Source organism: Hippocampus bargibanti, linkage group LG22 (genome assembly GCF_051943395.1).
Source record: "Hippocampus bargibanti isolate YZ-2025 linkage group LG22, ASM5194339v1, whole genome shotgun sequence".
Classification (NCBI taxonomy): Eukaryota; Metazoa; Chordata; class Actinopteri; order Syngnathiformes; family Syngnathidae; genus Hippocampus; species Hippocampus bargibanti.
The window spans coordinates 7847007-8125052 of NC_142755.1; the positions used below are offsets into that span (position 1 = coordinate 7847007).

The window sequence follows — 278046 nt, forward strand, 5'->3', positions numbered from 1 at the left end:
TATCGATATATCCCATCCTGCGGCATGTACATCTTCTCCTTGCGTTCATAGAAATAGTATCGTAATAAGCAGTACTATCCATATAACCCATATCGATATAACCAGACTTTACTGTACTTCTGTGAGAGGCAGCAGAAAGCAAGCGTGCAAGCTAATGAGCAGTGTGCAGGCTAGCTAGCGGGAACCTTGCGCATGTTCCGATAGTTTGGCTGGATTTTTACCAATCATGAGTAATAGAAAACCATTCATATTAATTGTGAGTATTATCACAAAGTTATTTTCATTAATACATTCTGACATTTTGTTGAAATCGCATTAAATTAATTGTGTGTGTGAGCGTGTGTGTGTGTATATATATATATATATGCATGTGCGCCCCCCCACTTTTTTTCTGACTTTTTTTTCATTTGTCATCCCTGAATCTGCCAATGGAAATTGCGCTTATTTTCATGACGGTTTGCCGGTGAAATAATTTGACGCCACGTGGCTCTGCGTGGGGGGAGCAGGTGATGAACATGGATGGAACGTCGAGGCGAGTGCTGGTGGAGGACAAGCTGCCCCACATTTTCGGCTTCACGCTGCTGGGTGACTTCATCTATTGGACGGATTGGCAACGCCGCAGCATCGAGCGAGTCCACAAGCACACGGCCGAGCGGGAGGTGATCATCGAGCAGTTGCCCGACCTGATGGGCCTCAAGGCCGCCTACGTCCGCGAGGCCTTCGGTGAGTGCGCCCTTCGCGTCCACTTTTTCTCCGAGTTGATACATTGTTTTTGTGAATTGCCCAGCTGCGTTTATCGCTTTTGTTTGAGGGTTTGGCCCACTTGACACGATGGCCGATGCTGACTTCCTGGCGGGCCCCAAGCTAACCAGTGATTTCCCCCCCCCCCCCCCCCTCCTCTGTGTTTTGTTCTTTTTTTTGGTCAATTGCATCTTTACTATTTTTATAAAATTTAAAGGACAACCGACACCATTTGTTTGTTTCCTAAGTGACATCAGAAAAACGTTTTATAGCATCTAAAATACACAAAACACGCCGGCTGATATTTTTATTCAAATGCAAAACACCAATAAAAATGACTTAACATGTCCCAAAACTACTTCAAAATGACCTCGGAGATGGCGAGTTTCAGAAGGTCCCGCCCCCTTGTTTGTGACGTCACGCCAGGACGTCTTGCCTTGCTCTAGAATCCAAACAATGGCTTCAGATTGGGAGAAGATGCTTTCTTGTTACTCATCCAGTTATGAATATGATTCAAATAGTTCTAAAGAGGAAAGCATAAATGTTTGCAATCGATTAAAGAATTTATTCCGTGCCATTTTGAGGCAACATTGGGGAGAAAGGGATCACCAGAAAAGAGGCACAAAATGGCCACCTCCGTTTCCACGGACTGATAAATTCCTTACATGGAGCTTGGACACCCTCTTCTGGCGGCCTTTGGGTGCAACACGAGGTTTTCAGACCAAACAATACAGCAAAATATATTGACATGATGGAAGGACTGCTACAATGTGTTTTTTTTTTGGTCAGGGGCGTTCCTTTAGTGGCGTCACGTGCGGACTCGTCACCAACTCAAAAACAAGACTTCCTGAATATTCAGCGCGAGTCTTAAAACGTAAAATATCACTTTAAAATACAGTGGAGTCTTATTAAAATCCGCTCAGCAGAAGTCATTTGAAGCCATTTTACAAATGATGGACACAACTTGTCCGGAGACGTCGGTTGTCCTTTAAGACCATTTGAAATTGAACATTTGAATACAGAATGCCTTGTGACCAATTTGTATAAGAACGTCCTCTTGCAACTGTGCAAATTATTCAACAAGGAAAACAACCAATCCACCTATAAGCAAAAATAACAATACAGAGAGGAAAAAAAGGTGATCAATAGTGACAAGTTTCCCCTATTTTGGATTTTTACTCGTGAGCTATCTTGACTCTGATTTGTGGTGTCGTTCGTTTGATTGTTTTTTTTTATGTTCATTCCATGTTTCCCATCTTGTTTTAAACTTCCCTCCCCTCAATATGTGTGTGAATCTATCCAAGTCAAATATCTACTATATTCTACTATTCCGATCCATTTGTTCTTTGTTGGTGGGTCAGTTTCATGACTTAGCTTGCTTTGTGTTGACTATTACGTGAAGCGCTTTGTTTAAGCTGCAGCTGTTGTGAAAGTGCTATATGAATTAGGATGTATAGTATTATACCTCAGATACATGTAGCATTTCAAAATGGCGCCGCCAGAGTGGCTGCCTTTCCAGCAGCTCCTGTCTTTTGTTTTTCTACTTCTTTCTTTCCTTTCCTCTTCCTTTCATAACTTTGCTGCTGTGTTACTTCCGGGCGGAGCGAACGCTGGCGCGAATGGCTGCCGCTGCTCATCCGCACACAAAAAAAAGTTCCTATCCCGTAACTGGGGTGTCCTGTCCTTGGGAGTTTTGAAAGGCACTTAGGAATTAAATGCATTATTGTTATTGTTATTGTTATTGTTGTGTAATGATGATCATTTTATGTTACTTCCAGGTTGAGTGAACGCTGGCGCGTGTGGCTGCCGCTACTCACCCACAGAAAAAATATCCTGTTACTGTAAAGTGTCCTTGAGAGTTTTGAAAGGCACTTAGAAATGAGATGGATTCTTCTTATTCGTCTTATTCGTATTCTTATTCCATTTAGTTGTTATGGCTTTCTTGCTTGGTATCAGCAGCACTTTTCTCAAGTACTCATCTCGTCTTGTTTGCACGTTTTCTTGATTTCGGTGAGCTAGGTACGTCACCAAGTCGCTCTTTGGTATTTCCTCGCCAATTATCTTCAGTTCTCTCCAAACTTGTTCCCAATAACTTTTGCCATTTCCAAAATCTGTGCGCGTGATCTCCTTTTCTTTCATTTCTTTCAGTCCAGCTAGCCGCCAGCAGCGGTTTCTATTTCCCGGTCACCTCCGGAGTGGCCGTGCAAAGAAATGTTCTCTCCAAAAGTGTGTGGGCTTGTTGTCTTGCGCCGATCCGTGACCTCCTTTGGCTTTTGGCAGGCAGCAACGCCTGCGCGGAGAACAACGGCGGCTGCAGCCACCTGTGTCTGTTCAAGCCGCGGGGTCGGCAGTGCGCCTGCCCCATCGGCCTGGAGCTGATCGCCGACATGCGCACGTGCATCGTGCCCGAGGCCTTCCTGCTCTTCTCGCGCCACACCGACATCCGCCGCATCTCGCTGGAGACCAACAACAACAACGTGGCCATCCCGCTGACCGGCGTCAAGGAGGCCTCCGCCCTGGACTTTGACGTCACCGACAACAGGATTTACTGGACCGACATCACCCTCAAGGTGGGCCTTGGCCGCGCGGCGCCTCTCGGCGGCGCCCCGCCCCATCTAAGAGGGCGGCGCCTTTCCCCCCGCAGACCATCAGCCGGGCCTTCATGAACGGCAGCGCCCTGGAGCACGTGGTGGAGTTCGGCCTGGACTACCCCGAGGGCATGGCGGTGGACTGGTTGGGGAAGAACCTCTACTGGGCCGACACGGGCACCAACCGCATCGAGGTGGCCAAACTGGACGGCCAGCATCGGCAGGTCCTGGTCTGGAAGGATCTGGACAGTCCCAGGGCGCTGGCGCTGGACCCGGCCCAAGGGTGAGCCGCGGCGCCGGCCGGGTTTCGCCGCGTTCCGACGGAACGCGGCGAAACCCGCCCCTTCTTTCTCCTCAGTTACATGTACTGGACCGAGTGGGGCGGCAAGCCCAAGATCGACCGGGCGGCGATGGACGGCACGGCTCGCCTCACCCTGGTGGCCGACGTGGGCCGGGCCAACGGGCTCACCATCGACTACGCCGAGCGCCGCCTGTACTGGACCGACCTGGACACCACGCTCATCGAGTCGGCCGACATGCTGGGTAAAGGTCGCTCGCGGGCCGCCGACCTGGCTCGACCCGGGCTGAAAAAAAATCCGAGTCCTCGAGCCCGTGGCTTCTTCCGCGCGGGTCCAGGTCGGGACCGCGAGGTGATCGCCGAGGACCTCCCGCACCCCTTCGGCCTGACCCAGTACCAGGACTACATCTACTGGACGGACTGGAGCCAGCGCAGCATCGAGCGGGCTAACAAGACGAGCGGGCAGAACCGCACCGTCATCCAGGGCCACCTGGACTACGTGATGGACATCCTGGTCTTCCACTCTTCCCGCCAGGGCGGCTGGAACGCCTGCGCCTCCACCAACGGCCACTGCTCGCACCTGTGCCTGGCAGTGCCCGTCGGCGACTTTGTGTGTGCTTGCCCCGCCCACTTCTCGCTGTCCTACGACAACAAAACCTGCAACGGTGAGGAGACGCGGGACGGGGGACGGGGGCCGGGGTCGGCACCCTTGCCGTGCGTGAGCCACCCGGCGGGTCGGCCGGCTCTACGTAAATAATAATAAGAAGAAGACGTGACCATTTCTCCCGTGCCTTCCAAATTACCCGGCATTGAAGCAATGTCCCCCCCCCCCCCCCCTTTGTGGCTATTCCAGTATTATAATAATTATAAGAATAAGAATACATTTCATTTCTAAGCACCTTTCAAAACTCTCATGGTCACTTTACAGTCACAGGATATTTTTTCTGCGGGTGAGCAGCGGCAGCCACACGCGCCAGCATTCACTCAACCCGGAAGTAACAAAGTTAAAAAAAAAGAAAAGAACAAATAATATGACAACACAAAGACACAGAGAATCATTAATTCTTCAGCACTTGCTGTACCCTCTTTGTGACATGAAGCAGTTCTAGATGAAAGAGGAGAGGATCAAAGCGTCCTTTTCAGCAGTGGATCAGGGACGTTATGGTGGAGTGTGCACGTCTACTACAAGCTGAATGTTGAATTTTGGAATACTACTACTACTACTACTACTACTACTACTTCTCCTACTAGTAATCCATGTGATTTGTTTTCCTTGCAGCGCCCACGTCCTTCCTGCTGTTCAGCCAGAAGACGGCCATCAACCGCATGGTGATGGATGAGCAGCAGAGTCCCGACATCATCCTGCCCATCCACAACCTGAGGAACGTGCGCGCCCTGGACTACGACCCGCTGGACAAGCAGCTCTACTGGGTGGACTCCAAGCAGAACGTGGTGCGCCGCGCTCAGGAGGACGGCAACCAGGTGGCTTCCGCAAACGGGGGGTTTGGGGGGCGCGCTGTCGTCGAGCTTCCGTCAAACTTGCGTCTCGCCTCCTCGTCCGTCCGTGTTTGCGCCAGAGCACGACGGTGGTGTCGGGCCCGCAGCTGTACGACCTGAGCATTGACATCTACAGCCGCTTCATCTACTGGACCAGCGAGGTCACCAACGTCATCAACGTCACGCGCACCGATGGCGGCCGCGTGGGCGTGGTCCTGAGGGGGCCCCACGACAAGCCGCGCGCCATCGTGGTCAACCCCGAGAGAGGGTGAGTCAACTGTTCTTCTTTAGGTCGGAAATATAAATACGCTACTTCGGCGTGGAGCTGCCGCTGCTCACCCGCAGAAAAACCTATCCTGTCACCTTGAAAGTTTGAAAGACGCTTATCCATGAAACTTATTATTATTAATATTAAATGTACTTGCATTTAAATCTATTAGCTCGAGCTAGATGTCTATTAGCTATTTAGCTAGCTTTCTGTCTATTTGAGTTATTTCCGGGTTGAGTGAACGCTGGCGCGTGTCGCTGCCGCTGCTCACCCACAGAAAAACTTATCTTGTGACTGTAAAGTGACCGTGAGAGTTTTGAAAGGCGCTTAGAAATGAAATGTATTCTTCTTCTTCTTATTCTGGGCGGGAGGGAGCGATTGATGCCGTATGAGCTCCCGAGTTGGCCTTCCCGTCGGTGGCGGTTGTTTACTTTGGTGATAGCCGAGCTTTCTTTGTTAAATGGCGTTGCCTCAGAATCGGCGGCGGCACAAACCTAGCGACCTAGCGGCCCCCATTTCAAGATTTACCGATGGAAAGCTCTCTCCGTGACCGCTTGCTGCCGGGAAACGAGCAAAAAAAAACATTTTTTTTTTTTGTTGCTGGGGTCCTTCCTCCCGCCCCTCGCGACTGTTTCTTTTGTGCTTCCTCCGTCTCGGGCCCGCCAACTGGTTTGTTTGCAATGGTAATTGTAGCCTTTGCTTCGGGCCAGTCCGGCCGGCCGCTCTTCTGCCTGCGGTTGCGCAGATGCAAGTTTTTGATGCTGCCTCCAACATTCCAACATTTCGACTTCCCCGTTCAGTGTTTGACTTACAATACAATACAATACAATCCATCCCAAATGTAGCACTGAAGCGACAAATTCACCTCACGACGTCCGTATTTGATTTTTGGCCTGATTTGCGGGCGCAGGTACATGTACTTCACCAACCTGCTGGAGCGCTCGCCCACCATCGAGCGGGCGGCGTTGGACGGGACGGAGCGCGAGGTCCTCTTCTTCAGCGGGCTTGGCAAGCCCGTGGCGCTGGCCGTGGACAACGAGGTGGCCAAGCTCTTCTGGGTAGACTCGGACCTGCGCCGCATCGAGAGCAGCGACCTGTCAGGTAACGGCCGGCCGCGTAGGGGGGTCAAGACGGGCGGGGCCGATGGCCATCTTGCCCGCTTGCTTCCAAATTTCCCGGCTAAACACCAACTATTGCGGCATTTGCCGATGTTTTAGTGCACCCCAAGCGGAGCATTTATGCACTGCACGTGTTTCACCCAAATGTTCAAAGGGAGAAACGCAGACTTTTCAGAGTACAGTGATACCTCGGCTTTCCAACGCTTTAGCTCACAAACTTTTTAGCTCGCGAACTTTAAATTCGCGTGCATATAGTCTTGGCTAACAAACTAGTTTTTGGCGGATGAACCAAACCACACGGTGCCACGGTGGCTGGCGGACTAGTTTTCCACACCCACCTTCTTTGAGTGCAGATGTGGTTTGTTATCAAGTGGAGTAATTTTACTGTTATGGGACCAAAAAAAGACCCCGCCACAGGCCAGTGTTAAGCCGAAGAGGACACAAAAGAAAATGAGGGTCGAGCAGAAGAGGGAGATCATCGAAAAACACCAAGGAGGTGTACGTTTGTGTGACTTAGCGTCCCAATACCGATATGCTAAGTCGGCCATTGCTACGCGTGGCGAAGGGTGGCTTTCTGTTGTCTAAGCAATGGTCTCAGGCAATAAAAGAGGTTGAAAAAGCAGCTAGCAGGGGACAGTGTGAGTGAGGGTATGATCGCCGAGAAAGCACGGCAACTTCAAGCCATCAAGTACTGTCACAAAGGTAAATAAAACAACTTTATTATACTGTACAATTTATTTCTTTAATAATAAGACATTTCATTCATAAGCGCCTTTCAAAAGTCTCAAGGTCACTTTACAGTCACAGGATAAGTTTTGCAGTGGGTGAGCAGCAGCAGCCTTACGCGTCAGCGTTCACTCAACCCGGAAGTAACTCAAATTGATAGAAAGCTAGCTAGGTAGTAAATAGATAGCTAATAATAATGCATTTCATTCATAAGCACCTTTCAGTACTCTCAAGGTCACTTTACAGTCACGATTTTGCAGTGGGTGAGCAGCGGCAGCTACACGCACCAGCGTTCACTCAACCCGGAAGTAACTCAAATAGATTGAAAGCTAGCTAGCTAATAGATAGCTAATAATAATAACAATAATAATAATACATTTTATTTATACAAGCGCCTTTCAAAACTCTCAAGGTCACTTTACAGTCACAGGATAAGTTAGATAGCTAGCTAAATAGCTAGCTACATAACTAATAGATAGCTCTCTAGCCAGCTAGATAGCTAATACATGACACCACAAAGGTAGTTCACAATTATAAATCCAAAATAGGGAAACTCACTGTTGATCACTTTCTTTTATACTATTAATGTACATACAGTAAAGTCTCGTTATATCGATATTCAAGGGAGTCCGAAACAATATCGATATAACCGGGACTATCGATATATGTATCGATATATCCGATATCGATATAACGAGACTTTACTGTATATTTTCATTTTGATTGGTTGTTTTCCTTGTTGAAGAATCTTCACCGTTAAAAAAGGATGCCGCTATAGAAATTGGCTACAGGTAGAAATTACGCAATGTTCAATTTAATTGCAATACAATATCACATTTATCATACATAAAATAAGGTGTGTTTTGTATAGTTTTAAGGCTTATTTAGTATAAAATTACGTTTTATGAGGACCCGGGAACACATTATTTTCATTTTAATGGTTTCTTATGCGAAATGAATGTTCGGAAGACGAACTTTTCACCTCACACACACCGATTCTGTTCGTGAGCTGAGGTATCACTGTGTCTAGATTACAGCAGGGCTCCGGAATTTGAATTGGATGAGCCCAGCCTGCGTTGGCCGTTGCCGGGGAAACGGTTAAAGAATGACCCTGCTTGACCCCGATCTGAAAGCTCAATGAGATATTGAGAAGAAAATGAGATAAGATGACGAGTCTGGCGGGCTTCGGGGGCGGTGGGCGTTGTTTTTGCTGATGATGGAGCTCCACGCTTAGCACGGCAGCTAACAAATGACCCCGCCGCTGGGAAATGTGGGCCAACGGTGGCGTATCGGCGCTTGATTGCGAGTAAAGCCCCGAGGGGCAGCGCGGCATTGCTCGGCGGCGAGCTAACGTGTGTCCCGTCCCGCTCCTCCCGCCCGCCCCCCTTCCCCTCCTCAGTTCCTCACCCGTTTTGTTGGCCAAGTTCCCGACCGCCTTGTTTTTTGTTTTTGTTTGGGCCCCGCCCTTGTCCCCGCCTCCTCCCTCCTCAGGCGCCAATCGCGTGGTGATCGCCGACTCCAACATCTTGCAGCCGGTGGGCTTGACCGTGTTCGGCAAGCACCTGTACTGGATTGACAAGCAGCAGCAGATGATCGAGCGCATCGACAAGAGCACGCGCGAAGGCCGAACCAAGATCCAAGCGCGCGTGGCCTACCTCAGCGACATCCACGCCGTGCGCGAGCTGGACATGCGGGACTACGGTGAGGCGGCTCACCGCTTTCGGGCTGGAAAAGCCACCTATCACTCGAGCCGCCATTTATTCCAATGAAAGGACAACCGACACCGGTTTTTGTTTCCTAACTCACATCAGAAAAACGTTGCCGAGCCGCGTAAGCAAAGCAACGAAACAGCTGACGGACACGACATAAGAAGCTCCGCGAATAAGCAATGTAGCATCAACTTGGGTGACATGTGGCATATAAGGACATGAATAACAAATAAGAAGATGTCAACATCAATGCACATTGTTTAATGGTTGCGCGTGCAAAACGTTGTTTAAACTTTCAAAATGAAGAGTTCCGAACTTGCGTATGAGTGACGGCGGTTATCCATCGCTAACTCCGCTTAGCTCCTCCTTCCAGCTGAAGGGCTCCACTATTTTGACGATTGCTCTCTTTCACCGCTGGAAGCAACTTTCTCCCCATTGTCAGGCTGAGGGGATGACAGCGGTTATCCAAGCGGGGATTCCGGGGAGCTCCTCGGCTGACGCTATACTGTTCTGGTCCGTCGAAAATGGCTGCTTTGTCCGATGGGAATTTGTGTCAACTTACACCTTCTTTATGGTGTTACCGCAATTGGCGGCCACACGCAACGATTCGCCATCGCGTTATTTGTCGTTTTCCTTCGAATTTCACGGTCAAAACACGATGGTGTTTTCAGGTGATACAAAGTACCCAAAATCGGAATCAGAAAAGCTTTATTCGTCCCACAATGGGGAAATTTGCAGTCCACGGCAGCAATTTGAAAGAATAGAAAAACAAGATATTCTAAGCACAGTAAATAAAAATGTCAAGTGTGCAAATGCACTGTGTGTGGCTTTCTCGGTCAGGAGGGTTTCCTCAGCGACATCACTCCGGCATCGTCATCAACTACAAGACTTGCGGAAGATTCCGCGCGAGTTTTAAAACGTAAACTATAGCGGTGGAATCTTTGTAAAATGACGTGATTTTACAAATTACGGACGCAACTTGTGTGGTGTCGGTTGTCCTTTAAAGGGCTACTTTTTGCTGTTTCTTTTTTGCCCCAACCAATTTGTGGAGTGACTAAAAAGCCTGTGAAGTTTAAAAAGACAAAAAAGCCGAGTGACGGCATTTATTTTGTGCAGGAAAACACCCGTGCACGTGGGACAACGGCGGCTGTTCGCACATCTGCATCGTGAAAGGCGACGGCACCACCCGCTGCTCCTGTCCCGTCCATTTGGTGCTGCTGCAGGATGAGCTGTCGTGCGGAGGTGACGTTTTGCGTCGCCGTCGCGTCCCGTCCCGCCCCTCCCTGACTCCCTGACCTCCCTGACTGTCGCCCGCCCCCTCAGAGCCCCCGACGTGTTCCCCCGAGCACTTCTCGTGCCGTTCGGGCGAGGTGGACTGCATCCCGCAAGCGTGGCGCTGCGACGGCTACGCCGAGTGCGACGACGACAGCGACGAGCAGGACTGCCCGGTTTGCTCGGAGAGCGAGTTCCAGTGCGACAGTCGTCAGTGCATCCACGTCGGCCTCCGCTGCAATGGCGAGGTCAACTGCCAGGACCGCTCCGACGAGAACAAGTGCGAAGGTCAGCCTCGCCGCTCTCTCCCGCCCTTGATCGCCCTTGATCGCCAACCCCGAGGCTCGACTAGCGGCTTTCGGGGATGACAATTTTCCGCCGATCGGCAGATATCCCGCCGACTTTTGCAGACCAAAACGAGCATTCATTCTCGAGAAAAGCACAAATCAGTTGAGAAAATTTCAGGGGGGGGTTGTTTGAATTGCCGCCTTCCGCGGAGTCTCGGTTGGCGTGTGTGTGTGTGTGTGTGTGTGTGTGTGTGTGTGTGTGTGTGTGTGTGTGTGTGTGTGTGTGTGGGAGGAAGGGGCTACCCCACGTTAGAATCTAAGTGCTGGCACAAGCACGACTATCATATCCTGTATCTGTACTTGAGCCCCTAGTAGTGTAAATATTTGCGTTTTGCGACATAAACATTAAAGGTCAACCAACACCTTTTTTTTTGTTTCCTAAATGACATCAGAAAAACGTTTGATAGCATCTAAAATAGCCAAAACACACAGGATGATATTTTTAGTCAAATGCAAAACACCAATAAAAATGACTTCAAGTGTGCTAAAACGACTTCAAAATGACCTCAGAGATGGTGAGTTTCAGAAGGTCCCGCCCCCCCTTGTTCGTGACCTCATGCCAGGACGTCTTGCCTTGCTCCAGAATCAAAACAATGGCTTCAGATTGGGAGAAGATGCTTTCTTGTTACTCATCCAGTTATGAATATGATTCAAATAGTTCTGAAGAGGAAAGCATACATGTTTGCAATCGATTAAAGAAGTTCTGTATCATTTTGAGGCGTCTGGACAGAAATGTAGCACCCAGAAAATGAACAAGATGGCGCCCAAGCTGCATTGGAATTGGGCTGATTTGTCTGCTGGGAATTTGTGTCAACTAGTATCAAATAGTAGTCTTGGTTCAACACACAACGATTCACCATGGCATTTTCAGACCAATCAAAGTAGCCAAAATGCAGTGTGTGTCGCTTTCTCGGTCAGGGGCGTTCCTGACGTGAATCGTCACCAATTCAAAAACAAGACTTCCTGGCTATTCAGCGCGAGTCTTAAAACGTAAAATCTAGCTATACGCGGTGGAATCTTTGTAAAATACGCTCAGGAGAAGTTATTTGAAGTGATTTTACAAATAAGGACACAACTTGTCCGCAGGCGTCGGTTGTCCTTTAAAACGTATTTGCAGCAGATGACTCAATTGTCTAAGCAAGTTTTGCTGTATAATGTCACTATCGGATTAGTGGTAAATCGAGTTTGGCCCTTGCCATGCTTTCCCCATCGGTTTTCACAAACCCCTTAGCATAGTCGTGTAACTCTACAGTTAGCTGGTGGTCATGGCGCGTGCGATATGGGTAGATTGCGCAAGCGACTTTGTGTACGATGGCAAAAGTGTTCGAAAAGAAGGATGAAGATCCAGCGAGTGAAATTGACAAGAGTGCTGGGATCAAAAACTGTCAAGGATTTTTACTGTTCTGAAACTTTGTGCTTATCTGTACACTTCATTGTTTTTACATCCGAGATCCGATGATACTACATTATCTTTAAACTGACAATACAATGATGTGTACATATTGAAGAATGAACATTCATTCAGAGGTGTGGGAAATGGTCAAACTAATAATAATAATAATAATAATAATATATTACATTTTCAGCGCTTTTCAAAGCTCTCAAGGACACTTTACAGTGACAGACAAGCACAGGTACTATAATAAATAAAATGCAATCACAAATAGAATGCTATAAATAAAGTACAATTATAAATAGAAACAAGAGAGAGAGTTACACAGAAAGTGACATTTTAAATGGGTGGCTTTTGAGATGGGACTTGAAGGTGGGAAGAGAAGCCATGTTACCAACGTTGGGAGGAAGTGAGTTCCAGAGTTTGGGGGCAGAGCAGCTGAAGGCTCTGTCACTCTCTCACGGTGGAGGGAGCGAGCAAGAGATTCTGAGGGAACGAGAGGGAATAGACATTTAGACTCTTTTTTTTCTTTTTGTTTTTTCTCATCTGTCCTCGTCATCCGCACGGCGATCCGCGACCATCCTGAGTCTGAGTCACGCCATTTTGTGCGCGGTCGTACGCCTCACGCTCTTTTGTCTGCCAGCGCGCTGCCCGGCGGACCAGTTCTCGTGCGCCAACGGCCAATGCGTGGCCAAGGACAAGAAGTGCGACGACAACACGGACTGCGCCGACAACTCCGATGAGATGGGTTGCTGTAAGACGCTCGCCGCCTGACCTTTGCCCCTCCCCGTTTTCTGGCCCTCGCTGATCGGCGCCTCTCGCGGCAGACTCCACGGAGGAACCGCCGCCTTCCAACAACACGGTGGGCTCCATCGTGGGCGTGGTGATGGCGCTCTTCCTGGTGGGCGCCGTCTACTTTGTGTGCCAGCGGGTCCTGTGCCCTCAGATGAAGGACAACAGCGAGACGGTCGCCAACGACTTTGCGGTCCACGGGCCGTCCTTGGTGCCGCTGGGATACGTGCCGCACGCCGCTCCCCTGCCCGGCTCGCTGCCAGGTGAGGTGGCCGCGCCGCCGCGCACATGCTAACCAAGAACCGGATATTTGTGCTTTTTAGGCTGTCTGACTATCTATTAGCTAGCTGGCTATCTAGCCGGCTGGCTGTTAGCTGGCTAGCTGTTGATATCTATTAGCTATTTATTAGCTAGCTAGCTTTCTATCTATTTGAGTTACTTCTGGGTTGAGTGAACGCTGGCGCGTGTGGCTGCCGCTGCTCACCCACAGAAAAACTTATCCTGCGATGGTAAAGTGACCTTGAGAGTTTTGAAAGGAGCTTATGAAATGAAATGTGTTCTTCTTGTTTTTATGATGATGATAACGGCTTTCCGTTTGCGATAGTGGCGTCCGGGGGCAAGTCGGCCATCGGCTCGCTCAGCATCATGGGCGGCAGCAGCGGGCCGCCGTACGACCGCGCCCACATCACCGGCGCTTCGTCCAGCAGCTCGTCCAGCACCAAGGGCGCCTACTTCCCTCCGGTGAGGCCCCGCTCGGCGGTTATACTCGCTCGCCGTTTACCCCAAAGGACAACGTCTGCGTGCCAACGTCACGTTTGCCGTCCCCCGTCCCCTCCCATCAGATTCTGAACCCGCCTCCGTCTCCCGCCACCGTTCGCTCGCAGTACACGCTGGAGTTTGGCTACTCGTCCAACAGCCCGTCCACGCACCGCTCCTACAGGTAAGGTCGCCCCGTTCCGTTTGAAGGCCGTCAATCAGTGGAGTTCGGTTGCCCCGAGTGTCCCCTTGTGGTCCCGCCCGCAGCTACCGGCCGTACACGTACCGTCACTTTGCCCCTCCCACCACGCCGTGCAGCACCGACGTGTGCGACAGCGATTACACGCCGGGCCGCCGCGCGCAGGCGCCGCTCAAGTCGGCGGCCGGCAATCGCGCGGCGGCGGCCAAAGGCTACGCCAGCGACCTCAATTACGACTCTGAGCCTTTCCCGCCCCCGCCCACGCCGCGCAGCCAATACCTGTCGGCCGAGGAGAACTGCGAGAGCTGCCCGCCGTCGCCCTACACCGAGCGCAGCTACTCGCACCACCTCTACCCGCCCCCGCCCTCGCCCTGCACGGACTCGTCCTGAAGCCCCTCCCCCCCCATGTAAATAGCCATTGTGCATAAAATGAGGTTAAAAATGGGAACGCCGGGCCGGCTGCTGCGGAACATTTGTACATTGTAAAGGAGAAAAACATATTTATATATTTTCTATACATGATGACGTCATAGAGGTTTGTATTCAGACATTTGTACATTTATAATGATGATTGTTGTTTTTTTTTTAATTCAAATCACACACATAGAAGTTGCCTTAAAGGTCAGACACCACGCCGAATACGGAACATTTGCCATTCCAGCCTCCCGCAACACACAACACACGCACGCACACACGCACGCACGCCCACGTGACCCCAATCAAAACGTGACCCCAATCGGAGCAGCCGACTTGTGCCTGAGCACCGGGCCAGGGAACGTAGCCCACGGACCGGCGGTCTCCAAGCCGTTTTCTGCCCCAGACTGCTTTATGCAAGTCCCGTTATCTCTGTGGACTGACAGATGCGACAACACCGCTTTTTCTTGCCCCGCCCCCACCGACCTTTTGGAACGCCAACACCAAAACAAGCGTAACGACGACGCTGTCATCCTTGCGCAAAAGAACCATTGACCCTATTTTTTTCCCTTCCGCTCCCAAGCAATTTCCTCCCAAGTGACGCTTCGACCTGTTAAGAAAACCGTTTGTGAGGCTTCGGTGAACACATGAGAGAGCGAGCGGCCTTGATTATCAACCCTGTTGGTAAAAATCAGATTTCAAGTTGGCCTCCTGAAATTGACCTTTGCCCTCTCTCCCCAGTTTGTTTTCCCCCCGTTGCAAAGAAACTTTCAAATTGCCTTTTTGAGAATCCGCACATATTTTAAAAAGAACACAAATATGTTTTGGCCACTGATAATCCAAAACGGGAAGTACAGTGATACCTCAGCTTACGAACGCCTTGGCTAAGGAACTTTTCAGATTACAAACGTTAAATTCACGAGAAATTAATCTTTTTGTCCTCTATTCCCCGCCCCCGGTCTTCGGTTAAAGCCTCGCGTGATTGGTCAAGAACGCAGGAGTGAGGGGGGGGTTTACAGAAACAGAGCTGCAAATAACACAATGAAATTTGGACTTGTTTCAACTTTATTAATAGTTCAAAGACTGCAAGGTTAAAATATCCCATCAATTTGAAGAGAAAGGACAAGCAAGAGAATCAGCTATTAATGCACTTTCTAGTGTGTCTGCCTGCATCTGTCGCTGTTGCAATATCGCAACTTTCAAGATGTGCAACCCAGAGCTCTTTGAAACACTTGATGCAAAAAGCTATCAAGCCAGCTAAACAGAACACAATTGACGAGGAACTAGGTCAAATTATGGCAACTTTACTCGGGTATCATCAAGAGGAAACCTGGAAGTTTGTCACCCATTGATGATTTCAAAGCTAGCCACAGATGGTTCGAGAATTTTAAGCGTCGTACAGGGATTCACAGTGTCATGCGTCAGGGTGAGGCAGGCAGTTCTGACCATAAAGCCGCCAAAGCTTACAAGAAATCGTTCCTCATCAATTGTTTCATGCTGAGGAAAGCGGCCACTCCGTTCCATCAAGCCACCAACGACCATCACAAAGGTCAATAAAATGACTTTATTATACAGTACAGTTTATTTATTTAATTACAATGCCATAACACATTTATTATACATCAAATAAGGGATAGTTTATGTATTTTTAAGGCTTAGAAAATTAGAAAGTAGAAAATGATGTTTGGTGGGGACCTGGGAACGGATTATTCTCATTTTAATGGTTTCCTATGGGAAATTAATGTTTGGGATACACATTTTTCGCCTTATACACTCTGTCTGGGAACCAATTAATTTCGTAAGCCAAGGTATCACTGTACTGTATGTTGCTTTAGTCTTTCATTTGTGCGGCCTGGTCGTTGGGGACTGCTGGCGTGGATGATATCAAGCAGCAGCAGCAGCAGCAGCCTCGTCAAGCTGCCATTCCTATTTTTCTACAAACAAAACGTGACAATGTCGTGTTCATCAACCAACCTCAGCAGTCCCTAGGAAGGTCGTCGCATGCGCCGAGTGCCCCGTGGGGCGTGAAAACTGAAGCCGTCGGTCTGCGGCCGTTTTGGGAGCCGCTCGCTCGTTGCGCCAAAGGTGCGGTCGAGTCCAAAAGTCTGTTGGCGGTTTTTGTTTTTGTTCATTCTTTGCTTCAAGCAGTTTTCTCTCCCGACGCGTCATCAAATCTTGCGGTGCCGACCACCATTTTGTTGTTCATCCTCCACTTTGGCCCGTCCAACTGGCACCAGAAGCTTAACCTTCCTTTTGCTCAACATAAAGTGAGTAACATTTTACTTAAAGGACAACCGACGGCACTTTTTTGTGTTTCAACTGACACCAGAAAAACGTTTTATAGCATCTAAAATAGCCAAAACACGCAGGCTGATATTTTTAGTCAAATGCAAAACACCAATAAAAATGACTTCAAGTGTCCAAAATCTGCAAAAAAATGAGCTGCAAATTTTCAGAAAGTCCCGCCCCTAGTTCGTGATGACACGCCAAGACGTCTTGCATTGCTGGAGAATCAAAACAATGGCTTCAGATTGGGAGAAGATTCCTTCTTGTTACACATCCAGTGATGAATATGATTCAAATAGTTCTGAAGAGGAAAGCATACATGTTTGCAATCAATTAAAGAATTTATTCCGTGCCATTATGAGGCAACATTGGGGGGAACTGTCTCCCCCAAAAAAGAGGCACAAAATGGCGACTTCCTGTGGCCACCTCCGTTTCCACAGGCTGATAAATTCCTTATATGGAGCTTGGACGCCCTCTTCTGTCACTCCTACAGGGAAGAGGATGAGGGCCAACGGAAAAAAAAGGTTGGCAAGATTCTGACTTTATTCTCCGAATTATTACTTTCAAGTCAGACTTCTGACTTTGATCTCAAATAGTCTCAGAATTCTCACTTCTCATTCACTGCCAGATGTGCTGCAAAAATGTGTCTACTGCAGTGCCAGCGTTTTTGTCATTTCACACATATTCCAGGATCCACAGCATATTGAGTTTCAGGACTACATAAACAGCGTACGAAACCTTAAGACTCTCTTCTTTCATCAGAAAAAAAAGGTTATTTCCTAAATCATATGGGTCTGGAGTTATATGAGCTTGAAATGAGGGTGGCTGTCCAAAATACAATGCAATACTTACATATTGGTTTATATAGGGCTTTAAAACAGCTGAAGCTGGAACAAAATGCTAACATGGAAAAATGGAAATGCTGCCCCCATGTGGAAAGAAAAAACATTGCCAGAGGCCATAGCCAGTGTTTTATCGGCGACCGAACAAGAAAAAAAATTGGGCAATGGCGCTCTACGTCGTATTTTCAATTCCCAAATAAATTTGTGAATGTCAGTGAATGAGTTATTGCTAGAAAACATCTCCCCCCTGTACATGCTAGCTGTACATGCTAGCTGTCCACGTTGAGCGCTTAGTTACAGCTTCAGCTGTTGTGAAAGCGCTATATAAATCAATATGTATTTTCTTCTCATTGGGGTCACGAGGCAAGCTGTGGAGCTCATCCCAACAGTAGGCGGGGGACACCTTGAACTGGTTGCGAGCCAATTGTAATGGGCAAAGACGCACGGCTATTTGCGCTCACAATGAGAGGGACAATTCGCTGTGTTTCATTAAGCTGCCGTGCATGTTTTTGGAATGTTGGGGGATCCGGAGGAAGGAGTTGGAGTGTTGAGATCTTCAGCGCTTTCGCCATGCATTTGCGAGAATAAAGACTCGAGATGGTCCTTCTTGTTTAAATCGTACAAGTGGGATGTTTGCAGAAAGCAACCGCTTCTCTCGGCGTTGCGCAAGAAGTCTGCGACTTTGATCGCTGTCAAAGGACTGGATGTAGCGTTGTGGCTGGGTTGCCAGATCCGCATTTGTCTTCATAAAAGAATATTAAAGCATTGCACAAAATGAATATACAAAATAACTGTTTCTTAACACCCCCACTTATACTCAGTTTTCTGTAAACAAAGATCAATACAGTGATACCTCGGCTTACGAACTTAATTGCTTCCCAGAAAGTGTGTGTGAGGCGAAATGTTCATCTGCCGAACATTTATTTCCCATAGGAAACCATTACAAATGAGAATGATCCGTTCCCAGGTCCCCATAAAACATAATTTTCTACCAAATAAGCCTTAAAACTACACAACATATACCTTATTTTTGTGTATAATAAATGTGCTATTGGATTGTAATTAAAGAAATAAACTGTATTGTATAATAAAGTCATTTTATTGACCTTTGTGATGGTCGTTGATATAGTTGCCTATTGATGATATCCGAGTGGAGTTGCCGTGCTTTCTCGGTGATAATACCCTCACTCACTGTCCCCTGCTAGCTGCTTTTCGTTAATCCAAATCAACAGAAGTTTTTCAACCTCTTCTATTTCCTGAGACCGTTGCTTTGACAACACAGAAACACCCTTAGCCACGTGTAGCAATAGTCCACTTAGCATACTGGTACTGGGACGCTAAATCACACAAACGCACACGTTGTTCGCGTTTTTTGATGATCTTCTTCTCTTCGACCGTAATTTTCTTTTGTGTCCTTTTTGGCTTAACACTACTCTGTGGTGGGGTCTTTTTCGGTCCCATAATAGCAAAGGTACTCCACTCGATAACAAACCACGTCTGCACTCACAGACAGGTGGTGATGAAAACTAGTCCGCCAGCCGTCGTAACCCTGTTCAGCCGCGTGGTTTGGTGTTCATCCGCCGAAAACTAGTCTGCCAGCCACCGTGGCGCTGTGTGGTTTGGTTAGTCCGCCGAAAAGTAGTTTGTTTGCCAAGATTACATTCTTGCAAATTTAATGTTCGTGAGCTAAATTGTTCATAAGCTTCGGTATGACTGGACTTGATCTTGTAGGTCACTGCAGATTCCTCTTCAGTAGATCCAAGACACTTCATAATAACAAAAGGACCATTGCAGTGTGGCGACAGCTTTTAAAATCACTTAACCACACATAATCATCACAGTTCTCTGTCCTACGTTGACCATTTTCTCTCTGCTTTGGTGAGGACATGGCTGGCGTAGGCAAGCTTCTGAGATAACGCAGCCCCAATGGCAGAGCAGGAAGCGTCTGTGAAAAATTGAAGTTTGGGAGGACGGGATAGAGCTTGTTTCAAATAAGCGAGTGCTTCTTCACAAGCTGGTGTCCACGGGAATGGTGTGTTCTTCTCCGTTAGTCCATGTAAGGATACTGCATGGTGGGAAAAACTCTTAACTCATTCACTGCCAGACGATATGAAAAAATGTGTCCGCTCCAGTGCCAGAGGTTTTTCATCATTTTCACTCAAATTGCAGGAGCCACAGAATATTGAGTTTTAGGACTGCATAAACATTCAACGCATCGTGAGAAACCAGAGATTCTCTTCCTTCATCAGAAAAAAATGTTTATTGGTAACTGATTTGGTTCTGGAGATATCGGCTTTTAAAAACAGGCGCTTTTAGGCCAAATATTCGATTTGTCCCAAAAATGCGAGAAAGTTAGCTTTTTCTGCAGAGAAGCAAATTCAAGCAGAAAATTGATTAAGCACAATATTGTTAAGTTCGGGTGACACCTCAAAGACCAGGAAAGGGGTTTACTTCTCTGAAACAAAAACAAGAAAAAATACTTTTGGTGACAAAACTACTTACACTTTATTTAGCTTATAACATCAGATTTGGAAACAAAATATAAATAATATATTTACAGATGGATGCATGTGTTTGAACTATTTACAGGTGTGTGTGCGCGTGTGTGAGGTAAAGAAAGTGCTGAAGAATGAATGACTGTCTTTGTGTTGTCATATTGTTTATTTAGTTTTTGTGTGTGTGTTTTTTTACTTTGTTACTTCCGGCTTGAGCGAACGCTGGCGCGTCTGGCTGAAAAAAAAAAATCCTGTGACTGGAAAGTGTCCGAGAGTTTTGAAAGGCGCTTATAAATTATTATTATTCAAGTGCGTGCGTGTCACCCCCCACCGCCAATCTCCTCTCCCTTGGGACAAGCGTCATCATCATACATGATGGACAGCTACACATCATATACTGTATTCATGACATACGGATTATGATTTAAAGTCAGAATTCTGACATTAAAGTCAAAATTATGAGAATAAATTCAGAATTCTGATATTAAAGACAGAATTCTGAGAATAAAGTCCCTTCCGTAGCTGGACGGCTCCAAGTGCCACCTGTCATCTTTGTTGACGGAAGATGACGTCACCTGCACTGCGCGTTCATTGGCTGGTGCGTCACGTGACCAGGCCCGAAACGGAAGAGATCTGCGCTTTGGCGACGAAGGTAAGAGTAAGAGCCGCACGAAATCTACCCCGAAGCTCTCCTTTCGTGTTCGCGCGTGTGTGGTTTTTTCCACGGGGTGACGAGCTAGCTCGTTAGCTCATCCTCGGTTCGATGCTATGCGCTCGTTCGTTTTTGGGCCCGGCCCCCATGTTGACAAAGAGACCGGATATGCTGCTTGAACTTCGCTTCCATCGTTTCTGAATATTTTTTTTTGGGGGGGTCCACGAATTCACGTTCGCTCGTCACTCGGCCGCTTCGACACGGCGACGACGAACAAACAACGACTTGAAGCCATTTTCCGGGTCACGGCGAAACGCGGAAAAGTGACGGTTCGACGGTGGGAATTTCCCGCTGCGACGTTTACCCGCGCGTGGGCGTGCGTGAGAAGGAGAGGTGGGGGAAACCCACCCGGGGGGGAAACCCACCCGTCTGCCGCCATATATGTGGGAAAAGTCTGAAGGGAGTCGCAGCGATATCGTGGCAACATTGTATAACGTGTGTGTGTGTGTGTGTGTGTATTCGTGTGTTGGTGCGTGTGCGCGTGCCCGCAGTTGGATCGTGATCATGCAGAGCACCACGAACTACCTGTGGCTGATCTCTGACCTTCTGGGTCAGGGCGCCACGGCCAACGTGTACCGTGGCAGACACAAGGTGAGCCGGGGGTCCGTTGCCGCCATTGGGGATGAGTGTCAGTGGGTTTATTCGTCTGGCAGTGGAGAAATGGACATTTCACAGCAGCAAAGTTATGAAAGGAAGAGAAAAGGAAAGAAAGAAGTAGAAAAACAAAATACAGGAGCAGCTGGAAAGTCTTGCGGCGCCATCTTGAAGTAAAAAACAAAAATAGATATGCGTGACATACAGCACAGATGAAACGACTGTCCTCTCTGACCCGGCGTGGGAGGCACTTATCATGACTTTATCTCATGTATTTAGTTTTTCTGCTTTCATTCCTTTCATCGCTTTGTGTCATGATCTGGTTGGCGACCAACGGGCGGCGCTGCACAGGTGCCGCTCGTTTCCAATCAGTCACACTCAAAAGGACACCCGGCACGACCGTTCGGTGTCGGGTAATTGTTAAATGTCATTGAATGCCGTTGGATGCAATCGTATGCGCTGTGTGCAGTGCATGTTTGTTTAATCTTGGCGGACTTTTAATCTTGCTTTTCTTTTGATACTTCAGATGATTTTGATGTTTTACATCGTTTTGTTCCTGCTGACTTTATTTGAAGACAATTTCTCCAATCCAACCTGCTGCTCCCTCCTGCCTGCTTTTTGGGATCCGCACCCCCACCATCACCACCTTGCAAAACGTGACACTTTGCTGCTGCCAAATGTCCATTTCTCCACTGCCAGACGAATAAAGGCAAATCTCATGTAACAAACATAATAAACGGGAAAAGGTCCTTTTTGTTGCAGAAAACAGGCGACCTGTACGCCGTCAAAGTGTTCAACAACCTGAGCTTCTTGAGGCCACTGGACGTGCAGATGCGAGAGTTTGAGGTGCTCAACAAGCTCAACCACAAGAACATTGTCAAGCTGTTTGCCGTCGAGGAGGAGGTTTGTACCACCCCGAGAACACCTCCCTTCTTTGCCGTCCGCAGGCAAGCGTCCTTTCCGGGTTTGCGCGGCGAATCAAGGCGTCGGCGAGCGCAATGGCGCCGGTTTGAATCGGTGTGTTGCGGCCAGGTGACATCTTGAAGCGGCTTGGAGAGGGGCTCTGGCAGACCGCACGCGCCACTTCCTTTGGGGCTTTTGTGCTCGCGCTCGCCAGTCTTTTGACGCATGGAACATTTGGCGCCTGCCCACAAATTTGCCACCGGGCTGGGGTAGATTCAGCCGCGCAATTGTTAGTCCGCGTACACGGGATTCATCCATGTTACTCTGTTCATGAACTTGAACACCTTGAAAGACTCAGAAAAACGTTTGAGAGCATCTAAAATAGCCAAAACACGCAGGCTGATAGTTTTAGTCAAATGCAAAACACCGATAAAAATGACTTAGTGTTCAAAATCTGCAAAAAAATGGAGCTGCGAATTGTTGAGAGAACTGACAACTTGTCCGGAGACACCACCGGACAAGTTGCGTCCATAATTTGTAAAATCACTTCAAATGACTTCTACTGAGCGCATTTGACAAAGATTCCACTGCATATTAAAGCGATATTTTACTTTTTAAAAGTCACGCTGAATATTGAAGAAGTCTTGTTTTCGAGTTGATGTCGATGCCGGAAGTGATGTCACATCCGGTACGCCCCTGACCGAGAAAGCGACACACAGTGCATTGTGGGTACTTTTTTTTGCCTAAAAATACTGTGTTGATCGCAAAGTTAGAAGGAAAACAACATAAATAACATGATGGTGAATCATTGTGTGGCAGCCAATTGCGATAACACGCATAAAGAAGGTGTAAGTTTTAGTCTATTCTCAGCGGACTAACCAGCCATTTCCAACAGGCCAGAGCAGTAGAGCACCAGCGGAGGCGAACGAGGAAACTAACCAAAGTTAGCTTCTCATCTTGTGCATTTTCTGGGGTGCTACATCGGAGTCCAGATCTTCACCGGTTTCATCGCTTGCAGACGGCTCGAATTGATACGGAACGACTTCTTGAATCGATGGCAAACTTGTATGCTTTCCTCTTCAGAACTATTTGAATCATATTCATAACTGGATGAGTAACAAGAAAGCATCTTCTCCCAATCTGAACTCTCTGAAGCCATCGTTTTGATTCTGGAGCAAGGCAGTTTGTAGGTGGGCCAAACCTAACGTGACGTCACGAACAAGGGGGCGGTACTTTCTGAATCTCCTCAGTTTTGAGCTCCTTATTGGACGTTTTGAGCAACTTTAAGTCATTTTTATTGGTGTTTTGCATTTGACTAAAAATATCAGCCTGCGTGTTTTGGGTATTTTAGATGCTCTAAAATGTTTTTCTGATGTCCGTTAGGAAACAAAAAATGGCATCTGTTGTCCTTTAACGCTGCCGAAAGTTGGACATTGCAAGTGACGGAAAGTGTTGTCACGCGGGGCTGGCTCAGCAAGCGTGCATTGCTTTGCTGTTTTGTGTCCAGTCCAATACGCGTCACAAAGTCCTGGTGATGGAGTACTGCCCGTGCGGAAGTCTCTACACCGTCTTGGAGGAGTCGTCCAATGCCTACGGGCTACCCGAGGACGAGTTCCTCATCGTCTTGCACGACGTGGGTGAGTGCTGCGCCCGCTCGCTTTGCTGGCTTGTTTGTTTTGCTCGATCACGCCTCTCTGGCGTCTTAACAGTGGCGGGAATGAACCACCTGAGGGAGTACGGCATCGTGCACCGCGACATCAAGCCGGGCAACATCATGCGGGTCATCGGCGAGGACGGACGCTCCGTCTACAAGCTGACCGACTTTGGAGCTGCCCGAGAACTGGAGGATGACGAGCAGTTTGTGTCACTCTACGGGACCGAGGAGTACCTGGTGAGCGCATCCGCGACGGGCAATTTCAGGGGGTGGATGGTGAGGGCGGGGGGGTGAATGAGGGCTACGGGAGGAGAGAATGGTGACGTGTGGGCCTGGTCCGCGGCAGCATCCCGATATGTACGAGCGTGCCGTGTTGAGGAAGGACCACCAGAAGAAGTATGGCGCCACCGTGGACCTGTGGAGCATTGGAGTCACCTTCTACCACGCCGCCACCGGCAGCCTGCCCTTCAGACCCTTCGAGGGTCCGCGGAGGAACCAGGAAGTCATGTAAGTCCTCAGAATCGGCGGACGCCGGCGTCTTTGGGGAAGTGGCACTTTTCTGTGCTTGCCGCGCAGGTACAAGATCATCACCGAGAAGCCGCCTGGCACCATCTCGGGTCACCAGAAGTGCGAGAACGGGAAGATCGAGTGGAGCACCGAGATGCCCGTGTCCTGCAGCCTCTCCAAGTCAGTTGCGCGCCGCGCGTGGTCGTCGTCGTCGTCGTCGTCGCCGCCGCCGCCAACCCCGCGGCCTTGGTCATCCCGCAGGGGTCTGCAGAGTCTTCTGACTCCGGTGCTGGCCAACATCCTGGAAGCCGACCAGGAAAAGTGTTGGGGCTTCGACCAGTTCTTCGCCGAGACCAACGACATCCTGCACCGGGCGGTGGTCTTTGTCTTCAGCCTGCAGCAGGCCACGCTGCACCACGTCTACATCCACGAGTACAACACGTGAGAAGGCGCGGCGCCACTTTCGCCTCGGCTGTCACGCTCCGCCACCTAACGCGCGGGCGCGGGCAGGGCGGCGCTGTTCCAGGAGCTGCTGTCTCGCCGGAGCAGCATCCCCCTGCACAGTCAGGAGCTGATTTACGAGGGGCGACGCCTCGTCCTGGACCCTAACCGTCAAGCCAAGACCTTCCCCAAGACCGCCAGAGACAACCCCATCATGCTGGTCAGCAGAGACCCGGTGGCCACCGTGGGACTCGTCTTTGAGGACCGTGAGTCTGCCCGCCGGTCTCGCCGGCCTCCAAGGCGTCTCAAATCTCCTGGTCTCGTTCGCAGCCAGCCCCCCCAAAGTGCAGCCCCGCTACGATCTGGATCTGGATGCCAGCTACGCCAAGGTGCCGCGCGCCGAGAGGTCCGCCTGACCCTCTATCGAACTCACCACTTGACACCGTCCGTCTTGTCCTCCATTCAGACCTTCGCAGGGGACGTCGGGCACCTGTGGAAAACGTCCGAGTCTCTCCTGGTCTACCAAGAACTGGTCCGCAAAGGAGTCCGGGGTCTCGTGTGAGTTTTGGACTGACCGCACCATTGTGACGGCCAAAGGCTGCAATGAGACGGCGATGCTGACGATGGCGTCGTCGCTCGTTGTCGTCGATGCTGTTGATATGCGCGTCTGTAACCGCAGATGGCCGGCCTTTATTCTTCTTGACATGACGTTGGCTTGTTGTGACTTCCGGTACAGCTTTTACTTTCCGTGATTCTTTAAGTTTAATTTTACTGAGAAGACGGCGACAATGGACATGCTTTGTCGCTGTCGTGTTTAGCAAGGAAAAGATAAAAAGGACAAAGTTCCATTTTGGAAGTTGCCAAAGTGTTCTACTGCGATTCCATTCGAAACGTGAGGACTCCGGGTTTTTATACTCATGGTTAATTCTTTCATGTGATTTCACCAACGACGCCACCGTAGCAAGTATAAAAATATCGCTATTACTTAACACATTTACCTCCATGAAATACATCGTACAAACAAACCACTTTGCCCGCTTTCCGCTCCGAAACGGAAGTTTTGATCTTCGTCCTTTTTGCCGCGATAGTCCATCCTTGACGTCTTCTCCGTAAAAATGAAACTTAAAGTCACGCAGTGAGGAAAGTAAAAACTGCACCGGAAGTGACAACCAACCAAAGAGAATAAAGCGCGGCCATCTGCTGCTCAACAATGGGATGGCAATTATAGACAAATGCATCTGCCGCATTGACACTCGCGTCGCGCCCGACAGCGAACTGATGAAGGAGGACTACAGCGAGATTGTCCGCAAGAAGTCGGAGGTGTTCCACCTGTGCAGCTTGGCCGCGCAGACGCTGGAGAAGACCAAGCAGCTGTGAGCGTGCCGGGCGAAATGCCTCGCGCCCGTCGCGCTCGCCGCTCTCACCGGCGCGTGTGCGTCCGTGCAGGTTGGAGGTTCTCGCGCAAGCCGACGCGCTGACGTCCGAGTACGACGAGATTGCCGACGCGCACAAGAAAGTGGTCCGGGTGAGCGGTCGCCGAAGGGGCGCGCGGCGGCGGCCCGTCGCCGTGAAAATCTCACCGTCTGCGTCCGCGCGTGCAGATCAGCGGCTCGCTAGAGCCGATCGATCGCAACGTGCAGGACCTGAAGGCCAAGTTCCTCCCGGGAGGTCCGCTGAGCGACGCCTGGACGCAGCAAGTGGGGACGCACCCCCGAGACAGGAAGTAGGACGCCCACGCGCGCCCATTGGCGCGGTGCCGTGATGTGACGCGTGCTCTGCGTGTGCCCCCGCAGCGTGGAAAAGATCCGAGTTCTGCTGGATGCCATCACGGCCATCTACCAACAGTTCAAGAGGGACAAAGCTGAAAGGCGTCAGTCCAACTGCGCGGAAACGACACGAGCTGCAGCGCTTGTCGGATCTTTTCAAATGCCTTTTCTGTCTGTGTGTGTGTGTGTGTTTTCAGGTCTTCCATACAACGAAGAGCAGATCCACAAGTTTGACAAGTAGGTGCTCCGATGACGGGAGCCGCCCTCGTTTGGATCGTAAAGTTGAGCCGCCACCGCCGCCGTGTGCTTTCCCAACGCCAGGCAAAAGTTGGTCCTGCATGCCGGCAAAGCTCGCTCGCTCTTCACGGAGGAGTGCGCCATGAAATACCGCCTCTTCATCTCCAAGAGCGAGGAGTCCATGAGGTCAGCTGCTTTGCCCCGCCCCACCGCCGCTTGCGTGCCCGCTTCCTGAAAGGACAACCGACACCATTTTTTTGTTTCCTAACTGACATCGGGAAAAAAACGTTTGATAGCATCTAGAATACCCAAAAGACGCAGGCTGATATTTTAGTCAAAGGCAAAACTCCAAATAAAATGACTTCAAGTTGTCCAAAACTGCCACTAATGAGCTCAAAACTGGAGAGATTCAGAAAGTCCCGCCCCCAGTTGGTGACGTCTCGTCAGGATACTCCTTCTCAAACTGCCCTGCTCCAGAATCAAAATAATGGCTTCTGAGAGTTCAGATTCGGAAAAAGATCCTTTCTTGTTACTCATCCAGTTATTTCAAATGTAATCACGGGGTCAAGAACAGCATTCATCAGAAAAAAATCTGAAAAGCTTTATTCGTCCCACAATGGGGAAATTTGCAGTCCACAGCAGCAATTTGAAAGGGGATGGAGTGGGGGGGTGGGGCGAAAGGATAGAAAACAAGATATTCTAAGCATCACAAAATAAAAATCAGAATCAGAATACCTTTATTCATCCCGCAATGGGGAAATTTGCAAAAATGCTTAACAAAATAAAAATCAACTGTATACTGTGCAAATATAAATGTGCAAACCCGTTTCATAAAAAAACTGTATAGTGCAATATCAAGAAAGGCATATTGATATAAGTAGCTGTATTGCATCAACCCATATTTACATGTTCGATTCAAAGAAAGGACTGACTGACTGTCGGAATAATACCGTAACGTCCGGTACTTGTGTTGTTCATGTCACGCTGAGGGGCGTTACAACACGTAGCAGGTTTGACTGTCATGGAAGCGTCCTTTCGGCTCCACCAAAGAGCTCGGTCCCCCTTCTGAAGAATGTCATCATCTTTGGCTATGAAGAGCTCCATTTTACTTGCATACGTTCAACATCGCTAACTCCAGTTAGCTCCTCATTGTCCTTTGGTTCTGGTCCGTTGGAAATGGCTGTTTGTCCGCTTGGAATTTGTGTCAACTTACACCTTCTTTATGCGTGTTGCCGCAATTGGCTCCCACACAACGATTCACCCTCGCGTTATTTATGTCGTTTTCCTTCTAATTTCGTCATCAACACGGCGTTTTCAGGCATAAAAAAGCATCCAAAATGCATTTTGTTTCGCTTTCTCAGTCAGGGGCGTTCCCTCCGCGACGTCACTCCGGCATCGTCGTCAACTCGAAAACGAGACTTCATGAATATTCAGCGTGACTTTTAAAACGTAAAATAGAGATAGCTCTATGCGGTTGGAATCTTTGTAAAATGCGCTCATTAGAAGTCATTTGAAGTGATTTTCCAAATGATGGACGCAACTTGTCCAGAGGTGTCGGTTGTTGTTTAACGGGAGCCGCGCCCACGTGTGCTTGTTGCCTGCATGCAGGAAGGTTCACCACGTGAGGAAGCAGCTGCTGGCCTTGACGACTCAGCTCGCCGGCATCGAGAAGGAAGTTAGTGTGTTGATGGAGAGGGCTGCCAAGGTACGCTCGCGCGGCGTTCGCTCGGGACCAAAAATCCACCCCCTAGCCGCTAGCAGCGCTTTTGAAGATTAGATTAGATTAGATTAGTCTTTATTAGTCTCGCAGTGGAGAAATGTCACAATTTCACAGCAGCAAAGTTAGGAAAGGAAAGAAACAAGTCGAAAAAAGCTGCTATCTAGCCAGCTATCTAACTGGCTATATAGCTAGCTATCTAGTTGGCTTCCTAGCTATCTATCAAGATAGTTATCTATTAGCTAGGTAGCTAGCTTTCTATCTATTTGAGTTATTCTGGGTTGAGTGAACGCTGGCGCATGTGGCTGCCGCTGCTCACCCACAGAAAAACCGATCCTGTGACTGTAAAGTGACCTTGATAGTTTTGAAAGGCGCTTAGAAATGAAATGGATTCTTATTATAAAGGCAGCCACTCTTGCGGCGCCATCATGAAGACAAAAAAAGCGAAATAGCTAATAATATGACAACATAAAGACACAGACAGTCATTCGATATTAAGCACTGCACCCTCTTTGCATGAAGCAGTTTTATATGAATGAGGAGAGGGTCAAAGTGTCCTTTTCACCAGTGGATCAGAGATGTCCTGGTGGAATGTGCACGTCTGTTACAAGCTAAATGTTGAAAGCTAACACAAAGCTGTAGAATCCATTGATGAAAACTCACACCTCCTGTCCCACGTAAATCCGCTTCAATTCCAAGCGGCGACAGTTCCGCATACGCCTTAGTTGCTTGTCGCGTGTTCAGCTGCAGGAGCAAATCCCCACCAAAGTGCTTCCGTTGGTGTTGAGCGGTCTGAAGCCTCAAGCGTATCTGAGCCAGAACACGCTGGTGGAAATGACGCTTGGGTAAGAGAAACGTGACGTGACGTGACGTGACGCGTCGGCGCCCTCCTCGCCATCTTGATGACATTGCGCTTGTGCACGTGTGCGACAGGATGAAGAAGCTGAAGGAGGAGATGGAGGGCGTGGTCAAGGAACTGGCCGAAAACAACCACTTCCTGGAAAGGTCACCTGACTTTTTTTTACCTAACGCACTCGCTTCATATCGCGGTTGGACTCGTCTTGGCGGTGAACCTAGCGCAGGGCTCGCCAACCGTCTTGACTGAGAGCCGTACAAATAACATATTTAGAAATGTTTTTCAGTGACAGCCGCACGCAAACACGCACTATTTCAACAAAATGGCAGAATATATTCTTTAAAATATAACTTTGTGACAATATTCACACAAAAAGTTTGTTGGCTAAAGTGTTCGTAAGCTGAGGTATCACCATTTTTTTAGGTGTTGGCCTTGATGGTCTGTGATGAAAAGATTTCAGTTCCAATTTAAAATGAATAAAGTTAAAGATATACAAGCCTGATTTATTTATTTTTTCTTAAACCTGTTCTGGTTTCAGTATTTAAGCAAAAATTCAATTGTAATATTAGGATGGTTAACACAGCAGTTTGCTGTACCTTAAAGGACAAGCGACGTCACTTTTTTGTTTCTTAACTGAAGAAAAACATCTTATAGCATCTAAAATACCCAAAACATGCAGTATGATCTTTTTATTCAAAGGCAAAACACCAATAAAAATGACTTCAAGTGTCCAAAATCTGCAAAAAATTGAGCTGCGAATTGGGCATTTTCAGAAAGTCCCGCCCCCAGTTCGTGCCGTCACGCCAAGACATCTTGCATTGCTGGAGAATCAAAACAATGGCTTCAGATTGGGAGAAGATGCTTTCTTGTTACTCATCCAGTAATGAATATGATTCAAATAGTTCTGAAGAGGAAAGCATAAATGTTTGCAATCGGTTAAAGAAGTTATTCCCTGTCATTTTGAGGCAATATTGAGGGGAAATTTCTCACCGAAAAAGAGGCACAAAATGGTGACCTCCTGTGGCCACCTCCGTTTCCACAGGCTGATAAATTCCTTATATGGAGCTTGGCCGCCCTCTTCTGGCGGCTTTTGGGTGCAACACGAGGTCCCCAGACCAAACATTACAGCAAAATACATTGACGTGATGGAAGGATGCTACAATGCGTCTTTTTTGCCCTTTAGTGACGTCACGTACGGACTCGTCACCAACTCAAAAACAAGACTTCCTGAATATTCAGCGCGAGTCTTAAAACGTAAAATATAGACGTCGGTTGTCCTTTACAACCGACGTCTCCTGACAAGTAGTGTCTATAATTTGTAAAATGGCTTCAAATGACTTCTACTGGGCGTATTTTAATAAGATTCCACAGCATATAGCGATATTTTACCTTTTAAGACTCGCTCTGAACATTCAAGAAGTTGTTTTTGAGTTGGTGACGAGTCCGTACGTGACGTCAGAAAAGGACCGCCTCCTCACCGTAAAAAAGACGCATTGTAGTGTCTTTCCATCACGTCAATGTATTTTGCTGTACTGTTTTTTTTTTTTTGAAAACCATGTCTTACACCCAAAAGCCGCCAGCAGAGGGAGGCAAACTCCATGGAAGGAATATATCAGCCTGTGGAAACGGGCTGATTCCTTCTTCACCGGAGCTGGTCACCATTTTGTGCCTCTTTTTTTGTGAGAGATTGTCCCCCAATGTTGCCTCAAAATGGCCCAAATAAATTCTTTAATCGATTGCAAACATGTATGCTTTGCTCATCAGGACTATTTGAATCATATTCATCACTGTATGTGTAACAAGAAAGCATCTTCTCCCAATCTGAAGCCATTGTTTGGATTCACAAGCAATGCAAGACGAGCTTGGCGTGACGTCACGAACTGGGGGCGGGACTTTCTGAAAATGCCCAACTCGCAGCTCAATTTTTTGCAGATTTTAGACACTTTAAGTCATTTTTATTGGTGTTTTGCATTTGACTAAAAATATCATACTGCATGTTTTGGGTATTTTAGATGCTATTAAACGTTTTTCTGGTGTCAGTTAAAAAACAAAAGTGACGTCGGTTGTCCTTTAAAGATAATATAAACAAATGTAAAAAAAAAAATTGGTCTGGCCCTCGACAATGTTTTTTTTTTTATTTATTTTTGGCCCTCTGTGAATTTGAGTTTGATACCCCTGAGCTAAAGCTTAGCCTAGCATGTGAAGCCGAAAGTAACTGTGATATTTTTCCTCAGATTCGGGACGCTGACGCTGGATGGAACTTTAAGAGGTTGAACCGCGTCCCCAACAACAACAACAACAACAACAACAAAGCATTAGCTTTTGTAAATAGCTGCCTTGGTTTTGTAAATATTTCACCGAATGCTCAGCTTTGTACATGTGATGATGATGATGAAATAAAATCCATCCATCAAATGAATCCCAACAAAAGTGATTGACAGGCGAGTTATGCAGTGACATGAAGCCTCCTCCGATCGTACCCCACTCATCCCCGCTGGTTGCCATGACAACTCCCCGCAGCTGTCGACGTTGCCACAGTTACGACGGCAATTTCAATTTCGCGTAAGCGACCGTTGTATACGTTTATCGACATTGATAGCTGCACATTGACATTTGCTAAAATATGGCATTTGATATGCCTGTTTGTTTTTAAGATGGAGGAAGGGTTTTCCTTGCTGCCTGGAGACGAGGTCCCCCCCTCCCCGTCACACATGACTTGGTACGGCCCAGTCCACACACACACACACACACACACACGCATCTCTTCTTCATCGTCCTCCGTTGGCGAACGACACGCACGCACACAACCTGCGATGATGGATATGCCATCCCTTCTTCGTGGTCATCTTTATCTCCCACGTTGACGATCGTCAGCTGTTTGGATCATCGTGCGGCTGCTTATCGCCCAGCTGGGAGGTACGTGCATGCATCCGTTCTTCGGCTTGACGGGCACGACGTTGGCGATGTTGGGGCGGTTTCGGCCTCCCCTCATTAATTGCTGGGACTTGATCATTGATGGTAAAAGGAGGCGGGCGCTGGGCGGGACTCAACCCCATCACAAGTGTGCTTCCACCCCTCACCACACTTGCCCGTTCGGTTAGCACGTTAGCTTTCAGCCCGCTTAGCGACACGGGAGATGGAGACAGACGTGAGGTGTTGTTTCAGGGCCGATTTTGGGGGCTTGTCATCGCTGAGGCCCGGAAATGGATTTGCTGTCCGAGGGAAAACGAGTGGTTGCCGAAAACCCTTGTCCAAAATGCCTTTGCCACAGTGTAGGCTCTCAGTCGTACAGGAGTGGTCCATCAACGAAAAGGTTACTTCAGCCGTCATCTGTACGTCTTTCGCTCCTCATCCGAAGCGTTTCATCAGCGAACTAAAGTTGTGCTGGTAACTCTGGCCCTATATACAGTGAGTGATACCTCGGCTTACGAACGCTTTAGCTACTGAACTTTTTGCCTTAACGAACATTAAATTTGCGAGAATACAATCTTGGCATACGAATTAGTTTTCGGGAAACACGTGGAGCGCCGCAATGGCTGGCGGACTAGTTTTCGGTGGAAGAACACCAAACCACATTGCTGAACAGCGGCACCGTGGCTGTCGGACTGCTTTTCCACACACGCTTTCTTCGAGTGTGGACGTGGTTTGTTATCGAGTGGAGTACCTTTGATATTATGGGACCGAAAAAGACCCCACCAGAGGCTAGTGTTCAGCCAAAGAGGACACAAAACAAAATGACGGTCGAGCAGAAGAAGGAGATCATCGAGAAACACGAACGAGTTGTGCGTTTGTGTTACTTAGCGTCCTAGTACGAGTATGCTAAATCGACCATTGCTACGTGTGGCTAAGAGTGTTTCTGTGTTGTTTAAGCAACGGTCTCAGGCGATAGAAGAGGTTGAAAATTTTCTGTTGATTTGGATTCATGAAAAGCAGCTAGCAGGGGACATTGTGAGTGAGGGTATTAACACAGAGAAAGCAAACAAACAAAGTCGGCAGCTATTTTCTTTTTGGAGAACGGCTTCACTGTATCGGAAACCGGACGTAGCATGCTAACGCTATGAATTGCATTGTAGATGGTGTACGCGCGGACCGACGCGGCGGCCATGGAGCACTCGCTCTTTGGGCCGGCGTTGGCCTACCCGGCGTCCTTCAACTACTCTGCGGCGGCGAACGACACGGCGGCGGCGTCCGGCGGCCTCCGGGCCAACGGCAGCCGTCCCGGGACGCGAGAGGCGGAGGACGGGCTGACCTCGGGTGAGGTGGCAGCGTTGGCGCTGGCGTTTGGCGCCCTGTGGCTGGCGTCGGTCGTGGGCAACGCGCTGGTGTGCCTGGTGATCCACCGCAGCCGCCGCACGCAGTCCACCACCAACTACTTTGTGGTGGCCATCGCCTGCGCCGACCTGCTCTTGAGCGTGGGCGGCGCCCCGCTGGTCCTGGCGCAGGTGGCGTGGGGCCGCTGGCCCCTGAGCGCGGCGGCGTGCGCGGCGGCCCGCTACGTGCAGCACCTGTGCCCCGGCGTGCAGGTCTACGTCCTCCTGTCCGTCTCGGTGGACCGCTTCTACACCATCGTGTACCCGCTCAGCTTCAAAGTATCTCGCGAGAAGGCCAAGAAGATGATCCTGGCGTCGTGCGCGCTGGACGCGGCCCTGGCGGCGCCTTGCCTCTTCTTCTACGGCTCGGCGCCGGCCGACGTCCGCCACTGCCCCTTCTTCCTGCCCGACGGCCGAGGCGGCGTCTGCTACGCCGCCGCCCATCTGCTGCTGGGCTTCGCGCTCCCGGCGGGGCTCATCGTCTGCTTCTATCGGCGGGTGGTGCGCCACATCTGGAGGTTCGGCGCCGACGGCCACGCGGTGCGGCGCACCATGAACACGGTCCCTCGCCCCAAGGTGAAGACCATCAAGATGTTCCTGGTGCTCAACTGGCTGTTCTTCGTGACGTGGACGCCCTTCTACCTGGCGCAGCTGTGGCACCCGAGCGAGGTGGCCGACGGCGGCGGCGGCCCGCGGCGGCGGGCCCTGCTCTTCTTCGCCGCCGTCGCCTGGATCTCCTTCAGCTCCGCCGCCTCCAAGCCCACCCTGTATTCGGTCTACAACGCCAACTTCCGCCGCGGCGTGCGGGAAACCTTCTGCGCGTCTTCCATCAAGTGTTACCGAAGCAACGCCTACACCGTCACCGCCAGTTCCCGATTGGCCAAGAAGAACTACGTCGGCGTGCTCCACGTGCCCGTCAACGCCAAGGATGTCGCGCAACAAAGTTCTGAGCGCGACGTCAAGGCCGACAAGAAACTGGCCTGGACCGCCGGTACCCACAACACTTTTTTATAGTGCGCTAAGGTCACAAAAATGGCGGCCGCGGCGGCGTTTGGCAGTCTCGCGATGTTGGGCAATGTGACCTTCGCTTTGCCTTTTCGCCGCCTCTTAACTTTTCCAGTGTGTCATGCCAACCACCCAAAATGGCTTGATTTTCCCTCTCAATCTACACACTTGAATGACTTTGACGGCCTCGTTTCAAATCCGCTTCATCGATTGGACGCCCACCCTCAAAACGCCCCAAATAAGATGTTTGTTGCAGAGGAAGAAAACGTTTTGAGTGCTATTTGTCGCTCGCAACCAGTACAGAAATTGTTTAAATGACCTTAAACCCTTTCTATTCAACACCGAGAAACACCAGGTATAGTGATACCTCAGCTTACAAACTTAATTGGTTCCCAGAAAGTGTGTGTAAGGCAAAAGGTTCATCTGCCAAACATGGATTTCCCATAAGAAACCATTAAAATGAGAATAATCCGTTCCCAGGTCCCCATAAAACATAATTTTCTACTAAATAAGCTTTAAAACTACACAAAATATACCTTATTTTATGTATAATAAGTGTGCTATTGTATTATAGTTGAAGAAATAAACTGTACTGGATAATAAAGTCATTTTATTTACTTTTGTGAGGTTAGTTGTCAATGACGAACTTCCAGGTTGCCTCTTGATGATATCCGAGTGAAGTTGCCACGCTTTCTCCCTCACTCACACTGTGCCCTGCTAGCTGCTTTTCGTTAATCCAGATCAACAGAAGTTTTTCAACCTCTTCTATTGCCTTAGACAACACAGAAACACCCTCCACACATAGCAATGGTCGACTTGGCGTCAACTGGTACTGGGACGCTAAGTCACACAAACGCACACCTCGTTTGTGTTTTTTGATGATCTTCTTCTGGTGGGGTATGCACTCGAGGAAAGGGATGATGACAACTAGCGGACCAGCCACCGTGGCGCTGTTGGACCGTGTGGTTTGGTTCGTTTGCCGAAAACTAGTTCGTATGCCACGATTGTATTCAACAAAAACAACCGCAATTTATTCTATTAAAATATTATGTTTCTGCAGATTCACCTTACATTAGCTAACTGGCTATTATCTAGCTAGCCGGCTATCGAGCTCGCTGGGTATCTATTAGCTATCTATCTAGCTGGCTATGTTCGCTATCTCTCTGGCTAGCTATCTATTAGCCAGCTGACTGGTGAGCTGGCTAGCTATCAATTAGCTCGCCAGCTAGTTGGCCGGCTATACATTAGCTAGCTATTGGCTCTCTATTAGCTATCGGGTAGCTAATAGTAAGGCGAAAAGTTCGTAAGCTAAAGCGTTGGTAAGGTGAGGTATCACTGTATGTCAAACCTGGTCTGCGTTTGTTGGGTCACTTTTTTTTCTGAAGTCGGATTCCACATTGATAAACATGATTGGTCAGTGAGAAAAAGGCAAATCGAATTTTATTAACAGGAAAGGCTCGCGACGCCAAAGATAAAACAAGCGAGGGAACACGAAATGACATAGGGCGGCAAAGGGCGCATTGAGCGAGCTTCGAGACGTTAATTAAGCCCGAGGAAAAATGTCACGAGCGTCAAACAAACCTCTCCGTCTCTGGAATGACTTGGTTGCGTGTAAGTGTGATTTCTGATTTCAAGTGACTCTGAGCCGTGCAAAGTGTGCCCGATTTTATTCCTAATTTTCTCCCCCGGCTACAAGGCTACAAGGCGCCTGGTCGCGTCCAGCGAGCAGGCTGGGCTCCGGTCCCATCGCACCCCGAGTCAGCCGGAAGTTGGCGGAGATTGATTTGGGAACGACGGCCGTCTTCAAGCGTTCTTTTGGCTTTTGGCGCCCTTGAGCGTTTTGGTGCCGCTCGCTGCCGTCGCGGGTCCTCGGTGCTGGTCGTCGGCCGTCAGCAGAGCTCTGATCTCCGCGGGGATCTTACCCCGGTCCATGGCCGAGCACCACTGCTTGTACTGCAAACAAAGGCGCGACGTCGGCGAGAAGGGCCCGGGTTCGGGCACCGAGGCCGGTTCGCGACGCTCACCATGTCCAGCTCCTCCCTGAGCGCGCAGATCGCCCGCTCCTTGCTGGAGACCAGCTCCTCCAGGTACTGGTAGCGCAGCTTCTTCCTGGCGCGGCACTCCCGGGCGCTCTGTCGACTTCGCTCCAGTTTGGCCTTCAGGTCAATCTTGGCCGGCTTGCGGCCGCGCTTGCCGGGTTTCTTGGCTTTGCCCGCCGCCAGCATCTGCGCACAACAGCCGGTACCGTTACGGCGTCACAGAACGTCTTCGAGTTAGACTCGAAGCTACGACGTCATCGTAAATGTGCTCCTTCCTTCAAGATGTCACGAGCGGACAAACAAACATGGCAGCCGCCCAGGGGCTCGGCTCACCTTGTTATTTTCGTCCATGTAGGAGCGCTTTCGTGCCTTTGCGGCACCTGCTCGCCTTCGTCTCGGCCTCTCGTCTCCCCACTTGAGAAAATGACGGCTACAAAAACAAGCACATAAAATGACAGCCTCCGAGCACCTCCCAGATTACGACATACGCCACGCCCATCTCACCAATGAAAAAACTTTATTGCTCGTGACAAAAACACAAGGTTGGCGTGACGTCACGAACAGGGGGCGGGACTTTCTGAAAATGCCCAATTCGCAGCTCTTTTTTTTTTTTGTAGATTTTGGACACTTTAAATAATTTTTATTTGTTTTTTTGCATTGGAATAAAAATATCATACTGCGTGTTTTGGGTATTTTAGATGCTACCAAATGTTTTTCTGATGTCAGTTAAAAAACAAAAAAGTGACGTCGGTTGTCCTTTAACTGAATGAACTGAACTTAATTTAAATGCACAAAAAGCACTAAACCCAACCCCAAAATACGTTTTATTTATTGGAATGTTGTGGTGTGATTTATGCTGGACACAAAAAAAGGCGAGTGCAGGATATCTGAAGTTGTACACGCCACAACACATTCGTGGCGGTCGTGTCCCTTAAATTACCAACGAAGAAGAATCTCGTTGCACCTCGTGAAGCGGCAAGTGACATCTTGCCAAAATGGACTGGTAATAACGTTCTGGTTCTTTTCTTTAAATTCTGCGCAGTTCTTTTAAGAGATCGCTCGCGTGTCATTTGTCTATGTTTTGAAAAATGAAGTTGCCCAAAGTTTGAGTGCGCTCGCAGGGGATAACGAGGCTAACGCCTCCCTTCTCGTCCACAATAATCGGAGATGCTAACAGGCTAATATTGTGATCACAACAGCGGTAAACTTAGCGTAACAACAAAACAAAATTCAAAAGAATTAAAGTAAGGTCGCAACCTCTTCAAGTTTGGATAACAGGAAATGCAAGACTATATTTACCAAGAGATGTGATAAACTGGTTGTTGATGAACTGACCTTTATTTTATTACGTGTGTGTGCAATGGAGTCATTCGATGGTTTTGGCTGTTTTAGGGGTCAAAGTGAACTTCTGTCTCCGGTGGTCCGAGATGACTTGATGTCGGTTTCTGCCCGTCGAATGAAGAAGGTGGCCTGTATCCTAAAAGTGTGTGCGTGTGTATGTACTGTGTGTCTGTGTGCGTGGTTGTAGTAATAATAATAATAATAATAATAATACATTTCATTTACAGTCACAGGATCGTTTTTTTTCTGCGTGTGAGCAGCGGCAGCCACATGCGCCAGCGTTTACTCAACCCGGAAGTAACTCAAATAGATAGAAAGCTAGCTAGCTAACAGATAGCTAATAGATAGACCGCTAGACAGCTAACTAGCTAGACAGCCATATAGCGAATAAATAGCCAGATACATAGCTATCTAGCTAGCCATAGAGCTAATAGATAGCAAATGGATACAAATAGTTAGCCAGCCAGGTAGCTAGCAAACTGTTGATTTGTCCGTCTTGCGGTGAAGCTGATGATGCCTGACTCCATTTGGATTGCATGTCACAACTTGTCGTGTTGTTTTTCTGAATGCTGACGTCAGTCCCCTCACCCGAACATGGCAATCCTCGAGCTTCCTTACTAACGCCGGTGCGCTCCACGCTGAGGAAAACCCCCGCCTCGCTCTTCAGACAAGCTGGTAGGACAAACTTTTGACAATGGTTAACGTTAGACACATCTGCCAACATTTACAACATCCAAGGCTGGATTGGATTTGCCTTTATTAGTCTCGTAGTGGAGAAATTTACATTTCACAGCAGCAAAGTTATGGCTTTTAAAAGGGAAATGAAATACTGTTGGGGAAAATCAAATACAGTGATACATTGGCTTATGAACTTAATTGGTTCCCAGACAGAGTGTGTAAGGTGAAAAGTGTGCATCCCCAAAATTAATTTCTCATAGGAAACCATTAAAATGAGAATAATCCGTTCCCAGGTCCCCATAAGACATAATTTTCTACTTTCTAATTTTCTAAGCCTTAAAACGACACAATCTGTACCTTATTTTATGTATAATAAATGTGCTATGGTATTATAATTAAAGAAATAAACTGTACTGTGTAATAAAGTGGTTTTATTGACCCTTGTGATGGTCGTTGATGATTGATGGATTGGAGTGGCCGGTTTCATCAGCATTAAATACTTGATGAGGAACGTAACCTTCTTCTTTCACCACCTTGAGGAATAATAATAATAATACATTTCATTTCTAAGCGCCTTTCAAAGCTCTCAAGTCACATGATGTTTTTTTTCTGCGGTTGAGAAGCCCTTGTAGGTGCTTTTTCTGTGATAATTTAATCTAGCTCCTCGTCAATTGTGTTCTGTTTAGCTGGGTTGATCGCTTTTTGCATCAAGTGTACAGATGGCTCGTGCAGGTTGTTTGTGGAGCCTGATTGATGCGATATTTTAACCTTGCAGTCTTTGAACTATCAGAGTTGAAACTCTCTCACTGTCGTCTGCCTGTCACTTTAATGTTTAAACCCCCCCCCCCCCCCACTGATGCGTTCTTGACCAATCACGTGTCTTTAACCGAAGACCGGGGGCGGGGGATAGAGGACAAAAATAGTCGGCTGCCATTCTGTGGTTAGAACGGGCTCGTTCGCGAACGACACAGTATTCACTGAAGCAGCTCCGTGTACGAGAAAAGTTCGTATGTCAAGGTAAAGTTTGTATGCCAAGGTAAAATGTTCACAAATGTAACGTTCGTAAAGCGAAAAGTTTGTAAGCCAAGGGCTTCGTAAACCGAGGTATCACCGTCTTAGATTTAATATTATAACGTTCCACTTTCTGGAAATTTCACGTCAATGAAACTTTTCAGCACTTTGTAAGCTCAAAATGTGTGATTCCTATTCAGATGAGCGCAAGCCTTGTTCGCTATTGAGTATGAAATCCTCTCCGTCCAGGGACTCCGCGGGGTCAGGATGCTTCAGCCATTTTGGCTCACGCGGGCCGAACACCTCGCTACCTGCACACGCCGAGACATCCGCTCAGCAGTCTGGTGAGAAATATAATAAGAAATTGGGTCCAGATGACAAAATGTGCTCGACAACCTTTAGAATTTGGACGACAGCGACTGGACCGACAGCGTGTATGCGTCGCCCGTGACGGCTTTGGACAACACCGGCTTCTTCGCGGAGGACATCGCCCACCTCGCCTCGGCCCTGCTCAAGGACGACGACCCCGGAGAGGCCGGTGTGTGAAACGGCGGTTCCCCACGGCCCCTGTCGCACGGTGCTTTCCATTTGAGTCTTGAGGTGGTTGAGGTTCTTGCTCTTGCAGCGGCAACCAATCTTTTCCCGGATTTCCTGGCCTCCTTTATGAAACACTCCTCCTCTGCCGTATTCGAACTGCTGGAGGATTACCAGACCCTCTGTCAGGACAAGGTAGGGAGGAGGACTGCTTCTCACATTAATAATAAGAAGAATACATTTAATTTATAAGCGCCTTTCAAAACTCTCAAGGTCACTTTACAGTTAGGGGGATATGTTTTTTTCTGTGGGTGAGCAGCGGCAGCCACACGCGCCAGCGTTCACTCAACCCCAAAGTAACTCAACTAGATCGCAAGCTGAATAGATAGCTAATAGCCAGCGAATAGATAGCCACTAGCCTGTGAACAGATAGCGAATAGATAACTAATAGCGGCAAATAGATAGCCAGCGAATAGATAGCAAATAGCCAGTGAATAGATAGTTAATGGCCAGCAAAAAGCCAGGCGTTCGCCAGCGAATAGATAGCTATTAATACTTGAGACGTGAAACAAAATGGCAGACCAAACATTAACTCATTCATTGCCATTCACGAAAATATGACGGAGATTGCCATTCCCGAATTTGTTTGGGTTTTGTTTTTTTATGCTTGGGTGCCAATAAAGCGCTGGCCATGGCGTCTGGCAAGGGGCAGCATTTCCTTTTTTTCCCATGTGAGTGCTTTGTTCCAGCTTCGGCTGTTGATAAAGCACTAAATAAACCAAGATGTAATAATGATAATAACACATTGAATTTTGATGCATCTTTCAAAACTCTCAAGGACACTTTACAGTCATGGGATATGATTTGTTATTTATTTATTTATTCATTTTATTTCTTTACTTTGTTACTTCTGGGTTGAGTGAACGCTAGTGCGTGTGGCTGCCGCTGCTCACCCGCAGAAAAAATATCCTGTGACTGTAAAGTGTCCTTAAGAGTTTTGAAAGGCGCTTAAAAATGAAATGTATTATTATTATTATTATTATTATTATTAACTTTTTTTGTGAGGGTGAGCAGCGGCAGCCATTCGCGCCAGCGTGCACTCTACCCGGAAGTAACACAGCAGCAAAGTTATGACAGGAAAGGAAAGAAAGAAGTAGAAAAACGAAATACAGGAGCTGCTGGAAAGGCAGCCATCTTGAAGTAAAACAAAAAAAAAAACGAAAAAACAAATGTATATACAGTATTGCGTTGTGTTTTGGACAGCCACACTCATTTCAAGCTCACATAACTCCAGATCCATACAATTTAGGAATTAACTTTTTTTTTCCTGATGAAAAAAGAGAGTAAGGTTTCTAACGCCATATTGAATGTCTATGCAGTCCTATCTATTGGCTATATATTAGCTATCTACTAGCTGGCTCGCGGGTTTTCTATTTACTTTCGGGTGGAGTGAACGCTGGTGCGCGTGGCTGCCGCTGCTCACCCACAGAAAAACTTATCCTGTGACTATAAAGTGACCTTGAGAGTTTTGAAAGATACTTGTAAATGAAATGTATTATTATTATTACAGTAAAGTCTCGTTATATCGATATTCAAGGGAGTCTGAAAAAATATCGATATAACCGGGACTATCGATATATCCGACCCTGTTTGCATGTAATTTTCTCCGTGCGTGCATAGAAATAGTATCGATATAACCGGGACTATCGATATATCCGATATCGATATAACGAGACTTTACTGTATTTTAAAAGTCAATATTCTGTGGGTCCTGGAATTCAAGTGACAATGACAAAAACCCTGGCACGTGAGTGGACACGTTTTTGCCCATGTCTGGCAGTGAATGAGTTAAGTTAGCAATGTTGCAACTTGAGTCTCAATTGAATGTGAAGACTAAGTCCCCGCCTTCTTTCGGGTCCTTGAGGTGGACCTCCTTCAGTCGGTGGTCCTGCGAGCAGGTCAGAACAGTAAGACGGCAGGGGTGCGCTGGCTACTGCAACAGGAGAACCACTCTTGGAGACTCATCTCGTCCCTGTACAAGTAGGTGGACGTTCCGTTTCCTCCCTGCGACTGCCTGACGTCTGAGCGCGTGTGATCAGCAAGCATATGTCTGCTCGCTCACTTCGCAGGGATCGCGTCCAGTCGGCCCTGGAAGACGACGACATGATGGTCGACTTGGCTGTAAGCGGTGTCTGAAATAACGCCTGTCCGCACGCGTGCAACTTTTATGTCGGGCGTACAACTTACAAAACGTCTCCGCCCTGGTGGCCGACAACTTTTTAGAAAACAATAAAATAAACGTTTTTTTTTTTTCAAATCAAACGTGTGTACAAAGATTTCAAAATCGGAATAAATTATTCGGATTTCGAAATCTTCGTTTGGTTTGGAAATTTCGGAATTTGGTTCGTTTGGCTATTTGCATACTCTGCCCGGCAGCCAATCAGAAGCCTGTTTCTGATTGGCTGATTGAAGCGTGCTTCCGGACTTCCCCCAGCGTTAAAAGTTCATGCATTTGCATTCCATTTTCCAAAGTAGATGCACACAACCTCGGTCGGCCCCAGAAGAAAGATTCAAAAGCTAACAAACTTTATGGCGCTACAAAACGTAAACGTACATTATCCCGTGACTGCAAAGTGTCCTTGAGAGTTTTGAAAGGCGCTTAGAAATTAAATGTATTATTATTACAGTGATACCTCGGTTTACGAACCCCTTAGTTTACGAACTTTTCGGTTTACGAACATTAAATTTATGAAAAGTTTACCTTGGCATACAAACTTTTTTCATACACAGAGCTGCCTCAATGAGTGATGGCGTTCACGAAGGAGCCCATTCTTCGAACAACAAAATGGCAGCCGACTGTTTTTGTCCTCTAGTCCCCGCCCCCCAGTCTTCGGTTAAAGCCACGTGATTGGTCAAGATCGCCGCAGTGGTTTCAACATTAAAGAGGAGGCAGGTGACAGTGAGAGAGTTTCAACTTTGGTAGTTCAAAGGCAGAGTGTCGACTGCAAGGTTAAAATATCCCATCAATCAGGCTCAACAAACAACCCGCACAAGCCATCTGTACACTTGATGCAAAAAAACTATCAACGCAGCTAAACAGAACACAATTGATGATGAACTAGATAAAATTATCACAGAAAAAGCACCTACAAAGGATTATTCCTCAAGATGATGAAAGAAGAAGGTTACGTTCCTCATCAAGTGTTTAATGCTGATGAAAGCGGCCACTCTATTCCATCAAGCCATCATCACAAAGGTCAATAAAACCACTTTATCATACAGTACAGTTTATTTCTTTAATTATAATACCATACCACATTTATTATACATAACATAAGGTATATTTTGTGTAGTTTTAAGGCTTAGAAAATTAGAAAGTAGAAAATTATGTTTTATGGGGACCTGGGAACGGATTATTCTCATTTGAATGGTTTCCTATGGGAAATATTTTTTTGGGATACACACTTTTCACCTTACACACTCTGTCTGGGGACCAATTAAGTTTGTAAGCCAAGGTATCACTGTATTATTAAAAGCACCGTGGAAAGAGGAGTTCACATGGCTTGTAGCAGACGACGCAACGCAAACATTGCATTGTGCAACCTTCCGAACAGTCTATGGACAAACGACAACTGGAGCAAAATCATCAGCAAGGGAGATTTTACGATACATTAAGCAAGGGAGCATTTGTGGTCGGTACATCCTTAAAACTACTACGTTTTTGCGTTTGTTTTTGCGATTAGTCGTCTTATTGTGTTTCAAGTTGTGAAAAATGGGGCAGGCAACTTTTCAGAGTTGTCTGCCCCGCCCTGGTGTCCGCTAACTTTTTGTCATGAGTTTCAGACACTGCTGTAAGTGATGAAACGTCCTTCCATGATGGGGATATTTGTCGAAAGACTCCAAATTGAAAGCTCTTGATTGGAATTCACCATTGCGTGCAGATTCTCAATGAAAGCGAAAAGGTGGTGGTGGAACAGCTCTTCCAGCGCGATGCGCTCGTACGTCAAAGTCAGGTAACAATCACCGTTGGCCCCCCGGTTGTGCTTTTTCACGTCAGCGTCACTCCGCACCTGTAGTTGGTCGTGGATTGGCTGGAAAGCATCGCCAAGGATCAGATGGGAGACTTTTCGGACAACATTGAATACTACGCCAAAAGCGTCTGCTGGTGAGTGAGTGGCGTCCAAACCTGAAACCACCATGGCCATTTAGTGAAGGGTTTTGCTCTTTTACAAAAATGGCTTCTTTTACTCCTTTTTCAAACCTCACTGTCGTTAAAATCTTAGTCTATTATGACTTATTTATTTAGTTGGTAATTAATAATAGTACATTCAATTGCTAAGCGACTTTCAAAACTCTCAAGGACACTTTACAGTCACAGGATTTTTTTGTGTGGGTGAGCAGCGGCGGCCATTCGCGCCATTGTTCACTCTACCCGAAAGTAACACGGCAGCAAAGTTATGAAAGGAAAGAAAGAAGTAGAAAAACAAAATACAGGAGCTGCTGTAAAGGCAGCCACTCTCGCAGCGCCATCTTGAAGTCAAAAAAGAACAAAACTAAGTAACAAATAAAATGACAACACAAAGACACAGCACTTCAGCACTTGCTATACGCTCTTTGTGACATGAAGCAGTTCTAGATGAAAGAAGAGAGGATCAACCAATTTATTTGTTTACGTATTTGTTTATTCCTCTGCTTAACTATTTATGTATTTGTTAATTAATCGAGTTACAGTAAAGTCTGGTTATATCGATATCGGTTACATGGGTAGTACTGCTTATTACGATACTATTTCTATGAACGCAAGGAGAAAGTGTACATGCCGCAGGATGGGATATATCGATAGTCCGGTTATATCGATATTTTTTCCCACTCCCGAGAATATCGATATAACGAGACTTTACTGTATTTATGTATTTATTTATTCGTTTATTTGCCTGCCTGTGTTATTTATCCGGGTAGAGTGAACGCTGGTGCGAATGGCTGCCGCTGCTCACCCGCACAAACAAACTAAATAAATAAATATCCCGTGACTGTAAAGTGTCCTTGAGGTGGTTATTAGCGTAGCTGGAGCAGCAGAAAAGTGTGTTTGTGTGTTAGGGAGAACACGCTGCACTCACTGAAGCTAAGGAGCCAGAGCGGCAACCTGTTGACCGTCCCCCTGGTCACTGAGCTGGTGAGCGCCGTTACCGTGACAACAGCCGTCGCCACTGACCGCCGAGGCAACGGTTAAGGTTTGCGAATGCGCTTTCAGGACCCGGACGCCCCCCTTCGGCAGCAGCAGCCCCTGGCCGACTTGGACAGGGAAGACGACGTCCGTCTGTTGAAGAACCTGTTCACGCTCATTCGGGCCGGGATGACCGAGGAGGTAGGTCAAGGGTCGGCGTGCCGACCTTGGCTTGGTAACGCAAAGGAACGCACTTAACTCATTCACTGCCATTCACAAATTTATTCGGGAATTGAAAATATGACATTCCCAAAATTGTTCTGGTTTACTTTCTTTCATGCTTGGGTGCCGATAAAGCGCTGGCCATGGCCTCTGGTGATGTTTTTTTCTTCTCCACTGGGGGGCAGCATTTTCATTTTTTCCACGTTAGCGCTTTGTTCCACCTTCAACTATTGTGAATAATAAGAATACATTTCAATTAATAAGCGCCTTTCAAAACTCTCAAGGTCACTTTACAGTCGCAGGATACGTTTTTCTGTGGGCGAGCAGCGGCAGCCACACGCGCCAGCGTTCACTCAACCCAGAAGTAACTCAAATAGATAGAAAGCTAGCTAATAGATAGCCAACTAGCTATCTAACTGACAAATGCCCGCCAGATAGCTAGCTAGCCAGCCAGATAGCTAATAGATAACAAATAGATAGCCAGCTAATCATGTCTCGATTTACTCATAAATTTACTTTATGTGCATACGATGAGCCGCCCTCATTTCAAGCTTATATAACTCCAGACCCCTATAATTTAGGAATTACTTTTTTTCTGATGAAAGAAGAGAGTCTAAGGTTTCTAACGCTGCATTAAATGTATATGTAGTCCTAAAACTCAAAAGTCCTAAAACCTTGAATTCAAGTGACAATGACAAAAACCCTGGCACTGGACTGGACGCATTTTTTTTGCACATCGTCTGGCAGTGAATGAGTTAAAATATCAGTAAAAAAAAACGTGGTCTCACCTTCCACTTGTATGTGCGTAGGCGCAGAGGCTATGCACACGCTGCGGTCAGGCCTGGCGAGCGGCCACTCTGGAGGGATGGAAGCTCTACCACGACCCCAACATGAACTCAGGTTCTATTTCGGCTCCTGAAGACAAGTCCGGTTCTGCCTCCGCGCGACAACGTCCTCAAGTTCACTTTGGGGTTGTTTGTCTCCTGTCCGCAGGCAGCGCCGAGTTGCACCCCGTTGAGGGAAACCCTCAAAGAGGAATCTGGAAGGCCTGCAGCTGGAGAATGGCTGAGGAGGTACTTGCGCCAGTGGGAAATTTCACAATCCGAATCATGTTTAGCGGCCGACCAATTATGTAGAACACACAAGGACTTTATCTCCGGTTGAACACTGCACTAGTATCATCATAAAAAAGACATGACGAATAATAATAATAATAATAATAATAATAATCCATTTCATTTGTAAGCACCTTTCAAAACTCTTAAGGACACTTTACAGTCACAGGATAGTTTTTTTTCCTGTGAGTGAGCAGCGGCAGTCACACGCGCCAGCGTTCACTCAACCCGGAATAACTCAAATAGCTAGCTAGCTATTAGATAGCTAATAGATAGCCAGCTAACTAACAGCCAATAGACAGCCAGTTAACTAGCCAGCTAGCTAATAGCTAGCCACCTGGATAGATAGCTAACAGATAGGTAGCTAATAGCTAGCCAGGCAACTAGCTCACTAACGGATATCTAATAGATAGCTAGCTAGCCAACACATAGCTGGATAGATAGCCAGTAGATAGACATCCAATAGATAGCCAGCTATTAAATAAGTATGGAGGACACTAATAAAGGCTAATGTAATCTAGTCAAATTCCTTAATGTAAGTGCCACCTGTCAGGAACAACTGTGAGATTTGGTATTTTTGCGGGGTTACTGTTTAGAGCACAGGTGTCAAAGTCAAGGCCCGGGGGCCAAATCTGGCCCGCCGCATCATTTTATTTGGCCCGCGAAGGCAAATCAAACCTGTGAAATTCCACGAGGCTTGCTAAAGTCCGAACCAAAATTACAAATTGTCCCATGCAAACCACAATAACAGTCATTAGTTTTGACTTCAGATTTGAAAAGTGCTTATTTCTCAATTTGTTGTGCGCTTTATATGTGATATGTGGAAGGGATTCAACATTCTAATGGCTTACCCAAATTCCTAACGGCCCTTAAGGGGAAACCGTAACTACAATGTGGCAACAAATGACTTTGACGCCTCCAGTTTAGAGATTTAATAGCTCGCGGGCAAAAGCGGAAGCGCCTGCTTGAGGGGAATCGCTGGAAAAGGTGGTGGGCAGGGTGCGGAGGGTCCAGTAGGATTTTCCACGCACTTGTCAGCTTCTCTGAAACCTTTAAAACTGAATTTTCAGGAGCAGCTCAACAGATACGAGCGAGCCATCTACGCCAGCCTGAGTGGAAATCTTAAACCGGTACGATCCCTCATTTCAGTGCACTAAGATGCTAAACTACATGAAGAAGGTGTCGTTTTATCCTTAAAGTGTGTGCACGTGTCAGGTGTTGGCTGTGTGCGAATCGTGGGAGGACTGCGTGTGGGCGTACTTCAAAGTAATGGTGGACACACTGGTGGAGAAGCATCTGATATCATCGGGGATGGCGCACGAGGAAGTGGAGACGCTGCCACGGGAATACCTGGAAGCCAAGTAACGCACGCAAACATAAGCACTTTGTCCTAAGACAGGACTCGGGAGGGAACCGTTTTGACTAAATTGCCGCTCAAACTGGGAACGAACAGCGAAAAAGCGAGAATTTGTATTTAGTTTAATCGGTGAGCCACATACAATCGTCCAAAGAGCCATAGATGGCTCGCGAGCCATGGGTTGGTTCCCCACCCCTGTCCTAAGCTATTGCCACGCAAAGCAAGTTCTTGATAAGATTGCCTGTCACCTCAGCTGGACAATGGAGAAAGTGTTTGAGGAGGTCCAAGCGTCAGAGTCAAAGGTAAAACGTCAACCCAATGCGATTGGTGGCCATAAAGTTCTCCTGACTGAACTCGCATGATTGGTGCGCGTGCGCAGAGGGTTTTGCAGGAGACGCAGGACCACTACCACGTCATTCAGAAGTTCATCATCCTGGGAGACCTGGATGGTAGGCTTTGCTCAACGTCACCTCTGAGCCCTCGGAGGACTTTGTAAGCGTGACCCTTTGTCGCAGGTCTTTTGGAGGAGTTTTGCCATTGGCTGTCGGCCTCCAAGGTGCTCCCCGCACATCTGCTGCGCTTCATGAGTCATCTGCTGCTCTTTTTTCGTTCTGTGGGGCTGGTCCTGAAGGTAAGCCAGAAGGCAGAAGAAGAGGGACAACGTGACCCGAAATAACTCAATAAATGGCCTCAAGGAGGACGTGTGCGTGGACGTGCTGAAGGCCTACGTGGCCTTGCTCATTCGGGACCAGCAGACGGAGCTGGTGGCCAGTTACGTCAGCCAGCTGCCGGCCGACCTGGCCACTGCTCAGTACGCAGCGTTCTTGGAGACGGTCAGCCAGCCGGAGCTTCGTCCCCGCTGCTTGCAGCTCGCCGCGGAGACCGGTGAGAGCGTCAATTTGCCTTTCCCGATCGGGCAAGACCGCCAGCAAATTTGGAGTACGCTGATACCTCGGTTTACGGAGCCTGGGGCTTACGAACTTTTCGCTTTACGAACGTTAAATTTATGAACATTTTACCTTGGTATACAAACTACTTTTCGGGATACACGCGGAGGAATGAGGTGTCGTTCTCCTAACACGGAAATGGCAGCCAACATTTTTTTGCCCTCTATTCTCCGCCCGCAGTCTTCGGTTAAAGCCACGTGATTGGTCAAAAACGCAGCAGTGAGGGGAGGTGGTTTCAACATTAAAGAGACAGGCACACGACAGAGTGAGAAAAAGGATAGAAAACAGTGAAATGTGGACTCGTTTCAACTTTGATAGTGTGGAGGACGAAAGGTTAAAATTTGCATCAATCTGGCTCCACAAATAACCCGCTCAAGCCATCTGTACACTTGATGCAAAAAGCTACCAACCCAGCTAAACAGAACACAATTGATGAGGAACCAGATAAAATTATTGCAAAGAAAGCACCTACACGGATGATTCCTCAAGATGGTGAAAGAAGAAGGCTACGTTCCTCATCAAGTGTTTAATGCTGATGAAAGCGGACACTCCATTCCATCAAGCCATCAATGACCATCACAAAGACAAATAAAACAACTTTATTATACAGTACAGTTTATTTCTTTAATTATAATACATTGGCATATTTATTATACATAAAATAAGGTATATTTTGTGTCGTTTTAAGGCTTAGAAAATTAGAAAGTAGAAAATGATGGTTTGTGGGGACCTGGGAACGGATTATTCTCATTTTAATGGTTTCCTATGGGAAATTAATTTTTGGGATACACACTTTTCGCCTTTCACACTCTGTCTGGGAACCAATTAAGTTCGTAAGGCAAGGTTTCACTGTATTTTGGTTTGTGAAGGTTTGGACGTGGCTGCTGTGACCAAACTGGTGGTGGAGACGGTGCGAGAGAGAGATGACGCGGAGTTTACGCCTCACAGCCAGACGATCGAGACGGGAACCACTCAGGTTTGTTTGGAATGTCAAAAGAAAGAGTGGTGGTGTCACTCACTGTCCATATCGAGAGCGTCTGGTGGTCTTTCAGGAGGACCAAAAGAAGATCGACATCATCGACTGGCTTCTGTTTGAGCCGGCTCATCGAGGGGAAGCCTTGAAGCAATCCAACGCAATCATGAGGAGATTCCTGGGTAAGAAGAAGCAACGGCATTGATGAATGTGATTGGTGTCAATTGTGTCGTCCCCCCGCAGCTCTGGAGAAACACGACGCGGCCAAGGCGGTTTTCTCCAAAGTGCCTGAGGACTCCATGAGAGAAATCTACTGCCAGTGGTCGGCGCTCGGCCACACGTCGCCTTTGCCTGCCGACGATGAGAATGCCATCAGAGAGCATCTGTGCATCAGAGCCTATCTGGTGAGTTGGACCGGCAACTCCAACTCAACTAGATTGCTTTTCACTTCTGTTTGCCGGTCCCGTTTTAAAGGACAAGTTGCGGCCATCATTTGTCAAATCGCTTCAAATGACTTCTACTGAAGATTCCACCGCATATAGCTCTATAGTTTACTTTTTAAGACTGGCGCTGAATATTCAGGAAGTCTTGGTTTCCAGTTGATGACGATGCCTGACGTGACGTCACGGAGGGAAGGCCCCTGACCGACAAAGCGACACACAATGCATTTTGGGTACTTTTTTCATCTGAAAACATGGTGTTGATCACGAAATTAGAAGGAAAACACAGAAATAATACGATGGTGAATCGTGTGTTGCACCAAGACTACTTTGATACTAGTTGACACATATTCCCAGCAGACAAATCAGTCCATTTCCAATGGAGCTTGGGCGCCATCTTGTGCATTTTCTGGGACGCTACATTGGAGTCCAGACGCCTCAAAATAATCCGGAAGGACTTCTTTAATCGATTGCAAACATTTATGCTTTCCTCTTCAGAACTATTTGAATCATATTCATAACTGGATGAGTAACAAGAAAGCATCTTCTCCCAATCTGAAACCATTGTTTTGATTCTGGAGCAAGGCAGTTTGTGAAGGAATATCCTGGCGTGATGTCACGAACGAGGGGGCGGGACTTTCTGAAATTGGCCACTTCCGGTTTCAAATTGAAGTAGTTTTTAGACACTTGAAGTCATTTTTATTGGTGTTTTGCATTGGACTAAACATATTAGCCTGCGTGTTTTGGGTATTTTAGATGCTATGAAACATTTTTATGATGTCAGTTAGGAAACAAAAAATGGCGTCGGTTGTCCTTTAAATCATTCGCTGCCATTTCCGGGAATTGAAAAGTGTGAGCCATTCCCGAATGTGTTCGGGTTTTGTTTTTTCTTGCATGGCGAGTGCCGATAAAGCGCTGGTCAGACCCCTGGCAATGTTTTTTTTCCCTTCCACAAGGGGGCAGCATTTTCCTTGTGTCCATGTTAGCGCTTTGTTACAGCTTCATATCTTGTTAAAGCGCTGTATAATAATAATACATTTCATTTATAAGCGCCTTTCAAAACTCTCAGGGTCACTTTACAGTCACAGGATAAGTTTTTCTGTGGGTGAGCAGCGGCAGCCACACGCGCCAGCGTTCACTCAACCCCTGGAATAACTCAAATAGATATAGATAGATAGATAGCTAGCCAGCTAGATACCTAGCTAACTAGACAAGTAATAGATAGCCAGCTAGATGTAGTCCTAAAACTCAATATCTATTTTTTTGGCCGTGCAATTTGAGTGAAAATGACAACAAACCTGGCACTGGAGTGGATGGATTTGGATTTGCGCATCGTCCGGCAGTGAATGAGTTAAGCTGAAGGCTAAATCGTTCTCTGGTCTGCGTGCCAATTGTTGTGTCTTCTTCTCAAGCGCAAATGTTCTTCCAGGAAGCCCACGAAGCCTTCTCCGAATGGTTCAGTCACAGTAGCTCGGCACCCCAGCAGCCCACCAGCACACCTGCACCCCAAGTGAAATTCACAGAGCGAGTGGCCAATGAGATGAGAGAGAAAGAGTACCAGGTACGTACGCACGCACGCTCTGCTTTGCTCCGCTCGCCCACCGGGAGAAGATCTTTTCAAAGCCTCTTTGCCATCAGGTCGCGCTGTCGGCCTGGTCGAGCAGACTTGATGTCCTCACTGAAGACGTCAAGGAGAGAATCTACAACGTGCTGCTGTTTGTCGATGGGGGCTGGATGGCGGACAATGCACAGGTCAGGAAAATGCGCATTAGCAGGGCCTGAAATAACGTCTGCCACTTTTACATTGGGTGTACAACTTCCAAAACGTCTCCGCCCGGGTGGCCGACAACTTCTTGAAAGAAAAAAAAAACAACAACAACGGAAATGAAAGATTTGCTTTATTCAATAAAGCAAACGTTTGAACAAAGATTTCTAAATCGAAATATAGGAATCTGATTTCGGAATCTTTGTTCGGTTTTGGAATTTTGGTTCGTTTGGCAATTTGCATATTCGGCACAGCAGCCAATCAGAAGCCTGCTTCGTGCTTCCGGACTTTCCCGAGTGCTATAAGGTCGTGCATTTGCATATCATTTTCCAAAGTAGATGCACACAACTTCAGCGATAGAAGAAAGATTCAAAAGAAGCTAACACAATTTATGACGCTACAAAATGTAAAGGTACATTATCCCGTGACTGCAAAGTGTCCTTGAGAGTTTTGAAAGGCGCTGAGAAATCAAATGTTTTATTATTATTATTATTAAAAGCATCATGGAAAGAGGAGTTCACATGGCTTGTAGCAGACGACGCAACGCAAACATTGCATTGTGTATGGACATATGACAACTCGAGCAAAATCATCAGCAAGGGAGATTTTACAATAAATTAAGCAAGGAAGCATTTGTGGTAGATACATCCTTAATAAAAAAAAATCCTTAAAGGACAACGACACCATTTTTTGTTTCCTAACTGACATCAGAAAAACGTTTGGTAGCATCTAAAGTACCTAAAACACGCAGGCGGATATTTTGAGTCCAATGCAAAACACCAATAAAAATGACTTCAAGTGTCTAAAAAGTACTTCAATTTGAAACCGGAAGTGGCCAGTTTCAGAAGGTCCCGCCCCCTGGTTCGTGACGTCACGCCAGGACGTCACGAACCAGGGCCAGCCTTGCTCTCGAATCAAAACAATGGTTTCAGATTGGGAGAAGATGCTTTGTTGTTACTCATCCACTTATGAATATGATTCAAATAGTTCTGAAGAGGAAAGCATAAATGTTTGCAATCAATTAAAGTAGTCCTTCCGTATCAATTTGAGCCGTCTGGACTCCAATGTAGCGCCCATAAAATGCACAAGATGGCGCCCAAGCTCCGTTGGAAATGGGCTGATTTGTCTGCTGGGAATTTGTGTCAACTAGTATCAAATAGTAGTCTTGGTGCAACACACAACAATTCACCATCGCATTATTTGTGTGTTTTCCTTCTAATTTCGCCATCAACACGAAGTTTTCAGACCAAACAAAGTACCCAAAATGCATTGTGTGTCGCCCTCTCGGTCGTTCCCTCCGTGACGTCACGTCAGGCATCGTCATCCACTTGAAAACAAGACTTCCTGAATATTCAGCGCGAGTGTTAAAACGTAAAATATAGCTACGTGCGCTGGAATCTTTGTAAACTCTGCTCGGTAGAAGTCATTTGAAGCCATTTTACAAATTATGGACGCAACTTGACCGGAGGTGTCGGTTGTCCTTTAAATGGACCACAGACGAAAAGAAGAAGAAAGGCTCGCGCGACTTTTTAGGCTGACTTTTTCTTCATTGTTTTTTTTTTTTTTTTTTTTTCAGGACTGTGAGCAGGATGCGGAGCGCAGCCGGCAAATGTCAGCGCTGCGCTCCCTTTGTCTCCCTCGCCTCAGCTTCTTGCTGCTCAGCGTCTTGCAGAAGTCGTCCAGACACCAAGAAGCGCTGCGGCTCGCCGACATCATCTCCTCTGACCATCATGGCCTCTACCAGGTAAGCTTTCAGCCAGCCTTTGGTGTTTTCCGTCTTGTTTTGAGACCAACGCTCGCTCGCGCCCGATTTCCTCAGGTGTTTTCAAAAGAGGAGCTCAGACGTTTCCTTCTAAAGTTGAGGGAGTCGTCCCTGGCGTTGTTGGACCAGGGACTTGACCCGCTCGGCTATGAGTTGCAGCCATGAGACCTCCTTGACGATGTCCATTTCTTTGTTTACGAAATAAATACACGTTTTTTTTTTTTTTTTTTTGCATCCCTTGATTGTTTATTTAACACTGCAGCCAAAAACCTGCTCTTTGTTTTGTACGGCCAAAAGCATGAAATAATGAAATATTAGGGGATTGAGTAGAAAATGTTGAGCTACACACTGTAAAACGACTTTTGGCAATGTTCACATTTGCACTCATGTCTACTACTCTTGGATCAGGAGTTGGCAGCAACAAAAAAAATGAAGGAAAAAAAAGATTCGATTCATCGGTCGCCCTGTGAAAATAAATGACACATTTCTCGTACTGCCTGTCTCAAACCTTGTCAATTTAGCAGCATTCTGGAGCTTGATAGCTAGCCAGCTAGATAGCAAATAAGAAAGCTAGCTAGCTCGAAAGCTGATAGGTACCCAACTGGATTGCCAATAGAGGGCTTGCGTTTATATAATTATATACTTATATATATGTATATATATATATATATATATATATGGACTATATCATATATATATATATATATATATATATATATATATATATATATATATATATATATATATATATATATATATATATATATATATATATATATATATATATGTATATATATATATATATATATGGATATATATATATATATATATATATATATATATATATATATATATATATATATATATATATATATATATATATATATATATAATTATATACTTACTCAAATATATACTCAAAACACTCAAGGACTTTACAGTCACAGGATATTTTTTATGCGGGTGAGCAGCGGCAGCCACACGCGCCAGTGTTCAGTCAACCCGGAAGTAACTCAAAAAGATAGAAAGCTAGCTAGCTAAGACTTAGCTAATAATCACTCAACTCGGAAGTAACTGAAATAGATAGAAAGTTAGCTATCGAAGAGTTAGCTAATTATCACTCAACCCGGAAGTAACTCAAATGGATGGAAAGCTAGTTAAGAGTTAAATAATAATCTCTCAACCCGGAAGTAACTCAAATAGCTAAAAGCTAGCTGAAATAGAGAGCTATCTAGCTAGTTCGATAGCTAGCCAGCTAGATAGCAAATAGAGAGTTTATCTCATATTATAGTTAATGATATACTCCATTTGAACCTATTCGATACTCTGTTTTAATTTGATTTAAAAAAAAAGAATTTATCTAATGATAGTACAGTAAGGCCTCGGTTTACGAACACCTTGCCTCACGAACTTTTCGGTTTACGAACGTTACATTGATGAAAATGAAACCTTGGATTAAGCACTATTTTCTCAATACACACCCCCCACCGCGGCTGGCGGAGTAATTTTGGGCGGAAGAATACCAAAGCACACGACCGAACGGCGCCCCAGCCGGCCTACCTTTCCACACCCCCTTTCTATGAGTGCACACGTCGATCGTCTTCAACGATACTTTTGCCGTTATGGGAGCGAAAAAGACCCCACCACAGGCTCGTGTTCAGCCGAAGAAGACACAATACAAAATTACAGTCGAGGAGAAGAAGGAGATCATTGAGAAACACGAAGGAGGTGTGCGTTTGCGGCGTTACAGGTGCGCACCGCGGCTTTCATGTGAATTTCAGCCTGACACGTTTCCCACGCTGTGTGTCACTTCCCTGAAAGTAACTTTCTTCTACCATTCTACAAATAAAGAGTCCGGTATGCTAAGTCCACCATTGCTACCATCCATCGCCTAAAAGCTTTACACAAAGGCGTTATTTAGTCGATGCTTTCACGTGACTAGTGACACCGAACTTGTCACGTGCGAGTTGACAGCTGGGGCGGGGCCACCGCTCCCGACCTCCGCTAGCTGATGTCAATCCCCTGATCACCGATACTGGGACGTTTCAACAAGTCACTGTCCCCTCACCAATGACACGATTACGACGCCTCGCGCTGGCTATCTATTAGCTATCAGGCTGCCTAGCTAGCTATCTATCAGCTATCTATTGGCTGTCGAGCTGGCTGGCTAGCTATATAGCGATCCAGATGGCTGGCTGGCTATCTATTAGCTGTCAATTAGTTATCTAGATGGCTCTCTATTGGCTATCTAGCTAGCTATCTTTTCGCTATTAGCTATATAGCTGGCTATCTATCGGCTAAATAGCGAGCTTTCTGTCTATTTGAGTTACTTCCGGGTTGAGTAAACGCTGGCGCGTGTGGCTGCCGCTGCTCACCCACAAAGAAAAACTTATCCTGTGACTGTAAGGTGCCCTTGAGAGTTTTGAAAGGCGCTTATAAATGAAATGTATTATTATTATTATTATTATTATGAATACTACCGAGAGTGGCCAAAGATTCTCTCCCGGAAGTGAATGTGAGAAGACGCGCGTCCAGGTGGGGGCAGGGGGGGGCAAGGAGGGGTCGTGCCGGTTCAACGAGACGTGTCGTCTGCGTCATCGTCTTTCGGCCGGGAGTCGCCGGTGCGTGAAGCAAACGCCCACCGCCCCCCACTCCTGACCGCCGGGGCTCAGATGGCGCCTTCGTTTCGGCCTTCTGCCGTCGCCGCTGGCCGCGGTGCACAGCTGCCGTGCCCCCCGCCCCCCTTTTTCCGGGGAAGGGGGTCTTGCTCACCTTCGGGGGATGACGCCGGTTCTATATGTGAACTCGGCTGTTTTCACTGTCGTCGTCGTCACAGTGACCCAAACGCGCCTCCGCTCTTCGGTTACTATAGTAACGGCAGCAGGTGGTGCCCCCCCCCCCCCAAGATTTGAGAGCGATGACTTGGACCACGTGACTAGTCAAACTAGGCTGAAAGTGGCAGAGCGGGCGGTCTCCGCGGGCACGCGCTGCGCGCTACCCAGACTCCTCCTCCTCCTCCTCTTCATCATCTTCGTCCTCCCGCACCTGGAGTTGAGTGCGGCGGCTGCGGAGACTGACAACTTGAACGACCGGAGGCTACGGTTGACTCGGACGGTTCCGGACAACGTCGTCACGTCACGTTCCGTTCCGTCAAGTTACCCGCGTCACGCCGCGAGAGAGGAATGGTTCGACGTTGGTTGGCGCGGACACGACTGACGTCCAGAGCCGCCGCCGCCGCGCTCGCCGAGCCACGCGGCTTCCTCCGCGAGTGCGCGGGCTCGACTCTTTGAAGCCGCCGAAAAGCGAAGCGAGAGTAAGGAAGCGAGTCGAGGGCTAAAACGCCTTTGGGGGGCATGGGCCCGCGGGACCCGACGGGCGTCCGGCGCTACGGGCGCGGGATATCCGAGCGGTGGTGGACTCCCCCGGCGAGCGTCCGCAAGCGACTGGCGGCGGCCTTCGCCGTGTCGCTGGTGACCCTCGTCGCCGTCACCGCCGCGGCCGTGGCGTTGGGGGTTCGCTCCGAGGACTGCGGGGGAGCTCGGGCGACGGCGGCGCCGGGGCGGCGAGGAGCCGACGGCGCGACGCCGTCCGAAGAGGAGGCGGCCCGCCCGTGGAGAAGGAGCCGGCTGCCGGACTCCGTGCGGCCGCACCACTACGACCTCGACCTGGCCGTCCACATGGACAACTTCACCTTCTCGGGTGACGTCAGCATCGACGTCGAGTGTTTGAACGCCACCAGGTTGATTCTGCTGCACGCCGACGGACTTGAGGTAGGCGCCGAGCTGACAACCTCGACTCCCGCCTCCGTCGCCCCGCACCCTATTGGGGCTGCCTTTAAAGGACAACCGACACCTCCGGACAAGTTGCGTCCATCATTTGTAAAATAGCTTCAAATGACTTTTGACAAAGATTCCGCCGCATCGAGCTATTTTTTTACATTTTAAGGCTCGCTCTGAATATTCAGGAAGTCTTGTTTTCGAGTTGGTGACGATGCCTGACGTAATACGCCTGGCTGACAAAGCGACACCCGATGCATTTTGGGCACTTTTTTGTCTGAAAACACAGTGTTGATGGCAAAATTAGAAGAGAAACTACATCAATTACGCAATGGTGAATCGTGTGTCGCACCAAGACTACCAATTGCGGTAAAACGCATAAAGAAGTTGTTAAGTTGACACAAATTCCCAGCAGACAAATCAGCCCATTTCCAACGGAGCTTGTGCGCCATTTTGTGCATTTTCTGGGACGCTACAGTCCGGACGGCTCGAATTGATACGGAAGGACTTCTTGAATCGATTGCAAACATGTATGCTTTCCTCTTCAGAACTATTTGAATCATTTTCATAACTGGATGAGTAACAAGAAAGCATCTTCTCCCAATCTGAACTCTCTGGAGCCGCTGTTTTGATTCTGGAGCAAGGCAGTTTGTGAAGGTGTGTCCGGGCGTGACGTCACGAACAAATGGGCGGGACTTTCTGAATCTCGCCATTTTGTGGCAGTTTTGGAGCATTTTAATTCATTTTTCTTGGTGTTTTGCATGTGACTAAAAATATCAGCCTGCGTGTTTTGGCTATTTTAGATGTTATCAAACGTTTTTCTGGTGTCAGTTAGGAAACACAAAAATGGTGTCGGTTGTCCTTTAATGGCAGCCACATTTCTGGGCACTTTGAGTCACACGGGCGGTTGGCGACCTGCCTGGCCCCCTTAGCCCTTTGTGCCGTCTAACAACAGCCCGAGTGTGTGTGTGCGTGTCGTGTGTTTGCTCGTGTTTTGCCCCAAGTGATGTTTATTTTGGTCCTATGTGACTTAGCGCGTGCTTATTTGGGCTCATTAAGGTGACATGGGGGTTCTGTCTGTGAGATGAAGCCTCGCCTCCGGCGCCAAAGTCAACTTCTCGCGACGAGTCAACGTCCCTCCGCAAATCAAGTTAGGGCGCCGGTTTTTGTCGCAGGTGTCCAGCGTGTCGGTGACGGCAAACAGGCCGGGGGGAGGCGCCGTCCGCGTCCAGCGCCACTTTGTCTTCCCGGCTACTCAAATGCTGGTGGTGGTGCTGCATCGGGAGCTAAAGGCCGCCAGGACGTATCGCCTCAACCTCACCTTCGCCGCCGCCATCGAGGACCAGCTGCTGGGATTCTTCCGGAGCTCCTACACCCTGCACGGCCAAAGACGGTACGGTGATACTTCGGTTCACGAACCCCTTGGCTTACGAACTTTTTGGTTTACAAACGTTAAATTGCTGAAAATTTTACCTTGGCATACAAACTATTTTTCGGGAGACACGCGCAGCGCCACGATGAGTGATGTGTCGTTCGCGAACTAGCCCGTTTTCCTAACAAGAAAATGGCAGCCAACTTTTTTTTTGTCCTCTTTTCCCCGCCCCCCCAGTCTTCGGTTAAAGCCACGCGATTGGTCAAGAACGCAGCAGTGAGGGGAGGTGGTTTAAACATCAAAGAGACAGGCAGACGACAGAGAGAGAGTTTCAACTTTGACAGTTCAAAGGCAGAGTGTAGACTGCAAGGTTAAAATATCCCATCAATCAGGCTCCACAACTCACCCGCACAAGCCGTCTGTACACTTGATGCAAAAAGCTCAGATCAAGCCACTTTTGGCCTTACACACTCCGTCTGGGAACCAATTAAGTTTGTGAGCCAAGGTATCAGTGCACTGGCCTATTTCCCTTGCGTTCGCAACCGGAGGCCGCTGTGATTAAGGTGACAGAAAGTTTCTTTCCCCTTTGGGCTTTGGTTGTGTTTTTGTGATTGTCCAGCTACCTGGCAGTGACGCAGTTCAGCCCGACGCACGCCCGCAAAGCCTTCCCGTGCTTTGATGAGCCGGCGTTCAAGGCCAGTTTCTCGCTCAGCCTGCGGCACGGCGCTCAGTACACGTCGCTGGCCAACATGCCGGCGTTGGAGGACGCCGAGCAGGACGACGGCTGGACGAGGCGCCGCTTCGCCCGCACGCCGCGCATGTCCACGTACTACCTGGCCTGGGCCGTCTGCAACTTCACCTCCAGGGAGACGCGGGGCGACGGTGGCGTGGGGGTAAGCGGCGCCCTCCAGGGGCTTGGAGGGGACGCCGTTTGGATTGGATCGGATGGACCTTTATTCGTCTCGCAGTGGACACGTTTACATTTCACAGCAGCAAAGTGATGAAAGTACGGAAGAGCATTAAAGCCTGCTTGAAATAGTTATTATAATAGGTTTTTTTTAGACGGGGTATTGTTCGGAGAAAAAAATCACACATTTGCTACATTCAAACTCGCAAATTTGCTAGATTTAAAATCACCAATTTGCTCCATTTAAACTCACAAAATTGCTCGATTTAAAGTCACAAATTTGCTACATTCAAATTCGCAAATTTGCCAGATTTCAAGTCACGACCGAATGATGTATCTCAAACTCTGAAAGTTTTTTAAACGTTTAAATCGAGCCAATTTGTGACTTTAAATCGAGCAAAATTGCAAGTTTGAAACTCGCAAATTTCCGACTTTTTTTCTCAGAATAATACTACAACTCAAAACATATATATATATGTATATGTCAACTTGGCCCTAATGCTCTTCCGTATGAAAGGAAGAGGATAGGAAAGAAAGAAGTAGAAAAACAACATACAGGATCTGCTGGAAAGGCAGCCACTGTCACGGCGCCATCTTAAAGTCTCACCGCTTGGCATTTTGACTGTCAAGGGAGATGATCTCATCAAATTCCTCCTCCAGGAAGTAGACACGGGTCACTTCCTGCCAAGGTTGCGCCACAGCTGCTCCGCGTTAGCGTACGCCATGCGGCGCCAGCTGTGGCGCCCCGACGGGGTGGTTTTTTTTTTTTTTTTTTTCTCGCCGCCGGCACGTTTACCCCCTCACCCTCGTTGCGTTGCCTTGGTGGGATGACGCAAGAGTGAGCGCGCCGTCGGTCGCCCGCTTATTGCCGAGACGTCCGCGGGCGTCTTTTTTTCATGGCCTTGTTTCTTCCTCAGATCCGTTTGTTCGCCCGGCCGGACGCCATCGCCAGCGGCGCCGGCGACTACGCGCTTCACATTAGCCGGCGCCTTCTGACCTTCTACCAGGACTTCTTCAAAGTGCCGTACTCCCTGCCCAAGCTCGGTAAGCTTTTTGCGCTTTAGTGATGGGAATTCAGGCTCTTTTCAGCGAGTCGCTTCTTTTGGCTCGGCTCACTAAAAAGATCCGGCTCTTTTGGCTCCCAAATGGCTCCTGTGGCTTTTTAATAATAATAATAATAATAATACATTTCATTTATAAGCGCCTCTCAAAACTCTCAAGGTCACTTGACAGTCACAGGATAAGTTTGACCCATTTTTGGTCTCTACCATGTTCTTTGTCATATATATATGATTCTGGTTATGATTCTTTGAGAAAGTCTTTTCAGAATCAGAATTACAAAGCCCTTTCCTGTTTCATGCGTGCTTCTGTTTCTCTAACCACTCCTCGTTCTCCTCACTGCTGCGTGTGTCTGCAATTCTCCCATCCCGCCTCTACCGCGGATCTTGACCAATCACGTGTGGCTTTAACCGAAGACTGGGGGCGGGCAATAAATGGAGAGTTTTGAAAGGCGCTTAGAAATCAAATGTATTATTATTATTATTAACTGGCTAGCTACGTATTAGCTGTCTTTTAGCTAACTAACCTTAGATTATTAGAGAGATATTAGAGTGACTTCCGGTTTGAGTGAACGCTGGCGCGTGTGGCTACCGCTGCTCACTCACAGAAAAACTGATCCTGTGACTGTAAAGTGACCTTGAGAGCTTTGAAAGGCGCTTAGAAATGAAATATATTATTATGCTCATTATAAAAAAAAAGTCGGCTCCCATTTCTGGCTCCTTGTTAGGAGCCGGCTCTCTTCGCTCACCTCAGAGATCTGGCTCTAAGAACCGTCTCGTTCACGAACGACGCATCACTCTTGCGCTCGGCTTGCTTGGCCTTTGGCCTTTGGCGCTGGCGGCGGAGGTCCCCGAGCCGCCGGGCACCATCTGGCGTCCGGCGAGCCGTGCGGTTTAACCCGAGGGCACCGCACGAAGGGGGGGGAGATGAAGCCAGAAATGTCGAGGCGAGGCTCAGCCGCCGCGCTCTCGCCCCGTTGGATGCGAGCCGCTTGTACCGCCGTGTTCGATGGAGCTGCGCCTCCATCTGGGAAGCCCCCCAAGCCCCTCCCCCGCGCACCTCCGCTTTTGTCTGCGGGCTTCGAACCGGCACGCGACAACAGACGGAGCCGAGCGAAGGCCGCTCCGCACGGGGGGGGGGGAGCCGCCGGGCCTTCAGCTGTCTCCAGTCGCAACGAGTCGGCTCGCCTCGCCTCGCTGAGAGGTTACGTAAGCTGCTCACGCAAAATAATAATCATCCATTTCATTTCTAAGCACCTTTCAAAACTCTCAAGGTCACTTTACAGTCACAGGATGTGTTTTTCTGTGGGTGAGCAGCGGCAGCCACATTCGGCAGCGTTCACTCAACCCGGAAGTAACTCAAATAGATAGACAGATAGCTAATAGATACCCAGCTAGACAGTTGGCTAACTAGCTAGATAGCCATATAGCTAATAATAACTCCGCTGCCTTTCATTTCCCCGACCGGCGTCAAGCGGTTGTTGCCCCTTTGCCGCCCGCAGACTTGCTGGCGGTGCCCAAGCACCCGTACGCCGCCATGGAGAACTGGGGGCTGAGCGTCTTTGTGGAGCAGAAGATCCTGCTGGACGCGCAGGTGTCGTCCTCGTCCTACCGGATGGAGCTGACCATGGTGGTCGTCCACGAGATCTGCCACCAGGTGAGAGGCCGCTGCTTGTGTGGAAGAGACATTTCAGATGCTTCATCAGGGATGATACAGTGCAGAGGTCGCCGGTTGGCGTCCCGCTCCGGCCTCCCTGTGTGGAGCTTGCACGTTCTCCCAGGGCCCGCGTGGGTTTTCTCCGGGTCCTCCGCTTTCCTCCCACATTCCAAAAACATGCGTGGCAGGCAGATTGACCTCTCCAAATTGTCCCTAGGTGTGAGTGTGAGCGCGGATGGTTGTTTGTCTGTGTGCCCTCCGATTGGCTGGCGACCAATTCAGGGTGTCCCCCGCCTCGTGCCCGAAGACAGCTGAGATGGGCTCCAGCACCCCCCGCGACCCTAGTGAGGAAGAAGCGCTACGGGAAATGGATGCATAATTTGCAATGAAACAATAGCATGGATGAAACAGTCGAATGTCAGTGGCACTATGATGCTAACGTTAGCATCAATATACTTCTGTGAGAGGCAGCAACCTTGCGTATGTACGCGGCAAGTTGACTTTTATCCCGATGAGGAACAGAAAACCATTCATATTAATGGTGGGTATTATCATAGTTAGTTATTTTAAATAATACATTCTGACAAACAGTATATGTGTGTGTTTTTTCTGACTTTTTCCTCATTTGTCATTCTCATCCCTGTTTATTTATGCGCGTCAGTGGTTCGGCGACCTGGTGACGCCGGTGTGGTGGGAGGACGTGTGGCTGAAGGAAGGCTTCGCTCACTACTTTGAGTACGTCGGCAGCGACTTCCTTTTCCCCAAGTGGAACATGGTGAGTGCCGCTTGGTTTTTCCGATTTCCGTTGGGCCTTCCGAGCGCTTCGAGCGGCACTTTTCATTTCGCAAAAAAAAAGGAAAGAAAAAGTTCCTTCCAAGTCAATTTCCGCAATGCCAGAATTGATCTGATCTTGGCCGATGCGCCTCATGGAAAATAAAAAAAGCGTTGCCGCTCGTTAGGTTAATTAGCAGTGAAAGCCGAGCCAAAGTTAAATGGGGATCACGCGCCGAGGGTGACGTTCATTTGAAGGAAATCTCTAATTAGCCAGGATTTAGGCTGAGACCTAGCCATGGCTCGCTTGAGGGGAAAAAGAACCCCTCAAGGCACCCCCGGCGCCACCCTGACCAACGACCAACGAGCAACGCGGCGACAAAGCCTCCGATGGCTCGTTGTGCTTGCAGGAGAAGCGGCGCTTCCTGACAGACGTCCTGCATGAGGTGCTGTTGCTGGACGGCCTGAGTTCCTCCCACCCCATCTCGCAGGAAGTGCGGGACGCCGCCGACATCGACCGCGTCTTCGACTGGATCGCATACAAAAAAGTACACATCGCCACGGCGGGCGGCCCGCCCTTTTTTTTTACGTGCGTTAGAAAGAGTAGCGCGATAACATTAAACTAGATACAGTGATACCTCGGCTTACGAACGCCTTGGCTAAGGAACTTTTCGGTTTACAAACGTTAAACTCACAAGAATTTGATCTTGGCATACAAACTATTTTTCGGGATACGCACGGAGCGCCCCAATGAGTGACGTGTCGTTCGCAAACGAGTCCGTTCTCCTAACAAGGAAATGGCAGCCGGCTTTTTTTGTCCTCTATTCCCCACCACCAGTCTTCGGTCGAGAACGCAGCGGGGGGCGGGGGGGTGCACAAAAAAAGAGCTGCAAAACAAACAAAAAAATAGATAGGCAGACAAGAGCTGCAAAACAAAAAAAAAAATAGATAGGCAGACAACAGAGAGAGAGTGAAAACATGTGGACTGGTTTCAACTTTGATAGTTCAAAAGCAAAGTGTAGACTGCAAGGTTAAAATATCTAAACAGAACACAATTGATGAGGAACTAGGTAAAATTATCGCAGCGAAAGCACCTACAAGGGGCCATTCCTTAAGATGGTGAAAGAAGAAGGCTGTGTTCCTCATCAAGTGTTTCATGCTGATGAAAGCGGCCACTCCTTTCCATCAAGCCATCATCACAAAGGTCAATTAAACGACTTTATTATGCTGTACAGTTTATTTCTTTAATTACAATACCATAGCAAATTTACTATATAGTTTGTGTAATTTTAAGGCTTAGAAAATTAGAAAGTAGAAAATTGTTTTATGGGGACATGGGAACGGATTAATGTTTGGGATACACACTTTTCATCTTACACACTCTATCTGGGAACCAATTAAGTTCGTAAACCAAGGTATCACTGTGCAATTAAAATTGATTAAATTAGATTAGATTAACCTTTATCAGTCTTGCATTGGAGATGACCATTTTGTGTTTGGGGGCCTTTTACTGAGCATTTTCATCTTTATTAAATTCATAGAGTTGCTTGTTCTGTAGCCAGAAGGGGACACAAGCCAGTGTCTTATTGTGCCGGTCCCAAGCCCAGATAAATACAGAGGGTTGTGCCAGGAAGGGCATCCGACGTAAAAGCTTGACCAAAACAAACGTGCCAATCAAACAAACCTCTGTAAATGGAGGACACTGATTTGCTGAAGGCAAAAGAAGAAGTGCTTCCAAAATGGCGGCGAGGCCGTCGGCCGGTGACAGGCTATCAGTCACCAGTTTCTTACGACTTGAAGCCCCGGCGCTCTGCGTCATCGGCGCGACGGCCTTTGTTTGCGTGTCCCGCAGGGGGCGGCGCTGATCCGAATGCTGGCCAACGTGATGGGACAGCGACTCTTCCGCAAAGGACTCCACGTAAGCCCGCGCGCTGATCATCTTCGCTCGGATGGGATGGGATGGGATGGCATGATTCCTCTGACGAGTCGCTCCTGTTTTTGTCGCCGCGCAGGATTATCTGCTGAGTCACATGTACGGCAACGCGGGCCGCGACGACCTGTGGCGGAAGCTGTCTGAGGTAGGAGCCGCCCAGCTCCTTCAAGCGGATTGGTGAGTCGGACTTGACGGAAGGCGGCCTTCTCTGTGCGCGCAGGCCATGCGCTCGGAAGGGCGGGACATCGACATCGGGGCCGTGATGGACGGGTGGACTCTGCAAAAGGGGTACCCTGTAGTCACCGTCAGCAGGAACCCAGCCGAGGAGCGCTCCATCGCGGTCAGCCAGGAGCACTTCCTGTACGGCGGCGGGAGCGACGGCGGGTGAGGTGTCCCGATGCCAGGATGCGTTTTGGGCTGCGAAAAGGGATTGTTTGAGATGAAGGGTGTCAAACTCTGCTGCTCGACATTTTATCCAAGTCTCCTGTTGCAACGCACCTGATTCAAGGGAACAAGCTTAAAGGACGACCGACATCGCTTTTTTGGTTCCTAACTGACATCAGAAAAACGTTTGATAGCATCTAAAATACCCAAAAGACGCAGGCTGATATTTTAGTCAAATGCAAAACTCCAATTAAAATGACTTCAAATTGTCCAAAACTGCCACTAATGAGCTCAAAACTGGAGAGATTCAGAAAGTCCCACCCCCAGTTGGTGACGTCTCGTCAGGATACTCCTTCTCAAACTGCCCTGCTCCAGAATCAAAACAATGCCTTCTGAAAGCTCAGATTTGGAAAAATATCCTTTCTTGTTACTCATCCAGTTATTTTGAATTTAATCACATTCGTGGTCGATTCAAAGAAAAAACTGACTCGGAATAATACCGTAACGTCCGGTACTTGTGTTGTGCATGTCACGCTGAGGGGCATTACAACACGTAGCAGGTTTGACTGTCATGGAAGCGTCCTTTCGACTCGGTCCCCTTCCTGAAGAATGTCATCTTCTTTGGCTTGGAAGAGCTCCATTTTACTTACATACGTTCAACAAAATAATTTACGAGCTGGATGATCAGCCTCGAGAGGAGTTATCCATCGCTAACTCCGGTTAGCTCCTCGTTGTCCTTTGGCTCTGGTCCATTGGAAATGGCTGTTTATCCGCTGGGAATTTGTGTCAACGTACACCTTTATGCGTCTTACCGCAATTGGCTGCCACACAACGATTCACCCTCGCGTTATTTGTCGTTTTCCTTCTAATTTCGTCATCAACATGGCGTTTTCAGATGAAAAAAAATACCCAAAATGCATTGTGTGTGGCTTTCTCGGTCAGGGGCGTTCCCTCCGCGACGTCACTTCTGGCATCGGCATCAACTCGAAAACAAGACTTCCCTAATATTCAGCGCGAGTTTTAAAACATAAAATAGAGATAGCTCTATGCGGTGGAATCTTTGTAAAATGCGCTCAGTAGAAGTCATTTGAAGTGATTTGACAAATGATGGACGCAACTTGAGCGGCCGGAGGTGTCGGTTGTCCCTTAAGGTCAAACTTCCACAGCGCTTGCTGATGATCTGATCATTTGAATCAGGTGTGCAACAGGGAGACTTGGAAAACATGGATGACGACGGCCCTCGAGGAGTTTGACACCTCTGTTCTAGATGATTGACAGCTGAACAACACCCCCCTGTGCCGTGATGATCTTCTGTTTTGATGATTTTTGCGAGGAGGTGGCGTGCTGTGTGTGTCATTAGTTTAGAGTGGCAGATTCCGCTCACGGTTACCGTGGGAAACCTGTCCCGCTTATCTTCGGAAACTCTCATCTGGATCCGCAATAAGACAGGTCTTGTCATATGGACCCCCACGACCCCCCCACGACCCGCGCATCACTGGCCGTTCTGAATTGTGGCGATCTCGATCGACTCTTGTGTCAGAAAGCCACAGGCTGCACGAGATGGACGACCAAACATGGCTGCTCGGCAACATCAACCAGACGGGCTACTTCCGCGTCAACTATGACCTCCAAAACTGGAAGCTGCTGATCCAGCAGCTGCACGACAACCACCAGGTCGGACCACGCCCTCCCGAGGGCCCTCGCCGTCCGGCTGATGACAGCTTGTGATTTTTGTGTGACGCAGGTCATCTCGGTCGGTAACCGAGCAGGACTCATCGACGACGCTTTCAATCTGGCCAGGTGAGCAATTCGGACCGTTTGCGAATACAGTGATAACTTGGCTTACGAACTGAATTGGTTCCCAGACAGCGTGTAAGGTGAAAAGTGTGTATCCCAAACATTTATTTCCCATAGGAAACCATTAAAATGAGAATAATCCGTTCCCAGGTCCCCATCAAACATCATTTTCTACTTTGTAATTTTCTAAGGACAAAATATGCCTTATTTTATGCATAATAAATTTGCTATTGTATTGTAATGAAAGAAACACACTGTACTGTATAATAGTCATTTTATTTACATTTGGTATGGTCGTTGATGGCTTGATGGAACCGAGCTTCATCAGCATTAAACACTTGACGAGGAACATAGCCTTCTTCTTTCACCATCTTGAGGAATCATCCCTTGTAAGCTTTGGCGGCTTTATCGTCAGAACTGGCTGCCTCACCATGACGAATGACACTATGAATCCCTGTACGACGCTTTAAGTTCTCGAACCATCCATGGCTAGCCTTGAAATCATCAATGGATGACGAACTTCCAGGTTACCTCTTGACGATATCCCACTGAAGTTGCCGCGCTTTCTCTGCGATAATTTTACCTAGTTCCTCATCAATTGTGTTCTGTTTAGCTGGGTTGATAACTTTTTGCATCAAGTGTACAGATGGATTGTGCGGGTTATTTGCGGACCCTGATTGATGGGATATTTTAACCTTGCAGTCAGAACTATCAAAGTTGAAATGAGTCCAAATTTCACAGTTTTCTATCAATTTTCTCGCTCTCTCTTTGTCATCTGGCTATCTATTTAAGTTTGCAGCTCTGTGTTTCTGTAACCCCCCCCCCCCCCACTGCGGCGTTCTTGACCAATCACGTGGCTTTAACCGAAGACTGGGGGCGGGGAATAGAGGACAAAAACAAGTCGGCTGCCATTTTTCTTGTTAGAACGGGCTTGTTCGCAAACGACACATTGTGGCGCTCCGTGCATATCCCAAAAAATAGTTTGTATGCCAAGGTTAAATTTTCATAAATTTAACGTTCGTAAACCAAAAAGTTCCTAAGCCAAGTGGTTCGTAAACGGAGGTATGACTGTACGTGAATGCGCTGGAGGGTTTGGGCGAGCAGCGATGCGGGCTGAGACGTGCGCCGCGTCGCAGGGCGGGTTACCTTCCGCAGGGTGTCCCGCTGGAGCTGTTGGGCTACCTGCCCGAGGAGGCCTCCTTTCTGCCGTGGCACGCCGCCAGCCGGGCGCTCTACCAACTGGACAAGCTGCTGGACCGCACCGACGACTACACCCTGTTCAGCGTGAGAGACTTTTACTCGCCCTGCGCCGGCTCGTACGTCCCCGCAACTCACGATTAACCCTTGCGGCTGTGTACTTGGCAGGAGTATGTGCTCAAGCAGGTGGCGGTGCGCTACCGTCGGATGGGCTGGCCCAGCGACACGGCGGGCGGCGAGGACGCCGTCCTGCAAGTGCCCCACCAGACTGAGTAACGGCCACAGGCGCAATACAGCGAGCTAGCTATTTGCTATCCATTGGTCATCCACTGCACTTGAATCAAACTGGCGCGCAGGTCATCTTCACCACCCCCCATTCCATTCCCTTCCTCACTCCACCACCAAGTGAAGATGGTCATCACTTGTCAAAGAGGACAAAAAAAATGCTATCTAGCTAGCTACCTAGCTGGCTTATTTATTTGCTATCTATTAGCTAGCTACCTAGCTGGCGATCTATTTGCTATCTAGCTAGCTACCTAGCTGGCTATCTATTTGCTAGCTACCTAGCTGGCTATCTATTTGCTATCCATTTGCTATCTTTTAGCTAGCTACCTGGCTGGCTATCTATTTGCTATCTAGCTAGCTACCTAGCTGGGTACCTATTTGCTATCTATTTACTATCCATTTGCTATCTATTAGCTAGTTACCTGGCTGGCTATCTATTTGCTATCAATTTGCTATCTATTAGCTAGCTACCTGGTTGGCTATCTATTTACTATCTAGCTAACTACCTATCTGGCTATCCATTTGCTATCAGCTGTCTGGCTGGCTAGCTAGCTATGTAGCTGGCTATTTATTAGCTATATGGCTGTCTATCTAGTTAGCTAGCTGTCTAGCTGGCTATCTGTTAGCTAGCTAGCTTTCTATCTATTTGGGTGAACACTGGCGCATGTGGCTGCCGCTGCTCACCCGCAGAAAAAATGATCCCGTGACTGTAAAGTGACCTTGAGAGTTTTGAAAGGGGCTTGTCAATGAAAATGTATTATGATTATGATGATTATAATAGAAACATCCATTTTTCTTCATGCGTCTCTCACATGCGCACTGCTCATGTGTCCAGGGAGTTGCAGAGAGAGCTCATCATGTTAGCCTGTAGCTTTGGCAACAAACAGTGCCAGCGCCAAGCTGTGGCGTACATCTCGGACTGGATCTCCAGCAACAAGAACAGGTACTCGGTCGGCACAGCCGCACTCGCACCGTGATGATCAAAATGCCTTTGCGTTTCAAGTGATTCCAATTCAGCACGCGCGTACGAGGAGCTACAACGCCGCGTGTGCGCTCGCTCGCTCGCTCGCTCGCACACGCGCGATTGGCTGTCCCAACTGATCACTGGCCCGAATCTCGAATACCGACGCGAGCGAGCTCGACGTTGACCCGCACGGTCGCCGAAGCGCGACGGCGCTCCCAGATGAACGGAAGCGGCGGCCTTGTGCGTGCGTGCAGAATCCCCCCAAACGTCCGCGACGTGGTCTATTGCACGGCCGTGAGTCTGATGGACGAAGACGTGTGGGAGTTCATCTGGATGAAGTTCCACTCGTCGGAGGCCGTCTCGGAAAAGAAGATCCTGTTGGAGGCGCTAACGTGCTCGGATAACGCCTTCCTGCTCGACAGGTGCGTGCGTGCGTGCGTGCGCGCGTGCGTGCGTGCGCGCCGGCTGTCTGACTCGCCTCGTGTCCGTCAGGCTGCTGAACTTGTCGCTGACGTCGGAGCTGGTGGCCCGGCAGGACGCCGTCGACGTGATCGTCCGCGTGGGCCGCAACCCTCGGGGCCGCAACCCGGCGTGGCGTTTCTTCCGCGACAAGTGGGACGTCCTCAACGCCCGGTGAGTCGCGCCTCGCCTCACCGCGCCCGTCGTCGACCCCGCGTCTAACGCGCCCGCGCGGGCGTGCGTGCGTCTCAGCTACGGCGAGGCGCTCTTCGTGAACTCCAAGCTGATCGGCGGCGTCGCAGAGTTTCTCGACACGGAGGAGGAGCTGGACGAGGTACAACCGCCGCTCCGTCTCGCCGCCGCTCCTCGCCGCCGCTCACCGACGCCTCTCGGCCCGCAGCTGAAGGAGTTTGTCCGATCCCGCGACCCGACGGCTGGGCCCGCCTTGCCGCGGGCGCTGGAGATTGTGGAGGGCAACGTGCGCTGGCACCGCCTCCACCGCCGCCCCTTGTACCGATGGCTGCGCCAAAGCCCCGCCCCTGCCCGCGGCTGATAACCTTCCGCCGCTTTGGAAGGAGCCTCATGAATGGTCGCCCTCGCCGCTCTCAAGAAGCGAGACTGCAGCCGTCAGCTCGCTTGCTCGTTCAACCACATGACGGCAAGATTTCAATATTCGGTCCTCCGGGCTGACAAGGGATTGGCACCCCTTCAAAATAAAACCACGCAAGTGTGTTATTTCCTTAAAGGACAACCGACGTCTCCGGACAAGTTGTGTCCATAATTTGTAAAATGGCTTCAAATGACTTCTACTGGGCGTATTTTAATAAGATTCCAGCGCATATTAGCTCTATTTTACATTTTAAGGCTCGCTCTGAACATTCAGGAAGTCTTGTTTTTGAGTTGGGGACAAGTCCGTACGTGACGTCAGAGAAGGACCGCCTCCTCACCGTAAAAACCCTGCCCGTTTGCCTCAAAATGGCACGGAATAAATTCTTTCATCGATTGCAAACATGTATTGTTTCCTCTTCAGAACTATTTGAATCATATTCATAACTCGATGTGTAACAAGAAATCATATTCTCCGAATCTGAAGCCATTGTTTTTATTCTCCAGCAATGCAAGACGTCTTGGCGTGACGTCACTGGGGGCGGGACTTTCTGAAAATGCCCATTTCAATTTTTTGCAGATTTTAGACACATTTTTATTGGTGTTTTGGATTTCATTAAAAATAGACTGCGTGTTTTGGGTATTTTAGAAGCTATAAAATGTTTTTCTGGTGTCAGTTAAACAAAAAAGTGACGTCGGCTGTCCTTTAAAGGACCACCGACACCCTTTTCTTTGTTTCGCTTTCTAGCATCTAAAATACCCAAAACACGCAGGCTGATATTTTTAGTCAAATGCAAAACACCAATAAAAATGACTTAGTGCCCCAAAACTGCCACAAATGAGCTGGGAAGTGGGAAGTTCAGAAAGTCCCGCCCACTTGTTTGTGACGTCACTACGGGTCACACACCGCCTTGCTCCAGAATCAAAACAATGGCTTCAAAGAGAGATTCTTTCTTGTTACTTACTCATCCAGTTGTGAATATGATTCAAATAGTTCTGAAGAGGAAAGCATACATGTTTGCAATCGATTCAAGGATTTATGTGTGCCATTTTGAGGCAACATTGAGGAGAAATGTCTCAGCGAAAAAGAGGCACAAAATGGCGACCTCCCGTGGCCACCTCCGTTTCCACAGGCTGATAAATTCCTTACATGGAGCTTTGTTGCCCTCTTCTGGCGGCTTTTGGGTGCAACACGAGGTCCCCAGACCAAACAAGGACAGCAAAATACATTGACGTGATGGAAGGACCGCTACAATGCGTCTTTTTTCCGGTCAGGGGCGTTCCTTTGGTGACGTTACGTCCGTACTCGTCACCAACTCGAAAATGAGACTTCCTGAATGTTCACAGCGACTCTTAAAACGTAAAATATCGCTACATGCGGTGGAATCCTATTAAAATACGCTCAGTAGAAGTCATTTGAAGCCATTTTACAAATTATGTATACAACTTGTCCGGGGACGTCGGGTGTCCTTTAAAATGTAAAATATAGCTATATGCGGTGGAATCTTTGTAAAATGCGCTCTGTAGAAGTCATTTGAAGCTATTTTACAACTTGTCCTTTAAGTGGAGTGTTTGAACCCCCCAAAAGAACCCTGAAAGCCCTGCCCAATCGATCCACAAGTCTCCCTGCCCTCCCCAAGGGGTGCGACGGCTTTACGATGGCTCGTTTTTACCTATGGAGGACGTGCGAATGAAGAATGTTCTGACTCAACTGGACTAAAACTTCCACCGTAACCTCGAGCGGCAAGAGCACAAGTGGAGCAAATTTGGTTTCACCATGAAAGTCGATGGTTTCGAGAAAGCGTTCGACGGACGGCTTTCGCAGCGGTTTGGATCCGGATCCAAACGGCATCAAGATGGGTTTTGGAACTGGAGCGTAAGGGATGACGAACTGCTTTGGATAGCAAACTGGGAACCCAAATCGGTATGAAACTGATTCCAAACCGGTTTGGAACTTGCTCCTAAGTGGAATTTGTTCCCGGAAAGTGTCACAGAGGAGCCCAAAGTTGCTACGCACTGAAAATGTGACGTGTCAGCAATGGGAAATTTATGCCGGGCCTGCTTCCTTTCTGTACTTTGCTGTCTGCTGATTGGCCAATAAATTCAAAGATTGGGACTTTGCTTGGCTTTCAGTTCACAGCCACGGCGCCGTCCGTGCCTCGGTTCCTCTCGTTTCGTGAGTGGACGGCGGGACTCGCGTGCCGGACAAGTGGCCATTTCTTTTCGCTGCCGTTCATCGACGATCCCAATCGATCGCAGACGAATTGGATTGAGCAGCCTTGGTTTTATTGTTGCGGGCACCGCCGTTCCACATGCTAACGTTTGTCAAATGCTTTTGTGCGATAACTCGTCTTCTTTCTTGTTCCCACAGGCCGTAACGGCGTAACGTAGCCCTCCGAGAAGCCTTTCCTACCCACAGAGGAGACGGCCAGGACAAGGTAGGCACCGAAGACGAGTATGAATCTCCAATGGTGGATTGGATTAGCCTGTATTGGTCTCATAGTGAAGAAATGTACATTTCACAGCAGCAGAGTGACAAAAGTAAGAGGAAAGGAAAGGAAGAAGTAGAAAAACAAAATACAGGTGCTGCTGGAAAGGCAGCCACTGTCGCGGCACCATCTTGAAGTCAAAATAACTTTCTAGCTATGTATTTATCTATTTGCTATCTAGCTCGCTGTCTGTCTAGCTAGCTATTAGCTAGCGAGCCAGCTTTCTATCTGTTTGAGTTACTTCCGGGTTGACTGAACGCTGGCTGTTAGCTATCTGGCTATCTATTAACTATTTGCTATCCATTAGCTAGCGAGCTAGCTTTCTATCTATTTCAGTTATTTCGGGGTTGAGTGAATGGTGGCACACGTGGCTGCCGCTGCTCACCCACAGAAATATTTTATCCTGTGACTTTAAAGTGACCTGAGAGTTTTGAAAGGCGCGTAGAAATGAAATGTATTATGATTATGATTATTATTATTATTATGATTGGATTGGATTTATTAGTCTCACAGTGGAGAAATTGACATTTCACAGCAGCAAAGTGATGAAAGGAATGAAAGTAGAGAAACAAAATGCATGAGCTGCTGGAAAGGCAGCCTCTCTCGCGGCGCCATCTTGAAGTCAAAAGAACAACAAAAAACTAAATAACAAATAATATGACAGCATAGAGACAATATGACAAAATAAAGACACAGAGAGACATTCATTCTTCAGGACTTGCTGTACCCTCTTTGTGATGACATGAAGCAGTTCTAGATGAAAGAGGAGAGGATCAAAGCGTCTTTCCACCAGTGGATCAGGGACATCATGGTGGAATGTGCACGTCGACTACTAGCTAAATGTTGAAAGCAAACACGCAGCTGTAGCATCCATTGACAAAAAGAGATTGTTCCGCATAAATCTGCTTCAATTCCAAGCCGCAACAGTTCCACACACGCATCGGCGCTCTGCGCTGACGCTAATTTCTCCTTATCGCGGCTTATTATTATTATTATTAGAGAGCAAAATAAAAAAACATGCCAACACAAAGACAATCATTCAATCTTAACCCTTTCTGCACCCTCTTTGTTGTATGAAGCAGTTGTAGATGATAGAAGAGAGGATCAAAGCATCCTTTACACCAGTGGATCAGGGAAGTCATGGTGAAATGTGCACGTCTGCTACAAGCTAAATGTTGAAAGCAAACAAAGCTGTACCATCAATGGATGAAGGTGATTGGCTCACATCTCCTGTCCCGCGTCAATCCGCTTCAATTCCAAGTCAAGTCAGCCTTATTGTCAACTATGCTAATATGCATGAAATGACTGTCCTCTCGGACCCAGCGTGCAAGGCACTTATGACTTTGACAAACATAATAAACACGAGAACGCCAATTTGCCGGGAGAGAGAGGAGCCGCTGCGTTTTCACGCGCCGCCATCTTGGGGGGAAAAACAAGATGACAAATAATATGACAACACAAAGACACAGAGTCATTCATTCTTCAGCACTTGCTGTACCCTCTTTGTGACATGAAGCAGTTCTCGATGAAAGAGGAGAGGATCAAAGCATCCTTTACACCAGTGGACGTCATGGTGAAATGGGCACGTCTGCTACAAGCTAAATGTTGAAAGCAAACACAAAGCTGTAGCATCAATGGACGAAAGTGATTGTCTCACGTTAAATCCGCTTTAATTCCAAGCTGCGACAGCTCCGCATACGCATCGGCGCTCTGCGCTGTCTGGCGGATGACGGGCAGACTGTCTCGAGGAGGAAGGATGAGCATGAATTGAGCAGCGGAAAGAGGATCGCGCCAAGATGGACTCCATCGCTCCCTTGTTGTCCCGCAGACAACGAATGGAGCCAGTGGCTGTCCAGGAATCGACGCTAATGTGGGCGTGAGGTGCCGATATGCTGATTGATGGCGCCTCAGTAGCGGCGTCGCCTGGTTGTCCACCGCTCGGCGCTCTTCTTGATTGAAGTGCAAAACCGAGTCCCATGCGCTCCGGTGCGGAAAATCTCGCCTCCGCGTGCAAAGGATGAAAGAATGCGGCAGGCCCCGCAAGACAAAGCAAGAGAAATGTGCCCGTGGAGTGAGCAAAAATGTGGACAGAGGACATGTCAAGTCCTCTGCCGAGGTCAAGCCAAGCGTTTATTTCAAGAGGTCCAAAATAAAAAAGAAACATTTTGAAGAGTGGGCTCAGAAGCGGGTGGAGACAGACACGGGCGCCGCGCCCAGTGACACAAAGTCCCCTAAGCCGTCAAACCCGTTGTCGTAGCAGAATCCGAAGGCCGGGTAGAGCGGCTGCGTGAAGGTGGCCCGGTAGGTGTAAAGGAGTGCCGGCCCGTCCGAGGTTGCCTTGTAGAAGGACAGCGTGCCACGGGGATGGTCCAGAAACACGCCCACCCTCGCGGAGGCCACCGACGGACGGCTTCTGAGGTCGAGCGTCCGGTCATTGTGGCGCGCCGAGTAGTTGCCGTTACCATGGCAAAGCAGCGCCCAGGACTCCTCTGACCCTCCCAGACACACGTTGTCCCCGTCCCCAATCCGCTGGATTCTCTCGTAGGCCACGCCCACGTAGACCTTACCCTCCACGTCCGCCTCCCAGTAGCAGCGTCCGCTCAGGGCGATCTTGCAGAGAACTTGACGCCAGCAGGTAAACCTCTGTGCGCTCGGAGGATAGCGCTGTTCCTCCAGCACCACAGTAGCGGTCTTGCAGTCGTCTGAGAGTCGGAGACAGTCGTGAGCCGTGTTGGGGTCCAACGTGGGTCGGCACAAGTCTGAACCAGACAACAAGCCAGATCTTTACACCCGTCCGGCCTTTGGCCTCTGCTCTTCGGTGCCCGAGGTGACTCACATTTCTGAATGCCGGGAATCAAACGCTCTTTTCCGCCGTGGTCCAGGCTAAAGAGAAGACGCAACGTGTCGTGACTCGGTGAGAGCGAGAGGTCAACGCTCTCGAGATCCTACTTGAGAGTCTTCAGGTTGGAGTCGGGATGGGTTTGCACCTCCGTCAAGAACCTCTTTCCTTCCTCTCCAGGGTTATTGTAGCTCAGGTCCAACGCTTGCAGGTGGCATGGGTTCATCTTGAGAGCCTTGGCCAGCGCCGCACATCCCGGCGTGGTGATCATGCAGCCCGACAGCCTATGACAAAGGAGGCGGACGAGGACGACGACACGGTCGAAGCCACCCGAGATCGGTCGGTCGTCTTACCCGAGGACCCGCAAGGTGCACTGAGGCTTTGCCAGCCCGGCCGAGAGCAGCTCCACCCCGCGGTCGTGGAAGTCGTTGTCGCTGAGGTCCAGGTGCCTCAGGTTGGACGGCGAGCCGAGCACGGAGCCCAGCAGCCGACAGCTCTGCTCGTTCAGCTTGCAGTCGTCCAGCCTGGAGAATACGAATGGGAAGACGAGGTCAGAGCCAGCAACCCGGGCCCGCCCACACTGGGTCACTTACGCCGAATTCCGAGAAGCCTTGACCACCGGCAAAAGCATCAACAGCCCGACGTGCGAGGCGGAGTATCGCTTCAGGTCGAAGCGCTCTGCGGCTTCGTCTGAAGTCAGCAAGAAGAAGACCAGGGCCGACCACATGTCCAGTGGCAGCTTTTTCGCGCACAGCCGCCCTGAACTCAGGTATTCCTGGATCTGCCCCAGCAGGGAGTCGTCCTTGAGCTCGTTGAGGCAGTAGAACAGGTTGATGTTCTCTTGCGGAGAGTTCCGCTCGATGCGCTGCTTAATGAGCAGGACCGTTTGGGAGCGGCTGTCCCTCGGGTCCTTTGGCGCCTTCAGCAGCTCGCCGAGGAGACTCTGGTTGCTCGGCAGTGAAAGGCCCAGCAGGAAGCGTAGGAACAAGTCCAGGTTACCCTCGCCGGCGCCCGCTTTGCGGATCGCCGCCTCGTGGACCTGAGTGATCGGCTTCTGCTTACACAGGCGGAGGAGATCTTCTATCGACGGCTTGGAATCGGCCAGGACGTTCTTTTTGTCTTGGAAGAAGCTCATCATCACGTACAGAGCCGCCAGATACTCCTGCACGGTCAGGTGGATGAACTCAAACATCTTGACAGGCCGGTTTCGCTTGAGCGGCCGTATCTCGACGAACATTCCTGAATGCTTTGCGGCCCGCAGGTAGTCCAGGCCGCTCCACCGCAGGTCGCTCTCGTAGAACGTCTGCTGTTTTTTCATCAGGTGGTGAAAGGCCAGCTTTGCCAGCGCTTTGACGTAGCTGACGCTCTTTGTCATCCGGCGCTCCTCAGACTTGTCCAGCTGATAGAGCAGGAACTCGGTGTACATCTGGGTCAGGGTTGCGGGCGGCTCCCCCCTCTTTCCGCCGTCCAAGTGGCCCTGAAGAACAACGCTGGCGATCCAGCAGAATATGGGCATATGGCACATGATGAAGAGTGTGCGGCACTTCTGGATGTGCTTGATGACCTCGTCGCCGCCCGGGAACTTCTTCTGGAAGTAGTCCAGCCTCTGGCTATCGCTGAATCCTTTCACCTCAGTTTTGCTGTCAAAGAGGTTCGCGGGGATGACGTGGGACCCGACGGGGCGTGAGGTGATCCAGACCCGGGCGCAGGGAAGGAGGTTCCTCTTGATGAGGTGCGCCAGGAGCACTTCCACGGGGTAGACCCCGGTCACATCCAGGTCAGCCGCCTTCTTGCCGGTGTCGCTGAGGTCCAGCTTCAGGCGGCATTCGTCCAGACCATCCAGCACAAACAAGATCCTGAAGGCGCTGGTCTCAAAGTCGCGCTTTCCGGACGCTTGCAGTCGCACAAAAATTAGATCCAGCATCTCCACGCTCATGGGCTTGGCCTCCCAGATGAAGTGGCGGATGAGCCTGGACAGCGAGAACCTCTTTCCCTTTTCTAAGTTGATCTCGCGGAAAGTGAAGGGGAATAGCAGGTGCACATCCTGGTTGCTTCTGCCGCTGGCCCAGTCCAGCACAAATTTGCGCACCAGGAAGGTCTTTCCGACCCCCGCAAAGCCCACGGTGAGCATCGTGCGCACGCGCTGCGTCTTTCCGCTGGCGCTACGGAAAATGTCGCACGGCGGGATTGACTGCTGGGCCTCACCACACGTCTCCATCTGAAGGACCTCGTGCTGCTTGTTGGGGGTCATGTCGGCACCATAGGTAATGTTGAGGTCCATGTAGACGTCCTCCAGACGCTTCTGCTCGCTGAGCTCCGTGCTGCCCTCCGGAGCGTTGATGTAGCTGCTGTGCAGGTTCTCTTGCAGTTTCCGCTTGAAATTGCAGATGAGATCATAGTCCACGGAGAAGATGGTACCTGAGGGAACAAATGCAAGGTGAATCATCGTAACGCGGTTGAGACGGTGCGACGGGACTTTTTCCCACTCACTGGTTCTCTGCATCGCGTACGGGTTCCTCCGCCTCGCCGCCGCTCTGCCCCTGCCGCGTTCACGTGTGCGCTCTGCACAAGACATTGGCAAATGCTTGGACAAAAGGAGTTCAGGTAAGCCTGAACTCCTTGGTGCCGCTTCCCTGTGCAGGTGCCGTTTTATAGACAGACCGCGGTTGCCCTACCTTTTAGTCGCAACAATTCAGCGCGCAGCTTCTCTGCCAGGTTGTGGTTTTGGATCTTCTCCAGAATCTCGACGGTCTCCTCCCCAGCCTTCCTGCCGTGCTTCTTCTCTAGCAGGTTTACAACGTCCACCTGGTCTGCGTTTCCATCGAGGCAGTTGGACTGGTGCATGTGGAATTTGAAAGCCTTGAAATCGGCTTGTTCCAGCTTGATGAGCGTTTTCCACAGCAGCTCCTTGATCTCCACATCCAAGGCCATCTTAACTGCACGTGGCCTGTCTGCCGACGAGAAGCTAGCTAAGGCCTCCGGCAAACGGGCGGGAGTGACGGCTGGGAAAAGCGGGTGGAAGCCTTTACCGGCACTTTCATGGATGTAGTTCAGTGCCGAAAAAACCCGAAATAAAGATTTATTTCCTGCCCCTCTTTCCTGATAAGGGGCCAAAGTCTCTTCTCTTTACGAGCCCTCGCTTGGGACGCGGCGACAACTTCCTGGTCCTCGGCCCTGGTTGGTGACTCAGCTGCCAAGGAATGACGCGAGTAGCTGCTCACGCTCCTCAAACAACCGGCTGACTTTTGAGTCCGCCAACCGAGATACATTGGCCTAGCGGACACACCCACGAAGAAAGTGTCGCCCCCAACTCACCCGCTGAAGGGACCGAGCGACCAGGACCCCGCGCCGGTTTCCGCTCAAGGACAGAAAACTCTTGAAATGTCAGGCTGTTGTTCTTGCCGCGTCGTCTTGCAGAGTGAGCCTCCTCCCAGCGTCGTTGAGAGACAAAGTCCATGTCGGCACGGTGACTAAGAGACACCTCCCCCTCCGTTCGTGACGGCCTCAAAGGTGAGGCGCCAGCTGATGTCAACATAGTCCAACCGGACCCCGCTTGAGGTGAGCAGATAAATTGCGCTCATCCGGCTTGTCTGTGTGGGAATCATTCTCGGAATGGTTTGCTTTTCAACATTTAGCTTGTACTAGACGTGCACATTCCACCATGACGTCACTGCTGAAAAGGACGCTTTGATCCTCTCCTCTTTCATCTAGAACTGCTTCATGTCACACAGAGGGTACAAAGCGTCCTTTTCAGCAGTGAATCATGGACATCCAATCCAAGTTAATGGAATAAAATTGGTACCGAACTAATGCAGTCGTTCAAGATGACGGAAAAGCGCTGCATGCAGACTGAATAACGAACTGCCTGAAGGTGAATTTTTGAATGTGTGAAAGTTGTTATTCATCGAGTGACCAGCAGGTGGGAATGGAGGGCTCTCCCAACCAGGTCACACCTATTGGTCATCATGTCATTAGTATGCCGACCCCCATGGCACTGCCTCATCGCAGACTCGTGATGTACCCGACTGTGCCGAGGCTCTGAGGTGTGTGCCGAGTAAACCGGAAGAAAACAATTTGCGAAGTGCGCTTTGAGGCGTGGGTCGATTTCAATCGTGGCTACGCCCGATGCCTCGTGAGACAGGATTTCTATGTCATCACCCACTCGAAGATTTGAAATAAAATGGCGCACCAGGGCGTCAATGAGGTCAAGTGTGTGTGATGTCACGAGAGGCTGGGTCCTGGAGGGCAAATACATTCCCCTAAGATAGCTTCACCCAGAGAGTTTTGGCCCCATCTGGTGGAAGGCAGCAATTCAAACCCCACACCTGTGGCTGATCACGGCTTGATTGGCAAGCGAGCCTCTGAGTGTGGAGGCCGGGGAGACAAGCGCCATTGCTGTGCGCTGTGGAGAAACTGATTGCTGCGTGGAATTCATCGGCAGTTGGGACCATACGGCAGGACAATGGATTTGGACTCTTGCTAAAGGTGGCTAGGCTACCTGAGAAGGACATCAAGAGGGGTGAGGCCTAGAAACACATGGAAAAGAACTCTGTCTTCAGTTTCACCTCAGAAGAGACTTTATTATGATTTAAGTATTGGAAGAGAGACTATTCTTGCCTTTGTTGCTTGTGAATTCCCCCTGAAAGCCTTTATTAAAAGCTTTGTTTGCATTCAAAGCTGTCGCCCATTGCGCTCCTTGTCCTGTCCCGCTGAGAGCTAGCCTCTCATGACATTACATGTGACACTGACACGCCCAACTCGCATCTTCAAACCTCATCGGACTTGTTTTCAAACGGACGCATCGTCTATCAGGGAGAAAAAAAAAAAAGTACATTCCAGGTCTGGGATAATTTTGAGCAGATCGCTCCTAAAAAGGTACACATTATAAAAACTAGAATGAATACAGTGATACCTCATCTTACGTACGCTTTAGCTCACGAACTTTTAGTCTTACGAAGATTAAATTCGCGAGAATATAATCTTGGTTGACGAACTAGTTTTCGGCGGATGAACCAAACCACAAAGCGGACTTTCAGTGCAGACATGGTTTGTTAGCGGGTGTAGTACTTCTGCTATTATGGGACCAAAAAAGACCCCACCACAGGCTAGTGTTAAGCCTAAGAGGACACAAAAGAAAATTTCGGTCCAGCAGAAGAAGGAGTTTGTTGAAAAACACGAATGAGGGGTGTGTTTGGGTGACTTAGCATCCCACTACCGGTATGCTAAGTCGACCATTGCTATGTGTGGTTAAGGGTTTTTCTGTGTTGTATAAGCAATGGTCTCAGGCAAGAGAAGAGGTTGAAAAGCAGCTCGCAGGAGACACTGAGTGAGGGTATTATCGCTGAGAAAGCACGGCAACTTCATTCAGATATCTTCAAGAGGCAACTACATACAGTTTATTTCTTTAATTACAATACAATAGCACAGTATACATGCGATAAGGTATATGTTGTGTAGTTTCAAGGCTTATTTGGGAGAAAATGATGTTTTATGGGGACCTGGGAATGGATTTTTCCCATTTTAATGGTTTTCTATGGGAAATTAATGTTTGGAATACACACTTTTCGCCTTACACACACTTTCTGGGAACCAATTAAGTTTGTAAACCAAGGTATCACTGTTCCAGCCTTTGATCACTGTCATGATGTATTATCCACATGATGGTGCAATAGAACAAATTAGGCCCCACGATGCATTGGCCCAAAAGTGAAGCATTTGATTGGAAAGCCTCATTGCTTCGTGACGCTTCATTTTACCATCACAACCCCAGACCCCTCGACGGCTCGTGCGGTGTTGTTTTAGTTCCTGATGTTTTGTCGTCACTTTGAATTTTGACTTTTTCAGCACTTTACATCCGGTTGTTAAAGTGCTTTTTGTTTTTGTTCAGTCCATATTTCCTTTTTACCCTCGTGATTGTCCCATTTGTCATTGCCGGCACGCTTGCTTCCTTCCGTAGGCCATCGATGCCGCAGCGCCGCCAAGGAGCCATTGGATGCAGGCTCTGGTGTAGGCGGAGTCACGGGGCGTTTTGGTGGCTTAGAGGGCGTGGTCTCCCCTGCTCATCGCCCCTCCCCTCCCGCGCGGGCCGGGCCGCGGGGCAGAAGAAGCGCTCCCCGGCGGGCTCTCGGCATCTTCGACCGGCTGACGAGAGCGAGCGAGCGCGCGCGCGCAGGTAACTCGTCCGTCCCACATGATTGCGCTGAGTCAATTTGCGGCTTTTTCGCTCCCTGATCACGTTTCAGTCGCTTCGGTTTTTTTTTTGTTCCAGGGGGAATCCAGGATTTCAAAGGCTACCGGACCGATCAGCGTCAAAGGGGGTGGGGTAGGTTCATTTGAGGGGGAAGAACGACAAAAAAGTAAGTCTCCGCTGAGATGATTTTGTTGCCAGCAAAGTCTGGGCTGATGATTAAAAGTTGAAACGATCCCTCGGCGATGATTGTTTTCTTCCTGATCAGTCATGCGGAAGCTTGGCCTCTTCCTGGTCGCGCTCGTCCCCGCCGCCGCAATGTTGGACTTTCGTTACCACAGCAACGGCGAGATGGAGACTTACCTCCAACGGGTCAACGCCTCCAACCCAGACATTGCGCACCTGTACGCCATCGGGCGTGCCGTGTCAGGTGCCCGCGCGCGATCTGTGTTTTGCGCCCTTGTGGCACTGGACGCTCAACTCCAATTAGCCTAATCCTAATCCCTCCCCCCGTCTCCCCCCGTCCGTCTGTCTGTCTGTCTTCTTCAGGGCAACGGCTGTGGGTGTTGGCTTTGGGTCTCAGCCCCCATCGTCACACGCTTGGCGTCCCCGACTTCAAGTACGTGGCCAACATGCATGGGAACGAGGTGAGCCCGCACGCGCAGGCGACGACGAGCCTTGTCTTGTCACCATGGCGATGACGTGGAAACGGCCTTAAATGGACAAGTCACACTTGAGGGCACACGCACAGGCCGAGCAAATAAATCGGCTCAGTGGAGTGTGGCGGGTCACAGGACACTTCCTGGGGGAAAAAAAGTCTTCTCTCCCACGGTGGGAACGCAACAGCCCGCGTTAATGAGGACCGTGCGCTAAAGTTCAAACCGGAGCGTAACCGCTTCGTGTTCGGTGAACGGTCGCCTGGTGGAATACGTGACCAAGATGGCGCGGCGTTGAGTGTGTGGTTGGCGACAAGATTATCTGCTATCTATTAGCTATCTATTAGCTATTTAGCTAGATTTGTTTTTCTACACTTTGCTGCTGTCAATTGTAAATTTCTCCACTACGAGACTAATCAAGGCAAATCCAATCCAAAATTATCTGATATCTATTAGCTATCTAGCTGGTTATCTATTAGCTATTTAGTTCGCTGGCTGACTAGCGATCAACCTGGCTATCTATTACATATAGAGCTAAATGGCTAGCTAGCCAGCTGGCTATCTAACTTTCTATCTATTAAAATTACTTCCGGGTTGAGTGAACGCTGGCGCGTGTGGCTGCCGCTGCTCACCTACAGAAATACTTATCCTGTGACTGTAAAGTGACCTTGAGAGTTTTGAAAGGCACTTACAAATGAAATGTATTATTATTATTATTATTATAAGATGGTCACTGATTCTCAAACGTTTTCACTTGATGGCCACCAGGAAGCTCAAGCTTTGATTGGTCGCCAACATCCTGTTTTGACAGGATGTTGTTTTTTGCGTTGTTTTGTCTGTGTGCTCTTGAGCGACGTCACGTCAGTCGTGGCAACATCCTGCTTTGCTTCCCGTACACGAGCACGCCTGCAAAGTTGTGGCCCTGTATGTGAGTGTGTTTGTGTGACTAGTCTTGTGAGGACCACTCACATTTTAGACCATACGTCGTGAGGACGTTTTTGACGAGTGAGGACCTTTTGGCCAGTCCTCACAAATGTTTCATTCTAAAGGCTACTCGAGGGTCTATGTATGCATCTGTTAGTTTCAGAGAGGTCCACCCAAAATGATTTTTGGTGTCTATTTTCATTTCACTTTGATCTTTTTACTCACTGTGTGTCTTTATGTCCGTGTCTAATGAGACGACAAAGTTCATACCACAAAAAGTAAAATGATATTTTAACCAAATTCCTACAGGGGTGAGGACTTTGAATGTACCCATTCAGAAACCTCACTCCTGCTGTTATTTCAGTTTCAAGTCCACTTTTTATTGCTTTGTTTTTAAAAAAGTTGAAGTGGGAAATGGCCTGACATTTAGTGTTCAACACGAAACACTAGTTCTCTAAACTTATCAAGTTATCCGGACCTCACAAAACATTAGAAACAGGAATATGTGTGTGAGAAGGTTCTGGGCCGCGAGCTGCTTCTGCAGCTAGCCGACGACTTGGTCCAAGGTTACCGTGGGAATGAGAGCTGGGCCACGCAGATCCTGAGGAGCACCCGAGTCCACCTCCTGCCCACCATGAACCCGGACGGCTTCGACCAGGCCGACACCAACTGCCACCTCAGCCAAGGAAGGTATACACACACACACACACACACACACACACACACAGAGGCGAGAAGGTTGACCGCGTACGTGCGCCAGGTTCAACCGCAACGGCGTGGACCTGAACAGGAACTTCCCCGACGCCTTCGCCGGCCCGCGGGAGCAACGCGACCCCGAGGATGCCGGCAGAGAGGTCGAGGTGAGCCCCGCAGTGAGGTGAGGGGGCAGTCGTGCCGCAATTACGGGTGGGGGGGATTCAGGCCACCCGCGCGTGCGCCTTTGGTGTCGCGGCAGGTCCAGGCTGTGATGGGCTGGCTGAGGACGGAGACGTTCGTCTTGTCGGCCAACCTGCACGGCGGCGCCCTGGTGGCCAGTTACGCTTACGACAACAGCAACGGCGGTGAGCGATGTTAGCTAAGTCGTCCGCGGCTAACGTGACCGCCGCAGGCCGGATGGCGGCGGCTAACGCGTCGGAGCCGTGCGCAGGTGGCGAGCTGGTGGGGCAAGCCAGCTTGACGCCCGACCACGACGTCTTTGTGCACCTGGCCAAAGTGTACTCGCACAACCACGCCAGCATGCGGCGCGGGGGGCGCTGCGGGGACCAGGGCCCCTTCCGGGAGGGCATCACCAACGGCTACCGATGGTACCCGCTCGCAGGTGCGTGCTTTTGCTGTCGGGTCAAGCGGCCTCCCCGCTTTACGGACCCCCCCCCCCGTCCCACGCAGGCGGCATGCAGGACTACAACTACGTGTGGGCGGGCTGCCTGGAAGTGACGCTGGAGCTGTCGTGCTGCAAGTTCCCCCCCGCCGGGCAACTTCCCGCCCTGTGGGCCGAAAACCGCCAGAGCCTGCTGGCCTTCATGCGCCAAGTCCACTTGGGTAAGCGACCGAGGCGACGGGGGCGCCACTCGCCCGCCTCCGACGGCCGCGTGTGCGCGCAGGGGTCAAAGGCCGCGTGCTCAATTGCTCGGGAGCGCCGTTGCCCAACGCCGCCGTTGCGGTGAGCGGGCGCCGCAACGTGCGTCCCTTCACCGCTGACAAAAATGGAGAATACTTCAGGCTGCTGCTCCCGGGCGACTACACCTTCACAGTTAAGTGCGCACGCACACACACACACACGCGTGTATCCCGTGGCTCAACGTGTCCCCCGTCGTCGTCCCCAGGTGACGTATCCGGGTCACGAGGTGTTGACGGAGACTTTTTTCATCCCTTACGGCCCAGATCAAAACTCAGCCCTGACGCACGACTTCCTGTTGCGTCGTGTCACCGCGGCAACGGGCGACCCCGTGACCTCATCTGCGCCATTTCTGAAGTCACCTGCCGTGACATTCGCGCAGACGCCGGCGGCCCTCGCCGTGGCGCTGGCGTTGCGAGGCCTGATCAGCTGATTGGCAAGGTGCGAGACAAAATTCAATACTTTTTTATTTGGGGGGGGGCCGTCACGTCGGGGTCACGTCGGGGTCACGTCGGCACGTTGGCAGGCATGAATCTGCGTCTGGCGCTGGTGTTTTTTTTTGGCCCGTCAGTCAGGAGAGGAAAGGTCGTCCCCGCGGGCTAATTTCTCGTAAAGGCCCGCGAGCTGCTCGGGCGTCGGCCTTTTGGAGTCCGACGCGGGGGGGACGTCAAAGTCCAACGAGGCGGGCGAGGGGGCGTCGCGGTTCTGCGACGAATGATTGGACGGCGAAAGAGAAAAGTGGTCGTCCGCGTCATCGACCAGGTCTTCCGGCGATCAGCCGTCATGCGGCGGTGGCGGCGGCCCCTCCCCCGGGCGGGCTTCCTCCGACGCGCTTCCTGTTTGGCCGCCCCATTCGCTTCCGCTCTCGTCTTCCTCGCTTTGCCCGTCCGCCTCGCTGTCGTCGTTCGACTCGGTGCAGTCCAGGTAGTTGAAACGGAGGCGGTCCCCCCGGTCGGCGTCACCCGCGACGGGCCGCGGCGAGTCTCCCTCGGGGGGCGTCGGCATCTGCCCTCTCCGCTCGGTCCGACGGCCCGCGGGAGGCCAAACGGGGCGGCGCCGAAGCGGCTGGGCTCTTTTCTTCGGCGGCTCGCTCGCAAACAGGTCGTCGTCGTCCTCGCCGCCGCTCTCCCGATCTGACGGCGCAAAGATGAGTGCGACGCATGTCGGTCATCTTGTTTCATAAACGTGCGGCTTGTGCGGGCTTGTTTGCGGCGCACCACCTGGAGTCGTCGGCGCGGCGCGGCGACCTTTGAGCCGTCCCAACGGTTTGTAAGGCGGGTCGTCACGCGCCTCCTTCCTGCACGTCGTCTGGAGCCTGCCGGAACATTTGCCCGTTAGTCGGTCACTTTTTTGCGGCGGAGGCGGAGGCGCTCGCCGGGCCACTCGCATGCGTGTGACTTCAGCCATGGTACAGCCCATCGGGACCACGTTGGCAAACACCTGCGCGGGTTGCAGGTAGGACAGGAAGTCTTTGACCTGAAAGACACGGATGGCCTCACGTTAGCGTGAGGAAGGAAGGGTGACGTGTGATCAGCAGTCGCTGGCTACCGAGCGATTTGCAATCTATTAGCTGTCTAACTAGCTTGCTCGCTATCTGGATTGGATATGCCTTTATTAGTCTCCCAGTGGAGAAATTTACATTTCACAGCAGCAAAGTGATGAAAGGAATGAGAGTCTATGAGTTGTCTTTTAGCTAGCTAGCTAGCTAACTTGATCTATTTGAGTTATTCCCGCTTGAGTGAACGTTGGCGCGCGTGACTGCCGCTGCTCACTCGCAGAAAAACTGACCTCGCAGTAGGACGAGTGGAAGCTGAAACAGGCGCGGAAGGCGTCGCTTCCCGTTCTGTAAAAAAAGCAAAAAAGGAGGATGAAGGCGACGAGAAGATCTCAAGGGGGGGGCCGGGGGGCTTACTTGACGATCACATCGGTCTTCTGCGTCCTCTCCCCAAACCACATGGTGGTGGGCTTGACGCTGAGCACGCGCAGCGGCGCGCCGTCGACGGATCGGCAGCCGCGAGGCAGCCGGTTGCCATGGAGATACTGCTCGCTCTGCAAAAGCGTCTTTGAGCCTCGCGTCTCAGCCCCCCGGCGTCACGTCGGGCTCACCTTGGCGTGTTGGCAGGCATGAATCTGCGTCTGGCGCTCGGTGGTCACGTAGCTCAGGATCTCCGGCATCCTCCGGAACATCACGAGGTTATTCACGTGCACCTGCGTGACCAGGGGGCGGGGTCGTTGTGTTGTTGAGATACAGTCATACCTCGGTTTACGAAGCCCTTGGCTGACAAACTTTTCCGTTTACGAACGTTACATTTATGACAATTTTACCTTGGCATACGAACTTTTTTTCCCACACGGAGCTGCCGTTCTTCTAACAACAAAATGGCAGCCGACTGTTTTTGTCCTCTATTCCCCGCCCCCAGTCTTCGGTTAAAGCCACGTGATTGGTCAAAAACGCAGCAGTGAGGGGAGGGGGTTAAACATTAAAGAGAAAGGCAGACGACAGTGAGAGAGTTTCAACTTTTATAGTTCAAAGGCAGAGTGTAGACTGCAAGGTTAAAATATCCCATCAATCAGGCTCCACAAACAACCCGCACAAGCTATCTGTACACTTGATGCAAAAAGCTATCAACCCAGCTAAACAGAACACAATTGATGAGGAACTAGGTAAAATTATCGCAGAGAAAGCACCTACAAGATGGTGAAAGACGAAGGTTCAGAATCAGAATCAGAATCATCTTTATTGCCAAGTATGTGACGACCATTACTAAGGTAAATAAAACAACTTTATTCGACAGTACAGTTTATTTCTTTAACTATAATACCATAGCACATTTATTATACATAAAATAAGGTATATTTTGTGTAGTTTTAAGGCTTAGAAAATTAGAAAGTAGAAAATGATGTTTGACGAGGACCAGGGAACAATTTATGATCATTTTAATGGTTTCCTATGGGAAATACATTTTTGGGATACACACTTTTCGCCTGACACACTCTGTCTGGGAACCAATTATGTTCGTAAGCCAAGGTATCACTGTACGTCAATTCAAGGCGTGTGTCTTTGAGACACTCGTGACCTTTGGAGCTTTTACCCTGGTGTTGAACTCCTGGCCCAAGTGCGTGAACAAGTACTCGTATCCGTAGGCCGCCTTGCAGTTGAGCCAAAGCACATGGTGGGGGCCGCGAGAGATCCAGTCGCCGGCCAGACGCAAGATGGCGCTCACGCATGCCTCCTGCGCACCCACAGCTCATGCGTGGTCAAGAATGATAGCGTGGGGAGGACGCTGTTTCTGTTGCCCCCCCCCCGGTTTTTGGGTGGGGGGTTCTTATCATCCAATCTTCTACTGTACTTATCATGAAGTCAAGTAAACAATGGCGGGATGTGTTTCCACGACTCGGTTTTACGCTTACCCGGGACGGAATCTGGTAGAAACGCGGGTCGAAGAAGGTGGAGTCCACGTAGATGCTTTGGATGTTCTTCACCCTGCGCGGTCGACGGCCATCGTGAGACGTCGGCAAGTGGGAAAAGGACAAAGAAGCGTATGGGTGGAGACGCACCCGCTGCCCGAGTGCAGGTGTTCCATCCTGGCGGCGTCTCCCAAGGCCAGTCGGAAATCTCCCGTGTACAACACGTTTCCATGGCAACCTTCGAACAGGAACCTGAAGGCATCGTCCTGCTCTTTCCGATCTGAAGTTTTTGAGGACGAAACATCCGCGTCGGACTTACATGACGGAACCGGGACAGTGTCCGGCGGGGAGCAGCGTCACGACCACTTCCTCGCTCTGCGCAGGACGTTTCCACATTGTTGGAGTGTTTCCAAAGAGCGTCCGCGGGGCTGACGGCGGCGGCTCACCTCTCCTGACACCTCGTCCACCAGCGCAATCTGAGTCGGGCTCTCCAGCTCCAAGGCAACCTGAAAGAAGAAAAGAAACTTGCGCCACACGCCTGTGACAATATCAACAAATATGTCCTGATAAATTGGATTGATTTTCAGTCAATAAAACTATATTTGTCAACCATTAGTGTACAATGATACATATCGTGCGTGCGCATGTACGGACGCTTCCCACCTTACGAACGAGATACGTTTCGAGCGGTCATTCGTAAGATGAATTTGGTCGTAAGTTGCTTCAGTTCGATAGTTTTTATAGAATGATTGTTGAAGTCAAACACTGAACGCGGAAGTATGAAACACAGATGCTCCGAAAGGCATAAAATAACCTCACACCTGCATCACCGTTTGCCTCCTCCTCGAGCCTCAACTGGGAAGAGGAATGTCCTCCCTGCTCATATACTCTACGCAGCCAATCGTAAGCGAGCTTGGCGGATTGGGGCTTGAACTCGTTGGCAACGCTTCAGCACATAACCATATCCATAACATTGCCCCCCCACCCACCCATACCTATCTGACCTTCTTCAAATGTCTATTCCCTCTCGTTCCCTCAGATCCTCTTCCTCCCTCCACCTCTGTGTGCCCCCTGCCCATCTCAGCACAATTGGGGACAGAGCTTTCAACTCTGGAACTCACTTCCTTCCAACATCCGTACATCAATTCTCTTCCCATCTCAAAACACACCTATTTAAAATGGCATTTTCTGTGTAGCTCTATCTCTTGTTTCTATTTATAATTGTATTTTATTTCTTGTTTCTATTATAATTGTATTTTATTAATTGTTGTATCTAAGCTTGTCTGTGAATGTAAAGTGACCTTTAGAGTTTTGAAAGGCGCTTATAAATCAAATGTATTATTATTATTAAAGCCAAGCGCTGATTGGTCAGCCTTTGTGTCCATCGCAAAAACATCCAGCCCTTGAAGCATCTAATTTGTTTGTGTGCGTGCGTGTAGCACAGTACGCAGCCAATCGCAAGCGAGCTCGGCCGGAAAAAGGCGTGCAATACAAAATATAACTTACAGCATCTCTGTCCGAACATTTTTCGACAAACTGTACCCGAAAAAAATGTTCGTATGTACTGTTATTCGTAACTCGAATGTTCGTAAGGAGTGACGCGTCTGTATACAGTGGAGAGAGAGCTTTCTGTTATGTAGTATTTGAAGCAGGGCTCAGTCGGTGAATTGCGCCCCCCAGTGGAGGTTTGCCTGTAGTTTTAAAAGCGTTCTCACAATGAATTCTTCCCAGAAGAGGTATTTGCGGCTACTCAGGAGAAGCTCTTTGGTCACCAATGAGCAGTATAGCTTGACTCGACGGCTGAAAAACATCACAGCGGCAGTCAACACAAGCGCTTCACTTTGGCTGTAAAGTCATCAAGTTGTCTTCCTTTCTCCGGCGATCGGGTCACCTGGATCGCAGTCTTCTCTTCAGTTTGGGTTCTTTTATCCCTCTCATGTGATCTGACGGCAAAGTTGAGTGGTGGGTGGGGGTCAACATTTGGGAATGTATATTTCCTGTCGCCTAGCCAAGTCTAGACGAACTAGCTCACCCTTGTGACAGTGCGACAGGAAGTAGGCGCGCGCATGCAGATTCTCGCGATCGAAGCGATCCAGAGAAATGTGTGGATATTCCTTCATTCGACCCTGAAACGAGCTCATGTTTGCAGCGATTTCAAGTCGGTGTCGGTGTTGATGTTGACGACTTGCTTCGCACTTCCCGCCCATGGACGGAAAGCCGGAGAACGTTCTTCTTCCTCGACAGCCGTCACGTCTCGTCCTAGTCGACACTGCCCCGCTGTGGCCGAATCACGCCAGTGATGGGAATCGTTGACTCCTGCAGCGGCCTTGATTCGTGTTGTCGACAATAATAATCATAATCATAATCATAATAATAATAATAATAATAATGTAACGTCCGGTGCGTCATTGGGATAAGGGAGGACCCGACAACTAGGCGTCCGTGAAATAGCCTGAGTGGAATGAGTAAGCATGAGCGTGAGTTGTACTCCTGTATGGATGTGCTAACTCACTGCTGCGTTTGCTTAATAAAAGCCTGACCAGCTGTGCCAGCGACTGTGCGCATCCTGTATCACGTCGAGGGGCATTACAATGTTAATAATGATGATAATAATATACTTCATTTATAAGCGCCTTACAAAACTCTCAAGGACACTTTACAGTCACAGGTTTCGTTTTTCTGCGACCAGGCGCGCCAGCGTTCACTCAACCCGGAACTTATCGCTTCTCTTATCGGCCAAACGAACTACGACGCGGACAACCGGGAAAAGGCAAGTTTCAAGAGGGTGAAAAATATATTGTCCTTTATTTTGTCTTCACTCTCTCCTTGGGTCGAAGAAAGTACGAGAAAACTCCCCGATCGAAGCGCCCGATTTAATGTTTATACAAATAAGAAAGGAAAATGTGGAAATCCATCTTGGTCTTTTTTTTTAAACATTCTAGTGTGTTGTGGGTTACCGCCATTGGAGTTCAATGGGAACATCAGAATCAGAATCAGAATCATCTTTATTGCCAAGTATGTAGAACACACAAGGAATTTGTTTCCGGTAGAACACGCTGCACTAGTATCGTTGTCAAAAAAAACTGCTTTGCTTTGCTTAGAACGGGCGCGAATTATTATTATTATTATTTTTACTTTTGCAACGAAGCATCTCACTGGCAGGTGTCGGTAATTCAGACGCACCCGGGTTGCGAGGCGCCGTGATTACACTCGAAGAAGAAGGCGACGAAGAAGATGAACACGACGAAGAAGATGAACACGACGAAGAAGAAGACTACGACGAAGAAGAAGAAAAATAAAGTGAAGAAGAACAATGACCGAAGAAAGAAAGAAAGAAGAAGAAGAAGAAGAAGAAGCTGCTGCTGCTTGTCCAATCGCGCTAATGACAGGCAACAGTCAACCAGAGCGCATTTCCCCTTTTTCTTTTCGTCGGTTACATATCTTATCTTTGTGCAAGTGACAAGTAAGTTTGAACTTCCTTACTTAATTGATTTAAGACGGAAACTTCGAAAGCTAAGGCGAGACGATGAGAGCAACACGTCCGATTTAAAACAGCGACAATGACAAAATTGCGATCTAAGGACAACAATTGTCGTTTTTCTGTCTGTTTTCGCGGAGGATTTTAAAAATCTGTATTGTTGAGAGGCCGAAATTATATGAACTCCCATTCAAATGTAAACTAAACAAATCATGCCAAAGGTCTGACCAGCGCTTTACCGGCACCCCCGCAAGTAAAAACAAAACTCGAACAAATTAGTGAACACACACACACACATGCATACAGTGGCACCTCAATTTACGAACACCTTATATTACGAACTTTTCGTCTTACGAACGTCAACGCCACATTTTTCAATTCCCGAATCAGTTCTGGAATGGCAGCGAATGAGTTAATTGAGTCCCCGTGGAAACAATGGAGCAAATCCAAAAGGCTATTTGAACAGTTTTTTTTTTTCTCTTTCTTGACTTATTTTTAATCGTGAAGAAAGGTTGCGGTTCCCGCCATCTTTTCCGTGTTCTGTTTTTTTGTGTTGTGTTCAGGATGCTGTTGGGACTCAAGTGCCTCGCGGCAGGTCTCCGCGGAGGTTTGGCATCGCGCGGGTGTCGGCGCAGAGTTCCTCCGGCGCCGCCCCCCGCCCGCCTCTTGTCTCGAGGCGAGGGATCGCCGGCCAAGCTGAAGCTGAGGACACGCGCGGCGGTGACCTTGCTGCTGGGCGGCGGCCTGCTGGCGGGCTGGGCGTGGGTGGAGCGCGAGAAGCGCCAGGAGGAGGGTCGGGCGCGGCTGCGGGAGTTGCGGCGAGCGGCGCTGGGTCGAGGCGACTTCAGTCTGGTGGACCACGACGGGCGGCGCCGCAGCAAGCGCGACTTCCTGGGCCGCTGGGTGCTGCTCTACTTTGGCTTCACGCGCTGTCCCGACATCTGCCCCGACGAGCTGGACAAGATGAGCGCCGCCGTGGCCGAGTTGGACGCCGACGCGTCGCTGCCGCCCGTGCAGCCGCTCTTCGTCACCGTCGACCCCGAGCGCGACGGCGCGGAGGCGCTGGCTCGCTACGTCAAAGACTTTCACCCTCGAACGGTAGGGCTCCTCGCAAGGTTTTGAAAGAAACGTGGCGACCGACGCATTTGCGCAGACGGCCTCTTTGCCAACCGGCAGGTGGGCCTGACGGGCACGGCCGAGGAGGTGCGAGAGGCGGGGCGCCACTACCGCGTGTACTCCAGCCGCGGCCCGGCGGACCCCGACGGCGACTACTTGGTGGACCACTCGGTCCTCATCTACCTGCTGGGCCCAGATGGACACTTGGTGGACTACTACGACCGGCGGAAGGACAAGGAGCACATCGTGCGAAGCGTGCGGCGACACGTGGCCCGGTACGGCCGAGCGCGCGACTGAAGGGGAGACGCGGCTCCCCGTCAATGCGTATGTATATATGTAGAGTGATCTCTGGCTGCCGCTGCTCACCCGGGCAACAAAAAAAATGTGACTATAGATTGTCCTAAGGAGTTATAAAAGGCGCTTATAAATCATCCATCCATCCATCCATTTTCCGTAGCGCTTATTCTTCGATGAGGGTCGCGGGAGGTGCCGGAGCCTATCGCAGCTGTCTTCGGGCACGAGGCGGGGGACACCCTGAATTGGTTGCCAGCCAATCGCAGGGCACACAAGGCCAAACAACAGTCACTCTCACACTCACACCTAGGGACAATTTGGAGTGGTCAATCTGCCTGCCGTGCATGTTTTTTTTGCAATGTGGGAGGAACACGGAGGACCCGGAGAAAACCCACGCGAGTCCGGAAAGAACTTGCAAAGTCCGCACGGGGAGGCCGGAGCGGGACGCCAGCCGGCGACCTCTGCACTGTGAAGCCACTGTGCTCACCACTCGACTACCGGGCCTGTGGCGCTTAGAAATTAAATGTATTATTATTACAGTAAAGTCTCGTTATATCGATATTGGATATATCGATAGTCCCGGTTATATCGATATTTTTTCGGACTCCCTTGAATATTGATATAACGAGACTTTACTGTATATACAGTGAGACCTCAAATTACGAACACCTTAGATTATGAACTTTTCTTCTTACGAACGTCAAATTTATGACAATTAAACCTTATAATAAGCACTATTTTCATATTACACATCCACCACGGCTGGAACACCAAAGCACACGACCTTTGGATCATACACACACACACACACACACACACACAAATATAGTCACACACTTTTTGGCTTAAATGAGATTTATAAAGAAAGGAATTTAAAATAATTGTTTTTGTTCCTGATATTTGGCATCTTTTGGCCTGTACATCAATACCAGGTGTCATGTGACGAGCTTTCAGATGTCAGTTAAAGGACAACCGACATCACTTTATTTTTTAACTGACACCAGAAAAACGTTTGATAGCATGTAAAATAGCCAAAACACGCACTATGATATTTTGAGTCAAATGCAAAACACCAAGAAAAATGACTTCAAGTATCCAAAATCTGCAAAAATTGAGCTGCGAATTGACTGTAAAGTGTCCTTTTGAGTTTTGAAAGGCGCTTCTAAATGAAATGTATTACGTATTATTATTATTATAATACAGTATGACAACCGTATGACATTCCCATTATTAACCAATAGATGGCGACAATTTACCTAAATGGTATTTGCCACCATCCCCCAAAATGTGAGTGAAGAAGAAGAACCCAGAAATGGAATACAGAGAACTTTTTCTTAAACTCTCTGACGGCCGCCTTAAACAGGTTCTTGAGTCGAGGGACACGGCGACAAAAGTTCCCTAAATTCTCAAACGCTGTGGAACCAGTTCGCCACGTTCAGGTTTTAGCGTCTCGGAGGGAAAAAAAGACCCGTAACTTTCTTCAGGCTTGCACATCGTCACTCAGATCTACACGGAGCAGTTGGACAGCAGCAATAAGGAGATAAAAAAAAAGAAGGTAATTAAATACTGTTGTCTGCGTGGCAGAATTCCTTCCCGTTGTCAACAGTGTAATTCGAGCTCACTCTTAAGGAAGGAACACTTGACTTGCGGTCACTTCATTGCTTACAACTCTACCTTCCTCCATTATGGATTATTTGGAGTATTGAGATCAGTGTTTGCATTTTCTTATCAATTCAGTTACGCGCAGTGAACGTTGTTACCTGATGAGATACCGAAAGATTCTGATTTAAAAAAAAAATGTGCCAAAGAAAAACGGTATATTTGCTTTAAGAATCAGAATCTGAATCCTCTTTATTGCCAAGTATGTAGAACACACAAGGAATTTGTTTCCGGTCGAACACGCTGCACGAGTATCATCAGCAAAAAAAAATGCAAAGAGGCACTATACAATTCCATTTGGGCTACTGTTCAAAGAGTTAATGGCTTGGGGCACAGGTGTCAAAGTCAAGGCCCGGGGGCCAAATCCGGCCCGCCACATCATTTTTTTCCGGCCCGCGAAAGCAAATCAAACTTGTGAAATTCCACGATACTTGCTAAGATCCTGACCAAAATGTCATATTTTTGGATGTAAACCACAATAACAGTCATTATTCTTGACTTTAGATTTGAAAACTAGTTATTCATTAATTGGTTGTGCGCTCTATATGTAATATGTGGAGGGGCTTAAACATTCTAATGGCCTCCCCAAATTCATAACGGCCCTCAAGAAGAAACCTTAACTATAATGTGGCCCGCGGCAAAAAATGACGTTGACACCCCTGGGCCTTGGGGGAAGAAGCTGTTTAAATGTCTGTATAATAATAATACAGTTGATTTCAAAGCTCCTTTCAAAGCTCTCAAGGACACTTCAGTCACAGACAAGCAGAGGTAAAATAACAAATAAAACACAATCACAAATAGAATACAGTAAATAAAACACGGTTATAAATAGAAACAAGAGAGAGCTACAGAGAAAATGCCATTTTAAATAGGTAGGGTTTGAGATGGAATTTGAAGGTGGGAAGAGAATCGATGTTACGAATGTTGGGAGGAAGTGAGTTCCAGAGTTTGGGGGCAGAGCAGCTGAAAGCTCTGTCCCCCATTGGGCTGAGGCGGGCAGGGGGGCATGCAGAGGTGGAGGGAGGAAGAGGATCTGAGGGAATGGAAATTTGAAGGTCAGATAGCAGTCAAACACCATGAAATGGTGTATAACTTTTTAAGTGTCGTGCGTTTCCCTGAAAAATCTTCAAAACAACAGCATATAAAGTCCCTTCTAGAAAAACGTTTTCATTTAAAAATGGACTTTAAAAACTTTTATAAAATCACTATTACATTTTTAATATCTTGAAAAAAAATCATTGGAAAAATCTGGCTAGCTATTTGAGTCAGGAAACATATGAGCTATCTAGCTATCTATTAGGTATGTAGCATTATATTAGCTATCTAGTTAGCTAACTAGCTGACTATTTGCTGAATAGCTGTATATCTATCTAGCTAGCCATCTATTAGCCAGCTAGCTAGCTTTCTATATTTTTGAGTTACTTCCGGGTGAGTGAACGCTGGCGCGTGTGGCCGCCGCTGCTCACCCACAGAAAAATTGATCCTGTGACTAAAGTGACCTTGAGAGTTTTGATAGGCACTTTTAAATGAAACAGATGATTATTACTAGCTAGCTAGCTATTAGCTGTCTAGTTTGCTATCTATTGGTTGTATGGCTGGCTAGCTAGCTAATTGAGTCAGGAAACATATTGGCTATCTGGCTAGCTATTGCTATTAGCTATCTATTAGCTGGCTAGCTAGCTTTCTATCTTTTTGAGGTACTTCCGGGTGAGTGAACGCTGGCGCGTGTGTCTGCCGCTATTCATTCACCCACAGAAAAAAACTGATCCAGTGACTGTAAAGTGACCTTGAGAGTTTTGAAAGGCGCTTCTAAATGAAATGTATTCTTATTCTGATAAAAATGATGTCGATAAATATCCCAAATTGTACAGGTGAAGTGATTTTACCACTAGGCGGTGCTGTCGCGCCGTACTAATTGTACTCGATTGTCCACTCAGATCTGAGGCTTGCCGCCTCACTCCCCATCTGGAAGTGAATGCAATAGTTTTTTTTTTTTTTTTTTTTGAGTCTGTCTGTCTGTGTGACGGCGTCATTGGGAAAAAGACAAGCGCGCCATGGCTCCCAAGGCGCATCCGGACCTGTGGGCCAACTGGCCCATCGTGGTGGGAATGCTGGCCAACCTGCTGTCGTCCATCTGCATCGTGTTCGTCAACAAGTGGATCTACTTGCACTACGGCTTCCCCAACGTGACCCTCACCCTGGTGCACTTTATTGTCACCTGGCTGGGCCTCTTTGCGTGCCAGAAGATGGACGTTTTCTGCCCGAAGAGGCTGCCCTTGCGCAAGATGGTGTGGCTGGCGCTGAGCTTCTGCGGCTTTGTGGCCTTCACCAACCTGTCGCTGCAGAATAACTCTATCGGAACGTACCAGCTGGCCAAGGCTATGACCACACCTGTCATCATCCTCATCCAGACGACCTGCTACAAAAAGACCTTCTCCAACAAGATTAAGCTCACGCTGGTCAGCTCTTTTTTTGGTTTGTTTTTGCCCTTCACTCTGTGGGACATTGACTCATTCCTATCTCAACTCTACATATTTGTAAATTGGGCCACTCCGATGGCAAAGGTCGCGCTGTCTTTCCTCTTTTGTTTTTTTGCAGGTCCCGATAGCAATCGGTGTGGTATTGAACTCGTACTACGACGTGCGCTTCAATGTGTTGGGGACAATTTTTGCCACCTTAGGTGTTCTGGTGACATCACTCTACCAAGTGGTGAGTCTTTTTTTTTCTACTACATTGATACCTTGCCTTACAAATTAATGGGACAGAGTGTGTAAGGCAAAAAGTGTCTATCCCAAATATTCATTTCCCATAGGAAACCACAAAAATGAGAATAATCCGTTCCCAGGTCCCCATAAAACATCATTTTCTACTTTCTAATTTTCTTAAAACTACACAAAACATACATTATTTTCTGTATAATGAATATGCTATGGTATTATAATTAAAGAAATAAACTTTACTGTATAATAAAGTCGTGTTATTTATCTTTGTGATGGTCGTTGATGGCTTGATGGAATGGAGTGGCCGCTTTCATCAGCATGAAACACTTGATGAGGAACATAGTCTTCTTCTTTCTTTCTAATTTGACCTAGTTCCTCATCAATTGTGTTCTGTTTAGCTGGGTTGATAGCTTTTTGCATCAAGTGTACGGATGGCTTGTGCGGGTTATTTGTGGAGCCTGATTGATGGGAATTTTAACCTTGCAGTCTAAACTCTGCCTTTGAACTCTCAAAGTTGAAACGAGTCTAACTTTCACTGTTTTCTATCCTTTTTGTCGCTCTCTGTCGTCTGCCTGTCTCTTTAATATTTCAACCACCTCCCGTCACTGCTGCGTTCTTGACCAATCACGTGACTTTAACCCAACACTGGGGGCGGGGAATAAAGTACAAAAAAATGTCGGCAGCCATCTTTTTTGGAGAATGGCTTCACTCTCTCTCTGTCTGTAGCCCCCTCCTCTCCCCTTCACTGCTGTGTTCTTGACCAATCACGTGGCTTTTACGGACGACTGGGGGCGGGGAATAGAGGACCAAAACAAGCCGTCTGCCATTTTCTTGTTAGGAGAACGGGGGTTCAATTTTCAGGTTCAATTTTCATAAATGTGACGTTCGTAAACCAAAAAGTTTGTAAGCCAAGGGCTTCGTAAACCATCTATCACTGTATTTTTAGGTTTGCCTTTTGAATGACAATTTAGCAATGACTCCCTGTGTGTCTTTGTAGTTGGTAGGAGCAAAGCAACACGAGCTCCGAGTCGACTCCATGCAGCTTCTGTACTACCAAGCTCCTCTATCGTCGGGCGTCCTGCTGGCCATTATTCCTTTCTTTGAGCCGCTCAGAGGAGACGGAGGAATATTTGGACCGTGGTCCCTTCCCGCTCTGGTTGGCCTCAACACACTTGCAGGCGGCTTTTTACACCTGACGTTCCGAGCTTTGCGTTGACGAAAGCTCCTCTTGTTTTCCAGATGACGGTGCTTTTCTCCGGGCTGGTGGCGTTCCTGGTCAACCTGTCCATCTATTGGATCATTGGTAACACGTCAGCGGTGACGTATCCTTGACCACACAGTCATACCTTGGTTTACCAACTTAATTGTTGAGTGTGTAAGGCGAAAAGTTTGTATCCCAAAAAATAATTTCCCATAGGAAACCTTTAAAATGAGAATAATCCGTTCCCAGTCCCCATGAAACATAATTTTCTACTTTCTAATTTTCTAAATCTTAAAACTACGCAAAATCTACCTTATTTTATGTATAATAAATCTGCGGTGGTATTATAATTAAAGAAATAATCTGTACTGTATAATAAAGTCGTTTTATTTACCTTTGTAATGGTCGGTTTCATCAGCATGAAACACTTGATGAGGAACGTAGCCTTCTTCTTTCACCATCGTGAGGAATCATCCGTGTAGGTGCTTTCTCTGCAATAATTTTACCTAGTTCCTCATCAATTGTGTTCTGTTTAGCTAGGTTGATAGCTTTTTGCATCAAGTGTACAGTTGGCTTGAACGGGTTATTTGTGGAGCCAGATTGATGCGAATTTTAACCTTTCGTCCTACAAAAGTTGAAACGAGTTTAAATATCACTGTTTTCTATCCATTTTTTTTTTTTTTTTTTTTCACTTTAGTTTTTTGTTTCCGGCTTTGTCATCTCCCTTTCGTGTGTGTGTGTGTGTGTGTTTTTCTCACTCTCTCCATGTCGTCTGCCTGTCTCTTTAATGTTTAACCCCCACCCCCTCAGTGCTGCGTTCTTGTCCAATCACGTGGCTTTAACCGAAGACTGGGGGCGGGGAATAGAGGACAAAAACAGTCTGCCACCATTTTCTTGTTAGAACGGGCTCGTTTGCGAACGACTCATCACTCATTGTGGCAGCTCCGTGTGCATCCCGAAAAATAGTTTGTAAGCCAAGGTAAAATTTTCAGAAATTTAACGTTCGTAAACCGAAAAAGTTGGGAAGCCGAGGGGTTCGTAAACCGAGGTACCACTATTTCCTCCTAAGAACATCCGGGTGAAGAAATATCACTCATTTCCTGCTGCAAATAGTTTGCATCCCAATTTGGTATTGGGAATCGTATTGACATTAGTTTTCCTTGAGTCCAAATCTTCCAGCTACAACATGTTTGGTCATTTTAAATTCTGCATTACCCTAGTAGGGGGATATGTTCTCTTCCAGGAGCCTCTGTCACTCAACCAGGTGAGAATTTTTGCACGACTGTTGAAGGACGAGCGACACCACCAGACAAGTTGTGTCCATAATTTGTAAAATGACTTTGAATGACTTCTACTGAGCGCATTTTACAAAGATTCCACCACATATAGCTCTAGTTTACATTTTAAGACTCGCACTGAATATTCAGGAAGTCTTGTTTTCCTTTTGATGACGATGCCTGACATGACGTCACGTCTGGAACGCCCCTGACCGAGAAAGCGACACACAATACATTTTGGATACTTTGTTTGGTCTGAAAACATCGTGTTGATGGCGAAATTAGACGGAAAACACAAAAATAACGCAATGGTAAATGATTGTGTGTTGCACCAAGACAGTAATACCTATTTATCTAGCTTGCTAGCTGTTTATCTAGCTAGCTATTTGTCTAGCTAGCTATTTATCTATATATTTATCGAGCTGTAAGCAAGTTGACACAATTTCCCAGCAGACAAATCGGCCCCTTTCCAACAGAGCTTGGCCGCCATCTTGTGCATTTTCTGGGCGCTACATTGGAGTCCAGATGGCTCGAATTGATACGGGAGGACTTTTTTAATCGATTGCAAACATGGATGCTTTCCTCTTCAGAACTATTTGAATCATATTCATAACTGGATGAGTAGCAAGAAAGCATCTCCTCCGAATCTGAACTCTCTGAAGCCATTGTTATTATTCTCGAGCAAGGCAAGACGTCCTGGCGGGACGTCACAAACTAGGGGCGGGACTTTCAGAAAATCCCTAATTTGCAGATCATTTTGTTGCAGTTTTGGCACACCATAAGTCATTTTTATTGGTGTTTTGCATTTGACTAAAAATATCAGCCTGCGTGTTTTGGGTATTTTAGATGCTAGAAAACGTGTTTCTGATGTCAGTTAAGGAACAAAAAAATGGTGTCGGTTGTGCTTTAAATGTATTTGAAGAACAGAATTGTACCTTGCCTTGGCAGTGTCCCAATCTCGGGGTGTATTGCTACAACAGGGCTTATTTCTATTTAATTTTATTTTGGGGTGCTTGAACAGAAAATGACGGTATGTGGCTACGTGTCGTTCCCAGGCAATGGGGATCTTGTGTACTCTGGTGGGAATCGTGTCGTATACTCACATCAAGCTGTCCGAACAAGCGGAGGGAAAGAGTCGTCTGGTTGAGACGCCGCAGGCCTGCCTAACTATCACACGCAAGCGGGAAATCCCATGAGGCATGTTTATTTGAAGATGAGTGTGTATACAATACACTTAGTATCTCACATTATACACTCGGGACGCAAATTGTGAGATGGGAAAAAAGTCATGAAAATAATGGCTTGCATCACCACAAATAATTTATCCATGGCCAAAGACTCTCTGATACAGACAGCACTATTCAATGCTCTTCAACTGGATGGTGGAAGATACAATTGACATATCTTTTCAGTCCACTTGCTATAATTTGGGGAGTAAAGTAACACAGGATCGTTACTATGTAGCTGTGCTGTTTAACTTGTTTTTTTTTTTTTCTTTTATAAATTGTGCCTCTCACCACATGACCGGCGTAAATAGTGGAACAAAGATACGGTAGTTGTGGAAATTACCTGCATTTTGAGAGTAAATAAGGCAGGGGTGTCAGTCATTTTTTTGCCTCATTGTAGTTATGGTTTCCTCTCGAGGGCCGTTATGATTTTGGGGAAGCCATTAGAATGTTTCCTCCCCTCCATATATTACATATAGAGCGCAGAACAAATTAATTAATAACTAGTTTTCAAATCTGAAGTCAAGAATAATGACTGATATTATGGTTTACAACCAAAAAATATTAAACTTTGGTTAGGATTTTAGCAAGCATCATGGAAAATTTCACAAATTTTATTTGCTTTTTCGGGCCGAAACATATGATGTGGTGGGCTGGATTTGGCCCCCGGGCCATCACTTTGACACCTAAGGGATAATTTGCCATGGGATACTGTATTCTCGAACTCAATAGGTGTAATGTCTGGGCACGCAGAGAAAAATAACAGTACAATTAGAAATGACTATATAGGGTGTCCAATGAACAAAGGCATGTTTCTGGAACATGGGATGAAACTGGACAAATAAATACCCACACGGGCCCAGGGAGAACAAGCAAACAACCCACAGTTAGGATAGGAGGCGAAACGTCCGAAACCTTCACTTTTGTACAGATGACGGCTGAAGAAACCTTCTCATCGATGGACCACTCCTGTACGACTGAGAGCTTACACAGACGAACCCACAGTTAGGCAGGAGCCCAGAATCAAACCCCTGCACTGTGACGCAAACGTGCCGCCATTTATTCTGGTTATACAAATATTAATATATATTTGTATTTACCTGTACATATATTTTTCGTCTACGGTTTCACAGTGCAATGGCCTAAAGAAATTAAAGATTTGTCAATTGTTGGATTTGTATGCATTTTGTTATACCACCTTGATGTGTACAATAAAATATTTTTTTAAGACTTGAAATTGTCATAAAAAATAATGGGATACCAATTGTAACGTGTCACCCTTTTGTTGAAAAAAAAAGGCGAGAAATAAAAGTAAATGTTTTTAGTCAGGCGGAATTATAATGCCACGTAGGGGTCCTTGATGTCACACGGAAATCAAACGTCGAAGACCGATGTTTGTTTTCCTCTCACCAATAGGTAAACTTGTTATTTTCAACATTATATTGAAACATTTGGAACCCCCGTGTTAAAATAAGAACTAAATGTCATGTAGCCGTGCTTTATAAATGTAACGTGTTCACTTGAACACTTTAACCTCGTCAGAATGCTTTGTTTACAACCATTGCTTGGCGTCCATTAGTGTGGCCTAGCGAAAAGTATTTACAACGCAGGGTTATTATCGTGGAGAGACTATCGACAAACGACGTCACGTCCAAGACATTGGTGGTTTGTACTCGTGTAATTGTTTCAAAAAACAATTACCATAAAAAAAAACGTTTCCGACGCTATCTAGGTTGAGGGGGAAAGTGGCAACCCCGGATCCAAGCTAAGTGGCTAACGACGAATCGTGAGTTTGGCTGGATATTTAGTTTTCGGTCATTTTCGTTATTTTCCAATACTTTCTCATAACGAGACTGCTATCACACTGCTTGTGCGTTTCTTCTGACATGATTACTTTTGAGATCACTGGGTGAGTTAATTTACAGTCCAACTTACTTCGTTTTAGAGTTCAGAATAGGAAATTATGTGACGTTGGCGGACCGTTGTATGTCACAGATATGAGTTTCCTGTTCAGATCTGATAGATTAATGTTATATCTAAAAACGACATTATGTCTAAATGACAACGTATCGTTTTGTAATCGGGCATACGTTGTCCTAGCCAGCATAATTACACGAACCTTTATATACCCTACCGCGAGCAACATTGTACTCTTGTTTTTATTCCTCTGGGTTAGACTAAATTGACATGTCATTTCTGAATTTCCTTCACATGATCAATAAATATCTGTCTGGCTATCTGTCTATAATTTCCCATGATAACTGACGAGTCACTTTTGTCTGCTTTTGTCAGTATGCCTGCTGAACGCAAGCGCTCAGTAAACATGGACGAGAAAGATGCTTGTTTCGCTAGCAGCAAGGAATTGGAGAAGGACAAAGATGCGGAGCGGAAAGCGACGGCGGCGGCAGCAGCGTTACGGGACAAAGCCAAAGATGAGGGCAAGATGAGTGGCAAAAAGGACGGCGGCAAAGACGAGAAGAGGAAGCGCCAAGAGGAGGAGAAGAAGAAGAAAGAGGAGAAGGAGCGGAAGAAGAAAGAGGAGGAGAAACAGAAGGTGGAGGAAGAGCAGAAACAGAAGGAGGAGGAGATGAAGAGGCAACACGAGGAGCAGGAGAGAAAGTTTCAAGAGGATGAAGCCAAAAGGCAACGTGAGCAGGAAGCGACTATCCTGAAGTATGGGAATTTGTCATATCACTTTGAAGTGATTTGGATTGCTTGTTCATCTTGACTGCTTTTCGTAAAACATTTCCTCACTCTTGAGACACCGCTCCTGTTTCCGCACGGATCCTGTAACTGAAATGTTACTTTCAAGACAGCATCTGTGTTATTTGAAGCCAAAACGATGAATCGCACTCACCCTATTACCGTCATTGCATCGGAGGTGGTTTAAACATGAAAGAGACAGGCAGACGACAGAGAGAGGGAGACTTTCAACTTTGATAGTTCAAAGGCAGAGTGTAGACTGCAAGGTTAAAATATCCCATCAATCAGGCTCCACAAACAACCCGCACTAGCCGTCTGTACACTTGATGCAAAAAGCTATCAACCCACCTAAACAGAACACAATTGATGAGGAACTAGATAAAATTATCGCAGAGAAAGCACCGACAAGGGATCATTCCTCAAGATGGTGAAAGAAGGCGGCTACGTTCCTCATCAAGTGTTTAATGCTTATGAAAGCGGACATTCCATTCCATCAAGCCATCAATGACCATCACAAAGGTCAATAAAACGACTTTATTATGCAGTACAGTTTATTTCTTTAACTATAATACCATAACACATTTATTATACATAAAATAAGGTATATTTTGTGTATTTTAAGGCTCAGAAAATTAGAAAGTAGAAAATGATGTTTTATGGGGACCTGGAAACGGATTAGTCTCATTTTAATTGTTTCCTATGGGAAATACATTTTTGGCATACACACCTATCGCCTTACAAACTCTGTTTGGGAACCAATTAAGTTGGTAAGGCAAGGTATCACTGTATCGACATTATTCTGTCAGGTCTCCTGTCTGATTGCAATTATTTGTCATAGGGAACAGGAAGAGGGTCAGCAGTTGCACCAGGAGGCCTGGGAGCGCCACCAATGCCGGAAGGCGCTGCGTGGCAGGAACCAGAATGCCCACGAGGCCCGTCCGGAGGAGGCCTTCTTCAGCCGCCTGGACTCCAGCCTGAAGAAGAATACGGCTTTTGTCAAGAAGCTGCGCACACTCACCGAGCAGCAGCGCGAAGCGCTCTCCAGTGACTTTGCCTCGCTCAACCTGAGCAAGTACATCGGCGAGGCGGTCGGCTCCGTGGTGGAGGCCAAGCTGAAGATCTCAGACGTGGGCTGCGCCGTACATTTGTGCTCGCTCTTCCACCAGCGGTACAGCGAGTTTGCCCCGCTGCTCCTGCAGGCTTGGAAAAAGCACTTTGAGGCGCGCAAGGAGGACAAAGTGCCTAACGTCAGCAAACTACGTACCGACCTGCGCTTCGTGGCCGAGCTCACCATTGTGGGTTTCTTCACCGACAAAGAGGGCTTGTCCCTCATCTACGAGCAACTCAAGAACATCATCAGCGCCGACCGCGACGCGCACACGCACGTGTCGGTGGTGATCAGCTTCTGCAAGCACTGCGGCGACGATATCGCCGGCCTGCTGCCCCGCAAGGTCAAGACGGCCGTCGACAAGTATGGTCTAAGCTTCCCGCCGAGTGAGATCATCAGTTCTGAGAAGCAGCAGCCTTTCCAGAACCTGCTGCGTGAGTACTTTACGTCACTCGCCAAGCACCTGAAGAAGGACCACCGGGAGCTGCAGAACATTGAAAGGCAGAACAGGTGAGGACGCACTTGGGGGGGAGGGTCCTGGCACATATTTTACAACTTTTTCCACATATACGGTGCAGCGCATTTTAAAGGACAACCGACGTCCCTTTTTTGTTTCTTAACTGACATCAGAAAAACGTTTTGTGGCATCTAAAATAGCCAAACCACGCAGTATGATATTTTTAGTCAAATGCAAAACACCAATAAAAAAAAAAAAGTGTCCAAAATCTGCAAAAAATTGAGCTGCGATTGGGCATTTTCAGAAAGTCCCGCCCCCAGTTCGTGATGTCACGCCAAGACGTCTTGCATTGCTGGTGAATCAAAACAATGGCTTCAGATTCGGAGAATATGCTTTCTTGTTACACATCCAGTTATGAATGTGATTCAAATAGTTCTGAAGAGGAAAGCATACATGTTTGCAATCGATTAAATAATTTATTCCGTGCCATTTTGAGGCAACATTGGGGGGAACTGTCTCACCCAAAAAAGAGGCCAAAATGGCGACCTCCTGTGGCCACCTCCGTTTCCACAGGCTGATAAATTCCTTATATGGAGCTTGGCCGCCCTCTCCTGGCGACTTTTGGGTGCAACACGAGGTTGTCAGACCAAACCAAGACCAAAGTACAGCAAAATACATTGACGTGATGGAAGGACTGCTACAATGTGTCTTTTTTCCGGTCAGGGGCGTTCCTTTAGTGATGTCACGTACGGACTCGTCACCAACTCAAAAACAAGACTTCCGGAATATTCAGCGCGAGTCTTAAAACGTAAAATCTAGCTATATGCGGTGAAATCTTTGTAAAATGCGCTCAGTAGAAGTCATTTGAAGCCATTTTACACATTATGGACACAACTTGTCCGGAGACGTCGTTTGTCCTTTAAATGAAAGTTTCTTTTTAATTTCTAAGGAGAGCATTGATTTGACATCCAGTTGCATATTTAGCATATTTCCTTTCCTTTGGCTCGGACCAAAGCAGCTTTGCGAAGGTCATGGTAACATCTGCTCTGGTCTTCAGGCGCATCTTGCATTCCAAAGGGGAGCTGAGTGAGGACCGCCACAAGCAGTACGAGGAGTTTGCCACGTCCTATCAGAAGCTGCTGGCCAACACGCAGTCACTGGCTGACTTGCTGGATGAAAACGTGCCCGATTTGCCTCAGGACAAGACCGTGCAGGAAGGTGGGTCATCCTTTCCCTCCGTCTCCATCTCTCTTGGCTTCAACACGGTCGGTGGAACAAAACAAAGCGCTTGATCCCACAGAACACGGTCCGGGCATCGACATTTTCACCCCCGGCAAGCATGGAGAGTATGACCTGGAGGGTGGCCTCTGGGAGGATGAAGACGCGCGCAACTTCTACGAGAACTTGGTGGACCTGAAGGCGTTTGTCCCTGCCATCCTCTTCAAGGACAACGACAAAGGCGGACAAAGCAAAGACAAGGATGAAGCCAAAGGTCAGCAATTCCAATCCCGCCATGAATTTCGGTTGTAACGTTCCAGGATTTTTTATTTCAACTCAAAGATAAGAAGGAACGTAAATGTTGTTTTTAACAATCAAACGCATCAATCCGAAAGGACTCACCATGATCAACTCCACTTCCTGTTGTCGCTCACGAGGCTGTGGTCCTTATTGGCACCCATCCAACGCAAATACCATAAGTGTCAGACTATAGAGCGCACCCGATTATAAGCCTCACCCACTACATTTTTAGAGGAAAATCAATTTAATAATAATAATAATAAAGTAAAGTCTCGTGATATCGATAGCGGTTATATTGACAATACTGCTTAATACGATACTATTTTCATTTCCCGTGCGCATTTCTAGCCTTTTTATGTATAATTAGTTCCGTTTAGTACGATTCATGGTTATTACGCTAATCCGGTTACTACGGTGGTCTTTTTCATCTCCCGCCGGCCATTTTGCTATGTTTATATCGATACAAAAGATACTTAAGGTGAATCGATATTTGCTTAGGGGTTTCTATACGGTACCACCATTATCGAAATCTGTATCGGTCACGCCGTTGGTCACGTGGCTTGATCACGTGACTGGTCACGTGGTAGAAAATGGCGCCTGCTACACTGCGCAAGGCACGGGAGCTGGTCACGTGACCGCAGTGTTTTCACAGTGTTTGTTGTGTGTTGCTTTCTCGGTCAGGGGCGTTCCCTTCGTGATGTCACTTCGGGCATCATCATCAACTCGAAAACAAGACTTCATGAATATTCAGCGCGAGTCTTAAAACGTAAAATATAGCTCTATGCGGTGGAATCTTGGTAAAATGCGCTCAGTAGAAGTCATTTGAAGCCATTTTACAAATTATGGACGCAACTTGTGTGGAGGTGTCAGTTGTCCTTTAATCGTACCTTTTCTACTCGAGCGCCCCTGGCGGCCGTTAGAAAAATTACATAAATTGGCCGCATCACTGAATAAGCAGAAGGGTTGAAAATTTTGGGGGAAAAGTAGAGTAGCGGCTTCTTGTCCAAACGGTACTTTTACGGTATTTTGTTTTGTGTCGTAATTGCATCCCCGTCCGTCTGCGGCAGATGGGCAAGAGGCGAAGGAAGTTGCCAGCACCACGGAGGAACTGGAGCTGGAGCTGGAGGCGCTGGACATCGCCGACGAGGCTCTAGAATTGGAAGCAGGTGATGATGCTGAAAATGAAGAGCTGAGCAAAAAGCTCATCGATGAGCAAGGTGAACGACCGAAAGCACCGCCCTATTACTTTTCATATCTCCTATGTTTATCGTGATTGACCACGACCAAAAAAATGGTGCGACATTTAGAGCAAGAAGATGAGGAGACCAACACGGGATCCCACCTGAAGCTGATAGTGGACGCGTTCATCCAGCAGCTCCCAAACTGTGTTAACCGAGACCTCATAGACAAGGTGACCACAAAACGACTCCTCACAACCTAACGGCAGGCAAACAACGACATCTTTTCACGCTTGCAGGCCGCAATGGACTTCTGTATGAACATGAACACCAAATCCAACAGGAGGAAGCTGGTGCGGGCCCTCTTCACCGTGCCCCGACAAAGGTGACACATGAACGCACACCCAAAACCGCGTGGATGGAAAGGCGCGTATAAATGAAATGTAGTATTATGAGATCAATTTTGGCGGATGTGACCGTGCTTCTAAGACTGACCAGGCGTTTTGGTTTTCACGGCGCTGACTTTCAACCCTTTGTCTCAGGTTGGATCTTCTCCCTTTTTACTCCCGCCTGGTGGCCACTCTTCATCCCTGCATGTCGGACATGGCCGAAGATCTCTGCTCCATGCTGAAGGGAGACTTCAGGTTTCATGTAAGAAATCGAGGCGCATTTCACTAGATGCGTCAGAAGCGCGCTTGTCCTAAAAACAAAGTCTTGGTTGGTTCTATTGGCTCCAGATTCGTAAGAAGGACCAGATCAACATCGAGACCAAAAATAAAACGGTCCGGTTTATCGGGGAGCTGGCCAAGTTCAAGATGTTTTCCAAGACGGATACTCTTCACTGTCTGAAGGTGACCGACGTCTTTGTTGACAGGATCAGCCGGGCGGATATTGGAATTGGAATTGGATTAGCCTTTATTAGTCTCGCAATGGAGAATATTACATTTCACAGCAACAAAGTGACCAAAGAAAGAAGTAGAAAAACAAAAAACAGGATCAGCTGTAAAGGCAGCCACTCTCGCGGCGCCATTTTGAAGTTTTGAACACAAAGTTTTCAGACCAAACGAAGTACCCCAAAATGCATTGTGTGTCTCTTTCTCGGTCAGGGGCGTTCCTGACGTGACGTCACGTGGGGATTGTCTTCCTGAATATTCAGCGCGAGTCTTAAAACATAAAATATAGCTAATCGCCGTGGAATCTTTGTCAAATACGCTCAGTAGAAGTCATTTGAAGTGATTTTGCAAATTACGAACACAACTTGTCCGGAGGCGTCGGTTTTCCTTGAATGGGTTAATTTTCTGCCCGTCGCTGTGATAATTGACAATGACAGCAGACTACGTGGAATCAATGATTGTCTGGACCAATATCCCCCACCAGATGTTGCTGTCTGATTTCATGCATCATCACGTGGAGATGGCGTGCACCCTGCTGGAAACCTGTGGCCGCTTCCTCTTCAGGTCTCCCGACTCTCACCTGCGGACCAGCGTCCTGCTGGTCAGACCCTCTTCCGTGTTAAATTCTTATGTCGACGATGTGCTCCAACTTGTGTCCTCTGTTATTATTGCGAGCGTGTACGGGTGACACTGGTGTCGTCCCTCCAGGAGCAAATGATCCGCAAAAAGCAGGCCCAGCATCTGGACGCGCGCTATGTGACCATGGTGGAGAACGCCTACTACTACTGCAACCCGCCGCCCATGGAGAAGACGGTAAAGAAGAAGAGGCCGCCGCTGCAGGAGTACATCCGCAAGCTACTCTACAAGGACCTGTCCAAGGTCACCACGGAGAAAGTCCTCCGGCAGATGCGCAAGTTGCCCTGGCAGGACATCGAGGTGAAGAACTACCTGATATGTTGCATGGTCAACATCTGGAACGTCAAGTACAACAGCATCCACTGCGTGGCCAACCTGCTGGCCGGCCTGGTGGCCTACCAGGAGGACGTTGGCATCCATGTGGTGGACGGCGTCCTGGAGGACATACGCCTGGGAATGGAGGTACGGCCGATTTGAAAATACACATGCTCCCCACCTTATGAACGAAAACAGTGATACCGGAGATTACAAACGCTTTACCTTACGAACCTTTCTCCTTACGAACATTACATTTGCGAGAATTTGATCTTGGCATACTAACTAGTTTTCGGCAAACAAACCAAACCACATGGAGCGCCACGGTGGCTGGCGGGCTAGGTTTAATCTCCCCTAACCTTGAGTGCATATGTGGTTTGTTATCAAGGATACTTTTGCTATTATGGGACCGAAAAAGACACAAAACAAAATTACGGTCGAGCAGAAGACGATCAATTAGAAACACGAACGAGGTGTGCGTTTGCGTGACTTAGCGTCCCAGTACCAGTATGCTAAGTCGACCATTGCTACGTGTGGTTAAGGGTGTTTTTATGTTCTCAGGCAATAGAAGAAGTTGAAAAACTAGCAGCCAGCAGGGGACAGCGTGTGAGGGTATTATCGCCGAGAAAGCACGGCAACTTCACTCGGATATCATCAAGAGGCAACCTGGAAGCTAAATAAAACAACTTTATTATACTGTATAGTTTATTTCTTTAATTAAAATGCAATAGCATATTTATTATACGTAAAATAAGGTAAATTGTGTGTCGTTTTAAGGCTTATATTGTTGAAAATTATGTTTTATGTGGACCTGGGAAGTGATTATTCTCGTTTTTAATGGTTTCTTATGGGATATAAATGGCAGACAAACCTTTCGCCTTACACATACTTTCTGGAAACCAATTAAGTTTGTAACCTGAGGTATCACTGTACGTCCGAGCGTCGTTCGTAAGGTGAATTTGTTCGTAAGTTGCTTCACTGCTATATTTTTTTTATGAAATGTATGCAAGTCAAACACTGAACGGGGAAGTATAAAACACAGAACGGGGAAGTATAAAACACAGCCGCTCTAACAGCCGTCAAATAAATGTACACCAACTGTAGTACGACAACATATATCCTTGGTTCTTCAGTAAGCCATTACTGAAGCTGCTGCAACGTCATTACTGAATTACGTGCCAGCAGCCATTACTTTTTTTTCTGCATCATGTCCTCCTGGAGCGTCAACTGGGAAGGATTTCCTCCCCACCCATATACGCTATTCAAACTATCGTAAGCGAGCTTGGCGCATCGGGGCCTGAACTCGTTGGCAACACTTCAGCTGATTGGTCAGCCTTGGCGTCCGTCACGTAAACAACCAGCCCTTGAAACCTCAAATGTGTCTGTGTGCGTGCGTGTTCGTAAAGCGCAGTACGCAGCCAATCGCAAGCGAGCTCGGCCGGCGAAAGGCGCGCAATACAAAATCTAACTTACAGCATCTCTGTCCGAACGTACCCGCAAAAATGTTCGTATGTAGCATTATTCGCAACTCTACCATTTATAAGTTTGGGAGGGTCCTGTCGCATGTTCCGCGTTCAGGTGTGGTTATTAGACCAGCCTAAGGGCTATTTGGTAGCAAGCTGCATTGAGCACAACAATGGGGTGGCCATTTTCTAAAAAAACGGCCAATGTACACTTGGGGCATAAATCACCGGTGACGGGAGCAAATGGGCACCTCACGGCGCGGAGGCCAGCGGCGAAGGTGGCGTTCACCCGCTGCTTGTTGCCCTTGCGTCTGTATGCGCCCGCAGGATGATACTTTTTGCACTAACTATCACACAATTTGCACTCAAGATCCATTTGTCGTAAACCGCCCACTCATACGTACACAGCGCAGCTAGGACAGGGTGACTTCATCCATATCATTGAGACACCTGGAGAATCCTGAAATGTCATATTTGGGGCCACCAGGTGAACCAGCCCAAGTTCAACCAACGGCGCATCAGCAGCGCCAAATTCCTGGGCGAGCTGTACAACTACCGCATGGTGGAGTCGGCCGTCATCTTCCGCACGCTCTTCTCCTTCATCTCCTTTGGTGTCAATCAAGACGGCAGCCCGAGCGCCCTGGACCCCCCCGAGCACCTGTTCCGTGTCCGCCTTGTGTGCACGCTGCTCGACACCTGCGGCCAGTATTTCGACCGAGGTTCTAGCAAGAAGAAGCTCGATTGTTTCCTCATCTACTTCCAGGCAAGTCGCACCTGCGTCGTCGACTCATCACTGAGGTTTGACGGGCTTTTTGGGGAAACGGCCTTGATGCATGTGTATGTACGCAGCGCTATATCTGGTGGAAGAAGAGCGTAGACGCCTGGACCAACGAGCACCCCTTCCCCATCGACATTGACTACATGATCAGTGACATGTTGGAGCTCCTGCGCCCCAAAATGCGGATCAGCTCGTCCTTGGAAGAGGCCAGCCGCCAAGTGCTGGACCTGGAGCGAGAGCTGCTCGTCAAATTAGGTACGCGCACAATCAGTCTTTCGCTCCATGGCCTGAAACACACAAAGAAAAAAATCATTATGAGAGCAGGATTGAAGCAAACTACAGTGATACCTCAGTTTACCAACTTCATTGCTGCCCAGAAAGTGTCAGGCCAAAGGTTCGTCTGACAAACAATTATATCCCATAAGAAACCATTATAAATGAGAATAATCCGTTCCCAGGTCCGCATAAAACATGATTGTCTACTAAAGAAGCCTTAAAACTACACAAAATATACCTTATTTTATGGATAATAAATCTGCTATTGTATTGTAATTAAAGAAATAAACTGTACTGTATAATAACGTCATCTTATTTACCTTTGTGATGATAGTTGTCAATGGATGGCAAACTCCCAAGTTGCCGTGCTTTCTCGGCGATAATACCCTCACCCACAATGTCTCCTGCTAGCTGCTTTTCGGTAATCCAAATCAGCAGAAGTTTTTCAACCTCTTCTATAGCCTGAGACCGTGGCTTAGACAACACAGAAACACCCTTAGCCACACGTGGTACTGGGACGCTAAATCACACAAACGCACACCTCGTTTGTGTTCCTAGATGATCTCCTTCTTCTGCTTGACCGTAATTTTGTTTTGTGTTTTCTTCGGCTTAACACTAGCCTGTGGTGGGGTCTTTTTCAGTCCCATAATAACAGAAGTACCACACTCGATAACAAACCACATCTGCAGTCAAAGAAAGGAGTTGTGGAAAACTAGTCCGCCAGCCCCCGCGGCACTGTTCGACTGTGTGGTTCGGTGTTCTTCCGCCGAAAACTAGTCCGCCAGCAACCGTGGCGCTCCGTGTGGTTTGGTCCGTTTGCTGAAAACTAGTTCGTATGCCAAGATTATATTCTCACGAATTTAATGTTCGTAAAATAAAGCGTTCGTAAGATGAGGTATCACCGTACTTGTACACACTGCACATCCAGTTTCGCTGGTTGTACCACTTTTTTGCATTTAGCATAGCGGCATTCCTCCAGTACAATATTTTGTATGAAGCTGCACTTGATCCTAGAGATAAACAATGAAGTCATCCGGTGCAGTAACAATAGCAAACATTTGGTTCCTTATTATGTACAAGAATGAATCAAAGTCTTCCGTCAGCCAATCGGCAGCTTGGATACTAGTCGGAGGACCTCGAGACGCTGGCAGCCATAAGAAAGAATCAATGCCTGAGGCTGCTTACGGAATTCCCACGTCACTCCCGGCGAGAATGGCAGCTAGCTTTGTTTGCCCCCTTTGGAGGTGTCGACAGGAAAATGTCAACCACCTTCTCCCGCCCTGTGAGAGCATGACAGTTAAATCATTCTAGGACACGACTCAAAGTGTTTGGAGGGGACGTTTTATGAGCGTTACTGGAATTTGGTAAGAAGCTTCCATATAAGTGTTTTCATGCTATGTTTGAAAAACAAAATATGCACATGTAGAGTGACGGAGGCCCGGAGGTGAACACTGCTGATATTGTATAGGTGCGATCAGACATTCCTGGTTCGCCAGTTCAGTTCAGAACCTCTCGCGCCGCTCTGCCTCGCTGCATCTCTTGTACACGCTCCCCAACTTACAAACATTCAAGTTACGATAAATGGTACATACAAACATTTTTGCGGGTACTGTATGTCGAAAAATGTTTGGACAGAGATGCTGTAAGATTTTGTATTGCGCGCCTTTTTCCGGCCGAGCTCGCTTGCGATTGGCTGTGTACTGTGCTGCACGCACACAGACTCTTTGGAACTTTCAAGGGCTGGATGTTAACGTGGCGGACACCAAGGCTGACCAATCAGCGCCCGCCGGCTATGCTGAAGTGTTGCCAACGAGTTCAGGCCTCGATTTTCCCAGCTCGCTTACGATAGTCTGCATAGAATATATGGGCGGGGAGGAAATCCCTCTTCCCTGTTGAACCTCCAGGAGGACGCAATGCATAACAAAAAGTTAAAGGGTGCTGGCACATAATTCAGTAATTACGTACTAGCAGCTTCAGTAATGGCTTACTGAAGACCCAAGGATATGTTGTCGTACTACAGTAGGTGTACATTTATTTGACGACGGTTAGAGCGTGTTTTATACTTCCTCGTTCAGTGTTTGACTTAAAGGACAACCGACGCCTCCGGACAAGTCTCTCATCTCATCTCATTTTCCGTCCCGCTTATTCCTCATTAGGGTCGCGGGGGTTGCTGGAGCCTATCTCAGCTGTCTTCGGGCACGAGGCGGGGGACACCCTGAATTGGTTGCCAGCCAATCGCCCAGTTCCCAGATCCCCATAAAACATAATTTTCTGCTAAATAAGCCTTAAAGGACAAACGACGTCTCCGGACAAGTTGTGTCCATAATTTGTAAAATCACTTCAAATGACTTTTACTGAGCGTATTTTATAAAGATTCCTCGGCATATAGCTATATTTTACGTTTTTAAGACTCGCGCTGAATATTCAGGAAGTCTTGTTTTTGAGTTGGTGATGAGTCCGTACGTGACATCACTAAAGGAACGCCCCTGACTGAAAAAAAGACACATTGTCGCAGTCCTTCCATCACGTCAATATATTTTGCTGGACTTGTGTGGACTGAAAACCTCGTGTTGCACCCAAAAGCCGCCAGAACAGGGCGTCCAAGCTCCATGGAAGGAATTTATCAGCCTGTGGAAACGGGCTGATTCATTCCTCACAACAGCTCGGTGGCCATTTTGTGCCTCTTTTTGGGTGCGACATTTCCCCCCAATGTTGCCTCAAAATGGCACGGAGTAAATTCTTTAATCGATTGCAAACATGTATGCTTTCCTCTTCAGAACTATTTGAATCATATTCATAACTCGATGTGTAACAAGCAAGCATATTCTCCGAATCTGAAGCCATCTGAAGCAATGCAAGACGTCTTGGCGTGACGTCACGAACTGGGGGCGGGACTTTCTTAAAAAGCCCCATTCGCAGCTCAATTTTTTGCAGATTTTGGACACTTTAAATCATTTTTATTGGTGTTTTGCATTTGAATAAAAATATCATCCTGCGTGTTTTGGGTATTTTAGATGCTATAAGATGTTTTTCTGATGTCAGTTAAGAAACAAAAAAAGTGACGTCGCTTGTCCTTTAAGATGTCTTTTTAATTTCCTCCCGGCGTGTCCTGTTTCTACAGGTCTGGCTATGGAGAAGGAAGGCCGATTCAGCGCCATGAGCGAAGGGGACGTCCTGGACGAGGATGAAGACGACGAAGATGAGGAGGGCGGCGCCGAGACGGAAGAGCAGTCCGGCAATGAGAGCGAAATCAACGAACCTGAGGAAGACGTGAGTCTGTGACCGCCCCCCGCCCCCCCCTCGCTTGCCATCCTTTCCCACGTGCACAATTGTGGCCATATCGACAGGTATTGATTTTTGGGGATGCACAGGAGGCATCTGACAATGAAGAGGAGCGGGATGAGGAGGAAGAGGAGAATACAGACGACCTGACAGACTCCAACAAAGAGAACGAGACGGATGAGGAGAACAATGTGAGAACTCTCGTCCTTGCCAAATTTTGACCAATAATAGGTCTTCAACAATTTCCAAGTTGTACCCTGTTGTGATATAAGACAGTGATACATCCGCTTACAAACGAACCAAACCACACAGCGCCACCGTAGCTGATGGACTAGTTTTCAGCAGATGAACACCAGACGGCACGCTCGAACGGCGATACAGTGGATGGCGGACTAGTTTTCGTCGCCACCTTTCTTTGAGTGCAGACGTGGTTTGTTATCGAGTGGAGTACTTTTGCTATTATGGGACCGAAAAAGACCCCACCACAGGCTAGCGTTAAGCCGACGAGGACATAAAAGAGAATTACGGTCGACCAGAAGAAGATCATTTAAAAATATGAACAAGGTGTGCGTTTGTGTGACTTAGCGTCCCGGGGCCAGTACGCTAAGTTGACCATTGCTACGTGTGGCTCAGGGTGTTTCTCTGTTGTCTGAGCAACGGTCTCAGGCAATAGAAGAGGTTGAAAACCTTGTTGATTTGGATTAATGAAAAGCAGCTAGCAGGGGACAGTGTGTGAGGGTATTATCGCATAAAAAGCACGGCAACTTCACTCGGATATCATCAAGAGGCAACTACGTCAACGACCATCACAAAGGTCAATAAAAGTACTTTATTATATAGTACAGTTTATTTCTTTAATTACAACACAATAGCACATTTATTATACATATAATAAGGTAAATTTTGTGTAGTTTTAAGGCTTATTTAGTAGAAAATTATGTTTTATGGGGATATGGAAACGGAATATTCTCATTTTTAATGGCTTCTGATGGGAAATAAATATTTGGCAGATGAACATTTCACTTTACACACACTTTCTGGGAACCAATTAAGTTTGAAGGTGAGGTATCACTTGATATGGAAAACGTTTGTAAATACACCATTCATTCGGTGCGTCTTATACACCGAAAAATAGGGCGTATAAATTGGCACAGTAATTTAAAACTTGCTTGAAACATGAAGTTTTGACACTGGCGTCCCATCTCATCATCTGACTTGCGCTTTTCTCCTCCGCGCTGGTAGGAAGTGACCATCCGCGGCGGCGGACTGAAGCACGTGTCGTGTGTCGAAGACGAAGACTTTGTCCAGGCCTTGGACAAGATGATGTTAGAGAGCCTGCAGGTGCGCCCCGTGCCCCCACCCTCATCGTCCTCTCCCATGTGACCTTTGAAATATGGACGTTGATGGTTTTTCTCCCTGTAGCAGCGGAGCGGCGATACGGTAAAAGTGCACCAGCTGGACGTGGCCATCCCTCTGCAGCTGAAGAGCCAGCTGAGAAAGGGCGGGTCCGGCCAGCCGTGCATCGGCGAGCCTGACGCCGACGTCTCAGAGACCATGCAGTTCGTCATGCTCACGCGCAAGGGCAACAAGCAGCAGGTGAGCCCCCCGCCCCGCCGCGTCGCGTCGCCGCTGGCCTCCACGCCACAAGGGCCCTATTTGCTCCCATCGCCTGTGATTGAAGCGCATACGGCGTTGTTTAGAAAATGGCTGCCACTTGTTGTGCTGCCTTAAAGGACAACCGACATCAATTTTTTGTTTTTTAACTGACACCAGAAAAACGTTTGATAGCATCTAAAATACCCAAAACACGCAGGCTGATATTTTTAGTCAGATGCAAAACACCAATAAAAATGACATCAAGTGTCCAAAATCTGCAAAAAAATTGAGCTGCGATTGGGCATTTTCAGAAAGTCCCGCCCCCCTTTCGTGACGTCACGCCAAGACGTCTTGCATTGCTTGTGAATCAAAACAATGGCTTCAGATTCGGAGAATATGCTTTCTTGTTACACATGCAGTGATGAATATGATTCAAATAGTTCTGAAGAGGAAAGCATACGTTTGCAATCGATCACCCAAAAAAAGAGGCACAAAATGGCAACCTCCTGTGGCTACCTCCATTTCCACAGGCTGATAAATTCCTTATATGGAGCTTGGACGCCTTCTTCTGGCCTTCTGGCGGCTTTTGAGTGGAACACGAGGTCCCCAGAACAAACAAGGACAGCAAAACACATTGACGTGATGGAAGGACCGCTACAATGCATCTTTTTTACGGTCCTTTAGTGACGTCACGTCCGGACTCGTCACCAACTAAAAAAGACTTCATGAATATTCAGCGCAGGTCTTAAAATGTAAAATATAGCTATATGCGGTGGGATCTTTGTAAAATACGCTCAGTAGAAGTCATTTGAAGCCATTTTCCAAATTATGGACACAACTTGTCCGGAGACGTCGGTTGTCCTTTAAACAGCCTTTAGGCCGAATTCTTGATGCAGCTCGCTACCGAATAGCCCTTGGCTAGTCTAATAAGCACACCTGCGCGCAGATCATGCAACTACAGACGCTCCCCAACTTACGAACATTTGAGTTACGAATAACGGTACATCCGAACATTTTTGCCGGTAGAGTATGTCGAAAATCGCTTGCGATTGGATGCATACTGTGCTTGTCGCGCACGCATGGACAAATACACATTAGAGCACTGGTCTCAAAGTCAAGCCCCGCGGGCCAAATCCGGCCCACACACATTTTTTTCGGCCCGTGAAAGCAAATCAAACTTGTGAAATTCCATGATGCTTGCTAAAATCTTCACCAAAATTTCACATTTTTGGATGTAAACCACAATATCAGTCATTATTCTTGACTTCATGTCTGAAAACTAGTTATTCATTAATATTTGCAGGAAAAATATCCCAAAGTTTCCTTGGGAGTTTTAAAAGGCGCTTATGAATGAAATGTATTATTATATTATTGCGATTGGCTGCGTAGAATATGTGGATGGGGAGGAAGACCCTCTTCCCAATTGACACTCCAGGAGGACGCGATGCATAACAAAAAGGATGGCTGCTGCCACGTAATTATGTTTAATAATGTCTAGTAGGTGTGAATTTATTATACGACTGTTAGAGCGTCTGTGTTTTATACTTGCCCGTTCAGTGTTTGACTTAAACATACATTCCATCCAAAATATAGCGCTAAAGCAACTTACAAACAAATTCCCCTTACGAACCACAGCTCGGAATGTATCTTGTTCATAAGGTGGGGAGCGTCTGTATCTTGTATTTGTAATTTCATCTGTGGTTTTATTGTGCCCTTGAGAGCTTTGAAAGGCAATTATAAATAAAATGTATTCCTATTATCACAACCCCATCGATGTATCTTAAAGTTCATTCGGAAGGTTCATTGGGGAGCGTCTGTATCTTGTATTTAGAATTTTATCTGTGGTTCTATTGTGCCCTTGAGAGCTTTGAAAGGCGATTATAAATAAAATGTATGACTATGATCACAACCCCATCGATGATACATTCCATCCAAAATATAGCACTGAAGCAACTTGCGAACAAATTCACCTTACAAATGACCGCTTGGAACGTATCAAGTTCATAAAGTGGGGAGCTTCTGTACCTGTAGTGAAATACGCACACATGCGATAATATTGACTCTCAAACTCCCTGTGCGTGTTTGTGTGCTGGCAAGCTGCAGCTAGAGAATGTGCGCTTTGGAGTTTGAGGTTTCCTCTTCATACTGTGTAGGGCGTGTCCAGTTTTTGGGCGTCCAACCAAGAAAAATGGCCTGGAAAAGTACACAGGAGGCACTCACACAAACAATTCTTTATGTTAGTGGGCGTGTGCGACGCTGCGTGGTCACTTCTTCAGTCACACCTTCAGCACATATGTTGACATTGGACCGCAACAGGAATTCTTTGTGGTTTCATGATAAACAGCGTATATATGTGGATCTATCTATCTGTCTATCTGTCTGTCTGTCTGTCTGTCTGTCTGTCTGTCTCTTTCTCTCTACTTCTCTATCTTCTGTCTCTCTCTCTCTCTCTCTCTCTCTCTGTCTCTCTCTCTCTCTTTCTATGTATCAAATTGTTTATGTTTTCCGTACAAATGAACAGTTCAAGGTCCTGCACGTGCCGCTGTCGTCTCACCTGGCCGCCAACCACTTCAACCAGCAGCAGGCCGAGCAGGAGGAGCGCATGCGCATGAAGAAACTCACCCTGGATATCAACGAGCGTCAAGAGCAGGAGGACTACCAGGGTGCCAATTCGCATGAGCCGCGCGTTACTTCCGAGCGCCGTCGCTTCCGCTCCAACGTTTGTGTTTGTGTGCTACAGAAATGCTGCAGTCCCTGGCCCAGCGCCCGGCGCAGGCTAACACCAACCGCGAGCGACGGCCCCGTTACCAGCACCCCAAAGGCGCCCCCAACGCTGACCTCATCTTCAAGACTGGAGGAAGGTGAGATGGAGGCTCTTTTGCGTCACTTTCGAAATGACCCGTCCGGTATCTATTTTAGTCCCATTAACTCATTCACTGCCATTCACCAATTCATTTGAGAATCCAAAATGTTTCCCAAATTTGTTTGGGTTTTGTTTTTTCTTGTTTGGGTGCAGATAAAGCACTGGCCATGGCCGCTCGCAATGTTTTTTCCCTTCCGCCAGGGGGCAGCATTTTCCTTTTTTCCCATGTTAGCGCTTTGTTCCAGCTTCCGCTGTTGCTAAAGCACCATATAAAAACAAATATCTATGTATTGCATTGTATTTTGGACAGCCGTCCGCATTTCAAGCTCATATAACCCCAGACTCATATAATTTAGGAATTAACTCTTTTTTGCTAATGCAAGAAGAGAGTCTAAGGTTTCTCACGCTACAATCAATGTTTATGTAGTCCTGAAACTCAATATTCTGTGGGTCCTGGGATTCGAGTGACAATGACAAAAACCCTGCCACTGGAGTGGACACATTTTTGCACGTCTGGCAGTGAATGAGTTAAAATTTGCTACCTTTGCAATTAAAAATCTAAACGATAGTGATACATACACAAGCCGCACCTGTATATAAGCCGCATGTGCCCACATTAAAACATGTAAACATATTTACAAAGGAAGACGGTACACAGAGAGAGTTCGCAAAATTTTAATAGTATAACTTAATAATAATAATACAACTTTCTTCCCAAACGGTGCCTGTGACGTGGCAGTAAAACAGTAGCAACATGCTAGAAACACAATAGCAACACTGTATAACAGGTCTGGTAAAAGAAGATACAGTGATACCTCAGCTCACGAACTTTTCACCTTATGAACATTAAAATCACGAGAATATACAGTAGTCTTGGCTGACGAACTAGTTTTCCGCGAACGAACCAAACCACGCGGCGCCACGGTGGCTGCCGGACTAGTTTTCGGCGGATGAACACCAAACCACACGGTCGAACAGCGCCACGGTGGCTGGTGGACTAGTTTTTGTCACCCCCTCCCTTTCTTTGAGTGTAGACTTGGTTTGTTATCGAGGATACTTTTGCTATTATGGGACCGAAAAAGTCCCCACCACAGGCTAGTGTTAAGCCGAAGAGGACACAAAAGAAAATTACGATCGAGGAGAAGAAGGAGATCATCGAAAAACACGAACAAAGTGTGTGTTTGTGTGACAGCGTATTTGTACCAGTACGCTAACTCGATCATTGCTACGTGTGGCTAAGGGTCCAGTGCAGTATATTTCTTTAATTACAATACGATAATAAGGTACAATGTGTGTCGTTTTAAGCCTTATTTCGTCGAAAATGATATTTTATGGGGACCTGGGAACAGATTATTCTCATTTGAATGGTTTCTTATGGGAAATAAATGTTTGGAAGATGAACTTTTGGCCTTACACACACTTTCTGAGCTGAGGTATCACTGTATTTTGATTTCACAAGATGTCCCACTTTTTTAAATGTATTTTTTTGAACATAAAAGATATAAAAGCTTTGTGGCACCTCTCCTCACCCAGGAGACGCTGACGAGTCCTTGGCCGATGGAGCAACAGAGCAAGAGGATGCAGAAGATCGGAGGAAAATCCGTGCGGCAGGTAGGGGGGCACGAGGTCTCCGAAGATGCCGGGGACAGGGCCAATCCACGACCTCAACATCTCACCCCCTACCAGAGGGGGCCGCGAGGAGAACAGACAGACCAAAGCAGAGGTTTTTCTTTTGTGCCTGAAATGACAAACAAAAACAAAGTAGAGAAAGAAGATTGGACGCAGTTAGCGACACAGTCATTAAGTAAATGCATCGGTACGTGACGGGGAGAAAGCGAAGATGCGCAAACGGATAAATTAAAAATAGATGAAGGGATGCAACCCCCACCGCCGCATCCTGGTGTGTGGGATTCGGGCTGAGGTGAACTGTGCTCACGCCAACGCTAAGTCGATATTTGCAAAAGTTGACTAATTTCTGCTTTTTATGGGAACTTGAGAATTTGAGCGCTCATACAGGTCAATTGCAGGTGAACTAGCTTTGGAATATTCAACTGCGTCGGTTTAGGCTCATCTGTGCATGTCCACGTCATCCTTGAATTTCTCTTTGAAATCGACAATTTGCCAACTTCTTTTCAAAGCATATTCAGTGATGTCATTGACGCATTGGCGAGCGAGAATGAAGTGAATACCATATCCTGACGTGTTAGCCATCACGTGCTAGCGAGCGCGTCCACTTCCAGTGACATCGTCCTGGCATCCTCTTGCAGAACCTCATGTGTTGTTGGTGACCCCTCTCTTCTCTTTCTTTAGGGGGGAATTGCCCAAGCTTCTCGTTGATAACTTCAATACACTGTAGGTGTTCTATTGTACTCTCTGACTCTGATTTGATTGGTTAGATTTAGCTGTGGCAAGTTTAAAGACAAACCCCCCAAAAATGTGGTGAAAAACAGGGCGGGGTGCGCCTTTTTGTCCAAAGTCTAATTACAAGGCGGCCAACGCAACAAGCGCGTTCATTTCCTTTCCGGTGCTCCTCCGAATGGACAACAATTCTGCTTGTGTGTTATGCATCTTGCAAAATAAGGTTGCTCCAAAGTTAGATAAATGAAGAATCACTGCCTGCCCCCCCCAAAAAAAAATCACTATTTTTCAATTCAGCAAAGAAAATAGTGTCATTCTACCACTGATATTTTGACGTATTCTCTGCTAGCTTTTCATCTCTTCACCTCTTTTTATTTGTCTCTCTATCCAGCTATCTATCGAGATAGCTATCTATTAGCTATCTGGCTAGCTACAAAGCTGGCCTGCTATCTATTTGCTATTTATTAGCTATTTAGCTCGCTGGCTGGCTGACTATCAACCTGGCTATCTATTAGCTTCCGGGTTGAGTGAACACTGGCGCGTGTGGCTGCCGCTGCTCACCCGCAGAAAGAAAATATCCTGTCACTGTAAAGTGTCCTTGAGTTTTGAAAGGCGCTTATAAATGAAATGAAATTATTATTATTAGTATTATTATAAATCATTAGTTACAACAATTGACCGATAAATTATGGTTTCATTTAAAAAAGAAGAAAAAAATAACATAAAAACAAGGACAAGTTATTCTATAGCGGTCATAGCAACCTCAAGTTCTTGAATGTACACACAGCGTTATCTTAATCTGATTCAAGTGTTTGTTGCAAGTCAATAAAGTTAATTAATTAAGTGTCAAGTCACAGAACAAACTGGTTCAAACCCTTAAAACACAAAACTGTTTTCCCTTAGTTTTTCTGATGTTCCTTTTTCAATGAACCGTGTGGAACTTAGTTTCGATTGACCAAAAATCAACACTTAATGCATGAGGCGTTCCTTCACACTGGTCTGCTGTTTTGCATATTTCACATCCACGCCCGGTGAAAAATTTCACCCGCCCATCTCATTCTTTACATTCCACAGGCAATCCAAAGCACTCTTTATTAGTCACCTACGAGATTACAATTTGCTTTATTGATTGCCACGTACGGTCAACACCATCTACGTTTCCACAGGACTCTGTACACACCATAGATTGAACACTTCATACTATCTGTAGATGCCCTACAGAGAAACCGGAGTCTGGAAAAAACATTCACGAGTTCCTGCAGAAGCAATACTTGCGCGGAACCGCGTGATGTCCCGCAAAATATCCTTCATTAGTTACTGTAGCTTAACTACAGTGACCGGAGTCTGAAAGAAACAAACGCACATACAGTCATACCTTGGCTTACGAATTTAATTGGTTCAGACGGTGTGTAAGGCGAAAAGTGTGAATCCCAAAAATTAATTTCCCATAGAAAACCGTTAAAATGAGAATAATCCGTTCCCAGGTCCCCGTAAAACATAATTTTCTACTTTCAAATTTTCTAAGCCTTAAAACTACACAAAATATACCTTATTTAATGTCTAATAAATGTGCTCTGGTATTATAATCAAAGAAATAAAACTGTTCTGTAGAATAAAGTTGTTTTATTTACCTTTGTGATGGTCGTTGATGCCTTGATGGAATTGAGTGGCCGGTTTCCTCAGCATTAAACACTTGACGAGGAACGTAGCCCTCTTCTTTCACCATCTTGAGGAATGATCCCTTGTAGGTGCTTTCTCTGTGATAATTTTATCTAGTTCCTCATCAATTGTGTTCTGTTTAGCTGGGTTGATAGCTTTTTGCATCAATTGTACAGATAGCTTGTGCGGGTTGTTTGTGGAGCCTGATTGATGGGATATTTTAACCTTGCAGTCTACACTGCTTTTGAACGATCAAAGTTGAAACTCTCACTGGCGTCTGCCTGTCTCTTTAATGTTTAAACCCCCCTCACTCCTGTGTTCTTGACCAATCACGTGGCTTTAACCGAAGACTGGGGGCGGGGAATAGAGGACAAAAAACAGTAGGTCGCGAACGACACATCACTCATTGAGGCAGCTCCGTGTACGAAAAAGGTCATATGCCAAGGTAAAGTTTGTATGCCAAGGTAAAATTTTCATAAATGTAACGTTCATAAACCGAAAAGTTTGTAAGCCAAGGGGTTCGTAAACCAAAGTATCACTGTACATGAAAATGGGTTGGCATAGAGTTGCCCGTAGAATAGTCCTCAACTGCCGATTTGCCAGGACGGGGTCCAATAACGGAAAGACAAATGTGGCAGTACAACGCCTTGGTGTTCCCTGCACATAGTACAAAATGTCTTCTGTACAGTGAAAAAAAAATAGGCCTTCCAAAGTTTGTGGTTAGTGTCGGAGGTTGGGCCGCCGAGTAAAAATAACCTCCACCTCACCCAGTCACATAACCCCCCCGGGAACAAGTCTGCCCTTCAGCCATATACACTTGGCTGCCAAAAATTTGAGCGCTTCTCTCCTCAGACCTTTTCTCGTCCCAAAATCTGCTGATAACAAAGAACCAAGTCGATAAAGGGAGCAGTAAAAATCGAGGCTTCCTTTGTAAAGATGAGGAAACGTGTCATCAGAGCAGTCTTTAAATTGCCAAGAAAGGAGAACTGGCTGCTCTGGTCTGCCTTCTCCAGGTACAAAGCTATCGGTAGTCACACCTTAACCTTTGGAGAGGCACGAAACAGTTCCAAGAAGGCGCCGCCAGTCGCTGCGTTGCCCAAGAACCTCACGACTCTTTAAGCAGGCCGAGTTTCTTCAGTGCCTGCTTGCGAGATTCCTCGGTTGCCCCGCGGCCGGAAAACTGCACGGTGATTCCCTGGGGACGAAACATGGGGGCAGCGGATCTTTGTTTGGCATTCGGCACAGCAGCTTTGCGGGCGTTGGGGTGCAGAGTCTGAGGGTTTCTTGGTGCAGGCGTCGGGGGAGGCCCCTTTGAAGCCCTTCCTGGACCGTCCGCGGGGCGCTGTACCCCAACCGATGGGTTAATGGTCCGGCTCTTACCCCCGTAGCTGTTGAGCTTGGCAGGCAGAGGCTGGGCTTTGGCCGCCACGTTTTGATTGACGTCAATGTGGGAGCTGAGGATGTCGGGAAGGTCGCTCCTGGTCACGGATCCGTTTCCGGGGTTCAGGACTCTGGACTTTCCTCCGTAGCTGTTGAACTCACTAGGATTCACCAGCATGGATCGAAGGACTTTGCCATCGGAGCCTGTCAGGGGCATGGTGGGCTCGTTCTTCGAAGGACCCGGCGCCACCACAATGGATTTGCCCCCAAAACTGTTCAGTTCCAGCGACATGATGTCTGACTGAGGCGCGGCCGCCATGGTTTTCTCCAGATGCGGTGGGCTCACTGGAGGCTTTCTGGGGCACTCGATAGGAACGGTCTCCAACTTTTGGACAGGGGTCCGACTTTGTGGCGATGTTGGGACCTTGGAGTCGGGCCCGTGGACGGTGGTCATTGTTTGGCGAAGGCCGGTCTCCAAAGGACTTGTGAGGCTGCTCTCCAGACTTGGCGTGTCAACGGTGTCGTGGCCAAACGTCTCTCCTGACAGGTCACGGTTTCTGGCAAGACCCAGCTTGGACAGCGCTTCCATCCTGGTTTTTTCGGGGGTGGGGTCCTTGAAGGAAGTGCTGCGGGAAGGGGCGTTTCGCAACTTGTGCACCGAATTTGGCTTGGAATCCTCCAGAAGGAGAGCCTGGGGTGCGGCCGTTAGATTGGACAGCATCAGGGCCCGCCTGTCGTGGAGGTTGACGTCGGATCCCGGCTGAGTCTGCGGCTCTCTGTTGCCAATAACCAGACTGATGTTGGCCGGCAATCTGGTAGGCTTAGCCAAGGTTGGGGGGCCCTGTTTAGTGGGGGGGTCGCTGTCGAGGGCTGGCCATTTCACCTCCTCCTGGCTGCGCTGGCGCTGGAACGAGGCCAAGGCGTGGGAGGCACCCACCGCCTGGTTCTCGGCTATCTTCTTGGCAATGAGAGCCGGGGTGGGGACGGAGCCAGCCGGATGGTAGGAGTGATCGTCTGTCAGCTCGTATTCGGCGGAGTGGTGCGGAGGATCGTGTCTCGGTTTGAATTCCAAGTGGCTCTCGGGGCTCATTGTCATTTTCTGGAAATCTGAACGAAACAAAATTCAACATGCTAAGACTCCGTTTAAAATTATTTTTCACAGCACGGGAAATATATGCGGTACCTGGACTGGTAGGCTTGAAGGCCGGTAACTTGGCAAGCATCATGTCCGGGTCCGGCCGAACAAGGTCTATAATATCCTGGTCTTTGGCGCTTAGACGCCTGGCCGTGATAGGGTGCACGCGATACAGATCTGGGGTTTCGGGCGCTCCCTCCATCTCGTGGCCAACAACAAGAAGGCGGCTCCCGCTTGCTGGCGACTTGACCAGTCCGGCCCTGAACCCGTCCTCTTCAAGGCTGTTCTCCAGGGATCCGATGGTCTCTTCAAAAAACTGGAGGCACTCCTTCTCCTCTGGGCTCAGGAAGCGCAGCGTGTCTTCCTCCTGCGGGGGTCAATGAAATGGACCCGTCGTCAGTCACTTGGTCGGCCCAAAACGGCAGGAGGTGAAGACGCGAGCACCGCGCCCGGCCGGCGTCTGCGATCATATCGCAGGGATGTGGCTCGCCACCCAACTAGGAGTGGGGTGGAACCGGTTGGGGCGGCGTCGTGTGCTCTTAATGGACGCGGTCCCCGAGGCGTGTGAAGGTTGTCAAGCAGGTGTTTCCCACACTGAGTGGTGACTGCATGTTTTGTGTAAACAACCTGCATCAGCCACAGGTCATCTGACGCCATTATTGTTTAGACAATAGGAAGACAGAACAGGGCACCCAAGCCCTCCCCCCAATGGAGACTAACTTGAGTGACACATGTTGTCACGTCGTACCAACCCGTTGCCTGGTGGTCCGGTCCAACGCGCCGTTGACTCGGGAGGGCCGCGGATTGTTGGCCATGTCCAGGATGAGGGCCGACGGGCTCGGCCGGGCTTTGGACTTCTCTGGGGTCGGCGCTAGGCCGGAAGCGAAATCATGTCTGCTCCTCGTTCCGAGGAGTCAGTGGATCATCTCCTTCCTTCTGTCTGGAGAGGAGACCACAAGGACAAAAGTAAGACCCCAAATGCTTTTTTGGTTTCAGCGTTAGCGGCCAGCGCTACCTCCATTTACGAGTGCTTCCACCAGGGATGAGAATTTTCCGCCGATCGGCGGATTTTACGACTTTTTAGACCAGAATGAGCAGATAAAACTAAATACAGGTAACATCCGACTTACGACCGAGTTCCGTTCAAGTCAAAATGGTCGTAAGTGGAAATCCATTCAAAATGTTGCATAGAGACTCGCAGGCTAAATAACTGGCAAACTCCCGCCGCTGGTGCCATCGCACGGTCGATTGCTGTGCGAGAGTGAGATGCTGGCTGCCCAACCAAACTTGTCCTACTAGCTAGCACGTTGCGGTGCCAGGCGTAGAACTAAAAAAAATGCTTTCAATGGTCTGGAAGTCGTGGTCATAAGTATGGGTGGTCGTAAGTCGGATGTTACCTGTATTCTCACTTTTTTGCTGTTCATTTTGTTTCGGCTTGTGTTGGCAGAAAGCGCAATTTTAATTGGATGATACTGACGCTGGTTGGCATGAAAGCACCATTTTGATTGGATGATCCTGATTCAGGTGCCGTTGCAGTCGAAACAGTGAAACGGCCCCTTTTGAATAAGCAGACGAGTACAAAAAAAATCAGGTTGAATGGACCGAAAGCATTTGTCTTTGTCGAGAGAACAGGTTCTAATTTGATAGATTCTAATTTGCAATGAAACAATCCCATTGATGAAACAGTCGAATGTCAGTGGCACTATCACAAGCTAACGTTAGCATCACTCTACTTCTGCGAGGCAGCAAACAGCAAGCGTGCAAGCAGTGTGCAGGCGAGCTAGCAGTAACTTTGCGTAATTTGATTTTCATTCCGCTCACTTGGTTGGATTTTTACCAATGATGAGGAACGGAAAACCATTCATGCTAATGGTGACTTTGATCACTAAGTGACTCGTTTTTCTTGTACATTCCGTTTGACTCCGCGGAGCACCGGTGGGGCAGGAATCAGTCACCACACTCACGAACGCAGGAAGAAATGTTTGCATTTGAGCCACGGTGTCTGAGTAAATCGAGTTGGGGCCCAAGGCGGCGCTGGTATGACTCGTGAAGCAACAACGTGGCGGCTGGGCCGACCTGTTGATCCGGAACTAACGCAGCTAGCTGCTCGACCGGCTCCTCAGCCCGAAACTACACAAGTGCGCATTCCTCTGGAAAAACAACACATGTTGGACTGACGATATGGCTCGGTTGCTGCGTCGTCAATTGCTGCTGCTTCTTCTCATCATCATCATCATCATCATCATCATCATCATCAGGGTACTGAAAGTGGCTGCCTTTCCAGCAGCTCCTGTATTTTGTTTTTCTACTTCTTTCTTTCCTTTCATAACTTTTCTGCTGTGAAAACGTAAATGTCTCCACTGCGAGACGAATAAAGGTACATCCAATCTTCTTTGTGTTGGTTGATGGCTTCGGTTAGCGTTGACATCAACAAGCACAACCAAAATGGACATTTACTAACATTTCCTCATCCAAATCAATGTCAGGTGGTGGAGTTAATGAATGGAAAGACATGTTTTCAAATGTGAATGAGTGTTTTTTTTTTTTTTTTTTTTTAAATACGTGAAAAATGTCTAATTCAACTAAATGCTACTATACTCTTTTCAGCAAGCTCATCACGTCAAGAATACTACAATGAAGTTGCTCACTTGTCTAAAATTGTATTAAAATGATCTCAGATGAGACACAATTGCCCTCCCCTTCAAACTAAATATCAAAAACGTTTTTAATTTTGCCCTGTTTGTGAGCACACTTTTGTATTCAATGGATTCAAAAGCAAGAAATGAAGTGTTTTTTTTCCCTCCCTTTGCTTTCAGTTAGTGACACAATATCATTTAAATGTACAAATGGAAGTAAACGTTTCATTCCGAGACTGTAAAGTTGTTTTGAGAGTTTTGAAAGGTGCTTAGAAATGAAATGTATTATTATTAATGAGCTGATAAACATCAATTGGAACTGACAACATCCTACAAATTGAAAAAAATCGAATAATTCGAATCAACACGGAGGCTAAAATGGCGAGAAATCATTAGGCCCATAAGTGAAAGACAATTTACCTTTAAATGTCTCGGATCCATCCTGGTGAGAGTATCTTGAAGGAGAGAAATAGATTTTTTTTTTTTCCCACTGAAAGAAGTCCCACTTGTGTTGCCGCCTGCTGACTCCACCTTGATTTGATGACGCGGCCCAACAAGTCCCGCCCATTTGTTGCATAGCGCGTGCGGAGAGTTGAGCCAATTTGTGGTTTTGGGAAAGCTGCCAGGAAATGTTCCTCGTTTGTTCTCGGGTGTAAAACGTAAAACGTTCGATGGCTTGCCTTGTAATGCCTTGAAGTATCCCCTGCCTAAATGATTTGAGGTCGTTGGTCCTTTAGCCTCTGGCGCCACACTGTGGGCAAAAGGAGCGCTAACTGAGGCCGTTCTCGTCGGTGATACGTCAAATGCCGCGGCAAGGCCTTCTTTGCTGGCCTAAATATATCACAATCACAGACTCGTCGTGGCAATTAAATGTTGCCCATGGAACAGAACACGTCAGAAATCGACCTGGAGGAGTCCTCCATAATCTGTGTGTGTGTGTGTGTGTGTGTGTGTGTGTGTGTGTGTGTGTGTGTGTGTGTGTGTGTGTGTGTGTGTGTGTGTGTGTGTGTGTGTGTGTGTGTGTGTGTGTGTGTGTGTGTGTGTGTGTGTAAAACATTGTAATGAAACATTTTGAATGTATTTCAACTTAGGACCATTTCGATTTCCGACCGTTACAGTCGTAAGTCGGAGGTTACCTGTATTTGCTATCTATTAGCTGGCTAGCTATCTAGCTAGATGGCTATTTATTAGCTATCTAGCTGGATAGCTATTTAACTAGCAAGCTATTGGCTATCTATTAGCGAGCAAGCTAGCTTTTTATCTATTTGAGTTACTTCCAGGTTGAGTGAACACTGGCGTGTGTGGCTGCCGCTGCTCACCCACAAAAACGTATCATGTGACTGTAAAGTGACCTTGACAGTTTTGAAAGGCGCTTATAAATGAAATGTATTATTATTATTATAATCAGATTTCAAGTTGGCGACACCGAGGCCTTCTCGCAAGCCTGTTTTTCTTGCTAACGGTACCCTTTAGTGGATTTGTAGTAAATAACACCATTTTTTATACGAGTCACAGCTGTAGCAACAGTCAAAGTTGGATTGGATTAGCGTTATGAGTCTCGCAGTGGAGAAATTTACATTTCACAGCAGCAAAGTTATGAAAGGAAAATGAAACGAATGAAAGTAGTAGAAAAAACAATATATGTACATGAACTGCTGGAAAGGTAGCCACTCTCGCGGTGCCATCTTGAAGTCAAAATAACAAAAATAAATACATAACAAATACTAATATAACACCACAAAGACACACAGAGTCATTCAGAAATAGTACTGGCATATTCGTGCTGCCGAAAAGGCGCAACCACTAAGCAGTCTCTTCTGCGTTGAATGTTGTGGCCAAAAATTCAGAAAAACAATCCATATCTGTTCCACACCACGCACAACACCACAAAGTGACAAAAGAAACACAAAAACAAGACAAAAATAACAAAAAAGAGGTTCATGAGAGCACTTGCTGACAGCTGCCTACTCGGGCGCCATCTTGGACTTCATATCATGACTTGTATCATCACAAAATAGTTATTAAGGGTCGAATTGATTCTGACATAGCAGGACCGAAGGCCTCGGTGTGAAATGCACAGCTCGCTTTTGGTAAAATGTGTACATTTTATGACGTTTTTAATCAATGTAAAGCTAGGATGACTGCTCGTGGTATTGTTAATTGATGGTCTTTGTCGGAATCCACCGACGTTTATAAAGAAATGTATTATTCAAAAGCGTCTCCGAGACGTGCGGTTGCCTTCCGAGCAGTCTTTGAACGCACCGCCCAAGATTTATTTACGCCGGCTTGAGGGTCTGCGTCAAGGAGCGTATCGCCGCCAACTACGGTCGTTTGTCGGCTTGGAATTCCCAAGTCGAGGTGGCTCGACGCCCGGCTTCTGCCCACGCGCCGCTATGGTGAGTCTACTCACATTTACACCGCAATAGAGAAGAGAAATGACAGGAATACGCTCGCTTTGCCAGTTAGCTGATGAGCTCAACGGTTGGCGTGTTTCCGCTACCGGAAATGCAGTTTGACAGCTCGTGTTTGCTCGACGTTTTCGTAGCTACTATGTTTATTTTCACGAGAAAAAAAACTATATATCCACACTGTCAACATACAAACATCTTTAAACACAAAGACGAACGCGTCGTTACTTTGTTGGCGTTTGTGATATTCGCTAAGTGACGTGAGCCGTCCTAGTAGGGAGTTGGCATCTTAGCTCTTAGCTAACGCTTAGCCTCGAGCTAAGTGGATTCAAATGAACAATTGTTGATTTATAGACGTCTTTGGAATAGATAGAGGTCACTGCAAGACAACAAAGAAGAATGAAAACAAAATTATACAACATGTTGCTAAAGACTTGTTTATCTGGTGCGTTCAGGTGACTCGACATGACATGAAACTGGCGAGCAAAGGATTTGGATGAAAATCGTGAAACATTTGCAGACAGCATCTATTGACAGTTCCTTCTTTCAACGAGAAAATAAATATCGCCATTTGCATGTCGAGAGCAACTCCCAAGTCGTGTGACCCAGTTACTGGATCCCTTACCCAGCATCCTTATCGGTGTCTGGTTACCCCGAGTACTCAATGACTCGTTTCCATGGTGATGGACCGAGCCAGAAATTATCAACATGTCCGTGGAAAGGCGTTGAGCTTCTTCTTGTTGTTGTTTTTCTTTTGGCTTGAGATCCATGTACAGTGATACTTAAGTTTACGAGATTGATTGGTTACCAGAAAGTGTGTATAAGACGAAAAGTTCCTCTTCCAAACATTCATTTCCCATAGGAAACCATTAAAAATGAGAATAATCTGTTTCCAGGTCCCCATAAAACATACTAAATAAGCCTTAAAACTACACAAAATATATCTCGTTTTATGTAGAATAAACGTGCTATTATGTTGTGATTAAAGAAATAAACTGTAGTGTATAATAAGGTCGTTTTATTGACCTTTGTGATGGCCGTTGATGTAGTTGCCTCTTGATGATATCCGAGTGAAGTTGCCGTGCTTTCCCAGCGATAATACCCTCACTCAAACTGTCCCCTGCAAGCTGCTTTTCATTAATCCAAATCAACAGAAGCTTTTAAACCTCTTCTATTACCTGATACCATTGCTTAAACAACGCAGAAGCACCCTTAGCCACACGTAGCAATGGTCGACTTAGCATACTGGTACTGGGACGCTAAGTCATACAAACGCACACCTCGTTCCTGTTTCTTGATGATCTCCTTCTTCTGCTCGACCGTCATTTTCTTTTGTGTGGTCTTTGGCTTAACACGAGCTTGTAGTGGGGTCTTTTTGGTCCCATCATAGCAAAAGTACTCCACTTGATAACAAACTGCGTCTGCACTCAAAGAAAGCGGGTGTGGAAAAGTAGTCCGGCAGCCACCGTGTCGTTGATCGGCCGCGTGGTTTGGTGTACTTCCGCTGAAAACTAGTCCGCTAGCCATACTGGCGCTCCGTGTGTTTCCCGAAAACCTGTTAGTCTGCCAAGATTATATCCTCACAAATTTAATTTTCGTCGAGTGAAAGGTTTGTTAGCTAAAGCGTTCGGAATCTGAGGTATCACTGTACCTGTATGAGCTTCATTCACACTCGTGGCATGAGGTGTATGTAACTTGCCGTTGCCCTTTTTCCTTTTCTGTACCGACGATCAGCGTGAAGGATGAGCCAGAAGAGCAGTCGCCATGGCCTGCAGCAGCGCTCCCAGTAACGCCGAAACGCTGGAAGGCTTCCATGAGGTCAACCTGGCGTCACCCACCACGCCCGACCTGCTGCAGGTATTGACGGCCGACCCATTAAAGGACAACCGACACCATTTTTCCTAACTGACATCAGAAAAACATTTTATAACCTAAAATAGCCAAAACACGCAGGCTGATATTTTTAGTTAAATGCAAAACACCAATAAAAATGACTTAAAGTGTCCCAAAACTGCCACAAATGAGCTTGAAACGGGGGAGATTCAGAAAGACCCACCCCCTTGTTCGTGACGTCACTATTGGTCACACACTGCCCTGCTCCAGAATGAAAACAATGGCTTCAGAGAGTTCTTGCGTTATTGGTGTTTTTTCCTTCTAATTTCGCCATCAACACAGATCAACACAAAGTTTTTAGACCAAACTAAGTACCCAAAACACATTGTGTGTCGCTTTCTTGGCCAGGGGCGTTCCTTCAGTGACGTCACTTCTGGAATCGTCACCAATTTGAAAACAAGACTTCCTGAATATTCAGCGTGACTCTTAAAACGTCAAATCTAGCTACGTGCCGTGGAATCTTTGTAAAATACACTGTCAGTAGAAGTCATTTGAAGTGCTATTACAGATTATGGACGCAACTTGTTTGGAGGCGTCGGTTGTCCTTTAAGTCACATGCCGATCAAAATGCCGAAACTATAGAAAAAGGCGCGCCACCGGTTGAGCCGTCGGCGCCGTCGTTGTGTCCGCAGAACCAAGCGGAGCAACGCCCCTCCGCCTGCACGTCCCTGTACCGCACGCACTCTCTGGGGGCGCCGCCTCCCGGGCTGCGTTCGCCATTGCGTGCCGACCTGCTCCCCACCCAACCCGTCTACGCCACGCCCACGCACGCCCGCAATGGCAGGTGAGCGTTTGGCGCCCGCGTTGCCGAGACGCGACGCGGATACCCGCATGTCAAATTGTACACCCGGCGTGTCCAGCGTGCAGGGCCCGGAGGCTGTCGCGAGCGGGCTTGAGGGCGACTTCCCGTCGGGCGACGACGCCGGTGAATGCGGCGCCCTGAATGACAGTTTTTCCCGCCTGCGCAGCCCGTCCGTGATGGAAGTGCGGGAGAAGGGATACGAGCGCCTCAAGGACGAGCTGACCAAAGCGCAGAGGGTGAGCATGAGCCCACTCTCATTCGGGCAATCGCTGGTGCGTATGTGTGCGTACGGGTGCGTGCGCGCGTGTGTGTGTGTTTATGTGATTTCACGCTAGCCATTTTTCCATGATTAACTCATTCACTGCCAAAAATGTGTCCACTCCGGTGCCAGGGTTTTTGTCATTGTCACTCAAATTGTAGGACCCACAGAATGTTCAACTGTTCCACTTACTTTGAGAAACTCATGTATTTCTTCTAAAGTCATTCTATTTGCTATCTATTAGCTAGCTATCTGGCTACCAGGCTAGCTATACATTTGCTATCTATAAGCTATCTAGCTAGTTATTAGTTATTGCTAGCTAGTTATTCGTATTGGGACCATTAAAGGCTTGGTCGTCGACACAGCAACTATATTGTTGTGTTAAACATAACATTATTGTTATTATTTTTTTTTAATATTATTTTATCCATTGTGGAAGGTCCCACATTCAGGGAGGCAGAATACAAGCTCACCTTGATCAATGGTTTCCTCACTCTGAAGACTTCCCACAGAGAGGACGTCGGCGCTAGTCCAAGTGATTGTCTGGCCCAATGTTTTAGTTTGTTTTTTTTATTGGCCAAACGGCAAATTTCACAGAAAATATCACCACACAAACGCACCACCAAACAAGTATCTCACAGTGCTCCCAAATGGCGGGCTTATTCCCAGAATCGCTGCCATTTGGCTTCAGAGAAAAGAAAATTCCTAAATGTAGGATAAAATACTCTCTCAAAAATAGATAAACAAATAAATAATCACACAAATAAATGGATACATACATTAACACATACATAAGCATATAAACAGCCTATTAAATAAATAAATAGATAGATAAACAAATAAATAATTAAATACATAAACAAATAAATACTTGCTGTGCCGATGACCATTTTGTGTTTGGGAGCCTTTTACTGAGCGAGTCACTTGTTCTGTAGCCACAAAGGGACATAAGTCTTCTTGTGCCGGTCCCAAGCCCGGATAAATACAGAGGCTTGTGTCAGGAAGGGCATCCGATGGAAAAGCTTTGCCGAAACAAACATGCGGATCAAACCTCTCAAGATGGAGGACGCTGATTTGCTGTGGCGACCCCGTCAAGGGAAAAGCCCAACGGAAAAGAAGAAGTTATTAGCCAGCTAGCTATCTAGATGGCTATCTAGCTAGCTATCTATTTGCTATCTATTAGCTCTCTAGCTAGCTGGCTGCCTATCTAGCTATCTATTTATTAGCTGACTAGCTATCTAGCTAGCTATCTGGCTGGCTATCTATAGACTATGTATTAGCTAGCCAGCTAACTTTCTATCTGTTATTCTGGGTTGAGTGAACGCTGGCGCATGTGGCTGCCGCTGCTCACCCACAGAAAAACCAATCCGGGGACTGTGAAGTGACCTTGAGAGTTTTGAAAGGCGCTTATAAATTAAATGTTTTATTATTATTATTATTATTATTATTATTATAATTATTATTGAGTTTTGGGATTCAATTCCGCATAAGAAACCTTAGACTCTCTTCTTTCATCAGGAAAAAAATGTTAATTCCTAAATTAAATGGGTCTGGACTTATATGAGCTCGAAATGAGGACGGCTGTCCAAAATACAATGGAATACATGCATATTGGTTTATATAGCGCTTTAACAACAGCTGAAGCTGTAACAAAGTGCTAACATTGAAAAAAGGGGAACTGTTGCCCCCTTGTGGAAAGGGAAAAACATTGCCAGAGGCCATGGCCAGCGCTTTAGCGGCACCCAAGCATGAAAAAAACAAAACCCGAACAAATTTAGGAATGGCGCTCTACGTCATATTTTCAATTCCCGAATCAATTTGTGTCTGGCAGTGAATGAGTTAATTGGATTTTTGTCATCCAACATGCACATTGTGATCTTTTTATGGATGTCTTTATTTATTTTGCTTCCCTGACTGAGCCTCTTCTTCATGGTTCTTTTTGCAACATTTGATGCTCCCGAGCCATTTGTCTTAAAGGATAACCGACACCATTTTTTTTGTGCCCTAAATGACATCAAAAAAACGTTTTATAGCATCTGAAATACCCAAAACACGCAGGCTGATATTTTTTGTCAAATGCAAAACACCAATCAAAATGACTTGGCGTGTCCCAAAACAACTTCAAAATGACCTCAGAGAGGTTCGTGACGTCACACCAGGACGTCTTGCCTTGCTCCAGAATCCAAACAATGGCTTCAGATTGGGAGAAGATGCTTTCTCGTAACTCATCCAGTTATGAAAATGATTCAAATAGTTCTGAAGAGGAAAGCATACATGTTTGCAATCAATTAAAGTAGTCCTTCCGGATCAATTTGAGCCGTCTGGACTCCAATGTAGCGCCCATAAAATGCACAAGATGGCGCACAAGCTCCGTTGGAAATGGGCTGATTTGTCTGCTGGGAATTTGTGTCAACTAGTATCAAATAATAGTCTTGGTGCAACACACAACGATTCACCATGGCGTTATTGATGTTTTTTCCTTCTAATTTCGCCATCGACACGGATCAACACAAAGTTTTTAGAGCAAACAAAGTAGCCAAAATGCATTGTGTGTCGCTTTCTCGGTCAGGGTCGTTCCTTCAGTGACGTTACGTCAGGCATCGTCCTGAATATTCAGCGCGAGTCTTAAAAGGTAAAATCTAGCTAGATGCCGTGGAATCTTTGTCAAATGTGCTCAGTAGAAGTCATTTGAAGCCATGTTACAAATTATGGACGCAACTTGAGCGGGCGGAGGTGTCGGTTGTCCTTGAAGTGGATTTGATGTTGATATCACGCAGGATGCAACTCAAGTTTCTTTTTTGTTTCTCCTTCATGTCTTTGTTGTCATGTTTGATTTGATCACGATTGGCTGCGTGTTGTCCCGTGTGTGTGTGCGTGCGTGCGTGTGCGTGCTTGTGTGTGTTTGCACGCTGGCGTGTAAGGAATTGCTGTTGAAGGATGAGGAATGTGAAAGGTTGTCAAAAGTGCGAGATCAGCTGGGCCAGGAGCTAGAGGAGCTGACCGCCAGCCTTTTCCAGGTCGGTGCGCCACCTCCCCCGTCCCCTTCCCGTCCGTCTGTCTCGCCGTCTCCATTTTGTCCTTTTGACTGGAAGTTATCACAGTAGCATTAGTTGTCTTTCCCGTTGGCGTGTTGGTCTTTTCCTTTTCCATCTCGAGAGGTTTGATTGGCATGTTTGTTTTGGCCTAACTTTTACCCTGGATTACGTCGTCCTTCCTGACGTAACCCTCTGTATTTATCTGGGCTTGGGACCGGCACAGTAAGACACTGGCTTGTCTCCCCTTGTGTCGACAGAACAAGCAACTCCATTAACGTGACTCATTCACTGCCATTCACAAATTTATTCGAGATTTGAAAAGATGACATAGAGTTCCCATCTCAAATTTGTTCGGGTTTTGTATTTTCATGCTTGGGTGCCGATAAAGCGATGCCCATGGCCTCTGGCAATTTTTTTTCTTTTCAATAAGGGGGCAGCATTTGCTTTTTTACCATTTTAGCGCTTTGTTCCCGCTTCGGCTGTTGTTAAAGCGCTTTACAGTGATACCTCCGCATACGAACGCTTCAGCTCACGAACTTTTCACCTCACAAACATTAAATTCGCGAGCATATAGTCTTGGCTGATGAAGTAGTTTTTGGCGGACGAACCAAACCGCACGGTGCCACGGTGGCTGGCGGACTACTTTTCTGAGGATGAACACCGAACCACGCAGTCGAACAGGGCCACGGAGGCAACTTCACTCGGATACCATCAAGAGGCAACAGCGTCAACGACCATCACAAAGGTCAATAAAACCACTTTATTATACTGTACAGTTTATTTCTTTAATTCCAATACAATAGCACATTTATTATACATAAAATAAGGTATATTTTGTGTAGTTTTAAGGCGTATTTAGTAGAAAATTATGTTTTATGGGGACCTGGGAACGGATTATTCTCATTGTAATGGTTTCTTATGGGAAATAAATGTTTTTAAATAAAACCAAAAATAAACTTTTTGCCTGACACACACTTTCTGGGAACCAATTAAGTTTGAGAGCTGAGCTATCACTGTATCGACCAATATGTATGTATTGCATTGTATTTGGAACAGCCACTTTCATTTCAAGCTCATCTAACTCCAGATCCATGTAATTTAGGAATTAACTCTTTTTTTTCTGATGAAAGAAGAGAGTCCAAGGTTTCTAACCCTGTATTTCATGTTTTTTGTATTCCTAAAAGTCTCTATTCAGTGGGTCCTAGAATTCAATTGACAATGACAAAAACCCTGGCACTGGAGTGGGCTGGATTTTTTGGTCATTGTCACTCGAATTCCAGAACCAACAGAATATTGTGTTTTAGGACTACATCAACATTCAATGCAGCCTCAGAAACCTTGGACTCTCTTCTTTCATCAGAAAAAAGACTTAATTCTTAAATTATATGGGTCTGGAGTTATATGAACTTGAAATGAGGGCAGCTGTCCAAAATACAATGCAATATATTTACTATATAGGGCTTTAACAAAAGCTGAATCTAAAACAAAGAGCTAACATGGACAAAAGTGAAATGCTGCCCCCTTGTGGAAGGGAAAGAAACTTTGCCAGAGGCCATGGCCAGTGCTTTATCGGCACCCAGACAAGAAAAAACAAAACCCGAACAACATCATGTTTTCAATTCCCGAATAAATTTGTGAATGGCAGTGAATGAGTTAATGTGCCCAGAGGACTTTTTTGAGGGGCGGCTGATCTTTTGAGCGGTCTTGACCCAAGAAGAGCAAAGTCTCATGTTGCGATACACCCCACAAGGTGTCAAATGCTATTTTGGGCCAAATGAAAATCTGAACTCACTTCAACAAAGTGCCTTGACGCTAGCATGTGCCAATATGGCGGCGGCATGTGCAAACCAAACTCCTCGGCTCGGCTCAACGTGGCTCCTTAACACCAAGGTGAAATCACTATGGCGACGGCCTTCCTGGCAACGGGTGCAATTAATGTGGCGCTGTATTGCGCTTGTGACCTTTCAGGAGGCCCACGGGATGGTGCGGGAAGCTAACGTCAAGCAGGCCAACGCCGAGAAGCAGCTGAAAGAAGCCTTGGGCAAGGTGAGCGCACCCCATAGCATAGCTGTCAACGCAAACGTTGTTCAATATAAGGTTGAGATATTTTCAATTCAGTTTGGGTCGTTCAATATGAGCAGTAATCAATAATAAGGTTTCTTAAGCCCTTATCTGTACTTCTTTGAAGGTGTCGGACCTTTTGTTTCCCATCCGAAAAGCTTCGTCAGCGGACTAAAAATTTGGCTGGTCGCTCTGGCCCTATAGAAATATATCCCTACTGTCCAGAGGTGGCGGTGCCAGACCTCTGCTATGATAGGTCCCTGCTCTTATATAGGTTGGGGGGAGCAGAGGACTATTTCCTGAAGCTACACTGATTACGATAAGAATAAGAATACATTTCATTTACAAGCGCATTTCAAAACTCTCAAGGACACTTTACAGTCACAGGATATTTTATCTGCGGGTGAGCAGCGGCAGCCACACGCGCTGGCGTTCACTCAACCCGGACGTAACTCAAATAGATAGAAAGCTGGCTAGCTAGCTAATAGATACAGTAATAAGAATACATTTCATTTCTAAGCACCTTTCAAAACTCTCAAAGACACTTTACAGTCGCAGGATATTTGTTCTGCGGTTGAGCAGCGTCAACTACATGCGCCAGCGTTCACTCAACCTGGAAGTAACTCAAATAGATAGAAAGATAGCGAGCTAGCTAGGTAATAGATTACTTCACCACCTCTGGACAGTAGAGAATAGAAAGGGCCAAAACTCTCAGCAAATTTTAGTTTGCTGATGAAGCCTCTTGGATGAGAAGCAAAACGTCCGACACCTTTAAAGAAGTACAGATGACGGCCGAAGAAACCTTTTCAGCGATGGACCATTCCTGTACGATTGAGAGTTTACACAGACATGTGAAATTTTTCTTCATAAAGTTGCGCAATGAAATAGTACGTTGTTATACTTTTTTTGCTTACATTATTATTATGATACATAATTTTTTTTCCTCTGTAAGTAAGGAAAACTTGAGCCGTTAGCAAGTTCTCGGTGTCCTGCAGGTTGACAGGTACGCGATAGCCACGAGTCTTGTCCTCTTGTTGCCCTATTCCCGGTCAGATTGACGTCCTGCAGGCGGAGGTGCAGGCCCTGAAGACGCTGGTCCTGTCCTCGCCTACGTCTCCCGTGGGCGAGCTCCCCGCCATGGGCGTCGGCGGGAAAGCCCCCTTCCGGAAGGGTCACAGCAGGAACAAGAGCACCTCCTCCGCCATTTTGGGAACGCAGGCCGACGCCTCGGCCACGCAGCCCATTGTGCGAGAGTGTCGAGAGGTGCGAGGGGCCGCAACGCTTAACCGCCCCGCCCCCCCCTCAAAAAAAAAAGCCGCCGCGTCACGGCGTCGCGCTCTCGTCGCAGGCGGACGCGCAGCTGTTCAGCGAGTTCAAGGCGTGGAAGGAGGAGCCCACGCTGGACCGCCGATGTCGCTTCCTGGAACGAGTTTACCGCGAGGACATTTACCCGTGCCTCACCTTCAACAAAAGCGAGGTAACCTCAGCCACCTCAAAGCAAATCCCGTTGCTTGTCCTCCGTGACACTTCCCTCCATTTTGTTCCTATTTTCCCGCCTCTTTTCCTCAGCTGGGTTCGTCCATCTTGGAATCGGTGGAGCAGAACACACTCAGCGTGGAGCCGGTGGGCTTCCAGCCGTTGCCCGTCGTCAAAGCCTCTGCCGTCGAGTGTGGTGGACCAAAGTAATCATCATCATCATTATTATAATTATCATAATACATTTCATTTGGAAGCGCCTTTCTGAACTCTCAAAGTCACTTTACATCTATCTATCTATCTATCTATCTATCTATCTATCTATCTATCTATCTATCTATCTATCTATCTATCTATCTATCTATCTATCTATCTATCTATCTATCTATCTATCTATCTATCTATCTATCCAATAGATAGCTAGATAGTTAGCTAGCTAGCTAATCGCAAATAGACAGCCAACAGACAGCAAAAGTTACAGCTTGAATAAACCAACAGTTTTGGCTGTCTATTGGCTATTAGCTAGCTAGCTAGCTATCCAATAGATAGCTAGAGTCACCTTGCTAGCTAATCGCAAATAGACAGCCCCCAGGCCATTAACGGACAGAAAACAAGTTACAGCTTGAATAAAGTAATATTTTTGGCTGTCTATTGGATATTAGCTATCTATCTCTCCAATAGATAGCTAAATAGTTAGCTAGCTAGCTAGCTAATCACAAATAGACAGTTAACAGACAGCAAACAAGTTACAGCTTGAATAAACCAACATTTTTGGCTGTCTATTGGCTATTAGCTGGCTATCTATCCAATAGCTAACGTTTTGTCCACTCAACAACGCGTGTTTCTCTGACAGGAAGTGCGCCCTGAGCGGTCAGACCAAAACCTGCAAGCACAGAATTAAGTTTGGGGACTCGTCCAACTACTACTTTGTGTCCCCATACAGCCGATACAGAGTGAGTATGATGAAAACAAAAAAAATGTCACCCTTCCAAAAGGCAAAATGACGACAATTGTCATTGCTCGTTTGTTTGTGTGTCAGATCACGGCGGTGTGTAATTTCTTCACATACATTCGTTACATCCACCAGGGGCTTGTTAAACAGCAGGACGGTAAGACGCATACCTGCCGTTTATTTATTTTATTGTCATACATTTGATTTGTTTTATATATCTGTTTATTTGCGGATTTATGTCATGATGTATTTATTTATGTCTTTGTGTTTATGTATTTATTTTTCTATTCATTTTTATTTACTTATTTATTTGTTTTATTATGTATCCATTTTATGTATGTATGTATTTATTTATTTATGAGGAGGTAGACTTTTTTTTAATGTTTGATTCACTTTGACCTTATTAGCTAGCTAGCTTTCTATCTATCAGCTATCTACTGGCTAGCTACCTAGCTGGCTATCTATTATCTATCTGCCTGGCTCGCTGGCTACCTACAGTGGGACCTTGGCTTACGCACTTAATTGGTTCCCAGACAGAGTGTGTAAGGCGAAAAGTGTGTATACCAAAAATTAATTTCCCATAGGAAACCATTAAAATGAGAATAATCCGTTCCCGGGTCTCCGTAAAATATAATTTTCAACTAAATAAGCCTTAAAACTACAACCAATATACCTGTATAATAAATGTGCTATTGTATTGTAATGAAAGAAATACACTGCACTGTATAATAAAGTCGTTTTATTTACCTTTGTGATGGTCGTTGATGGCTTGATGGAATGGAGTGGCAGGTCGGAGAGAATTGCTGTTTGAAAGGAGTCGCATTCCATAAGGACTGTAGTTAAAGAAATAAACTGTACTGTAAAATAAAGTCCTTTTATTTACCTTTGTGATGGTCGTTGATGGCTTGATGGAATGGGATTCAGACTTCTCTTCCTGTGTTGTGAAAGTCCGGTTTCCAAAAAAGGCCAGTCTCATCTGCATTAAATACTTGCTGAGGAACGTAGCCTTCTTCTGTCACCTTTTCGAGGGCTGATCCCTTGCATCAATAAACAGCAAACTTCCAGGTTGCCGCATGACGATATCAGAGTGAATTTGCCGTGCTTTCTCAGATACAATTGCTTTTATTCACGCTGTCGCCGGCTAGCTGCTTTTCTTTATCCAAATTCACAGAAGTTTTTCAACCTCTTCTATTGCCCCAGACCGTTACTTTGACAGCACGGGAACACTTTTAGCAATACCCAACTTAGCATATTGGTACTGGGCTGTTAAATCAGACAAACGCACACCTCGTTCGTGTTTCTCAATGATTTCCTTCTTCTCCTCGACTGTAATTTTGTTTTTTGTCTTCTTTGGCTGAACACGAACCTGTGGTGGGGTCTTTTTCGGTCCCATAACAGCAAAAGTATCTGTAAAAAATCCGTGAAGACGATCGACGTGTGCACTCAGTGAAAGGGGGTGTAAAAAGTTAGGCTGGCTGGGGCGCTGTTCAGTCATGTGCTTTGGTCTTCTTCTGCCGAAGATTACTTCGCCAGCCATGGTGGGGCGGCGCTCCATGTGTATCCCGAAAAGTACTGCGTATTCCAAGGTTTAATTTTCCTTAAACTTAATGTTCGTAAACCGAAACATTTGTAAGGCAAGGTGTTCGTAAACTGAGGTCCCACTGTATTAGTTATGCGGCTACCTAGCTCCCTGTCTATCTAATAGCTATCTATTGGCTATCTATTCGCTAGCTAGCTTTCTATGTATTTGACTTACTTCCGGGTTGAGTGAACGCTGGCGTGTGTGGCTGCCTCTGCCCACCCACAGAAAAACGTATCCTGTGACGGAAAAGTGACCTTGAGAGTTTTTAAAGGCACTTAGAAGTGAAATGTATTATTATTTATTATATAAACACAGTGCATATTGCACTTTTTCTTTGGCTTTTGCATGACACTTTAAATCAATAAATTTTAGCGTGACAACTCGTGGGAATAGCCTGACTTTCTATGTGTTTGTTTAGCAGAACAGATGTTCTGGGAGGTGATGCAGCTGCGCCGGGAGATGTCCTTGGCCAAGCTGGGCTACTTTAAAGACAACCTGTGACTGACTGATTGGCTTCTGGGCGCCCGTCGATTGATCAACCCACTTTTCTGCATTTGTTTGTCGTCAAACCAAACACTTGGCAGAGATACATACATAAATGAATAAATAAATAAATAAATACATAAATAAATAAATGAATAAATAAATAAATATGAAGACTAATAGACCCTATGGAAATGGTTTCCAGCTTGGAAAGTTATCTAAATAATGATGAAATAAGTTGATTCAAAACAATTGCAACTTTCCATCCCCTGGAATTTTGCAAGCGCTGTTATGTCACATTATGACGACTCCCAATTTTGAAAGGTGGCCTTCGTCCGGTACAACAATCATTTTTTTTTTCACTTGGTGAAAAATGTTTATTTCTCTTGTCATGTGTTAAACAACAAACACTAAGCCACGTAACATTCTGAAGGTTGTTTGCAATGGTTATCCTTCCCATCCACTTCCCTTGATCTTTTGTTTTGTTTTTTTTTCTGTGTGCACGTGCGACTGTAAACTTTAGTAAATTTGCTCAAGTGAATTGAACTATCTTTGTCATTCAAAGTCAATGTTACTCATTTGTTTCCCACTTTGGTTGAGTGCCTTTTTCTCTCACGATGAAATAAATGGGGAAAAAAACATACGACCCGTTGCTAAATTTCTGTGATTGTGTCGTATAAGGGATACAAATGTCAACGCTATATCTTTCACGTTTCAAATTCCCGATTTGACGGAATCTATTTTCCATTCGCTAACAACGAACGACTTTAAGAGCGTCATACTCCAGACCCATATAATTTAGGAATTAACTAGCTGGCTATCTAGCTAGCTATCTCGCTGGCTAGCGAGCTGGCTGCCTATCTAACCTATCTAGCTACCTATCTGTTTGGCTATCTATTAGCTATGTAAGAGTTTTGAAAGGGGCTTATAAATGAAATGCATTATTATCATTATTATGATTATTATTATGCATTAGCTAGCTCGCTAGGTTTCTATCTATTTGAGTTATTCCGGGTTAAGTGGCTGACGTGTGTGGCTGCCGCTGCTCACATTTTCATATTTGTTATTTTGGGTTTTTCATAATAATCATAATAATAATACCTTTCATTTATAAGTGCCTTTCAAAACTCTCAAGGTCACTTTAGAGTCACAGGAAAAGTTTTTCAGTGGGTGAGCAGTGGCAGTCACATGCGCCAGCGTTCACTCAACCCGGAATAACTCAAATAGATAGAAAGCTAATGGATAGCTAAGAAATTGCTAATCGGTAGCTAGACAGCTAACAGCCAGCCAGCTTGACAGCTAATAGCTAGCGAGCAATTTAGCGAACATGTAGATAGCTAGCCAGCTAGCTAATAGATAGCTAATTTTCCCAAAATGGCAGCACGTGAACACGCAGCAGTGGATCGGAAAATTGATGTAAGTGTATGGATCGCGTGGACAAAATATGTTGTTCGGTGGGTGCAAAATATTCTGCGTTGCTTGTTGCTCTCCGGATAAATTAGTGCTTGGACCTGTCGCTCCGTTCAACAAATAGTTCCGTCTCAACATGGCGGAGTATCTCAATGTAGCCAGAAGGGCTTTAGGACAACTCAGAGGTCACGGCGGTGTCCGGGGGTTTCTTCTTCAATTCTTTAGGTGAGTGAGGGTGACAATCTGGGTGCTTCTATTTTGAATGACTGACAAACAAAAATACTTTCGTGAACGCCCGCTGTGCTTGCGTGAACGGACCCGTGTCAAGTTAGCATGTTAGCTCGTGGACCAAAAAGCTAACTTGTCAACATAGTCCATTGAAAGTCGAATTGATGACAAGCTGGGAATCATTTCGTTCGTATGTGACAGGGTCAACGACGTGAAGACAGGAGCCCTCGTTGGCGTGGACAAATATGGCAACAAATATTACGAGGATAAGAAGCATTACTTCTTCGGTAAGAACGCCAGCATTTTATAATAATAATACATTTCATTTCTAAGCCCCTTTCAAAACTCGCAAGGTCACTTTATAGTCACAGGGCAAGTTTTTTTCTGTGGGTGAGAAGTGGCAGCGACGCGCGCCAGTGTTCACTCAACCCGGAAGCTAGCTAGCTAATAGCTAGTTAATAGCTAGCCATCTATACAGATAGCGAGCTAGATAACAGCTAATCATCAGATGGCTAATAGACAGCAAATAGCTAGCTAGCTAGATAGCCAGCTAGATATTGAGATAGCAAATAGATAGCTATCTAGATAGCTAATGGTGTTCGTCCTCTTTGGAAAGAGATGAGCATCTTCACTGGGGTGGGGGGTGGTGAAGATGACTTGCGCGTGAGTTTGATTAAAGTGAAGGAGAGTTGCGCTTGGTGGTCTGCTTCACTCTCTGGTCCCGGCCCATCAGAATTCAGTGGCAAGACAGAGTCAAGACGACTGGGGATGGGTCGGGATGCAGTGGATGACCACAGTGTTCTACGTGTCTCACTGAGCCCTACTTGCGCTCCGCAACACTTTGCTGGCCCACCTTCATGCCCGTTCAACCAGTCTAGTGGTTTCCTCCACGCAATCTGCTGGCTCCAGGCTTTACATGCGTAGGTAGAAAAGCCCTACAATAACCTACTGTCTATGTGGCATGCTCACTGAGACACTTAGATAGCTAATAGACAACAAATAGATAGCCAGCTCGTTAGTTAGATAGCTGATACTAAAATGGTACCCAAAAACGTCGGCGCCAGACCTGTCTCACCTCCGGAAGCATTTTGTATGGAAAAGGACCCTGTGCTCCCAATCGTTTCGGGGTCATCTCAGTAATTGGTTTCGTGAACTTGGACTGTTGCATTCGTGGCGTTTGACCGCCCCTGCCTGCGTTAAATCTTCTCAGGTCGCCATCGCTGGGTGATCTATACCACGGAGATGAATGGGAAGAATACTTTATGGGAGGTGGATGGTAGCATGGTGCCCGCCGAATGGTACAGTTACTCATGTCACCTTCATGTTTTTCCTGTGTCTTTTTTTTTTTTTAATAAATACATAAATAAATAAATATGTAAATAAATAAATAAAATAACAATTAAATTGACATGACATTGGCGAGGTTTTGTATTTTGCCACTTTGAAAATACAGTGATACCTCAGTTTTAGCGTACAAAGTTTTCGCCTTACGAACATTAAATTCGCCAGAATATAATCTTGGCATTTGAACCGCTTTTCGGCGGACGAACCAAACCACACAGTCGAACAGTGCCGCGGTGGCTAGCGGACTAGTTTTCCACACCCACTTTGAGTGCAGATGTGGTTTGCTATCAAGTTGAGTACTTCTGCTATTATGGGACTGAAAAAGACACCACCACAGGCTAATGTTAAGCCAAAGATGACACAAAAGAAAATTACGATCGAGCGGAAGAAGGAGATCATGATGGCTGGCGGACTAGTTTTCGGTGGATGAACACCAAACCGCACAGTCGAACAGTGCCACGGTTGCTGGCGGACTAGTTTTCCACACCCCCTTTGAGTGCTATCAAGTTGAGTACTTTTGCTATTATGGAACTGAAAAAGACCCCACCACAGGCTAGTGTTAAGCCAAAGAGGACACAAAGGAAAATTGCGGTTGAGGAGAAGAAGGAGATCATCGAAAAACACGAACGAGGGGTGCGTTTGTGTGACTTGGCGTCCCAGTACCAGTATGCTAAGTCGACCATTGCTACGTGTGGCTAAGGGTGTTTCTGTGTTGTCTAAGCAACACTCTCAGGCAATAGAAGAGGTTGTTGATTTGGATTAACGAAAAGCAGCCAGCAGGGGACAGTGTGCGTGAGGGTATGATCGCCGAGAAAGCACGACAACTTCACTCGGATATCCTCAAGAGGCAACGACATCAACGACCATCACTAAGGTAAATAAAATGACTATTATACAGTACAGTTTATTTCTTTGATTACAATACAATAGCACATTTATTATACATAACATAAAGTATATTTTGTGTAGTTTTAAGGCTTGTTTAGTAGAAAATTATGTTTTATGGGGACCTGGGAACGGATTATTCTCATTGTAATGGTTTCTTATGGCAAATAAATGTTCGGCAGACAAACTTTTCACCTTACGCACACTTTCTGGGAACCAATTACGTTCGTAAGCTGCGGTATAGGTGAAAATACTAACATGAAGTATGTTATGACAAAAATGATTTTTTTGTCTCATTCATTTTTTTGTCTCCCCAAACCTGCCCCCCCCCCCCCCAGGCATCGCTGGCTCCACTGCATGACAGACGACCCCCCCACCACGCACCCGCCCGAGCCCAAGAAGTTCCTTGCTGAGGTGCACCAATTCAACGTTAGCGCTACCTCGCAGCAGTATGTGCCCTACTCCACCACGCGCAAGAAGGTCCATGAGTGGGTGCCCCCCAAAGCTCAGTGACCCCCTTGCCCCCTTCTTATCTTCTCTGTACACTGTTGCACCTCAATAAAGCCAGCGCATTATTTGCACGGTTTTCCATAACGCCATCTTGAAGTCCAAAACGACAAAAAAACTAAATAACAATGTGACTTAAACATAGACACAGACTGTCATTCAACATGAAGCACTTTCTGCACCCCTTTGTTGTATGAAGCAGTTCTAAATGAAACAGGAGAGGATCAATTCGTCCTTTTCATCAGTGGATCAGGGACGTCACAGTGAAATGTGCACGTCTGCTACAAGATAAATGTTGAAATCAAACGTGAAGCTCTAGCGGTTGAAAAAAATAGAGTTCAGGATGATAGTACAGCATGTAGCGTGTACTCAGAGTTCGCTGAGTGTGGCAGTGGGAAGGGGCAGGGTGGGCAGGGCTGGGAGGGAGTTAAGCCTCCTGAATGCCTGGTGGCAGAAACTGTCTTTGGCTCGTAGACTCCGCCGTCTTCTACCCGATGGCAGCAGGCTGAAGAGGCTGCGGGAGGGGTGGGTGGGAAGCAGTTCGAGATGAAAGAGGAGAGGATCAAAACGTCCTTTTCACCAGTGGATCAGGACGTCTTGGTGAAATGTGCATGTTTGCTACAAGCTATATGTTGAAAGCAAACACAAAGCTGGCGCATCCATGGATGAAAAGAAACTCTCACATCTCCTGTCCAACGTAAATCCGCTTCAATTCCAAGCCGCGACAGTTCCCCATAGGCATTGGCCCTCTGTGCTGACGCTCCTTCTCATCCCGGGCTTCTCAAGCCATGCTTCCATCCAGTCGCAGACTGTCCAACAACACCAACTTTTTCGCTGGACAAAGTGGGACTGTGGAAATGCTGCCCATTCTTCTTCTTTTCCTTTGGGCTTTTCCCCTCAGGGGTCGCCACAGCGAATCAATGTCCTCCATCTATCCCGGTTTTGTGCATCCTCTTCTCTCACACCAGCTACCTTCATGTCCTCTTTGACCACATCCATAAACCTCCTCTTGGGTCTTCCTCTCGGTCTCCTGCCTGGAAGTTCAAGGCTCAGCATCCTTCTCCCGATATAGTCACTCTCTCTCCTCTGGACACGTCCAAACCATCTCAGTCTGACTTTCTCTCCAAAGCCTCGAATATGAGTTGTCCCTCGAATGTACTCATTCCTGATCTTATCCAACCTGGTCACTCCCAAAGAAAACCTCAACATCTTCAGCTCTGCTACCTCCAGCTCTGCTTCCTGTCTCTTCTTCAGTGGCGCTGTCTCCAGTCCAAACATCATGGCTCACCACTGTTTTATACACTTTTCCTTTCATCCTAGCTGAAACCCTCCTATCACATATCACACCTGACATTTTTCTCCAGCCGCTCCAGCCTGCCTGGACACGCTTCTTCACCTCTTTTCCACACTCTCCATTGCTCTGGACAGTTGACCCCAAGTACTTCAAATCCTCCACCTTCTTTATCTCTTCTCCCTGTAGCATCACTCTTGCACTTGGATCCCTCTCATTCACACACGTGTATTCCGTCTTGCTGCGACTGATCTTCATTCCTCTCCTTTCCAGGGCATATCTCCACACCTCTAGTTTCTCCGCCACCTGTTCCCCGTTCTCGCTACAGATCACAATGTCATCTGCAAACATAATGGTCCAAGGAGATTCTTGTCCAACATCGTCTGTCAGCCTGTCCATCACCATAGCAAACAAGAAGGGGCTCAGAGCTGACCCTGGTGGAGTCCCACCTCCACCTTGAATTCCTCAGTCATACCGACAGCACACCTCACAACTGTCTTACAGTCACATGTCTTGTCCCGCTCTGACATACTTTTCCGTCACTCCAGACTTCCTCATGCAATGCCACAGCTCATCTCTGGACACCCTGTCGTACGCTTTCTCCAGATCTACAAAGACACAATGCAATTCCTTCTGACCTTCTCTGTACTTCTCTATCAGCATTCGTAAAGCAAACACTGCATCCGTCGTACTCTTTTTTGGCATGAAGCCATACTGCTGCTCACAAATGTTCACTTCTGCTCTTAGTCTAGCTTCAACTACTCTTTGCCAGACTTTCATTGTATGGCTCATCAACTTTATTCCTATCATCTCCTTTGTTCTTAAAAATGGACACCAGTACACTTTGTCTCCATTCTTCAGGCATCTGTTCACCATCTAAGTTCTTGTTGAATAACCCAGTCAGGAACACCACCGCCACCTCTCCAAGACACTTCCATACCTCGATTGGTAAATCATCAGGCCCGAGTGACTTTCCCCCCTTCATCCTCTTCAGCGCTCTCCTCACTTCATCCTTGCTGAACAAAAAAACAAACAAACTGAGGAGCCAATTTTTAATTTGCCATCACACAATTGGCACCTGTTAATACATTGCCATCTCTATCCTTAATCACCCGAACCTGCTGCAGGTCCTTCCCATCTCTCTGTCTCGCCAGCCTGTAAAGATCAGTCTCACCTTCCTTGCTTTCCAGCCGAGCATACAAGTCATCATAGGCCTCTTGTTTGGCCTTTGCCACCTGTACTTTAACGGTGCGCTGCATCTCCTTGTACTGCTGTCTAGTCTTGTCCGTCCTCTCAGTGTCCCACTTCTTCTTTGCTAACCACTTTCTCTGTATACACTCCTGCACCTCCCCGTTCCACCACCAAGTCTCCTTATCTACCTTTCTCCCACTCGATACACCAAGTACTTTCCGACCCGTGTCTTTGATTATGTTCGCTGTAGTTTGCCAGTCATCTGGAAGGACCTCTTGCCCACCCAGTGCTTGTCTTACCTCCTTCCTAAATGTCATGCAACACTCTTCCTTTTTCAACTTCCGCCATTTTGTCCTCACTTCAGCCTTTTGTTTCTTCATCTTCTTCACTGTCTGCGTCATCCTACACACCACCAACCTATGCTGTCTGGCTACACTCTCACCAACCACTACTTTGCAGTCACTGATTTCCTTTAGATGGCATCGTTGACACAAAATGTAGTCTACCTGTGTACTTCTGCCTCCACTCTCATAGGTCACCCTATGTTCCTGTCTCTTCTGAAAGAAAGTATTCACAATAGCCATTTCCATTCTCTTAGCAATGTTAACCACCATCTGTCCTTCAGCGTTCCTCATCTGGAGTCCAAACCTGCCCATCAAGTTGCCTGCACGGCCATAAAGTTGCCTGCCCCATTTTTCACAACTTGAAACACAATAAGACGACTAATCGCCAAACAAAAAACATTGTTGCAAAGTATTAAGGATTTTTTATTCATTTATTAGGGATGTACCTACCATAAATGCTCCCTTGCTTAATTTATGGTAAAAATCCCTTGTTGATGATTTTGCTCCAGTTGTCGTTTGCCCATACACTGTTCGCCATGTTGCACAATGCAATGTTTGTGTCGTCTGCTACAAGCCACGTGAACTCCTCTTTCCGCGATGCTCTTAATAATAATAATATGACATTTCATTTCTAAGCGCCTTTCAAAACTCTCAAGGACACTTTACAGTCACGGGATAATGTACGTTTCCGTTTTGTAGCGTCATAAATGTTGTTAGCTTCTTCTGAATCTTTCTTCTGGGGCTGAGCTTCTGTGCATCTACTTTGGAAAATGATACGCAATTGCACGACCTTATAACGCTCTGGAAAGTCCAGAAGCACGTAGCAGGCTTCTGATTGGCTGCTGTGCGGAGTATGCAAATTGACAAATGAATCGAAATTTCCAAATCAAACGAATATTTCAAAATCTTTTTGTCCGACGTAAAAGTTGCATGCCCCGGGCGTCCGGGCAGGCGTTATTTCAGACACTGATAATGGAAATGAAAACAACGCTCGAGCTAATGATATCATTTCTTTTATTTGAGGGTGTTAGGGTTAGGGTTTGCAACACAAACACGGGTGTCATTTGTGTTGACGTTGAAAACAGTCAGTCACGATGCATACCAGCAATCTTTGGTCCCCCGCGTGTCGAGAACACGGATCCGTTTTCTTGGCCTGGATCGTTTTTTGAGTTTTTGTTGACCAGGAAGAGCGACTTGTCAGCGCCTCCCGGTGGTACCGGCGCCGCTGCTACATTTGCGGCTCAGCTGGGGGAAGCAGACGGCGGGCGTCCTGGAGGTGGGGCCATACAAACCCAAGTTTCGGGCGGCCGGCGACTTCCTGGGCGGCTTGACGGAAGGGAACGGCGAGAAGACTTGTGGCTTCCCCGATGGCGAGGTAGCCCCCAAAGACGGAGCCGAGGACCCGACGGAAGACACGGACGGCGAGGAGGCTCCGACCGGGTGAGTGCATTTGGGTGGCGGGGTGGAAGGGGGCGTGGGCGTCGATGACGCCTCGGGTGTGACCGGCAAAACCGGTGAAGGTGGAGAAAACGGGAGGTGGTTGTCCGTGGCGGAGAAATGTCCGTCGGAGCTCGACGATTCGTCCCGTCCCGTTGACCAAGGACGCTGGGCGGGCAGGGCATCCAAAGTCACCTTTTGAGGTTGGTCCTCCAAGACCGCCGAGCGCAGTTGGACCTCCAAGTCTTCCACCTGCGTGGAGGAGGGCCCGCCGCGGCTGCGGCCGCCTCCTTTCGTTTGGTCGCGTTCGCCATCTCGGTGCCTGCGATGACCCCGCCGCGGAGTCCCCGCCCGGGGGCCGCCGAGAGAGTCTCGGGGCTTCCGACCCAGAAGCAGATGATTGATGGCGGCGCCGGAAGGGTTGAGCTGGGACGCTAGGACGCGGGTGGCGGCACACCTGTCTGCGGCAAGGTGAGAAGCCATAGAAACATTCGGGCAAATTGTGGCAAAAGGGTCCCAGGTATCCCCTCGCAGGTCTCCGCACTACCTGCGCACAGGCGCGTGGCCTGCTGCTGTTGCCGTCTCGTGATGCGAGCGTACTGTTTCTTGAGCGCCCGGATGTCGGTGCTCATGCGCTCCATCATCATGCCGTTGACGGCCGCCTGGTGCTCCGCCTTGGCTCCGCCCCCCACCGCGCCCGGACTCAGCTGCCCGATGTTGCTCTGCTCGGTCCGCTGGTCTGGAAGTAAAACGCTTACGCTTACAGTGTTGTTCAAAATAAGAGCAGTGCAATGTGATTAACCACAATATCCCTCGTTTTAAATCATAATAATAATCATAATACATTTCATTTATAAGCCCCTTTCAAAACTCTCAAGGTCTCACAGGATAAGTCTTTCTGTGGGTGAGCAGCGGCAGCCACACGCGCCAGCGTTCACTCAACCCGGAACTAACTCAAATAGATAGCAAGCTGTTAGCTAGTGAACAGATAGCTCATAGATAGCTTTCTATCCGAGTTACTTAGCTATCTATTAGCTAGCTAGCTAGCTAGCTTTCTGTCTGAGTTACTTCTGGGTTGAGTGAAGGCATACCTAGCTATCTGTTAGCTATCTATTAGCTAGCTAGCTTTCTATCTGAGTTACTTCCGAGGCTGAGTAAAGGCCTAGCTAGCTATCTGTTATCTATCTATTAGCTAGCTGGCTATCTATCCGAGTTACTTGGCTATCTTAGCTGTCTATTAGCTAACTAGCATTCGATCTGAGTTACTTCCGGGTTGATCGACGGCCTAGCTAGCTATCTGTTAGCTATCTATTAGCTAGCTAGCTTTCTGTCCGAGTTACTTAGCTATCTATTAACTGTCTATTAGCTACTGAGCTTTCTATCCGAGTTGCTTCCGGGTTAAGTGAAGGCTTAGCTAGCTGTCTGTTAGCTATCTATTAGCTAGCTAGCTTTCTATCCGAGTTACTTAGCTATCTATTAACCGTCTATTAGCTAGTGAGCTTTCTATCAGTTGCTTCCGGGTTAATTGAAGGCTTAGCTAGCTGTCTGTTAGCTATCTATTAGCTAGCTAGCTTTCTATCCGAGTTACTTAGCTACCTATTAGCTGTCTATTAGCTAGATAGCCTTCTATCTGAGTTACTTCCGGGTTGAGTGAACGCTGGCGTGTGCGGCTGCCGCTGCTCACCCACAGAAAAACGTATCCTGTGACGGAAAAGTGACCTTGAGAGTTTTTAAAGGCGCTTAGAAATGAAATCTATGTATTGTTATGTATGATTATTCTATTCAAAAGCGGGGATATTGTGGTTCGCCACATCGCACTGCTCTTATTTTGAACAGCATTGTATATGCGGTTACACCCGAAAGAGGAGGATGGCGCCCACCTTTGAGGTGCCTGTGGTATCGCTGAATCTCCGGCGCCAGCAGCCCCCCCAGCGGCCCCAAACAGCCCAGCGCCGACACTAGAGCGTCTCCGTCGTCCAAATCTCCCGTCTCGTCGTCGCTCTCTTGACCACTGGCGACAGACGCCAAAGGAGTCACCGATGTCGGACCCGACCGAGCGCCGGCGCCCGACCTTGAAGCGGGCTTGACCGAGGTCGGGAAAGGCGTGATGTTGTACGTATATTTCTCCCGTAACTCGGCCAGCTGAGGGAAGGGGAACGCCGCCATGCCGTAGACCTCCTGAAAGAAATCTGTGTTTAAAAGGGCCTCGGGGGTCAGCGTCTGCGTCCGTGTGCCTACCTGGATGAGATCAGGCGGATCGATAAGGTTGCGCTCCAGCATCTCCCGAGTCAGGCGGCCCATGGTGCTATAGAAGTCGTCGGCCGTCTGGCAATACAAAATCCTCCTACGCGAGACAGGAAGTGAATTGGACACATTGTATGTGTCGTTCGCAAACGAGACGCTTCTCTCTGAAGTGAACGAAGGAGCCGGCCCACTTTTTTAATCATCATCCATTTCATTTGTAAGCGCCTTTCAAAACTCTCAAGGTCACTTTACAGTCACAGGAGCCGTTTTTCTGTGGGTGAACAGCGGCAGCCACATGCGCCAGCGTCCACTCCGCCTGGAAGTAACTCAAATAGATAGAAAACTAACTATTCCCCGCCCCCAGTCTTCGGTTAAAGCCGCACGTGATTGGTAGAGGAGGGAGGGGAGAATCACAGACAGGGGGCAGGGGGGACGTTAGGGTAGACAAATGTTATCACATTATGCTGTTATTATTATTCAATTATTAGATTTTTTACGAGTTGGTATGATAGCATTATTGAAGCAACAACAAAAAAATGAGGAGCCATTTGGGAGCCATAAGAGCCGGATCTTTTTAGTGAGCCGAGCCAAAAGAGCCGGCGAAAGGCTCGTTCGTACTCACTCTCCCAGTCGCTCCCAGATGGCGAGGGCCACGCGGAAGAGGACCTCAGATCCCTCGAAGAACACAGAGTCCCAAATCTTCAGCACGGTGGGCGCCGGCAAGCACGTGGCGAACATGGTGAGGAACCACTGCATGGTGAACACGTTGGTCAGCGGCGGTTCGTAGCTACCTGCCGTGGGGAGAAAACAGCCGGGGGCGGGGTTAGATCTCGCCCCGCAAGGCCCACCCCGCCCCCTCATCGGCGCCGTACCTCCCGCCTCCTTGTTCGCCGCCTTCTGCAGATGGTGCAGATGTTGGGATAGGCGAGGAAGCTTGACGCGGAGCAGGTCTCGGAACACCGCCATGTCCACTGGAGGGTCAGGTGAGGCACATCTGAACGTGCACGTCTTTTTTTTCTCGTTTAAATTAAACCCAAAGTGCGAAGAAGAAGAAGAGAAAACAACATGTTCTGCCTCTCTGCTTCTCTACCTGACAATGCTCGGAGGTTGTTGGCGAAGTAGCTCTCGGGCAGCACTTTGTCAATCAGGTAGATCATCACCTGCATAGGACAATATCATCATCGTCCTCAACGACAACAAACCGCCATAACCTGCGGAGTCTCCGAGCCAAGACCAGCAGGCTCAAGGACCAGGAGACTCAACTCCCTCCCAGCCCTGCCCCCCCCTTCCCCTTCCCACTGCCACACTCACCAAACGGAGTACACGCTACACGCTGTACTATGATCCTGGACTCTATTTTGTCTTTTTTTTTTGACAGAGACTCAACTCCCTCCCAGCCCTGCCCCCCCTTTACCTTCCCACTGCCACACTCACCGAACTCTGAGTACACGCTGTACTATCATCCTGAACTGTATTTTTGCTTTTTTTCTGCAAGACCTCACTTCAACCTTTTTTTTGTTGTTGCATTACTACACTACATTATTATTATTATTATTGTTATTTAATCTGTGCTGGATGTCATGCATATTAGCATATTTGACTTTGATCATTATCACGGTCGCCGCCGCTATCATCGTGCGGATGTGCGGCGTCGCGCGTGCGCTGACGTGCGTATGCGCCTTTCAACCCTCGGATGCGGCCAGTCTTCTCTCACCTTCAACGCCTCACTTTCATCTCCCTGTGTCACCAGCAGGATGAGCGCAGCCAAGACGTTGAAGCCTTGGCAGTAGCCCACCGCCTTGTTCCAGCGGGCATACGCCAGCAACACCCGCTTTAGCACCACCCTGTCCTGCTCCCCCTCTTGGCCGCAGTAGGAACTGCACCCGGTTCTATGCAGGTCCTGGAAGGTCAGAAGGAAAGAAGCGCTTTGGGTCGAGCATCGATCGTTCGCCGCCGCTGTGGTTACCTTGACGATCTGGATGCCCAGCGAGTCGTCATCCGGGTTGCTGCGCTCGTTGAAGGCGAAACGGAGCGTCTTGTCCCAGTCGATGGAGATGCCGTGGAGGTATTGATCGGCCAGCGTCAGCCACACCTATAGTAATAAGAAGCAGCAGCAGCCACACGCGCCGGCGTTCACTCAACTCAAATAGATAGAAAGCTAGCTAGCTACCCAATAGATAACCACCGAGACAGTCAGCCAGCTATCTAGATAGCTAACTATCCATTAGCTATATAGCCAGCCTTCTAGCTAGCTATCTATCTTGACAGCCATCCATTAGCTAGCTAGCTAGCTAGTTATCCATTAGCTATACAATCATCCTTTTAGCCAGCCCAGCTATCTATATCGATAGCTATCACTCAACCCGGAAGTTACTCAAATAGAATAGTAAGACAAATAGATAGAAATCTAGCTAGCAAACCAATAGATAGCTGATAGCTAGCCAACTAGATAGCTATTGTATGGTATTACAGAAAAGACTTAGCACAATATTTCTTACTAATGTTTACATCAACAAAAGTGAAACGAACAAAAGAAAACTAAATAACAAATATGACAATGGGGGTGCTCGTGGGCCACTCACCCGCTTCCTCCATTCTTTGGGGATGCCGGTCGGAAGTCTGGCCACCGCTTTCAGGGCGTCGTGCCACTGCGGAGCACAGGCGTAGCGTGTGAGTAGTTAGCTAGCTAGTTAGTCACGGGAGTGTGAAGTCATTTTTGGTGGGAGGGGGGTTCATTTATCTCATCAAATAATAATAATACATTTCATTTCTAAGCGCCTTTCAAAGCTCTCAAGGTCACTTTACGGTCACAGGATCGGTTTTTCTGTGGGTGAGCAGCGGCAGTCACACCCGTCAGCGTTCACTCAACCCGGAAGTAACTCAAATTGATAGAAAGCTAACCAATAGCTAGCTAATAGATAGCTAGCCAGCTAGATAGCTAATACACGGCAAATAGCTAGCTAGCTAGGTAGCCGACTAGATAGCAAAACTGGCCGTATGCCAAGAGCAACTTTCGCTAACGTATTTCTTCCGTGTCTCAGTGACTTGGTATGTGTACTATTGTTATTATTATCATCATCACTTGCTAGCTATTTTTTAGCTACTAGCTATCTAGCTGACTGGCTATCTAGATAGGTATATGTTGGCTAACGGTTGGCCAGCCAGCTAGCTTTCTATTTATTTGAGTTACTTCTGGGTTTGGTTCGTCTGGCAGCCGCTGCTCGCCCACAGAAAAAAAACTCTTCCTGTGACTGTAAAGTGACCTTGAGAGCTTTGAAAGGCGCTTAGAAATGAAGTGTATTCTTCTTCTTCTTCTTCTTGTGTCTCACCATGAACGTAAATGTCTGAAGCAGGAACAGGAATGGTGTAGTGAATTTGCTGTGTGTGTTGTTTTTGACCTGCTGGAATCCGTTTTTCCCAACAGAAGGTTCAATGGTGAACTTTAGCCTCGTGTCCACTCCTGCCAACACCCCCCAAAAAATATCCCAAATTAGTCGTTGCGGGGCGGGGCTAATGCACGTCACGGCTTGCAGCATTGAAAAATCTCGAGGTACGTCAGCATTTTGGGCCACAGTAATTTGGTTAATTTGGACGTACTATTTATTCCAAGAAGGCAAAGGGCGCTCGTGTCCCCTCTGCGCACGCGCAGATCACTCGCTCCTGTCGCCGCCCTCCGAAGTAACATTTCAATACGATCGAGTGTAAATGTGGCGCGACCTGCTCGATTGTCCTCGTCCGCTCGGTTGTCGACATTGTCCGTCATTGCTAACTTTGCCGTCCGCTCGCCGGCGGGCGGAATTCGAAGCGGATTAGCTCACGATAAATCCACTTTGGTCGTCACGTCGGCCCCCCCCCCCCCGCAGCGTTGATATTTGTGTATCAAAATCAACCCGAATCCGTTACATTATCGATTGAATGAGATTCGATCTTGGATGGATTTCCGATTTGGTTTGTGTGAGCGCGTCACCTGGCTCGAGCGTGCACAGGAGCCTGGGCGCGCTCCTCGAGATGCCGTCGCGCTTCCTCAACACGGTGCTGATGATGTTGCCCACCCCGCCCGCCGCCTCCTGCCTCTGCCCCTGCCTGTGCCGGCGTCGATGCCGCTGGCGGCCGCCCGCCCGAGGCCTCCTACCGGCAGGCGACGCGCCTGACGCGGCGTCGGCGCCCTCGGCCTCGCCGCCGCCGCCGCCGCCGCCGAGGCGCTCCGGCCCCATGCCGAGTCCCGAATCGACCCGACGCGCAGTCAGCTCATGATGGGAAAGCGGCCGGAAAAATGACAAGATCCGCGAATGTCCGCTTTGGCGGATGATGCTCAACACCTCTTCCTCTTCATCCTTTTTTTTTTTTTTTTTGAATCACGTGATCGGGAGGAGGAGACGGGAGGATGCAGGAAGCAGCAGGAGGAAGAGGAAGAGGAAGTGCGCCAGCCACCAGTGAGTGAGTGAGCTCATTCCCTTTTTTTTGGGGGGGGGGGGGGGGGGGGGAGATTATCATCCATATCATAAATCGTGTCAATGGGGAGGAGCGTTGTTCAGAAAAAAAATGAAAAGAGTCATCCCTCGTTTTTAGCTGCAAACGGGGACCAAGACCACCCGCAATGGACGGAAAGCCGCAAAGTAGAGTTATCAGATTTTCAAGCAAGAAAAAAATACATTCAATAGTCTTGCTCTCTTGAGCTATCGAGCGAGATATTTAGCTGACTACCTCGCTAGCTATCTGTTAGTTATATATTAGCTAACTAATCTTGCTATCTCGCTGGTTACCTTGCTAGCTATCTATTTGCTAACGGGCTATCTCGCGAAATATTTATCTGAATACCTCGCTAGCTAGCTAGCTACCTCTCTAGCTAACTATAGACTACTCATCTATTAGCTAACTAATCTTACTATCTAGCCAGCTATTTAGCTGACTACCTTGCTAGACTACCTAACTGGCTATCTAGCTGGCTACCTACCTAGCCATCTATTTGCAATCTATGTGCTGTCTATTATTAGTCTATCTATTAGCTAACTAACTTGCTATCTAGCTGATTACCTCGGTAGCTATCTATTTGCTAACTGGCTATCTAGCTGGCTACCTAACTAGCTATCTATTTGCTATCTAAGCCATCTCGCTAGCTGGCTATCTATTAGTTATCTATTAGCCAGCTCGCTAATTTTCTATCTATTTGGGTTATTCCAGGTTGAGTGAACGCTGGCGCATGTGGCTGCCACTGCTCACCCACAGAGAAACTTATCCTTTAACTGTAAAGTGACCTTGAGAGTTTTGAAAGACGCTTATAAATGAAATGTATGATTATTATTATTGTAATCGTGACTATTATTATCATTATGATTATGATCGAAAAAGCCATCTGTCGTTTTGTTCCAGGCTTGGGGGTGGAAGTATGCTCGGAAGTGACGTGACAGCTCACCATTTGGTTGTTATTCGTCGGGCTACTTTCTTGCTCATCAGCCACAAGTTAGCACAGAGACGGATTTGTTTTGTTGTTGTTAGTTTTGTCCGCGTGTGTGATTTTGGAGTGATATTGGCTTTCTTGTCATCGGACGACGAAGGGGCGTGCGATGAGCGTATCTTACGTCGTTTCTTGGAGACGGCTTGAAGGCAAGCGGTGATGATGTCGTAGTTCTTTTGTAGTTTGTTGACCAATTGGTCTCGCCGCCTCAGCTGGCGAATCAACTTGGCCGACTGGACGCTTGTGCGGTACTTGACCTCCTGGATGATGGCGCGGAGCTCTTCGGGCCCTGTGGGGGAGGGAAAGGGTTTTCAGTAGCTTAGCTTGCATCCTCTAAGTCATTTCCTCACATGGTGGGCCACGTATGGCCTCGGTAGATGTCAAGTGGGCCGGACCATTCAAATTATAAACCATACACATGCTATAAATAACCAAAATAGCATGTCTTTCAATAGTTTTGGCGTAAAGGAGCACAAGAACGTGAGGAAAATGATGACATTTAATGAACATCCCTTTGACACAATAATTTGCAATTTGCAAATTATTTTAAAATTAATTTGTAAATTGCAATTATGCAATTTACTTTTATCATTCACACATATGCATTGCAACTGATCCCAATGATTCTATAATGCCACATAACAATAAATTGCTATCGAAAAATATAGTCATGCACTTTAAGATGAAATGAGATTTATGAAGAAAGGAATTTTGAAACCATTGTTTCTGTTCCTGATATATTTGGCATCTTTTGGCCTGTACAAATGCATCAATAGCTAGCTATCTGTTAGCTATCTATTAGCTAGCTAGCTTTCTATCTGAGTTACTTCCAGGTTGAGTGAAGACCTAGCTAGCGTTCTGTTAGCTATCTATTAGCAAGCTAGCTTTCTATCCGAGTCATTTCCGGGTTGAGGGAACGCTGGCGCGTATGGCTGCCACTGCTCACCCACAGAAATACTTATCCTTGAGAGTTTTGAAAGGCGCTTATAAATGAAATGTATTATTATTATTGGAAAAAAAGACTGCAGTTGAAAAAAAAACACCTGTTTTCTTCTATGTTGATCGAAACAGCACCACTCTGCCTCCTAGTGGACAATCCTTGAATTGCACCTCGTTAAAAAAATGAATTACCTGTCGTTTTTTCCCCACTTTTAAATTATCCTGGGGGCCTGATCAAACCTCCTTGGGCGCCGGTTCCGGCCCGCGGGCCCTATGTTTGACACCTCTGCTATATGACTGTAAAGTGTCCTTGAGAGTTTTGAAAGGCGCTTATAAATGTAATTTATTATTATTATTATTTTATTATCATTTGACTCAAGTCACGTGGCCAACATGTTGCTGCATGGGGGGGAGCGGGTTGTTTCTATTTCTGTCCCCTAGGCAACAGAGAAGTTAATCAATCAGCCGTCAGATCACGTGACGATGCTGATGCTGACAACGGCGATGCTCGGAAAGTCCAAAGCTGGGGAGGTGTTGGCATTTGGCCTTTTTTTCACACCGACCGGGGTCAAACAGCAACCACCCACAAAAGAATGTCGACTATCAACACGCTCGTTAGTCTTTCGTCGCGCCGCAAATGGTTTTCGTGATTTTACAAAGGAAATGACAAGCTGTGAGTGTGCCGGAGCGCCCCCACCCGATCCACCGCTTCTTCACCGCAACTTGCTACGAATACAAAAGCGCCGAGTGATGGACGCCGTTTTGTCACGGTCGCTGACCTTTCCGGGCCAAATAGTTGACCTGGTGGCGCCTGGTGTGTTTTTCCTGCAACTCTTGCAGGAATCCGGAGCCGGCGTCGCAGCGGCCCTGGAAGGCATCCGGACCGGACGCCTCGGCGGAGCTGTCCCAGCTGTCGACGTTCCTTTTGCCGCAGCTGTACGTGTCGTACAGCTCCACCAGCAGGCAGTCGACGATGGACGTCCTCGGAGCGGCCACGGCGTCGTCGTCGGCGTCGTCGCCGCTGTCTTCGGCCGGCGGCGACCGCGAACCTCCGAGGGAGCCGGCCGGATCGACCCACCGGCGGAAGCCCGAGAAGGCGTCGGCGTCGGACACATCCTCGCATACGTCGTCTCCCCAAAGTTGCAGCTCGGACGCCATGTCTGCTCGAGCGCGCGGAAAGTTTCCGCAACTAATTGGTGCGCGCGGAGTTCAAGTTTGGTTGGCAGACGGCGCATCGCCGCGCGGCGAACGCTCAGGTGAGGATGTTGCTCGGACACTTGTCGCGATTCTTTGCTCGCTCGCTTCCTCCAACTTTGACGTCCCGCGCGATTGGCCCGCCCAATTTCGGCAGAACGAACTCCGCCAAAGTTCCGCTGGCTGGCGCGACAGGTGCGACGGCTTTCGCCGACCAATCGGGGAGCGGATCTGCCAAACGCTCAAGTCGTCATTCCGGTCGGCTCCCTGCGGCCACGTTGACGCTTCTTCCTTCAAATGATGTGGAACTCTCATTTGGGAGACGCGGTCGAATTTGCCATCCCGCGACTTCGGTACCTTCATTACAACTAGCTTCAATTCTTTGTTGACATTGTTCGATGTTTTATTCAACTTTAAGAACCTCAAGACGGTCGGCGGAACAAAAAATATATTCACGCTTTGAATAACAGCGCGGCATATTATCGCGGTGGAAAAGCTAACAAGGCGAAATAGTCACAATAACACTTTTGAATGTTTGGGTTAGTTCCCTGTCGGCTTCCGTAGCCCTGGGAGCGTCACGTGGTCGGAAGTTGCTACGAGGAAAGCGCGAAGGACAAAAAGACAACCCCTTCGAAGTCTTTAAATAGTGCTCACCCGCAGAAAAAAACGTGTCCCGTGACTGCTATGTGTCATTGAGAGTTTTGAAAGACGCTTATAAGTGAAATGTATAAAAAAGTAGGGGGTCAAGAAGCCACCACGGAGTTTGATGGGGGGCACCCGAAGAAGGTCGTCGCCGTGGTAAGGGCACACTCCTCTTCTTCTTTTCCCTTCAAGGGCACGCAACCAAAGCTTTTCTTCCTGCTTCAGTTTCAGGTCTTGAGTTTCCATCGGGTTCAGATAGTTTTGGTGGAGTGGCCAAGTAAACCTCCGTAAAACTTTTCGTGAAATAATCACAGTCATTTAGCATTTTTTTATACTGAAGGTTTTTTTTTCCCAGAAAAAAAAAATCTGTGATAAGTGAACTCCAAAGTATCGAGGAATTACTGTACATTCAAGGACAACCGACACCCTTTTTTGTTTCCTAAATGACATCAGAAAAACGTTTTATAGCATCTAAAGTACCCAAAACACGCAGGCTGATATTTTTAGTCAAATACAAAACACCAATAAAAATGACTTAACGTGTCCCAAAACTGCCTCAAAATGACCTCGGAAATGGCGATTTGAGAAGGTCCCGCCCCCTTGTTCGTGACGTCACGCCAGGATACTCCAGACACAAAACAATGGCTTCAGAGAGTTCAGATTCGGAGAAGATTCTTTCTTGTTACTCATCCAGTTATGAATATGATTCAAATAGTTCTGAAGAGAAAAGCATACATGTTTGCAATCGATGAAAGAAGTCTTTCCGAGTCATTTTGAGGCACTGGGATAAAATGTAGCGTCCCAGAAAATGCACAAGATGGCGCCCAAGCTCCATTGGAAATGGGCTGATTTGTCTGCTGGGAATTTGTGTCAACTGGAATCAAATAGTAGTTTTGGTGCAACACACAACGATTCGCCATGGCGTTATTTATGTGTTTTTCCTTCTAATTTCGCCATCAACACAAAGTTTTCAGACCAAACAAAGTAGCCAAAATGCATTGTGTGTCGCTTTCTCGGTCAGGGGCGTTCGTGACGTGACGTCACGGTAGGCTTCGTCATCAAGTCAAAAACAAGACTTCCTGAATATTCAGCACGAGTCTTAAAACGTAAAATCTAGTTATGTGCCGTGTAATCTTTGTAAAATACACTCTCAGTAGAAGTCATTTGAAGTGATTTTACAAATTATGGACACAACTTGTCCGCAGGTGTCGGTTGTCCTTTAAACTAGTTTAATTTTTACATTTGATGTCATCTTTTTTTATATAAATTTGAGATTATAGAGTGCCACTTTTCTACAAACTAACTACGGTCAGTACAATACAGTGATACCTTGGCTTACGAACTTAATTGGTTCCCAGACAGAGTGTGTCAGGAGAAAAGTGTGTATCCCAAAAATTGATTTCCCATAGGAAACCATTGAAATGAGAATGAGAAAAATTATGTTGGTAAACCGAAAAGTTTGTAAGCCAAACGAGGCATCACTGTACGACAATGTGTTTTGTCGTTGATTTTTGAGATTCTTGTCATTGCGTTGCATTCATCACGGACCAAAAGAAACTTGCTGCTCAAGACACGATCGTTTAGTCAATGTTTTGTTGTCATAATCCCATCTTGATTTGTGTACACAAAAGGGAAGGAATGAAGTCGGAAATAGTTCTGTTCCTTCTGTCGCCAGCGGGACTGCAGAATGGAGAAGCGCATGTATAATTAATTGCGTTAGTGGACAAAATGTCTCCCTAGTGCGGCCACAAGCCCCAGGCCATCCCGGGCAGCACCAGCGCCACCAGGACGGAGGAGAAGAGGTTGACGGCGTTGTTGTCCAGGATGGGCCTGCCGCTGATCCAGTGCGTCGTGGGCGACTCGTAGCTCACCACCTTCCCGATGCCGGAGTCGAAACCTGGCCACGCGTCAAGCCGTCACGCCTTTTGCTTCTACGTCGCGGCGGGGCCGGCGGCGCGCTTTCGTACCCGAGTATTGGACGCTGGCTCCCAGGAGGGAATCCAGAAGTGAGCCCAGAAGGCCGGCGGCGCCCCCGTAAAGCATCAGCGGCCACTGGGGGGCGCACTGCTGAAGCTCGCTCACAAACAGCACCTGCGAGGCCAAGTAGGCCCCGCCCACCGCTAGACCGCCCAGGAAGCTGGCCGCCAGGCCCACGTGAGTCACGCCGCCATTGGTCCCTGCCGAGCAAAGTTCCTTTCAGATTTTATACATACCTTCAACTAAGACACTATTTAGAGAGAAACTTACACAAAGGATGGGTCCAACAAAGTGGTTTCGCCTTAATTAACACAACCTGCAAATCTACAAAGAATTGCAGGAATTGGAAGGAGGAGAAATAACGTATATAAAGCGCAAGTGGTCGGAGGAGGGAGGCATTACAATTCAACAGGAAGCATGGGAAAGAATAATAGCACGGCAATGGAATTGGACCTCTGCTCACTCTTGGAAACAATTTGGGTGGAAGAACATTGTCAGATTTATTTTAGAGTGCCGGCTCGAGGACACGCGCAAGGATCGAGTACAGCTTGCCGGAGATCCTGTGGCAATAACAAAGCGTCACACTATCATGTGTTCCGCGAATGCCCGCACCTTTCCAAATACCGGAAAGAAACAAGTATAGCAGTGGGAAAAGTGGCTCCTCCAACCCTTGAGGCCCCGGGGCGTATCTGGGACAGGAACCTGATTTAATTGTCAACTCTACCCAGAAATACATACACAACATCGTGCTGTTAGCAAGCAAGCAAGAAAGCAATCACGAGGAGACGGCTAACAAAAGAACCCCCAACGGTCAAAGACTGGATTGAGGGGGTGGGTGAAATTTAGGACATGGAAAAAAGACGACTTTTATCGTCCCAGGCGAGCAAAATGGACAGCAACCTAAGTGCTTATAAAGATATTGAAGTGAACCAATCCACTCGAGATCAAAATGGTTCATTGTTGCGACTGTAATTATCATGATTATTTTGTCTCTTATTTCTTCATTATTTATTTGTTAACTTTTCTTTTGTATATGGCACAGTGAACAGGACATTGCGCCAGCAGAATTGTCCTTTCGGACCCAGCGTGCAAGGCACTTAAAAAAGAGAGAGAGGGAATTTTTGCTGACCTTCGGGGACCTCCCGCCAGGTGGTGATGAGCCTGGGCCGCGACGGGCTGAGGACGGGTCCCACCTCGGAGGCCCAGGTGTCACCCGCGCTGCACGCCAGCGCCCCCAGCAGCGACAGGCACATCCACGACGCCGTGTACTGCCGACCAAAGTCGATGGCCATCTCGCCGGGGCCCACCTGCCAAAGCGAAAAACCACCGCGAGCTCCGTGACCTTGTACAAAGTTCGCTGCAATTCGACAGAAGTAAATACAGTGATACCTCGGTTTACGCACGCTTTAGCTAACAAATTTTTCGCCTTATGGACCTTAAATCCGCAAGAATATAATCTCGGGCATATGAACTACTTTTCGGGAAACACACAGAGCGCCGCAATGGCTGGCGGACTACTTTTCGGCGGAAGAACACCAAACCACATGGCACCACTGTAGCATCCGGACTACTTTTCTCCACCCCCTTTCTCTGTGCATGTGTCGTCTGTCTTCAAGAATTTGTTATCATGGATACTTTTGCTGTTATGGGACCGAAAAAGACCCCACCACAGGCTAGTGTTCAGCTGAAGAGGACACAAAACAAAATGACCGTCGAGCAGAAGAAGGAGATCATCGAGAAATACGAACGAGGTGTGCGTTTGTGTGACTTATCGGCGCAGTACCAGGATGCTAAGTCGGCCATTGCTACCATCCCTCGGAACAAAGAAGCTTTTACAGGTGCGTGTGTTTAAAGGTGTTTCTGTGTTGTCTAAGCAACGGTCTCGGCAATATGTGTTGTGTAAATAACCAATCACATGTTAAACTTGGCTTTCCAAGCAGACTTCAAAGGGTTAATCCGATCAGCCGGTGAGTGGGTGTGGCTGTGGAGGTAAATGCTGTCCGAAGCAGGTGGCTCTTGTTAGCCGAGGCAGACGCAACGCCGGTGAGTTGCATTCCACGTTCTACCTTTCTGTTGATTAAAATAATGCCAAAGTAGGGATAGAAATGACTTTGAATGAGTTGCATTCATATTCTGTGTTTCCATTTGTAAGTTTATGACCTACTTCACTGCTTGTCTACAAAACAAAAAGAACTAATGTATTCAAAACTCAATCAACAATAAATAACGAGAGTGAGTTGAGTTGTATCTGTGTGGTCTCTCTGGGATCCCTTTCGGTGGGAAAACGTGGAAACGTAAATTGACCAAACAATGTGACTAGCTAGCTATCTATTCACTATCTAGCTGGCTGGCTATCTAGCTAGGTATCTGTTGGCTAACGATTGCTTCGCTAGCAAGCTTTCCATCTATTTGAGTTACTTCCAGGTTGAGTGAACGCTGGCGTGAGTGGCTGCCGCTGCTCACCCGCAGAAAAGCTGATCCTGTGAGGTAAAGTGATCTTGAGAGATTTGAAGGGGGCTTAGAAGTGAAATGTATTATTATTAATAGGAGAGATTGAAAAACGTCCTCATCTATTGATGATTTCAAGGCTAGCCACGGATGGTTCGAGAACTTAAGGCGTCGTACAGGGATTCATAGTGTCATTCGTCATATTGAGGCAGCCAGTTCTGACCATAAAGCTGCCGAAGCTTACAAGAGATCATTCCTTAAGATGGTGAAAGAAGAAGGCTACGTTCCTCATCAAGTGTTTAATGCTGAGGAAAAACTCCATTCCATCAAGCCATCAACGACCATCACAAAGGTAACTAAAACGACTTTATCATACAGTACAGTTTATTTATTCAATTATAATACATTAGCCCATTTATTGTACATAAAATAAGGTCCATTTTGTATAGTTTTAAGGCTTCGAAAATTGTTTTATCGGGACCTGGGAACGGATTATTCTCATTTTAATGGTTTCCTATGGGAAATTAATGTTTGGAATACACACTTTTCGCCTTGCGCACACTTTCTGGGAACCAATCAAGTTCATAAGCCAAGGTATCACTGTATTAGTGGCAAAATAGTTTGTCGCCCCCTTGTGGCATGCACGTGTCAATGAATTTGTAGATGGGATGAGCTTTGGTGGAAAAAAATGATAAGAATCCATTTCAAAACTGTCAAGGACACTTTGCATCTTTGCAGGCTTTCTAATGGCCCACTTACCTCGATCATGTAGAGCAGCGCCAACTGCGTGGGAACGCCGCCGTTGCAGAAGACCTGCACCCAGTTTCGCTGGCCCCCTGCCGCAAACGGCAGCCGCGTCACAAGTCGGACGGCCCGCGTAAACAAGCCGGCGTTTCCCCACCTTCCTTGAAGTCGGCGTCCATCTTCTTCTTCTGCGCTGCGCCCCAGCGCGTCAGTTTGGACGAGGTGACGAAGAAGGCCAGCAGCGACGAGAAGAAACTCAAGTTGGCCATGGTCAGCACGAAACCCACCAAAAGTGCTGATGAGACAGTTCAACCAAGTAAGTCCAAAGTCGTCGCACTTCAAAATAAAAGGGATTTCTTTCCCCCCGGGCCAATAGCTATCTATTAGCTGGCTATCCATTTGCTGTCTATTAGCACATGTAGCTATGTAGCTGGCTATTTATTAGCTATATGGCTGTCTAGCTAGTTGGCTAACTATTTGCTATCTATTGGCTATATTAGCTATATGGCTATTTAGCTAGTTAGCTAACTGTCTATCTATTAGCTATGCTTTAGCTAGCTAGCTTTCTATCTATTTGAGTTACTTCCGGGTTGAGTGAACGCTGGCGCATGTGGCTGCCGCTTCTCACCCGCAGAAAAACCGATCCTGTGACTGTAAAGTGACCTTGAGAGTTTTGAAAGGCGCTTGTAATGTATTATTGTTATTGTTATTCATAGAAATGCAGCAGTCCATTGGTCACCGTCTCACCTCCTAGTGCACCCGATGCGTCCAGACTGCGTCTCTTCAGGGCTCGGATGGTCAGTACCGCAGGGACCAAGATGGAGAAGAGCCATCGCCATGGCGACACAGGCTGCAATGACCCTGCGCAAACATGCGCACGCACCAGGTTAGTGAATCTTGACAATTCAACGCACCATTTTTTTTTTTACGTTTGGGATACAACGTCGTGGTGACGTTGAGCGCATCAAATGTAATCGCCGTCACATTTTTAGCTGTGCGGGGACGACAATGTCCGACTTCCGACAGAACTAAATGACCAGTGTCGAGAAAAGCGGGATCTGGCTCTTTTGATGATTGCGTGTGGCTCGCAGATCAAACTAAATACGCATTCTTGCTTTTTCGCGGTTCATTTCCTCGTTTCGGCTTGTGTTGGCGGAAAGCTCCATTTTGATTGGATGATACTGATTTAGGTGCCGTTCATGTCGAAACAGGTAAACGGCCCCTTTTGAATAATAATAATAATAATCACCCATTTCATTTCTAAGCGCCTTTCAAAACTCTCAAGGTCACAGGATAAGTTTTGCTGTGCGTGAGCAGCGGCAGCCACACGCGCCAGCTTTCACTCAACCTGGAATAACGCAAATGGAGTTGAAGTGCCTTTATTTTGTTGTCACTGATCTGCAGCTGATGTCAAGGTTGCTCGCGCACAAAATGCCAACTTGTCACGGGGAAACCTCATCAATACCACGAGGTCGCACCGCACCAATCATGAACTGATTTGCCCCATTTCTGACACTCGCATGACTGGCCACTGCGGTGGAATTCGTCGAAAAGCCGCAGGCCGAGCGGGGCGCTTCGAATCGTGCAAATGACTGCTGGATTTTCCTTCTTTTCGCAACGGCTTGAAAGGCTCTTTGTGTTCCGTCCTCAGTCAGTCAATCAATAGTGCCGCACCCTGATCACTTGTTCACTTTATGGCCGTCGGTTCACATTATTTCTTTCGGGAGCGACGCGGCTTCCCGCAACTCGGGGTTGTAATGATTGTATCTATGCTTGTCTGGGACTGTAAAATGTCCTTGAGAGCTTTGAAAGGCGCTTGAAATCAAATGGATGATTATTGTTGTTATGATCGTAATAAAAAGCCAACGAAATCGCCGCCGTTGAATGAAAGGTGAGCGAATTTGGCAGTCAACGGCGTGACTTGAGCACTAACCGGAATATATGCTGAGTGTGAGGGAGAGCATCCAGAAGAAAAGGGACAGCGCCAAGGTGGCGCACAACAGGATCATGTCGCTCATCATCTTGAAGGTGTCCTTCAAGGGAGGGCCGCCCGCCTCAAATCTCATCTCGTACGTCGTGCACTGCACCCAAAGAAACGAAACCCAAGCATTGAATCCCGCTTGAGATTGTTGCAGACGGCAGGCACCTCAAATAGGTGCGAATTGCAAGCAGCGTGGCCAAAATGCACATTTGAGACTTTTCCGGGTCCGCCCCCTCCGCCAAAAAAGCACTTTACTCAACTCCATCATTCGAGAAACACCTCCTCGTTATGCGTACGGCGCTTCCACAACAGCCTTTCTCATTTCCGAAACATATGAAGAGGAATAACGGGCGAAAGCCGCTAAACGATGACTCCAAGGAGTTAGTGATTTATTCACTCACCGCGCTCGACGGGATTCATTGCGACTTTTATTCGCCGCCGACACCAAATATTAGGCCAAAAAACACCGCTGGCGCTACAGACGTGAATGCGGACCGAAAACAAACGCTACGGCAACTATTTAAGCGCAAAAGAACAAACAAAACCGCGCTGTCGTCGCGGCGCAGCAACCGGAAGTTAAAGGGCAAAACTTCCGCTGACACGCCAAACTAAAGCGTTTGCATTTAAAGCGACAGAACCGAAATTCGGCTTCACTGTAACCCCCGCCTTTAACCAGAAGGTGACTAAGGGGAATTGTTTCAAAAGTTTTGCCTTGGTAATTAAAGGACAACAGACATAACGTTTTTGTTTCCTAACTGACATCAGAAAAACCACAGGCTGATAAATTCCTTACACGGAGCTTTGTCGCCCTCTTCTGCCTCTTTTTGGAGCAACGCAAAGTTTTCAGCCTAAACAAGTACAGCAAAATGCATTGACGCGATGAAGGACTGCAACAATATGTCTTTTTTCAGTCAGGGGCGTTCCTTCAGTGACGTAGGGTGAGGACTCACCACCAACTCAAAAACAAGACTTCCTGAATATTCAGCGCGAGTCTTAAAAGATAAAATCTAGCTATATGCGGTGGAATCTTTGTCAAATACGCTCAGTTGAAGTTATTTGAAGCATTTTACTAATTATGGACACAACTTGTACGCAGACGTCGGTTGTCCTTTAATTTTAATTTGTTGCCGTTTGGATAATTGTTTCACATAACGGTCAAGCTTGGCTATTAGCCGCCATTATAAAGGACTACAATTCCCGTGTCGAAGTTGTAGCACGCCGAACATTGTTTGAAATGATTAAAAAAACGCTCACACAAGTGCAAATGCAGACAGATTAGCGTGGATTTGCATGTTACGCTTTTATCAATTTTACCGTATGCAGCGATTTAAAAAAAAAAACATAGATTATAAGATTGAGGATTACTTTTACTGGCTTGCCGTGACAATAATAGCGATTGGCGGCAGCATTGTCATTGACTACCAACAGCAGTTGAGACGAACTGGAAATGAGCCGAAATGGTCTTTGTAAGATCGGTTCACAGGTTTTTTTTTTCAGTATAAAAGTTGTAGTACGCCGTACATTATTTGAAATGAAAAAAAAAATACAAAATACTGTATGGGTAAAACGTATCAGTTGACACGGATGAGTTTCATTCCATCGGTCCCCCAAATCATGACAAGCGCTCACTGTCTATTAGATATCCATTTGAAACCCTTCATTTTTGCGAAAACTGTGTGATTGGCGCATGTCGATTGGCGATATCCCTTAACTCATTCACTGGCAGTCTTGTGCAAAAAAATGTCAGTTTTTCTTCATTGTCACTCAAATTCAAGAACCCACAGAATATTGAGTTTAAGGACGACGCAAACATTCAATGCAGCTTAAGAAACGTTACACTCTCTTTTTTTCATCAGAAAAAGAGTTAATTCCAAAATTATATGGGTCTTATATGAGTTTGAAATGAGGGCAGCTGTCCAAAATACATTGCTCTATATAGCGCTTTCACAACAGCTGAAGCGGGAACAAAGCGCTAACATGGAGAAAAGGCAAATGCTGCCCCCTTGTGAAAGGGAAAAAACATTGCCAGAAGTCTGGCCTGCGCTTTATTGGCAAGCCAGCAAGAAAAACCAAAACCCAAACAAATTCGCTAATGGCGCTCTGCCTCAATTCACGAATAAATGATGGAATGGAAGTGAATGAGTTAACTTGTACTACGCAGCCTGTAGGCAATGTCGCTCGCTACCTTCGGACCGAACAAAAATGGCACCCTGCGGAGTAATGTTGTCGCGGATATCAGAATTGGTAGCGTTAAAGACTGACCTGAGCGCAAGGACAGATCCTCCCAAAAGTCGAGCTAATAGTCACAAATCCGGCCGGGTCTTCCTTCCGTAAGCCAAAGCGTGGAGAATAACTCGCATGCCCGATTTCAAATGAAGCGTAAAGAAGGTAAAAACATTTTGCCTTTTTGTTTTTGCGACTTTTGGCACCGACGTGGGTCAAAGTTCAAAGTAAACGACACCCATAACCTTTTCCTCACCTCCATCAGGTGGCACTTTGGCTGTTCAAAGCGTTCCGTGTGGGTTTTTTTTTTTCCAGGTCAGACTGGCGCAGATTTCCGTCAGGCGGCGGTGAGGACGACGCTCTTTTCTCTCCTCCTTCTCCTGCGTGTGCAAGCAGCACTTTGGAGTCCGGCCTTGAATGTGGATGCCACGGGATGCGCCGCTCCCTCCTCTGCATGAAGGTAAAGCGTCATTTGCGGGGACGTCCCAGTGAGGACATAGACTTTGTTTGTTGGCCACCTCGCTGCAATCCCTTTTTTTGGGATCGTATGGCGCCCTTGGAGCTTTGGCTTTGCACATTCTTCTTCTTTTTGTCACGGCGCCGCTGATTTGATGTTGTTTTCCACATTAGTCCAACTCTTAAAGGACAACCGACACCATTTTTTGGTTTCCTAATTGGCGTCAGAAAAACGTTTTGTAGCATCTAAAATAGCCAAAACACGCAGGCTGATATTTTTAGTCAAATGAAAAACAGCAACAAAAATAACTTAAAGTGGCCCAAAACTACTTCAAAATGACCCCGGAAATGGCCAGTTTCACAAGTTTCACGCCAGAACGTTTTGCCGTGCTCTACAATCAAAACAATGGCTTCAGATTGGGAGAAGATGATTTCTTGTTACTCATCCACTTATGAATATGATTCAAGTAGTTCTGAAGAGGAAAGCATACATGTTTGCAATCGATTTAAGAGGTCCTTCAGTGTCATTTTTGAGCCGTCTGGACTCCAACGTAGCGTCCCAGAAAATGAACAAGATGGCGCCCAAGCTCCATTGGAAATGGGCTGATTTGTCTGCTGGGAATTTGTGTCAACTAGTATCAAATAGTAGTCTTGGTGCAACACACAAGGATTCACCATGGCGTTATTGATGTGTTTTTCCTTCTAATTTCGCCATCAACACAGATCAACAAACAAGACTTCCTGAATATTCAGCGCGAGTCTTAAAGCGTAAAATATCGCTTTAATATGCGGTGGAATCTTTGTGAAATACGCTCATTTGAAGTGATTTTACAAGTTGTCCAGAGGCGTCGGTTGTCCTTTAAGTCTTATGACGCAATCAATGGCGACGAGGTTCCATAATCTTCAGCGGTCCCGCAACGGCTCACTCTCTAAGTCTGCGAAAGCCGAATTGTTGTTGGTTTGTCTTCTCCAATTCGGTAAGTGGTCGGCGAGAGAAAATTCAGAGGATTTAAAAGCGCAGCCTCGGTTAGTATTTTAGCCATGACCAACGACGTTTGGCAAGAAATCTTGGCAGGAAGTCCAAATTGGAGTTCCAGCAAGCGCAATGACGTCACGTGACAGCGAGCTCTTTTCCATGCACAAGCGCGGCTCTATTTTGGCTCCCAGCGTGAAAATGTGGGGCTTTTATCAACTCCTGGAAATTGGAGACCGCGAGCCTGTGGCTCTCCAATGTGGTTTCACGCCAACTGGCAAAAACAGGCTCCGCTCTCTGCTAGAATTGAGTACAGTGACACCTTGGCTTACGAACGCTTTAGCTCATGAACTTTTCGCCTTATGAACATTACATTTGCGAGAATGTCATCTTGGCATACAAACTAGTTTTCGGGAAACACACGAGGCGCCGCAATGGCACCACACAGGCGAACAGCGCCGCCGTGGCTTCCGGACTACGTTTCCACACCCCCTTTCTTTGAGTGCAGACGTGGTTTGTTATCGAGTGGAGTACGTTCGCTATTATAGGACCGAAAAAGACCGCACTACAGGCTAGTGTTCAGCCGAAGGGGACACAAAACAAAACAAAAAAAAAAAACACCAACGAGGTGTGCGCCATTTGTGTGACTTAACATCCCAGTACCAGTATGGTAAATCGACCGTTGCTACGTGTGGCTAAGGGTGTTCCTGTGTTGTCTAAGCAACGGTCTCAGGCAATAGAAGAGGTTGATTTGAATGAATGAAAAGCCGCTTGCAGACAGTTTGAGTAAGAGAAAAGCACGGCAACTTCACTCGGATACCATCAAGAGGCAACGACACCGACGACCATCACAAAGGTCAATACAACCACTTTATTATTCAGTACAGTTTATTTCTTTCATTACAATACAATAGCACATTTGTTATACATAAAATAAGCTATATTTTGTGTAGTTTTTAAGGCTTATTTTGTAGAGAATTATGCTTTATGGGGACCTGGAAATGGATTATTCTCATTTTTAACGGTTTCCTATGGGAAAATAATGTTTGGAAGACACACTTTTCGCCTTCCGCACACTTTCTGGGAACCAATTAAGCTTGTAAGCTGAGGTGTCACTGTATGTGCGGAAAAGGATGGCAAATGGCAGCATAGTTTTCCCCTCAGACTACAAACGACGACAACCAACATGATAAACCTGATTTTTTTCGTGAATGAATATACAGAGGAACACGTCTGCGGGATGCTTTACCTGGAATCCTCACCTTCGAGGTTCATGGACCATCAGCTGCTCATTTGCTGTTTGATGGTGAAGTTGCAATTCATAAATCAGTTGGTTTCGTAGTTAGCATCTAATTACGCAATCTAACAGCCGACCGAACAAGCGGGAAGTCTGTCACATGTCGTGAAATTAACCCCTGACCACGGATGGAGGGACAAAATTTGAACAGGACTACAGTTTGTCAAGGGGGAAAAAAAGCCTGCCCGAAAATTCGAGGGGATGTCAAGAAACGCTTCGATTTCACACCCGGATCAGCGGAGAGGGGAATTTTAATCCAAGCCAGGCCGTGGGAGCGATTTGCCATTTCGTTCTTTGAAAAATGAAGTTGTTTGTCATTTTGTCAATCCGGGCAGCTGCTTCGTGGAAATTCCCAGGAAGATGCCAGACGCTGAGAAGAGTTTATCCGCTTTGAAGATATAGTGATACCTCATCTTACGAAGCCCTTGGCTTACAAACTTTTTGGTTTACGAACGTTACATTTATCAACATTTTACCTTGGCAAACAAACTAGTTTTCGGGATACACACGGAGCTGCCACAATGAGTGATGTGTCGTTCGCAAACGAGCCCGTTCTCCTCAAAGAAAATGGCAGCCGGCTTGTTTTGGTCCTCTATTCCACGCCCCCAGTCGTCGGTTAAAGCCGCGTGATTGGTCAAGAACGCAGCAGGCTCCCCAAATAACCCGCACTAGCCATCAGTTCAATTTGAAATGAAAAGACAAGCAAGGGAACCGCCTATGAATCTGTTGCTGTTGCAATGTCACAATTTCCAAGATGTACAACCCAGAGCTCCTTGAGACACTTTTATGCAAAAAGCTTTCCATTCCATCAAGCCATCAACGGCCATCTCAAAGGTAAATAAAACGACTTTATTATAAAGTACAGTTTATTTCTTTAATTATAATACCATAGCACATTTATTATACACAAAATAAGGTCTATTTTGTGTAGTTTGAAGGCTTAGAATTTAGAAAGTAGAAAATAATGTTTTATGGGGACTTGGGAACGGATTATTCTCATTTGAATGGTTTCCTATAGGAAATCTATTTTTGGGATACACCCTTTTCTCCTGACACACTCCGTCTGGGAATCACTTAAGTTTGTAAGCCAAGGTATCACTGTACTGTAAAGAACAGAGGCGAGTGTGCACACCAAGGAAATATCAGGCCTTGTTATCTGTTGTGAAAGCTTTCACAAAACAATCCGTTGCACGTTGAGGCACTCGGTAGTGACAGGGAAGATATGATTCATCCATTTCCATTGCTGACAGTTTTCATGATGATTGCTTTCACACATGATTCAAAAATAATTTTGAGCTGAGATGACTGACCGCAGAGCAAACACTCGACAGACATGAATGTAGCATAGCATTTTCAATCGTTTAATCAGAAAGACAATTCATATTAGTGTCCGAGTTCAGGAATTGTGTCCGCCGTATAACAACTTTTAGACGATCAAAAACATTTCCTGCGGTTATTAAGCCTTTGTCTATGAAGCATGATATGCGCATGCGCGTCACATTGTTTTCGTTTGATCTTGTATTTGAAGTCCGGCATTTGTATTGCAATCGAGGAATCAACTAGTTAGAAGTATTACTTGTACGTTATTTATATAATTGCATATAATTGCAATCATTAATAAGGGGAGCAAAAGTACTACTCGATCATATGTATGTAGTATATATTTTTTTTTATCGCTGCGTACGATCGATTATGAAAGCATAATGTGCGCATGCGCGGTAAACGGCATTTGCGCTTGTGTTAGCGTTTTTTTTTTTTTTAATAATTTCAAATAATGTACGGCGTACTACAACTTTGATACGGGTGTTGTAATCATTTATAAGCGCGGCTATTAGCCAAGGTTGACAGGTATGCGTATCCTGTCGAAGTGCTTCGTCCAATTGTCCATTTTGAGTCGCCGTAGTTTTACACACGGACAACATGGCGGACATTGTTTTTCGCTGTTTGCTCTATTGAATGCGCTTTCAGGCGCGTTGTTTACTATTCTGGTGAGACGATACTTACTCCAGTGACTATCGCGACTGTAAATAATGTCTTTTTATTCGCGACTCTTGACAAAGTGACCGAATAGCCCGAAGCCGCTAGCGGGCGCTCGACGGCGATGGCGGCGGAAGAGGAACTCGTTCTGCTCCGGCCGGTGCCCCGCGAACAAGCCATCCTTGAGAGCTTCTTCGCCCAGCTCGGCGTGTTCTCCTTCGACCGAGCCAAAGACTATGTGGACAAGGAGAAAGAGACCAGCAGTCGGAGCTCCGGCGCCGTCTGGGCCGGCTTGCTGGCCGCCTTGGCTCACTTGGCCGCCGCTGAGAAGGCTTACCACAACATGACCTTCTTGGGACAGAAAACCGGTACGAAACTGAACCAAGCTGCTTTCTCACCAAGGTTTCTCCCACCCATAAACTGCTGCGGATTCTCACATTCCGTATTCAATGTGATCCGCTCATTCAGAAGAGTTTTGTTTCCCCCTTCATATTCTTCTTCTTCTTTTCCTTTCCTCTCCTCATGTAAAAAATACACTATATCTAATATTTTTATTGATATGGCGTGATTTATATTTACACAGAGAGCACCCACCAACGTTCACTTTCCCTGTGGTTACTCTGGTCTGATGATCAGCTGTCACTAATTTGCTTCTCATATTAATAATGCTATCATACCAACTAGTAAAAAACATAATAATAGAATGATAATAACAGCATAATGTGATAACATTTGTCCATCTGTCTACCCTAAGCCCCCCCCCCTTCCCCCTTCTCTTCACTGCTGTGTGTTTCTGCAATCCCCCCTCCCTCCTCTACCACGGATATCGACCAATCATGTGCGGCTTTAACCGAAGACTGGGGGCGGGGAATAGAGGACAAAAAAAGTCGGCTGCCATTTCCGTCTTCTTGTTCGGAACCGGCTCTCTTCGTTCACTTAAGAGATCCGTCTCTAAGAACTGGCTCGTTTGCGAATGACACGTCACGAATTCATATGAAATTCCCAAATCCAACAAATGCTTTATGCCTCACGTCATATTTGTACGATTCCCACAGTATTTTAGTTGTACCTCAGCATGTGCACATGACGTGAGGTTTTGTGCAACATCGTGGCCTTTGTCTGATAAGAGCCGAAAAAGTAAAAAAAAAAAAAAAAGAAGAAGAAGAAGAACTTGGTTGTTGTGTATCTAGCATAGGTTGCCATGGAACAACATGCGTCTGACCTGCCCTTTTTTTCCACTTGTCTCACTGTAGGAGGTCAGTCGTTTTTCAGCCGCAAAGACTCCACGCGCACCGTCTACACGTCTCTGCACAACGAGCTGCGCAAGGTGGTGACGTCGGGGCGGCACGGGCAGCAGCAAGCCTCATCGTCGGCATACCTGGAGGAGCTCCTTTGCCACCTGGCCGAGCAGCTGTGCCACTTGGCGCAGGCCCGCGTGGACATGGCCGACCTCTACGAGAAGATGCATGCGCTCGCCGGACAGAAGAACGTCAACGGTGAGACACTGGCCACTGCGCTGGATGCCGTGATGCACAAGTACAGCTCCAAGTGAGTCCGGAGAACGTGCTTGCTTTTGGGGCGGGGCTTAGACTTTCCAAAGTCAACCAAATGAAAAAAAAACATTCAATGGAAATGAGTCGTTAATTGCGGGCCATGATGAGTCAGTGTACCAATTTCAGCCGGGCCAACATATTAGCTCTGGTTGGCTGGCTAGCTGGCTAGCTATCTATTCACTAGCTATCTGGCTGGCTATCTAGCTAGTTAGCTGTTGGCTATCGATTGACTAGCTAGCTAGCTTTCTATCTATTTGAGTTACTTCCGGGTTGAGTGAACGCTGGCGTGTGTAACTGCCGCTGCTCACCCGGAGAAAAAATTATCCCGTGACTGTAAAGTGACCTTGAGAGTTTTGAAAGGTGCTTAGAAATGAAATGGATTATTATTATTTTTCTTCTTATCATCTTCAAGTATAAAAAAATTCAATTACTCAACTGTATTTATGGCGCACAATCACTTTTATTGATTGAGCAGCTTAAAAAAGAGTGGGGGGGGTTATATGGTCGGACATCCATGCAAAACCGCAATAAAAAAAATAATAATAATAATAATAATACATTTGATTCATAAGCACCTTTCAAACCTCATGGTCACTTTACAGTCACAGGATAAGTTTTTCTGTGGGTGAGCAGTGGCAGTCACGCGCGCCAGCATTCACTCAACTTGGAAGTAACTCAAATAGATAGAAAGCTAGCTAATAGCGAGCCAGCTAGATAATTAGCCAAATAGATAGCTAATAGCTAGCTAGATAGCAAATCGATAGCTAGCTAGGTAGCCAGCTAGATAGCAATAAGTGGTATACATTAGCAATTTTTATCATTGTCACTCAAATTACAGGATCCACAGAATATTGAGTTTCAGGACGACATAAATAGTCAATGCAGCGTAACACTCTCTTCTTTCATCGGAAAAGAAATAGTTAATTGCGAAGTTAGGAGTCACCTGAGCTTGAAATGGGGGCGGCTGTCCAAAATACGGTGCAATACATATTGATTTATCGCGCGCCGAAGCTGTAACGATGCGCCAACATGGAAAAAAGGCAAATGCTGCGCCCTCGCGGAAGGGGAAAAAACATGGCAGATGTCTGACCAGGGCTTTATCAGCACCCCCGCAAGAAAAACCTGAACAACGAGGAGCGTGAAACAGCCTCCAAAAGAGCCAGCCCTTGCGGGCCTCGTATCCACGACGCTGAATGGAGGATCTCCCTCAGGTTCCACCACCCCATCCTCGGCCGCGTGGAGGAAAGCTTCCAGACGGAAGCGGACGTGGCGACGCAGCTGCTGCGCTGCCAGGCGCAGATTTCGGAGTGGCGCTTCCTGCCGGCGCTGCTCGGCCTGCACGGCGCCGCCGTCAAGCTGACGGCGTGGGGGCAGCTCTTCCAGCGGCAGAAGGAGACCCGCAAGCATCTCTTCGGAGGCCAGTCCCAGCGGAGCGTTCAGCCGCCGCACCTGTACACTTGGCTTCAGCGCTTCCAGGCGGCCCTCCTGGCCAAGTTCAGCTTCTACTTCCACGAGGCGCTGAGCCGGCAGAGCGCGCCGCCCGACATGCGGGCGCTGACGGCCCGCGCCGCGCCCGACTACCACGGCAAGCTCTGCTCCTTCGTGCGGAGGCACGACGGCGCCAGCGCGTCGCTGGTGTTCGACAACCGCGGCTCCGAGAGCTTCCGGGGCCACGGCTACCACCACCCGCGCTCGTACCGCGAGCCCCCCAAGGGCGTGGAGCAGTTCCCCGCCGTGGTGTCGGTGCCCTCGGGCGAGCGCCCGCTCACGCACTGGCCCAACGTCGTCATGCTGATGGGCGACCGCGCCGCCGAACTGGACGCGCCCGACAAGGTGGTGCACTTCTACGACGACAAGGTCCAGAGCACCTACTACTTGGCCCGCCCCGAGCCGCACTTCACGCTGGTGGTCATCCTGGACGGCAGGAAGTCCGACAAGGACCTCACGTGGTGGCCTTCCTGCAGGAGATGTGCGGGGCGCTCCGCAACTCCAAGCCCTTTGCCAGCCTCAAGCCGGGCTCCAAGGGATGAGCCCTCGTTTGACTTTGGAATTTTCATCCGTCCGTTCATTCCGTTTGGAAGTCCGGGCGGGCCTTGTTTTCGTTTGTTTTTTGTTTGTTTCTTTCAATAAAGATTGCAAATACTGGTTGAGTGACTCCAAGTTGTATTTCGCCATCATCTTGTAGCATCTGGCTTTATATTGAAATACAGTAATCGTACCTTGCAGCTACGCGGATTTTTTTCAAACCTGGAAAAAAAAGGCCGCAAATGGCAGTGAAAGTCGCGACAATACAGAACAGTGATACCTCGATTTACAACGAACGAACTTTTCGCCTAACGAACATTAAATTCGCAAGGATATAATCCTGGCATACGAACTAGTTTTCGGCAAACGAACCAAACCACACGGATGGCTGGCGGACTAATTTTCGGCCTGAAGAACACCAAACCACACAGTCGAACAGTGCCACGGTGGCTGGCGCACTAGTTTTCATCACCCCCTTGAGTGCAGACGTGGTTTGTTATGAAGGCTACTTTTGCTATTATGCGACCGAAAAAGACCCCACCACAGGCTAGTATTAAGCCAAAGAGGACACGAAAGAAAAGTACGTCCGTCTGTTGCCCACCTCCTCCAGAGAGTCCAGAGAGCAGCCCAGGACAGAACTGGCCCTCTTGACCAGGCGCTCCAGTCTTTTCCTGTCCCGGGTGGTGATGCTGCCTGACCAGCAGACAATTCCATAGTGGATGGCTGATGCCACCACAGAGTCATAGAAAGTCTTAAGGAGTGACCCCTGAACTCCAAAAGACCTCGGTTTCCTGAGTAGGAAGAGGCGACTTTGTCCCTTTTTGATGAGGGCATCCGTGTTTGGTGACCAGTCCAGTTTATTGTTGAGACTAACACCCAGGTACTTGGAGGAGGTCACCCTCTCTATGTCCGTACCTTAGATGTTCAACGGTGCGGGTGAGGATTGTTTCCTGCAGAAGTCCACCACCAACTCCTTGGTTTTCCCGGTTTTGATCTGGAAGTGATTCTGCTGGCACCAGTCCACGAAGACCTTGGTCAGTCCCCTGTACTCCTGATCATCTCCCTCTGTAATGAGGCCGACAATAGCTGAGTCGTCAGAGAACTTGTGAAGGTGGCAGGTTGCGGTGTCGTTATTGAAGTCCGAGGTGTACAGGAATGGAGCCAGGACTGTCCCCTGCGGTGTGCCGGTCCTACTCGCAGTTCTTTACCCTCACGTACTGTGGCCGGTGTGTGAGGTAGTCCGTAATCCAAAGTGTGAGGTGGTGGTCCACTCCTGCATGCTGCACCTTCTCCCCCACGCATTCAAAATAATCACTCGCTTTTCTTTTAATTGGAATTTGTGAGTAATTTATTTGGAATATAAATACAAGACATTAATACGATTCATTTTGGCTACTGGATATGACCTCACGTGACGGAAGCTCAGGCTTCAAACACATACACCAATCCAATAGATGCCAGGAGTTTTTCCTCTTTTCACCCCCCTCGCCCCTGAAGCACCAACATGTGATGATGCTAAATGCCAAATACATACATACAGTTTCCTAAGTGCAAAAAAAAGTCATGTGAGAACTCTCGCGTGGGTTCGAAGGATTTCTTTCATTCAGAGTGCTGCAGCGCTTCCTTCTGGACATGCGTGTGTGGTCCGAATCCCAAACCCAACAAACCATGGGGGAGAAAACAAAAAGGCACTTTCACTTTCTCTTGCTCTCACATTCGCTGTGCTGTTTAAGTGTTTTTATCTTGTCAGGAGGATAGGGGGGGTTAGGGGCATTTTCAACATGGATGCCCCACCCTGTTCACTTCATGGGAGGTTAAGGTTAACTTGTGAGTTGAGTGCAGGGGGTCTCAAACTTTTGGGGTCCAGCGACCCCCTCACAGGGGCGACATTTTGGATGAGAACGTACGTCCTCTATTTTGTGATGTTTTTCATGACCCCCTGTTAAGTCCCATATTTCAAGAATTGATTCATTGCAAGTTTTCTTGTTTTACTACCTCAGATTATTTTAGGCGCCCCCCGGGGGTCCCGGAAGCCCCAGTTTGAGAACCTTTAGTGAAACGAGCAGGTAAACCTTTTGACACGCATCAAGAAAGTGGCATGCTTGATTTCCATCTCGCACTCACATGTTTGGGCACTCAAGTCAGAATCATTTTCTCACTATTCTAGCAGATCTGCGCGTACAAGGCCAAGGCAAACGGTGCGCAAACCAGAAAAGTTGCCTCCACGCACGGCACCCTGTCTGAACGTCGCCCCCCCTCTCACCTCAAAAAGAAGAAGGCTCTTAAAGTTCTGAAGTAACATTCAATAGATGAACAGTCATTAAAAAAACATTCATTCGTTAAGTAGTTAGCTGGGCGTTTGTATTAGCAGCAGAACTGAGTAGGGGGAGGGCGGAGGAAGAGAGACCACCCACACACACCAACCCCCAAAATAAATAAAGATAAAACTAGGAGAGGTGCCATGTGATGGCACAGCCCAACATTCAATTGACTAGTCCTACTGGTTAGGTCCCTTAGAGTATCGCTTCTGTACAACAAGAAGAGAAGACGGCAACCTGACAACACACAAATATCGGCATATGCTGAAGAGCATTCAGGTTTTAGTTTGCACATTGCCGCCCCTCAAATTCACACTCTTCACATTAAAAGAAACCATCGTCCAATCGGACTCCTCCCCTATACTCTAGAAATATTATTGAAAGCAGTTGACCAATTGAAAAGCGGTGCTCAATTTTGGAATGAATGAATTTTGCCCACGTGTTGGTGGTCTCAAAGTTGTTCCTTTCTGAAAATAGCTGGGTGGCTAGCTATCTGTTGGCTTTCTCACAGTTGAATTTGTTTGGCTCATTTGAAGCCATTTGCTTTTCGTTCTCAGGTTGCTCTTCCCTTTGTGTTATCACACTTGCAAAATAGCCAAATAGCCACCGTGTCAATAGGGAGGAGTTCTTCAGAGAATATAATGGCCAGAGGGGACGGCAACCTAGTTTGGTGAGACGTGTGATTACACCGTCCGTCACACACCTCAGCATTTTCCCATGTCTAATTTTCACATTCTACGCTTCAAACCCTCACTCGTCCGATTTTCTACCCTCAAAATGTTTGGTGATATACCCTGTTGTCCTCTCACGGTCGGCCCGACGTGGCTCACATGGTGCAAGTTTTGTCGAGCGGCGGCGGCGGTAGAGGCGGTGTACTGCTTTTGGGCGGCACGGCAGGTTTTGGCCGCAGGGCGGGGGGCCTTAGCGGAACCCCCGTCCGAGGAGCTGCCGCCGGTTTAAAGGAGCCCAGGGCGTCCGGGGATGGGTTGGCAGGTCTCGGCGGCGGTCCCGGCAGCGGGCTGATAGGACTGAGAGGCCCCAGTGGGCTCGGGGTGCCGGGGGTCCCTGGGGTGCCCGGTGTGCTGGGGGTGCTGTGGGGACTCGGCGACTCGGAGGAGCAGAGGTCGGAGGGGCCGTTCTTCACCTGCTCCAAGGTGTCCAGGACCACGTCCGGCGCCGGCCTGCGGCCCTGCCGCTCCGGTGGCCGGAAGTCCCCCAGGGCCACGTTCACCGTCGCCACGATATCCTGCCGCAGGCGCACAAAATGGGGGATTAGCGATTTTGCGGCGGGTCTAAAAGGTGGCGTGAAAGGGGCCGCGGTTTCAAGACGCTCCCAGTAGCGTACCTGGGTCCCTGGGTCTGCAGCCCTGGAGCGATGCGGGTCGTAGCCATGTCCGCCCCCAGAGCGGCGGACAGGCGTGTCCTCGGGCCTCCGCAGCGAGTCGCGTCGGCCGACGGCGGCGGTGGCCGAACGGCGCCTGCGCTCTGGGCTGTCAGGGGGCGGCGTCGGGCCCTGGCCCCGCCCCAGCAGCAGGTCCCGGGGGCTGAAATGACCCGTCACCGGGGGGGAGCCGCGCTCCATCGCCGCCCCGTTGCCGTGGCAGTCGGTCGAGCGGCCCAGCGGACGGCGGAATAAACCCTCCGTCCGCTTCCTCCTGTGATAGACACAAGGGGATGGCGTCGTTAGTCACCAGTTGGATGGGCGACATACCGTGAAAATCGCAACAAATGGAGCAGAATGATAGAACGCTTGTTTCTGATTGAAATTCTGTTACAAACAGCCGCTAACAACCACCCGATTCAAAGGCAGAAGCCTCGGAACGTTCCTGGTCATTCAAATTCGTATGTCGCAGCATGGCGACCCTTGTTGTAGCGCACCTGGCGTGAAGTTCGCAAGCCTCAGTCCCTCCCCACAGACATCGTGTCATCGCCGAATATGCCTCGCACCCTACTTTCAGTGCCCATGTTGGCAAAGTCTTCTCTGCTCTGCGACCTTTGTGCTCAGGCTGGTTGAGAAAATACCTGTGGTACGACTCAGGCGGTCGGATGTCGGGGGGCGAGCACAGGTCTCGGGCGGACCTCTTGTCATCGGTGCTGCTGCTCCCCCCGTCGCTGTCTGCTTTTTGGCTCAGCGTGTCCGATGTGGAGTCACCTCTAAACAAACCGTTACAACAGGACAGTCGTCAACCAGTATCAGTCGTCAGTTCAGTGATGGATGCTAATTGGAGACAAGGGAGTTCGTCAGTCGCCGCTAAGGGTGCCCGACCAATCTGATTCCGTTGGAAATGTCAATTTAGCCCCAGGTGGGAATTTGGTCACCGCAGAAAAATGGAGACACTCGAAAAAGTGTCAACCTTTTGACTGGAAGCAGGTTCCAAGTGAAATTCAAGTCATTAGTTTGATTTTTGTTCTTTAAAGAAAAAGAAGTGTGCCGGAAAGTACCCGCGGTGACGTTCCGGCACTCGCCTGTCCTTCACCGCAATGTACTGATGAGGCACCAGGCCACGGTTGCCATTGAGGTGCCCTTCCCACCAGTCGTTGGAAGCGCGCTGGTAGAGGAGGAGCGTGGCTCCCTTGTTAAAAGACAGCTCGCGGCCCGAGCGCCCCACGTAGTCGAACCTCGCCACCGCCTCCACCGCCTCGCCCTCTGCGAGAGGGAGAGGGAGACCTTTCAAGTTTTTTTCATTCACACACACAGAGAGAGAAAAAAGAAGTGGGGCGGGGGAGGGATAGGTCGCCATGGCTGCCGTTGCCACAGCAACCGAGCTCCGTGTACCCTCGTCGCTGGTCTGGGTCTCGGTGCCGGCATCTGGCTCAGTGTCTTCCAAGGCTCCCGGCTCGCTGAATGGACTCTCGCTGTTGAAAGTGGAAGCAGAGTCGGAGTCCTTATTAAAAAAAGTGGCGCACGTACATGTGCATTGCAACCATCAGACGTGTTCATGGGGGGACAAATGACGATCAACAGAGTTGTTTGGAAAGCCCTCACTCAAATTAACTGTCATCCATGGACACTAGTAAGACTATTCAGCGCACCAGTAGAAGGACAAGTGTCCGACTCCTCTCTGACCTTTCTCTACTTTGGAATGGTAATTCCAAAATGGCCCCCGTGAACTTCCCGTCTAAATCGATTTGGACAACTCATTTAAAGGACAACGTCTCCGGACAAGTTGTGTCCATAATTTGTAAAATGGCTTCAAATGACTTCTACTGAGCGTATTTTACAAAGATATATTTTAGGTTTTAAGACTCGCGCTGAAGTCTTGTTTTTGATTTGGTGACGAGTTTTCACCCTACGTCACTGAAGGGAACGCCCCTGAGTGAAAAAGGACGTACCTTGCATCGCGTCAATGCATTTTGCGAGACTTTGTTTGGTCTAAAAACCGTGTTGATCCGTGGCGAAATTAGAAGGAAAACACATAAAAAACGCGATGGTGAATCGTTGTGTGTTGCATCAAGACTTCTACAGTGTATTTGACATTCGCTGACAAAAACCTCCCAGGAGATAATTTCCACGGAGCTTTGTCACCATCTTCTGCCTTTTTTTGGGTACTGTGAGTACAAAAGAGTTTGTCAGTACAGTTCTCTCCAAATGCATCAAAATGACCAGAATAAATTATTTAATCGATTGCAAACATTGACCTCTTCAGAACTATTTGAATCATATTCATAACTGGATGAGTAACAAGAAAGCATCTTCTCCCAATCTGAAGCCATTGTTTTGATTTTCGAGCAAGGCAAGACGTGTTGGCGTGAAATCACGAACAAGGGGGCGGGACCTTCTGAAACTGGCCACTTCTGGTTTCGAATTGAAGTACTTTTTATATACTTGAAGTCATTTTTATTGGTGTTTTGCATTTGACTAAAAATATCAATCTGCGTGTTTTGGGCATTTTAGATGCTATAAAACATTTTTCTGATGTCAGTTAGGAAACCAAAAAGTGATGTCGGTTGTCCTTTAAAGAAGCGATCGACAAATGATCATTGATGTGCCTCTCACCAGTACTGCTCGCCAGTCATGCAGGTCTCGTAGAGCGGCCCCGGCAGCTCCTTGGCGTCAGGGAAGATGTTGTCGTGGTGAAGGATGACTGTCTTGACCACCTCATTGACGTGCGCCTGGCAGGCCACTTGGTCCAGAGAGTCCGGGGTGGGCAGCAGAGTTGGCCCAAAGACGATGGCAAGGTTCCCGGCATCCATCATGTTCTCGTCACTGTACTTGGACAGACTGCGGGGCAAAGCCCGATTAGAAGGATGCCCTTGGGCAGGAAGTAGACAGAAGGGAGTGCAACTTACTGGTTAAGGAAAGCAAAGAGGTAGCGCATCACCACCAGCGTGGCCCTCGGCACCCCCAGAAGGATCTTTTGAATGCACTGGGCTCGCTCATAGAGGTTCTCCATTCCTGCGCACCCAGAGATTCGTCGATGGCACCCATTTGTCACTCGGACGCGGCCGACTTCGGGATGGAAGTCGTATGGGACACTCACGGACGCAGGCGATGAGGTCGTTGAACCTGTCGCTGGGGAAGAGCGGGTTGGCCAGGCCGCGGAAGTACAGCTTCAAGACACCGGCCACTGAGTTGATGTCACGGTTGCTTTCCTCGTCAATAAGCGGGTCATCACCTGGACATGAGAGCGCAGTTCAAGAACCGAACGGCTCCCCGAGTGCACGAAGGTCTCACCTCTCTCAAAGGAGTTCTTGATGTCATTGACCTCCACCTGAGAACCGGACACCCGGAATATGCCCTGATGTTGGAGACCTGCGGCGTACGGAAAGGAGACTGAGCGCGCAGGGTACTTACTCCAAATGTTAGCACCTCAACTTCATTTGGCTGAAGCACCGCAAGGCCCTTCCCCCACCTTGTCCCTTAACATCTACAGTTTCTCCTCTTTTTCTGCCTCTTGTCCTGCTGTGGCTTTAACCTCAGTAAGTCGGCCTGGCTTGAGAATGTTGCCTGGGCTTCCGACTTACCGTGAAGGTTAATGTAGCGGATGCAGCTCTCCACCAGCAGCGGGATGGCTTTGGTTGAGTCCTGTCGACACGACTGCGTTAAATTGTTGCTCGCGTGATCAATTGGTCAGTAACAGATTTACTTTGGAATTGATCACTAACTACCTGGTGCTTGCTATGCGAGTTCTTCCGCCCGCGACTGAAAGATGAATCCACATTCATTGAACTGTTGTCGACTTGGCCAATGTCTGAGTAGTGGCGTGAGAGAATCTTACCTGGTGGTGAGCAGCTCGGCTTTGTAGCCTGCCAGAGAGAAACGGGCATAAGTATTGAGTGCACTTGTTCAGGCGTCTCAGAACCATTCCTAAACAAGGCCCACGTCTGCCCCTCAAGAGCCACAGTTGTATCCTTGATTTCTATGCCCTCAGCTGTGCATCAAGCATAGGGAGTAAATGGAAAAAGGATGTGAGAAGGGCTCACCCTCTGCAATGGCTTTCTTGAGGACATCATGTTTGGCTTGGAGCTTGGAAACCAGGTTGCTCCCCTCCAGATACTCGCGGAATTTCTGGAAGGGCAAAAGATAGGTCCGAGGGTTTCGGTTCGTCTGTCTCCAACTCTGTTCTCACCGTGAAGTAGAAGAGTTCGGTCTCCTGCTGGTTGGCCCGCCTCTTGGCCAGGCTGGGTTTGTTCAGGTAGCCGTCGGACACGCTGGACTTGACCGACTCGGACGAGGGACTGTGCGTGAAGCTCTGCGAGACGTCATAGTCATCCAGCACCGTCATGTCCTGAAGAGTGCTCAGCGTGGCCCCCCAAGTCTTCTTCACCTGTGCACCAAACGCACAAATGTCCGCCGGGTATGTTTTGATCGTGCTAAATTCGCGCCAACCACAAGGTAATTTCGTTCGAGTGAGTGTTCTGACCTCTTCGTTCTCGAGTTTCAGCGACGCCAGCCGGGTCTGCAGCTGCGTCAGGCGCAAGGTGAGTTCCGCCTGCACCTGTGGCTGGGATGCGATCTGGTTCACCTGGTGGCAAGACGACCGCAACGTCAATCCACCGGGTCATGGCGTCAAGGGCGTTTCGGACCGACCGTATCGCCCATGTGGGCCTGGAAGCTGAAGCGGGGCGGCGGGCAGAAGGCGGTGGGGTAGAGGCCCAGCAGACGCTGGCGATCCCGGGCGGGGTCCAGACCCTCCACGGCGCCTTCCAGCACCTCCAGACCGGCACGCCTGGACGCCTCCACGCCAAGTTCGGCCGACAGGTACGTCCTCAGAGCCCGGCTCAGACTGGAGTGGTACCCTAGGTCACAGCACTGGACCCAAACAAAGGCAACCGCCACACACCACGGTTACAAACGGGGCGGGACAAAACCATTTGCAGTTGTTCCAGGCTTTCTTCTTCCCCTCCTTTGCCCCCTTCCTTTCTGGCATAACATTGTAGTACGGTGATACCTTGGCTTACGAACTCTTCGGTTTACGAACGTTAAATTTATCAAAATTTACATTGGCCTACGAACTATTTTTCGGGATACACACGGAGCGCCACAATGAGTGATGTGTCGTTCGCACGTGATTGGTCAAGAATGCAGCAGTGAGGGGTGTGGGGTTTACAGACAGAGAGAGTGAGGCCGTTCTCCATAAAACAAAATGGCTGCCGACTTTTTTTTTTGTCCTCTATTCCCCGCCCCCAGTCTGCGGTTAAAGCCGCGTGATTGGTCGCGAACGCAGCAGTGAGGGGCAGGGGGGTTTAAACATTTAAGAGACAGGAAGACAACAGAGAGCGAGAATGGATAGAAAACACTGACATTTGGACTTGTTTCAAATTTGATGGTTAAAAGGCAAAGTATAGACTGCAAGGTTAAAATATCCCATCAATCAGGCTCCACAAATAACCCGCACAAGCCATCTGTACACTTGATGCAAAAAGCGATCAACCCAGCTAAACAGAACGCGATTGATAGGTAAAATGATCACAGAGAAAGCACCTACAAGGGATCATTCCTCAAGATGGTGAAAGAAGGCTCCGTTCCTCATCAAGTGTTTAATCCATTCCATCAACGACCATTACAAAGGTAAATAAAACGACTTTATTATACCGTAAAGTTTGTTTTAATTATAATACCATAGCATTTTGATTATACAAGGCTTAGAAAATGTTTTATGGGGACCTGGGAACGCATTATTGTCATTTTAATGGTTTCCTGTGGGAAATTAATTTTTGGGATACACACTTTTTGCCGTACACACTCTGTCTGGGAACCAATTAAGTTCGTAAGCCGAGGTATCACTGTACTTGGTAAATGTGGCGAACTCACGTCAATGATGTCGGGCAGGTCGTGTATGTAGTACTTGAAGACGGAGGCGTTGGTGGCCTCCAGAGTCAGCAGGTACTCGTTGCGCGCTTTCAGCGTCTTGACTTTGTTCTCCGAATATTTTGCCTTTCTCTGAAAGAACCCAAAATGGTGGTGAGAACTCGCGGGGAATCGCGTCGGCTCGTGTCGTACCTTCTCGCGCATCTTCTCCATCTTGCGGGCGGCGTTGCGCCTCTGGTGGCGTTCCTCCATTCGCAGGCCAAAGACGGGCTCGGCCGCGCCGCCCATGCCCGCAATTCCCTTCAGCCGACCCTCCTGCCGCTCGGCCTCGCGCAGCTTGCTCTCAGCGTTGATGGTCTCCACGTGGTACATGTGGTAGCTCTTCATCACCTGGGCGACAAACACCAAGTTACGTTCACAATGACGACTTTGTGACGTTCTCTGGCAGAAGGTCACGAGAATAACGCCGCGTTTTGATTGAGTAAAAGCAAATACAATGGTTTTGGGACCACTTACGGTGTAAAGCTCGTTGAGAAGCTTCATGAGATCTTCCTGGAGCTGGAAAACGATCTCCTTGCTCTAAATGAGGACACACCACGTCATGAACAGCAAGTTACATAAAGGTGGCGAAGTTCACGTCAGGTCGTCACCGTGGCGTCGGGAATGTCATCAGTGGGTGGATTTCTTTGGCTTTTTTATGATTCGGTATTAGACGAAACGGATTCAGAGCGAAAACCGAGGTTTTGCTATTTTTTTCCCTTATATTCATTCGCTCATTCACTGCCAAGCGACGTGCAAATCCGTGTCCACTCAAGTGCCAGGGTTTTTGTCATTTTCATTCCAATTTCAGGACGACAAAAACATTCAATGTAGCGATGAAAAGGTTTCTTCAGCCGTCATCTGTACTTCTTTGAAGGTGTCGGACGTTTCGCTTCTTATCCAAGAAACTTTGTCAGCAAACTAAAGTCTTACTGGTAGTTTACGCCATATAAAAAAAAAATCCTCGTCTCACCCACCATGGGTGGTGTCTGTCCCCCATTTTAGCTCTGCTCCTCTACCAGAGGCCAGGAAGCTTGAGGGTTCTGCGCAGTATCCGTGCTGTTCCCAGCACTGCGCTTTTCTGGACCGGGATCTGTTGCAACCACTCGTGGAGTTTGGGGGTCACTGCCCCGAGTGCTCCGACCACCACAGGCACGACTGTCACCTTTACCTTCCAGGCTCTTTCCAGCTCCTCTCTGACCCCTTGGTATTTCTCCATTTTCTCATGTTCCTTCTTTCTGATGTTTCCATCACTCGGGACCGCTACATCCACGACAACGGCTTTCCTTTGCCCTTTATCTATGAGCACGATATCTGGTTGGTTGGCCATTACCATCTTGTCGGTCTGTATCTGGAAGTCCCACAGGATCTTTGCTCGGTCATTCTCTACCACCTTGGGAGGCGTTTCCCATTTTGACCTTGGGGTTTCCAGTCCATACTCCGCACAGATGTTTCGGTAGACTATGCCAGCCACCCGGTTATGGCGCTCCATGTAGGCTTTCCCTGCCAGCATCTTACACCCTGCAGTTAACACAACCTACACCTTGGGTCTTGTCTGGTGTGGTATATCCCTGCCTCGATGGCTCTGGTGTTCAGGGCCTGCTCTTGGGCAGCCAGGATGAGTGCCTCTGTGCTGTCCTTTAGGCCAGCCCTCTCTAGCCACTGATAGGACTTCTTGAGATCAGCCACTTCTGTTATGGTTCGGTGGTACATCCCGTGCAGGGGCTTTTCCTCCCATGATTGTCCCTCATCCAGCACCTCATCCTCTGTTCCCCATTGTCTGAGACATTCTCTGAGTACATCATCCGTTGGAGCCTTCTCTTTGATGTATTCATGGAGCTTTGATGTTTCATCCTGGACAGTGGCTCTCACACTCACTAGTCCCCGGCCTCCTTCCTTGCGGCTTGTGTACAGTCTCAGGGTGCTGGACTTGGGATGGAACCCTCCGTGCATGGTGAGGAGTTTTCGGGTCTTAACATCCATGGTCTGAATCTCTTCCTTCGGCCACCTTATTATTCCTGCAGGGTACCTGATCACTGGCAGGGCATAGCTGTTTATTGCTCGGGTCTTGTTCTTGCCATTGAGCTGGCTTCTGAGGACTTGCCTCACCCGCTGGAGGTATTTGGTCGTAGCCGCTTTTCCTTGTTGCTAGGTTTTTCTTGTGTGTTCTACATACTTGGCAATAAAGATGATTCTGATATATATATATATATATATATATATATATATATATATATATATATATATATATATATATATATATATATATATATATATATATATATATCCCTACTGTCCAGACATGCCGGTTCCGGACTCTGCTATGATAGGTCCCTGCTCTCAGGTTGGGGGGAGCAGAGGACTACTCCCTGCGGCTCCACTGATTGTTCCTATTGTCTGACTAACGACTGGCCTGATTGCCCCACTCCCTCCGGTATCACCTCATCAGTATTCCTAATCCTATGTTGCCTAAGCAGGCTGTTGTACGAACGATCCAAATTGAACCTCACCCCACCATATCGGTTTAGTGAAGGATTTAGTTGTTTTATGAAAATCGCTTCTTTTACTCCCCTTTCAAACCATGTAATGTAGCATAAGAAAAGGCGGCTGTACACAAGGTAAATGTTGCCCCCTCGTGGGAGGGAAAAACATTGCCAGAGGTTTGCCCGTAGCTTGAAACACACTCTCCCGAATAAATTTGGGAATGGCAGTGAATGAGTTATGGTGGTGTTGGTTTTTCCCAATTTAAAGTCTGTTTTTTGATCGGCTTTGCAGTGCGAACGGCGCACACCAATAGCTTTGTCCCGTTGCCATTCAATTCTGATGATGATGATGATGATGGTGATGGTGGTGGTGGTGGTGAGGGCGAAGGGCAATCTGACCCTCTTCAGAAGGCGAGCCGAGTCCTCGCTGATGTGTGTGAGGCGGCTGATGACGTTGTTCAAGTAGAGGTCGCTGAGCGTGGCGTGGTCCTTGCTCTCCCTCCGCACCTGAACGGCCATGCAACAAACATTAATTCCTCGCCGGAGCTAGCGACCTCTTTTTGGGCGTCGCTTTGGACACTAACTAGTACAGTTCCAGAAAGTTTTTACAGCGATTGTAGGAACATTGCAGATTGGAATTGTTCTTTTTCCATTTAGAACAGAGATGGGCAAACTACGCCCGGCCCGCCTGGCGGATCCGGCCCATTGGTCTTTTTAATCCATCCCGCCAAAGGCTGGTACACAACTAAGATTCAATTGGAATGACGACATTCATTTCATTTGGACTTGTAATGACAGACATTTCAACACTAGGTGGCGGAGTTACTTCAAGTTGCAGAGCACAGGGAGGGAGGGGGAGAAGAAGAGAGAGGGAGAGAGAGAGATCAAGGAAGGAATCTTATTTACCTATTGCGGACCTCTGTCAACCGGAAATTTCTAAACCAGGTTTAAAAAAATACAGTGATACCTCATCTTACGAAAGCTTTAGCTCACACACTTTTCGCCTTAGGAACATTAAATTTGCGAGAATATAATCTTGGCATACAAACTAGTTTTCGGCGGACGAACCAAACCACACGGCCGAACAGCGCAATGGTGGCTAGCGGACAGTGACGTGCGGTGTGGTTGATGGCTGGTGAGGCGCCAGACTGGGGAGCGCAAACCTGATTTAGCAGCAGGTACCAGCAGTTGACCGGTGACAGAAGGTTCTGGTCCTTTCTAGAAGAAGCAGACAAGAAACGCGCGTGAGGTGAGCCGCGGCCGAAAGAAGCAAAGAAGGTTTGGGGACGGACGGCGAGACTCTCGTTACTTGTACTGCTGGTGGTCTTTGGTGCTGCGAGTCTTGGCCATGAACCTCTCGGCTAGCTTCTCCAGGTTGCGCGAGTACTCGGTTTCGATCTCGGCTTTCTTGCGGAAGAAGTCCTGCAGGTCCTGGAGGAGCTGCACCCGCATCTCTGTCTGCTGCTCCAGACAGCGCTGCTGCTCCACCAGCTGGGTTCGCACATCTAAGCGCACAGACGCAAGCACACGTTTGTTTGGCTCACTCCAATTCGCAGGCGCTGCTTCCAAATTAAGTCTTGCATTTTTTTTCCCACAAATCCGAGCCATCTCTGAGAATTTTCGGATGTCGCTGATTTTTATTGACACGGGTAACATCCGAGTTACGGCCGGCTTCCGTTCTGACTAAACGGTCGTAAGTCAAACGGTTGTAAGTTGAGATCCATTCAAAATGTTCAATAGAGACTCGGAAGCGAAATGACTCGCAAACTCCCCCCTATGGTGCCATCACACGGTCGATTGCTGTGCGGGTGAAATGCTGGCTGGCTGGCTAAAATTGTCCTACGCGTTGCCGGCCTGCTAGTGCCTTGCGATGATGTTTACACTACAGGATAGTGTACAATGTCAATCTGTTGTTTTGATGCAACGTTTTCTATTGAATACTAATATATACCAAACTGCTTACAGTTAAATGATAAATCTTAACTTTTCGTGTTATTTTGATCATTTTATATTTCGTATGATCAATTTTCCTTACTGTGTCGTTCTGCTGACCCAAATACGCACGGCTTCCCGCGCTTTTGAAAAACGGCTCTCCGTGCTAACGGAGAAGCCACAAGAGGTCACCCATCACGCACAGATTTAGGCGGATGCCAAAGGAAAAAATTCTCAAAGAGGCGGCGGCGGTGCCATTGTGACACAATTGTGGCGCAACGCCATCACGCGCTGGCTGGCCGGCCAAATTTGTCGTACGCGTTTGTGAATGAACAGGGATTTTGTATCCTCGTTTTGTGCAATGCTGTCATCAAAGTCAGCTTTATTGTCAAATATTCCAATATGTATGACATACGGCACAGATGAAATGACTGTGCTCTTGGACCAAGCGTGCAAGGCACTTAGAATGACTGTGACAAACATAATAAACACGAAAACGCCAATTTGCCGGGAGAGAGAGGAGCCGCTGCGTTTTCACGCGCCGCCATCTCGGGGAAAACAAAACAAAAATAACAAATAATATGACAACACAAAGACACAGAGAGTCATTCGTTCTTCGGGATTTGCTGCACCCTCTTTGTGTTCACATGAAGCAGTTCTAGATAAAAGAGAAGAGGATCAAAGCATCCTTTTCAGCAGTGGATCAGGGACGTCATGGTGGAATGTGCACGTCTACTACAAGCTAAAGGTTCTCTGATAAGATGAAATGAGGCATGCTGAATGTTGAGCGGATCTGGCAATGCAGCCGCAACGCTACATATGGTCCTTTGACAGCGATTTTAAAAAAAAAAAATAGTTCTCAATGCTGAGAAAAACGGTTGCTGTATGTGCTCCGGCAAATAAGCATCCTACTTGTTCAATCTAAACAAGAAGGACCATTTTGAGTCTTTATTCTACCAAATGCATTGCAAACACATTTGGACTCTAAGCCAGCACAGCTGCTTTATCTTGTTAATACCTCTCATGAGTGAGTGACGCCAAGCACATCTCAGGAGTCACCTTGGAGCACATCTAGTGACACACTCACACAACACACACACACACACACACACACACAGAACGCTCGCTCCGCCGGTTGGCGCTGCAATGCCGGCGGCACGCTTGGCCGCTCGAGGCGCATCCGTCTCCAGCAGCGGGCGGGGAGGGGAAACAGGCCAGGACGGAATACACAATCAGCCACCCCCCCCTCCAATCACACGCGTGCACACGAGCTGACTGAATCTCCTCACATACCTGTCGTCAAGGCAACCGCGCGGCGTGTGAAGCACGTGACGGCGAAGATGATGGCGAGGGAGCGCGATCTGCCGCATCCGCCTTTTCCACTCACAATGGCTTGAAAATCAATTGGGAATGGCCCGTGTTTTGCTCATGGGCGCCAAGGCGAGCGCTCTATTCTTTCGTCATTTTGTCCCCTGCTGTCCTCATGCTCATTTGCATGTCCCTAGCCCACAATCTATTGCCCCCTTCCCCATTTACAGTCAAATGTCTTCCGGTGTATTTTCAGGATTTATCAGAAGCTGGAAAGCGCGCTTGGCTTTCAAAAAAGGGGTCCATGGCGCTCAGCGTTGCGTAATCTTGGCCCAAGTTGAGCTTCTTTTTTTATTCATTATTATTTATTCATGCCTTGCTTTTTTTAGGGAATTTTGCGTCCGTAGTTTATGAAGGGCAACTCCCAACACTCGGATGCTTACTGTATTTTCCGGTGTATAAGGCGCACCCAAAAGCTTTAATTTTCTTTAAGTTATGTACAGGTGCGCTTTATAATTTTGAGCCGCAACAGATTGCTGCTGTGAAATGTAAATGTGTCCGCTGCGGGACTAATAAAGGCTATTCCAATCCAATCTGGCAACGACTCTCAGCAACCACCGACTCCATTTCCCCCCTGTAGAAGTCTGTACCGACTAATAATGCGTTGTGCCTTATATATGATAAACTTTTATATATTTGGCATTTTTGCCAGTTCATTGAAGGTGCGCCTTATCGTCCGGTGCGCCTTATACAGTAATACCTTGGTTTACGAACGCTTTAAGCCGAATAGGACACACAAGAAAATTACAGTCGACTAGAAGAAAGAGATCATCGAAAAACACCAACAAGGTGTGCGTTTGGGTGACTTGACGTCCCAGTACCAGTATGCTAAGTCAACCATTGCTACGTGTGGCTAAGGGTGTTTCCGTGTTGTCAAAGCAACGGTCTCAGGCAATAAAAGAGGTTGAAAATTTTCTGTTGATTTGGATTAATGAAAAGCAGCTTGCAGGGGACAGTGTGAATGAGGGCATTATTGCCGAGAAAGCACGGCAACTTCACTCGGCTATCATCAAGAAGCAACCGGGAACTTTGTCATCCATTGACAACTACCATCACAAAGGTAAATAAAATGACTTTATTATAATGTACAGTTTATTTCTTTAATTACAATACAATAGCACATTTATTATACATAAAATAAGGTCTATTTTGTGTAGTGTTAAGGCTTAGTTAGTCGAAAATTATGTTTTATGGGGACCTGGAAATGGATTATTCTCATTTTTAATGGTTTCCTATAGGAAATTAATGTTTGGAAGACACACTTTTCGCCTTACACACACTTTTTGGGAACCAATTAAGTTGAGGTATATATATATATTTTTATATCATACTTGGATTTCTTTTTCCCATTCATTGAAGGTGCACCTTATATATGGAAATAGTTTGAAAATAGAGTACACCATTCACTGCGGATGCGCCTTATTCTCTGGTGCGCCTTATACACCGGAAATATACTGGAATGATTTCTTCTTTTTTTGGACCGTTGACGTTTGGCAAGTTGGCAAAAGGATCTCTTTGGGTCTCCAATCTGCACATTGTCATGCCTATTTGTCTTTTTTTGCCCCTCATTCTCTTATCTCGGTGTTGCGGAAGGCGTGACATCAGATAAGCACAAAAGTGCTGTTTGAAGGCGGCGCGGCGCGGCACGGCACGGCGGTTGATCTCATTCCGTGTCACAAAGGAGTCTTGCTTTCCGCGCCAGAAATTGGTTGACTCGCTGAAATGGAGAACGGGCCCCTTGAAGTTGCTCTTGCTTTACTCCAACGTGGAGTGCGGCGGCGCCTCCAGACATCAGTTCAATTGCTGCTGTTCTTAAGTCATCTCTTTTCATAGCGATGAAGAGCTCTCCCTTGACTCATTCATTGCCATTCCTGAATTTATTCAGGAATTTGAAATATGACAGAGCGCCATTGCTGAATTTGTTTGGTTTTTCTTGCTAGCGTGCCGACAAAGGGCCGGCCAGACCTCCCGCAATGTTTTCCCCTTCCACCGGGGTGCAGCATTTCCCTTTTTCCATTTTAGCGCTTTTTCTGAGCTTCAGTCATACAGGTAACATCCGACTTACGACCGGCTCGACTTACGACCACGACCGCCAGACCCTATTTTTAACATTTAATTCTACGCCTAGCACCGCAACGCGCTAGCAGGCCGACAACGCGTCCGACAATTTTAGCCAGCCAGCATGTCACTCTCGCACAGCAATCGACCGTGTGATGGCCCCAGTTGCGAGTCATTTCGCCTCTGAGTCTCTATTCCACATTTTGAATGGATTTCAACTTGGGAGCATTTTGACTTCGGACCGTTGGGTCGGAACGGAACCCGCTCGTAAGTCGGATGTTACCTGTATTGTATTTTGGACAGCCGCCCTCATTTCAAGCTCATATAACTCCACACCGATATAATTTAGGAATTAACTCTGATGAAAGAAGATAGTCTAAGGTTTCTTACGCCGCATTGAATGTTTGTCGTCCTAAAAGTCAATCTTCTGTGGGACCTGGAATTTTGAGTGAAAATGACATAAACCCTGGCACTGGAGTGGACACATTTTTGCATGTGTCTGGCAATGAATGAGCTAATCAGTTCTAAACTCTGCCAAAAAATGGATTTTTTAAAAACATTTGTTAACACTCAGTTGCGTTTTTCCGCGGATGTTGTCACGGTAACCGTGGCCTAGGGCGCCGACCCGCCCATTCATCACATGAGCGATCGGTTGTCCGGCTGCCGTCGGCGCGCCAGGGTCACCAAACTCGTTCCGGCATTTACTACGTCACCGCCTCACGCGCTCCACCACATGTTAGCGGGCCATTCAGAAGCGCAGAGAAAGCAAAATGTTACGTACGAGTCCGATTCAGGGATTCTCGCGAGCACCGCAATGTCCTCGTAGTTGCCACTCGCAAAAGACCAGGGCTGTTCTTTCGCTTCCTGTCAGTACATTCGCGCACCTGGACGCTTTGCGCCTCTTATACGTACACGCCGCCGCCTCTTCGCTTTCCACCAATCACAGGGAGGCAGACTTGCCAGGCACATAGTTACAAGAGCTTTATGTTCCAAGGAGAGAGCGATGGGGAGTGGGATGGGGTGGGGGGGGGGTCCTCATTGCATGCCAGCGGTCATTTCAATGCAGGGCATCCCCGCCTGCACGTGCGCGACAGAGGACTAAAATGAAAAAAAAAAAGCTTTTTTTATCCACTTTGATGAAAATGATGTGGATGACAACACGACAGATGGAAAAAGCCAATATCTTGCATGTTGTCGAAACGGGGAAAAAGGAAGGTCATCTGTCACATTGAGGGGGGGCCAAATGTGGTTTTTATTTTGTGTCCTACTCAATGATTGGCTGCATGCAACCCCCAGGAAAAAAACCCCTCAATGAAACATCTCCCACCAAAATGACGGCGAATGTGCACAGATGTGACTGAATGTGGGCGGTAGGCAAATGGCAGATGGCAGATGGCAGATGGGTGCTCACGTGCTGGTGAGAAGGGGAACGGGGCTTGCTTTGAAGTACCAGTACTCATGGCGGCATTTACACATTGTCGTTGCTGTCTTTTCTTCCAAAAGGGCACACGGTGCGAGGAGGCTCATGCTAACCACGGTGGGGGGGCTTTAGCTACACACACACACCAACGTCCTCCAGACCTCCAGCTTCATGCAGCACTCGGGATGACCTCCTCGTAACGCCGTGCGCCGCAACATTTCCCGCCTTACCTTTCACTTGACTCTCGTAGTCCGCCAGGATCTCTTTGTCCTTTTTGCTCTTGTTGGGGTTTGACATGTCGCCTCCGCCGAGCACGTCGCCTCGCGTCAAATGAAATTTAATGAGCGAGTTGGAAAAAGAAGAGAATTTGCCCTCCTTGTCCTTTGCTCTCCAGCATGTTGGCCGCGTGCGCACCGCCGACCGCCGCAGCTTTCCACGATGACGAAGAGGAGGAGGAGGAGGAAGATGGAGTCGGACGGCGATTCGCGCACGTCACGATACGCACACGAGCGGAGGCGCGCGCGCTCCCTCCCGCGTTGCTCCTGGCGCACCGCGCCCGCGAGGTCGACGCGCTGAGAGGAAACGCTTGCGCGCGGAAAGCCGCGCCAGGTCACGTGATTGACAGGTGGAGGGTGCGTCCGCCTGACCGGTCGACGTGAGTCACCGCCGCGACGGCTCACGTCAAACTTGAGCGCTAATTTCTACGCGGGCGCGCATATTGGCTGTAACAGCTGCGGCGTCTTTACGAGGCTAATGTTTCCACATTCCGCGCCGATCTGAAATTCAATTGGATTAATTTGACTTTGCTTCCCTCTTGTGGCAGACTGCGAGTTGTGAGCATTTCCTGAACCCGAGGAACGGCCGGCGGCCTAGGCTCGATTGTTGGCTTTTATTCCGAGTAACTGTCATACATGTAAAACTCAGAAAAATGGAATATTCTTCTTTTCCTTTGGCTTTTCCCCTCAGGGGTCGCCACAGCGAATCAATGTCCTCCATCTAACCCGGTTTTGCGCATCCTCTTCTCTCACACCAGCTACCTTCATGTCCTCTTTGACCACATCCATAAAGCTCCTCTCGGTCTCCTGCCTGGCAGTTCAAGGCTCAGCATCCTTCTGCCGATATAGTCACTTTCTCTCCTCTGGACACGTCCAAACCATCTCAGTCTGACTTTGTCTCCAAAGCCTCGAATCTGAGTTGTCCCTCGAATGGACTCCTTCCTGATCCTTTCCAACCTGGTCAATGCAAAAGAGCGAAAGGCCGCTATTGAAGCATCCTGGTCTTTCATAACACCTGAGCAGTCCCACAGGTTGATGTCATTCATACCACGCCGCGTTGTCGCAGTAATTTAGAGCCCAACCAAGTCCTGAGTACATCACATGATGAGACTTTTCTGATGGTTGACATTTCATTGATTTCAACTCATTGATTTTCTCTTTGTTTCAGGTGATATGCACATTTTTTGAGACTCTGATGTTGCCCTTTTCATCAACAATAAACCATACTAATCAAAATTGTAACAAATAAAAGCTTGAAATATCTTGCAATGCGTGTTATGGGTCTAAATCAGGGGTCGGGAACCTATGGCTCTTTTGATGATTGCAAATGGCTCGCCGATAAAACTAAATCCATATTGTCGTTTTTTCCGCCGTTGATTTCCCGTTGGGGCTGCGGTTGGCGGAAAGCGCAATTTTGATTGGATGACACCGGCCGTCAGTCGCAACAGGTAAACGCCCCTTTAAATGAGCCCACGAGTACACTTCGGCTTGAATGCACAGGAGGATTCATTAGCCTTTGAGGAGAGAAAATGTTCTGATTCTAAGTTGCAATGAAACAACACCATCGATGAAACAGTCGAATGTCAGTGACATTTTAACAAGCCCCGTGTTAACGTTAGCATCAACATACGTCTGACACAAGTAGATTGCAGATAGCAAGTGTGGAAGCTTATGAGCCGTGCGTGGGCTAGCTAGCAGTAACTAGCTAGCAGTAACTTCGCCTCTGGACCGGCAAGTTGAATTTCATTCCGATCGTTTGCCTGGATTTTTACCAATCGCGAGGAACGGAAAACCATTCATGTTAACGGTGAGTACTATCACAAAGTTATTTTAAATAATACATTCTGATATTTGGTTGAAAAAGGGCCGCGCGTGTTTGTGTGTGTGTGCGCGCACGCCCGTGTGTGGGCGCGCGCGCGTGGCTCTCGCTGAAGTACATTTCTAAATATTTTACTTTTATGGCTCTCTTAGTCAAAAAGGTTCCCGACCCCTGGTCTAAATAATACATCCATTTTATATTTTCAGTTGAATTACTTCAATGAATGAACTTTTTAAACAATAGTCTAATTTTCTGAGTTTTACCTGTACATCTTACATACTCAAAGTTATGCAATGTTTCCCCTGACGAAGAGGGACGTCTTGCTCCAGTTGTTATGGTTGTAAATAATAATAATAATAATTCATTGATAAGCGCCTTTCAAAACTCTCAAGGTCACTTTTACAGTCACAGGATAAGCTTTTCTTTGGGTGAGTAGCGGCAGCCACACGAGTCAGCGTTCACTCAATCCGGAGGTAACTCAAATAGATAGAAAGCTAGCTAGCTAAAATGCATCCATCCATTTTCACAACATTGGTAAATAGTCCCCTCTTGCGGGGGAATGAAGCATTAACGGCAGAATGTGACACAAGAAAAGAAAAAACGAGTGCTTTGCCCCACTTCCTGTTTTATTGCGAAGCTTCCTTTCTGCTGTATTTCGACAGTTTGTCGTAATTTGACACCTAAGCGATGTACCTGCGTCAATTTTATCGACACATTTTGCGCCTTTATCGAAACGATTGTTATATGTGTAGGGTGGTGAGTTTTAAAATATGCGTATTGGCTCTGGCCGTTTCAAAGTCGCTTTTATGACGAAATTCGGTCTGGCTTCCGGTGGCCGTGTTTCAGTTTTCCGGTGTGTCGTCTTCTGCACATACTTGCACACCTGCACTAATTGTTGTTACTGTTGCGAGCTGCCAGGCAATGTTGTGCGCAAATACATTTGCTTCTCTTGTGAAAATGGTTAGTTAGTTAGTTAGTTAGTTGTTAGCTTCGTGAGTCGGACGGTTATGGAGCGAGTTTGTTTTCATTTGGTAAGTTTGATGTTTTTTCCGTTCACTCGGCTTGGAAGACGACACATCTTTTAGGGATGTGACAATATTTTTCACTAAAAATTCATCACACATTTTCTAATACCATATTAAAGTGCATTTAAATAGCTTTCAAATGATGTATAGATTTTTGTTATATGACATTAATAAGGAAATAATGGAATTTTTAATTTTGGAAATATGAGGGCATTTTCTGCCTAATTACACAGTGAACTAAGCGAGCAGGTAAGAAAGGAATATTTTCTTGAAGCCCTGCCATTCAGAAAGAAAGCGCCCAGTTTCAAAATGCACTCGGTGCTTCGTTCCTGAGTAGTTATCCCAATCATAAATGAAATAAATGAGTCACTCAAAGGAATGGATGCTCAGTGTGAACTTGTTTTCCTTTGGGCTTTTCCCTACAACGGGTCGCCACAGCGAATCAGTGTCCTCCATCTTCAGAAGTTTGATTTGCATGTTTGTTTTGGCCAAGCGCTATATATGACGTCGTTCGTGCCTTCCTGGCACAACCCTCCGTATGTATCCGGGCTTGGGACCGGCACAAGGAGACACTGGCTTACGTCCACTTGTGGCTACAGAACAAGCAACTGTATGAACTGAACCAAGATGAAGATGCTCAGTAAAAGGCTCCCAAACGCAAAACGGTCATCGGCACAGCAACATTCAAAAAAGCAAAACTGTACTCATGACAATGAAATGGGCGCAAACTACAGCTGCCTTAACTGAAACCTTGGAATGAGATTTTTTGGGCCATTAAACCAAAGTTCCGTCTGATGTCACACTCTGAAATCTGCTCGACAATGTCGCCTTTTGGTCGCAAATTAGATTTGTCAACGTGCTCCGGATGCCCACCATGTAATTATCGTTGGGAAAATAAGTAGGTGCTAATCGTACCGGATGAATGGAGAGCAAACAGGTTGACGGCTGGCCAATTGCCCGCGCCCTCTGCACTTCCCCGAGAATACGCTACCTTACTTTGAAGTGTCTGTCGACCGTTTATGCACAAATATTTGGGACAGGTCAAATGTTACAAAATCATCCGCGCTCTTCAATCCCTTCTGCCATTCAAATGTCGTTTGCGTCTCCGCATTCCCTTTTTCACACGATTCAAGGCCAGGTATTTATTTGGTTTATTTCCACAAATAACCGACTTAGCTTTGATCGTGACACGCAATGTAAGAACTAGCGTGACAACTTGCGGGTGGACGCTTCATTTGCTGCTAAAGTGACGTGCTTGTTTTTACGCCAGAATCAAACACAAAACGGTCTCGTATGAGAACCAAAAAAATCTTTCTTTGCCTGGTGTCGAGATCGCACAAGTGGAGGTGGAGTGGATCTCAGCAGGGAGATCCTAACTGTCATATACTGTATAACAACATTAAAAAAGAACGCAAATAGTCATGAAAACAAAGCATTTTCCTCGTATACAGTAGAGTATGAAAAAAGAAAGAAAATGAAACGTTGGCACCACAGCTGTTGTGCTGTTTGTCACGAATTGTACTGTTTTTGTTTTGTTTACAGGATGCATGCCAGCTGGATTTCCAAATTTCAATACGACGTCATACAAAACCTGCCAGAAGCGTGCAGCGAGCTCAACTGGAAACCGGCAAACTGAGCAGCAGCGTCAAAAAAGAGCAACAACAACAACTGACAAGGTAAGCAAGTGTCGCTTGTTTGCGTTGCTGCACGCCGAGTGTTTGTTCCATCAAATAGTCGTCGTTACAAAGGCGGTCGACGGGGATGCAAATTTGACTGGATATGTGTTGGTTGGCATTCACCCACGGAAGGAAATCTGAGAACGTTGACACTTGCTCACACGCCGCCGGAGAATTTTTGCTCCGGGTGCATTTTGAGAGGGCCGACTTAACTCATTCACTGCCATTGACAAATTTAGTCGGGAATTGAAACTATTATGTGAATGAATTTGCGTTTGTTTGTTTGTTTTTCTTCATTGGGTGCCGATAAAGCACAGACAGACCCCTGGCAATGTTTTTCCCCTTCCACAAGTGGCAGCATTTCCCTTTCTTCCATGTTAGCGCTTTGTTACATGTTCAGCTGTTGTTAAAGCGCGATACAAAACAATATGTCTGTACTGCATTGTATTTTGGGCAGCCGCACTCATTTCTAGCTCCTATAACTCCAGACCCATATCATTTAGGGTTTATTTGTATTTTTTCTGGTGAAAGAAGAGAGTCAAAGGTTTCTTACGCTGCATTTAATGTTGATGTAGTCCTAAACTTGAATATTCTGTGGAATTTGAATGACAACCACAAAAATCTGGCAGTGAATTTCAACACTTTATTTCTTCCTGTTATTTACTTTTTGAGAAGACATTCTTGGGATGGATGATTTAGGTGCCATAGTTTGGAGGAGGAAGACTTTCACTCCGCTTTTTGCCCACTGAGCTCTGTTGAAGCCGGTTGGTCGCCTTTTGTCTTGCTTTTTTCTTGAGGTTTTTGGTTGTCGTGGCGGCGTGCTTGCGAGCCGCTGCAATTCTGTTTTTGCCCTTCAGGTGGCAGCAACGTGCCACGACTGCAGCGCCAACGACAGCTGGCTCTAAACAAAAGAGAAAACGTCGAGCGTCCCCCCTGTCCCCCCCGTCCCCCCTGTCCCCCACGCACCCTTCCTTTGCTTCTTTGGTCTTTCCTCGAGCCGCCTCGTCGAGGAGACTCGTTAAGTGGCTGGCTAAGTTTGACTTTGTTTTTTGTCCATGGTGGGCTGTTTCGGGCTACCCACTGAAATTGAATGTTTTGCTGTCGGAATGCGTGACTGGCGGCGCCGTGAGAATATTGTCGCCTCTTTGATGCCCCTTTTGGTTTGGTGCTTTAGTTTTTTAGTAACGGTGCTCGGTGCGGGACACGGCGGTGTGCGGAGCGCATCTCGTACAGCTTGCATTTGAAATGTCACATAGATGAATCTACAGCGATACCTCGGCTTACGAACGCTTTAGCTCAGCAACTTACCAATATTAAATTCGCGAGCATATAGTTTTGGCTAACAAATTGTTTTTGGCGGACGAACCAAAACACGGTGGCTGGCGGACTAGTTTTCCACCCCCCCTTTTAGTGCAGACGTGGTTTGCTATCAAGTGGAGTACTTTTGCAATTATGGGACCGAAAAAGACCCCACCTCAGGCTAAGTTTAAGCCAAAGAGGGCACAAAAGAAAATGACGTTTGAGCAGTAGAAGGAGATCATCGAAAAACACCAACGAGGTGTGCGTTTGTGTTACTTAGCGTCCCAGTACCTGGACGCTAAGTCGACCATCGGTACGTGTGGCTCAGGGTGTTTCTGTGTTGTCTAAGCAACGGTCTCAGGCAATAGAAGAGGTTGAAAAACTTCAGTTGATTTGGATTAACGAAAAGCAGCTAGCAAGGGACATTATGAGTGAGGGTATTATCGCCGAGAGTCACTCGGATTTCATCAAGAAGCAACTACATCAACGACCATGACAAAGGTCAATAAAACAACTTTATTATACTGTACAGTTTATTTCTTTAATTACAATACATTTATTCTACATAAAATAGGTATATTTTGTGTAGTTTTCAGGCTTATTTAGTAGAAAATGATGTTTTATGGGGACCTGGGAACGGATTATCCTCATTGTAGTGGTTGCATAAATGTTAGGCAGATACACTTTTTGCCTTACACACACCAATTAAGCTCGCAAGTTGAGGGATTACTGTATTTGAAAACGGCAGGCACGTTTTGGAACTGGCGTGGCGGGAGATTTGAAGCGAGCTCGTTCGTGTCTCGATGTTGCGATCAAACAAAATCCAACCTCAACTTGCAAAAGGTCATTGAGAAGCATTGGCGGGCTCCTCAACCGGATGGGACGTTGCGAGCGAGCTGCTCACGTTTGGCCTCTCCGGACGCCAGCTCAAATCAAAGAATGGCGACACTGGGACGGCGGCGGGGGAAAGTTTGCGCTGCAAAACACCGCTGAACTTAATTAGCCCGTGAATAATGAAGGCGTGATTGCGGATCTCCCCCAGGCTGTCAACGGCCGATACTGTCTCCCAAACTTGGAAAGCTGCACTAATTGCTTTGGCGGGAACGCCACGATTAGGATAACGTACTTATCAAATGCACACATCGTATTAGCTTGACAAACTTGACTCCTTATATTAAAGAAAAAAAAATTGGACATTTGCTAGCTAGCTAATAGATGACTAATAGATAGCTAGCTATCTATTTAGACGGCTAATAGATAGCAAATAGCTTGCTGGCTAGGTATCCAGCAACGGTGAACCGGGAATATCTCAAATAGATGAAGTTAGTAAGGTATCTAGCTAGCTAACAGATAGCTAGCTAGCTGGGAGCGAGCCGGTGAAAAAAATGAGCAAAATGTTTGGTCCGACGGATCGAATCAACCAAAGCAAACGGATCCGTTTGTTTTATTTTGCATGAGGAGAAATTCCTCCTTCCGCTGCCAACTTTCAACTTTGTTTACTGCACCCCAAGACGTAGTTTTTTGCGAGTTGGCTGCAAACTTTACGCCCCCCCCCCCCCCCCCTCCCAAAACCTCTGCTAGCTCGGCAGCCGCTTTAATGAACTTGGGGGGTCTCAGGGCAGCATCCGCGCTCTTGATTAGGATCCTCATTAAAGAAAGGTCCAGAGTCGAGTCCCCTCCCTCAAAGCCCACTCACATCCAGTCAAAGTGAGTGGCGTTTTTAATTACGCCCACACCCACCTTCCACCCGCGCGTATGTCGTCACCTCTGCAAATAAAGAAGATGCCGCCTGCCCGCGCATGTTGTGAAGTTGGCAGGAAGCCGCACGCAAAACGGGCTGGCGCCTCTTTCAAGTGGGATTTGTTGTCGGGGGGGGTCCACCAAGGCGCTAACGAGACCGGTCCAAAGAGGGAATGAACGAACGAACGAGGGAGGGAGGGAGGCAGGGAGGGAAAGGTAGGACCACGGAGGCGGCGCTAGATGATAAAACAGCGTTTGGCAAAACCAAAGCGCCAATTCCTCACAAGCGACGGGTTATTTCTTTTTTTTTTTCTTTGAGGTGAGATCGGTGATTTTGGCCACGATTTTTTTTTTTTTTTTGAAGAAGTTGTCAGCCACCCGGGCCGAGACGTTTTGTAATTTGTACGCCCGACCTAAAAGTTGTACGCCTCTGGCCCCCGGGCAGCCGTTATTTCCACCACCCCGGTCTGCCAATCCAGAGGCGCTCTCCCCGACGACCACGCAACGTTGCAGAGGCGTGTCAGCCTGGACAGCCCCGCAACATCCAGAGCCTTTAGGAACTCCGCTCGGATCTCATCCACCCCCGGGGCCTTGCCACCGAGGAGCTTTTGAACCACCTCGGTGACTTCGACCACAGAGATCGGAGAGCCCACCTCGGAGTCCCCAGACACTGCTTCCTCCAAGGAAGGCGTGTCGGTGGAGTTGAGGAGGTCTTCGAAGTACTCTGCCCACCGGTTCACGACGTCTCGAATCGAGGTCAGCAGGGCCCCATCCTCACTGTACACAGTGTTAGTGGTGCACTGCTTTCCCCTCCTGAGACATCGGATGGTGGACCAGAATTTCCTCGAAGCGACCCGGAAGTCGGCTCCCATGGCCCCACCGAAATCTTCCCATGCCCGTGTTTTTGCCTCGGCGACCACCGAGGTATCGATTAGCCAAGCGGAACGCTTGGCTAATCGATACCTGTCAGCTGTCTCAGGGGTCCCATAGGCTATATAGGCCCGTATAGGACTCCTTCTTCAGCTTTACGGCATCCCTTACTGCTGGTGTCCACCAGCGAGTACGGGGGTTGCCGCCACGACAGGCACCAACCACCTTGCGGCGACAACTCTGATTTGCCGCATCAGCAAGGGAGGTACGGAACATGGTCCATTCGGACTCAATGTCCCCCACCTCCCCCGGGACATGTGTAAAGTTCTGCCGGAGGTGGGAGTTGAAACTCCTTCTGACAGGAGATTCCGCCAGACGTTCCCAACAAACCCTCACAAGACGTTTGGGTCTTCCAGGTCGGACTGGCATCTTCCCCTACCAACGGAGCATACTCACCACCAGGTGGTGATCAGTTGACAGCTCCGCCCTTCTCTTCACTCGAGTGTCCAAAACATGAGGCCGCAAATCCGATGATACAACTATAAAGTCAATCATCGAACTGCGACCAAGGGTGTCCTGGTGCCACGTGCACATATGGATACCCTTATGTTTGAATAAAGTGTTTGTTATAGACATTCCGTGTCGAGCACAGAAGTCCAATAACAAGACACCACTCCTGTTCTGATCGGGGGGGGCGTTCCTCGCAATCACGCCCCTCCAGGTCACACTGTCATTGCCCACATGAGCATTGAAATCGCCCAGCAGAACAAGGGAGTCCCCAGGGGGAGCGCTCTCCAGCACACCCCCGAAGGTCTCCAAAAAGGATGGGTACACTGAACTGCTGTTTGGTGCATATGCACAGACAACAGTCAGAACCCGTCTCCCCACCCGACGGCGGAGGGAAGCAACCCTTTCGCCTACCGGCGTGAATCCCAACGTACAGGCGGCGAGCCGACACCTGCTCTACGCCTCTCACCGTGGGCAACTCCAGAGTGGAAGAGAGTCCAAGCCCAACTATGTCTAGTCGGAACTTTTCGACCCCGTGCGCCAGCTAGGTGCACAACGAGCCCCATCTCCAGGCCTGGCTCCAGAGAGGGGCCCCGGTGACCCCCGTCCGGGCAAGGGAAAACCAAATCCATTTGTCTTTTGCTTCATATGGGGTCTTCTGAGTCGTACTTTGTGGTCAGCAGGGGATATTTACTATAAATTAAGCAAGGGAGCATTTGTGGTAGGTACTTCCTAAATTTTAAAAAATCCTTTATGCTTCGCAACAATGTTTATTTGTTTTTTTTTTGCGATCAGTCATCTTATTGTATTTCAAGTTGTGAAAAATGGGGCAGGCAACTTTATGGCCGGGCAGGCAACTTTTCAGAGTTGTCTGCCCTGGTGTCCGCTAACTTTTTCTCATGAGTTTCAGACACTGATAACAGTATATATGCGTGTGCCGCCTTTTTTCAGACTTTTTTCTCATTTCTCATCCCTGTAATTCCCCAAAAAATGCGACAGCGCCCCATGAGCTGGAAATTTGGCTCAAGATTTCATCAAAAATCCCCCGTTGTTGACACGCAAGGTTCGCTTCAGCGAACCCCCAAGAGGATTCTTTTTAGGTAATAAAGAAGGCTTAAGTGGGAACGTCAGCGAAGCCTTTCTCGCCCATTTGGCGCTAACCCGGCCGCCATCTTAAATGTCAGCTGGCGCGTTGGCATTTCGCAGAGCCGCCCGGCCGTCAATCTGCATTTTATCTTTGGCGCCTCCTGCGGCGTGTCACCCACCTCACCTTCCACGCTGAGCCGTCGGGCTAACTCGCGGCGACCGGTTCGGGGAATTTATCAACGCTCAACACGCGCCCCGAGGCCGCCATCAGTTACGGCGCCAAAATGTCGGCTAATTGCTCTCTTTAACATTCGAGGCTTCGCGAAGCGGCCCATCGAGGCTGAATGGGAAGCAACAAGTGACGGGAACTCCCGTTTGTCTTGGGCGGCGGGGGGGGGCGATCGGCTGTCCTGTTTTTCCTTGTCAAAATAAGAGTCGACACTCGCTTTGTGATAGAGATTAGACAGGATAAGTAGTTATCATATTTAAAAGTTTCATGCTTAGCTAGCCAACCAAACAAAAGGCGCAGATGGCCTGAGGTCAATCTAAGTTTAACAGACACAGCAAGTTAAACTGCCATCTTCATCCAAGAGGACAGAATTTAGAACTTGGGAAACTCCTTTGTCACCGGAGTAATTTACGACTTGAAACTCCTTCGCAGGAAGAGCTCATTCGCCAGGTTACAAATTTATCAGTTCATGGAAGAGACAATGGATTGGATTGGATTGGATTGGATTTGCCTTTATTAGTCTCACAGTGGAGAAATTTACATTTCACAGCAGCAAAGTTATGAAAGGAATGAAAGTAGAAAAACAAAATACATGAGCTGCTGGAAAGGCAGCCACTCTCGGGGCGCCGTCTTGAAGTCAAAAGAACAAAAAAAACTAAATAACAAATAATATGACAGCATAGAGACAATATGACAAAACAAAGACACAGAGAGACATTAATTCTTCAGGACTTGCTGTACCCTCTTTGTGATGACATGAAGCAGTTCTAGATGAAAGAGGAGAGGATCAAAGCGTCTTTCCACCAGTGGATCAGGGACATCATGGTGGAATGTGCACGTCGACTACAAGCTAAATGTTGAAAGCAAACACGCAGCTGTAGCATCCATTGACGAAAATAGTTTGTCTCACATCTCCTGTTCCACATAAATCTGTTTAAATTCCAAGCCGCAACAGTTCCACATCCGCATCGGCGCTCTGCGCTGACGCTCCTTCTTATCGCGGGTTCCTCAAGCCATGCATCCATCCAGCCGCAGACTGTCCAACAGCACTGACCTTTCCACTGAACAAAGCGGGGCTGTGAAGTTGCTGCCCATTACAAGCGCAAAAAAGCACAATGGCCCCTTTGGTGTCCAGCGATGGCAGTCGAATGGCTCCGACATTCCTCCCATTCAAAAACAGTACTGGCATATTCATGCTGCCGAAAAGGCGCAACCGCTCAGCACAGTCTCCTTGATGAATGTCGTGGTCAAAAATGCTGAAAAACAATCCGTATCCATTCCACACGACGCACAACAACACAAAGTGACAAAAGAAAACACAAAACAAGACAAAAACAACCAAAAAAAAGCAAGGCTCATGAGAGCACTTGCTGAGGCTGCCTACTCGGGCGCCATCTTGGACTTTATTTATTATTGGATTTTATTGCTTACAGCTGTTCGTGCTTGGAACGTCCGGGGGCGTGGTATTCTAATCAAGAAAACTATGTTTTACTCAGGTATCACTTTAATTTGCACGTAGTCTCAATAAATAGCTTGGCAGAGGGCTGCAGAATTTAGGTGTCTGTCATGAACGGCTGCGTCTCCTGCCGGCAGTAAAAGTGTTCGAGCCTTTGTCCACAGTGTCCGATCGAACATCTGACACTTTGCTCCGTTGCTCCGTAAAGAGCCGTCGAATATGGGCAAGTGCCTTTTGAAAACGTCAAGACCTTGAATGGAGGTGAAATGCATCCGCTGTGCGCTTTTGAAGTGCGCTTGGTGAAGCCGACGGCCATCTTTATTTAGCTATCTAGCTGGCGACCTGGCTGGCTACCTAGCTAGCTTTCTATTTGCTCTCTATTAGCTATCTGGCTATCTAGCTGGCCACCTGGCTGGCTACCGAGCTAGGTCATCCGCTCCTCTTTCATCTAGAACTGCTTCATGTCACAAAGAGAGTACAGCAAGTGCTGAAGAATGAATGACTTTGTGTTGTCATATTATTTGCTATTTAGTTTTTTTTTTTTACGTCAAGATGGCGCCGCGAGAGTGGCTGCCTTTCCAGCAGCTCCTGTATTTCGTTCTTGTACTTCTTCCTTTCCTCTTCCTTTGATAATTTTGCTACTGTGAAATGTAAATTTCTCCACTGCTAGATTGGATTGGATTGGATTTGCCTTTATTAGTCTTAGTTAGATGAATAGAGGTACAGTGGGACCTCGGTTTACGAACCCCTTGGCTTACGAACGTTTCGGTTTACGAACGTTACATTTGTGAACATTTTACCTTGGCATACGAACTATTTTTCTGTTGTTGTGAACTGTTGTAAATGAAGTTATACAATTTATAAACAGTTTGGTATATAATAGTATTCATCGTATAGTATCCTGTCGCGTAAACGTCACTCACGTTGGCCATTTTGAATGCATTTCGACTGACAACCGTTTGACTTACGACCGTTTTGTCGGAACGGAACCCGGTCGTAACTCGAATTTTATTGATTGCTGGGTATGGTCGGATTGATGAAAACATAACGTGTGCGGGCGTGTTAAATTGCATTTCTTCTTTGTTAGGTTTTTTTTTAATCGTTTCAAGTAATGTACGGCTTACTACAACGTTTATGCGGGAATTGTAATCATTTATAAGTGCAGCTATTAATTAGGTTGACAGGTATGCCCCCCCCCTCCCCGACACACACACACACACGCACACACGCACACACACACACACACACGCACACGCACACACAGACACGCACACGCACACGCACACGCACACGCACACACAGACACAGACACACACACACACACATTATCAGGGAGAACATTTGAATCTGGCGCCAATAGAAAAGAATGTCCATTTAGCCATGGCGGCGGCGGGAGAGGAACGAAGCCTCCCACAACCACCTTTCACGCCGCTCATCAAAAGGACACCAAAGCCTTTTTTGTTCATTCACCCGAAAAAGCAAAAAGCGCCACACGCGCCGCCATAATTGCACCGACAGAATTAAGGGCGACGTGTACGCCGCTGATGAGATTCCATTAGAAGCCATTACGTCCCAGAGCGCCCCGCCCCCCCTTTAAAAAAAGGTGAGTTGAGTTGCCATGGCTGGCGAGCCCCCCGCCCGACTCTCCTCCCCTTTCCTCTTGTCTTGTGCACTAATGGACGCGCGGCACGGCACGGCGAGGCGGCCCTTCCTGACGGCCCTCGTGGCGCTCGGCCGTTCGCCGCAGTGTGCGGGGGATGCTCGTTACAGCGAGTGCACGTGAGCGTGGCTGTGCGTCACAGGACCCCTCCCCCAAATGTAGGATTTACAATGGCGAATGGAGAGCCTCACATTTTCCCTCAAACCCATTTTCTACATTTGGAGCAACCATCTACAGTGATCCCTTGGCTTACGAACTTCATTTCTTCCCAGACAGTGTGTGCAAGTAAGGCGAAAATTGTGTATCCCAAATATTAATTTCCCATAGGAAACCATTAAAATGAGAATAATCTGTCCCCAGGTCCCCATAAAAAATATTTTCTACTTTTTAAGACTTAAAACTAAAGAAAATATACATTATTTTATGTATAACAAATGTGCCAGGGTATTATAATTAAAGAAGTAAACTCTACTGTATAATAAAGTCATTTTATTTACCTTTGTGATGGCCGTTGATGGCTTGATGGTATGGAGTGGCCGCTTTCATCAACATTAAACACTCGATGAGGAACACAGCCTTCTTCTTTCATCATCTTGAGGAATGATACCGTGTAGGTGCTTTTTCTCTATAATTGTATCGAGTTCATCAATTGTGATCTGTTTAGCTGGGTTGATCGCTTTTTGCATCAAGTGTACAGATGGCTTGTGCGGGTTATTTGTGGAGCCTGATTGATGGGATATTTTAACCTTGCGGTCTGCCTTTGAACTGTCAGAGTTGAAATGAGTCCAAATTTCACTGTTTTCTTTCCATTTTCTCACTCTCTCTCTGTTGTCTGCCCGTCTCTTTAATGTTTAAACCACCTCCCCTCACTGCTGCGTTCTTGGCCAATCGCGTGGCTTTAACCGAAGACTGGTGGCGGGGAATAGAGGACAAAAAAAAGACTTCTGCCATTTCCTTGTGAGGAGAACGGGCTCGTTCGCGAACGACACATGACTCGTTGCGGCAGCGAAAAATAGTTTGTATGCCAAGGTAAAAGTTTCATAAATTTAACGTTCATAAACTGAAAAGTTTGTAAGCCAAGGGGTTTGTAAACCGAGGTATCACATTCCATGCCCGGGGGGCTTAATTTGTCCAAGTGTTGATGCACTGCCCATTACCTCCCTGCCCCCAGCCATGCCCGACCCGTTCCCAAAAAATGGACACTCAAAACAGCATTTGGAGATCAACAGTATTTTGGCTTCAAGCGTTTCCGGACCTTGATCGTTTCTCATCTGGGGTGGGGGTGGGGGGTGTAACGGGGGGATGGGAGGGAAACACAATGGCGGCGGCGACCAAAGCGTGACGCTGATGCTCAGCGGCAGGCCGAGTGCTCTCGCAATCCTCTTCATGCTTTTAAATACCGCAGCGTGACATTTTCAAAGGAACAACAGACCTCACATCTTCTTTGCAAATCTTTCACTCTGAGCGTTCGATCGCCACTCTCATGGCGGCGGCGACGCAGGAGAAGGGCCTTTAGCTGCGTTCCCACCCGCTTGCACAAGGCAGGAAGCATTCAACTGTGTGTGGGGTGAGGGGGGCACACTAATCCACTAAAACATCGATTTTTTTTCTTCTTCTCTCCCGACCCCCCCTCGCACATCGTTTCACAAACCTTCCTGACTCACCTTCTCCTCCTCCTCTTTTGGTCCATCGCCCGCGGTGAGGCTTCACCTCTGTAACCAGGAAGTGGGCGGCTTGAGCACGTGACCGCCGTCGAAGCGTCTCATCGATTGCGCTCGCAGGCTGTGGATCATGGGGGGGGGGGGTTGGTTGGGGATGGGGGGTGCTATCTGGGAGGATCTCTCGTTCACTATTTAGCTCGCTTGACGTTCGGCCCACTTTGTCACGCCTACATTTGAATGCACCGCTCTCACTCGCAATTTTTTGAATGAGGGTGGGGGGGACCCAGCTGCGGCGTCGCGCTCCTCCATCACACAGCGGTTAGCCTCGTCGGAGGTAATTAAGGCGGGAGGCATCTGGCCGGCTTGACCGCGCGTGACGGCCTGAAAGTGTCGCGCGCGGGTGACGTGACCGGCGGGGCCGCCCCGTCGCAATGTGCCGCGGCATTATTTGAAAAACAATGCTCAGGTCAAAATTTGGGCTAACGCGTTCACTGCCAGACGATGTGCAAAAAGGTGTCCACTCCGGCGACGGGGGTTTTGTCATTGGCACTTCCTGAACCCACAGAAAATGATTGAGTTTTTGTACTTCATCAACATTCAATACAGCGCTAGAAACCTTCGCGTTCTTCCATTCGAAACATGATCGGACTCCGGTTCTTTGTACCGATGGTTAATTCTTACAAACTTGTACAACATTCTTGACAACTTAAGTGAAAAAGTCAAACCTGTCCCGGAAGTGACAACAAACCAATGTCAAGAAAATAAAGCGCAGCCATCTGCTGGTCAACTATGGGATAGCGGTTATAGACACATGTATCAACAGCAGTGAAGGCACCCTCGCTTTCTATCTATTTGAGTTACTTCGGGGACGAGTGAACGCCGGCGCGTGCGGCTGCCGCTGCTCACTCACACAAAAACTTATCCTGTGACTGAGAGTTTTGAAAGGCGCTTATAAATGACATGTATTATTATTATTATAGTGTCCCCGTGACCTTTGACCTCTGCCTCCATTTCCCCAAGTGCTGAACTCTGGGCTGAATCTTGGAAAAAAAGAGGCGGGGAGGGTGTCGTGGGTGCGCGAGTGCGCTCGCATGCGTGATTGAGGGGTCGCCGAATGGAAAGTGTCGGCGTTTGATTGCGCGCCCGTCGCCCATCCATCCGTCACACCTCCCGATCCCGGGAGACGCACGCGCAAGCGCCGCTCGGAGGCGTGTCGGCGCGCCATTCATCCATCCGCCGCCATCGATTGTCGGCTGAAATCTAGCGCTGTTTATTGCCATTGATTTTTTTTCGAGCCTGCGCGAGCACGATCGGCCCTTCGCGGGACGTCCATCTACAGCCAAATGAGTGCATTTGTCAAAAGGATGACGGCGGCTCATTTGTTGGCCCGACTTCCTGTTTCAAGCGACGAATACTCAATTCGCCCGCTTAAAAGGGGCCGCGCCTTGTAAACATTGACATTTTAATAGTTTGCGCGCCGCCCCGGGCGCAAATGAAAACAAACGGCCAAGCGCATGTGCTCCATCTCGTTTCAATCGCCTTTTTTGGGTAAAACGGTCACATTTGCAACGCCGATGCTCATTAAAAAAAAAAAAGGGCGGAAGCCTGACTTGAATCTGTTTTTTACTCTCTTTGTTGCGCCGCGCTGACCTTTAAAAGTGAGCCGAGCCGCCTTTTTATTACGCGGCGGCCAATAGCTGTTGGCGCGCGGCTAATCTGGGCCGGCGCGCCCGTCAAATCTGCTTAAAAGCGCAGCGCGACGTTCGCAACGAGGAGGCACGCAGCCCCGTCGCCAACGACTTTGACGCGAGCGCTAGCTCATAATCAGAATGTAGAACACACAAGGAATTTGTCTCAGGGAGAACATGCTGCACTAGTATCATCAGCAAAAAGACGTGACAAATAAGTATGAATAAGGACACGAGGCTAATCTAATCGAATTCCTTAATGTAAGTGATACCTCGTCGTACGAATGCTTTAGCTAACGAACTTTTCGCCTTCCGAACATTAAATTCGTGAGAATAGAATCTCAGCATACCAACTAGTGTTCGGGAAACACGCGGAGCGCCACAATGGCTGGCGGACTTGTTTTTGGTGGAAGAACACCAAACCACACGGCCGAACAGCGCCACAGTGGCTGGCGGACTAGTTTTACACACCCAGGGCAGACTTGGTTTCTTATCGAGTGGAGTCATTTTGCTATTATGGGAGCGAAAAAGACCCCACTGAAGGCTAGTGTTCGCCGAAGAGGACACAAAAGAAAATGACGGTAGAGCAGAAGGAGATCATTGAGAAACATGAAGGAGGTGTGCGTTTGTCTGACTTAGCGTCCCACTGCCGGTATGCTACGTGTGGCTAAGGGTCTTTCTGTGTTGTCTAAGCAATAGAAGAGGTTGAAAATGTGCAAAATATCAAAAGGACAGTGGTTCAAGTGAGTACAGCGCCGGAGCTACAATGATTATAATGGGATGAAAAGGTGGTGAGCAGGGTGTGGAGGTTCCAGTAGGATTCTTGCAAGTCTTCTGAGAGCCTTTTTCCAATGCGTTCTTGGCGGATTTGCCCGACCCCCGCATGGCGTCGCCGGCAAGTGAGCGCTTGCGTTTCCCCTTGTCGGCCTCTCGGCAGCGTTGCGGCGAGCGGCGCGGAAGCGCAGGCATCCTCCCTTATCTTTCTCCGCACATTGGGAACGGAAGCCACGCGGCGTGTCACGCGGCGGGCCGGCGAATGTCGCCGCACACGGACACTTTGGCGTCCCAAACCTGCCTTCCAAAACGACCGTCGGTGGGACGGCTTGCGGAATTCTAACGCCGACAGGTTATAATCATTCAATTTGGGAGACAATGGCGGCAAGCGCCTGGCGGTGATCCCAACAGGAATGGAACATTTGGCGCACCGCAGCAGAGAGAAATAATTAGAAGGCACCTTCGGGGATGAGAATTTCCCCCTTTTTCAGACCAAAATGACCAGATAAAACCAAATATGTATTTGCGCTGTTCATTTTCTGTTTTGACTTGTGTGGGCGCAAAGCGCCATTTTGATCGGATGATACTAACGCCGGTTGGAGGAAAGCGCCATTTTGATTGGGTGCCGTTGATGTCGAAACATGTAAACACCCCCTTTTGAATAAGCGGACCAGTAAATTAAAAAACAATCGAGTTGATTGGCCTTTGTGGAGACAACAGCTTCTAATTTGATAGATTGTAATTTGCAATGAAACAATGGCATCCACGAAACAGTCGAATGTCAGTGGCACTTTGACAAGCCCCATGCTAACGTTAGCATCAATATACTACTGGTAGCAGAATGCAAGCTAATGAGCAGTGCGCAGGCTAGCTAGCAGTAACCTTGCGCAAGTATGTACGCGGGTGGTTGACTTTTATTCCGATAGTTTGGCTGGATTTTTAACAATCATGAGGAACAGAAAAGCATTCATATGAATGGTGAGTATTATCACAAAGTTATTTTAAATATTACATTCTGACATTTTGTTGAAATCACATTAAGATACACTGATACCTCCGTTTACGAACTTTTTGGTTTACGAATGTTAAATTTATGAAAATTTTACCTTGGCATACAAACTATTTTCCAGGATACACACGGAGCGCCACAATGCGTGATGTGTCGTTGGCGAACGAGCCCATTCTCCTGACAAGAAAATGGCAGCCGGCTTGTTTTGGTCCTCTATTCCCCGCCCCCGGTCTTCGGTTGAAGCCAGGCGATTGGTCAAGAATGCAGCAGTTAGGAGAGGTGGTTTAAACATTAAAGAAACAGGCAGAGTGTAGACTGCGAGGTTAAAATTCCCATCAATCAGCCTCCACAAATCAAGCCATCTGTACACTTGATGCAAAAAGATATCAACCCGGCGAAACAGAACGCAATTGATGAGGAACAAGGTAAAATTAGCGCATATGACCAAATGCCAGCGGCGAGGTTGACCTCCTTTTTGCCGATGGACGGCGAGGCCCTTTGGCCGCCAATCGCGCATATGCATGGCCCGAGGCTCCGTGGTTTTGGGGTCGCCGTCTGTCTGCTTTTGGATTTCGGGGCTACCCCGGGCGCCCGCTTTGCTATCCGCCACTTCCGTCCATTTGGACTTTGGTGACGGCGGCGGAGGCGTTTGGAAGCTCCTGCGCTCGCTCTCCCTTTTCTTCCCCGGCAACAAAAAAGTGACAAAAGAAAACAATGGCTTCCTTCTCCGGGATGCTAATTGCGTCAAAGCGCCCCCCTTCCACACGTGAGAAGCGCATACGTGTGAGGGTGTTGATTAGACGGGGTAAAAATACAGCGTGGAGGATTTTTATGCTAATTAGCCTTTAAACCTGCCTCACGTCAGCCGGCCCCCCTAATTAGCATCTTTTTTTTCTTTCCTCACGTTTTTCTTCCCCACGCCGACAGCCAAGCCGGCGCACGGAGGCGCAGCCATGTGAATCCCACTTTTTTTTTTTTCTTTTCCTCTCCCTCTCGTCGTCTGTTTGCCGCCTCCGAGTTGGCAACGATGGCGTCGCCATCCTCGCGTCTTACGGCCGCACGCTCGTCTGTCATCTCGCCGTTCCTTCTCGTTTGGGTTCGTCCATCTGCTCGCCGCGTCTTCGCCCCTCCCCCGTCCCCCAATTAGCCTCACAAATTTTGGGGACTTTTTATAAAGGCTAGATAATGATTTGTATTTTGTTGTTCTTCCAAATATCATTTTTGTCGAATTTTGCCTGTATAAACCAACATTTTTTTGCGTGTTGTCTTTGAACGGGAAAGCCGCCATTTCGTGTTGATTTTCCTTTTTTTATGTACAAACTGAATTGCTTCCCAGAAAGTGTCTATAGGGCGAAAATTGTGTCTTCCAAACATTACTTTCACATAGGAAACCATTAAAATGAGAATAATCTGTTCCCAGGTCCCCATAAAACATAATTACGAATCGATCATAACATGACGAAGACTCGCAAATCCGCTCTCGGTCACTCAAAACAAACGTTTTTGTCCGACGTGGGGCTGAGAAACAATATAAGTGCGGCGCCGACTTGAGCCGGGCTCACCTTGAAGTCACTCAAGCCGCAAATTGGAATGAAGAAAATGGCCGCCTTTTACACTCTGCAGATACAAAAAAAAACGTGTATGAAAGTAAAGCCCCCACCGTGATGTGCCGATATGGCATCGCCACGGCAACCGCGCTTTTGAATGTCTGACGTGTAGGGACTTTTTGGGAGGAAGAAGAAAAGAGAATTTCCACCAAAAAGTCAAGTCAACATTGGCGACCAATCCCTTCTTTTGTCTTTTTTTCATATGCTGACTGTCATAAGTCGAAAACCCTCCCAAATGTTGAATAGAGACTCGAGGCTCGATTGCTGTGCCAGAGTGAGATGCTAGCTGCCTAGCCAAAATTGCCGTACGCGTTGCTGGCCTGCTAGCGCGTTGCGGTGGCATGAGTAGAATTAAAAAAATCGGGTCTGGAGGTCGTAAGTCGGACGTTACCTGCACTTTGGAAGGTGACGAGACGTAACGTTCGGCCCCCTCCCCGTCTCATCACAAGCGCCGCTAATTGAAACTCGCGAGAGTACTAGCGGCGGGAATAAAAGAGCGTCCAAATGAAGGAGTTTGTGGAGATGGCGAGCGGTGATGGCACTTTGCTTCCGCTGTCTCAAAAGGTCACGACCCCCGCGCGGCGGCGCATCGATTGGATGCGTTCCTCGGAAGAGGAAGCCGCCGCGCCACCTTAATAGGCTTCATGTGGTGCCGGGATGTGTTCGCTATACCCCGTGGCTTTTCTGGGGGGCCGCAAACCAACGGCCGTAATCTCTGGAGGACCAATTAAAGGAGACAAATTGAGCATTTGTCTCCACAAAAGTCTGGCGCTCAAAGCGAGCGCTCTGCTAAATAGCCCAAAGGTCAACCGTGAGCCGGATTTGACGATGTCCCCTTTTCTCCGCCCGGGGAGGAGGCGCGGACCGGCAAAAAAAGAAACATTTGTTTAGGTGCCGTGAAAAAGTCAATGTTGCGTCACCCCCACGGAACAACGAAGGCAAACAAAAAGCAAAAAAGGGGGTCAAAAGCGGCATCCAGCGGCGCCATCGATTTTCTTGCCCCGCCCATCGAGCGCTTAAAAGGCGGCGAACAAAGAGCCGCTCTCCGGCCGTGCTAAAAGGTGCCCCGCCGCCAGGGGGCGGGGCTAGGGTGCGTGCTCCGCAAACACAACAACTCCCGACATGTCGGGATGCGGCGTGCGTGTGCCTCGTGGTCATTTTTTAAAATGCGGTGACACCTCGGCTTACCAACGCTTTAGCGCACAAACATTCCATTCAGCAGCATATCGTCTTGGTTCACAAACTTGTTTTCGGCAGACGAACCAAACCACACGAGCGCCACGGTGGCTGGCGGACTAGTTTTCGTCACCGCCTTTCTTTGAGTGCACATGTGGTTTTTATTCTGTATGTATTTATTTGTTTATTTATGCAGTGTATTATGAAAATAGTGCGTATTATACGGTTTCATTTTCATAAATTTGACGTTCGTGAGACGAAAAGTTCGTAAGTTGAGGTGTTTGTAAGTTGAGGTCTCACTACTGTATTTTCTGCACTGTAAGGCGCACCAAAAATATGTTTTTTCAAAAGCACCATGACCATGCACCTTATAATGCAGTGCGCCTTATGTATGAAAAACGTTTTAAAATATGTCATTCATTGAAGGTACCCATTATGACGCGGTGCACCTTATGTATGGATTTTTTTTTTTTAAATATGTCACTTGTTGAAGGTGCACCTCATATTCCAGTAAATACGGTTATTTTGTATAGTATTTACCATAAAAATACAATTCTATTGGGATCTGGGAACGGATTAGACACATTTTGATGGTTTCTTATGGGGAATAAATGTTTGGCAGATGAACTTTTTGCTTTCTTCCACACACTTTCTGCGAACCAATTAAGTTAGTGAGCTGAGGTATCACTAACTGTTCTTTGGTGGTCGGAAAAGGTCTTGCGACCAATGTTGACAGAGTTTAGTGCACGGCAAATGCGTCAACATGCAAATGTGGCGTGAGTAAACTTTGCACTTGATTGCGCTCCAAATTGGCCTTTTGGCCCACCCTCATGTTGAACGCAATTGAATTAGCAGCGATTAAAAACAACAAAACCAAAAGAAGACGTCGTCTGTTAGGTAACAATCGCGAGTAATTAGTTGCTCCAGGAAGCTGTCTACGGTGAGATGGGGTGGGGTGGGGGGGGGGTTGTTGAGCCCATCTGCCGTACGCAAACAGGTGGGCCACCGTTGCCACGGTGATCTTGCGATGAAGGTTTTTGCCGTTGCCATGCACGGGCAACATGCCAAGTGGCAATGTTCTTTCTTGTTTTGAGCGTCGACTGTGACACGCCCATTTGAATTTGACTCGTTTTTGTTTTTCAGATGTCGGACACGAGGACCAAACTCCAGAAACCACAGCCAATCGGACGCCGACTTGAAAGAAGGAAGAAGGAAGGTAAGCGTTTGAGACCTACGTTGTTGAGTCACGCTGCCCCCTGCTGCACGGGAGTGGCAGAGAACAACCCGAGCCAGAGTGAAATTTGCCCTCCCCCTTCTTCCTCCTTTTAATAATAATAATAATAATAATAATAATAATAATAATACATTTCATTCATAAGCGCCTTTCAAAACTCTCAAGGTCACTCTACAGTCACAGGATCAGTTTTTCTGTGGGTGAGCAGCGGCAGCCACACACGCCAGCGTTCACTCAACCCGGAAGTAACTCAAATAGATAGAAAGCTAGCTAATATATAGCTAATAGCTAGCCCGCTAGATAATTAGTCAGATAGATCACTAATAGCTATCTCGATAGCCAGATAGACAGCTAATAGATAGCAAATCGGTAGCTAGCTAGGTAGCTATAATACTTATTGCTACTTAGCAATAAGTCATATACATTAGCGATTTTTATCATTGTCACTCAAATTGCAGGACCCACAGAATATTGCGCCAGCGTTCACTCAACCCGGAATAACTCAAATAGATAGAAAGTTAGCTAGCTATCTTATAGATAAGTTATAGATAGCTATCTAGTTAGTTAGATAGCAAATAGATAGCTAGGTAGCCAGTTAGATAGCTAGCTAGGTCGCCAGCCAGATAGCCAGCTAGGTAACCAGATAGCTAGCTAGTTATCTCAAGTGAGCAACATGGTGTCAAGAGACCAGGACTGCATCCGTTGACTCCCCGAACTGCGACGGCAGCGCTTCTTTCGGCATCACCGGCGTAGCCGGAACATCCACTCGCAGGAGACCCCCCCCCCCCCCACCCTCCAGCCCCCTTCTCACGGCTTGCCGCCTCCGCCGAGCATTAGATGAGTGCCTTTCTCTTAATTGCTTTCTTCTGGGAGAGAATTAACTTGAGCCGTCCTGAGTGCTCCCACGTCGAAAGCAGAAGGAAGGAAGAGGCGGCGAGGCCTAATCGCCGCCGTTTCAAAGCTGTGACGCTTCCTTTCGCCGCAAAAAAAGGGGGCAGAGGACAGTCAAGCCCCGTAAAATCGCCATCCAGCAAATTGGCGACCCCCGCCCTCCATCCCCCCTGCAAGAAGATGTTCTGTGCGGCCCTTTGCGATGAATATTTGCGTCTTGAGTTGTCCGCTCGAGCGTTGACCTCGATTGGGACAAAGCTGACGCGGTGGCTCCCTCCTTGGAGCCAAAGTGGCGCTGCGCCTGTTTGTTTTTAAGATTGTCCGTCGACATCGACGCCGCTTAGTTTCGCGTACGGTCCTGTTTCATTTGCTCGCCCGGCAACGACGCCTGCGACGTCCTCAATCGGTGACAGAACGCGTGTGACTTTAACTCATTCACTGCCAGAAGATGCTCCAGTGCCAGGGTTTTTGTCATTTTCACTCAAATTGCAGGACCCGCAGAATATTGAATTTTAGGACTACGTACACATTCAATACTTTGTTAGAAACCTCAGACTCTCTTCTTTATGCAGTAAAAAACGATTTAATTCCTAAATTATATGAGTCTGGAGTTATCTGAGCTTGAAATGGTGGCGGCTGTACTAAAGGAAAATGCTGCCACCTCATGGGAGGGAGAAACATTGCAAGAGGTCTGACCGAAACTTTTAATACGCCCCCCTCCAAAAACAAAAACAAAACCCGAACAAATTTGGGAATGGCAGTGACTGATCTGGCTATCTATAGTCGCTCTTTATTTGCTATCCATTAGCTAGCTATTAGCCGTCAAGCTGACTGCAAGCTTTCTGGATAGCTAGCTGTTGGCTATCTGGCTATATTCGCTATTTATTTGCTATCCATTAGCTTGCTATTAGCTGTCTAGCTGACTGTAAGAAGTCTGGCTTGCTATCTATATTCGGTATTTATTCGCTATCTAATAGCTGGCTGGCTAGCTAGCTAGCTTTCTATCTATTTGGGGATGAGTGAGTGCTGGCGCGCGTGGCTGCCGCTGCTCACCCACAGAAAAAAATGTATCCTGTGACTGCAAGTTTTGAAAGGCGCTTAGAAATGAAATGTATTCTTCTTCTTCTTCTTCTTCTTCTTCTTGTTTTTATTCTTATTATGAGTTAAAAGACCCGGTAAGTGACATGGGTGGCGGAGCATTAGTGTCATGGGCCGCCACCTTGCTGCAAAGAGTCATCGGGCAGCGTTTGTGGCAGCCGTATATTTCAAAAGAAATACAGTGATAGCTCAGCTCACGAACCTTATTGCTTCCCAGAAAGTGTATGTAAGGCGAAAAGTGTGTATCCCAAAAATTTATTTCCCATAGGAAACCATTAAAATGAGAATAATCCGTCCCCAAGTACCCATAAAACATCATTTTCTACTAAATAAGCCTTAAAACTACACAAAACGTACATTATTTTATGTATAATAAATGTGCTGTCGTATTGTAATTAAAGAAATAAACTGTACTCGTTGTACTAAATTCATCCTGTCTACTTGATAACTAATGTTAAGCAGATTTCTTACTTACAGACAGTGTATTGTCGGTGTTCAAATACCTGACATGTTTCGGCGACTACTTCCGCCTTCCTAAACTGTACTGTATAATCGTTTGGTTTGTTTTAATTTCCTTTGTGATGGTAGTTATCAATGGATGGTAGCAATGGTGGACTTAGCATACTGGTACTGGCACAGCTCAGTCACACCAACGCACACCTCGTTTCTCGATCATCTCCTTCTTCTGCCCGTAATTTTCTTTGGTGTCGTTTTCGGCTTAACATTAGCCTGTGGTGGGGTCTTTTTCGTCCTATGATCAGAATCAGAATCATCTTTATTGCCAAGTATGTCGAACACACGAGGAATTTGTTTCCGGTAGAACACGCTGCACTAGTATCATCATCAAAAAATTGCAAAGTGGCACTATACAGTTCCATTTGGGCTACTGTTCAAAGAGTTAATGGCTTGGGGGAAGAAGCTGTTTAAATGTCTGCTGGATCGGTAGCGCCGGCCTGAGGGGAGTCGCTGGAAAAGGTGGTGGGCAGGGTGCGGAGGGTCCAGTAGGATTTTCCGCGCCCTAGTTTGGATTCTTGCAGTGATATTCTTCTTGCAGCTTGCATGATAGCAAAAGTACTTCACTCGATAACAAACTACGTCTGCACTCAAAGAAAGGTGGTGACGAAAAGCAGTCCGCCAGCCACCGTGGCGCTCTGTGTGCTTTGGTTCGTCCGCCGAAAACTAGTTGGTCTGTGTTGGAAGATGGCAGATAAAAAGTGAGCGGTGATATTAAGCGCGTGAAGCACATCAATTGGTCAAAATATGTCTGTGATTTTTTTTTTTTTTTTTTTTGGGTTGGATGGCAAAAAAGTGGAGTGTTCCTCACGCGCCTGCTATCGCGAGATAGCTTGGCGGCACTTGTTTTGTCGTTCACCCGCATAAGAAATAAAACCTATCATGCGTGAAGCAGCATGTAGCTTGCGATTTGTATTGAAAGTGCGTTATTTGATGCGCCATCTTTGTTTGAGGACTTGCTTCCTCACTAGTCTGCTCCACTCGGTCCCTGTTTAATAAAATCAAGATGGCTGCACCGGCTGCGACTTTTAATATCATGGCCGTGTTTGTTTTTTTTTTAATGCGAATAGAAACATGCGGAGGAGAACTAAGTCACGGGCAAGTGGCGGCGGCCACGGCGTTATTGGAGACGTTTGACTGGCAGCCTCCATAAGCTTTGCCAGGGATATAATAACTAAAATCCCCGTAAGGCGGCAAATAAAACCAACGGAATAAAGGTGCATCGCGCCACCGGCGAGTTCCGGAAGGAAAAAAAAAAACAGCAAAAATGACCCTTGACGCCCCCGCTGCTGTCTTTGAGCTCTTTTTTTTCGCTCTGATTATCTCGCTGCCGCTTGCCGGTTCGTCGTCGTCGTCGTCTTCATCTGCATTTCATCATGTCGTCCTCGCTTTTCATCATATCGACCCTCCTGGCGCCCGCCGCTCTGCCCCCTAGGGGGAGGGCAGCGGGGCTCTTGGACTTTCATCCATCCCGCGAAAAGAGAGAAACGCCTCCTCACACGCATTTCATCAAGTTTTCTCCCTCTCGCTTGATGGCCGCCTCGGCTTCCGACGCAAACGTTTTGTGCCGGAACCAGATGCCAGGACAACAAACGGCTTTTGGACTTTACGGTGCCCCCCCTCCCCCGCTTCGTAACATTGAGGCTCTTACAAAGCAGCAAAAGCACGCCTGACAGCGACTGCTAAATGTTCGTACAGTGACACCTTGGCTTACAAACTAAATTGGTTCCCAGACAGATTGTGTAAAGCCAAAAACGTGTATCCCAAACATTAATTTCCCATAGGAAACCACTAAAAAGAGAACAATCCGTTCCCAGGTCCCCATAAAACGTGATTTTCGACTAAATAAGCCTTAAAACTACACAAAATATACCTTATTTTATGTATAATAAATGTGTTATGGTATTGTAATTAAAGAAATAAACTGTACAGTATAATAAAGTCGTTTTATTTACCTTGAATCCCTGTACGACGCTTAAGGTTCTCGAACCATCCGTAACGAGCCTTGAAATCATCGATGGATGACGAACTTCCAGGTTGCCTCTTGATGATATCCCAGTAAAGTTCCTCATCAATTGTGTTCTATTTAGCTGGCTTGACAGCTTTTTGCATCAAGTGTCTCAAAGAGCTCTGGGTTGCACATCTTGGAAGTTGCGATATTGCAACAGCGACAGATGCAGGCGGATACGCTAGAAACGGCATTTATAGCTGATTCCCTTGCTTGTCCTTTCTCTTCAAAATTGTACAGACGGCTTGTGCGGGTTATTTGTGGAGCCTCATTGATGGGAAATTTTAACCTTGCAGTCTACACGCTGCCTTTGAACTAGCAAAAAAGTTGAAACAAGTCCAAATTTTACTGTTTTCTATTTTCTCACTCTCTGGCGTCTGACTATCTATTTTTATTTGCAGCTCTGTGTTTCTATAACCCCCCCCCCCCATTGCTGCATTCTTGCCCAATCACGTGCGGCTTTAACCAAAGACGGGGCGGCGAATAGAAGACAAAAAAAGTCGGCTGCCATTTCCTTGTTAGAACGGGCTGGTTCATCATCGCGCATTGTGGCGCTCCGTGTGTATCCCGAAAAATAGTTTGTATGTCAAGATTAAATTCTCGTGAATTCAACGTTCGTAAGGTGAAAAGTTCCTTAGCCAAAGCGTTCGTAAACCGAGGTATGACTGTATTTTTCAACGGCCGTCAGGAAACGCAAGCGGCGGGCGACGTTTTGGGCCAGCTGCTCAGATTGGGAGCAAAAGCACAAGCGCGGCGTGGCACGTCTTTGCTCTTTGACAAAGCAGGTGAAATCGTGCGCGTGGGTGCGCGCGGGTGCGCGCGGGTGCGCCTTCGTGTCGGTCGGCTTTCATTAATTTTGGATCCATCTCGGCAAAATGGGTCACGGGAACAAAGCGGCGAGGCGTCTTCCGACGTGTCATTAAAGCTTCCCTCCGCGGCGCCTCTATTCAGGAAGCAAATCCCGCCGCGCGGCCCAGGAATAATTTGCCCCGCCTCAAAAAAGTGATCGACCGGAGTGGCAACGCGCGTTTTCGCCGCGTTCATTAAGAACTGCTCACGAGCGGCATTGCCTGGCGCACCAGAGACGACTCGTCAATCACGCCTTGATCGTCGTTGATGGAGTGAGCTCGCGACACGCTGAAGGCTCCATCGCGCCGAGAAAAGATCTGATAAGGAGCCGATTCTTTACTTACAGTGTATTTTAGGTGTTCAAATAGATTTAAAGGAGACGGGATGAACTTAGTACAACGCTCAAAGGATCAGGGCGGCCATCTTAACTCATTCGCTGTCAGGCGTGCAAAAATGTGTCCACTCCAGTCCAGGTTTTTAAATTCCAGGTCCCGTACAATATTGAGTTTTAGGACCGCACAAGCATTCAATACAGCGCAAGAAACCCGAGACCGGGTGTTGGGAACCTCTTGTGGTGATTGCATCTGGCTCGCCGATAAAACCAAATACATATTCTCACTTTTTCACTTGGAAAGCGCCATTTTGATTGCATGATACTGACCTATGGCCGTTGATGTCGAAACAGGTCGATTTATTTGAGTTACTTCCGGGTTGTTGTGTGGCTGCCGCTGATCTTGTGACTGCAAAGTGACCTTGAGAGTTTTGAAAGGCGCTTATAAATTCAATGTATTCTTATTATTTTAAATAAGCCTGAAAAGGAAGAGTATCGTACACTTGAGGTTGAATGGACGCACGCAAGCATTCGCCTTTGTGGAGGGAAAAAGTCCTGCCGTGATGCGAATTTGCAATGAAACAAGAAAGACAAACAACCAATCACTCTCACGCTCACACCTAGAGACAATTTGGAGTGGTCAATCTGCCTGCCGTGCATGTTTTTGGAATGCGGGAGGAAACCGGAGGACCCGGAGAAAGCCCACGCGGGCCCGGGGAGAACGTGCAGACTCCGCACGGGGAGGCCGGAGCGGGATGCTAAGCGGCGACCTCTGCACTGTGAAGCCGGCGTGCGTGCTAGCCACTTGACTACAATTCCCGAATACATTTGTGAATGGCGGTGAATGAGTTAAGAGGCGGAGAAAAGCATTCCCAGGCCTGTTTGAGGCACCCAAGGCCGGGAAATCAGGGGTGGAGAGGCCAAGCCGCTGGATTCTTGGAGGTCCTCCGTACGTTTTCACTCCCATCCTGGAGATGGCGCTCTTGTTTTCAGGATGTTGACTTTTGTATTTTTTTCTCCTGGGTCCGTCCGTCCGTCTTCTTTCATGGAAAACCGCGCGGTGTTCCGTTTGACGTTTGTCAAGTTGATGCGGGGGGATGGGGGAGGCGGGGGAGGGGGTTCCTTCCCCCTTTCGTCTGTTCCGTTTTCTCCCATTCTTCCTCCTTTTGTTAACGTGACAAATCTGGTCTAATGACTGCGCCGCCGCCGCCGCTCCGGGCTGGCGGGCGGGCGTGCGCCTCCCTTCCTCCCGTCAATCCGCCCCCGCTCGTCGCGCATTTGCTGACAAACTCCTTTGACGGAGCGGCAGAATGGAAAACAAAGGTTGTCGCTCGCAGACGTTTGAAAGGCGACACCTGACGCACGCTCGCCGGCTCACTCGCACGCGCCTTTATCGCGACCCCCGCCGGCCCGGCAGCCATAGCAACAAAGACAACGGCGCGAGGGGCCTCACGTTGCCTTTGACCCCCTCGCAGCGAGTGGGCGCCATCACAGACCGCAAACGCTCATTTGACGCGGTCGGAACCAAAACGACAAAAAAGGCCAGTGAGTGATCAAAGGCGTCCGCTCGGATTGGCTTCCCTCACATTTGCCGCGTTAGCCGCATCCCGGAAGGGGCGTGGCCAGCTTCTGAGCAGTCTGCCTCAAAGTAATAATCATCGTAATAATCATACATTTCGTTTCTAAACGCCTTTCAAAACTCTCAAGATCACTTTACAGTCACAGGTTAAGTTTATTTCTGTGGGTGAGCAGCGGCAGCCACATACGCCAGCACTCACCCCTGTTCACTCAGCGTTCACTCAACCCCAAAATAACTCAAATAGATAGCAAGCAGGCTAGCTAGCGAATAGATAGCTTATAGCCAGCGAATAGGTAGCTAATAGCTAGCGAATAGATAGCTATTCCGTAGTGAAAAGGTAGCTAAGAGCCAGTGAATAGCTAGCGAATAGATAGCTATTGGCCAGTGAATAGCTAGCTAATAGCTAGCGAATAGATAACTATTAGCCAGAAAATAGATAGCCATTAGCCAGCGAATAGATAGCTAATTGCTAGCAAATAGATGTCTAATACCTAGCGAATAGATAGCTAATAGCTAGCGAGTAGATAACTATTAGCCAGCAAATAGATAGCCATTAGCCAGAGAATAGATAGCTACTAGCTAGCGAATAGATAGCTATTAGCTAGTGAATAGATAGCTACTAGTTAGCGAATAGATCGCTATTAAAGTGCTCCAGATCCCCAACTTGGGTCATGAAGCAGATCCGCCGGCCAAATTTAGCCCTGGTGGTTGCCATGGAAACACGCGCTTGCCTATCCAGGAGCGCGCCCCGCCGGCCTCCCGGCTTCCTGGAAACGGAATGCGATCGGAGCCGTACGATTTATGACTGCGGGCCATCTTTGAATATCGGATCCGACTCCGACGACGGGGCCAAATCTTCCCCCAAAACGGAGAGGCGTTCCGGCGCGCAGGCGGCGCTCGTCTTATCTCCCCCGACGGCGTGTTTGCTCACGCGGCAAATCGGGAGCCTCGCATTAAAGAGTCGATTGACTCCCGTTAAGTGCTTCCTTCAATAAATACTCTTTGCGTGCCCGCTGTCTCCAAATCGCGCAAGTCGCTAATTGACGGTTGACGTTGTATCGGAGCGCCAATCAATCCTCTTGACGTCGGGCCGGAAGGCTAATGACTCAAATATTTACCGGCTCGCCGAAAAGGGGACGTCGGGAAACGCCGCGTCGACGCGTAGCCGCCACATTTTTTTCCCCCGTGGAAATTTCACCAGACGCAAGAGGGGTGGACTTCAAACTGGGATGAAAACACACGAAGACAAGAAAAAAATGCTATCTTGCAGTTCACAAGAAGAAAAGCAGCGTGTGAAACTCGTGACAAAAAGTTAGCGGGCACCAGGGTAGACAACTCTGAAAAGTTGCCAGCCCGGCCGTAAAGTTGCCTGCCCCATTTTTCACAACTTGAAATGCAATAAGACGACGACGTCTGCGTAAGCTCTCAGTCGGACAGGAGCGCTCCATCCATGAGAAGGTTTCTTCAGCCGTCATCTGTACTTTTTGAAGCTGTCGGACGTTTCGCCTCTTATCCGAGAGGCTTCGTCAGCGAACGAAGACGACTAATCGCAAAAATTGTCCCATTTTTTTTGTTTCCTAACTGACATTAGAAAAACGTTTTATAGCATCTAAAGTACCCAACACACGCAGGCGGATATTTTTAGTCAAATGCAAAACATCAATAAAAATGAGTTCAAGTGTCCCAAACCGACTTCAAAATGACCCAGAAGATGGCGAGTTTCAGAAGGTCCCGCCCCCTTGTTCGTGACGTCACGCCAGAACGTCTTGCCTTGCTCCAGAATCAAAACAATGGCTTCAGATTCGTGTTACTCATCCAGTTATGAATATGATTCAAATAGTTCTGAAGAGGAAAGCATAAATGTTTGCAATCGATTCAAGAAGTCCTTCCGGATCATTTTGAGGCGTCTGGACTCCAACGTAGCGTCCCAGAAAATGCACAAGATGGCGCCCAAGCTCCATTGGAAATGGGCTGATTTGTCTGCTGGGAATTTGTGTCAACTAGAATCAAATCGCAGTCTTGGTGTAACACACAACGATTAGTAGAAGTCATTTGAAGTGATTTTACAAATTATGGACACAACTTGTCCGGAGACGTCGGTTGTCCTTTAATTTATTGTAAATCTCCCTTGCTGATGATTTTTCAGCATGTTGCAGAATGCAATGTTTGCGTTGCGTCGTCTGCTACAAGCCACGTCAACTCCGCTTTTCACGATGCTTTTAATAATAATGATACATTTAATTTCTAAGCGCCTTTCAAAACTCTCAAGGACACTTTCCAGTCACGGGATAATGTACGTTTCCGTTTTGTAGCGTCATAAATTGTGTTAGCTTCTTTTGAATCTTTCTTCTGGGGCTGAGCTTCTGTGCATCTACTTTGGAAAATGATAAACAAATGCACGACCTTATAACGTTCGGGAAAGTCCGGAAGCACGAAGCAGGCTTCTGATTGGCTGCTGTGCAGAGTATGCCAATTGACAAATGAACCGAAAATTCCGAAATTTCCAAACGGAATGACATTTTCCAAATCGAAATAATGTATTCAGATTTCGAAATCTTTGTTCAAACATTTGCTTTCTTAAATAAAGCAAGCGTTTGATTTGAAACGGGGAGACGTTTTGTAAGTTTTACACGCGTTGCAAAAACGTTTTTTCAGACTCTGATAAAAGCAATCCAAATGGGAATAGTAAATGCCACTGTTGGAATAGGAGAAAACAAAAATGTTGCAAAAGCATCTTTGTCAGCAACTTGTCATCATCCACCCCACCGACAAATAACGAGGCGCACATGCGGGCTTGACGAGGCGTCCCACGTGCGCACGAGGGGTGCGCCGCGCCCACCCACGTTTTTTTGCCTTGACGGACGCCCTTTTTTCATCAAGTGAGGGCTCGTGAGCACGTTTGTCAATCAAGTTGTCGTCGCCGCTAACGACCGAATGGCCCAAAGGGGAACATTTCAGATGAGGGGAGACAAAAATCATTGGATTAGCTTTTATTAGTCTCGCAGTAAAGAAAAGACATTTCACAGCAGCAAACTGATGAAAGTAAGAAGAAAGGGAAGGAATAAGTAGAAAAAATAAAGACAGGAGCTGTGCGCCATCTTGAAGTCAAAAATACAAAAGCAAACTAAATGCAGTGATACCTCAGCATACGAACGCTTCAGCTCACAAACATTTCGCCTCATGAACATTAAATTTGCGAGCATATAGCCTCGGCTGACAGTCGAGCCACTAGCCTGTGGTGGGGTCTTTTTCCATCCCATAATAGCAAAAGTACTGCACTCGATAGCAAACCGCGTTTGCACACAAAGGGGGGGGAGAAAGTGGGCGTGGAAAAGTAGTCCGTCAGCCATTGTGGCGATCCGTGTATTTTCCGAAAAGTAGTTGGTATGCCAAATTATATTCTGGCGGATGTAATTGGATTGGATTTGCCTTTCTTAGTCTCGCAGTGGAGACATTTACATTTCACAGCAGCAAAGTGATCAAAGGAATGAAAGTCGAAAAACAAAATACGAGAGCTTAATGTTCGTCAAGCCAAAAGTTTGTTAGCTAAAGCATTCGTAAGCCGAGGTATCACTGGACTTGCAACTCAATAAATGCGCCTTTTAGATTTCCCATTTAGCTACGGTGCATATCTGCCAAGATGTCTGCCTGCGTGCGTGCGTGCGTGCCGCGTAGCGACTTGTCACCAAGAAGCAGCTTCGCTTCACAAACGAAGCAAAAGGTGTGAAAGAACATTTGGTGTGTGTGTCCCCCCCCCCCCACACACACACACACACACACACTTCCTCCCCGGACCACTGCCTTTGCGCGTGCCCTTCTCTCTTCAAGTGTGTGTTTGTATGACTAGTCTTGTGAGGACCACTCACATTTTAGACCATACGTAGTGGGGACATTTTTGGCAAGTGAGGTCCTCACAAGTTTAGCATTCTAAAGGCTTCGAGAGGGTCTATATATATATATATATATATATATATATATATATATATATATATATATATATATATATATATATATATATATAGATGCATCGGTTAAAGTTTCAGAGAGGCCCTCACAAATTCACCCAAAATGATTTTTTGGTGTGTATTTTCATTTCACTTGGATACACACACACTTTTTACTCACTGTGTGTGTTTATGTGTGTGTGCGTGTGCGTGCGTGCGTGCGTGCTCAAACAAAAAAAGTAAAACGATATTTTAACCAAATTCACTACAGGGGTGAGGACTTTGAATGTAGCCATTGAGAAACCTCACTCCTGCTGTGATTTCAGTTTCAAGTCCACTTTTTATGTCTTTGTTTTTAAAGAAGCTCAAGTGGGAAATGGGGTGACGTTTAGTGTTCAAATGGAACACGAGTTCTTCTCTAAACGTATCAGCAACTGTGCTCCTCACTCCTTATCTGGAGTTATCCGGACCGCACAAAACCATTGAAACAGGAATGTGTGTGTGTTGTGTGTGTGTGTGTGTGTGTGTGTGTGTATTTGGTGTAGGCAAATGCACCCTGCTGGAATCTTGGGGGAGGATGCCTTTTTTTGTTTTTTAATGATCGAGAGAAAAGCTGAGATGATTGAGTCGAAGCGTATTGTGGTTCTCTTTTCTCCAACCCCGTTCTTTGGGCAAAAATGCTTCGTCCAATGGGAGTAAAGTGGGCGTCGGGCAAAAAAGCGAACAGCCGCCTGACTTTGAACTGCCCGGGCCGTCGGAATCTCTTCCACGTCCGTCTCTCGTTGGCCATCTTCGTGAAACGATCCCGACCGACTCGCAGCCTTTTCCAAGGAGGAGAAGATGCGAGCCGGATCACGTGAGGCGTGTCCATCAAAGCGCACCCTTCCTCCCTTCCTTCCTCCCTCCCTCCCTCCCTTCCTTCCTCGCCTCGCCGTCTTTGTTCACAGACTGTTGCGTGTTTACGCTTCGCAGACATTCGCAATCCTCCTGACAACATTTGCGCTTTTTTGTCCAGCTGTCAAACGCGCACACGCACGCACGCATGCTGCAAAGTCCCAGTGGGCCTCATTGGCTCAACCGGCTGAGCCAAGCATTATTATTTAGCACTTAAAAAGCCATCTTGCGCGCACGCGTGCGTGCGTGCGTGCGTGTATGAAACTCACTCAAGGAAGCCCTCGCATTGGGGGCTTCAGACGCACACGTCACCGAGGGCGGCGCCGCGCAGCGTACGACGGCTCGCCTCCCCAAAAAATCCACCAGCTGTCATTGAGTGGGTGAGAGTGGGGGGGGGGGGGGGGGGGCATCCCGCTCTCCCCGTCTCGATTGCAATGCTATCCTTGAGAAGGTTTCTTCAGCTCTCATGTGGACTTCTTTGAAGGTGCTGGACGTTTCGCTTCTTATCCAAGAAGCTTTGTCAGCAAACTAAAATCTTTTGCTGGTAGTTTATATATATATATATATATATATGGCTGCCACTGCTCACCCACAGAAAAACATATCCTGTGACTTTAAAGTGACCTTGAAAGTTTTGAAAGGCACTCGTAACTTAAATGTTTTATTATTATTCTAATCCCATGTTGCCTAAGAAGTCCGTTGTAGAAACGATCCAAATTGAACATCACCCCACCATGGCGATTTAGTGAAGGGTGTTGCTGTTTTATGAAAATAGCTTCTTTTACTCCCCTTTCAAAGCATCTATTTTCTTTCGCTACGATTTTAACCTCATTGTCATCAAATGAGTGGTTGCTAGCTTTTAGGTGCAAATGTACTGCAGATTGAGGCCCGCTAGTATTATCCCTGCGATAAAGTCTTTTTTTGAAAATTTGTTATTTTAGCAGCACTGCCACGTCTGGATAGTAGTGTTATATATAGGGGCACAACTACCGACAGAATATTTTAGTTAGCTGACAAAGCTTCTTGGATACAAATTTGCGACGACTGACGGAATATTTTCCCGCCAGAGCGAACTGGGGTGGGGCCGGAAAATGGGAATGGCAATGGGCCACATCCACCCCCCCCCCCCCCCTCGCTCCATGCAGTGTCTGAATCTCATGACAAAAAGTTACCGGGCACCAGACAAATGTGAAAAGTTGCCTGCCCGGCCGTAAAGTTGCCTGCCCCATTTTTCACAACTTGAAACACAATAAGACGACCATTCGCAAAAAAAAAAAAACGATTGTTGCGAAGTATTAAGGATTTTTTTTATTTATTAAGGACTTACCTACCACAAATGCTTAATTTATGGTAAATATCCGTTGTTGATGATTTTGCTTTTTGCTCCAGTTGTCGTTTGTCCATAGACTGTTCGGCATGTTGCACAACGCGATGTTTGCGTTGCGTCGTCTGCGACTAGCCACGTGAACTTCTCTTTCCATGGTGCTTTTAATAATAATAAGATTAGAGTGTTTGAAATAACGTCTGCCCGGAGGCCCAGGGCGTACAACTTTTACGTCGGGCATACAACTTTCAAAATGCCTCAGGCCGGGTGGCCGACAACTTCAAGAAAAAAAAAAAAAAAAAAAAAAAAAATTTCTTCAAATCAAACATTTGTTTTATTCAAGAAAGCAAACGCTAAAAGCAAACCGCTACAAGCCACCTGAACTCCTCTTTCTAAGCGCCTTTCAAAAGTTTCAAGTACACTTTACAGCCACGGTATAGTCTGAAGCACGAAACAGGCTTCTGATTGGCTGCCGTGCCGAGTATGGAAATTGCCAAACGAACGTTCATTTGTGGTAGGTACTTCCTTAATTAAAAAAAAAAAAAAAAATTATACTTTGCAACAATGTTTTTTTGTTTTTTTTTTTGCGATTAGTCGTCTTGTTGTGTTTCAAGTGAAAAATGGGGCAGGCAACTTTTCAGAGTTGCCTGCCCTGGTGTCCGCTAACTTTTTGTCATAAGTTTCAGACACTGAAGATCACATTTAATTTCTAAGCGCCTTTCAAAACTCTCAAGGACACTTTCCAGTCACGGGATAATGTACGTTTACCTTTTGTAGCCTCATAAATGTTGTTAGCTTCTTTTGACTCTTTCTTCTGGGGCCGACCGAGGTTGTGTGCATCTACTTTGGAAAATGAGACGCAAATGCACGACCTTATAACGTTCGGGAAAGCCCGGAAGCACGAAGCAGGCTTCTGATTGGCTGCCGTGCCGAGTTTGCCAATTGCCAAATGAACCGAAATTCCGAAATTTCCAAACCGAATGAAGATTTCTAAATCGGAATAATGGATTCAGATTTCGAAATCTTTGTTCAAACGTTTGATTAAAAAAAAAAAATCTTTATTTATTTATTTATTTATTTTTTATGTTATTTTTTTTCTTCCAAAAAGTTGTTCGCCACCGGCGCAGAGACATTTTGTAAATTGTACGCCCGACGTAAAAGTTGCACGCCCCGGGCATCCGGGCCGACGTTATTTCAGACACCGCTCCATGCCAAAGAGTCAAAGAGAATCTTGTTAAAGACGTGGCAAGACTTGCTAAGCCCTGTTCTTGCTTGTTATCCATCGTGCGGGATCGCCATCGGCTTTGGGGCGTTATTGGCTTCCCCCCCGCCACCCGCCCCAAACCCCCGTGCCTCTCAGAGACTTTTGTCTCGGGCCGACTGTTGCCATCAGCCTCGGCGGATTAACGCCAGAGAGCTAATGAAATGTAATTACCTCCTCGTAGCGATAAGAATCGATCGGTTGGGGTGCCTCGGAGGCTCCCCGTCCCCGTCCGTCCGTCCGTCCGTCCGTCCCAATCTCTTTTCCGGAAGAGCCAATAGCGCCGGTGTCCCCGGCAACCCCCGCACCCGAGCCGTTTCCACGATAGCATTGACAGGTCTCGGCGGAGCCGAGTCAGATCTGTCCGATGCGTCCTTGGACGGCCGGAATGCGATTTTTATCAAACGGGGGCCGGATTAGCCGCCGCGAGAACGAACGCACGCTTGCTCGCACCAACGCTCGCTTCACTTGCTCCCGTGATGACTTTTGTTCGAGGGAGGGAAGTAGCCAAGTCGCGACATTATTTTTTTTTCAAGTGGATTCCCCTGTTTTTTTTTCTTCAGCTCACTATTGAGAGCCGACTGTCATTCTGCACGTTGTTCCCTGGCGGAGGTTGCAAAGTGACATTTAGCCCAACCAAAAACGTCGGTGCCACTCGCCTCAAAAAGTGCCTTTTGGCCTTGACGCTTCAACCGACATGAAAAGTTTCTTCCCCATAACATCATTTATTTAGTTAATTCACTAATTCACTATAAACAATAAAAACGTTAAAACAATAAAGATTTTTGCTGGTCGCTCTGGCCCTATATATATCCCGATGTTATTTATTTTTTGACTTCAAGATGGCGCCCTGAGAGGGGCTGCCTTTCCTTCTGCTTCTTTCTTTCCTTTCCTCTTCATTTCATCACTTTGCTGCTGTGAAATGTAAATTTCTCCATTGCGAGACAAATAAAGGTACATCCAATCCAATCCAATGTCCAAAGGTGGCGGTGCCAGACCTCTGCTTTGTTAGATCCCTGCTCTCAGGTTGGGGGGAGCAGAGGACTATTCCGTGTAGCTCATCTGATTACTTGTTTTCATGACTGATTACTGATTACTCCCCCCAGGAGCAGGGACCTGTCAAAGCAAAGGTCTGGCACCGCCACCTATAATAATAATAATAATAATAATAATAATAATAATAATAATAATAATAATAATAATAATAATACATTTGATTTATAAGCGCCTTTCAAAACTCTAAAGGTCACTTTACAGTCACAGGATTACATTTGTCTGTGGGTGAGCAGAGGCAGCCACACGCGCCAGCGTTCACTCAACCCAAAAGTAACTCAAATAGATAGAAAACTAGCTAGCTAATAGATTGCCAATAGATAGCTAGCTAGATAGTAGTAGATGATAGATGTAGTTGCCTCTTGATGATATCCGAGTAATAGTAGTAGTAGTAGTAGTAGTAGTAGTAGAGTGAAGTTGACGTGCTTTCTCTGCGATAATACCCTCACTCACACTGTCCCTTGTTAGCTGCTTTTCGTTAATCCAAATGAACAGAAGTTTTTCAACCTCTTCGGTCCAGAGCTGCCAGCAAACGTCATTTGTCATTGTCACTTGAATTCCAGAACCCACAGAATATTGCGTTTTAGGACTACATCAACATTCAATGTAGCGTAAGAAACTTTAGACTCTCTTCTTTCATCAGTAAAAAATGATATGGGTCTGGAGTTATCTGAATCATCTTTATTGCCAAGTATGTTGAACACACAAGGAATTTGTTTCCGGTAGAACACGCTGCACTAGTATCATCATCAAAAAATTGCAAAGTGGCACTATACAGTTCCATTTGGGCTACTGTTCAAAGAGTTAATGGCTTGGGGGAAGAAGCTGTTTAAATGTCTGCTGGATTTGGTGCGTATGGATCGGTAGCGCCTGCCTGAGGGGAGTAGCTGGAAAAGGTGGTGGGCAGGGTGCGGAGGGTCCAGTAGGATTTTCCGCGCCCTAGTTTGGATTCTTGCAGCGTGCAAGTCCTCGAGAGTGGCTAGGGCGGTGCCAATTATTTTTTTACGCCGTCCTAACTGTCCGCTGAAGTACACTACTTGGGTAAACGAGAATTTGGTATTGCTTTCAGGCCATTCCACACCGATGCAGAGTCGTTAGCGGAGAACTGTTTGTTAAGCCTCTCTGCATAACTTTTCTTTGCGATGTTAATTTCCTTCGTCAGTCTGTTTCGGGCGAGTTTGTAAACTGCTCCATCGCCGCTTCTAAATGCCGACTCTTTCTCTTTCCTAAGCTGCCTGACTTTGGGAGTGAACCATGGCTTGTTGTTGCTGAATGAGCGGAAGGACTTTGTTGGTCCTCACAGAAACTGATGGATGATGTTACATACAGTGTGTGTCTGTGTATTCATCCAACGTGCCAGTTGAAGTTTCAAAGACGCTCCAATCAGTGTGGTCTAAGCATTCTTGTAGCGCTAACTTTGCTTCATTAGTCCATTTCTTAACAGTCTTGACTACCGGTTTTACACATCTGAGTTTCAGTCTGTATGTGGGAATTAAGTATAATAATAATAATACATTTTATTTCAAGCGCCTTTCAAAACACCCAAGGACACTTTACAAGAAAAACAATAGAACACAGCACATAACAATAAAACCATAAGTAAAATGATAAATAATAAAATAGCAGAGAGAATTAGACATTGAAAGCAATTTTAAACAAATGGGTTTTGAGATGAGCCTTGAAAATAGGGAGGGAGTCAATATTACGGATGTTGGGTGGGAGTGAATTCCAGAGTTTGGGAGCAGAGCGGCTGAAAGCTCTGCATCCCATCGTGGTGAGACGGGCAGAGGGCACATAGAGGTGAAGGGAGGATGAGGATCTGAGGGACCGAGAGGGAACAGAGATTTGAAGCAGGTCAGAAAGATAGGGAGGGGCAAGGTTATGGATGGCTTTGAATGTAAACAGAAGTATTTTGAATTTGATTCGATGTTTAACTGGTAGCCAGTGGAGTTGCTGGAGTACAGGGGTGATGTGGTGAAAGGAGGGGGTTTTAGTGATGATCCGGGCTGAAGAATTTTGGACGAGTTGGAGTTTATGGAGACATTTCTGATTGACACCGAAGAGAAGTGAGTTACAATAATCGATGCGGGAGGTGACAAGACTGTGGATAAGATAGCAGCGGAGTGAGGGGTGAGCGAGGGACGGAGACGGTTAATATCACGGAGGTGGAAATAAGCAGACCGAGTAATGTTATTAATATGGGAGTGAAAGGATAGTGAGCTATCGAGGATGACACCCAGGCTCTTGACCTGAGGGGAGGGGGACACAGTAGAACTGTCAATGGTGAGGGAGAAACTGTTAGTTTTGTGGAGGGTGGATTTGGTACCGACAAGAAGAAGTTCAGTTTTTTTCACCGTTGAGCTTGAGAAAGTTGTGGGAAAGCCAGGATTTAATTTCTGAGAGGCAACATGAGAGGGATGAAGGTGGAAGAGAGGCGTCGGGTTTGCTGGAGAGGTAGAGTTGGGTGTCATCCGCGAAGCAGTGAAAGTGAATGCCAAACTTACGGAAAATATTGCCAAGAGGAAGTAGGCAGATAATATAGAGAAGTGGCCCCAGGACAGACCCTTGAGGCACACCAGAGGACACAGGAGAGGACCGTGAGGTGAACGAATTGATTTGGATAAATTGTGAGCGATCAGAGAGATAGGAATGAAACCAGCGAAGTGTGGTGGCGTGATGCCTAGGGTGGAAAGTCTATCGAGCAGGATAGGGTGGGAAATGGTGTCAAAAGCTCAGGTCAGGCCGAGAAGGATTAGGATGGAGAGTGAACCGGGATCGGCTGCCATAAAAAGATCATTATTTTTATGAGAGCCGATTCAGTACTGTAGCGGGGGCGGAAACCAGACTGGAATTGTTCGTAGAGGTTATTGTGAGTGAGGTGAGAGTGAAGCTGCGACGCAACTGTCTTTTCAAGGATTTTGGCGATGAATGGAAGGTGGGAAATTGGACGCAGGTTATTGAAATCGTTTGGATCTGAGCCAGGTTTTTTCAGGATTGGAGTAACAGCTGCGGTTTTGAGTCGGATAGGAACACTACACTTTGCTGCTGTGAAATGTAAATTTCTCCACTGTGAGACTAATAAAGGCAAATCCAATCCAATTCCAGTTGATAATGAGGAGTCGTTGTACTAAATTCATCCTGTCTACTTGATAACTAATGTTAAGCAGATTCCTTACTTACAGACAGTGTATTGTCAGTGTTCAAATACCTAAAAGAAGGTAGGTATTTGAACACCGACAATACACTGTCTGTAAGTAAGGAATCTGCTTAACATTAGATAATGAGGAGTGAATAATGGTAGAAATAAATGAAGAAGAGAGGGTAGGCAGGACTTGATAAGGATAGTGGGGAGGGGGTCGAGTTGACAGGAGGAGTTCTTGGATTTGGTGATAATGTCTGAGATTATAGAGGGATGGGGGAGTGCAAAAGCGGAAAAAAAGTTTGGAAGGAGTAGAAAGGCTGGGAGAAGGGGGGGCGGACAGAGGACCCGAGGTGCTGATGGATTTTGTTGATCTTTTCGCTAAAAAACATCAGCAGAGTGTTGCATGTCTCAGAGGAATAAATGTGTGAGGGGAGAGAGATAGGAGATTGTGTGATTTTGTGATAGAGGGAAAAGAGGGCCCGTGAGTTACCAGAATTTGAATCAATGAGTCCAGAGTAATATAGCGATTTTGCGCGTGAGATAGAGTCCTTATAAAGGGTAAGGTGAGTTGCATACATGTCCTTGTGGATAGTGAGCACGGACTAGTGGATTAACTAGTGGAGAACGTGCGAATGTTTTATGTTTTTTTCTGAGAAGAAGAAGTTTGTCCATCTTGTTTGGTAGTGAGCGTAGATTAGCGAGATGGATCGATGGGAGCGGCGTTTGAAATCCACGCTGCCGTAGCTTGACGAGCACGCCGGCTCGCTTCCCCCTCCTTCGCCGGCGACTCAAAGCTCCGTAAAGAGCTGCTGCGCCGCTCGCGAGCAGCCCCGAAAAACCTGGTACATTTTGTTGTGTCGGTGAAAATAGCCCAAGGGTGGATTCCCCAATGCTCAGCAACTCTTCCCTCGTGTAACTAAAGTCGCGTAGGGTCGCATAAAACAAATGAAAATGACAAAACCAGGAACAATACTAGGCGGCGTGTGACCGAGGCTGCCATTCCCGGCGCCATCTTGAATGTTATTTGAGCTTGAAATGGGGGTGGCTGTCCAAAATACAATGCGATACATACATATTGCTTTATATAGCGCTTTATCAACAGATGAAGCTGGAACAAAGCGCTAACATGGAAAAGGGGGAAATGCTTCCCCCTTGTGGAAGGGGAAAACATTGCCGGAGGCCATGGCCAGCGCTTTATCGGCACCCAAACAAGAAAAAACAAATTCGAGAATGGCGCTCTACGTTATATTCTACGTCATATTTTCAATTCCCGAATAAATTTGTGAATGGCGGTCAATGCGTCAACCGCAAACGACTAAACCAACTTGCACGTTGCGTTTAAGACGGATCTGAAAAGTGAGTTGGGTGAGAATTCCGGGAGCGGTCGTGGACAACGCGACGGAAATGCCGAATCGGACAGACGGTGGCGGCGTGGAAACAATAACAGGCCAAAAGCTGCGAAAATGTTAATTAAAAGGGGAAGTGTCATTCATTAGCAAACAGGCCCAGCTGTGGCACTCTTTCAATCCTCAGCGCATCAAATATGGATGACGCGGAACAACCCTGATCTCATTAGTGCCGTGGATCCCATCCCACCCCATCCCTGACCCCCTTTTCCCGGTCCAAATGTCACTTGGTGGGACCCCCGCCCGGAAGTGACTGAAAGGCATGGGCAAAAGTAAAACTCGCGCATCGCTGTGAGGGAAGCAACATCGAGACGGAGAGTTAGACCGCCCGATTGTTGCCGTGGTAACGACCAACCGGATACGACACCGCGCTTGGTTGGTCGGACGCTTATCGCAAAGCCATTCGGTGCGTCCTCGGTGGAAATCCTTCATCCCTCCCGCTTTGCTCGTGCTGTGATACCTCAGTTTACAAACGCTTTAGCTCACAAACTTTACCAACAATATAATCTTTGCAGACAAACTAGTTTTCAGCGGACGAACCGAACCACACAGCGCCACGATGGCTGGTGGACTAGTTTTTGTCACTTTTCTTTGAGTGCAGATGTGGCTTGTTATCGAGTGCAGTACTTTTGCTGTTATGGGACCGAAAAAGACCCCAACACAGGCTAGTGTTAAGGACACAAAAGAAAATTACGGTTGAGCAGAAGAAGGAGATCATCCAAAAACACGTACGAGGTGTGCATTTGTTTGACTTAGCGTCCCAGTACCAGTATGCTAAGTCGACCATTGCTACGTGTGGCTAAGGTGTCTAAGCAACGGTCTCAGGCAATAGAAGAGGTTGAAAAACGTCTGTTGATTTGAATTAACGAAAAGCAGCTAGCAGCGGACATTGTGAGTGAGGGTATTATCGCCGAGAAAGCACGGCAAATTCACTCAGATATCATCAAGAGGCAACTATATCAACGACCATCACAAAGGTCAATAAAACCACTTTATTATACCGTACAGTTTATTTCTTTAATAGCACATTTATGATACTTAAAATAAGCTCTATTTTGTGTTGTTTTAAGGCTTATTTCGTCGAAAATAATGTTTTATGGCGGACCTGGGAACGGTTTCTTCTAATTTTTAATGGTTTCTTCTGGGAAATAAATGTTTGGCAGATGAACTTTTTGCCTTACACACACTTTCTGGGAAGCAATGAAGTTTGTGAGCTAAGCTATCAGTGTACTTGAAATCAGGGCTCAGTTTTTGCTAGTAGCACCGCAATCGATAAGGGCAAAGGCACCCGCCCTTTATTGACGTTTAGAGCATTGTGTTCTCGGCGACAGAGTCGCGGGAGCGCCGCTGCATTAGTGGAAAGGCTTTTGTCCACTTGCTAGCCATCGATATTTTGCCGGCCTCCTCCCACGCTCGGGCTTCTTCCGCCCCGTGCCACAAATGCAACTCCAAAAAAGAAAATGAAAGTAGCCTTCATGAAATAGCACCGCGATCCATTAGGGTGCGCTTCTTTTGTTTGTCTGCGTGGAGGGAAAGTGGACTCTGATAGCCCAAAATGTGAAATTGTGTAGCCCAAAAGCGAGCTGGGGGTTGGGGGGGGGGATTTAGCACTTGTTTGATGGCTGAAGTCAAGTCTTTGATTTGTTTACGATGGGCCGCCGCCGCCGCCAAGTCGTCTGTTTGTCAGCCCCAGAGACAGATGGCGCGACGAGCGCGCCGCCGCCGTTCTCCCGTCGCCACCTGTCGCTTCGGCTTCGTCCAACTGTCAAACAATTTGTTGGGCTGGAGATTCGCACCCCAAACCAAGCGTTGCCCGAGAGGGCCAATCTTTGTCGCGGATCAAAGCGACGCTCGCCACATTTTTTTCCCATCCTTGCACTTGAAACGGCCGTCACCCGATTAGCGCGACGGACGCGTTGATGAGCGCGAGTGAGCGGAACGCCGCCAGGGACGAACGAGCTCAAATGGGATGAGCGCGTCTTCCGCTCGATGCCGGCGTCGCCGCTCACGTGGTCAAATTAGCATTAGCGGCTAGCGCCGGTGCGGGACGGCTTTATGGATGCTGATCGGAGGGGTCCGGTTTCGCCACCGGGGTGAGGCGATGACGACACGCGTGGGCTCTTGTGTTGTTTATTGCGGCGCTCCAATTGGATCATCTTCCCCACTAACCCGCTTAGGCCTGTCACGTTAGCCGCCGCGCTAAGCGAGATGCCCGCTCCGCCGCCTTCCGAGCACCCCCCGCGGCGCCGGTCCCCCGACGTACGTTTGGCCGTGCGGGAAAGTTGCTGAGTCTGAGTTGTTTTTTTTCCCGAGGTCGGCCCCGCCCCGCCCCGCCTCGCCTCAGCCAATGTGGCGTTGAGGTTTATTAGCCCAAGCCAAGCGGCCGGCGAGTGCATTAGCGGCGCATTCCCGCTTCCGCTCGCCAGTCCCGAAATCAAATTATCTGCTCGGCCGAGCGAAAGCGCCTGGAGGCGGGAACGCTTTGCCGTCTGACGGCGCCGCGACGTCGGCTATGCACAAAATCGCCGTTTCGCTGCACTTTAATTGTTGCTCGAGCCTTTGAAGATGTTGCCATCGACGAGAGCCGCTCGCAAAGAAATCTTGAGCGCCTGGCGCTGGCTTGAAATGTGATTGGCTGCCGTGTCTATCTAGCTAGCTCGCGCTATCGCTATTTGGCTGGCTGGCTGGATAGATAGCTGACTATCTATGAGCTAGCTAGCTTTCCACCAATTTGAGTTATTTCGGGTTGAGCGAACGCTGGCGTGTCTTGCTGCCGCAGCTCACCCACCTTGAGAGTTTTGGAAGGCGCTTATAAATGAAGTGTATTATTATCGTGCCGCCAGCTTACTTGCGCCGAGAAATTTCTCCTTTGAATTCTGTTTGGCTCCAAGCCCGCGCGTGGTGACAACAAAGTCCCCTTTTCATTTCCGAAGCCCCCGGCGCACCTCGCCGGCCGTGAACCTCGTCGGCGCGTTCCTGTCGGGGGGCCTCCTATTGACTCGCGGCTTATTGGCTGAGCTAATTGCTATTTGCATAGCTTTATTAGCGTCCCGTACCTCCGCCGTCGCGGTGACATTTGCCTGTCACTCGTTTGTTTTGAAAAGAGGTGGAGAGGAATGACGGGCTTGCTGTCCCAGAGTCACAAACGGCAGGCGAAGACAAAGAGGAAGGAATATGCCGTTAAAAATAGCGACTTCTGAGTTTAGCAAGCAAGATAACCATGGGGGGGCATTCATCTCCTTTCTTTTGAGTTGCCTCGGGCGACGCTGTCATTTGTCCCTGATGACGACTTGCTTTGCTCCACCTTTAGCATTTTGTATACGGCGCTGGTTGCTTGAAAATGCTCCGTAAATACGCTTGACATTCATTCGTTGGCCTTCACAGTCGGAAGAATCGTTAGCGCTTTCCTTCCTCACCGATGAGGAAAGAGTTGTACATGTAGCTGGATAGCTATCTTTTGGCTAGCTAGTTATCTATTGGCTCGCTATCTAGTGAGTTATCTATTAGCTAGCTAGATAGCTATTACCTATGTATCTAGCTAGCTATCTAGCTATCTATCGAACTTCTCCTGTGACTGTGAAGTGACCTTGAGAGTTTTGAAGAGTGCTTGTAAATGAAATGTATTCTTCTTATTATTATTATTATTATTATGATTATTATTATCATCTCTTAGCTAGCTAGCTAAGAGATAAAGATAAAGCTAGCTAGCTTTCGCTCCATTTGAGTTACTTCCGGGTTGAGTGAACGCTGTAGCGTGTGGCTGCCGCTGCTCCCCCAGAGAAAAAAACTTAGCCTGTGACCTTGAGAGTTTTGAAAGGCGCTTATAAATACAATGTATTATTATTATTATTATTATTATTATTATTATTATTTTGTGTCCACCCAAACGTTTCAAAGCCTGGCCGGTAGGGGCAGTCGCCATTTTGCGGCGACAGCTCGCGGCAGGCGCCGCGTGGCCGACCTTCTTGTTAGGCTGCGTGCTACATGGACGTACTGGCGTTGCTTTTGCGCTCGCGATGGAAGTGTGTGTGTGTGTGCGAGGGGGGTGGGGGTCTTCATTTTGCTTTGTTGCACAAGCGTGTCTATTTCCCGAGCGCCGTGCTGCCCCGCGGTGTCGCCGCCACGATTGATACGACGAGCGCCGGCGAGAGTCATGCATAAAAGATGAGCGCACTTTATTGTGTTTTTCCTGTCGGGCCGCGGGGGAGCGCGCCGCTTCCGGATTTATGCGCAGAGTCAAGACCCCCCGGAGAGGCGCCCGGGACCCTCCGGACCGCGCGCGGGTCACATGTGCCTATCCCGCGCCGGCGAATGGGGAGTGGTCGCCGGACGGGTCGCGCGTGACACCGGTCAAGGGATCCTTTGAAATTCCCGTTGTTTGATTGACAGCTTCGTCGTCCAACCCCCCCAATACCCCCATTGGCCGCCGTCCAACTTTCAATCTGGGCCCTGGTTTCCATAGAGACGAGTTGCAGGCTCTTCTCTTGAACGCCCCGACGTCTCTTTGACGGACGAATGAACTTCGCCCGAGAGGGGATGGTCAAGGGGTCCGGCCGGGCGAGGGGCAGGAAATGTTGAACCAGTCTATCAGCCCCCCCCCCCCCCCCCCCCCCCGCGCCATTGATTGGCGACGCGGCACAAGCGAATGTTTGTCATTGATCGTCTTGGATTCTTTTGTTAGCTTTGGCCGCGGCCGCACTAATTGGTCCATTCTGGGCTCACGAGATGGACGCCGTGGCCTCATCTAGCCGACGTGTGTTGCTCCCCGGAGGGGAAAACAAATTAAAGTCAGCTTTTGCTTCTTCTTCTTCATCCCCATTTTCTCTTTCCTTCTCCTCTCATGCTGATGCCGCTCGCATTAAGCCTCCCTCCCTCCCTCCCTCCCTCCCCCGCCGCTCATAAATTGCGTGAAGAAATCATTATTTTCTCATAAACGCAGCAATATTGCCATCATCGAGCGGCACGTCACGTAAAGGCGCTTTATGAGATGTCACGCGAGCGCCGCCCGATTAGCCGCGCCGTCCTCCTTGGCGGCTTTGGCGCCGTTTGGCGAACGCCGCCAGCGTATGTATTCCTGACGCGAGCGGCGGCGAGGGCCATTAACTCATCCAGTGGCATTCCCAACTGTATCTGGGAATTGAAAAACATGACGGAGGGGGGGGCCGCTCCTGAGTTTTTTTCTGGTTTTGTCGTTTCTTGCGCGGGTGTCGATAAAGTGCTTGTCAGACCTCTGGCAAAGTTTTACCCTCCCACGAGGGGGCAGCAGTTCCCTTTTGTACAGCCGCCCTTATTTCAGGAGTTGTTTCCCATGTTAGCGCTTTGTCCTAGCTTGAGCTGTTGTCAGTCAAGTGGCTGCCTCTGCTCACCCGCAGAAAAAATATCTTGTGACTGTAAAATGTCCTTGAGTTTTGAAAGCCGCTTATAAATGAAATGTATTCTTCTTCTTATTCTTATTGTTACTATATAAACCGATATGTATGTATTGTATTTTGGGCAGCCGCCCTCATTTCAAGCTCATATAACTCCAGACCCATCTAATTTAAGAATTAACTATTTTTTCTGATGAAAGAAGAGAGTCTAATGTTTACATATATACTATACAGGCGCCCCCCAACTTCCAAACGAGATACGTTCCGAAAGGTCGTTTGTAAGGTGAATTTGTTCATAAGTTGCTTCAGTGCTATATTTTGTATGTTTAAGGCTTGTATAAGTATCTTTAAGGTTAATATAAGTATGTTTAAGGCTTGTATAAGTAACCTGTATTGGTTTGTACTGAAAAATAAACTGAAAAAATAATAATAAAATATATACTCTATAAAGATATGTACATGTACAACTGGAGAGAATACTCTCTACAGTATGTTACTATAAACATGTTAGTATGTACCACTGTTTGTGATTTGAATGTTTGTAAGTAGAGGAGCGTCTGTATAAAGCAATATGTATGTATTGCATTGTATTTTGGACAGCCGCCCTGAAAATGGCACAGACTTTTTTTGTCCTCTATTCCCCGGCCTATGAGGTTGAAAAATATTTTCCTTTGGGAAAATATTTTTTAGGATAGACACTTTTCGCCTTACACACTCTGTGTGGGAACCAATTAAGTTTGTAAGCCAAGTTGTCACTGTATTTCTAGCAAATGGCGAGGGGCGCGTTTGGCACGCTTCCCTAGCCGCCTACGTCCTGCTTTGGTCAAAGCGCAAGCCGGCGTGCGCTTTGCCGCGCTGCCGCCATCCACTTTTGGGCCAGCACCTTTTGCAGATTTTATCTGGGGAAATGTGATGGCGCCAACCGATTCCTTGTCGAAAAGCGAGAAAGCGCCGGTGGAAATCGCTAAAAATCCAGCGTCTTCTTTGCCGGCAACTTGGCGAGCTGAGACGGGAGGGGCTTGTGGCTCCGGATTTGAGCCATGCGGTTGGTGTTTTTGCTTCTGCGCATGTCCCCCTCGCTCCTTTTCCTGTCAAAATGGAAATGACGTTGCCACTCGGCGAATTTGCTCCGTCGCCCACCTGCTCGCATTAGCATTCGGCGGCGCGAGTCCATCTCTGCTTAGCCGCCGAGGCCTATCTGGCACCCCGTCCAGGCGTAGCCAATCACCGGCAAAAGCGCACAGGCGGAAAAGCCGACGGAGATAGCCTAGCAGACGGCGGGCGGGCCGGACGATCGCCCGCAGATGTTTGCAACCGAGCCATCCGATTGGCTCATTGACGGCGGCGCACCCCAGCAAATGTGGCACCAAAGTCCAAGATGGCGCCGGAGTGGGCGGCCGTCGGCAAGTGCTCTCGCGGGCCTTGCTTTGTTGTTGTTTTTTGTTTTCTTGTGTCACTTTGCGTTGTTGTCCGTGGCGCGGAACGGATCCGGATTGTTTCTCAGCATTTTTGGCCACGACATTCAACGCACAAGAGACTGCTTAGCGCTTGCACCTTTTCGGCAGCGTAAATATGGCCGGACTCTTTTTGAGGAATTGGGAGGAATGTCAGCGCTCTTTGACTGTCATCGCTGGACAGCTCTGAGGCCATTGTGCTTTTTTGAGAACTGTCGCGCCTTGGAGTTGAAGCGGATCTACGCGGGACGGGAGATGTGAGACAATCTCTTCTCCACAATGAATGCTACAGCTTCGTGTTTGCTTTCAACATTTAGCTTGTAGCAAACATGCACATTTCGCCATCCACTGCTGAAAAGGATGCTTTGATCCTCTCCTCTTTCATCTAGAACCGCTTCATGTCACAAAGAGGGTACAGCAAGTGCTGAAAATGAATCACTCTCTGTCTTTGTGTTGTCATATCATTATTTTGACTTGAAGATGGCGCCGCGAGAGTGGCTGCCTTTCCAGCAGCTCCTGTATTTTGTTTCTCTACTTCTATCTTTCTTTCCTTTCCTCTCGCTTTCATCACTTTGCTGCTGTGAAATGGAACTTTCGAATAAAGGCTAATCCAATCCAAAGTTTTTGTCACAAGTTTACAGCCGATCCAATTGTTTTTCGGCATTAGCGAACGGTCGCCGCCGTCAGCCGGTGCGCCAAAGGGAGGCGAGGGAATGACGAGTCGCAGCGATTGACTTTGGTCAGCGCAGGAAGTCAAGAAATGTTGACGCCAGGCGTATGTTTCCATAGAGACGAAGTGAGCTAAACTGCTCGGCGCCTTTCGTTGCGGTCGTCGGAGGAGGTGGCGTCGCCGCCATATTTTAACCTGCATTGTGCTCAGCCCGCTTTGAATGAATGACAGCTTTGGGCGCCGCCCGCCAAAGCTGTCGTGGCTCCTGTTTACAAAGTGCCGCGAATAAAACCAACCGAATCCGCGGCCATGCGTTTGACTCCGTTTTTGTGTTTGCTTTTCTTTCCAGGACGAGTTAGCGGAGCCAGCCGGAAGTTGCCCTCGAGGCGGAATCGGGAATGACGCCAGATCGGGTTTGCGCCGCGTTGCCGAGAAAGGTTGGTGGAAATGGTTTTTTTTTTTCCCGTCGCAAAATGGCGTACAATGAATGAAACCTGGGCATACAAACTTCACTTCCCAGAAAGTGTGTGTATAGCGGAAAGTGTGTCTTCCAAACATTAATTTCCCAGTGGGAAACCATTAACATTGCCATAAAATATAATGTTCAACTAAATAAGCCTTAAAACTACACACCATATTTTATGTCTAATTAATGTGCTATGGTATTGTCAATCGAGAAATAAACTGGACTGTATAATCAAGTTGTTTTATTGACCTTTGACATGGTCGTTGATGGAATGGAGTGGAGTCTCAAGGAGCTCTGCGTTGTTCATCTTGGAAGTTGCGATATTGCGGGCAGACAGCTTCCCTTGCTTGCCTTTGAACGAGCACTAAAGTCGAAACGCGTCCAAATGCCACTGTTTTCTATCCATGTTCTTCTCACTTTTGTTTCAAGTTCTGTCGTCTGCCTTTCCCGTTGACGCGCAGCTCTGTGCTTCTGTAACCCCTCCCTCCGCTCACTGCCGCGCGCGTCCCCTCCCTCCTCTACCGCGTATCTTAACCAATCGCGTGCGGCTTTCACCGAAGACCGGGGGTGGGGAATAGCGGACAAAAAAAGTTCCGAGAGCCCCAAGAACCGGCTCGTTCGCGAACGACACATCACATCACTCATTGCGGCGCTCCGCGGGTTTCCCCAAAAGTAGTTTGTGTGCTAAGATTATCAATCAAATCGTCAATTTAACGTTCATGAGGCGAAAAGTTTGTTAGCCAAAGCGTCCGTAAGGCGAGGTATCACTGCACTGTACTTGAAATGGCAGCAGATGCACATTGGCGCCGTGCTTGCTGTCAGAATGCTTTTTTTTTTTTTTTTTTTTTTCTCTCGAGGGTGTCGGCCGAGGTGGGCCAAAAGTCGAGCGATTGCATGCGTGTAATTGTCCCGTTTTGTTTAGTTTTTAACGCGGAGAGAAAATGGCGCCCCTTGCGACTGGATGCACCTCATTAAATGCGGTCAAGAGTCAATCATGCGCAGATGATCTTGCCAAAATTGTTGGACGGGAGGCGGGGCGAGCGCTCGCGTTGCATCGTGGCGACGGAGAAAATGCCGTCGGAAATGGGGGGGGGGGGGGATAAAGATGGGGTTGGCGGATTTGTTGAAAAGGGTGCACGGGAGACGGATGACAGATAATGAGAGGATGGAGGGAAAGTGGGGTGCGCAGCCGGGAGGAGATGGAGACCATTTCCTATTCCGTCAGACGCACTCGGGCTCATTGGCGATATTCCCCAGGCAATTACCGGGACCACCTGCTTTGCCGTCCCCCCCCCCCCCATTGTGTCCGCCCGCTCCCCTCTCCGGACGCAATCTTTGCATCTTAACCGGTTTCTCCGACGTTGCCATTTTGGAGCGCGCAAGATGGCCGAGCGCACGAAATCCGAGGTGTCGCGTGGGCGTCTGCTTGGCTGGAGGCTCAGCGATGTTCAGCGGCGCTTTCGTCCAGCGGGGGGCTCCCCGGAAAAAAATTGCCGGCCCTTCCATAAACGTGGCCAAATGAGACCAGTGGCGGACAGTCAAGGTCTGCAAAGCCTTCTCTGCTGGCCTAAAAATATCTGAATACCAACAGAGAATATAACCTTGACTGACGAACCAACCGAACAGCGCCACGGTGGCTGGCGGACTCGTTTTCCACACCCGGTGCAGATGCGGTTTGTTATAGAGTGGAGTACTTTTGCTATTATGGCACCGCAAAAGACCCCGCCGCAGGCTAATGTTAAGCCAAAGAGGACGCAGAAGAAAATTACTGCGGAATAGAAGAAGGAGATCATCAAAAAACGAACGAGGTGTGCCTTAGCGTCCCGGTATCAGTACGCTAAGTCGACCATTGCTACGTGCGGCTAAGGGTGTTTCCGTGTTGTCTAAGTGACGGTCTCCGGCAATAGAAGAGGTTGAAAAACTTCTGTTGATATGGATTAACGAAAAGCAGCTAGCAGGGGACAGTGCGAGTGAGGGTATTATCACAGAGAAAGCACGGCAACTTCACACGCATTAGACGTAGCATAAGCTCGTGTTGTTTGGTGGAATTGCTTTTCCGAATCCGGTGAGTCGCAAAACGACTTTGGGCTTTGCCCCTCGGATTTGTTTTGAAAAATACAGCACCCCCCCCCCCCCCCCCCCCCCCCCCCCCTCCCCCTGAAATGGTGCCTTCATGTCTGTAGTGAATCGGAGCCGTCCGGGTAAAAGTCTAAAGGGAAGTCTTGCGCTCGGCATGGCAGACTCACGGAGGTCTTCAAAAGAAGCCCAAATTCTCCAAAGCGGCGTACGTGCGTGTCGATGTGAAATAAGGGAATGTCGCTCACTCGGGAGGGAGGGGAGGTGGGCGACGGGGGGGGGGGGGGGCTGCCAGAACCCCGGCAGGCTGGCCGACCAGTGTCGGCGCGGGAGCTTGTTGCCATGGCGACGGCTGCCAACATCTCCGGCAACGCGCCGCCCACCGTCGCCGGCGTCACTTGGCCGCTTTGCCCGCCCCACTTCCTCTGAAGCCCCGTAACCCCCCCCCCCCACTTCCGCCTGTACCGCCACTTCTGTTGCCGCGAAGATTTCAGCTCGCTTTTTCCTCTTCGGTCTCCTCGGACTCATTAGTGTCCTTTCCACCGGCTAAGAGCGCCGCGCGCACGTGCGTGCGATCGGGCGGCGCCGTTAGCCGAGCGGGCCGCAATTACCGGCGCTTCAAGCTGATGCTGCCCCGTGTTTGATTACAGTGATCAAGGGCCAAGTTACAGAGAATAAAGGTGCGCGTGGGTGGGTTCCTTCCTGCGCGTGCACGCCAGCGTTTTACGGGTGGCGAAGGGCGGGGAGGGGGTGCACCGGCGTAGTCGGGCAGACAAGAATTCTTTGTCGGATTCGGCATCTTGCTTGCTAATTGGCTGGGTTGACCAACTTGGATTCAGACGCGCGCGACGTCTTTTGCCAACGGCCGGCGTGTCGCTCGCTCGCTCGCCGCCATCCGATCCGCAGCAACCGCTTTGGCCGCGCGTCAGAGATATTCGATCGGACACCGCGGACATAGACTCGAACCCAGAACCCAGATTGTCTTTTACTGCCGGCAGGAGACGCGGCCATTCATGACGGACGTCTGAATTCTGCAGCCCCCTGCCTAGCTATTTATTGAGCGTACGTGCAAATAGGAAAACATAAGGCGCCCCCGGGCCTTCTAAGCGCAAACGGCTGTCAGCAATAAAACATTGGCTCTTCCGCGAGCTGATAAATTAACGTAACCTGCCGAATGAGCTCTTCCTGTGAAGGACTTTCAAGTCGTAAATTGCTTCGGTGATAAAGGAGTTTCCCAAGTCGTAAATTGTGTCCAAGGCCAGATCTCCCAGATGAAGATGACACTTTAACTTGCTGCGTCTGTTGACCTCCGATTGACCCCAGGTTGTCCGTGCTTCACTTGTTTATTCGAGTCACACGCGTTAAAGCGACCTCGCGCGCCCACCGCCGATGTTTGCCGTCCGTCTTGACGAAACATGGCGAGCGCTTCTGCTCATGCAAATGTATGAGGCGCCCCCCGCCGAGCCTCGCACTTTGACTGATGAACGCCACCGATGCGCACGCTTACCAAAATAAAAGTGGGCTTTTTCATAAATAAAACACACAAATGAAGACTATTCCGAAGCAATTCCCAGAAAAACGGAAACATTTGAGTAATGAGAATACATTTCATTTATAAGCGCCTTTCAAAACTCTCCAGGACACTTGACAGTCACAGGACAAGTTATTGTGTGGGTGAGCAGCGGCAGCCACACGCGCCAGCGTTCACTCAACCCGGAAGTAACACAGCAGCAAAGTTATGAAAGGAAGAGAAAAGGAAACAAAAAAGAACAAATAAGATGACAACACAAAAACACAGTCGTTCATTCTTCAGCACTTGCTGTACCCTCTTTGTGACATGAAGCAGTTCTAGATGAAAAAGAGGATCAAAGCGTCCTTTTCAGCAGTGGATCAGGGACGTCATGGTGGAACGTCTGCTACCAGCTAAATGAATGAGTGACGCTTTTTAATGAGTCAAAGCGCACTATTTGTCTGTTTTGCCACTTGAAATGTCGCAGGCTCAAATAAAGCGGATTTTGTACTCAATGAAGCCTAGCCTACATGCTGCGTAGTTACAGTCACTATGTTTTTGAAATACAGTGTTTGACTTTAACCACTGTTTCCGGTTATGAATATACAGTAGTAATTACCATTACACTTCAGAATTAACAATAATTCTGTCAACAAAATGAAAAAGGTCAATTGATAAAGTTCAGTTATCCATGCAATCTCCAAGTCAAGTCAGGAAACATATTAGCTAGCTAGCTATTAGCTATCTTGCATTCTGTTAGCTCGCTAGCTTTCTATCTTTTTGAGTTATTCGGGGTTACATACAACAAAGAGGGTGCAGAAAGCGCTTAAGATTGAATGACTTTTGTGTCTTTTTGGTTCTGTAGCCGATGTATTGCAAATTTGCACCACCCAATTTGCACCACGAGCAGGTTGAGGCTGGATTAGTTTGGATTTCGTTTGAATCGGATTTACAAAGTGTAAAACTGTCACTTTGTCACTGATCAGCTTATGTTGCCAGAACAATGTTAGCATGGTAGCATTTGATCATTTCTGATTTGAAACAGGACGACAAATGATTGGATTGGATTCATTAGTTTTGCAGTGGAGAAATTTACCTTTCATAGCAGCAAAGTGATGAAAGTAAGAGGAAAGGAAAGGAAGAAGTAGAAAAACATAATGCACAAGTTGCTGCAAAGACAGCCACTCTCGTCATTTTAAAGTCAAAACAAGAAAAAAACATAATGTGACACAAAACACCCTATTATTATTATTATATATTTTTTTCTTTTCTTCCAATTATTAGCTTTCTATCTATTTGAGTTATTCCGGGTTGAGTGAACGCTGGCGCGTGTGGCTGCCGTTGCTCACCCACAGTAAATAATATCCTGTCGCTCGCAGCTTGGAATTGAAGCGGATTTATGTGGGAAGGGAAAAGCCCAAAGGAAAAGAATTATTATTATTATTATTTTTTTTTTTTTTAAACAGTCGTACAGACTGGATGGATGATGGACGCAAGTGCATGAAGAAAACAACAACAAAACAAGCGGCAAACGGATGATAGCGTCATGCTAACGTCATGCTAACAGCCAAGTCAAAGCAATTTCGCCGCTCTCACGGCCGAGAGCATCCGTGTCACGCTCCTCGACAGCGTGCATGAACCCCAGTGGGGGGGGGGGGGGGGGGGGGGGTCCATCTGACAAGAGTAATCGCTCAATGTTTTTTTAGACGCTGCGAGAAATCGGCATGACCGTTTTTTTCCCCCTAATCTCTTGTTCGGTCGCAAGAGGGTGGCGCACTATTTTTATTTTGGATTTTTTTTTCCGTTTGAGGCTCAGATCAGCCAGCCGACTTTTGTTTGAGATGATGCAAATGTGCACGACCGGCTTTGAACGTGCCGTTTGACGGTGGGCTCGTGTTGTCAAGCGCGTCTCTGATCCATCCCGGAGAAAAATGTGTTTTTTTTTTTTTTTTTTTTTTTGGTGTGGTGTGAGAGGAGAAAATGGCGTTTATTTGCCGTCACCTCATGGAGGGATCCTTTTCCGCTTTATTTTTATCTCTTGCCACCCTCCACCCCTTTTCAAATGTGCTCGGGAGGCGGCAATGCGCTAAAAGAGGCTTTGGGAGGATTTGCGGACCTCGGCGTAGGTGTGCGTGCGGAACTGTCGCGGTTTGGAATTGAAGCGGATTTACGTGAGACAGGAGATGTGAGGCAGTCTGATTTTGTCAATGGATGCGACAGCTTCGTGTTTTCTTTCAACATTTAGATTGTAGCAAAGGTGCACATTTTACCATGACGTCTCTGATCCACTGGTGACAAGGACGCTTTAATCCTCTCCTCTTTTCATCTAGAACTGCTTCATGCAACAAAGAACAAAGATTATTTTTTGTTGATTTGATGAGATTGAATATGATTTACAAAGTATAAAACTTGCAAAGTTGTCACTTTGACACTGAACAGCTTATTTTGCTATATGTTATGTTGCCAGAACAATGTTAGCATGGTAGCATTTGATCATTTCTGATTAGAAACAGGACGACAAATGATTGGATCGGATTCATTAGTTTTGCAGTGGAGAACTTTACATTCCGTAGCAGCAAAGTGCTGAAAGTAAGAGGAAAGGAAAGGAAGAAGTAGAAAAACAAAATGCACAAGTTGCTGGAAAGATAGCGACTCTCGTCAACGTAAAGTCAGAACTTTGCTGCTGTGTTACTTCCGGGTAGAGTGAACGCTGACGCCAATGGCTGCCGCTGCTCACCCGCACAAAAGAAAAAATCCTGTGACTGTAAAGTGTCCTTGAGAGCTTTGAAAGGCGCTTAGAAATTAAATGTAGAATTATTATTATTAAAAAAAAGAAAAAAGAACAAATGTGACTCAAAACACCCTGTTTACCCTGTTATATATTATTATTATTATTATTATTATTATTATTATTATCAGAATCAGAATCAGAAAACCTTTATTCGTCCCACAATGGGGAAATTTGCAGTCCACAGCAGCAATTGAAGAGGGATGCTGTTGGGGTGGGAGTGAAAGGATAGAAAACAAGATATTCTAAGCATAACAAAATAAAAGTGTCAACTGTATACTGTGCAAATGTAAATGTGCAAAAGCGTTCCATAAAAAACTGTACATAGTGCAGAATCAAGAAATGCATTTAGATATACAGTAAAGTCTCGTTATATCGATATCGGATATATGGATAGTCCCTGTTATATCGATACTATTTCTATGCACGCACGGAGAAAATTACATGCAAACAGGGTCGGATATATCGATAGTCCCGGTTATATCGATATTTTTTCGGACTCCCTTGAATATCGATATAACGAGACTTTACTATATTGCAACAACCCATATTTACAAGTGTCCAGTTTTTTTTGTATTTTTTTCACATGTGATCATTGGGAATTGTGAAGCCTGACAGCAGTCGGTAGGAACGAGCGGCGGTACCTCTCCTTCTTGCAGCGCGGGTGTAATAGTCTCTGGCTAAAGGAGCTACCCAGAGCTGTCTGGATGGGCAGGAGGGGGTGGGAGGGGCTTTCCGTCATAGCTTTTAGTTTAGCTAGCGTCCGTCTGTTGCCCAGCTCCTCCGGAGAGTCCAGCGAGCAGCCCAGGACAGAACTGGCCCTCTTGACCAGGCGCTCCAGTCTTTTCCTGTCCCGGGTGGTGATGCTGCCTGACCAGCAGACAATTCCATAGTGGATGGCTGATGCCACCACAGAGTCATAGAAAGTCTTAAGGAGTGACCCCTGAACTCCAAAAGACCTCGGTTTCCTGAGTAGGAAGAGGCGACTTTGTCCCTTTTTGATGAGGGCATCCGTGTTTGTAGACCAGTCCAGTTTATTGTTGCGACTAACACCCAGGTACTTGGAGGAGGTCACCCTCTCTATGTCCGTACCTTAGATGTTCAACGGTGCAGGTGAGGCTTGTTTCCTGCAGAAGTCCACCACCAACTCCTTGGTTTTCCCGGTTTTGATCTGCAAGTGATTCTGCTGACACCAGTCCACAAAGTCCTTGGCAGTCAGTCCCCTGTACTCCTGATCATCTCCCTCTGTCATGAGGCCGACAATAGCTGAGTCGTCAGAGAACTTGTGAAGGTGGCAGGTTGCGGTGTTGTTATTGAAGTCCGAGGTGAAGAGGGTGAAGAGGAATGGAGCCAGGACTGTCCCCTGCGGCGCTCCGGTGCTGCAGAGAAGCCTGTCCGACTCACAGTTGTTTACCCTCACGTACTGTGGCCTGTTTGTGAGGTAGTCTGTAATCCGGGATGTGAGGTGATGGTCGACTGCGAGTCCCCTCCAACGCGGGTGAAGAGTCCAGCTGCGTCGCCTCCCACGCCGCCTCGAGGCGGATCGCTCGGATGGCTGAGCCTTTTGTTTGCGTGGAAAAAGGACGTGCGAGAAAACGTGCGCCGCTCGACCTTTTCCAAGCCGCTTCGAGTGCTTTTGGAGATCACTTTTCGCGGCCCTCGTCGGCGCGGCTGGTGGGCGCCGCGCCGCGTCGCTCCCGCGTGCGCGTCCTGCGCCGGTTTGCGTCCGGCCGGGTACCTCCGCCGTCAAGTGGAAACTCAAACAATGGCGACAGCCACACGGAGGCCCCGCCAGCAAATGAGCACTTAGAATCATAATCATAATCATAATAGTAATAATAGCAGTAACAATAATAATAATAATACATTTCATTTGTAAGTGCCTTTTCAAACTCTCAAGGTCACCGTATATGTTTTTCTGTGGGTTAGCAGCGGGAGCCACATGCGCCAGCATTCACTTAACACGGAAGTAACTCATATAGATAGAAAACTCGCCAGCTAGCTAATAGATAGCCAATTGCTAGCTAATAGATAGCTAGCTAGATAGCCAGATGTGCCATCTAGCTAATAGATAGCTAACAAACTAAATAACAAATAATATGACAGCATAGAGACAATATGACAAAATAAAGACACAGAGAGACATTCATTCTTCAGGACTTGCTGTACCCTCTTTGTGATGACATGAAGCACAAGATCACATAACTCCAGACCCATTTAATTTAGGAATTAACATTTTTTTTTCTGGGTGAGATGGAGGACATTGATTCGCTGCGTTGACCCCTGAAGGGAGAAGCCGAAAGGAAAAGAAGAAACGTTTTTTTCCGACGTCAATTAGGAAAGAAAAAATGGTGTCGGTTGTCCTTTAATTGAAAGGGGAAAGCAAGCAAGGTCCAAAACTATGTTGCTCCGAATTCCGATTGATTCGCTGGCGGTCAACATTGCAGAGCGGCAAAATAGGTCATCATAAAAATGTGCCAAAGTGCCTTTCAGTCCAGGCAAAAAAAAGAATCAACCAGGAAAACAAGCCGCAGGCGGCTGGGCTGGAACGCGCGGAAGCGGCGTGGGCGGGCGGGCGGGCGAGCGAGCGAGCGAGCGAGTGGGCGATTTAGCCAAGGCAAGAGGAAGAGGCGCAGGATAAATTTAGAGGCGCTCCTAATCAACGTGTTGTTCCGTCGGCGTGTGCGGAAAAAAATCTAATAAAAATCGATGCGTGCGGCGGCCTACGAGGAAGGAGGCGGGAGGAGGGCAATGCCGTCACCCTGGACAACTTGCCCTTTCAAACTCATGCGGCTAATACACCCCCACCCTCAAATCATTTTTTTTTGGGGGGGGTGGGGCGATTTGGCTCGGGCAACCTTTGGGGTGAAAAGTGAAAAGCGCCCCAGAAGTCCACCCATCCCCTCATTCATTATCGATCGATTATCGATTATCGATCTGACCTATTCCCTCTGGTTCCCTCAGATCTTCTTCCTCCCTCCGCCTCTGTGTGCTCCCCCCTGCCCCTCTCAGCGCGATGGGTGACAGAGCTTTCAGCGGCTCTGCCACCCCCATCCTTTGGAACTCACTTCCTCCCGACATTTCTAACACGGATTCTCTTCGCACCTTCAAGTCCCATCTCAAAAACCCTCCCATTTAAAATGATGATGATGATGATGATTATTATTATTATTATTATTGAGCCATCTATTAGCTAGCTAACTGCTTTCTATCTATTTCAGTTACGTTCGGGTTGAGTGAACGCTGGTGATGCTCACCCACAGAAAAATTAGTCATGTGACTGTAAAGTGACAGAGTTTTGAAAGGCGCTTATGAATGAAATTTATTATTATTATTATTATTATTATTATTACAAGAGGGAAAATGAAGAGTGTGTGTGTGGGGGGGGGTCCCTCTTGTTAAATTTGGTTTGGGGTCCGGTTGGTTGAGGAGTCCTGTCTTGAGTTTGCCTCTTGGGTCTTCTGGTTTGGATCCATATCTGGGGTCTCTGCTATGTGTCTTCATTCTGCGTCCCAGGCGGGTCCGGATTCCAGGTTGACGTGATCAAAGCGCTTGCGGGAGGTTTTCTTTTGGTTTTTTTGGCGTTCCCACGTCGCATTTCCCAGGGGAGGAAAAAAAACAATTAAACCGCGTGAACGTGCGCGCGTGTCGAGAAGCGTTGCGGCGTCATCAAATATGGATGCCGTTCGTTCCCTCCAGCGACCCCAAAACAATTACAAGCAATAAAGCCGCGTTCCGCTTTAATCACCGCCCAAACATTGACACCGCTAACGCAATAAAGCGCACGCACGCACGCACCGACGGCGTTATGAGCTCTCGCCGGCCGACCTCGTAGCGTATTGTCAGAGATGTGCGATTGGACAACGGCTCGAACACAGGAAGATTGTCTTTTACTGCCGGCAGGGGACGCAGTTATTCATGACAGACGGCGAATTGTGCAGCCCTCTGCCAAGCTATTTATTGAGACTATATGCAATTTTAAGTGATACATTAGTAAAACAGTTTTCTTGATTAGAATACCACGCCCCCGGACGTTCTAAGCACCAACAGCTGTTGGCAATAAAACATAGGTATTTTAATTGGTTGTACTTTCCATGAAGTGATACATTTGTAACCTGGCTAATGAGCTCTTCCTGTGAGGGACTTTCAAGTCCTAAATGACTCCTGTGACGAAGGACTTTTCCAAGTCCTAAATTGTGCCCAAGGCCAGATGACAGGCTGACAGGCTGTGTGTGTCGAACTCAGACTGACGCCAGGCCATCTGCGCCTTTACTGTTCGCTTGGCCAGCTAAGCATGGGACTCTTAAAGGACGACCGGCACCATGTTTTTGTTTCCTATGACGTCACAAAAACGTTTTGTAGCATCTAAAATACACAAAACACGCAGGCTGATATTTTTAGTCAAGTGTAAAACACCAATAAAAAGTGTCCCAAAACGACTTCAAAATGACCCCGAAAATGGCGAGTTTCAGAAGGTCCCGCCCCCTTGTTCGTGACGTCACGCCAGGTCGTCTTGCCTTGCTCGAGAATCCAAACAATGGCTTCAGATTGGGAGAAGATGCTTTCTCGTAACTCATCCAGTTATTTGAAGGTGTCGGACGCTTCGCTTCTTATCCAAGAGGAAGGACTTAGTTGTTTGATGAGAATCGCTTCTTTTACTCCCCTTTCAAAGCATCTCCGTTCTTTCGCTAAGATTTTAACCTCATTGTCGTCAAACGAGTGCTTGCTAGCTTTTAGGTGCAAATGTACTGCCGATTGAGGCCCACTTGTATTATCCTTGCGATGTTGATAACGTCTTTTTTTTTTGAATTTGTTGAGTTTCCCGCCAACTGCCGCCCAAACAGGAAATGAAGAGCGAAAAAGCGAGACTATGTACGTATTTGGTTTTCTCGACGAGCCCGATGCAATCGTTAAAAGAGCCGTGGGTCCCCGACACCTTCGCTGAAGTCAACAAAGCAACCGTCGGCCTTGTGCTTTTTGCTTCGACTCCCTCTGACTCCTCCGATTCCGAGCCGAACGGCGGCCATTTTATCTGCTCTCAAACGCGCCGCCATTTGCGCATTCGACTTTGAGAATTGTAACGGAAGCGCAGATTTGAAAGCATCCAATTGTAAACTTGTATGTCTCTGGGGGGGTGAGTTGGGGGGGCGCTTCAAGACGCGCAACGCGTGGGCGCTTCGCTCCAGGCGCGATCTAATGTCCTCTGCGAAATAATCCCGCCGCCTGGATTTCACCCACACTCTCCCTGGCACGCATTAGCGCTTGGCTTTCTTTGATTGGACGCAAAATCTGGCCGGCCGCCGATCGCCGTGGCGTTGACGGTGCCTTGCCCAACGACTGATGACGAAAGGTCGGGCAAAAAAACTATCTGAAGCCATCTTGCTTGGTGCTTTGCCTAAATTAGCCCAAAAACGTGTCAAGGGTCGGCCCGTCGGCCAGCGGTGGCTCGCCAGCCATATCTGGATGAATGGATACGTATTCTCACTTTTTCACTCTTCATTTCCTGTTTGGGCGGCGGTTGGCGGAAAGCGCCATTTTGATTGGATGATACTGGCCGTTCCTATTGAAACGGGTAAAGGCCCCTTTTAAACAAGCCCGACAAATTAAAAAAAAAGACATACACTTCATACGCTTCAGGTTGAATGAAGCGAAGGTGGAGAAAACCGGTTCTAATTTGATGGATTGTAATTAGCAATGAAACAATCGCATCCGTGAAACAGTCGAATGTCTCTTTGACGAGACCCATGCTAACGTTAGCAACAATCTACTTCTGCGAGAGACGGCAGAAAGCAAGCGTGCAAGCTAATGAGCATCCGTGCAGGCCAGCTAGCACTAGCAACTTGCCGGGTACATCCGCCAGGTTTGTACCCGGCAAGTTGACTTTCATTCCGATCGTTTGGAGGGATTTTTTCTACCAATCGCGAGGAACGGAAAACTAGTCATATTGAACAATGGTGAGGAAGTTATTTTAAATAATACATTCTGACATTTTGTTGATATCACGTGCGCGTGTGTGTGTGTGTGTGTGTGTGTGTGTGTGTGGCTCTCACTGACAAACCTTTCTAAATACAGTAAAGTCTGGTTATATCGATAGTCCCGGTTATATCGCTATTTTTTCGGACTCCCGAGAATATCGATATAACGAGACTTTACTGTATTTGACTTTGATGGCTGTCTTAGTCCAAAAGGTTCCCGAGCCCTGCCATTGGCCCATAGTTTAATTTCCCTGCGAACATTAGCTCGCGCACACGTACGTAAGGATGCGTATGCGGCATCTCTATTTATACCGTAGATGACGGGCCGGCGTCACGTGCGCCAGCGACACCCGCGTGATTGTCACGCGCAAACGAACGTTGTCAGCCGGTGCCAAGACGAGGCCCCGAAATAGCCGAGCGAGCGACCAACCGACCGGCCGGCCGGCAAGGAAGAAGAAGAAGAAGAAGCGAGAGGCTGTCAAGTCTCTCGCTCTTCCTCCTCCTCCGCCCAGCAGGTGTCCACCCGCCATCTATTTCGGGCTGGCGGCGCGGAGGATGCTAGGCGCTAACCCGCGTAACGAGCGTTTCTGAACGTTTGCTCGCCGACAACCTCCGGAAGGGGGTCACGGGGGGGAGGGTGAGGGTGTCGACAGGAAGCGGTGGCGCAGGAAATGCGCGTGCGCCCCTTCGTTTGCGCCAATTGCACTTCTCTATTTTGGGGGGGGGGGGGTAACCTTTTTGTCTCTGTTGACGCACGCGCGACTTCCGCTTTGACGCTGTCAAGTACAAGAGCCCGTTTGTCTGAAAAGTCTTTGGTGGCCAATCGTATGCCTCCATTTTCTCACGGCCGAAGCACCGCGCTGGCTTTTTCCCCAAGCGTTGTGTGCGCATCCTTTCACTGTGTTGTGATGTTGGGATGGATGGGGGGGGGGGGGGGGGGGGGGGGGGGGCGAGCGAGGGAAAGACGGAGAGAGAGCGAGAGAGGAGGCGGGCGGGCGGGCGGGCGCGCACGAGTGTCAGAAAGCGGCGCGGCGCCCCACTTCTCATCCGGCGGCAGCAGCAACGGCAGCAGGACAGCTCGCCTTCGCCTTCGTCTTCGCTCGCTCGCTCGCTCGCTCGCTTGCGCTTTGCATCTCGGCGCCGAAGGACTTCTCTCGTGACGCCTTTTTGACATTTCTTGTTTTTTTTTCATCTGTCATTCGTTTGCGGCTTTTTTTCCTCTTAGCGCCGCGGACCCTCCCCCCCCTTTTGTCACCCCTCCCCCTTCCTGCCTGTCATCATGGTTTCTATCATTTCTGACCTGGACCCACTTAAAAGCTGGAACGTCTTACGGTAAGCCTTTGGTCTTTTTCGGGGGGGGGCGCGATGGAGCGAGCGGTCGCCGAAACCCGGACCACCGCGTGACCTCGCGAACCCGCCTCAAAGTTGAGTGTGAGAACACAACTCCCCCTGCCGCCTCCTTTCCCATCAGGAATTTTCTCCTGCGCGGCTGACAACATCTGGACTGCCCCCCCCCCCCCCACCCCTCTCACACAAGTCAGCATTTTTTGCGCCCCCCTCCACATTGTGACATCACACATACACGGTTTGCAACGAGGCCCTTTCGGGCGACGGCGCTGCGCTCCCACTTAGTTTTGCGCACATTTCTCCCGCTTATCTTTCTTTCTTTTTTCTTCCTCTCTCACAAGACACAGAAACAACTTTGAAAGTGGAAAGAGGAGGCGTGCGCGTGGACATGCGATTTGTCCCCCCTCGCTTGCGCTGGCGTTGTTCGTCTACTTGTTTGCGATGTTGTCGGCGCGCTCACGAAAAGAAGCGAGAAATGCGTCGGCGTGCGCCGGGCTCAGGAATGCATGACGTCAACCCGGCCGCCGGGCGAGCTCTCCGCCCGCCTCGGGTCCTTCTTCTCCACTTTGCTTCTCGGGCCGCACGTGGGCTCCGTCTCAATCTTGCCTTTCTGAAACGCCGTTGGTGTCGGCGTCGTCTGAGTCAGCAAAGTTGTTGCCGAGGGCCCCGAAAAGAAGTACAGTCGTACCTCAGCTTACGAACTTCATTGCTTCCCAGAATGCGTGTGTAAGGTGAAAGGTTTGTCTGCCAAACATAGGAAACCATTAAACATGAGACTAATCCGTATCCAGGTCCCCATAAAACATCATTTCCGACTAAATAAGCCTTAAAATAGACCTTATTTTACGTATAATAAATGTGCTCTTGTATTGTAATTAAACTGTACTGTCTAATCAAGTTGTTTTATTGACCTTTGTGACGGTCGTAGTTGCCTCTTGATGATATCCGAGTGAAGTTGCCGTCCTTTCTCAGCAATAATACCCTCACTCACACTTCCCTGCTAGCTGCTTTTCATTAATTCTAATCAACAGAAGTTTTTCAACCTCTTCTATTGCCCGAGACCGTTGCTTAGACAACATAGAAACACCCTTAGCCGCACGTAGCAATGGTCGACTTAGCGTACTGGGACGCTAAGTCACACAAACGGCGCACACCTGGTTGGTGTTTTTCGATGATCTCCTTCTTCTGCTTGACCGTAATTTTCTTTTGTGTCCTCTTCGGCTTAACTCTAGCCTGTGGTGGGGTCTTTTTGGTCCCATAACAGTAAAACTACTCCACTTGATAACAAACCACGTCTGCACTCAAAGGGGGTGTGGAAAACTAGTCCGCCAGCCACCGTGGCGCTGTGTGGTTTGGTTCATTTGCTAAAAACGAGTTTGTCTGCCAAGATTATTTTGTCGCAAATTTAATAAAGCCAAAAGTTCGTCCGATAAAGTGCGCGTAAGCCGAGGTATCTGTGCACCGATGCTGGGTGGGAAAAAAAAACCTGGTCATATTTTGCACTACTGACAATGCAAACAAGCGGGTGACCCGTCCAAGTTGTCCGTCACTTGATTGGTGCGGGTGTGTTGCTATCCTTGTGTTTCTTGCGAGCTTTCACTTCCTGTCGAAACGCCGACGAATCACGCGGAACAAAACAAGACAAATGAGACATTGTGTTCTGGAACGCGCACTCGCGCACCACGTGAAGCAGCAAGCAGCTTGTTTCCACAGATTCCCCCCCCACCCCACCCCACCCCCAATTTTGAGTCAACACATCCAATCGGTGCGTGGGGGAGGGGGGGGTGGGCGGGTTCACGAGACACTGTGTGACTTCTTCCCCTTTCGGGCTTGCCGCTGTGACTTCCTCCGTCGAGTCCAACGTGCCGTCGACAGCCGTTAAATGTCATCAACGACGGTCCGAGCGAGCGATGAAAACCGACTTCTTCTTTTTCAGGCCTGGAGGAACACTTCCAACCCGCTTGACATTTTTAAAAATGAACAAAATGATTTCAATGTAATAATAAGAAGAAGAATACATTTCGTTTATGAGCGCCTTTCAAAACCTTCAAGGTCCCTCTACAGTTACAGGATACGTTTTGCAGTGGGTGAGCAGCGGCAGCCACACGCGCTAGCGTTCACTCAACCCAGAAGTTACTCAAATAGATGGAAAGCTGGCTAGCCAGCTAGCAGATAGCTAATAATAATAAGAACAACAAGAATACATTTCATTTATAGGCGCCTTTCAAAACTCTGAAGTTCACTTTTGAGTCACAGAAGTTCGATGGTGTCGAATAAAAGTTGAGTTTGCGCGTACGTGCAAGAAAGACCTGATGATGATCCACGTATTTGAATGATGGCCGCTTCCGTCTTGGATTGGATTTGCCTTAATTCGTCTTCAGGTCACAAATAGAAAAGCGTTCCTTTTTTCAAGCTGCTTCGAAACATTGTTGGGGCCTCCGACTCAACATGGAAATTGACGCGGCTTCGGGGCACCGCGCCGGCGCTAATGTAGCGCATTCGATCGGCGGGAACCTCTTCCGCCCCTCCCGGGAATCCCGCTCCCTCCGCCATTAATTCCGAGTGCTCCCCATATTCAGCCCCCCCCCCCCATCATACCCGTCCGTCCGTTTCTTCCATCATTGCGGCGCTTTTCTCCGGGCCTTCATTTTCGCCTGTAATTGGACCGGCGTCCCCGGGGAGGCCGCTCGGCACGCCCCGCCGTCTCCCGAGCGTCGTCGCCTCGCTCGATAAGCGTTCGTTCCTTTGGCCGCCGGAAGACGTGTCGCACCTGTCAAGTGCTGCTAAAAATCTTGAGTGTCGTCAAGCATCACACTTGTTCTAATCTGCCCGTTGCCGCCTGACACTCACTCATTCTTTTTTTTTTTTGTTTCTTTTTTCCTCCCGCTTTGCCCGCCGTGGCGTGAGGGAAAAAAAAATGGAGATTCTTCTCCATTTGACTTGAAAAACTAGAAAGCAGAGTCAATGTGAGTTCAACCGCCAGCTAAATTGTTGTGTTCATGCGCGGGTGTTGCCGGCTACAAAACACACGAGCGCTTACATGCATCAAGAGTGTGTGTGTGTGTGTGTGTGTGTGTGTGTGTGTGTGTGTGTGTGTGTGTGTGTGTGTGTGTGTGTGTGTGTGTGTGTGTGTGTGTGTGTGTGTGTGTGTGTGTGTGTGTGTGTGTGTGTGTATATAAGACATCTGACTTACGACCGAGTTCCGGTCAAAACGGTCGTAAGTTGAAATTGTTGAATCGAGACTCTGAGATGTATGTATAGCTCTACATCCTCGTATCTGTGCATATGTCTCTGAGTTTAGATGAGCCTTATTCGGGGAAGGCAAAAAAAGCCCCGGACCGCGATATGAACCAATATGTATTGTATTATGTCTTGCGTTTTGGACAGCCGCCCTCATTTCAAGCTTATACAACTCCAGACCCATATCATTTAGGAATGAACTCTGTGGCATTTTTCTGATGAAAGAAGAGAGTCCAAGGTTTCTTCTGCTGCATTGAACGTTTATGGAGTCCTAAATAACACTCCATATTGTGCGGGTCCTGCAATTTGAGTTAAAATGACAGTAACCCTGGCACCGCAGTGGACACATCTTCTGGCAGTGAAAAAGTGAAATATGGAGACTGCGACCGTTCCCTGCCACGCCGGTGGCCATCTTGCATAAAAGGGGGCGTCAAGCGAGGTCGGGCGAGGCCGCTTTGCTGGCTTGGGAACGTGGCAGGAGCGTCTGTTCGCAGCCAGCCGTCACGCCGTCACGCCGCCGCTTGTGACTCTGGCGTTTCGCCGCATTCTTGTTTCGGAATTCAACCCCCCCCCCTCCTTTTTCTGTTTTTTGTTTTCTCCCTCCCATTGGTTGACTTCTTGAACCATGCCGTCATTGCGCTGCGAGGAAGCCTTTAACAACGTTAAACGGGGCGGGGGCCGGCTGGGTTGCCACAGCAACACAGTTTGCAGATGAAGGATTATTCCGGCAACACCTTGAAGGATGTCCTGCTTGCACTCGCGTTCTTCTTTTTCTTTCCCTCAAAGCCGAATGGCAACATAAGTGCACTGTCTCAAAATGTTTTGTTTTAGAAACAATACCAGCGTCTGACACTCATGACAAATTGCCATTTTCGTGTTTATTATGTTTGTCAAAGTCATGATAAATGCCTTGCACGCTGGGTCCGAGAGGACACTCATTTCATCTGTGCTGTATGTCATGCATATTAGCGTAGTTGACAAAAAGTTAGCGGACACCAGGGTAGACAACTCTGCGGCCATAAAGTTGCTTTCCCCATTTTTCACATCTTGAAACACAATAAGACTCTTGACTAATCGCAAAACAAAAACCATTGTTGCAAAGTATGAAGGATTTTTTTTTATTTATTAAGGATGTAGCTAGCACAAATGCTCCCTTGCTTCATTGATGGTCACTCTCCCTTGCGGATGATTTTGCTCCAGTTGTCGTTTGTCCATGCGCTGTTTGTCATGTTGCATAATGCAACAACAATGTTTGCGTTGCGTCGTCTGCTACAAGAACTCCTCTTTCCTTGCTTGCTTTTAATAATAATAATGATACATTAATTTTTAAGCACCTTTCAAAACTCTCAAGGACACTTTACAGTCACGCGATAATGTACGTTTACGTTTTGTAGCCTCATAAATGTCGTTTGCTTCTTTTGAATCTTTCTTCTGGGGCCGACCGAGGTTGTGTGCGTCTACTTTGGAAAATGAGACGCAAATGCACGACCTTATAACGTTCGGGAAAGCCCGGAAGCACGAAGCAGGCTTCTGATTGGCTGCCGTGCCGAGTATGCCAATTGACAAACAACAACAATAATAATAATAATAATAATAACATATTTCATTTATAAGCGCCTTTCAAAATTCTCAAGGACACTTTACAGTCACAGAATATTTTTTTTCTGCGGGTGAGCGGCAGCAGCCACACGCGCCAGCGTTCAAAGTAACATAAAAACAACAATAATAACATATACAGGTAACATCCGAGTTACGACCGGGTTCCGTTCCGACAAAACGGTCGTAAGTCGAGATCCATTTAAAATGGCCGATATGACGTTTACACGACCGGAGTGTACACAATGTCAATCTGTTGTTTTTATGCAACGTTTTCAATTGAATACTCTTATATACCAAAGATATAATAGATTGCGAATATATCGCTAATAGACACAACGAACCGGAATTCCCAAATTTCCAAACAAAGATTTCGAAATCGGAATCATTTATTCTGATTTCAAAATCAAACGTTTGCTTTATTCAAGAAGCGAACATTTGATTTGAAAAAAAAGATTATTTTATTATTATTTTTTTTTCTTGAAGGCGTTTTGTAAGTTGCACATCCCGGGCGTCTGGGCAGACGTTATTTCAGACGCTGACTCTCCTTTTTTTGGGGCTTCTCGTAAATATTTTCCTTCTCGGGCGTCTTTCGGCAAAGTCTCCGACAAAACGTGCGCCGCGGTTCGGGAGAAGTACGGGAGCGGCGGTCCCCCCGACCGGTCCCGTACTTCTCCCGTCAATCATGTGATTAGAATGCGCATGACTGAGCGCCGGCTTTCCCCGCCTGTCAATCAGGCGTCCGCAAGACGGCGGCTTATTATTTTTCATATTTCCACGCGCCAATGTGCCGTCCGCCGCTGTCAGTCAAGCTGTCAAATGTGATTTGGCCGTTACTCCCCCGTCGCCCCCACCCCGCCCCGACATCCCCTCCGGCGCGCCGACGCCGCTAATGGCCGCCTCGCTTTGGCGGCCGCGCGCTCGGCCAATTATTTTTGCCGACGAGACGACAGCTGCCACCTTTGCCTCCTTTTCGTCGCTTCCTCTTCTTTCTCGTCGTCTTGGCTGACGGCGGGGTGTTGAAAGCCCCTCCCCCGGGGGGTCGTGACACCAGCACACGCACGGGCTTGTCGGCTTGCGTCTATCACCGCGCGGCCGCCGTTGCGCGCGCCAGTGGCTTCTGCTTTTTTTCGCGTGCACGGGAAGCCGCCTGCAACAGCGGGCCATCAAACGCGCACATCACAAACGATGCACTGGAAACATCGACGTGAAATATTTATGTGTCGGGAGCGCGCGCGCGATGTCGCTTTGTGCGGCGACGCGCCTCAAAGTGGAGTTGGAGAGGAGGGCCGGCCGGCCGGGGGAGGAGCCTCCGTCCGGCTCGGATTTTGGAAGGCGCTTCAGGACCGCCGCCATTGAGCGTTTAGCCCCGCCTCAAGTCAAAGTGAGGCGATAGAATGGCATCCGGCTCCGCCCACTCCTCCGCAAGATTCATCGTTCTCGCCGGGAACGGCCGTCGCGGCCCACATTTGGCGCTAGGTGGCCACCGCTTGGTTTGTCGATTGGGGTCATCTTGGTTGACTGTCACTGTTTGGCGGTGGCGGCGGTGGCGGCGGTGGCGGCGGTGGCGGCAGCCACCCTCAAAAAAAGCAGGCGGGAGGGAGGGAGGAGCAATTTGACAAATTGTATGAAAAAAATAAAGTCAGCAGGAGCAAAATCTCAAACAACAAAATCGGCAGAAGAAAAAGGTCCAAAGTAGCAAACCAACCCATGAGTAAAACGTGAGCAAATGAAACAAAGCCGTCAGGGTGAAACAAACAATGGCCCGACGTGCCGGACATCCTTTTAAGGGCCACTGATTCAAACGAGCGACACTTGCGCAGCTGCAGGCGGGGCACTGGCATCGGCCATGTGGCTTTTGTCAATTTCGTTTGTGTGTCAGCGCGCGCGTGTTGCTGCATCGTACCCACGTGAGTCCTCCGTTTTCACGTTCCGTAATTCATGGCATGTGGGAGGAACGAGAGCGAGCGGTGGCCGCGGATGAAACGGACAAGAGCGCCACTTTGAAATGCAAAGAAGGCGGTGATTGGGCGCCCGCGCGGAGGAGGTGCGCGCGCTTGGCGGCTTAATCAGCGTATCGTTCACTTTTTCCTGGACTTTGAAAATGACAAAGAACCCAATGCCCAATTTGAAGACGAGCGCCATCGACACATTCCACGTTGCGCTCAGCGAAACAGGCCCCGTTGGCTTCCGGAAGAATCTCTTTCTATGCTCGCCGCCGCCTCCCGCGGGCCGACGCGAGCAACTGCACCATCGATTGCGGCAAATGTGTCGTCGTCAACGCGGCTCTCGTCTCGTTTCTGTTTCATCTTCTGAAAATCCTGATATTTTTTTTCTTTGGTTTGGTTTTTCTTTGCAGGCAAGACGCCAGCGACCTCGGCGGGCCCATACAAAGGTAGGCAAGCGCTTCATGGTTTTCTGGCAGTCACCCAACCGGCACTCATTGGCTCAACAAGGTAGCCCCGTATCCACGCCAGTTGCCATCAAACAAAAGGCCCTTGAGGGAATTTTGACAAATGGGACACTGCGGACAAAGGCTCCAACGCAGGAAGATGGTCTTTTACTGCCGGCAGGGGACGTAGCCATTCATGACTGACTGACTGACTGAACTTCTGCATCCCTCCGCCAAGCTATTTATTGAGAGTAGATGCAAATTGAAGTGATACGTTAGTAAAACATAGTTTTCTCCTTGATTTGAATACCCCCAAGCATATAAACGCAGCACGTAGACAGTTTAATTGGATTGGATTTGCCTTTATTAGTCTGGCAGTGGAGAAATGGACATTTCACAGCAGCAAAGTGATGAAAGAAATGAAAGCAGAAAAGCAAAACACGGGAGCTGCTGGAAAGGCAATTGGTTGTCTTTCCCTGAACCAATAGATTAGTAACCTGGCTAACTTGACCTCTTGATGTGAAGGAGTTTCCCAAGTCCGAAATTAGTCCGAGGCCAGATGCTGATTGTCATGACCAATCATGACACCCCTCATTTTGGGACAAATTTTCCAGGCCCACATCTCCAATCGCGCTTTGCAAATTGTTTCAGCCGTTAGCCTCGGCACACTTGGGCACAAAAGGGGGATTCCGAGAATTGCACCTTTTTTGGGGAAAGGTTGCGTCGGGGGAGGCGGCGGCGCACGAGCAAAGGCGTAAACTCTCCTTGTGCTGAGATTGCTTTGAAGTCTGTCCCGCGATCATGCTAGCGCGCTTGTGCTGATTAGCGTATGAATAGCGCAGGCGCGTGAGTGGAACCGATACAAGAGCTTCAGGTTCCACTTTGGAGCAGGTGCATGCGCGCTGTTTACCATCAGCCCGACGCATAATTACGGGCGACGCGCAACGTGGCGTCTCGCTACGCCGCGTCTCTTATCGCCCGGGGTGACGAGCGACGTTTCTAGCGCCGCTTCGGCACCCCCCTCGGGATCCCGCTTATGAATATTCATCAGGGGGGCAGAGTGCGGGATCCCGCCCCCTCGGCGGTGGCGGTTATCGGTGTTCAAAAGGAAGAAGCCGCCGAGGGCAGCGGATGGCTTGCGTTCAATACATGCGAAAGGGAAAGTGACCATTTGGGGTGGCGGCGTCAGACAGGTGATGGAATCAAAGTTGAAGCCACGAAAGATCAGCCACGCCCCCCTGAGAGTGGGCGTGGCTGATCTTTCCTTCCACTCCCAGAATTTTACAATTGTGGAAAATCACAGATTTGCCCTGAGAAACGAGTCACGGCCGCCGTGTCTTTGTGGGCTGACGGTGACGGCGGTTTCGTCACCATGACGACAAACCTTCACCCCTTGTCGCGTCAAGTACGGCGTGAAAGGATGAAGGAGCCCGTCTGAATCGCGCATGCCTACAAATATTAATCATAATAATACATTTCAATTATAAGCGCCTTTCAAAATTCTAAAGGTCACTTTACTGTCACAGGATAAGTTTTTCTGCGGGTGAGCAGCGGCAGCCACACGCACCAGCGTTCACTCAACCCAGAAGTATCTCAAATAGATAGAAAGCTAGCTAGCTGGCCAATTGTTAGCCAACAGATACCTAGATAGCCAGCCAGTTAGTGAATAGATAGCTTGCTACCCAGCCAAATAGCTGACAGCTAACAAATAGCTACCAAGTGATAAATCTTCTTCTTATCCTTTCGGCTTTTCCGCTCAGGGGTCAACACAGCCAATCAGTGTCCTCCATCTTTCCCGGTTTTGTGCATTCTCTTCTCTCACACCAGCTACCTTCATGTCCTCTTTAACCACATCCATAAACCTCCTCTTGGGTCTTCCTCTCGGTCTCCTGCCTGGAAGTTCAAGGCTCAGCATCCTTCTCCCGATATAGTCACTCTCTCTCCTCTGGACACGTCCAAACCATCTCAGTCTGACTTTCTCTCCCAAAGCCTCTAATATGAGTTGTCCCTCGAATGTACTCATTCCTGATCTTATCCAACCTGGTCACTCCCAAAGAAAAGCTCAACATCTTCAACTCTGCTACCTCCAGCTCTGCTTCCTGTCTTTTCTTCAGTGGCATTGTCTCCAGTCCAAACATCATGGCTGCTCTCACCACTGTTTTATACACTTTTCCTTTCATCCTAGCTGAAACCCTCCTGTCACACATCACACCTGACATTTTTCTCCAGCCGCTCCAGCCTGCCTGGACACGCTTCTTCACCTCTTTTCCACACTCTCCATTGCTCTGGACAGTTGACCCCAAGTACTTAAAATCCTCCACCTTCTTTATCTCTTCTCCCTGTAGCATCACTCTTGCACTTGGATCCCTCTCATTCACACACATGTATTCCGTCTTGCTGCGACTGATCTTCATTCCTCTCCTTTCCAGGGCATATCTCCACATCTCTAGTTTCTCCGCCACCTGTTCCCCGTTCTCGCTACAGATCACAATGTCATCTGAAAACATCATGGTCCAAGGAGATTCTTGTCTAACATCGTCTGTCAGCCTGTCCATCACCATAGCAAACAAGAAGGGGCTCAGAGCTGACCCGTGGTGGAGTCCCACCTCCAACTTGAATTCCTCAGTCATACCGACAGCACACCTCACAACTGTCTTACAGTCATGATACATGTCTTGCACCGCTCTGACATACTTTTCGGTCACTCCAGACTTCCTCATGCAATGCCACAGCTCTTCTCTGGGCACCCTGTCGTACGCTTTCTCCAGATCGACAAAGACACAATGCAATTCCTTCTGACCTTCTCTGTACTTCTCTATCAGCATTCTTAAAGCAAACACTGCATCTGTCGTACTCTTTTTTGGCATGAAGCCATACTGCTGCTCAGAAATGTTGACTTCTGCTCTTAGTCTAGCTTCGACTACTCTTTCCCAGAGGTTCATTGTATGGCTCATCAACTTTATTTCTCTGTAGTTAGTACAACTCTGCACATCTCCTTTGTTCTTAAAAATGGACACCAGTACACTTTGTCTCCATTCTTCAGGCATGTGTTCACCATCTAAGTTCTTGTTGAATAACCCAGTCAGGAACACCACCGCCACCTCTCCAAGACACTTACACCATACCTCGATTGGTAAATCATCAGGCTCGAGTGACTTTCCCCCCTTCATCCTCTTCAGCGCTCTCCTCACTTCATCCTTGCTAAACAAAAAAAAAACAAACTGACGAGCCAATTTTTAATTTGCCATCACACAATTGCCACCTGTTAATACATTGCCATCTCTATCCTTAATCACCCGAACCTGCTGCAGGTCCTTCCCATCTTTGTCTCTCTGTCTCGCCAGCCTGTAAAGATCAGTCTCGCCTTCCTTGCTTTCCAGCCGAGCATACAAGTCATCATAGGCCTCTTGTTTGGCCTTTGCCACCTGTACCTTAACCGTGCGCCGCATCTCCTTGTACTGCCGTCTACTCTCGTCCGTCCTCTCAGTGTCCCACTTCTTCTTTGCTAACCTCTTTCTCTGTATACACTCCTGCACCTCCCCGTTCCACCACCAAGTCTCCTTATCTACCTTTCTCCCACTCGATACACCAAGTACTTTCCGACCCGTGTCTTTGAATATGTTCGCTGTAGTTTGCCAGTCATCTGGAAGGACCTCTTGCCCACCCAGTGCTTGTCTTACCTGCTTCCTAAATGTCATGCAACACTCTTCCTTGTTCAACTTCCACCATTTTGTCCTCACTTTAGCCTTTGGTTCCTTCATCTTCCTCACTGCCAGCGTCATCCTAGACACCACCAACCTATGCTGTCTGGCTACACTCTCACCAACCACTACTTTGCAGTCACTGATTTCCTTTAGATGGCGCCGTTGACACAAAATGTAGTCTACCTGTGTACTTCTGCCTCCACTCTTGTAGGTCACCCTATGTTCCTATATCTTCTGAAAGAAAGTATTCACAATAGCCATTTCCATTCTCTTAGCAAAGTCAACCACCATCTGTCCTTCAGCGTTCCTCATCTGGAGTCCAAACCTGCCCATCACCTCCTCATCATCTTTGTTTCCTGCGCCAACATGTCCATTGAAGTCTCCACCAATTACAACCCGTTCTGTATGACTTCATCAAAGTCCAACCAAAATGTCTCCTTCTCCGCCAGCTCACATCCTACTTGTGGGGCATACACACAAACAACATTGAACATCACGCCTTCAATTTCTAGCTTCAGACTCATCATTCTATCTGATACTCTTTTTACTTCTAGGACATTCCTAACAAACTCCTCTTTTAAGATAAGCCCAACTCCATTTCTCTTTCTGTCTTCACCATGATAGAACAACTTCAACCCTGACCCTAAGCTTCTAGCCTTGCTCCCTTTCCACCTGGACACACAGTATGTCTACCTTCCTTCTCTGCATCATGTCAACCAGCTCTCGACCTTTACCTGTCATTGTTCCTACATTCAAAGTTCCTCCTCTTAGTTCTATACTCTTGGCGTTCCATTTGTCTCTTTTCCTCCGGGCACACCTCCCTCCTTCCTCCTCTCCTTCTACGACCAACAGTAGTCCATTTTCCACTGGCACCCTGAAGGTCAACAGTACCAATGGCGGCCGTTGTTGACCTGCGCCTCGATCGATCCGGTATGGGATTAAGAGGTTTGATTCGCGTATTTGTTTTGGCAAGATTATTTACGTCGGATGCACTTCCTGACACAACCCTCTGTATTTATCCGCGCTTGATGCAAGTGATAGCAAGTGATGAATAATACTAATAATAGTGAATAAATTGCAAGTGGATAGCTAGTGATAGCTTGTGAATAGATAGCTAGAATAGTGAATAGATAGCCAGCTAGTGATAGGTAGTGATAAAATCGGATAGCTAGTGATAGCTAGTGATCACTAGTGACAGGCTAGTGATATCTAGTGATATCTTGTGATAGGTAGTGATAGCTAGTGAATAGCTAGCTAGTGATAGCTAGTGAATAGATAGCTAGAATAGTGAATAAATAGCTAGCTAGTGATAGCTAGTGAATAGATAGCGAGCTAGATAGCTGGCTAGCCAGTCAGATAGTTAATAGATAGCAAATAGCTAGCAAGTGATGATAATAATTATAATACTAATAATACTAGCAAGCTGCAGGCACTCACTTTTTTTTTATTCTCTCGCCGCCCAATGAGTTCCGGGTCGGCGGTCCGGATCGCGCGCTCAACTGAGCCTCC

The 278046-nt window shown here is 47.8% G+C and overlaps 20 protein-coding genes across 58 annotated transcripts in view; 13 read left to right on the forward strand and 7 right to left on the reverse strand.

Annotated features, from left to right (window-relative positions):
* Positions 1-15273, forward strand: part of lrp6 (low density lipoprotein receptor-related protein 6) — a 23805-nt gene extending 8532 nt beyond the window's left edge. Inside the window, exons 8-23 of the mRNA XM_088988614.1 lie at positions 507-723; positions 3022-3311; positions 3386-3612; positions 3688-3872; positions 3966-4292; positions 4907-5109; positions 5205-5392; positions 6303-6493; positions 8728-8937; positions 10062-10187; positions 10269-10505; positions 12601-12711; positions 12785-13012; positions 13354-13490; positions 13592-13689; positions 13773-15273. Of these exons, the coding sequence (XP_088844740.1) occupies positions 507-723; positions 3022-3311; positions 3386-3612; positions 3688-3872; positions 3966-4292; positions 4907-5109; positions 5205-5392; positions 6303-6493; positions 8728-8937; positions 10062-10187; positions 10269-10505; positions 12601-12711; positions 12785-13012; positions 13354-13490; positions 13592-13689; positions 13773-14094 (3297 nt within the window). The 3' untranslated portion in view covers positions 14095-15273. The remainder of the gene's footprint in view (positions 1-506; positions 724-3021; positions 3312-3385; positions 3613-3687; positions 3873-3965; positions 4293-4906; positions 5110-5204; positions 5393-6302; positions 6494-8727; positions 8938-10061; positions 10188-10268; positions 10506-12600; positions 12712-12784; positions 13013-13353; positions 13491-13591; positions 13690-13772) is intronic.
* A 5069-nt stretch (positions 15274-20342) lies between these two features.
* tbk1 (TANK-binding kinase 1) lies at positions 20343-31547 on the forward strand. 3 transcript variants are annotated; one of them, XM_088988349.1, is made up of 21 exons: positions 20343-20393; positions 20945-21044; positions 21810-21950; positions 23458-23587; positions 23660-23841; positions 23951-24111; positions 24181-24291; positions 24373-24552; positions 24622-24818; positions 24883-24941; positions 25019-25110; positions 25824-25925; positions 25999-26077; positions 26154-26275; positions 26346-26422; positions 26516-26555; positions 26640-26741; positions 28164-28260; positions 29017-29117; positions 29206-29277; positions 31363-31547. In XM_088988349.1, exons 2-21 carry the CDS (start codon positions 20958-20960, stop codon positions 31400-31402), a joined length of 2172 nt encoding a protein of 723 aa, XP_088844475.1. In that variant the 5' UTR covers positions 20343-20393; positions 20945-20957; the 3' UTR covers positions 31403-31547. The 3 variants fall into 3 exon arrangements, with proteins under 3 accessions (XP_088844475.1, XP_088844476.1, XP_088844474.1); XM_088988350.1 differs by lacking the exon at positions 20343-20393 and adding an exon at positions 20400-20786; XM_088988348.1 differs by lacking the exon at positions 20343-20393 and having other exon boundaries at positions 20872-21044.
* Positions 31548-31552: 5 nt separating this feature from the next.
* gpr19 (G protein-coupled receptor 19) lies at positions 31553-35029 on the forward strand. Of its 2 annotated transcripts, XM_088988371.1 has the most exons (4): positions 31553-31690; positions 31783-31847; positions 32003-32044; positions 33202-35027. In XM_088988371.1, exon 4 carries the CDS (start codon positions 33202-33204, stop codon positions 34450-34452), a length of 1251 nt encoding a protein of 416 aa, XP_088844497.1. In that variant the 5' UTR covers positions 31553-31690; positions 31783-31847; positions 32003-32044; the 3' UTR covers positions 34453-35027. The 2 variants fall into 2 exon arrangements, with proteins under 2 accessions (XP_088844497.1, XP_088844496.1); XM_088988370.1 differs by having other exon boundaries at positions 31783-32441; positions 33202-35029.
* Positions 35030-35857: 828 nt separating this feature from the next.
* Positions 35858-36975, reverse strand: crebl2 (cAMP responsive element binding protein like 2). The gene is made up of 3 exons (XM_088988394.1): positions 36816-36975; positions 36468-36668; positions 35858-36396 (listed from the first exon to the last, which is right to left on the reverse strand). The coding sequence occupies exons 1-3, from the start codon at positions 36831-36833 to the stop codon at positions 36247-36249; spliced, it is 369 nt and encodes a 122-aa protein (XP_088844520.1). The 5' UTR covers positions 36834-36975; the 3' UTR covers positions 35858-36246.
* Positions 36976-37396: 421 nt separating this feature from the next.
* On the forward strand, positions 37397-54284 carry nup107 (nucleoporin 107). The gene is made up of 27 exons (XM_088989023.1): positions 37397-37485; positions 37875-37954; positions 38403-38498; positions 39762-39856; positions 39915-40050; positions 40138-40241; positions 41971-42086; positions 42176-42227; positions 43988-44059; positions 44123-44211; positions 45144-45219; positions 45298-45411; positions 46242-46332; positions 46426-46505; positions 47618-47677; positions 47763-47908; positions 48158-48206; positions 48284-48353; positions 48420-48535; positions 48600-48789; positions 49721-49827; positions 49904-50006; positions 50068-50228; positions 51694-51825; positions 51903-52016; positions 53606-53773; positions 53849-54284. Exons 1-27 carry the CDS (start codon positions 37478-37480, stop codon positions 53954-53956), a joined length of 2733 nt encoding a protein of 910 aa, XP_088845149.1. The 5' UTR covers positions 37397-37477; the 3' UTR covers positions 53957-54284.
* Positions 54285-56828: 2544 nt separating this feature from the next.
* On the forward strand, positions 56829-71129 carry trhde.1 (thyrotropin releasing hormone degrading enzyme, tandem duplicate 1). The gene is made up of 20 exons (XM_088988341.1): positions 56829-57561; positions 58743-58960; positions 59559-59832; positions 60764-60890; positions 62407-62561; positions 63223-63336; positions 63743-63880; positions 65185-65250; positions 65345-65410; positions 65486-65649; positions 67010-67098; positions 67190-67323; positions 67394-67449; positions 68583-68730; positions 68812-68915; positions 69764-69871; positions 70147-70314; positions 70385-70525; positions 70604-70685; positions 70752-71129. Exons 1-20 carry the CDS (start codon positions 57145-57147, stop codon positions 70902-70904), a joined length of 2922 nt encoding a protein of 973 aa, XP_088844467.1. The 5' UTR covers positions 56829-57144; the 3' UTR covers positions 70905-71129.
* A 2851-nt stretch (positions 71130-73980) lies between these two features.
* On the reverse strand, positions 73981-79689 carry LOC148881918 (NLR family CARD domain-containing protein 3-like). The gene is made up of 7 exons (XM_088988340.1): positions 78961-79689; positions 78776-78847; positions 76879-78703; positions 76639-76809; positions 76396-76569; positions 76283-76329; positions 73981-76205 (listed from the first exon to the last, which is right to left on the reverse strand). The coding sequence occupies exons 1-7, from the start codon at positions 79214-79216 to the stop codon at positions 75625-75627; spliced, it is 3126 nt and encodes a 1041-aa protein (XP_088844466.1). The 5' UTR covers positions 79217-79689; the 3' UTR covers positions 73981-75624.
* A 2786-nt stretch (positions 79690-82475) lies between these two features.
* On the forward strand, positions 82476-89687 carry cpm (carboxypeptidase M). Of its 4 annotated transcripts, none has more exons than XM_088988362.1 (11): positions 82476-82641; positions 82741-82902; positions 83022-83119; positions 84570-84742; positions 84813-84912; positions 85008-85113; positions 85200-85370; positions 85439-85591; positions 85654-85802; positions 85876-86108; positions 89459-89687. In XM_088988362.1, the coding sequence occupies exons 1-10, from the start codon at positions 82476-82478 to the stop codon at positions 86098-86100; spliced, it is 1503 nt and encodes a 500-aa protein (XP_088844488.1). In that variant the 3' UTR covers positions 86101-86108; positions 89459-89687. The 4 variants fall into 4 exon arrangements, with proteins under 4 accessions (XP_088844488.1, XP_088844489.1, XP_088844492.1 ...); XM_088988363.1 differs by lacking the exon at positions 89459-89687 and adding an exon at positions 88812-88942; XM_088988366.1 differs by lacking the exon at positions 85654-85802 and having other exon boundaries at positions 85934-86108.
* On the reverse strand, positions 86146-91798 carry dclre1c (DNA cross-link repair 1C, PSO2 homolog (S. cerevisiae)). Of its 4 annotated transcripts, XR_016113632.1 has the most exons (14): positions 91108-91796; positions 90967-91018; positions 90791-90875; positions 89522-89581; positions 89395-89450; positions 89226-89327; positions 89079-89151; positions 88760-88900; positions 87774-87875; positions 87580-87716; positions 87456-87510; positions 87108-87143; positions 86888-86982; positions 86659-86800 (listed from the first exon to the last, which is right to left on the reverse strand). XR_016113632.1 is itself a non-coding variant. In XM_088988352.1 (13 exons), the coding sequence occupies exons 1-13, from the start codon at positions 91280-91282 to the stop codon at positions 86442-86444; spliced, it is 1653 nt and encodes a 550-aa protein (XP_088844478.1). In that variant the 5' UTR covers positions 91283-91784; the 3' UTR covers positions 86146-86441. The 4 variants fall into 4 exon arrangements, 3 of the variants coding, with proteins under 3 accessions (XP_088844478.1, XP_088844481.1, XP_088844479.1); XM_088988352.1 differs by having other exon boundaries at positions 86146-86800; positions 86888-87143; positions 91108-91784; XM_088988355.1 differs by having other exon boundaries at positions 86655-86982; positions 91108-91798.
* A 511-nt stretch (positions 91799-92309) lies between these two features.
* On the forward strand, positions 92310-94102 carry sco2 (synthesis of cytochrome C oxidase 2). Its single transcript, XM_088988998.1, is given in 4 exon segments — positions 92310-92487; positions 92490-92538; positions 93117-93651; positions 93730-94102. Coding segments are annotated over 4 exon segments (999 nt in total). The 3' UTR covers positions 93967-94102.
* Positions 94103-94799: 697 nt separating this feature from the next.
* On the forward strand, positions 94800-103218 carry slc35e3 (solute carrier family 35 member E3). Its single transcript, XM_088988392.1, has 7 exons — positions 94800-95518; positions 97560-98081; positions 98221-98331; positions 99340-99498; positions 99582-99664; positions 100723-100807; positions 101876-103218. Exons 2-7 carry the CDS (start codon positions 97677-97679, stop codon positions 102014-102016), a joined length of 984 nt encoding a protein of 327 aa, XP_088844518.1. The 5' UTR covers positions 94800-95518; positions 97560-97676; the 3' UTR covers positions 102017-103218.
* A 158-nt stretch (positions 103219-103376) lies between these two features.
* On the forward strand, positions 103377-123481 carry upf2 (UPF2 regulator of nonsense mediated mRNA decay). Of its 2 annotated transcripts, none has more exons than XM_088988324.1 (21): positions 103377-103462; positions 104339-104719; positions 105588-106367; positions 107372-107532; positions 107615-107806; positions 108900-109049; positions 109140-109243; positions 109310-109395; positions 109553-109661; positions 109748-109861; positions 110388-110504; positions 110612-111001; positions 112805-113080; positions 113167-113350; positions 116493-116641; positions 116719-116844; positions 117896-117994; positions 118076-118249; positions 120771-120912; positions 120990-121110; positions 122646-123481. In XM_088988324.1, exons 1-21 carry the CDS (start codon positions 103407-103409, stop codon positions 122653-122655), a joined length of 3921 nt encoding a protein of 1306 aa, XP_088844450.1. In that variant the 5' UTR covers positions 103377-103406; the 3' UTR covers positions 122656-123481. The 2 variants fall into 2 exon arrangements, with proteins under 2 accessions (XP_088844450.1, XP_088844451.1); XM_088988325.1 differs by having other exon boundaries at positions 116743-116844.
* Positions 123482-124536: 1055 nt separating this feature from the next.
* proser2 (proline and serine rich 2) lies at positions 124537-131177 on the reverse strand. Its single transcript, XM_088988351.1, has 4 exons — positions 130701-131177; positions 128397-128584; positions 127693-128011; positions 124537-127616 (listed from the first exon to the last, which is right to left on the reverse strand). Exons 2-4 carry the CDS (start codon positions 128457-128459, stop codon positions 126235-126237), a joined length of 1764 nt encoding a protein of 587 aa, XP_088844477.1. The 5' UTR covers positions 128460-128584; positions 130701-131177; the 3' UTR covers positions 124537-126234.
* A 1059-nt stretch (positions 131178-132236) lies between these two features.
* rab3ip (RAB3A interacting protein (rabin3)) lies at positions 132237-145875 on the forward strand. Of its 4 annotated transcripts, none has more exons than XM_088988374.1 (12): positions 132252-132676; positions 134423-134545; positions 135187-135365; positions 135442-135619; positions 138564-138659; positions 140646-140723; positions 141792-142001; positions 142087-142215; positions 142308-142420; positions 143068-143167; positions 143254-143323; positions 145170-145875. In XM_088988374.1, the coding sequence occupies exons 2-12, from the start codon at positions 134453-134455 to the stop codon at positions 145247-145249; spliced, it is 1326 nt and encodes a 441-aa protein (XP_088844500.1). In that variant the 5' UTR covers positions 132252-132676; positions 134423-134452; the 3' UTR covers positions 145250-145875. The 4 variants fall into 4 exon arrangements, with proteins under 4 accessions (XP_088844502.1, XP_088844500.1, XP_088844499.1 ...); XM_088988373.1 differs by having other exon boundaries at positions 132255-132676; positions 145167-145875; XM_088988375.1 differs by having other exon boundaries at positions 132274-132676; positions 135214-135365; positions 145167-145875.
* An 841-nt stretch (positions 145876-146716) lies between these two features.
* ndufa12 (NADH:ubiquinone oxidoreductase subunit A12) lies at positions 146717-149692 on the forward strand. Its single transcript, XM_088988393.1, has 4 exons — positions 146717-146866; positions 147071-147156; positions 148080-148167; positions 149437-149692. Exons 1-4 carry the CDS (start codon positions 146778-146780, stop codon positions 149609-149611), a joined length of 438 nt encoding a protein of 145 aa, XP_088844519.1. The 5' UTR covers positions 146717-146777; the 3' UTR covers positions 149612-149692.
* A 3736-nt stretch (positions 149693-153428) lies between these two features.
* On the reverse strand, positions 153429-163864 carry tbc1d30 (TBC1 domain family, member 30). 5 transcript variants are annotated; one of them, XM_088988343.1, is made up of 13 exons: positions 163286-163864; positions 161692-161856; positions 159511-159572; positions 158695-158760; positions 158079-158204; positions 157827-158012; positions 157203-157272; positions 156985-157083; positions 156735-156903; positions 156107-156212; positions 155749-156046; positions 154416-154607; positions 153429-154329 (listed from the first exon to the last, which is right to left on the reverse strand). In XM_088988343.1, exons 1-13 carry the CDS (start codon positions 163662-163664, stop codon positions 153629-153631), a joined length of 2619 nt encoding a protein of 872 aa, XP_088844469.1. In that variant the 5' UTR covers positions 163665-163864; the 3' UTR covers positions 153429-153628. The 5 variants fall into 5 exon arrangements, with proteins under 5 accessions (XP_088844469.1, XP_088844468.1, XP_088844472.1 ...); XM_088988342.1 differs by having other exon boundaries at positions 157827-158204; XM_088988346.1 differs by lacking the exons at positions 161692-161856; positions 163286-163864 and adding an exon at positions 160080-160475.
* Positions 163865-165906: 2042 nt separating this feature from the next.
* tmem19 (transmembrane protein 19) lies at positions 165907-174109 on the reverse strand. Of its 4 annotated transcripts, none has more exons than XM_088988384.1 (9): positions 173972-174109; positions 171445-171592; positions 170259-170372; positions 169669-169806; positions 169527-169603; positions 167449-167626; positions 166590-166643; positions 166310-166519; positions 165907-166239 (listed from the first exon to the last, which is right to left on the reverse strand). In XM_088988384.1, the coding sequence occupies exons 1-9, from the start codon at positions 173975-173977 to the stop codon at positions 166079-166081; spliced, it is 1086 nt and encodes a 361-aa protein (XP_088844510.1). In that variant the 5' UTR covers positions 173978-174109; the 3' UTR covers positions 165907-166078. The 4 variants fall into 4 exon arrangements, with proteins under 4 accessions (XP_088844510.1, XP_088844511.1, XP_088844512.1 ...); XM_088988385.1 differs by lacking the exon at positions 173972-174109 and adding an exon at positions 171894-172075; XM_088988386.1 differs by lacking the exon at positions 173972-174109 and adding an exon at positions 171753-171890.
* A 4042-nt stretch (positions 174110-178151) lies between these two features.
* On the forward strand, positions 178152-182118 carry kics2 (KICSTOR subunit 2). The gene is given in 4 exon segments (XM_088988372.1): positions 178152-178786; positions 179672-179966; positions 181183-181913; positions 181916-182118. Coding segments are annotated over 4 exon segments (1356 nt in total). The 5' UTR covers positions 178152-178542; the 3' UTR covers positions 182002-182118.
* A 152-nt stretch (positions 182119-182270) lies between these two features.
* On the reverse strand, positions 182271-201232 carry LOC148881930 (SLIT-ROBO Rho GTPase-activating protein 1-like). Of its 13 annotated transcripts, none has more exons than XM_088988339.1 (23): positions 201097-201232; positions 195398-195593; positions 195252-195306; positions 194488-194595; positions 192083-192145; positions 191759-191956; positions 191570-191698; positions 190346-190567; positions 190179-190280; positions 189885-190082; positions 189739-189823; positions 189534-189561; positions 189424-189457; positions 189280-189340; positions 188990-189067; positions 188796-188930; positions 188605-188710; positions 188312-188536; positions 187091-187170; positions 186781-186961; positions 186337-186468; positions 185660-185969; positions 182271-185560 (listed from the first exon to the last, which is right to left on the reverse strand). In XM_088988339.1, exons 1-23 carry the CDS (start codon positions 201161-201163, stop codon positions 185141-185143), a joined length of 3213 nt encoding a protein of 1070 aa, XP_088844465.1. In that variant the 5' UTR covers positions 201164-201232; the 3' UTR covers positions 182271-185140. The 13 variants fall into 13 exon arrangements, with proteins under 13 accessions (XP_088844465.1, XP_088844464.1, XP_088844463.1 ...); XM_088988338.1 differs by having other exon boundaries at positions 186757-186961; XM_088988337.1 differs by having other exon boundaries at positions 186757-187170.
* A 50560-nt stretch (positions 201233-251792) lies between these two features.
* celf2 (cugbp, Elav-like family member 2) overlaps positions 251793-278046 on the forward strand; it is a 65809-nt gene continuing 39555 nt past the window's right edge. For 5 of the 7 annotated variants that reach the window (XR_016113633.1, XM_088988356.1, XM_088988357.1 and 2 more), the window contains exons 1-2: positions 265299-265590; positions 272801-272836. Coding sequence is in view for 5 of the 7 variants with exons in the window: in XM_088988356.1 (XP_088844482.1) it covers positions 265538-265590; positions 272801-272836 (89 nt within the window). In the remaining 2 variants the exon portion in view is untranslated. Of the gene's footprint in view, positions 251881-265298; positions 265591-272800; positions 272837-278046 lie in introns of those variants that run through there. The other 2 variants (XM_088988359.1, XM_088988358.1) reach the window with 2 other exon arrangements.

Bases quoted from the DNA above. Each gene is read 5' to 3' on its own strand.
- tbk1 (XM_088988349.1), top strand. From the start codon at position 20,958: ATGCAGAGCACCACGAACTACCTGTGGCTGATCTCTGACCTTCTGGGT. The intron at 23,842-23,950 runs GTGAGCGCATCC...GGTCCGCGGCAG, and splicing joins ACGGGACCGAGGAGTACCTG to CATCCCGATATGTACGAGCG. The intron at 24,292-24,372 runs GTCAGTTGCGCG...GTCATCCCGCAG, and splicing joins GTGTCCTGCAGCCTCTCCAA to GGGTCTGCAGAGTCTTCTGA.
- gpr19 (XM_088988370.1), top strand. From the start codon at position 32,265: ATGGAGACAGACGTGAGGTGTTGTTTCAGGGCCGATTTTGGGGGCTTG. The intron at 32,442-33,201 runs GTTACTTCAGCC...ATTGCATTGTAG, and splicing joins AGTGGTCCATCAACGAAAAG to ATGGTGTACGCGCGGACCGA.
- crebl2 (XM_088988394.1), bottom strand. The intron at 36,397-36,467 runs GTGAGCGTCGCG...CTTTGTTTGCAG, and splicing joins TCAGGGAGGAGCTGGACATG to TACAAGCAGTGGTGCTCGGC.
- nup107 (XM_088989023.1), top strand. The intron at 44,212-45,143 runs GTGAGTGAGTGG...TTTGTGTGTTAG, and splicing joins TACGCCAAAAGCGTCTGCTG to GGAGAACACGCTGCACTCAC. The intron at 50,229-51,693 runs GTGAGTTGGACC...ATGTTCTTCCAG, and splicing joins TGTGCATCAGAGCCTATCTG to GAAGCCCACGAAGCCTTCTC.
- trhde.1 (XM_088988341.1), top strand. From the start codon at position 57,145: ATGGGCCCGCGGGACCCGACGGGCGTCCGGCGCTACGGGCGCGGGATA. The intron at 63,881-65,184 runs GTACACATCGCC...CGTGTCCCGCAG, and splicing joins ACTGGATCGCATACAAAAAA to GGGGCGGCGCTGATCCGAAT. The intron at 70,526-70,603 runs GTGAGTCGCGCC...CGTGCGTCTCAG, and splicing joins TGGGACGTCCTCAACGCCCG to CTACGGCGAGGCGCTCTTCG.
- LOC148881918 (XM_088988340.1), bottom strand. From the start codon at position 79,216: ATGGCCTTGGATGTGGAGATCAAGGAGCTGCTGTGGAAAACGCTCATC. The intron at 76,570-76,638 runs GTAAGACGACCG...CCTTTGTCATAG, and splicing joins TGCACCTTGCGGGTCCTCGG to GCTGTCGGGCTGCATGATCA. The intron at 76,330-76,395 runs GTAGGATCTCGA...TCTTCTCTTTAG, and splicing joins TCCAACCTGAAGACTCTCAA to CCTGGACCACGGCGGAAAAG.
- cpm (XM_088988362.1), top strand. From the start codon at position 82,476: ATGATTGCGCTGAGTCAATTTGCGGCTTTTTCGCTCCCTGATCACGTT. The intron at 84,913-85,007 runs GTGAGCCCCGCA...GTGTCGCGGCAG, and splicing joins ATGCCGGCAGAGAGGTCGAG to GTCCAGGCTGTGATGGGCTG. The intron at 85,371-85,438 runs GTGCGTGCTTTT...CGTCCCACGCAG, and splicing joins CCGATGGTACCCGCTCGCAG to GCGGCATGCAGGACTACAAC.
- dclre1c (XM_088988352.1), bottom strand. From the start codon at position 91,282: ATGGGCGGGAAGTGCGAAGCAAGTCGTCAACATCAACACCGACACCGA. The intron at 89,582-90,790 runs GTGAGAACGCTT...TTCTTCTTTCAG, and splicing joins TCTTCTGGGAAGAATTCATT to GTTGCCTTGGAGCTGGAGAG. The intron at 89,451-89,521 runs GTGAGCCGCCGC...CGTCCTGCGCAG, and splicing joins TGGACGAGGTGTCAGGAGAG to AGCGAGGAAGTGGTCGTGAC.
- slc35e3 (XM_088988392.1), top strand. From the start codon at position 97,677: ATGGCTCCCAAGGCGCATCCGGACCTGTGGGCCAACTGGCCCATCGTG. The intron at 99,665-100,722 runs GTATCCTTGACC...CAAATCTTCCAG, and splicing joins GGTAACACGTCAGCGGTGAC to CTACAACATGTTTGGTCATT. The intron at 100,808-101,875 runs GTGAGAATTTTT...TGTCGTTCCCAG, and splicing joins AGCCTCTGTCACTCAACCAG to GCAATGGGGATCTTGTGTAC.
- upf2 (XM_088988324.1), top strand. From the start codon at position 103,407: ATGTCACACGGAAATCAAACGTCGAAGACCGATGTTTGTTTTCCTCTC. The intron at 106,368-107,371 runs GTGAGGACGCAC...TCTGGTCTTCAG, and splicing joins AACATTGAAAGGCAGAACAG to GCGCATCTTGCATTCCAAAG. The intron at 109,662-109,747 runs GTAAGAAATCGA...TATTGGCTCCAG, and splicing joins AGGGAGACTTCAGGTTTCAT to ATTCGTAAGAAGGACCAGAT.
- proser2 (XM_088988351.1), bottom strand. From the start codon at position 128,459: ATGGCCAACAATCCGCGGCCCTCCCGAGTCAACGGCGCGTTGGACCGG. The intron at 128,012-128,396 runs GTTGGTACGACG...TGACCCCCGCAG, and splicing joins ACCGGACCACCAGGCAACGG to GAGGAAGACACGCTGCGCTT. The intron at 127,617-127,692 runs GTACCGCATATA...TGTTTCGTTCAG, and splicing joins CTTCAAGCCTACCAGTCCAG to ATTTCCAGAAAATGACAATG.
- rab3ip (XM_088988373.1), top strand. From the start codon at position 134,453: ATGGCCTGCAGCAGCGCTCCCAGTAACGCCGAAACGCTGGAAGGCTTC. The intron at 134,546-135,186 runs GTATTGACGGCC...CCACCGGTTGAG, and splicing joins CCACGCCCGACCTGCTGCAG to CCGTCGGCGCCGTCGTTGTG. The intron at 142,216-142,307 runs GTAACCTCAGCC...TCTTTTCCTCAG, and splicing joins TCACCTTCAACAAAAGCGAG to CTGGGTTCGTCCATCTTGGA.
- ndufa12 (XM_088988393.1), top strand. From the start codon at position 146,778: ATGGCGGAGTATCTCAATGTAGCCAGAAGGGCTTTAGGACAACTCAGA. The intron at 146,867-147,070 runs GTGAGTGAGGGT...CGTATGTGACAG, and splicing joins TTTCTTCTTCAATTCTTTAG to GGTCAACGACGTGAAGACAG. The intron at 148,168-149,436 runs GTACAGTTACTC...CCCCCCCCCCAG, and splicing joins AGCATGGTGCCCGCCGAATG to GCATCGCTGGCTCCACTGCA.
- tbc1d30 (XM_088988342.1), bottom strand. From the start codon at position 163,664: ATGGCGTCCGAGCTGCAACTTTGGGGAGACGACGTATGCGAGGATGTG. The intron at 157,273-157,826 runs GTGAGAGAAGAC...TGTCCTATGCAG, and splicing joins ATGAAAGTGAGGCGTTGAAG to GTGATGATCTACCTGATTGA. The intron at 157,084-157,202 runs GTAGAGAAGCAG...CTGACCCTCCAG, and splicing joins CAACCTCCGAGCATTGTCAG to TGGACATGGCGGTGTTCCGA.
- tmem19 (XM_088988384.1), bottom strand. The intron at 169,604-169,668 runs GTGGGGAAACGC...CGTTTGCGGCAG, and splicing joins GGACGCCGACTTCAAGGAAG to GGGGCCAGCGAAACTGGGTG. The intron at 167,627-169,526 runs GTAAGTGGGCCA...TCGCTTTGGCAG, and splicing joins CGCTGCTCTACATGATCGAG to GTGGGCCCCGGCGAGATGGC.
- LOC148881930 (XM_088988326.1), bottom strand. From the start codon at position 195,744: ATGTTACCCGTGTCAATAAAAATCAGCGACATCCGAAAATTCTCAGAG. The intron at 192,146-194,487 runs GTCAGATTGCCC...GTCCTCATTTAG, and splicing joins CGGCTCGCCTTCTGAAGAGG to AGCAAGGAGATCGTTTTCCA. The intron at 188,931-188,989 runs GTGAGACCTTCG...TCTCATGTCCAG, and splicing joins CAAGAACTCCTTTGAGAGAG to GTGATGACCCGCTTATTGAC.